The 272582-nt window shown below is 41.3% G+C and overlaps 14 protein-coding genes across 36 annotated transcripts; 7 read left to right on the top strand and 7 right to left on the bottom strand.

Moving 5' to 3' along the window:
• Window positions 1-9210: 9210 nt before the first annotated feature.
• On the top strand, window positions 9211-130695 carry LOC309820214 (ankyrin repeat and KH domain-containing protein 1; the record flags this gene model as incomplete). Of its 14 annotated transcripts, XM_082650843.1 has the most annotated exons (38): window positions 9211-9624; window positions 32156-32309; window positions 36348-36504; window positions 37448-37595; window positions 38335-38482; window positions 40085-40318; window positions 42229-42323; window positions 53527-53764; window positions 53993-54184; window positions 58657-58766; window positions 69209-69265; window positions 77783-77870; window positions 80536-80663; window positions 80872-81015; window positions 82617-82719; window positions 91290-92048; window positions 98300-98445; window positions 98685-98796; window positions 99280-99425; window positions 99918-100060; window positions 100502-100715; window positions 102420-102595; window positions 102810-102972; window positions 104871-104966; window positions 105428-105544; window positions 110017-110191; window positions 110989-111445; window positions 112257-112403; window positions 114336-114485; window positions 114651-114927; window positions 116152-116263; window positions 119198-119374; window positions 120967-121218; window positions 121743-121891; window positions 122620-122784; window positions 125860-125969; window positions 130135-130308; window positions 130465-130694. In XM_082650843.1, coding segments are annotated over exons 1-38 (6708 nt in total). In that variant the 5' UTR covers window positions 9211-9330. The 14 variants fall into 14 exon arrangements, with proteins under 14 accessions (XP_082506969.1, XP_082506966.1, XP_082506972.1 ...); XM_082650840.1 differs by having other exon boundaries at window positions 114651-116263; window positions 130465-130695; XM_082650846.1 differs by having other exon boundaries at window positions 114651-116263; window positions 121746-121891; window positions 130465-130695.
• A 1041-nt stretch (window positions 130696-131736) lies between these two features.
• Window positions 131737-137528, bottom strand: SRA1 (steroid receptor RNA activator 1). Its single transcript, XM_082651932.1, has 5 exons — window positions 137483-137528; window positions 137232-137357; window positions 133398-133603; window positions 132353-132461; window positions 131737-132198 (listed from the first exon to the last, which is right to left on the bottom strand). Exons 1-5 carry the CDS (start codon window positions 137505-137507, stop codon window positions 131987-131989), a joined length of 678 nt encoding a protein of 225 aa, XP_082508058.1. The 5' UTR covers window positions 137508-137528; the 3' UTR covers window positions 131737-131986.
• Window positions 137529-138322: 794 nt separating this feature from the next.
• Window positions 138323-144441, bottom strand: APBB3 (amyloid beta precursor protein binding family B member 3). 2 transcript variants are annotated; one of them, XM_082651462.1, is made up of 12 exons: window positions 144039-144441; window positions 143588-143751; window positions 143429-143505; window positions 142783-142843; window positions 142433-142579; window positions 142183-142310; window positions 141641-141755; window positions 141418-141502; window positions 141089-141172; window positions 140708-140823; window positions 140379-140570; window positions 138323-138850 (listed from the first exon to the last, which is right to left on the bottom strand). In XM_082651462.1, the coding sequence occupies exons 1-12, from the start codon at window positions 144085-144087 to the stop codon at window positions 138614-138616; spliced, it is 1455 nt and encodes a 484-aa protein (XP_082507588.1). In that variant the 5' UTR covers window positions 144088-144441; the 3' UTR covers window positions 138323-138613. The 2 variants fall into 2 exon arrangements, with proteins under 2 accessions (XP_082507588.1, XP_082507589.1); XM_082651463.1 differs by lacking the exon at window positions 140379-140570.
• A 156-nt stretch (window positions 144442-144597) lies between these two features.
• LOC309820611 (SLC35A4 upstream microprotein) lies at window positions 144598-146547 on the top strand. Its single transcript, XM_082651466.1, has 3 exons — window positions 144598-144662; window positions 145650-145748; window positions 146347-146547. The coding sequence occupies exons 1-3, from the start codon at window positions 144648-144650 to the stop codon at window positions 146542-146544; spliced, it is 312 nt and encodes a 103-aa protein (XP_082507592.1). The 5' UTR covers window positions 144598-144647; the 3' UTR covers window positions 146545-146547.
• Window positions 146548-146939: 392 nt separating this feature from the next.
• SLC35A4 (solute carrier family 35 member A4) lies at window positions 146940-165355 on the top strand. 2 transcript variants are annotated; one of them, XM_082651464.1, is made up of 3 exons: window positions 146940-148092; window positions 161989-162106; window positions 165036-165355. In XM_082651464.1, the coding sequence occupies exon 1, from the start codon at window positions 146965-146967 to the stop codon at window positions 147937-147939; it is 975 nt and encodes a 324-aa protein (XP_082507590.1). In that variant the 5' UTR covers window positions 146940-146964; the 3' UTR covers window positions 147940-148092; window positions 161989-162106; window positions 165036-165355. The 2 variants fall into 2 exon arrangements, with proteins under 2 accessions (XP_082507590.1, XP_082507591.1); XM_082651465.1 differs by lacking the exons at window positions 161989-162106; window positions 165036-165355 and adding an exon at window positions 155446-155582.
• LOC309819872 (uncharacterized protein) lies at window positions 149758-160373 on the bottom strand (the record flags this gene model as incomplete). Its single annotated transcript, XM_082650325.1, is given in 11 exon segments — window positions 149758-150003; window positions 150082-150110; window positions 150113-150239; window positions 151375-151539; window positions 153270-153353; window positions 153426-153634; window positions 155397-155530; window positions 158597-158683; window positions 159216-159298; window positions 159622-159699; window positions 160290-160373. Coding segments are annotated over 11 exon segments (1326 nt in total).
• A 3686-nt stretch (window positions 165356-169041) lies between the features above and the next one.
• On the bottom strand, window positions 169042-172510 carry CD14 (CD14 molecule). Its single transcript, XM_082650562.1, has 2 exons — window positions 172160-172510; window positions 169042-172070 (listed from the first exon to the last, which is right to left on the bottom strand). Exons 1-2 carry the CDS (start codon window positions 172160-172162, stop codon window positions 170955-170957), a joined length of 1119 nt encoding a protein of 372 aa, XP_082506688.1. The 5' UTR covers window positions 172163-172510; the 3' UTR covers window positions 169042-170954.
• A 6746-nt stretch (window positions 172511-179256) lies between these two features.
• TMCO6 (transmembrane and coiled-coil domains 6) lies at window positions 179257-184694 on the top strand. Of its 3 annotated transcripts, none has more exons than XR_014296549.1 (12): window positions 179257-179419; window positions 179554-179666; window positions 181185-181300; window positions 181407-181590; window positions 181849-181953; window positions 182130-182215; window positions 182448-182564; window positions 182781-182892; window positions 183007-183193; window positions 183337-183431; window positions 183871-184010; window positions 184261-184400. XR_014296549.1 is itself a non-coding variant. In XM_082651864.1 (12 exons), exons 1-12 carry the CDS (start codon window positions 179335-179337, stop codon window positions 184372-184374), a joined length of 1482 nt encoding a protein of 493 aa, XP_082507990.1. In that variant the 5' UTR covers window positions 179257-179334; the 3' UTR covers window positions 184375-184694. The 3 variants fall into 3 exon arrangements, 2 of the variants coding, with proteins under 2 accessions (XP_082507990.1, XP_082507991.1); XM_082651864.1 differs by having other exon boundaries at window positions 183843-184010; window positions 184261-184694; XM_082651865.1 differs by having other exon boundaries at window positions 183130-183193; window positions 183843-184010; window positions 184261-184694.
• A 79-nt stretch (window positions 184695-184773) lies between these two features.
• NDUFA2 (NADH:ubiquinone oxidoreductase subunit A2) lies at window positions 184774-186547 on the bottom strand. The gene is made up of 3 exons (XM_082651866.1): window positions 186417-186547; window positions 186189-186295; window positions 184774-184971 (listed from the first exon to the last, which is right to left on the bottom strand). Exons 1-3 carry the CDS (start codon window positions 186515-186517, stop codon window positions 184880-184882), a joined length of 300 nt encoding a protein of 99 aa, XP_082507992.1. The 5' UTR covers window positions 186518-186547; the 3' UTR covers window positions 184774-184879.
• A 151-nt stretch (window positions 186548-186698) lies between these two features.
• On the top strand, window positions 186699-198808 carry IK (IK cytokine). The gene is made up of 20 exons (XM_082651340.1): window positions 186699-186838; window positions 187388-187454; window positions 188789-188881; window positions 189614-189673; window positions 190494-190661; window positions 190841-190955; window positions 191416-191486; window positions 191579-191625; window positions 192517-192680; window positions 194747-194855; window positions 195203-195242; window positions 195404-195617; window positions 195867-195885; window positions 196354-196432; window positions 196692-196772; window positions 197025-197082; window positions 197926-198014; window positions 198217-198325; window positions 198499-198533; window positions 198618-198808. The coding sequence occupies exons 1-20, from the start codon at window positions 186823-186825 to the stop codon at window positions 198643-198645; spliced, it is 1662 nt and encodes a 553-aa protein (XP_082507466.1). The 5' UTR covers window positions 186699-186822; the 3' UTR covers window positions 198646-198808.
• A 1754-nt stretch (window positions 198809-200562) lies between these two features.
• On the top strand, window positions 200563-206319 carry WDR55 (WD repeat domain 55). Its single transcript, XM_082652315.1, has 7 exons — window positions 200563-200837; window positions 204249-204349; window positions 204443-204530; window positions 204634-204813; window positions 204910-205009; window positions 205099-205268; window positions 205349-206319. Exons 1-7 carry the CDS (start codon window positions 200647-200649, stop codon window positions 205665-205667), a joined length of 1149 nt encoding a protein of 382 aa, XP_082508441.1. The 5' UTR covers window positions 200563-200646; the 3' UTR covers window positions 205668-206319.
• Window positions 206320-206327: 8 nt separating this feature from the next.
• On the bottom strand, window positions 206328-208636 carry DND1 (DND microRNA-mediated repression inhibitor 1). The gene is made up of 4 exons (XM_082652316.1): window positions 208574-208636; window positions 208353-208470; window positions 207505-207966; window positions 206328-206825 (listed from the first exon to the last, which is right to left on the bottom strand). The coding sequence occupies exons 1-4, from the start codon at window positions 208595-208597 to the stop codon at window positions 206335-206337; spliced, it is 1095 nt and encodes a 364-aa protein (XP_082508442.1). The 5' UTR covers window positions 208598-208636; the 3' UTR covers window positions 206328-206334.
• A 388-nt stretch (window positions 208637-209024) lies between these two features.
• On the bottom strand, window positions 209025-222406 carry HARS1 (histidyl-tRNA synthetase 1). 3 transcript variants are annotated; one of them, XM_082651968.1, is made up of 13 exons: window positions 222259-222406; window positions 221890-221979; window positions 216768-216887; window positions 214482-214577; window positions 213716-213841; window positions 212978-213085; window positions 212728-212826; window positions 212405-212498; window positions 212056-212183; window positions 211718-211960; window positions 210356-210472; window positions 210009-210155; window positions 209025-209609 (listed from the first exon to the last, which is right to left on the bottom strand). In XM_082651968.1, the coding sequence occupies exons 1-13, from the start codon at window positions 222346-222348 to the stop codon at window positions 209538-209540; spliced, it is 1530 nt and encodes a 509-aa protein (XP_082508094.1). In that variant the 5' UTR covers window positions 222349-222406; the 3' UTR covers window positions 209025-209537. The 3 variants fall into 3 exon arrangements, with proteins under 3 accessions (XP_082508094.1, XP_082508096.1, XP_082508095.1); XM_082651970.1 differs by having other exon boundaries at window positions 210005-210155; XM_082651969.1 differs by lacking the exons at window positions 221890-221979; window positions 222259-222406 and adding an exon at window positions 217298-217883.
• A 112-nt stretch (window positions 222407-222518) lies between these two features.
• On the top strand, window positions 222519-236469 carry LOC309820431 (zinc finger matrin-type protein 2; the record flags this gene model as incomplete). 4 transcript variants are annotated; one of them, XM_082651184.1, is made up of 17 exons in its annotated part: window positions 222519-222795; window positions 224006-224080; window positions 224483-224602; window positions 224712-224807; window positions 225502-225627; window positions 225733-225840; window positions 226100-226198; window positions 226519-226612; window positions 226940-227067; window positions 227160-227402; window positions 227560-227676; window positions 228855-229001; window positions 231425-231518; window positions 232736-232859; window positions 234100-234173; window positions 234622-234767; window positions 235431-236469. In XM_082651184.1, the coding sequence occupies 17 exons, from the start codon at window positions 222577-222579 to the stop codon at window positions 235572-235574; spliced, it is 2154 nt and encodes a 717-aa protein (XP_082507310.1). In that variant the 3' UTR covers window positions 235575-236469. The 4 variants fall into 4 exon arrangements, with proteins under 4 accessions (XP_082507310.1, XP_082507312.1, XP_082507311.1 ...); XM_082651185.1 differs by having other exon boundaries at window positions 222595-222795; window positions 223927-224080; XM_082651186.1 differs by lacking the exons at window positions 231425-231518; window positions 232736-232859; window positions 234100-234173; window positions 234622-234767; window positions 235431-236469 and adding an exon at window positions 229418-230232.
• Window positions 236470-272582: the final 36113 nt, after the last annotated feature.

Consider the following 272582-nt stretch of genomic DNA (forward strand, 5'->3'; position numbering starts at 1 on the left):
TTTAAAAGTTCTCATCACAATAAAAAAAACTAACTGAGGTGACATATGTTAACTAAATTTACTGTGGTTAATCATTTTGCAATATATACATGTATCAAATCATTATGTTGTATACCTTAAACTAATACAATTAGTGTCAATAATTATGTCAATTATATCTCAATAAAACTGGAACAATAAAAATAAAATAAATAAATGTAAGAATAAAAATAAAATAACTTAATTAAAATAAAAACTTTAAATTTTGGAATAGTTTTAGATTTAAAGAAAAGTTGCAAAGATAGTACAGAGTTCCTAAATAGCCCATCCCCAGTTTCCTCTGTAACTAACATCTTAACATTAGTATGGTACATTTGTCACAATTAATGAGCCAACACTGATACATTATTATTAGCTAATTGATACATTATTATTAACTAAGGTCCATACTTCATTCAGATTTCCTTCATGTTTACCTCATGTCCTTTTCCTGTTCCAGAATCCCATTCAGGATATCATATTACATTTAGTCATCATGTCTCCTTAGGCTCCTCTTGACTATGACAGTTCTCATACTGCTTGCACATATCAAGGATACATACTATTAACATGATTTATCACTGTTGATGTTAATCTTGACACCTGTCTGAGGTAGTGTTTGTCAGGTTTCTCCACTATAAAGTTACCCTTCCCCCTCCCTTTTCCATACTGTACTCTTTGGAAGGATGTCACTAAGCACAACCTACACTTAAGGAAAAGGGAGTTATGCTTCACCTCCTTGAGGGCAAAGTATCTACATAAATTTGGAATTCTTGTGCATGGAAGACTTATCTATTCTCTCCATTCATTTATTTATTCAATCATTTACTTATATACATATGAACTCGTGGATATTTATTTTATACTTCGGATTATAATCCAATACTAATTATTTGCTCAAATTGTCCCAGCTTTGGCCATTGGGAGCTCTTTCAGTTAGCTCCTGTATCTCTCTGAGATACCCTCATTATTCTGTGTATGTGTGTATGTTTAGTACTTTCTTACTTTCTGGCACTATAAGATGATCCAGGCTCACCTTGTACAATATATTTACTGCCCCAGTCCTAGAATCAGTCATTTCTCTAAGCAGCCATGGTTCCTTTTATTGAAGAACGATATTAAAAACCAGGAGTATAAGGTGTGCATGTTGCTACTAGAATGTCATTTCTAGCTGACAGAGCAAAAAAAAATATGTGTATACTAACTTGTGTAATATACATACCTATACATATTTCTACCTATATTCACTTGTAACTATAGTAAACTAAATATGAGTTCATACTCATGTTTCCAGCTCTAACCCATCACCACACAGATCATTCTAGCCTATTCCCCTTGCTCATCTGTAGTCTCCCACTCTAACAGTGAGAAAGTAGGCTCCCACAATCTGTCATCCATTTACATAATTGTTCAGTTCCAGTACACATACATAGTGGTTTCAGAACTGTTTAATTAATGCATAATCTCCATGGGAAACAACTTGATCAAGCATAGTACAGCGCTTATGTGCTGTTCCTTTTGTCTTTAGTCTTAGAGCCACCACTCATTTCCAAAGTTACGTAGGTCAGTATATTTTTCCTTCACTTCCTTCAGTGAGGTTGTTTCACACATTTTTTAAAAAAAATAAACTTATTTATTTATTTATTTTTGGCTGCATTGGGTCTTCATTGCTGCGCACGGGCTTTCTCTAGTTGCGGCAAGCGGGGGCTACTCTTCGTTGCGGTGCGTGGGCTTCTCATTGTGGTAGCTTCTCTTGTTGTGGAGCATGGGCTCTAGGCGCGCAGGCTTCAGTAGTTGTGGCACTTGGGCTCAGTAGTTGTGGCTTGCAGGCTCTAGAGCTCAGGCTCAGTAGTTGTGGTGCATGGGCTTAGTTGCTCCACGGCATGTGGGATCTCGGACCAGGGCTTGAACCTGTGTCCCCTGCATTGGCAGGCAGATTCTTAACCAATGTGCCACCAGGGAAGTCCTGTTTTGCACATTTGTGATACAATTAGATTCTTTTGCCATAGTCTGCATTCCATTCTGGGATCCTCTGGACTACTAAATGATTTAAAAAAATTTTTTTCATACGTTAAATTTCACTCTTTGTACTGTAAAGTTCTATAGGTTTGACGAATGAATAGTGTCCTGTATGTACTATTACAGTATCATACAGAATACAATATCATACAGAACTTTACCACCCCAAAAAATCCTCTGTGTTTCACCTATTCAACTCTTCCCCCACCTCAACCCCTGGCACATTGATCTGTTTACTATCTCCATAGTTTTGCCTTTTCCAGAATGTCATATAAATAGAATCATACAATATGTGGCCTTTTCAAACTGGCTTCTTTCACTTCACAATATGCATTTAAAATTCATCTTTGTCTGTGCATGGTTTGACAGCTCATTCCTTTTTATAGTATTCCATTGTATGGCTGTACCACACTTTGTTTACCCATTCATTTATTGAAGGACACCATGGTTGCTTCCAGAAGCAATGATTATGAAGAAAGCTGCTATAAACTTCCCCATGCAGGATTTTATGTGGATATAAGTTTTCAAATCAATGGGTAAATATTTAGAAGTGCAATTGTGCATTGTATGGTAAGACCATGTTTAGCATAGTAAGAACCTTCCAAACTCTTTTCCAGAATGGCTGTACCATTTTGCATTCTCATCAGCAATGAATGAGAGCTACTGTTGTTTTGCATCCTCACCAGCAATTGGTACTGTCAGTTTGCTGGATTTTAGCCATTCTAATAGGAGGAAATAAAAATTTAAAGAAAGGATCTTGATACATAATACCACATTTCCCTTCAGAAAGTTTGTATTGATTTCTCTAGAGTAACTTTTGTTCCTAACTCTACTGTTCCCCACATTTCATCAGGCATCAAGTCATGCTGATTCTTATGCTTGCTGACAGTTCCATTCTCTCATTTTGATAGCCACTCCCCTGACTCAGGCTTTCATTACCTCACACCTGGCCTAAGCACAACAGCAAGACTGCTTGTTTCCTAGACTCCAGTACCTCCTTGTTCCATATCCCAACTCATACAATGCAGCCCAAACAAAACAAAGCAAAATGTTGTAATCTCCCTTTGACAATTTTTATCTTGGTAACTTTGCTTTTCAGTAACTACGAACCGAAATTTAAAGCCCTCAGTCCAGCATTCAACATTTCTTTAACCAAATTTCTCTTTAATCCTCTTTCTGATTTCTCTGCACTGACCAAGTTATTCTTTTAACCATTCCTTTCCATTTGGAAGGCTTTACCTCTTCTATTTCCTTCAGTTAGTTCCTAGTTCAAAATGATAATAATCAAAGTTTTTTCCTAACAGACCTACTAGAGAATGGACTTGAGGATATGGGAAGGGGGAAGGGTAAGCTGTGACAAAGCGAGAGAGAGGCATGGACATATATACACTACCAAACATAAGGTAGATAGCTAGTGGGAAGCAGCCGCATAGTACAGGGAGATCAGCTCGGTGCTCTGTGACCGCCTGGAGGGGTGGGATAGGGAGGGTGGGAGGGAGGGAGACGCAAGAGGAAAGAAATATGGGAACATATGTATAACTGATTCACTTTGTTATAAAGCAGAAACTAACACACCATTGTAAAGCAATTATACTCCAATAAAGATGTAAAAAAAAAGCTTTTTCCTAAATAAACTTACTCTATTTTGATTTCTCTATTACTTTCTACCTATTCAATACTGCAAAATAGTTTATTATAGTGTCTTGAATTTGTCTTTCTGTTGTTTAAGACTGTTCTCTATTATCCCCACGTGCATTTTATCTACCTAATCATCAGTCAATAAGTATATGCATCAGTGTAACTGAAAAGAAGTACATTATCTTCTGCTTCTTTTATGTTTTCTCTAAAGACTTGGCAAAGTGCCATTCACACAACAGGAATTAAATAAATGTTGGTTGAATGTACATGTGAAAAAATTTGAAATTTTTTTCAATTTTTTTTCAATTTTTTCAAATTTTTTAATTTGAAATATTTGAAAAAACTTTTATTACACAAAAAGTATATGTTCACTGTGGAAAAGTAAAAAAGAAAAGCCTAGAAAATAAATATTCAAAAAAGAATTTTATAAATCTCTGTACAAATCTTTTACCCCAAAGATAATTACTATTAACATCTTGGTTTTACATGTAACCTACCATACTTTTTCCATACATGTATGATATTTGATTTAAAGTGATGACTATGTTTTGTGGTATGGAATGTCTCTTAAGTTATGTACCTTTAAAGTGTACATCAAAAGGTCAACTGGACACACAAACTTTCTTGGTCAAGGAGCACAGCATCACGCCCAGAAGTATACTAGTCACTTGAAGTAGATTTGGTATTTCTGATTCTCAACTCAGAGACCCTCCCACCAAATCCTACTACTTCCTCTCAACCCTATTGCATATTCTCCTTGACATGCTGTCCTCTGTTAAACAATTCAAGGATTAAGGAATCCTGATAGAACCCCAAGGAAGAAAATGAATATGGGTATTAATTGTTCTCTCCTCTCTCCATTGCTGAGAACCTGAGTGATTCTACTACAAGAGGTATTTATATACTTGTTAGTTTTAGAAGTTATATATATATATATATATATATATATATATATATATATATATATATATATATATATATATACACTTTTCCCATTTTCAGGTAGTCTCAGTAAATTTTCTGAATAATTTGGTATAATTTTCTTAGGCTATGTGGTGGGGTAATCCAGCTGCAGGCATAGCTCCTTGTTTTTTAAAACATGCCCACTTCCTACATCTTGCAGGTATATTCAAGTATAGCTCAAATAAGTGGTAGCCTTCAGCCTGGTTGCAATTTTATTTTTCAATTGAACTAAGTTGTGCCCAGAACTTCCTGGAGGATAGAGAGTAGGTTTATTATAGGAAACAATAGTTTCCTATCCAGTTTATAGTACTGGATAGATAAATTATAGTATGCCTGGTTAACAGAATACTATGAAGCAGTAAACAAGAATTACAGAGCTCTTTACATACTGACATGGAATATCTCTACAATATACTAGGTGAAAAAAGCAAGATACAGAAGTGTGTACAGTATGCTGCCATTTGTGTTAAAAAAGTAGACAGGTACGAAATTGCTTATATATGTATAAACATTCCTAGAAGGAGACTTAGAAACCTGATAACATGGTTTGCTTATGAGGGGATCTGGGTGTTTAGTGGACAAAGTAAAAGGACTACTTTCATCGTATTTTTAAAATTCTTTTTGAAATGTGAACCATGTTAATATATTAACTATTCAGATTTTTTAATGTGAAATTATATGGTCTAAGAAACTAACAATATAGTTGGAGAAACCAGGAGATAAGTTTTAAATTAAATGTTTCCAACTGTTACAAAAGAGAGAGAGATCAAATTTGGTAGCAGTCAGGGATAATTTACCTAGAGTCCTAATTGGCAGGTTTATAAAGATATAATTGTTGAAGTATTATATCAGTTTACCTGATTGATGAAATTCCTCTACCTTTGAGGGTACCATGGAATCAAAGTGATACAGTGGGAAGAGCATGGGTTTTGGGATCAGGCAGAAATAAATTCAAATCCTAGCCTTTTAACATACTGGTCTTATATGTTTGGGCAAGTTATATAACCTTTTTGGAGTTTCAATTTCCTTATCTGTAAAATGGGTGAATTCTTTTTTTTTTCTTTCTTTTTTTTTTGGTATGCGGGCCTCTTACTGTTGTGGTCTCTCCCGTTGCGAAGCACAGCCTCCGGACTTGCAGGCTCAGGGGCCATGGCTCACGGGCCCAGCCGCTCCGCGGCATGTGGGATCTTCGCGGACCGGGGCACGAACCTGCGTCCCCTCCAACGGCAGGCGGACTCTCAACCACTGAGCCACCAGGGAAGCCCTGGGTGAAATCTTGATAGGGTTATTATAAAGGTTAAATGACATAACAACCAAGTGCAACAAATTTGTTGGTTTACTTATCCTTCTTTCCTTATATACATGGGCTGAACTGAGATGGACTGACATGCAGAAATTAAATGTCTTGAGAAAATGCAGGTTGCATGTAAAAGAACTACATGTAGCTAAAGTCCCTGTATCTACAATTTAGTTGTCAATCTCATATTTCTTATGAGGAATAAAGGCTTTTATTACCTCAAAGTTAAAAAAATCCTTGGACTATACAGTTTCCCTTTTTCCTTCCCTGTCTGAAAGATGATCAAAAGGAAGAGAGTGCTTTGAAACATGTTAAATTAGACCCTAATAAATATTCCCACTGGTTTTCTGTGGGAAAACATTTTATTCTAATGTTAATTTCCAACAAATATACTTTTAAGAGGGATTTTGTGCTCCACTACTTATTCAGCCTTTGAAAAATCAGTGTATTACTTTTCTTTCAGTAGTAAATACCATCTTAATATATATCAAAACCAAGGTTACCCACTAAATCACATTAGTACTTATTGATATTTTACACTGAATACATTGAGTATGACTTTATATATTCATCAAATGTATTACCTGATATGATTTCTCAATTAGTTTTCAATTAGTTTTCACATTTGTAAAACCACATGAATGTGGTATATATGGAAATATTAAATTTAATATACAATATACACATTAATATAATAAATATTAATATATTGTATTAATATACAATATACTAATATACAATATTTAATATACAATCTATATAGCAGTTACCAAAATCTAGGAGATTGAGAGTTCCTAACTCCAATACTGACTGTCAAACTACTGAAAACAAGTGTCTTAGGTAAAGGTCCTGGTGAAACAAAGATCACTGCTTGATCATTATACTCACAGTTATACTCAGGGTTGGTTGCTAGGGACTGAGTAGAGAGTGTATTTTTCTCTCTCAAATATACTGGGGGAAATGTATATATCCAGATTTCCTTTCTCCGTCCTTGAGATTCATGTAATGAATTTAAGGAGTTTGTTCAGGCAGCTGCATCAGAAATTGTTTTTATGATAGTGGTAGAAATGACAAGCAGTTCCTTTGTTGCACCAGTCAATACCTGTTTTTGCCTAAGGATGTAGCCATACCAATTCTGGATAATCCAGCTCTGAAGTGGGTTGGGCAGTGCTGGGTTTCTTTTGTTGGCGCTATTAGTTTGAGTTGTGACCTAGTCACACATGCCTACTGAAGATATGAGCTAATTAAGTTCCACAAATTCTAACTAAAGCCAGTGTACATGGCATTTACATCAAAATAGTTTTCTAGAAAAGGTACTTTCCCCACATTTTCTACAATGTATTATCTAGAAAGAACATTTACCTAAAATGTTCTGCTCATAGAAAACTGTCTCTTTTTGACATGTGAAATGCCAAAATGGGCATTTACCAAGCCAAAGAAATGTTCACAATCTTCGAATTGCTCTTTAAATAAATGTTTGGCAGAATCGATTTTAAAGTCATTTTAAAAATCATTTTTTGTAGAATTTTCAGATTCCAGTTCAAGGGAGGTGAAATATTAAAAATTACACAACCAAGATATACAAGGCCCTTTGTTAAAGTTGCAAGAGAGTAGACAATGCCAAAGCTTTTGCTTTTAGCCAATCTCTCTTGGCTAAACTCGTATGGACATTCTCAGGGTCAAAGAACATTTGCCATACAAACTTCCCCAAATGCCTTTCTTGCGATCTTTGATCACAGGATTAGTTAGAGCATTAGTTCTTTTAAAGCCCTCTTTATTGACAAAGGCGATAGAGAGATAGAGCTAACAGAGGTACAGAGATCTCCTCTGAGGGGGGAAGACCCCCTTAGCTAGCCTTGTTTTGCATCACAGAGACAATTAGTGTGGCTGGCAGGAGCCAGGGGGCAGGTGGAGGACTCCTGAAGGAAAAGTAACTAAAAAAAGTTAGTCTTTGCTGTAAGTTTGGCACTTTGTTAAGCGCCTGACGTTATTACCAATTTATTCATAACAACAACTCAATGAGGGAGGTATTAATATTAGCCCCATTTTACAGACGGACGAACTGAAAGTCACAGAGACTAAACAACTAACGCCCGGAGGTCACACAGTAAGTAAGTGGCGGCACCAGAACTCGAAATTGCTCCAGATCACGCACTCTTAACCACTGCATTCAGCCCCGCGGTGTGATTCCGCGCGCTGTCCACGGCCTTCCCACCCTCCTTCGTGGGACAGTTCCCGGTACTGAGGCATGGCGCTGTCCAGCCCTCAGGCCCGCCGCCTTCCACAGGCAAGAGAACGCGGCCCCGAGGGGCGACCCCGCCCGCAGGTTGTAGAACTGCCGCGCCCAGCCACGTCCTGGCACGCGGGCTGGCCGAATCGCCTCCGGGCGGTCATCCTCAGCAGCTCTCTGGTTCCCTCAGCTCCTGGGGCTAGGCTCCTCTCGGAAAGGCGGGAGGCACTCAGCCGTAACGACCCCGCTCCGCCGTCTCTCCCAGCCCCCTACTCCCGCCCAAAGAGCCAGAAGCAGAGGTTATACAGCCTCCCCTGTCCCAGAGGCGGTGACCTCTCTAGTGACTGACGCGCCGCTCCTCCAACCAGGGACGGGCAGGAAGGTGGAGCCTACCTGAGACTGACAGCTTCTTCCCTCCAATCCGCGTGCAGCAACTCTCCGCGCCTGGCAGAGAGCGACAGGTGGGGACTGCGTTACCTCCGCGCCTCTTGCACCACTGACGTAAGAGCCTCACTAAGCGCTGGGTGAATTCACTCCAAATCTCACCAATTCTTGCAGGTCGTCACCTCGGCCGTCATTTTAATCAAGAGTGGAAATTCCCCAACCCTTTCCCGTCACCTCAGATGGGGGCGGGATGAATGGTACACTTACCGGCCAATTGTACCACGCGACGTCCTGTGACAAAGTGACCGACACTTTCTGTCGCCAATGAAGTTTTCCATTGTCAGGGGTCACTATGACTGACCACAAGGCCAACTAATCCACTTTAAGGTCGTGACGCGATAGTCAGCGAGACTGGCCAATAGACATAGAAAAAGACCGGAAGTCGGCACGTGGGGAATAGTAGGCGGGTGTTCGCAACCGCCTAGGCCTGCGCGGGTCAACGCAGCTTGGGGGCTGCGAGCCAGGGAGCGGCGCGTGACGAAGAGTCTGAGCGACGGCTCGCCTTGGCCAATGAGCTGCAGCCGCTGGGGAGCTGCAGCCAGTGGCGAGTGTGGGGGCGGGAGGCAGCAGGTTAGGCAGTGAGAAGTTAGTGGCGCTGCTGGGACGGGGGGGGAAGGAGACGCTTCTTCCTCCTGCTGGTCCTCTCGTTTCCCGGGATTGGCGGCGGCGGTGGCCGCGGCCGCGAGTGACTCGGCATCGTCTCTGGCTTCGCGTGAGAACCATGCTGACCGACGGCGGAGGCGGCGGCACCTCCTTTGAGGAGGATCTGGACTCAGTGGCTCCGCGATCCGCCCCAGCCGGGGCCTCGGAGCCGCCTCCGCCGGGAGGGGTCGGACTGGGAATCCGCACCGTGAGACTCTTTGGGGAGGCCGGGCCGGCTCCGGGAGTCGGTGGCGGCGGCAGCGGTGCGGGCGGAGGGGACGCCGCGGCGCTGGATTTCAAGTTGGCGGCTGCCGTCCTGAGGACCGGGGGTGGAGGTGGTGCCTCTGGTAGCGACGAGGACGAGGTGTCCGAGGTACGGCTCGGGGACCCCCGCCTCCCACACAGCTTGAGGCACGAATTCACTCTGGGCCGGCGCAGGGCAGGGGCCACCCTCCCGCTGCTCAGGCGGAGTCGTTTTCTGACAGCGATCGGCTCCATGGCGGCAGTGGCAGCGGTGCGGGCCTAGTGCGCCCTCGGCTTACTCTTCAGCCCGCGGCTCGAGCCGGACCGCTTCCCGTCACCATCCATAGACCCACAATAGAGAATCCTTTGGTCTCTGAGCTTCGCGCGGGAACCGGGACTCCTCGGGCACCTCCCGCCCACCCCGCTTTGGAGATGGGGGGGCGGGGTCTTGCCAGAGTCCCTGCCCTTGGTACTGAGAGAGCGAGACAGAGGGTCAGGGTGAGAGAGGGAGAGTGAGACAGAGACAGAGAGACAGAGCTGGCTTGCCTAAAGAGCATTGCCACTGTACTGTGTCTCTCGTCAGAGTTGCAGGGTTGGACATTATTTGCCTTATGCCTTACTTGTGTGTTTAAGGAGGGGTCTTAATTCCCCTCTATAGTTTGAAACAGGTGAGTACTAAGGAGCTCTCTGCTTTTGCGCTGAAAAATCACGTGAGTCTTGCGCCTGGAACTTTGTGTGAAGTTAGACAGGAAAAGAAAGTTCTAGTGCATCTTTGAGCTTCGCAACAGCTGGATAGCTGAACTCTGGAGATTTTTAGGCTTGGAGAAGATGAGGCCCTGTATGGACACCTTTTGCAGTGAGGAAAATTTGTTATCAGGTCCTTAGTTTCTTTTAACTCCTATACTGGGCCTTTTTAGGTCTAGGCAACCTAGAATTGTAGGCATCAACTTTTGGGCTCTAGAGCAAAAGGAGATATTTTATATCTGCACTTTTTTCCCTTGACTTTGGCTTGGTTATAGTACTGTCTTGTGATGACTATTGTTCTAAGTGCTCAGAGTATTCTATTTTGGTTCTAAGGTGCCTGGTTCACCCCCTATGACATTTTAACCTCCAGTGTTGGTCTTAAAGTACAGGGATTTCTATATATGTACAACTATCCTGGCTTTTGTATTTGAGAGGAATAAGGAGACACTGCATTTGTGGGTTGTAGAATACATTTAGTGCGCAGTCTTGCCATTCTTGGTCTGAACAGGAATTCCTTTAGATTTAAAACCTTAGTGTATTCTAACCCCAATATTTTGCTTTGGAAAAAACTGTGTGGGTTGTAAAGGAGATAGTTCCTTGAATATCTGTATCTTTGAATTTCACTATAAGAGAAATAACTTCTAAGCCAAGGTGGGACAGGATTTTATTTGAGTAGGCAGTTAGGGAGAGACTCTCTGGAGCACTTCCACTCCTGGGCTTGTGGAACGCTTTCATTTAGACGTTGAATGAAAATTGATGAGAGATGAACCTAGAACACATTTACCTTTTACCTAAGAAATAAAGTGGGAATATCTTTAGGCTCTAAAAGATTAGAGTCTATTTTTCTTTGAAACTTCTAAGAGAGACTGAAAAGGTTTGCTTTGGTCTGGATGTGATAGAAGGATGATGTCCTTGATTTTCTGGACCATTTTTGCATAATTGTCATTGATGAGATGAAACATCACACATTTGTTTTTACTTCAGTAGTATTCTTAAATTTCTTCAGAGGTAGAGTGCTAGTGAGCTTCCGAAGTTATGAATCTAACTCTATGGGCTCATGTGTTATATCTGGGTAAATGAGCTTTTGAAATAACCATTTATGTGAGGCTTGTTCGCGCATCCATATGACATGGAGAAGAAATTCCTGGAATATCTAGTGTCTGTTGTATATTATGTGTGGTAGGATATAGTCTGTACCTTTGTGAGTGAAATGACCTTTTTTTCCCAAGCAAATTTCTTGGATTTTCTTTTCTCTCTGACAAGATGAGTGTCTTCTCCCATATTATTAACTTTGAATTTCCAGTGTGAAAAGACCATACATGATATTCTTCAAAAAACACTCACCCAACTGGCGTTTGATGAATAATAATAGCATCTTTATTTTCATCATACCTAGATGTTTTAGAACCAAATATTTAGAATGTAGACATTCAGAGAGATGGGTTGGTTTGTAGTTTGAGAGTGAAGTTTGTCTTGTTCCCTGAATGGGGCAGGACTAGGTGAGAAATGAGTAAGAAATGTGGAGGCCCAGTGCATTTGCTCTAGAGTTAGTTGAAATTCTGTACATTTGGTATACAGAAATGTAGATACTTTAAGGACCTCTTTTCTATTCATTATCAGAGCCTACAGCTGAGAAAAAACAAGGTACTTTCCCTTGCTGGCTAAGTCAAAACACCTTTTAGTTTGAAGAAGGGGCTTGGATCTTTTTGTAAATTTTTTATATTAGAATTGTGCTAGCTTAGGGAATGTCACCATTTGGGATATTTGGTTCTTGTTGTTTTAAACATTGGGGTGAATACCTGTTTTGTATTTCTTCAGGCATGCTGAGCATGTTCCTTAGCTGTCCAGGGCCTTGAATAGAAGAGTCAGAACTTGCATTGGATTATTTTGAAATGTACCCATTTTTCAGAATAGAAGTCAGGTTGAAAATTCTTTAAAAATCTCTTTTTAAATGTTAACTTTAGATTTGTAGTCTTTTTTTTTTTAAGTAAGGTAAAAGGAAAATAAAATTCCTAAAGAAAGGATTTTGGTGAGGTTTATGATCTTTAATCTTTTGTCTTAAGAATGTGTGCATATACTGTATGTCTATGTGTGTGACATCTTCCTTTTAAAATTATAAAAGTAATATAGTCCTATGGTAAAAAAGTTCAACAGTGTAGATAGTAGATATAAGATGAAAAGTAAAAGTTCTTCTCACCTCTACTGACCCTTCAAATCCCACTCTTCAGAGATAACCAGTATTGAAATTTTTCTTTTAGAAAAATTTCCAGGCCTATATAGGCCTATATGTATACGTATACATGTTCATATACACACTTAAAAGATAGATATCCTATCTTGAGACAGGTGCTATATTTACAATTAGTTAAAAGCACATGGAAATTGTGTACAACATTTTATAGCAAATTATAGCAAAAGCTTTGTAGGGTTTTTTTTTTTTTTCCTGAAGATTATGTTAAAGAGTCAAAAGCACACACCATACAGAGGGTCCATTCTGATTTTCTCTAATAGCAGATGGATGATTTCCTTTAGGGTTACTTATGACCTACTATCTAGATAGAGCAATGTTTCTCAACAGCAACGTATCGACATTTGGGGCCAGATAATACTTTGTTGTGAGGGGCTCTCCTGTGCTTTAGCAGCATCCTTGGCGTTTACTCACTAGATGCCAGTAAAACCCACCCAATTGTGACAGCTAAAACTGTCCTTAGACAAAGCCAAATGTCTTGTGGGGCAAAATCACCCCTGGTTGAGAATCACTGGTCTAGAGGCCCACTCTTATCTGGGATGGCAATTTTGTCATGAATACTCTGTATTCAAAGTTCAGGTAAACAAGGTGAGTCACTGCTTTTAATAGCATCTCAGGGCTTATGCTCATAACCTGAACAAGAGAGAAATTGAAAGAGGGTACGGACAGGTGTTCTATTTTTTTTTAATTTATTTTATTTTATTTTATTTATTTATTTTTGGCTGCATTGGGTCTTCGTTTCTGCGGGGGCTTTCTCTAGTTATGTTGAGCGGAGGCTACTCTTCGTTGCGGTGTGTGGGCTTCTCATTGCGGTGACTTCTCTTGTTGCGGAGCACGGGCTGTAGGCACGCAGGCTTCAGTAGTTGCGGCAGGCGGGCTTAGTTGCTCCGTGGCATGTGGGATCTTCCCGGACCAGAGCTCGAACCCGTGTCTCCTGCATTGGCAGGCGTATTTTTTTTTTTTTTTTTTTTTTTGCTGTACGTGGGCCTCTCACTGTTGTGGCCTCTCCCGTTGCGGAGCACAGGCTCCGGACGCGCAGGTTCAGCGGCCATGGCTCACGGGCCTAGCCGCTCTGCGGCATGTGGGATCTTCCCGGACCCGGGCACGAACCTGCGTCCCCTGCATCGACAGGCGGACTCTCAACCACTGCGCCACCAGGGAAGCCCTGGCAGGCGTATTCTTAACCACTGCACCACCAGGGAAGCCCCGGACTGGTTTAATGTTGTAAATTTTCCATGGTAAATTTATAATTTTAGGAAACTTAAAATGCTGTATTGTTTTTGAAAAATTCATTTATTGTCCATGAAAATGAATTTCTAAAAATCCTTTATGGGGACTTTGTTCAAGGTAGAAAGGCTTTACTTCATAAATTATCATCAATAGTGATAAAATAGGAAATATACCTTTGCATTCTAGTGAGCAAATTTTGGAGACATAAAAATGTCGATTGAAGGAAAAATTACATGTTATTACTGTAACAATTTTTAAAAATTTATTTAATTTATTTTATTTTTGACTGTGTTGGGTCTTCACTGCAGCGAGTGGGCTCTCTCTGGTTGTGGTGAACACGAGCCACTCTTTGCTGCGGTACACAGGCCTTTCATTGAGGTGGCCTCTCCCGTTGCAGATCTTGGGCTCCAGGCACGCAGGCTTCAGTAGTTGTGGCACATGGGCTCAGTAGTTGTGGCTCACGGGCTCTAGAATGCAGGCTCAGTAGTTGTGGCGCCTGGGCTTAGTTGCTCCGCAGCATGTGGGATCTTCCCGGACCAGGGCTCAAACCTGTGTCCCCTGCAGTGGCAGGCAGACTCTCAACCACTGTGCCACCAGGGAAGCCCCTGTAACAATTCTTTATATTGCATGAGCATCAACCTTGCACAAGTTTCATTCTATAAAGCCTTAAGACTTTACGTAAAATGATTCGTTGGTGAGTATGGTTATATGGATGGTGGGTCGAAACAGTTGATTAGGTATGGGTAGAGGAAAACCTTTTTGTGAAACTCGAAGTATGTAGAGGTTTTCTTTTGGTTATTTAGTACATTTTCATAGGTGATTTACATTTGTACAGTTCATAAGACTAATATAAAGGCAAATACAGTAAAAAGTCTTGACCTTACTCCTGCTCCCAAGTGTCCTGCCCTTTACACTTTAAATTTTTTATTTATTTATTTATTTTCGTCTGCGTTGAGTCTTTGTTGCTGCGCACGGGCTTTCTCTAGTTGTGGTGAGCGGGGTTAACTCTTCGTTGCGGTGCGTTGGCTTCTCATTGCAGTGGCTTCTCTTGTTGCAGAGCACAGGTTCTAGGCACATGAGCTTCAATAGTTGTGACTCGCGGGCTCGGTAGCTGTGGCTCACGGGCTCTAGAGCGCAGGCTTAGTAGTTGTGGTCCACAGGGTTAGTTGCTCCGCGGCATGTGGGATCTTCCCGGACCAGGGCTCGAACCCCTGTCCCCTGCATTGGCAGGCGGATTCTTAACCACTGCGCCACCAGGGAAGTCCTCTCACTTGTTTCTACTTTGAGATAATGCCCTTCCTACTCTTATGAAATTAATTTTTAAAATAATCGTGTTTGACAAAATATCAAATTGGAAAGTTCATGTTAGGACTCTGGGTAAAGCCTCAACAGTCTGGGAACCATTGATCTGAATGACTTGCTCAGGATCACACAGCTAATTTATAGTAGAAAATAGGTTATGTGACTCCCATTATAGTTATCTTAACTGCTACATTGTCCTGCTGACTGTTTCTCTTCTGATGCATGAACTTAATTAGTTGCTTAGGAAATGCCTTCTCAAACTAGCATTTAATCCGTAGTTGACCTTGTTGGAAAACTTTTATATTATGAAATTGGTGACTGCCATGTAGATCAATCAGTATATTAAGAAGGCAGTCAGGGACTTCCTGGTGGCGCAGTGGTTAAGAATCCGCCTGCCAGTGCAGGGGATACAGGTTCAATCCCTGTTCCGGGAAGATCCCACATGCTGCAGAGCAACTAAGCCCGTGCGCCACAACTACTGAGCCTGCACTCTGGAGCCCGCGAGCTACAACTATGGAGCCCGAGTGCAACAACTACTGAAGCCCCCGCGCCTAGAGCCCGTGCTCTGCAACAAGAGAAGCCACCCAATGAGAAGCCCACGAACCGCAAGGAAGAGTAGCCCCCGCTCGTGGCAACTAGGGAAAAGCCCGCGCGCAGCAACTAAGACCCAAGGCAGCCAAAAATAAAAATAAATAAAATTTTAAAAAATTATTAAAAAAAAAAGGCAGTCAAAGGTGTGCCATTGAGTATTGGAGGAACACTACTTTAAGGTAATTTTGTAATTGCACTTAAACTCGGAAAGTTTAGGTCTTATTATTATTCATTTTAAGTGAATTAAGAAGTATTAGAAGTACCAGTATAGAAAGGCATATAACCAACTTTGCCACTATGGGAAACATTGGTTTTAATTTGTAAAAATTAAAATCTGTGTGCTATTCTATTGGTAGTTACTTATAGTGTATGTTTCCTATGAATAAAGATCATTTGCCTTATGATGATTGACTGGTTTACCTTTTTTCTGGTCAACTTTACCTAAACCAGGAGGAAAGTAAAGTTGTATATAAAGCTTTTTTTTATTTGATAAGCTGAAATTTAGCAACAGTTTGTCAAAGAACACATTCTGCTCTTCCTCCGCTCTACAGCCTTCTGTTCTCACAAAGTTTTTCCCTTAATGGTTGCTGTTTTCATTAGTAGAAAGAGTTTTTTTGTTTGTTTGTTTTTTTAAAGTAGATATCCCACCGTATCCTAGTGGTTTGATTCACTGCGTTAGTTTGCAATTTTGAAAAGAAAAAGGCAAGTACACTCCCAGGGATTAGCCCCAAGAACCAAAGAGTTGAACAGGAGAACAGTTTATTAAATTGTCAAGTTTTGATGCTTTGTAATGAGGACAGTTAGGTTGAGAACAATTTTTTAAAATTGTGGTAAAACAAGGATAACAAAATTTACCATTTTAACCATTTTTAAAAATTGTGTTAAAATATACATAACATAAAATTTACCTGTTTGTTTTGGCCATGCCGTGTGGCATGTGGGATCTTAGTTCCTCGACAAAGGATTGAACCCTCGCCCCCTGCAGTGGAAGTGTGAAGTCTTAACCACTGGACCGCTGGGGAAGTCCAGAATTTACCATTTTAACCATTTTAAAGTGGTTTTAAGTACATTCACATTGTTGTGCAACCATCACCACCAGCCATCTCCAGAACTTTTTCATCTTCCAAAACTGAAACTTTGTACCCATTAGACAGTAATGCCCTGTCCTCCCTTCTCCAGCCCCTTAGCAACCACAATTCTACTTTCTTTCTCTATGATTTTGACTACTCTAGGTATCTCAAATAAGTGAAATCATACAATTTTTCTACTTTTTGTGACTGGCTTATTTTACTTAGCATAATGCCTTCAAGGTTCATCCATGTTTGCAGCATGTCTGACACTTAGCTGAATACTGTTCTATTGTATGTGTATACCATATTTTGTTTATTCATTCATCTGTTGATGGACACTTGGATTGCTCCTCTGCCTTTTGGCTGTTGTGAATATGCTGCTGTGAACATAGGTGTATAAATACCTGTTCAAGTCCCTGCTTTTGCTTCTTTTCTGGTATATACCCAGAAGTGGGATTGCTGGAACATCTGTTAATTCTATTTTTAATTTTTTGAGGAACCACCATACTGTTTTCCATAGCAGCTGTACCATTTTACATTCCCACTGGCAAAGCACAAGGATTCTGATTTCTCCATATTCTAGCCAATACTTGCTTTCTATTTTTGAGAATAGCCATCCTAATGGGTGTGGGTTTGATGTTGAACATCTTTTTCATGTGCTTATTGGCCATTTGTGTATCGTCTTTGGAGAGATGTCTATTCAAATCCTTTGGCTCTTTTTTTTTTTTTTTTTTTTTTGGCCACACTGCCCAGCTTGTGGAATCTTAGTTCCGTGATCAGGCAGGGATTGAACCTGGGCCCGTGCAGTGAAAGCGCCAAGTCCTAACCACTGGACCACCAGGGAATTCCCCCTTTGCCCATTTTTAATTGGGTTGTTTTTTCATTGTTTAATTGTAGGAGTTCTTTGGATGTTAATCCCTATCACATGTATAATTTGCACACATTTTCTAACATTCCATTGGTTGCCTTTTTACTCTGTTGTCCTTTTGTGCTTAAAAGGTTTTAGTTTAGATGAAGTTCAGTTTATCTGTTTTTTTCTTTTATTGTCTGTGCTTTTGGTTTCATATCCATAAAATTGTTGCCAAATCCTATGTCATGAAGATTTTTTCCCAATGTTTTCTTCTAAGAATTTTATCCTTTTAGCTCTTACATTTAGGTCTTTGAGCCATTTTGAGTTAACTTTTGTTTTTGGTGTAAGGTCAGCGTCTAACTTCATTCTGTAGCTTGTGGATATCCAGTTTTTCCAGCACCACTTGTTGAAAAGACTGTAATTTCTCCATTGAGTGGTCTTGGTATCTTGGTTGAATTGAATTGATCATATATGGGAAGGTTTTTTCTGGGCTCTCTGTTCTATTCCATTGGTGTATATGTCTGACTTTATGCTAATATCTCACTGTTTTTATTACTGTAGCTTTAGTAGTAAGTTTTGAAGTCAGGCAGTATTAATCCTCCAACTGTGTTCTTCTTTTTCAAGATTGTTTGACTAGCTAGGGTTCCTTGAGATTCCACGTGAATTTTAGGATGGGTCTTTGTATTTCTGTAAAAAATGCCATGGGATTTTGATAGGGATTGCATTGAATCTATAGATTGCTTTATGAGAACAAGTTTGAATACAAATCTTACATAATTGTTTCACCACAGTAGATATTAGCAAATCAAAAAGCTTGAGACTGACAAAACATTTGAAAGCTTCTATGACAGGAGGAGACTGAGCACTCACTGATGTCCTCCCTGAAGCCATTGAACCCAGTTCACATGGAATACTGTGCTCTAAGTAGATGTTTATTTTTTCTTTTTTTAAGTCTTTATTGGATTTGTTACCATATTGCTTCTGTTTTATGTTTTGGTTTTTTGGCCACAAGGCACGTGGGATCTTAGCTCCCTGACCAGGGATCGAACCTGCATCCCCTTCATTGGAAGGTGAAGTCTTAACCACTGAACGCCAGGGAAGTCCCTAAGTAGATGTTTCTGTAATATCGTTATTTTTTCCCTGTTTGTCCTCATATTGACTAATTTGTGATTGATCATGATGCTTCATATGTTGATAAAATGCTAGGAAGAATACTTTTTATGCTTTTTATCACTAGAGATGGGATGAGTTCCATTTCGGAAAAATTGTCTCAATCTGGTATTAAATCTAGATAAATGAACCTGCAGTATTTTCTTTAATGATGTAGAATTTAAAAGTTTTCACATAGGCATTTTATGAAATCTGAGTCAGAAAATAAAGGTTTGGCCATGTCAGTTGATACCTTGAGTGGTACACTTTGAAAGTACTTCCAGCACTTATCAGCTTCTAATTGATTTTCTCCTCGTGTTTACTTATTCTGCTAAATCTCTACATTTCTATTTTGGCCTTTTAAAAATTGTACAGTTGATAAATTCAGTAACATATGTGACACAGACTGTCATTATCAAAGAGCAAACCCCCAAAGGGGCAGTAGTCCAATTATATTGGATATATTCTCTCTTTTTTTTACTACATTTTATTTTGATATAATTTCAAACTTACTGGAAAGCTGCAAGAATAGTACAAAGATCTCCTCCCATATATCCTTTATCTAGACAGACCAATTTTGTTCATTTTGTCCCATTCCTCTCTCTCTCGACAAACAAGTAATTTATTTTCTGAATCATTTGAAAGTAGACTGCATACATCCTGTCTCTTTTACCCTTAAATTCTTTAGTGTATCTTTCCTAACAAGAAAGGCATTCTCTTACATAACCACAGTGTATTTATCAAAATAGGAAATTTATTAAATTTCCGAAGTATTTTTCAAATTCAAATTCCTAAAATTAAAAAAATTGAAATAGAATTCACATAATATAGAATTCACTCTTTAAATTGTACAATTCAGTGTTTTTTTAATACATTCACAAAGTTGTGCAACCTTCACCGTTATCTATTTTAAAAAATTTTCATCACCCCCAAACAAAACCTTGTACCCATTAGCAGGCATTTCCCATTCTGTCCCTGCAGCCTTTGGTAATCACTTTCTGTCTCACTGGATTTGCCTAGTCTGGGCATTTCATATAAATGGAATCATACAATATGTGATCTTTTGTGCCTCACTTCTTTCACTTAGTATATTGTTTTCAAGATTTCTACATGTTGTATCATGTATCAGTACTAAATTGGAATAATATGTTTTGTGGATATACCACATTTTGTTCATTGGTTGATGACATTTGGATTATTTCCACTTTTTTTTTTTTTTTTTTTTTTGCGGTACGCGGGCCTTTCGCTGTTGGGGCCTCTCCTGTTGCGGAGCACAGACCCAGCGGCCATGGCCCACTGGCCCAGCCGCTCTGCGGCATGTGGGATCCTCCTGGACCGGGGCATGAACCCGTGTCCCCTGCATCGGCAGGCAGACTCTCAACCACTGTGCCACCAGGGAAGCCCCTACTTCCACATTTTGACTATTGTAAATAATGATACTATGAACATTTGTGTACAAGTTTTTTATGACGATATCTTTTCAGTTCCCTTGAGTGTATACCTTGGAGTGGAACCTTGATCATATTATAACTGTTTTATTGTCTGAGAAACCACCAGGCTGTTTTCTGTAGCAACTGCATGATTTTACATTCCCAGCAGTGTATGAAGGTTCCAATTTTTCCACATCCTTGCTAACATTTTTTTTTTTAATATCCATGCTAGTGGGTATGGAGTTTTCAGTTGTTTTTTTTTTTAAAATAAATTTACTTATTTATTTATTTTTGGCTGCCTTGGGTCTTTGTTGCTGTGTGTGGGATTTCTCTAGTTGCGGCGAGCGGGGGGCTACTCTTCGTTGCAGTGCGCAGGCTTCTCATCGTGGTGGCTTCTCTTGTTGCAGAACATGGGCTCTAGGCATGTGGGCTTCAGTAGTTGTGGCTCAGTAGTTGTGGCTCGCGGGCTTAGCTGCTCTGCAGCATGTGCGCTCTTCCCAGACCAGGGCTTGAACCCGTGTCTCCTGCACTGGCAGGTGTATTCTTAACCACTGCACCACCAGCAAAGCCCCTGGAGTTTTACCTCATTGTGACTCTGATTTGCATTTCTCCAATGACTAATGAAGTTGAGCATCTTTTCATATGCTTGTTGTCCATTTGTATGTCTTTGGAGAAATGTTTATTCAGATCTTTCTCCCATTTCTTGGTTGGGTTGTCTTTTTATTGTTGAATCATGTTTGTTGTTTGTTTTTAGGAAAAAACATGTATTCTGGATACATACCAGTCCCTTATCAGATACATGATTTGGAAATATTTTCTCCCTTTCTGTGGGCCATCTTTTCACTTTCTTGATTGTGCCATTAAATTTTATTTTTTTAAGTTTTTAAATAAATTATTTATTTATTTTTGGCTGTGTTGGGTCTTCATTGCTGCACACGGGCTTTCTCTAGTTGGAGTGAGCAGGGGCTACTCTTCGTTGCAGTGTGTGGGCTTCTCATTGCAGTGGCTTTTCTTGTTGCGGAGCATGGGCTCTAGGTGCGCGGGCTTCAGTAGTTGTGGCACACGGGCTCAGTAGTTGTGGCTTGCGGGCTCTAGAGCAGAGGCTCAGTAGTTGTGGCGCACAGGCTTAGTTGCTCCGTGGCATGTGGGATCTTCCCGGACCAGGGCTCGAACCCATGTACCCTGCATTGGCAGGCAGATTCTTAACCATTGCACCACCAGGGAAGTCCTGTGCCATTAAATTTTGGTTGGGCCCAATTTTTATATTTAACTAGTTTTTCTTTTGTTACTTGTGCATTTGGTGTCATGTCTAAGAGACCATTGCATAATCCAAGGTTATGAAGATTTACACCTGTTTTCTTCTTTTCTTCTAAGAGTTTTATACTTTTAGCTCTTACATTTTGGTCTTTGATCCATATTGAGATTTTATGTAAGATGGGAGGTAGAGATCTAACCTCATTCTTTTGAATGTGGAGATCCAATTGTCCCAGCACCATTTGTTGAAAAGATACTTCTTTCTCCATTAAATTGTCTTGACACCCTTTTCAAAAATCAGTTGACTTTAAATGTGATGGTTTATTTCTGGAGTGTTTATTTCTATTTTATTCCACTGTTCTATATGTCTTCTCATGCCAGTTCCATACTGTCTTGATTACTGTAGTTTTTTGTAGTAAGTTTTGAAATTGGGAAGTGTAAGTCTTCCAATTTTGTTTTTTTTTTAAGATTCTTTTGGCTATTCTAGGTTACTGGATATGTTTGTGCTCGTCATCTGGTCTTCGGAAGAGGTATAATAGAGGGTATTTTATATGCTACAGAATTTGTGGTCACACACGAAATCCACCCCTCCTCCATTAATAATATTCCATTTCTTGAAATTTCTGCCCCTCTTGTATACACTGAAGGTGGATGGTTGGGAACTCTTATGATTTAAACCTGTGTTTGCTAGGCTACCAGAAGAGGAAGTTGTTGTAGTGTTTGTTTGTTGTTTATGCATCCCCTCCCTGACAAAGCCTGGATATATGTTTGAGAGGAGACAAAACTGAAGAGGGAGGAGGTGATTAGTTTGGGTAGTTGTAGTCTAAATATATCTGATGTGGACTATATAGAGCTTGCAAGAAGACTATGGACAGAATTTCTTTTTCCAGGATAATAAACAAATGGATAAGTGGAATAAAATATAAAACATAGCAATTAGAGTTTTTGCATCTGGTATCTTCTAACAATTGCTTAAGAGTTGAGAATTCAATATTTGAGTAACACACAATTAGCTTGACACCCAAGCCAGTGTTATCACCTGTGTGATTAAACTGCAAAAACAGATCTTGGATGTTATTGCTCAAATGGTCCCAATTATTTTAATTTACTAGTTATTTTGACTCTGAATAGTGAGAATCTATACTATATTTTAGTACCTGTTTTGCTTGAGACTTGACTGAGAAGTTAACAAAGAAAAGTTTATTTTCTTTTAGTTTGAAGAGACCATTATTTAAGGCTATACTTAAATCAGGTGCATGTATTTGACCTATTACCACCCTCCACAAAATTTTGAATAGTATGATAACAGTATCAAAAGTACTTACTACTATGTACTATCTCCTTGTTAATCTGTTGAACGCATGCTCTCATTCTCTACAGAGGAAAATCAGTGTTTAGTTTGGGGTAGAGCCTCTTTTTCATGAACTGATATCTTGCATAATAAAATTATATCTTTCAAAGATTAGTGTCCTTGGCACTCTGTTTAAGAATTCTGATTGGTATCGTAGGGTAGATTCCACAATAATTCAACTAGAATCTACTATTTGTTAAGCTTTGTGCTGGGCTTTGGGATTACAAAGATGAAAAAATGTGGTCCCTGCCCTTAAAGACATCAGGCTTTTCAGGAACATGAACATTTCAGAGAATGTGAAAACCAGGTAAATTATTTATTCAAATTATATTTGCCCTTCTAAACTAGTTTTACATAATAACAAATTATATTTGAGTGTTTGTTCTAGGCATGTGTACCTTAATTGCATCACCTCATTTAATATTTTCCTAGTCTTGTGACAGTCCAAGATCCTAAACTCAATATATGGATCATTGCCCTGTGTTAGTTGGATGATCACTGTAAAGGTTGATGTTTGGATGTCTTACTTCAGGAGTTTGATGGACTTTAAGTGACAGGTTTAAAGGGGCAGTGATTTAAAATGAAAGGATACAAAGTTCATCAGCATAAGATATTTGAGCAAAACCACAACTGCTTCATTATGTTCTATAAACTCTCCAAGCATGTCCTGCTCCAGAGCCTTTGGCATTTGCAGTTGGCTCTCACAGGAGCATTCTTCTCTTAGATATCCGTGTGGCTACCCTCTCTCACTTATTTTAGCAGTCTGGTAAGAGCCCTTCCTACTGCCTACAGTATGTATGTTCCATAAACATCTCAGACTCACAATTCTAAAACTGAACTCATCACTTCCCCCTCTACGCCTATCCCTTCCCCACCCCCACCTTTGTAAATTGCATTGCCCTAAAACTAGTCAGTGTAGTCAGAAACCTTGAAGCTTGCATCTGCTATATCTTACCACATACATCCAAACAGGTACTAAGTCCTGTAGGTTCTTTCTTAGCGTCTTGTTTGTCTCTTTCTCTGTATTCTCACTGCTTGTGCTGTAAATCAAGTCATCATCTTTCACCTGAACTTATTGTAGTAATCCCTGGCTCTATCTACCTCTGTGATTATACCTCTAATTCTTCGTTTACCCTGCTATCACAGTAAATTCTCTAATGCCAGTTCAATCATGTCACTCCTTTGGCAAAAAGGTTTCCCATTCCTTAGATAAAGAATAAATCAAATTCCTTGGTATGGCATACAAGGTTATTTAGGATTTGGCTTCTGTCTATTTCTATCCTTGCTGTATCCTACTTTATTTGCTTTTTATATTCCAGCCATACCAAATTGCTGTAGTTCTCTGAACATATCAAGCTATTAAACGTCCCAAGTAATTTGCTCTCACTGCTTTGGCTTCTAGAATCATGATAATAACTACTGCATACTGAGTGTTTATTGTCCACTGGACTAAATGCTTACCTTTACGTTCTTAAATAAACTTTACAACTACCATATGAAGGAAGTGATATTATTCCCAATTTACAGATGAGGAAACTGAAGCTTAGAGACATTGTATAATATGCACAAAGTTGTACATCTAGTGATGGAGCCACGATTTGAATCAGGTTTCTTGGAATGTAAAATCCATGCTTATAACTACTACTCTACACTGCAGCTGTCACTAACGGCCCCGTTCTCCATCCTGTTGGATACCTTCTTGTTCCGGATCATCACCTCTGATTTCCTTCATTACTACCCCAACTGGAATCGACCATTTCTTCCTTCCTCTGTGTTCCCACGTTGTCTGTATATAACTCCCTGTTAAATAGCATCTGTAGTACTTTATTGCATTTATTTGATTATCTGTCTTAATGAGCAGGAATCATGTCTTATTTATTTTTGTGTTTCCCATATACAGTAGAATGTCTGGCACTTAGTAGGTGCTTATTAAATGTTGGGTTTAATAAGCCAATGTTGAATATATATATAGTGTTTAATATGCTCAGATTACTTGTTAGCCTAAGACAACATAATGGATTTTATATTTTTGTGGAGTAGAGAGTAAGAGTATAGGAACACAAGGTCCTTAGACAAACTGACCTTAATAATAGTAGTAATGGTAATATTAATAGTAATAATAACTAATATTTGTTGAGTGATTACCATGTATTAAGCACTGTTGGTACAATTTTAGATATAGTATCTTGCTTAATCATCTATAACCCTGTGATGTAGTTACTACTATTAGCCTTATCTTATAGCTGAGGAAAATGAGGCTAACAACGGTAAAAAGAGTTAGCTAAGATGGCACTGTGAACAGTGGGCTAGTGTTCTAAGAGACCTTGCTGTTAGTCATTATGCTCTCCTCCCATTATTGATATGAATTGGAGGTGTTTGAGTCTCTTTTTAACTTACTAAAATTAAGTATTTCTTTGGTGTGTTTGATGCTTATTTTTTTATTTAGGGTAATGAGCAGAAGCCAGGACTTCTTTCTAACCTCAGTCTTACCCATTTATTATGATAGGGCAAATACAGAATAACATTTCAACATTAAGATTTTCTTGGACTTAATTGCCAGGTTCTTCATTCCTTGTGACTTTCCTAATGAGTATGCGAGGAGTCTTCCCTTTTTTAAAATATATTGTGGCACAAATTTTGTTGTATGTATGTTGGTTAGAAATAATGTAGTGGTACTGCCAGAAATTACTAAATAAAAGCATGATTTGTCTGTCTCTCTAAGAACTCTGGCAGAGAGGAGTTTGTGGGCTTGATAATCTTACATTTAATTTAATTTAAAGGTTTTTCCTGACATTGCTCTTATTGTTAAACTGCAACATCATGATGCTTGTAGATTCTCTGTTTACTTCATTGGTTAGTACGCATTTGTTTTAGTCATACTCCACTGTTTAGAAGAGTCACTTAATACAGTTTGGTGTGGTGAAAAGGGTGTGAGCTTTGGAATCTGAAACACATGGCTTCAGATACCTGCGTGGTTATGTGATCTTGGGTAAGTCACTTAACTTTTCTGAGTTTCATTTAAAATGAAGATGTTAATCTGCTTCACTGAGTAGTAAAGATGATGGAGTGGAATAATATATGGAAAATGCACTTAATGGTAACTATTATTTAAAAAAAAAAACCTTTCTTTTCTCCCATGTTTAGAAACTTCAAAAAATAATAGATTCTGTATTAAAACTATGGTGTAGAAATGAAGTTTTTGTAGTTGACTAAAGTGGAGTTAATTTTCTCCAGCTTTAACTGAGAATTAGGAAAAGCCTGATGGTTCTCTCTTGTGCTGTTTAAACTAATTAACTTCAGAAATCCCAAGGTAACAGTTATGTTTTTTGAGAAGAGGATTGTGGATCTGAAATTGGGCATACAGTTTTCCTCGTAGAAAGAAACTTGAACACTTTTTACGATGAGGCATATAGCCTTTGCATTCCATTACTTCCAGATGTTGTTGCTGATTATATTGGGCCTTACAGTATCAGCAAAACTCGTTCCTAAATTTATAATTATTTGGTCTCAAATTGCATCTGTATTACTTTTTCCTTTTGAGTGGATCTTGGAGCATGTTTGTGGTGGATGCAACTGTTGAAACTTTGGAGTACCACGTTTTTTGCAAAAAGGAATTACCATGTCTTTCAGTAATTATCTCTTGGAATGCTGACCCATCCTTTTTGCTGCTCCAAGTAGAAATCAGTAGTAAGCTACCTGCATTCTAAAATTGGTATGATTCTAATTTAAAGACTTTGGGTGGGAAAAGGTAAGACATGTTTATCTCTCCAAATGTTAACTAAGAGAAGAAAAATAATAGCAAGTACATTTTAAAAATATATATTTTTTAGATGTTTAAATGTTTTATTTGGCTTTTCCTTTTTAATTATCAAATCTGAATTTCTTGAGGAAGCTTTATTTTTGAAGGTTTATAAGAAGAGGTAGTGAAAAATAAAGGGTTTAGCCTTCCTCTTGAACTTTCTCATAGCTCTGGTTGGAATTCATGGGAGTGATGATGATTCTTTTTTTGTGTGTGTGGTACGCGGGCCTCTTAACTGTTGTGGCCTCTCATGTTGCGGAGCACAGGCTCTGGACGCGCAGGCTCAGCGGCCATGGCTCACGGGCCCAGCCGCTCCGCGGCATGTGGGATCCTCCTGGACCGGGGCATGAACCCGTGTCCCCTGCATCGGCAGGTGGACTCTCAACCACTGCGCCACCAGGGAAGCCCAGTGATGATTATTCTTTTTTTTTTGGCTGTGTTGGGTCTTCATTGCCGTGCGCGGGCTTTCTCTGGAGAGAGGGAGCTACTCTTCGTTGCGGTGCATGGGCTTCTCATTGCGTTGGCTTCTCGTTACGGAGCGTGGGCCCTAGGCGCACAGGCTTCAGTAGTTGTGGCATGTGAGCTCAGTAGTTGTGGCTCACAGGCTTTAGAACACAGCCTCAGTAGTTGTGGTGCATGGGCTTAGTTCCTCCGTGGCATGTGGGATCTTCCCGGACCAGGGCTCGAACCCATGTCCCTGCATTGGCAGGCAGATTCTCAACCACTGTGTGCCACCAGGGAAGTCCCGAAATTGTGGGTTTTTCTGTTGTTGTTTGTTTGTTTGTTTCTTGGTGGAAGTGAGTTTTGGCCAAATCATAGCTAGGTTAATAAATGATTTTTTCCTAATTAGATTTTGGCCAGGGTGACTGAGGTGTTTTGTTTTTTTTTAGGTGGTAATAGCTGAGTCTGTGGTTATTCTCCCTAGTAACTATTGCCATCCAGTGGTTCATTTTGAAATGTCATATGGGACAAAATGCTTGTTCCCCTTTTCCTCCCTTCTACCTTTGTTTAAATTCTAGTTGAAGCTAAAAACCACACTCATTTTTTTTTAGAAGAAGGGAGGGAGAAAAAAGACTTTTGAGGGGGAAGTCATAAAGAGTTTGACTTTAGCGTTTTAGAAGAGGTAACCTATAAGGGAAAAAACAGGTAGTTTTTTGTGGGCCAGATTTCCTCTCATTCTTTTTCCTCCGCGTTTTATTTTTGTACCTAATCAGAAGTAGGAAAAAAATCTGCCATGTTTAAGACTTGAAATAAACTTTTTTGCCATTGGTTAAAAACAGTACCACAATAGGTTGATGTTTTATGTTTGCTGCTGAATGTAGCTGCTGGATAGAGATGAGCTGTGTAACTACTGTTAAGCAATAAGGAAATTTCTGTGATCCTTTAGCTGTATGTAGGAAACTATGAGGCTTATATATTCATTTGCATGATGAAAACTAATTTCATTAGATATAATATTACTTTGAACTTATCTATTATTTAGACATTTTTTTGGTGTTATATCACTGAGCCTTTATATGAAATGTATGGTATTGGTCTTACTATTTCCATGTAGCTATAAATGGTTTCCATCTTGACTGGCCAGGTACCTTTTGAGGTAATGCTGTTGCAATCGGCATTGCAACAATATGTGTTTCAGCAGGTTTATCAGGTAAGATATTTATGAACTGCCAAAAGCAATCCCCCAAATAGTCCCAAAGTAATAGGCATAACTGGATATTTTATCCTTTTATTGAATACACATTGAGACAGGCTTTTAAAAGTTTATGGAAAGTAGGACAAAAAAGTATGAGAATTGAGTGCCTTTGGCACATCTGATTGACACAAATGTATTCAAGTCATTTATGTGTATAGTTATGTATAACTCATTCTGGGAACTTAAGATTTTCCCCACAAGTGTTACAGATATTTAAAATTTGATCTTGTGTGTCAGAACTTAAATATAAAATGCCTAAAACTACATTTGAAAATTCAAGTGATTCTCACAAGGAAAAAAAAGTTGTAACTATGTGAGGTGATAGATGTTAACTAAACTTACTGTGGTAATAATTTCATAATATATACTGTTAGCAGTCACTCCCATTCTTCCTTTCCTGGCTCTTCAGGAGACCATTAATCTTCTTTCTGTCTCTGGGGATTTGCCTGTGCTGGACATTTCATATAAATGGAATTGTACAATATGTGACTTTTTGTGCATTCTTTCATGCTAAGCATGATATTTTCAACGTTGTCAGTGTTATAGCGTGTGTCAGTACTTGGCTGAATAATATTCCATTGTATGGATATACCACATTTTGTTTATCCATTTACTAATTAACAGACATATGGGTTTTTTTCCACTTTTTGTCTACTATGCATAATGCAGCCATGAACTTCTATGTACAAGTTTTTGTATGAACATGTATGTTTTCAGTCTTCTTAGGTATATACATAGAAGTGGAATTACTGGGTCATATGGTAATTCTGTGTTTAATTTTTGAAGAACTGCCAAACAGTGTCCCACAGTGGCTTCATCATTTATACTTCCACTAGCAATGTACAAAGGACCTTACTTTTTTGAGAGCTGACCATTCGTCACTTTCTAAGTGCATCTTCAAGCCCATTTTTTATTTCATTCCCTTACTCTCCACCCACATGTCTGACCACCTATTGAAATTCTATGCATACTTCAAAGCCTAGCTCAAATGCTACTTCTTGTACAAAGTCTTCTTGGATTACTGGGGCTGGAAGTGATTTCTCTTTAATGCATATAGTTTTACCATTTATTTCTCTTGGAGGCCTTTTGTGATAGTTGTTGGTGTCTTTGACATTTCTTCTACCACATTTTTGTACTCTCTTGGTATTGTACTTTGTATAAAACAGGACTTCAATAAATATTGGAGAATGAATGGGAGAGAATTGGAAATCCTTAACTTGGATTTTTTAAAAGTTACATAATACATGTAATCTGTATTCATCTCTGTAATATGTGTAATACTACATCAGAACAGTGCTGCTTATAAAATAGACATATTAACATCTAAATACCATATTTAATAAATTTCAGAATTTGGAATTGTGGTTTTTATCCTTACAACTGGCAGGTGTATGTATCTGCAAATATGTAATATTTTCTTGCACTTGCAACAAGCTCTTTGTTGTACAAGCAGTTACCTTTCAAATCATTTGAAAACTGGTAGTCTACATTTATCTGCTGGCATTGATCTAGAATGACATCTTTGTCTGTAATTATATATTAAAGAATCTGTATTACAACATAGTACATGGCTCAGTGTTACTGGGTCTGAAGTTAAAGATTTATTTTATAAAAATAAAGTACATCACTAGATAATAAAATATTGTTATATCCACATCATTTTAACTTTACTGTCTTTATTAAGATATCTTTATTTGGTCTCCATTGTGAACATTGATGACCAACTAGTCAAGTATTCCAAATAATGTAGTCCAAATACTGTGGTCCTTTGTTTATTAATTTGTTAGGTAGTATCTATTGCCTAGTGTTTAAGAGTTATATGGCCTTTGGTTTTTTTGGGTTTTTTTTGCGGTACGCGGGCCCCTCACTGTTGTGGCCTCTCCTGTTGCGGAGCACAGGCTCCGGACGTGCAGGCTCAGCGGCTATGGCTCACGGGCCCAGCCGCTCCGTGGCATGTGGGATCTTCCCGGACCGGGGCACGAACCCATGTCCCCTGCATTGGCAGGCAGACTCTCAACCACTGCACCACCAGGGAAGCCCATATGGCCTGTGTTTGAAACCTGGCTTTGCCATTTATTAGCTGGCAGAAATACTTAACCTTTCTGATCCTGTTTTTCTGTCTGTCTACAAGTATATTAACCTCCCTGGTTAGACACTTTTTATATATATAAATTTACTTTATTTTTGGCTGCATTGGGTCTTCGTTGCTGCCCGTGGGCTTTTCTCTGGTTGCAGCAAGTAGGGGCTGTTCTTTGTCGTGGTGTGCAGGCTTCTCATTGTGGTGGCTTCTCTTGTGGCACACGGGCTCAGTAGTTGTGGCTCGTGGGCTCTAGAGCGCAGGCTCTGTAGTTGTGGTGCATGGGCTTAGTTGTTCCGCGGCATGTGGGATCTTCCCGGCCCAGGGCTCAAACCCGTGTCTCCTGCATTGACAGGTGGATTCTTAACCACTGCAGCACCAGGGAAGCCCCAGACATATTTATATACTACAGACCTGTATAGGTATATAAATATGTACTCATGATTATATATACATGAGTACTCATATGTTCATGTTCGCATACATATACATACATACTTTTAGCAAAATAAATATCATACTGTTTTAAATCTTGTGGTTTTCACTTAATTTTATGACTGTTTTCTTATGCCATTAAATATGCTTCAAACACATTGTTCTTAATGACTGCATAGTGGTCCATTCTGTGAATGTACAAAATGTACTTACCAAATCCCCTATTGTAGTTTTTTTCACTTCATTTCTGGAATTTTAATTAATGCTGCAATGAACATTCTTGCACATTTTTGTCTGGCATTCAGATAATTTTTTAAGGATAGATTTTTTTTAATGGAATTACTGGGTCAAAGGGCATGCTTTTTAAAAATAAATTTATTTATTTATGGCTGCGTTGGGTCTTCGTTGCTGCACGCGGGCTTTCTCTAGTTGCAGTGAGCGGGGGCTACTCTTCATTGCAGTGTGTGGGCTTCTCATTGCAGTGGCTTCTCTTGTTGCGGAGCACAGGCTCTAGGCATGTGGGCTTCAGTAGTTGTGGCACTCAGGTTCAGTAGTTGTGGCTCTTGGGGTCTAGAGCTCAGGCTCAGCAGTTGTGGTGCACAGACTTAGTTGCTCCGCGGCATGTGGGATCTTCCTGGAGCAGGGCTCAGACCCGTGCCCTCTGCATTGGCAGGCGGATTCTTAACCACTGCACCACCAGGGAAGTACGGCATGTGCTTTTTAAAGCATTTTGATACACATTTCCAAATTGCTTCCCAGAAAGGTTGTGCATATTTTATTTGGTAAGAAAATTTAGAATTAACTTGATTTGAAATTAGAGGGTTGCATGTTTATTTTCGTAAGTTGATTTTGCTTATAGGATTCATTTCAACAAATATGTATTGAATAAGTACTATGTACAAGGTATTCATAGGCTCAGAGGATAGAGCAGTGAACAAATGACTATGATTCCTAACCTAATAGAGTTTTCCTGTCTAGAGCAATTAGGATATTTGATAGTGGATTAAATCTTCTTTAGTTTGTCAGAATTGAATATATTAATTGGAAGAGAGGAAAAATGATACTTTAATGACCTATTTATGCTATCTAGGCTTTCTACTATCTACTCCTGCATACATCTTCCTAGGGCCTATGTTGATGTACTTGTTTCATTTAAAAAATGCTGCTTTTCAGGCTCTGTGGTAGGCACAGAAGATTCATTGCTCTCCAGGAAACTTTAATCTGGTGTGTCTGGGTTATATCTGTAGTCGTGTCTGAAGATAAGCAGATAGTCAGGAGGCTCCCTCAAAGTCCCTCCCTATAACCCCCTGTTTCTACAATAATTTATTTGGTTATATTTGAATTCCAAATCAGAAGTCATATTACCTTAAATTGCTGTTATTCTAACAATATTAAGATCAGCTTCATGGATATTGCATCTTTAATTCCTAAACAGGTTGAATCATTTATTTTGGACCAAGAAGATCTGGATAACCCGGTGCTGAAAACAACATCAGAGATATTCTTATCAAGTACTGCAGAAGGAGCAGACTTACGCACTGTGGATCCAGAGACACAGGCACGACTAGAAGCATTGCTGGAAGCAGCAGGTACTTTATTTTCTCTTTTTCATCTTTTTAAAAGACTCCAGGGAATACCCTCGTGGTTCAGTGGTTGGGACTCTGCGCTTTCACTGCCAAGGGCATGGGTTCGATCCCTGGTAGGGGAACTAAGATCCTGCAATTCGCGTGGCATGGCTGGGGGAAAAAAAAAAAAAAGACAAAAAAAAACCCCCAAGACTCCATCTCTATACAAAGTTATAAAAGATTATCCCCAAATTATATATGTTATATAAAATTTGAAATCTGTAAAATTTGTTTTTTTTAATTTCCTAAAGAAAATGTTCACATTTTATGTTTAAAAAATTCTTGGTTGAAAGTTCTCAGTGAGTGATTTCTAGGCTCAACACTAACTTGTTTTTTTAATTGAAGCATAGTTGATTTACAATGTTGTGTTAGTTTCAGGTGTACAGCAAAGTGATTCAGTTTTACACATATATATATTCTTTTCCATTATGGTTTACTACAAGTTATTGAGTATAGTTCCCTGCTATACAGTAACATTTAACCATTTTTTAAAAATTTACTTATTTTTAGCTGTGTTGGGTCTTCCTTGCTGCGCGTGGGATTTCTCTAGTTGCGGCGAGTGGGGGCTACTCTTTGTTGAGGCGCACAGACTTCTCATTACGGTGGCTTCTCTTGTTGCGGAGCACGGGCTCTAGGCACGCAGGCTTCAGTAGTTGTGGCACGTGGGTTCCGTAGTTGCTGCTCGCGGGCTCTAGAGCTCAGGCTCAGTAGTTGTGGCGCATGGGCTTAGTTGCTCCACAGCACGTGGGATCTTCCCAAACCAGGGATCGAACCCGTGTCCCCTACATTGGCAGGTGGATTCTCAACCACTGTGCCACCAGTGAAGTCCCAAGACATATATATAGTATGTTAGGAATGTGTTTACTTTGATGATTCTTTTTATTCCTTTAACTTTCTCCTCTTATGAAAAAGCATAGGTAAAATTTATAGCAGATTGACTTTTAGTCCATCTAATGTGTCTTTTTGGAACTGACCGAAACTTAAAATTAGATTGAACAAAACAATTTAAGTATCTAGCAGAAGATGGTTTAATTTAGAGCAGACGGTTTAATTTAAACCTTCTTTAAAAAAAGTTTCCGTTGCAGGGGGCATAGGTTTGATCCCTGGTTGGGGAACTAAGATCCTGCATGCAGTGTGCAGTGTGGCCAAAAAAAAAAAAAATCACATTACTAATTGCTTTGGTGTCCCTCCCTTCTTTGGATTTATTGTGAGTCTCCTACTTTTGATTTAGGAATAGTCTATGTAAGATTCCTGAAATAGGAGTGCCATGGCCACCATATATATATATATATATATATATATATATATATATATATAATTTTTTTAGTTTTTAATTTTTTTCCTGTGCTTTAGAACCAGCTTAGAACAGAGAGAAATGTGGAGAAAATGCATTTTTCTTCTCCATGTCTTTTCTGGACTAAGTTACTTTCCTTCCCTAAATCAAGCTTTGTTTACTGGTGATAGTACATCTCCTCTCTAGTTTAGGCTGACATTTCACTCATACTGTGGGTACTACTCCAAGACCCCTAATTAAGGATTTTAAACCTATTTCTCTTTTTTCTGGCCACCTCATGAGTCTCACTCAGGGATGGCTCTTTTCTGCTACATTGAGCATTTTTCTGTAGGTTCATGGTTAAGTATAAGTACTTATATACTTATACCTTATACAAGATACCTTAGAATTGCTTGCTTTTCTTACCTATATTGTGAGAGAGAAAATAAACCTTGAAAATCATGTCTTCCAGGAGGTGTGAGAAATTACTGAATTTTTAAATTTTGTGTGTTTTGACAATTTAAACTCCAGGCATTGTTGGGTATGATATTTATCCAAAGAAATTGTCAGATGTTTTTTAAAAATGATGTACTCCTTTGAAGCCCTGTGCAAGTCAGTTGGCTTAATGAATACTTTTTTGTTCATTAGTATTTTCATTTGCTTTTTGGACATTGTGTTGAGCCTATAACATTTAAGACTTATGCATCGTTTTCAATAATGAGAATGTGTTAGACGTTACTAGGCTTCTTAAGAAGATAGAATTCTTAATGCTATTTTAACCAAAAAAATTGAAGTTGAAAATATTTTTTTCTTTAAGATTCTTTGAGATTTTTAAAGAAAATTAAGAATTAAGGGCATTTCAAGAAGAATTTTTAACAAGTCTTTTCTAAATTATAAATGTAATATATAAAATAGCTAAAACAATATGAAATGTATTCAGTAGATTTTAAAGCCTGCCCGTTGTAAAGGTTTACATATACTTGCAGACTTTCCCTTGTAGTTATATAAATACATGTATATGTTTGAATATACATGATTTTTTAAATGAAATTATATCATATTATACAAATTATAATTTTCTTTTTTTCACTTAATTTATTGTGGCCATCCTTCCATAACAGGATATGTTGATCTTTCTCCTTCTTTAAGGGTAAGGTAATATTCTGTTGCTTGGATGCACCACAGTTTATTTTACCAATGGCTTATTGAAGGATTTTTACGTTATTTCCAATTTTTTTGATATCACAAATAATGCTGTAGTTCATATCCATGTATATCTATAACTATTCTTGCTTGTGCAAGTATCTTCATAGGACAGATTCCTAGAAAGTTATATTGCTGGGTCAGAGGATATTTTTGCATTCAAAATTTTGATCGCTTTTATCAAAGTGGTCCCTCAAGTTTATGCCAGTATACATTCCTATCAACAGCTTTCCTCAGTCTTCTTTTGGTCAATTTCATAGTTTGTGTTCATTCAATATTATCAATAAGTTGTGCGGTAGCTCTTTATAAATGATATAAATTCATTGGGTGTTAATTTTTCCAGTTTTTATTTTGCCTTAACTTTATTTATGGTGTCTTTAATTATATAGAAATTTTTATTGGAATTAAAAATGTTTAATATCACATTTACTAATTTTTTACTTTATAGCTTTTGTGATTTGGTCTCATGCTTAGAAAAACCTCCTCTACATCAGCAATAGAAAAATACTACATAGTATAATAGTACTTTTCAGATTTCATTTAAGTCTACCTGGTATTTATTTTTGTAAATGGTGTGAATTTGAGATCTTACCTAATTTTCAAATAACCAGTTTCTGAACAATATTTATGAAATAAACCCTCCTATATCCACTGATTTGAAATGTCACCTTTATCATATATTGAATTCACAGGTGATCTAAGTTCTTTTTTTGTTTGCCGCTATTACATATGCTTGATAAAATTATCTTTTTTCTTTGCAAGTATCATACTATCATACTGTTGTAATTGAATAGCATCACAATATATTTTTTTATCTTATTGGGCAAGTTTCCCTTTTTTCGGTTCTATAAAATTTTATTGACTGTTTCTCATTTTCAGCAGTAACAGGTGGTGATATTATCAACAAAATTTTGTTGCAGTAGTCACTGATTCCTCACTGAATCTAGAGAAAAAGATTTATTGGCAACTTAGACTTACCATATTGTGAGTTCTGTAAGGACAGGAACTATGTCTTATTCCTTTCTGTCCCCCTAATGTCTGGCACATCATAAGCACATAATAAATACTAAATATGAGAATTAATTTATTTTAATTTACACTCTTGCCCCAGAAAATGGTTCTAGGTGGCTATTCAATCAAAGGAAGAAACTGTTGGATTGTTTGTTTTAATATTACAGAATAGCCCCTTCATTAGTACTGAAAATAGATAGGATCCTATACTAGAGATCTTATGATGTGATTGTACTTTGATAGAAATCTCATTCATTCATTACAGTAAGCATCATGTTAAGTTAACATTTGGAGTTAGGTAGAGGATAAATTAGTATTATGTGCACTGTAAAGATGAAAAGACTAAAACATAGGTGTTATGCAATGGCCTTTTGACATTAGTGACAAAATTGAAATTATCAGCTTTGCATATGGAGATTATGCCATTTTGGCTTAGAGAATAGTGTTTAGAAATGTAATTACAGTTTACACATTTATGCTTTTTCTTTCCCTGAACTGATTGATGCACACTGAAGGAATTGGCAAATTGTCAACTGCTGATGGTAAAGCCTTTGCAGATCCTGAGGTACTCCGAAGACTGACATCTTCAGTAAGTTGTGCACTGGATGAAGCTGCTGCTGCACTGACACGGATGAGAGCGGAAAACAGCCACAATGCGGGACAAGTAGACACGTATGTGTTTAATGACTTCTGCTGGGTATTCAATTCAATATCTGGTTTTCATTTCTGAGGAAGTTACTTATTCTAAAGGTTATAGTAGGAAACTCTAAACTGACTGCCTGAGTAATAATAAATGAAATGGGTTGTTTATGCAATAATCTAGGTCCGTGTTACTCAAATATGGTCCATGGACTAGCAGCGTCAGCATCATAGAAATTCAGAATTTCAGACCCCATCTTGGATCTATTGAATCAGAATCTACCTTTGAACAAGAAACATTGGCTATTTGTATGCACATTAAAGTTTGAGATTCACTGATTTTGTTAGTCATTCTGCAGTAAAATTTTTTTTTTTTTTTTTTTTTGCGGTACGCGGGCCTCTCACCGTTGTGGCCCCTCCCGTTGCGGAGCACAGGCTCCGGATGCGCAGGCCCAGCAGCCATGGCTCACGGGCCCAGCCGCTCCGCGGCATGTGGGATCCTCCCGGACCGGGGCACGAACCCGCGTCCCCCGCATCGGCAGGCGGACTCCCAACCACTGCGCCACCAGGGAAGCCCTGCAGTAAAAATTTTACTTAGATTTTTACCTTCTGTTTCATCTAGTCACCTCACTGTTATCAAATAAAATTCTAAGACATAGGATTATATCCCAAATGTCTTTGGGAATCATTACATTAGTTTAAAAAATTGTGCATCTAATGCTGTATAAAGTTTATTTAAAATTTAATATGAGAGTATGTTAGGACATTTTGAAAGATAAAAATGACGGCTGTTTTCATATTTATTTATTGCCTTTCTGGCTTGGTTCACATACATGAAAAATTAGTATTGCAAACAAATATTCAAATAATTTTCTTCTTACCATATCAGATTTTTCTATATATGACTAACCGTATATATTTAACGTAACTCGTTGTCATAGGACCTTGAGTCTTTCTTTGTTGGTTTTGTTTTCAGTCGCAGTCTGGCGGAAGCTTGTTCAGATGGGGATGTGAATGCTGTTCGTAAATTGCTAGATGAAGGCAGAAGTGTAAATGAACATACAGAAGAAGGAGAAAGCCTGCTGTGTTTGGCTTGTTCAGCCGGGTATTATGAATTAGCACAAGTAAGCAGAAATAATCTTTAGTGATCAAAATTGTGGAAGGGTTTTGATGTTTTGTTTATTATTATCATTAATAAGAGAAATTATCATTAGAAGCCAAGGTCTTTCCTTTTTGGCAGTAGGTAAAATAGAAACTGATACATAATTAATTTTTGTTGTCTGTACATGCAACTTGGCATGGTCCGTTTTTTTCTGCCGCTTACTCAAAAATAGTCCTAATGAATAGGGAAAACATAGAAATAATAATAATATTTTAAACTTGCCTTTAGAAATAATATACAAGTATAATGAAAGATATTGATTTATTTTTATTTCATCTAGATTATCCCAATTCTTTTAGTTTTGTTTTTTTTTTTTTCCTGTTAGAGCAATTTTGGGAAATAGCCATGTGTTTACCAGTTAGTTTGTGTCTTGTGAGTATAGTTTTGCTGTTCTCTTGCTAAATAATCCTGAGCATAACACTAATTCTTTGACAGGAGCAGTTAAATTGTATAATTGGATGGTTAATGTGATTACCTACTTTACTTAAAGATTACTATGTAATGGTATTGTAAAATATAACATCTAACCAGGTGTTTTGAGCAGTGAACATCATTGGCATATTTTCCCAAAAGGTGATTATTTTTTATTTTTCCTTGCCTCCACTCTAAAAGAATATCTTCCCAGATTCAATATATTCTTTAGAAGTAATGTTAATAGTAAGAATTGACAGTTTCTCTCTGTGTGCATATGTGTTTTAAAGGTATTGCTTGCTATGCATGCTAATGTTGAAGACAGAGGGAATAAAGGAGATATAACCCCCCTAATGGCAGCATCCAGTGGAGGTTATTTAGATATTGTGAAATTATTACTTCTTCATGATGCAGATGTCAACTCCCAGTCTGCAACAGGTATGTAGAAAATGATGTGTTAATTTTAGGAAAACAAATTGATATAAATAACTATAACCTGAGAGATAAAAATTTGATTCCTAGGGAAAACTGGTTGTAAACATACAGAAAAATCATAGCCCTTGTTTAGAATCTGTGAGTAAAATATAGATTAATTTGATATCTTTAAAAGTCTTTGAAACACTCTTACATTCTGTTTGGTCAAGATTGACAGTTTTGGGCTTCCCTGGTGGCGTAGTGGTTGAGAGTCCGCCTGCCAATGCAGGGGACACGGGTTCATGCCCTGGTCCGGGAGGATCCCATATGCCTAGGAGCGGCTGGGCCCGTGGGCCATGGCCGCTGGGCCTGCGCGTCCGGAGCCTGTGCTCTGCAACGGGAGCGGCCGCGGCGGTGAGAGGCCTGCGTACTGCAAAAAAAAAAAAAGATTGACAGTTTTTTTGCTGGGGGCAATTTCTTTTTTGCCACAATATATATAATGTACAAAGAGGCAAATTTATGAACTGTATCTTTCACAATTCTTTATCTCATTTAAATACAACTCCCTTATATAGATTAACCTGAGAGTCAAAACCCTATAGAGTTTTTTCTGTCAGGTGTACAGAATGCATTTACTAATAAGATATTCTGCTGCAGCATGAAAGCTACTCTAGTAAGGTTCTTTATAAGCCTCGGTCATATGTCTTGAGTTATAGCTGTACATTTAGTAATGAGATTCCTTGGATTTAGTGAGGCAAGCACATGGCTTAAAATACAGTTTCAATAATGAAAGCATATCAGTCTTCCATACCATTAAGTATATATTAAATGTAGCCTAATTTATGTTTTAAACGACCATGACTTCTTAAAAAGGATTATAGGTTACTTTGCTGACCACCTTGTCTAGGTCATAGTAATATTAATATCCTCCATGTCTGAGACTGTTAAACAGTTGAATTCTGAACAAATTGGGTTTGAAATGATAGTTTTCTTGCTGAACCTTTAAAACAGTCTTATTCAATCTCACACTGTTGGATGGTTAAACCATCTCCCTACTCCCTTTAATAAATAAGAGTCCTCAAAACAAAATCAGGAAAGGAATAAGTGGCAAATCAGGGAATAATGACCTTTTAAATAAATTTTTATTTTGAAGGAATTATGCTGAGAGGGATTTATATCTGTCTCCCTGGGTCTCATAAATGTAGACTAAATGAATAAATTTGTAAAGATAAAGGAGAGGTAAAAGAAAATTAAGAAATGAATGTACATAGAAAGAAAATGTTAAGTGTTTCTAAGTTGTACTGTGTTGAAAGAAAAAGCAATAACTTTGAGTGGTACATTAAAATATTTTATATGAAAATATGTTGGAAATAATTTTTCAAGATGGCACTTAATCTTATTTTACAAGCTAAGGAAATATGGAGAGAGGTAAATTGGTTTGTTTATAATAAGCCTTTTAATTAGTGAAAAAATTAAGATGATGCTTCTAACCAATACAACAAAAAAATGAGATAGTAGTTCTAGTGGTTTATGTAAGGTAATTGAAGAGATAGAACTAGAGCAGTAGTATAATCGTAATTATATCAGTTTTATCATAATTTTTAATTTCTTTTTGTTCTTTTTTAGGAAACACTGCACTAACTTATGCCTGTGCTGGAGGATTTGTTGACATTGTGAAAGTGCTACTTAATGAAGGCGCAAATATAGAAGATCATAATGAAAATGGACATACCCCCTTAATGGAAGCAGCCAGTGCAGGTCATGTGGAAGTTGCAAGAGTTCTTCTAGATCATGGGGCAGGCATCAACACTCATTCTAACGAATTCAAAGAAAGTGCTCTTACACTTGCATGCTACAAAGGTACTCTATAAATATATATATATGTTTATAGGGTCTTTTTCATAGAAACTTTGAATATTTAAATATTTGAATATTGAGTATTTGAGTTAATTTTATATTTCTTATACTTTCCCTGTGCTATAAAATTATCTAGCTTCTAAGAGATTATATAGAAAGTCCATTTTAGCATGTATTTCCTAAAGTATAGTTTCATAGTATATGTTTTTTTATTATTTTAAATCAAATTTATTCAACTAGCTATAAGGTCAACCAAAACTCTTAGCACAGACTTAGAGGGTTTCCATTCTTTAATAACTTTTGTTTTATATGATTTTTCCAACCTTTATTTTAAAAATAATACACACTCAAATAATAATAATCACACTTGATATAGAAAACCTGAAAAACACAGAATAGTGTAAAGAAGTTTTACAATGACATGTAATGCTACCATCTAAAGATTTAAAAAGCATGTAAACAATATTTTAGTATATTTACTTCTAGTTTGTTTTTTAAGTATGTTTATAAACAAATATATATACACTTGACTCTTACAACATGGTTTTGAACTGCACAGGTTCACTTACATACAGACTTTTTTCAGTAAGTGTGTACTATAGTACTAAACAATCCAAAGTTGATTGAATCCTCAGATGTGGAACTATAATCAAAGATGGTAGCTAGGGCTCCAGCAATCCGTATTCTAGGAAGGATGAAGAGGGTAAGGGCAAAATGAGGAATGCCTTCCAACTTAGTAAGCTACCTTTAAGGAATCTTCCTAGAAGTTCTGCCTTATAAGTCCCTTTTACATCTCATTGGCTACACATAGTAGCAAGGGAGGCTGGAAAATGTAGTCTTTTAGTCAGGCATGTTGCCACTGAGATGAAATCGGGAGTTCTGTTATTAAGGAAAAATGAGAGAATGTATATTGGGTAGGAAACTAGCAATCTCTGCCAAATACATCAAATGGGTGCACCATAATTGCCTATTGTTGGACACTTGCATTGTTCCCAGTTTTTCACTATTATTAAAAACACTGTGATAACATCCTTGTGCAGACATCTTTGCCTAATCTCTGATTATTTCCTTAGGATAAATTCCTGGAAGTGGAATTGCTGGGTCAAAGGGTATGGACATTTTTAAGGCTTTTGATACATATTGCCAAATTGCCTTCTAGAAAGGTTGAACCAATTTACACTCCCACCAGCAGTGTTTGAGAGTGCCCTTTACCCCACCCTACACCCTCACCAACACTGGGTATTATTCTTTTTAATATTTGCCATTTTGATAGTAAAAAATGGTGTCTTATTTTAATTTGCAATTTTTTTATAGGAAGGTTTAATATTTTTTTCATCAGTTTAATACTCATTTTCACTTCTTTTTTTGAATTACCATTTCATGTCCTTCATCCATTTTTCTACTGGAGTGTTTGTCTTTTTCTTATTGACTATTATAGGGCTTTTTATATACTAAATGTATCAAGAGGGTTGAAATTATTTTGAATGGAGTTTTCTCTGCCTGCTCATTGCCACAGTGAGTTTATGGTTATTATTTTAAAGCTTTTTTTCTGAAAAATATGATCCAAACATACTTTACCTGGCATTCTATTTGATTTCAGTGTTTTGATTTATATTTTATACAGAGTAAATCAAAGAATAAGTATTATTACTTTATTGCTTTACTTGAATTAATGTGCTTTGAACTAATTCAGTCTTTAAAACCTAGATAAGACCTTGACGAGAGCCTGCTTATTATTTTGGATTGGCTTTGTAAAATTGTCATTGATTTCTTTATTGAACACAAAATAAGTTCTCTTGTAAATTTTTGTATAGACACCTGAAAGAAAAAGATTCCCTATTTTAATGCTTATATATTAAATTGATAGTTCTTGAGAAATATAGTTTTAAAATTTGTGTTGTTTTTTTTTGAAGGCCATTTGGATATGGTTCGCTTTCTGCTTGATGCTGGTGCAGATCAAGAGCACAAAACAGATGAGATGCACACTGCCTTAATGGAGGCTTGCATGGTAATTTTAAATTGCACTCACATGAGATTTTATGGGAAGAAAGGGTCATATGTGTTTCAGCCTTTGAGAATTATTTGTATTCTTTTGGAAAAATCATTATTATGAGATGGTAAAGATCTTGAAAATTTTGTACATTATCAGAGAGGGAAGGGGGAGTTTACGATGTTTTGTTTATCTTTTGATAGTAAATCTGTTAATGTAAGAAATCATACAAAAGGCAGGCTTGGCTATGTCATTTTCAACACACTGATGTACTTTTATTTTCTTCCCAATTCTTTCATTATGGTAAAATACACATATCATAAAATTTACCGTGTTAACCATTTTTGAGAGTTATTAAGTATATGCATGATGCTGTGCAACCATCACTACCATCCATTTTCGGAACTCTTTTCGTCTTTATAAAACTGAAACTCTGTTTCCATTAAACAGCAACTTTCCATTCCCCACTTCTTCCTATTCCTTGTGATCACCATTCCACTTTCTATCTCTATCATTTTGACTACATTAAGTGCCTCATATAAGTGGAATCATACAATATTTGTCTTTTTGTGACTGACTTATTTCAGTTAGCATGATGTCCTCAGGTTCATCCGTGTTGTAGCATATGTCAGAATTTCCTTTGTTTTTTAAGGCTACATAATATTTTATTGTATGTACCACATTTTACTTATCCATTTATCCACTGATGGACACTTGCATCGCGTCCATGCTTTAGCTATTGTGAATAATGCTGCTGTGAACACGGGTGTATAAATATCTGTTTGAGTCCTGTTTTCAGTTCTTTTGGATATATACCCAAAAGCGAGATGCCTTGATCATATGGTAATTCTGTTTTTAATGTTTTGAGGAACCACCACCATACTGTTTTCCACAGCAGGTGTACCATTTTATGTTCCCACCAGTAGTGTACGAGGGTTCCATTTTCTCCACATCCTCACCAACACTTGTTATTTTCTGGGTGTTTTGGGTTTTTTTTTAACTTAATTTTTATTTTTTTGGCTGCGATGGGTCTTTGTTGCTGCGCGCGGGCTTTCTCTAGTTGAGCTGAGCGGGGGCTACTCTTCATTGTGGTGCGCAGGCTTCTCATTGTGGTGGCTTCTCTTGTTGCAGAGCACGGGCTCTAGGCACATGGGCTTCAGTAGTTGTGGCACATGGACTCAGTAGTTGTGGCTCGTGGGCTCTAGAGCGCAGGCTCAGTAGTTGTAGTGCATGGGCTTAGTTGCTCCGCGGCGTGTGGGATCTTTCCGGACCAGAGCTCGAACCCATGTCCCCTGCATTTTAAGGCAGATTCTTATCCACTGTGCCACCAGGGAAGTCTCTTTCTTTCTTTTTTTTTTCCTGATAGTTATCATCCTTATGTTTATAGTTTTGATTTTCATTTTCCTCACTGTAGGTTTTATTTGCATTTCCCTAATGATTAGTGATATTGAGCATCTTTTCATGTGCTTATTGGCCATTTGTATATATTCTGGAGAAATGTCTATTCAAGTCATTTGCCCATTTTTTAATTAGCCTGTTTTTTGTTGATGAGTTTTAGGAGTTCTTTATATATTCTGGATATTAATCCCTTATCAGATACATGATAAATATTTTCTCCCATTCTGTGGGTTGCCCTTTTACTCTGTTGATAGAGTGCCCTTTTGTGTACAAAGTTGTTTGTTTTTCTTTTTCAAAAGTTTTTAATTTAAGTTCAGTTTATCTATTTTTGTTGTTGTTGCCTGCGCCTTTGATGTCATATCCAAGAAATCATTGCCAAATCCAATATCATGAAGCATTAGTTCTGTGTTTTCTTCTAAGAGTTTTATAGTTTTAGCTCTTTGATCCATTTTGAGTTAATTTTTGTATATGATGTTAGTTAAGGGTTAAATTTCATTCTTTTGCATGTGGATATCCAGTTTTGCCAGCATCAGTGTGGAAAAGACTGACTTTTCCCATTTGAATTGTCTTGACACTTGCCAAAAATCATCTCACCAGTCATTTGACCCAGGTTTATTTTTGGGCTCTATTCTATTCCATTGGTCTGTATGTTTGTCTTTAAGCCAGGATGACAAAGTTGTGATTATTGTAGCTTTGTATAAGTTTTGACATCAGGAAGTGTGAGTCCTCCAGCTTTATTTTTATTTTTCAAGATTGTTTTGGCTATTCAGGGCTTCTTTAAATTGCATATGAATTTTAAGATGGTCCTTTCTATTTCTGCAAAAAACTCCATTGGGCTTTGATAGAGATTACATTGAATCTGTAGATTGCTTTGGGTAGTACTGACATCTTTTTTTTGCAGGGGGTTGCCTGTGTTGGGTCTCGTTGCTGTGCACAGGCTTTCTCTAGTTGCGGTGAGTGGGGACTACTCTTCATTGTGGTGCGTGGGCTTCTCATCGTGGAGGCTTCTCTTGTTGCAGAGCACGGGCTCTAGGCGCACGGGCTTCAGTAGCTGTGGCACATGGGCTCAGTAGTTTTTTTTAAATGGAACTTATACAATTTTTAAAAATTAATTAATTAATTTGGCTGCATTGGGTCTTAGTTGCGCAAGTGGGCTCTTCGCTGTGGTGTGTGGTCTTCTGTCTAGTTGGGCGGGCTTAGTAGTTGCGGTACATGGGCTTAGTTGCCTTGCAGCATGTGGGGTCTTAGGTCCCTGACCAGGGATCAAACCCACATCCTCTGCATTGGGAGGCAGATTCTTAACCACTGGACCACCAGGGAAGTCCCAATCATGTGTTTTTTTTCCCTTATTCTGTTAATGTGGTATATTACATCAATCAGTTTTCGTATGTTGATCCATCCTTGAACTCCAGGAGTAAATCCCACTTGGTCATGGTGTATAATCCTTTTAATATGAGTTTAAGTCTTACCTCCTCTTTAATTTTGGGGGGAAGAATTTGAGAAGGATTGGAGCTAATTCTTCTTTAAGTGTTTAGTAGAATTCACCAGTGAAGCTATCAGGTCCAGGGGTTTTCTTTGTTGGGAGACTTTTTATTATTGATTCAGTCTCCTTACTAGATATATGTCTGTTTACATTTTTTACTTGTTTGTGATGTAGCCTTGGTAGGTTTTGTGTTTCTAGGAATTTGTCCATTTCATCAAGGTTATTCAATTTGTTGGTATACAGTTGTTCATAGTTCTCTTTTATAATCCTTTCTAGTTCTATACTATCAGTAGTAATATCCCCTCTTTCATTTCTGATTTTAGTAATTTGAGTCTTCTTTTTCTTAGTTCTTCTAGCTTTGTTGATTTTGTTGATCTTTTTAAAGAAGGAGTTATTGGTTTCATTGATTTTTCTCTCTTGTTTTTTAGTCTTTATTTTATCTCTGCACTAATCTTTATTATTTCCTTCCTTCTGCTAGTTTTGGTTTAGTTTGTTCTTTTTTTTGTTTCTTTAATTGGTTTCTGGTTTGTATGATTTCTTAACCTGATTCTAGATTTAACACAATTATGATTGGGTATGTTTTTGGAAAAGGACAGTAACATGTAACCCTAAAGTAATGTATTTGGCTTTAGAGTTATTACTGATAAAACTCTAATTTTGGAGGTAACAGACATCTTTCTAAAGTTTTTGTAGCTTCATATTAAAACCTTATAGAGTAAATTGACTAGTATAATCTATGGATAACCTAGAATGCATTTATTTGCTTCTTTCCAGGATAACCTAGAATTAGATATATCATGCAAGCATTTTGTATCAAAGAGAAATATTACCTTTAATGCTCTCAACATAAAATCTTTAGGTTAGAACCTTAAGTCAGTCTCTTTATTTCATAACTGAAAGAACTGAGAAACAAAGAAATTGGGTAATCTTGTCCCAAAACATGCAGAGTTAGATAGTTAGATAGCAGATGTTGGAGTCCTGGGCACACCACAATCAATTGTGTAGGTTGTGCAACAGTATGTGGTAGCCCTTTCTAAGTCTAGGTCTTCTTTTTTCAGCTGAGTGTTTTTGCCACTAACGTGACCCTGACCCTTATTTAAACCAAATTTTAAAAATAAGAATATTTGTTAGAAAAATCATAGAAAAAATTTTGACACTAAACATGAAATATTTTACATATGCCAATAATTTTTTACTAACAGTTGCAAAATCTATTTAATGTAAATTTTCTGTTGATAGCACAAATTTTCAAAATAAACATGTTTCAAAGGATATTACTTAGCAAATATATTCTTTTGTTGATAAAACAGTGCTGGATTCCAAAAATGTATCCAACATATTTGGTCATAGATCAGTCCAGGAACCATTTTTCTTCTACATCTGTAAGCACTTAGATATCATAGATATATGTATATCTACGAAGCATACATCAAATTCAAAGAAATCAGAGCAATCTGAGTTTTTAAGACAGGTTTAATGACAAGAAAATTACGTGGAAGTACAAATGTTTTTTGAGATGTGATTAAGTAAAGCACATTTTTGCCTGTGTTACTTCCAATTGTATATTACTGCATAACAAATCACTCAAAACACAGTGGCTTAATACAAGGGCCATGCATTATTTTTTATGATTCTGTGGGTTGATTGGATGGTTATTCTCTTTCTTTTCTTTTTTTTTTAAATTTATTTATTCATTTATTTCTTTTTGGCTATGTTGGGTCTTTGTTGCTGTGTACGGGCTATCTCTAGTTGCAGGGTGAGTTGGGGCTACTCTTTGTTGCGGTGCCAGGGCTTCTCATTGCAGTGGCTTCTCTTGTTGCAGAGCAGGGCTCTAGGCGTTCAGGCCTCAGTAGTTGTGGCTCGTGGGCTGTAGAGCGCAGGCTAAGTAGTTGTGGTTCATGGGCTTAGTTGCTCTGTGGCATGTGGGATCCTCCTGGACCAGGGCTCAAACCTGTGTCCCCTGCATTGGCAGGCGGATTCCCAACCACCGCGCCACCAGGGAAGTCCCCGAATTTTAAAATTAATTTTTATTGGAGTATATGTTATTCTCTTTCAATGTGTTGTTTAGTTTTAAACGTTTGAATGTTTGAAAATTTTCCTGTTGTCTGTTAATGATTTCTACTTTGATTACATTCTGATCAGAGAACACACTGTATGATTTGAGTTCTTTAATTCTTGAGGTTTGATTACCATGAGTAAAATAGATAGCTAGCGGGAACATGCTATAGAGCACAGGAAGCTCAGCTCGGTGCTCTGTGATGACCTAGGTGGGTGGGATGGGTGGTGGGGGTGGTAGGGAGGTCTAAGAGGAAGGGGATATATGTATACATATAGCTGATTCACTTCATTGTACAGCAGAAACTAACACAGCATTGTAAAGCAGTTACACTCCAATAGAAAAAAAAGAAAGTAAACACCATAAAAAAAATTCTTGAGGTTTATTTTATAGTCAGGATGTGCATATATATTCCATGGGCATTTGAAAAGAATGAATATTCTGCTTTTGGTCAGTGGAGTGTTTTATTAAGACCTGTTGACAGATGGTGGAGTTCTTCTACATCCTTTCTGAATTTCTGTCTTAGCTGTTCTAACAGTTGTTGAGAGGGGGTGTTGAAATCTCCCAACTATGCTTGTGGATTTGTCTATTTCTTCTTCTAGTTGCTTCACTTTTCCCCCACATTTTGGAGCTTTGTTGTTTTGGTACATGCCCTTTTTTTTTTTTCCCTCATCCATTTTCTCATTTTTTTCCCTGTATTTTTTTTTGATATATCTAGTAGTTATTTTGAAGTTCTTTTCTTCTGACTACTATATTTGATTCACTTCTGGGTCAACTTTTATTATTTTATATCTTGATGATCAGTTACTTTTTCTTGCCCCTTAATATGTCTAGTAATTTTTTTTGTAATCCATATGCTGTGGATGATCCCTTTTCAAGGCCCCGGATTATCCTATATTCCTTTTAAGACTGTTAAATTCTGTTCTAGCAGGCAGTTAAATTACCAGTGAATCACCCTGATCCTATTGAGGCTTAATTCAGCATCACTTTTACTCCTAGGTCCTTACTCTTTGGTCGTAAAAATGTTCACTCTTTGTTTAGGATATATTTCCTTTGGCCATGGTTTGGAAGATGCCCAAAGAGAAAAAGTTAGAGTGAATGGAGGCTAAACAATACACTACTAAATAAACAAGAGATCACTGAAGAAATCAAAGAGGAAATCAAAAAATACCTAGAAACAAATGACACTGAAAACACGACAACCCAAAACCTATAGGATGCAGCAAAAGCAGTTCTAAGAGGGAAGTTTATAGCAATGCAATCCTACCTCAAGAAACAAGAAACATCTAAAATAAACAACCTAAACTTACACCTAAAGCAGTTAGAGAAAGAGAATTAAAAAACCCCAAAGTTAGCAGAAGGAAAGAAATCATAAAGATCAGATCAGAAATGAAGGAAACAATAGCAAAGATCAATAAAACTAAAACCTGGTTCTTTGAGAAGATAAACAAAATTGATAAACCATTAGCCAGACTCATGAAGAAAAAAAGGGAGAAGACTCAAATCAACAGAATTAGAAATGAAAAAGGAGAAGGAACAACTGGCACTGAAGAAATACAATGGATCATGAGAGATTACTACAAGCAACTATATGCCAATAAAATGGACAACCTGGAAGAAATGGACACATTCTTAGAAGAGTACAGCCTACTGAGACTGAACCAGGAAGAAATAGAAAATATAAACAGACCAATCACAAGCACTGAAATTGAGACTGTGATTAAAAATCTTCCAGCAAACAAAAGCCCAGGACCAGATGGCTTCACAGGCAAATTCTATCAAACATTTTGAGAAGAGCTAACACCTATCCTTCTCAAACTCTTCCAAAATATAGCAGAGGGAGGAACACTCCCAAACTCATTCTACAAGACCACCATCACCCTGATACCAAAACCAGACAAAGATGTCACAAAGGAAGAAAACTATACGCCAATATCGCTGATGAACATAGATGCAAAAATCCTCAACAAAATACTAGCAAACAGAATCCAACAGCACGTTAAAAGGATCATACACCATGATCAAGTGAGGTTTATCCCAGGAATGCAAGGATTCTTCAATATGTGCAAATCAATCAATGTGACACACCATATTAACAAATTGAAGGATAAAAACCATATGATCATCTGAATAGATGCAGAAAAAACTTTTGACAAAATTCAACACCCATTTATGATAAAAACCCTGCAGAAAGAAGGCATAGAGGGAACTTACCTCAACATAATAAAGGGCATATATGACAAACCCACAGCCAACATCATTCTCAATGGTGAAAAACTGAAACCATTTTCACTAAGATCAGGAACAAGACAAGGTTGCCCACTCTCACCACTATTAGTCAACATAGTTGAATCCAAATCGGAAAAGAAGTAAAGCTGTCACTGTTTGCAGATGACATGATACTATACATAGAGAATCCTAAAGACTCTATCAGAAAACTACTAGAGCTAATCAATGAATTTGGTAAAGTAGCAGGATACAAAATTAATGCACAAAAATCTCTTGCATTCCTATACACTAATGATGAAAAATCTGAAAGAGAAATTAAGGAAACACTCCCATTTGCCATTGCAACAAAAAGAATGAAATACCTAGGAATAAACCTACCTAAGGAGACAAAAGACCTGTATGCAGAAAACTATGAGACACTGATGAAAGAAATTAAAGATGATACAAACAGATGGAGAGATATACCATGTTCTTGGATTGGAAGAATCAACATTGTAAAATGACTGTACTACCCAAAGCAATCTATAGATTCAATGCAATCCCTATCAGACTACCAATGGCATCTTTCACAGAACTAGAACAAAAAATTTCACAATTTGTATGGAAACACAAAAGACCCCAAATAGCCAAAGCAATCCTGAGAAAGAAAAACGGAGCTGGAGGAATCAGGCTCCCTTACTTCAGACTATACTACAAAGCTACAGTAATCCAGACAGTATGGTACTGGCACAAAAACAGAAATATAGATCAGTGGAACAGGATAGAAAGCCCAGAGATAAGCCCACACACATATGGTCACCTTACCTTTGATAAAGGAGGCAAGAATATACAGTGGAGAAAAGACAGCCTCTTCAATAAGTGGTGCTGGGAAAACTGGACAGCTACATGTAAAAGAATGAAATTAGAACACTTCCTAACACCATACACAAAAATAAACCCAAAATGGATTAAAGACCTAAATGTAAGGCCAGACACTATAAAACTCTTAGAGGAAAACATAGGCAGAACACTCTATGATATAAATCACAGCAAGATCCTTTTAGACCCACCTCCTAGAGAAATGGAAATAAAAATAAACAAATGGGACCTAATGAAACTTAAAAGCTTTTGCATAGCAAAGGAAACCATAAACAAGACCAAAAGACAACCCTCAGAATGGGAGAAAATATTTGCAAATGAAGCAACTGACAAAGGATTAATCTCCAAAATTTACAAGCAGCTCATGCAGCTTAATATCAAAAAAACAAACAACCCAATCCAAAAATGGGCAGAAGACCTAGATAGACATTTCTCCAAAGAAGATATACAGATAGCCAACAAACACATGAAAGGATGCTCAACATCACTAATCATTAGAGAAATGCAAATGAAAACTACAATGAGATATCACCTCACACCAGTCAGAATGGCCATCATAAAAAATCTGCAAACAATAAATGCTGGAGAGGGTGTGGAGAAAAGGGAACCCTCTTGCACTGTTGGTGGGAATGTAAATTGATACAGCCACTATGGAGAACAGTATGGAGGTTCCTTAAAAAACTACAAATAGAACTATCATATGACCCAGCAATCCTACTACTGGGCATATACCCTGAGAAAACCATAATTCAAAAAGAGTCATGGGGCTTCCCTGGTGGCGCAGTGGTTGGGAGTCCGCCTGCTGATGCAGAGGACACGGGTTCGTGCCCCGGTCTGGAAAGATCCCTCATGCCACGGAGCGGCTGGGCCCGTGAGCCATGGCTACTGAGCCTGTGCGTCCGGAGCCTGTGCTCCGCAACAGGAGAGGCCACAACAGTGAGAGGCCCGCGTACAGCAAAAAAAAAAAAAAAAAAGTCATGTATCACAGTGTTCATTGCAGCTTTGTTTACAATAGCTAGGACATGGAATCAACCTAAGTGTCCATCGACAGGTGAATGGATAAAGAAGATGTGGCACATACATACAATTGAATATTGCTCAGCCATAAAAAGAAACAAAATTGAGTTATTTGTAGTGACGTGGATGGACCTAGAGTCTGTAATACAGAGTGAAGTACGTCAGAAAGAGAAAAACAAATACCATATGCTAACACATATATATGGACTCTAAAAAAAAATTGTTCTGAAGAACCTAGGGGCAGGACAGGAATAAAGATGCAGACGTAGAGAATGGACTTGAGGACACGGGGGGGAGGAAGGGTAAGCTGGGACGAAGTGAGAGAGTGGCATGGACTTATATATACTACCAAATGTAAAATAGATAGCTAGTGGGAAGCAGCCACATAGTACAGGGAGATCAGCTCAGTGCTTTGTGACCACGTAGAGGGGTGGGATAGGGAGGGTGGGAGGGAGAAGCAAGAGGGAGGAGATATGAGGGCATATGTATATGTATAGCTGATTCACTTTGTTATAAAGCAGAAACTGGTGCACCATTGTAAAGCAATTATACTCCAATAAAGATGCTAAAAATATATATATATATTTCATTAAAAAAAAAATGGGAGCATCTCAAATGCTCCCTTCTTTAAGTTATCATAACCCTAGCCCTAGCTTGGTTGCTGTCCAGTGCCTCCAGTTGTTTTATCTTTTTTCCCCAATTTTTATAGTTGTTTATGATAGAGAGTAAGTCCAATCCCAGCTACTGCTCAAAGGCTAAGACTAAAGTCTTAGAATTTAAAAAAATTCTAATAATGATATTAGGCCTTTAAGAGTGGATTATTCTTTTTTTAATTTCTTATTTTGTTCTTTTTTCCTTTGTTAGAAATAATATTGTTCATTAACATAAAAAAAGTGCTTAGTACAATTCCTTTGTAAGGTATGTACTCAAGATATGTTAGCAGAGTATATAAAGACTTCAGAAATTAAATTCAAGCAAAACAATTTCTTGGGAGCCTAGAGAAGCTGGGCGCAATAGTAGTTCCCTGATCTGTGGGCATTCATAAACCCTTATTTTCTTTTCAATTAGAATTGTATATCAAACACCAGTAACTCAATATAGGAATTTGGTTAAAATATATTTTATTTTACATATATTTGAAGTATTAGTAAAACTAAAATTTTAATGTGAAGTCATTTGTTTTTGACATCATGTCAAAAGTGGTTACAGCTAAGTTAGTTATTTAGTTAAGTATAATGAAACTCTAGATGGATCCTGAAACCTAATATTTAATTAAGGTTTCTTTAATTAATTCTTTAGTAAAAGAATTGCCCAACCTTATAAAACCTTATTTTTGTACTCAGTCTTTACTTTTCATTAGCAATATTTGGGTCATTTTTGAAATAAAGAACAATACCATTTGTCTTTATATGCACAACAGGAGTTAAGGAGTTACATAAAATTTTGTAGCATAGAATTTGAAACTGAAGAAATGTATGTATGATGATAGAGGGATAGAATGGATACACTCCATGAGAATATTAATTGCCTTACTGTCTATGCAGATGGGCTCATGGTAAAATTAGTTACAAGTGAATACGACTTACTTTTACATCTTTGTAAAATTCTTTGCCTCATTACAAGTTAGTGATGAGAAAAAATATAGGATAGGATCAGTCCACAGGGATTTACCTTGGTGACATAATCCCAAGTGGTAATGACTTCACAGAATTGTTGTGTTACTTTATGCGAAGTCTTCTTTTCTTAAATAGATCTAACACAGTTTCTACACTTAAACATGACACTTAAGTTTGAGGCTATAGCTATGTTTGACTCTGGCTGTAGTATAAACAGTAATTATTTTATTTTGAGTTACTGTTGACTATGGATTTAACAATTTTTTGAACTTCAAAGAATGTGGAAATTCAAAATTATTTGGAGTTGTAACTGTATCTCACAAGTCTGATTCTTGTGGAAAATTTTGGGCTTGCTCAAAAGTAAGGTAAAATAATTTTAATGGACTTTTGGTAAGATAGATTTCAAAAATTGTTCAGATGGTCATGGTAATATATATGCCTCTAAGCTGCCTCTCCTTTTTTTTCCTCTTGTCTTTCCTCAATCTCTTGCTTTTCTCTCGCTTAAAAAATATCAAAACAAAACAAAAATTCCTTTCTTCTTGTTTTACTTCTGAAAATCTGCAGGATGGACATGTAGAGGTGGCACGTTTGCTTTTGGATAGTGGTGCTCAAGTGAATATGCCTGCAGATTCATTTGAGTCTCCATTAACGCTAGCTGCCTGTGGAGGACACGTTGAATTGGCAGCTCTACTTATTGAGAGGGGCGCAAATCTTGAGGAAGTTAATGATGAAGGATACACTCCCTTGATGGAAGCTGCTCGGGAAGGACACGAAGAGATGGTGGCACTACTCTTAGCACAAGGTAAAATAGTTTTACTTCTTTAATTAAAAAATCGATTTCCTTTGGTTTTTTTGTGTCAGTATCCCTGAAGTTTACTACAACTAAGATATTTTTTGCATTGATGATAAAATAAATTATCAACACCCTGGAAGGAACCCCAGCAGCAGAGAAAAGATAATTATCACAAATCAGAACACTTTACTCTAAGTCTTTTGTAACTAGTTTTATCTATTTTCATGCTTTCCTCAGGAGCAAATATAAATGCTCAGACAGAAGAAACCCAAGAAACTGCTCTGACGTTGGCTTGCTGTGGAGGATTTTCTGAAGTTGCAGACTTCCTGATTAAGGCAGGGGCTGACATAGAACTTGGCTGCTCCACACCTCTGATGGAGGCTTCTCAGGAGGGACACCTGGAGTTGGTTAAATATTTACTGGCTGCCGGTATGTGGCTTTAAAAACGCCTTTTAGAAAAAGACTTTTATATTGCTTTCATAACTTTAACAATTGACCATAACTTTTTCAACTTTCTACAAAAGTTGAAAGACAGCGCCATAATTTAACTCTCTTCTTAGGCTTTTAAATCTCCAAAAATGTCATTTTTTTTAAAAGGTTTCTTAGAGTTATTAATGTTTGCTTGGTGACTGTAAGGCTTCCCGTTGACCTTATCTTTCTATTGAATGTTTGTGGCTTTTGGAGGGGAGAAGTTAGTTCCTCCTAGTGTCTATTAATAAGAGGAGGTGGGGATGACATAGAGGTTATAATTTGATACCCTTAAGCCTGTTCATTTCTTGACATTTCTGACTTCTCAAAAAAAATAAGAAAGAAAGAATGAACGAACAAGTGGGAATGTTTTTTTTTGGCAGAAGTATTTAGTTTTTTGGGGTTTTTTGTTTATTTGTTTTTAAATATTTATTTATTTGGCTGCATTGGGTCTTAGTTGTGGCATGCGGGATCTTCATTTCAGCGTGAGGGATCTTTGTTGCGGTGCAGGCTCTTCGTTGCGGCATGCAGGCTTCTCTCTAGTTGTGGCACGTGGGCTCCAGAGCACGTGGGCCCAGTAGTTGTGTCACATGGGCTCTCCACTATGGCACGCGAGCTCTAGAGTATGTGGGCTTAGTTGCTCGACCAGGGATCGAACCTGCGTCCCCGCGAAAGGTGGATTCTTAACCACTGGACCACCAGGGAAGTCCCACAAGTATTTAGTTTTAAAATAATTTGTGCTTGGGCTTCCTTGGTGGCGCAGTGGTTGAGAGTCCACCTGCCGATGCAGGGGACACGGGTTCGTGCCCCGGTCCGGGAAGATCCCACATGCCGCGGAGCGGCTGGGCCTGTGAGCCATGGCCGCTGAGCCTGCGCGTCCGGAGCCTGTGCTCCGCAACGGGAGAGGTCACAATAGTGAGAGGCCCACGTACCGCAAAAAAAAAAAAAATAATAATAATAATTTGTGCTTTATATATTGTTAACCAGTGGTAAGAAGTAAGTTTTTTTTACATAGAATATTTGTAGTTTTATATAGAGCAAGTTAAGGATATATCAGAAAAAATTGATCCAGACAGATGTAAACCTTTATTTATCCTTTAGAAGTAGTATAAATTTTTTTATCCATATCTAATAAGTTGTTTAAAACTTGACATATAAAGAAATACATAAAGGAAAATGAAATATTTAGCAAAACTTTATTCATCCTTTATTGTTAATATTAATTTGATTATAGCCCAGCATCAGTTATTCCTTTGGATTATTATTGCAATAATTTCTTAATCCAGATCATTAATGGTTTGGATGATTGTTTAGATTTTGAACCAATGCACAAACCAACCATACAGGCTGACCTCTTCCTTGACTCAAATACTATTATTTGCTGTAGTTAGTAAATGTATGGGCATTATTCAGTCATTTTTCCCTCATTATTTTCTGTAACTGTCTGTGTCCCATTCAGGAGTCTTTCTTTACCGGTGCTTATCAGTCTTCATTCTCCCCACATCCCTCTAAGTAGTCAAGATATTGTTAAGAGGCTTTTAAAAGAAGGAATAAATAGGGGCTTCCCTGGTGGCGCAGTGGTGCAGTGGTTGAGAGTCCGCCTGCCGATGCAGGGGACGCGGGTTTGTGCCCCTGTCTGGGAGGATCCCACATGCCGCAGAGCGGCTGGGCCCGTGAGCCATGGCCGCTGGGCCTGCGCGTCCGGAGCCTGTGCGTCCGGAGCCTGTGCTCCGCAACAGGAGAGGCCCGCGTACTGCAAAAAAAAAAAAAGAAGGAATAAATAATGTTAACTAAGAAATCAGCAGACATTCTGCTCAGCTCATGTGTTAACTCTATTAATTACCACTGGCCACTGGTATAGTAAGAAATATTACACACATTTTATAGATATAGAAACTGATGTACAGTCATGTTACATAACTTCCCTAAGCAAATCAAGCTAATAAGTGACAGGGCCAATATTCAAACTTAGAACTCCTGACATTGTTTTTTCTATTGTATCACCACTGATTCTCATATTTAGCTACTTCTGCTAATTTGAAGTAGGTAGTTTCTGGAACTGTCTCGGGGGCCTGAGAATCACTTTTTATGTGATCACTACCTAAAACAATTTTTTTCCAGATTAGAGTGTGATTTATTTACATGCATTTCTTCTCATAGTGAAGCACTAAAGAAGAATCCAACAGGTCTTTTAATACATTGCGTATACAGTTTTTTAAAAAAATTAAAAAACCTTGGGCTTCCTTGGTGGCGCAGCGGTTGGGAGTCCGCCTGCCGATGCAGGGGACATGGGTTTGTGCCCTGATCCGAGAGGATCCCACATGCCGCGGAGCGGCTGGGCCCGTGGGCCATGGCCGCTGAGCCTGTGCGTCCAGAGCCTGTGCTCCGCAACAGGAGAGGCCACAACAGTGAGAGACCTGCATACTGCAAAAAAAAAAAAAAAAAAAAGTAACCACAGTACCATTTCCTTACCTAAATTTTTAAAATAATAATTCCTTGGTGTCATTAAATACCCAAGCAGTTTTCATATTTTCCTGATAGTCTTATAAATGTGTATGTGTGCGTTTAATGACTTTTTTGAATTAGGATTCGAATAAGATTCATACAGTAACTCTTGATCAATACATCTCTTAAGTCTCTTTAATTTATGGGCTCTTCATCATCTTTCTTTTCTTTTTTCCCTTGCAAGTTTTGGTTGAAGACATGAAATGTTTATCCTTTAGGCTTCCCAGAGTATGGATTTTGCTAAATGCACCTCCACGATTTCATTTAACTTGTTTTTCTGTCCCTTGGATTTCCTATAAGTAGTACTTAGATCTAGAGACTTGATTAAATTCAGGTATGATGTACGTTTGTTTTGTTCTGTTTTGTTTTTAAGACTACTTCATAGGTAGTATTTGTACTTTCTTCAGGAGGTGGTAACTGTCTTGATTGTCTCTCTTTTTGATTATTAGATATTGATGATCATTGCTTAGATCCATTAATTCGTTAAGGGTTACAAAGTGGTAATATTCTAAATTCTATTATTCCTTCCTTGTTTATTAGCAGACATATGTCTATAAAGAGAAACTTCCCTTCATCACCTATTTGGTTACTCTTAGGTATAAATCATGTAGGAACAGGAGTATAAATGTTTGATTTTCCCCCCCTTTTCTCTCCCCCGCTCACCGCAAATAATGAGGTGGACCCCTAGTATCCTTCACTGGTGACCAAGGAAGTGGTTTTTTTTGTTTTGATTTGAACATCATTTTGAACTTCTAGATTTAAACATACATGATGGCTTTTATTCTATCATAGTCCTCATTCTTTTTGATGTAAAAATTGCTGAAATATGGGACAGTTTCACTATCTTTGGTCAATAAGTTTAGCTCCTAAATCCTTTTGGTGTGACCTCATTATAGTCTGTTTCCTTGCTTTTTGATATTGCTAGGTGTTTCAGGCCCATCTTATACAGATTCTCCCCCAGTCTTGGAACCAATTATTTCTTTAAGAAGCCCTAATTTCATTTAGTAGGATATGGTACTTAGAGATCACAATCTTAGCTAGAGATGCTATTTCGGCTTGGTCTTTCATTGTCTCTAGGCCTTTTTAGTTGGTCAGAGTGAGGAAATATTTTTCTTACAGATAATAATACAACATGAATTCATGTCAGTACTTCCAATTCAGAACCATACGGTTTTACTTAACTTCAGCAATCTTTTATCTGTGTTTTCTCTCAGCCATGCCCCGAATTTCACTGACCAAAGGATTACTCATTTGATTTTTACCACAATATCCATAGAATAGAAACCAAAACTACTGTCAATATGATTTCTGAAAACTGTTTGATATTTTTGGCTTTAGCAGCCCTTTTATTTCTTAGGGTATATCTTACTGGGGATGTATAGGCAGATTTTTAAAAAAATAAATAAATTTATTTATTTATTTATTTTGGCTGCGTTGGGTCTTTGTTGCTGCGTGTGGGTTTTTCTCCGGTCGTGTCGGGTGGGGGCTACTCTTTGTTGTAGTGCGCGGGCTTCCCATTGCGGTAGCTTCTCTTGTTGCGGGGCACAGGCTCTAGGCACGCAGGCTTCAGTAGTTGCAGCACGCGGCTCAGTAGTTGTGGGTTGCGGGCTCTAGAGCACAGGCTCAGTCGTTGTGGTGCATGGGCTTAGTTGCTCTGCGGCATTTGGGATCTTCCCAGACCAGGGCTCAAACCCGTGTCCCCTGCATTGGCAGGCGGATTCTTAACCACTGTGCCACCAGGGAAGTCCAGATTATTGTATTTTTTAATCATTTGGTATAGTTCCTTTCTTTGTGGCTAAAAGCATTCTTCCAAAACATTTAAAGGAAAATTAGGATTCTTAAAATCTGATATTTTCATATTTAGAGTTTATGAGTTTCACCAAATTATAAAATTCACAAAGTAAATGTGTAATTTTTTTGTTTGCCAGGTGCTAACGTTCATGCTACAACAGCAACAGGAGACACAGCCTTAACCTACGCTTGTGAAAATGGACATACGGATGTTGCAGATGTTTTACTTCAAGCAGGGGCTGATTTAGTAAGATATTTTTAATTTCAAATATTTTTGTGTGAATGTTAATACTCCTTTATTTTTAACATTTAGAAAGCACTAGTAAAGAAGATCAATAGTTTGCATGCTTTGTATAAAATAACTTTTAAAAGTTTGGCTACTTGTTCTAGTTGTTGCATTTATTAAATGTATTTGAAAATAGTTTTTAAAAGGGCATACTGTTTCTTTTCCTAGGTAAAAACATTTGTTTCTTTCTTCCTCTCACCCCAGTCCCATTTGACATTCCTGAACCTTTTTAACTGCCCTTTATTAGACATACAAATTCAGTGATATGTTTGCAACATAGAATAACCTGTCAAATCACTTTGAGTGATTTCTTTTGTTTTTCTAATTAGACATTTAAAATAAAGCTACTGTCATCTTCCTAACAACATTATTACAGCATTTCATTCTTTTTCTTTTCTTTTAATATCTTCTATTTTGGCTTTTCAAAGTTTCAAATTAGATGGCAGGTTCATATGTGTAATAATCCTTACAACTATGGGAAATTATAAATAATATCCCACTTAAAGGTTTATGCTTCTTGCTGAAATGTTTGCTTTGACTAATTTTTATTTTGTGAGATTATTTTGAACGGCTTTCTAGAGTTTCTTCCAGAATTCCCTTTTGTATTTCTTAAAAATCTGTGTGAGACATGCATAATTATAAATGCTGTACAGAATCAACTTCATTAATTTCAGTTATTTAGAAAAAACTGTGCAAGTATTGTCTTTTAAACCAATTCCAATAACAGACATTCCCCCCAAAATACCTGAGAACATTGTTGGAAAATAATTATTGACTATAATAAGTATAGTGTAATTATGCTATTTATTTATCATCATTTCTACTTCTAATAAATATTGTAGTGATAAGACTAGCATTCATTCTCATTAATTAGGATCTGTCAGTTAGAATTTCTAAGAGGTGTACTTTTTTCGTTTGAAAATTATGATGGATATGTTAAGTAGATCTTAATCTTCTGCCTTCTTTCTTTATCTCATTCCTTTTTTTAGAGTTGCTTTGGGTCATCTAAAAATTAAGAATTGAAGCATTTCATCACTTGGAATAAACAGGGTAGAGCATAAAAGCTTAGATAATATAAGCAAAGTTTAATATTCTTATCCTCTGAATTCTTATCAAAATTCTTCCTTCCATTTTTCCATAGCTAAGTCACTTTCTTGACTAATTTGCTAGTTCTTCTAAAAATATTAAATAGGAAAAGAGGAATTATCTGTTAAATGCACTTTAAAGTATAGCAAAACCTTAGTGATTTTTGACAGAGTTAAAAATTTGTTATGAAATATTTTTAAATGCCCTTTAAAACAAAGGGCATTTAAAAATAGAAAACAAAATAGTTGTTTTCTATTTTTTATTTTTATAGTTTTCTGGAATTAGGTAAATTGTGATTAAAATTCCTTAGAAGAATTTCATTAAATAAGCAGATTGAAAGATTTGAATTTACCATACTGTTTTACATTCAAAATATAAGATTAAAAAATGGCTCAGATAAATATTTACCTTAAGTACAAAGGTAATACTGTTATTCTAACGTAACTGTTTTTCTCTTTTGCAAACCGTCTTTGCATTCATATACACATGTAATTATAATCATAGTATAGTACAGTTGTTTTCTATTTTCCAGAATGTGTGTTCTGTCATAATCTTTTCCATTTTGCTACATATTCTGTATATTTATAACTTGTGCATAATATTCCATCAAGTTGATGAGCCATAATCATTCACTTATTATTGAACTTTTGACTTGCTTTTTATTTTTCACTGTTGTAAATACTGCTAGATATAATAATTTCATGTGCATAACATTTTTCTCCTTTTGAATTATTTCGTATATTAATTTTTCACTTTAAAAATGTATTCCTATTTTATGCTTTTGCTATCTGTGGAGAGATATTTCAATTTTAATATTAGTTATTTTCCTGATTGTAAAAAGCAGTTCTTGTCCTTTATAGAAAATGTGGAAAGTATGGAAAAGCATAGTAAGTTTGATATTTAAAACCTATAAATAATTTCAGCTTTACTATAAGCCATAGGCAGGAAACAAATGACCTAGTGAAAAACAAGAAGTAAGTAAAGCAGGCAGATCAGTCCCTGAGTCCTGAGGAAGAAAATGACTGATAATTCTTGCTAGCTGGACCTAAAAAGACAGTAGCACCTTTCTTGTCCTTCATTCTTTTCTGTCACCTCCTAGTATCTGTTTAGGACTGTAGTAATTTCCTCCAGTGGTTTGGAATTAGAAGACTACGCTCCCATTGCGTGGAGTGGAGATGTATTCCATTTCTGGCATCCCATAGATGTATTCTTGATGTCTAGGTTTGGTAGTTCTTTAAGTTAAATTGTTTGTTTGTTTGTTTTCGTGGGCTAGCTGAGAACCTTCATTTGGGGGGGAACTATTTTTACCTTCGGTTTTAAATAAGAACGCACAAGTCAACCTTTGAAACACAATCTGGACCATGCTTTGTTAGATTTTTAGAGCTTAACTTTTGCCACAATTTAAGGCTGTTATTATATATTTTTTAAAGAGTTTAAAAGTTGTTGTCTCTCATTTTTAAAAATATTCTGTAGAATCAGTTAGGATATTAATTACAATTTTATAAAAATGTAATGCAACAATTTGGATTGCTTATATTGTTTCCTGAGATGAAACTGAGAGGTTTTAAGACTTTTCATTCTACATGTGTAGTAGGTATAGTTTAGAACTTAGTTTTAAAGGAAATCTAGACAGTTTCTTATTTAATGCTTTTTTTAAAATCCACAACCAGAACTGTTAGTATACTTGAGCATTTTCAGGTAGATCCTCAAAATATGTGTATGTTCTCATTTGAAACTTAGTTATTTGAAATTTTATTTTTTCTTGTTTTAAAAATATTTAAAATGAAAAAATATTAGATATTTCCAGTAAAAAAAAAAACCCTAAATATTTATCATATTTAGAAGGTTATGGATTGATATGTAACTTGTCTACCTTTGTAATAATTGCATAAATTTGAATAATCCATTATTAAAAACCTTTGGACTAGATTAGTTTTCTTAAATAAGCCACTTAAAATGTTCCTTTTGGAAATCAAAAATTAAATGAAATAAAAAATTGTCCATTAATTCCAGAGTTCTTTTTGAAAATTCTCCCTATTTAACATGCAAAATCATTTTAACTACTGAATAAGCAGAGAGCCTTGAACAAGTCACCTAATCCATGTCTTCCATATAGTTGTACTTCTTGTTACCACTGTAATGGAAATCATTATATATTGAAATAAAGATTATTCCTTTATGTACTTTCTTTCTCTGCATAGCATCTTTTGTTTATTGGGCCCAAATTAGTATTTAGTATTTGGTGTGATGACAGATATAATATGATGTAAACCCATCGTAAGAAAGTTTGTATTAAAACACATTAGCATTCTGTAGTATACTTAAAATCTAAAAGAAATTTTAAAAAAAAGAAAAAAATAAACCAGCCTTTGGAAACTAATCTTATTTCTCTGAAAAGGAATATACTATGTATCCTTACAGATTTGTTATTGAACTGCTTGACCAGAAATAACCAATAAACACCATTTAAAAATCGAAGTTGAGTGACTCCCCTGGTGGTCCAGTGGTTAAAACTCCACACTTCCGCTGCAGGGGGCATGGGTTCAATCCCTGGTCCAGGAACTAAGATCCCATATGCTGTGAGGCACAGCCAAAAATAATAATAAATAAAAATAAAATTGACATCTGCAATATTAAAAAAAATGAAAACTGAAGTTGATTCAGTTCCATTGTCTTTGAGTCACTGTCCTGGTGTCCTGTATAATTATTACTTTAGGCTGTTCTCCCCATTTACTGGTCTTTAGACCAAAAGGCAGAGTTTTAATATTTCATTCTTATTTGTATCTTGATAGCTTACTTCAGCTAAAGCATTTATATGGCTTGATTTCCTTTACCACAGTCCTCTAGCCCCCTCTTTACTATTACTTTTATGTTCAAGGTGGAGAATTTGCATAGTTAACTATTCAACAGTATAACTTGGAATGTAAAACCCTACTCTGCTTCTTTCTTTTTTTCTCTTGCTTGCTTTTAATTTTGGCTTACTTTGTTGTCTGTGTTTTCCTGGCTTCCATGCCCAACCATGTTATTGTTATAGAGATGATCCATCTCTATGAAAGATGACTGCATCAGGTCAGAGTTTCCAAACGCCCTAATGATAGGATGTTTAGGTGGCAACAGTGTTGGTTAACATGTCAGTGTTGTTTTGTTTTTCTATTTTTTATATATATATATATATATATATATATATATATATATATATATATATCTAGTAGGAGTTTTTGTTGTTTTTTATTTTGTTTTTTTTTTTCTTCCAGGTTTATTAAGATATAATTGCCATACAATACTGTATAAGTTTAACTTGTGATAATCACAATAAATTTAGGAACCTCTTTCATCTCATATACAAAATTAAAGAAATAGAAAACAAATTTATTCCTTGTCATGAGATCTATTAGGATTTGCTCTCAACAACTTTCATATATAACATACAGCAGTATTAATTATATGTATCATGTTGTATAATACATCCCTAGTACTTACTTATAACTTGAAGTTGGTACAGAGTTGCTTTGATTTGGTGGTGTTTCTGATTTTCAAACCATTTGTAAAGATGATGGAATCTTTCTCTTTTCATCATGGCATGTTAATTTCAGCACTAAAACGTTGATACATTTGTTGAAATAAAAGAAATATTTGTGGAACTTCCTTCACATGTATTTGCCAACAAAGCTAAGGTTGGAAAGGGAGAGTGATATATAAATCCCGTAAATTAGTATTCCTTCCTTCTCTACAGCTCCTTGGCCTTTCATGTCTAGAAGAGGAACTCAAGTAGTATTTCCCATAATAAACAACTGACATAGATATTAGAGAAGGTAAATATATTTTAGTTGTGTTCACATAAAGATTTTTTATGACCCACTTTAGCATGTTACAGGCCTTCATTGCTATTTGAAAGTAAATCTACTAAAAGGAAGAAATACCAGTGGAAGGCATCCTGTAATCCTGTATCTGAATGGAGGGCTGATGAGTGACAAAGGCTACACTTAGTTATTTAGAAAGAACTCAACATTAGAGATGCTACTGAGCATTAGACAAGACACTGGAATTTTGATCACAGCCAGCAGATCACTGATCTATAAGTAAATAGTTGCCTCAATATTCTCATCTGTAAAATAAAATCTAGTGTTATTTTCTGGACTATTTTACCCAAGTCCTGTAAATATTCTTTCTTCGGCTATGCTGGGTGTCCTAGGGCAAATCACTTAGATTCCCTAGCCTTCTTTTGTGTTTCTTTCTCATCTCCCCCCTTTCCTTTATTTTATGAGGGGTTTGGATCAGAAGATCTTTAATGACGTGGCTTAAGAAATCTAATTTTATGATTTTTAAAGAACAGGTTAACTAGCTACCTTTTTGGAGGTATCAGATGGACTAGATGAGTACTTAGCCCAAGAATGTGTGAAGTGCTATGGGATCCTTGAAGAAAATGAAATTTTAAGGTGTGAGTCATAATTAATAATAATGATGTGTTACACAAATAATCCTCTCTCTTAAAATCTTTGGGTATATTAAATATATCTTAAATTACTTAATTTTGGGCATTATTTATAATTAATAATTAGCAAATTTAGCTTACTATAAAATATTTTAATAGATAAAAGTTACTAATCCCTAGAAAACACAGTAATGTGGTAAGGCCATCCCAGTAAAGAATAATTTGGCATTATAACGCTAAATCATTATCTCTCCCACCCTATCTTTTCACTATCAGTATTTTATCCTACTTAAATACTGTCAAAGAAGTAGGAAAAGTTTCCTTAACATGGATTTTTATTGTAAGTAAACTATTTTCTTAAGAATAAAATCTCTCCAGTTATCTTTGGAGTTGTTCAATTATGAATTTATTCTTCTTTTCCTTTGGTTAAACTTTATTTTGAGTAGCAGAATAAACTTTTGTTACATCCTCTTCTTCTCATCTTATATGCCTTCAAACTTTTCAAAATTTCCTTTCTTTAGGATTGTTTTTTCAGCTTTGGCTTTCAAGTATGCATAGGTATTTTTTGCCCAGTGAGAGACAAGGAATTTAGAAATACCGTTTTACTTTGAGATGTTAGCCACCTTGAAAATAGGGGTGGAAGATGGAGAGGTTTTTCCAAGGACAAGATAGGACATGGATTCTTTCTTTAAGCTCATAATAAATCTGCTTTAGATGCAGTAGATCAAAGAAAATAAATAGAACCAACCTAAAGAAGTGTGGTGGGCACACAGTGTTGCTAATTCTGGGTCTTTGCCATATTGAGTAATAGTTGGTCCTATGCAAATCAGTTATTTTTATTTTTATTTTTTTGCGGTACGCGGGCCTCTCACTGTTGTGGCCTCTCCCGTTGCGGAGCACAGGCTCCGGACACGCAGGCTTAGTGGCCATGGCTCACGGGCCCAGCTGCTCCACGGCACGTGGGATCTTCCCGGACCGGGGCACAAACCCGTGTCCCCTGCATGAGCAGGCGGACTCTCAATCACTGCGCCACCAGGGAAGCCCGATCATAACTTTTAAAGGTTTATTATTTTTAATGTTGGAATGAAAATCGAAGCACTTCTGCACTGAGTAAATTGCGCCCCTTGAATATGTTGTACTGGTCTATCACTGATTTTCCTCCCTAACCATGAAGTAAGCTCTTTGACCCTTGTTGCTTTTCTTAGACTGTGTTCTAGCCAAATGAACTTTGGGGGGCGTTTTCCTAGAATAGTTGAGCTAGTGGAAACTGGGTGATTTGGACATGGATACATTAGCACCCTCCGGTTCTTAATCCTGGAAATTAGATTTGATATGGACTTACCTTAAAAGAAACAAAAATTTTGAAGGATCAGTTTGTTATCTATATTAAATCTTAGGAAATAGAGGATTTCTATTTCTTTTCTATATCCTCTTTTGTAAGATTTTTTTTTTAATTTAAGCAATATGTTGTGTGTCTTTCTAAACATTTCTGTACACTCAAGCATATATATATTGTGTATGTGGGCTATATGTCTTTTTTATATGAATAGATTTGTTACCACATATACTGTTCTGAAACTTTTTTCTTTTTAATATAATATTTTTCTGTCAATTCCTAAGATTTCTCATTCTTTTTCACAGGTACCCAGTGTTCTATATAATTTATTAACCATTTATTTATTCATAAACATCTGGGTTATTATAATTTTTAAAGATTACAAATGGTACTGCACTAAATATTGTTATGCAGATTTATGTATTTTTGCTACTTTTGTGAATATATCTATAGGGATAAATTCCTAGAAGTGAAATTGCCAGTTTTCAGAGGGTCCACATCTAAAAGTTTGATAGCTGCTGCGAAACTGTACAAAAATGCTGAACTAGTCTATACTTCTACTAACAATTGAGGTCTCCTGATTCTTATATTCTCATTAACATGGGTAAGATTTCCCCTTCCTTCCTTCCTTCCTTCCTTCCTTCCTTCCTTCCTTCCTTCCTCCCTCCCTCCCTCCCTCCCTTCTTCCCTCCCTTCCCTTTCCTTCTTCCTTCCTTCCATTTTTTATGGTTTAATTTTCTAATCTCTGATCATAGTCCCCATGTTTCTTTTATCTAAAAAAATCCCTGTGCTCCAGGTAGCCCTATGAGCTGCTCACTAATTGCTGAACTAATTGTTGAACTATATAAAACATAGGTATAAAGTTACTTCCTGGAAAAGTATTTATTCAGACATCATTTACAAATGGAAATTTTGAAATATTTTGTTAATTTCTTTTAAAAAACTGATTTTTAAAAAATCAAATATTTAGACAATGTTTATTGACTCCATTCTGAAGAGGAGATTAATGTGTCTTCCACCATAGGATTTTCATGAGTTATTTTATTATTACATTGTCATGATTTTATAACATTTACATTCTGTTTTATGACCCTATTATTTCTCAAAGTTGTTTAACTGTATATTTAGGTGGATTCAGTGTTTACCTTACTAGTCTTTCATATTATGTAGACTCTGAATTCCTGATTTCCTGAACTTGACTCACCTTTTGGCTGGCTGATACTGGTATTTTGTTTTGAATTTACTTTCCTCAACCAAAAAAGAGTTCACAGGTGCCTGCATTTTTGATATTACTTTATGTTGTATTTATAAATGAATGTAGCCAAATATAAAATTAATGAATCACTTGTTTTTTCCCCTCAAAATTCTAAGCCCTCTATTCTACTGTCTTCTGGTATTAAATATTGCCAAAGCCTGCTAGAATATTCCCCATTATATGTAAGTGATTTCCTTTCTGCCTGGATTATCATAAGATTCTTTCATTATACTTAAACCTCTATGATTTCGCCAGGATGTGTCTTGGTGTTTATTATTTTATAACAGTTTTTCCTGGAAAACCGTGAGTGCTTTCTATTTAAAGATTTTAGTTCATCCTCTCTCCCCTCTCCTTTTCTTTCTCCTCATCATCCTTCTCCAGTTTTTTTCTATTACAGCCTTGAATACTTCTTTTTCTGTTCTGTTTTCTTCTAGAACATTTATTATCCACATATTGAATCTCCCTTATTATCTTTATGTCTGATTCTTTTCATTTCTTTGTCCTTTTCCTCTGTATTGTTTCTTTCTTAAGTCCATCCACCAGGTCACTATTTTTTCTGTATACTTGTTGCTGCTTCTAATGTGGTTTTCATGGTTTCATCATTACTTAGTATCTTCTGCTCTTCCAACTCACTTTTTTCCCCTGATAAATTTATTTATTTATTTATTTTTGGCTGCATTGGGTCTTCATTGCTGCGCACGGGCTTTTCTCTAGTTGCAGCGAGCGGGGGCTACTCTTTGTTGAAATGCGCGGGCTTCTCATTGCGGTGGCTTCTCTTGTTGTGGAGCACAGGCTCTAGGTGTGCGGACTTTAGTAGTTGTGGCACGTGGGCTCAGTAGTTGTGGCTCATGGGCTCTAGAGTGCGGGCTCAGTAGTTGTGGCACACGGGCTTAGTTCCTCCGTGGCATGTGGGATCTTCCTGGACCAGGGTTTGAACGTGTGTCCCCTGCATTGGCAGGCAGATTCCTAACCACTGCGCCACCAGGGAAGTCCCCCAACTCACTTCTTTTTTTTTTTAAATTTATTTATTTTTGGCTGCGTTGGATCTTCATTGCAGTGCACAGGCTTCTTATTGTGGTGGCTTCTCTTGTTGCAGAGCACAGGCTCTAGGTGTATGGGCTTCAGTAGTTGCGGCTCGCGGGCTCAGTAGTTGTGGCGCACGGGCATACTTGCTTCATGGCATGTAGGATCTTCCTGGAGCAGGGCTCGAACCCATGTCCCCTGCATTGGCAGGCAGACTGTTAACCACTGTGCCACCAGGGAAGTACCCCCAACTCCCTTTTAAGTTTCCTCTTGCTGTTATATCACTTTGTTCCACTAGTTAAAGCGTTCATATTCTCTTTAATATTTTTGAAAGTACAAGGGAACATTTGACTAAAATTTTGTTTCCATTTTTGTAGGAACTTCTTAATAGGTTCTGTGTTGGATACTTTGTGCTTATTTATTCTTATTTGAATGGAGCTTGTCTTTGTTGAAAATCATATGGGGTTGAGGAAGGGAGAAGTGAACTTTAACAGTCAGCTTGTTCAAATCATAGAGTTGACTCAAAATACTTTCTCACCAAATCACTACCATAGGAGCATGCATCCCCTTAGGGTAAGCATATCATCCAGGGTAGGAGGTAGGAGTGACTTAGGGTGAAGCCTTCTCTAGGCCACATTTCTTTTATTTGGAGATATAGTTGATCCTGGTCAGTGATTGCAATTCTTATTACTGTTTCTTCAACCATCTCCCTGTCTCATCTTTGAGTACTTTCTCCCTGTCTGGAGACTAGATCTAGATAAAATACAGATATTCCATCTCTCAAGTTCTTTCAAGTCTCCTGTTTTAGTTGAAAAGTGTGAGCACTAAGTGCATTTATAATGGGGGGAGGAGGTACTACAGAACTATTTAATCTCTTACAGTATTTTTCCTACTTTTATCTCTCAGCTTCTGATATTCGCAAATCTTTTGATTTAATTATTTTCCTTGGTTAGATATTAAGATACTGCTCTATTTTCTGTGGTTTTAGTTGTATTTGGAGATAAAGACATGAGTTCAAAAACTTTAGCAGAATTAGGTCTGCGTATGTTAAGGTTTATATTGAAGTTATATTGGTAGAGAACCATATTATCGTACTTAAAAATCATACTCTGTTCATGAGATTATGGTCTCTACAGATGAGAATCTTTTTAGTTGAAGATCCTGAGTTAATAAAGCCCAGCACCTGAAGTACTGGTCACAAGGTCTTCATGGCCAAATGTGATTTTCGTTTTTGGAATAAGATCCGTGAGTTCTTCTTTTTCCTTTCACAGGACAAGCAGGAGGACATGAAGACTATTTTGGAGGGCATAGATCCGGCCAAGCATCAGGTGAGGGTGGCCTTTGATGCTTGTAAGCTACTACATAAAGAATAGATGATGTAGGTAACCAGAGCTCTAGATATCTGAATTCCAGTCAAGAAGTTCCAGGACCCTGTTGGGTGACAAAGGAAATCCTCTTTGATTGAAAAAGATTATGAAATTCCAATAAGAAGAGATTTACATTACTAGTGGTTTGCCTCCTTAGTATTCTTTTTATGTGGTATTCCTAAAAAAAAAAAATCTCTTAGGTTAAAATAGATTTTCTTATTCATTCTCCCTTATTGAGAGAGCTAAGATAACCCAGAGAGAAAGTCTCAGTCATAAAGCCCTTTGTATTCAACTTTGTTCAACAAAAATCTGAAACTCAGATTTAGGGTGATATATTGGATTTTTTTCTATATAATCCTTAAAGAAACAACAACAACAAAACATTTTAGTGAAAAATTTACTATATTGCTCATGCCCTAATTTCTATAAAATTAAAATTTTCTTCTTAAAATCCTCTCGTGTAACCTCGTTCTAAGATTGTCTTTTAAGAAGGTGAATACTTGTTGATAAACAAACATTTCTTTTGAAAAAAAATGTGTGGAATTTGTGCCTGATGCTTTTAAAAGTCAAGCAAATTTAATATCCATTGTAATCCAGAGAGATTTGTTTATACTCAGGAGCAGTGCTTAATTTTTAAATTAGGAATAAGTTGTGATTGCTTCACAATTAATTTAGGCCATCTAAAATAAATTTTTCAGTGTCAAGCCACTCTTAACCATAATGCTTATTAAGTATCTTTTTTATTGGCTTTTGGAATGAGAAGTTGTTATATATTCATTCTATTTTGAAGAAAGTAAATAAATTTCTTTCACAAAATACTATGTGAAAATGTAAACTTTTACTCAGTTTATATAATAGCTGTGGCTCCTATCAAGAATGTAAAGCTGAGTGTTAGTTCAGATAAAGTTATTTTTTTCTCCCTGGACTTGTTAAAGAAAATGTGATTTTAAATCTGTCTGTCTAGCTGTAAGTCTCAAGACTTGGGATACTTTTTAAAATTGAGGTTTGCAGCCCCACTTTTAGAGGTTCAGATTCAGCAGATCTGAAATGGGGAGTCTGCATTTTAAATGATATCCCAGGAGATTCTCATAAGTCCTCTATATTCCACACTTTGAGACATTGCTAGAGTCTGTAGATTATTCTGCATCGTTGCTGAGTTCTGTTCTTTTCCAGTCTTTGCTTTATTATCATTCTTCCTTCATCCAAACTGAGTAAGCTTGGTTTTTGTCTTTGTTACTTGTGGTTTTTAGAAACTGAGCTAAACACAAACCCTAAAACGGTGCCTCTTAATCTTTTTCCATCTCAGTTCTGCTGAGGGATATGAATCTGATCAGTAACAGATCACTAAGTTAATGATTAATATACAGTGGTGGGTTGGAAGAACATATCCCCTAGGGGAGAGTGTAAGAATCCTTTAGTACATATATAGTATAAAGCAGTCTCCCTCTCCTCTCCTCTGATTCTGGTCCTTCCCCCTAGACAGTGTCCTCCTTCAACTGCAAGAAACACCGGCTCTGTGATATAGTTACAATCTTTGATATATACCTTGGTTGCCCAGGACTGTGGTTTTAAAGGAAATCAAATTATTTTAAAGAAAAAAAGCCTAAATCTAAAATTAAATTTTGTTATCTAAAGCCAAATAGAAAAAAAATGCACCTTTTTTCTCATAATGCTTATGCATCGGAACCAGAACTTTGCAGTGCATTTTTTATGGACAAGATTTTAGCAGGCTCATGAGCTCTGATTATCCACTTATAAATATGTTTCAACTGTTGATTAGTTTACCTTAATAAACTAAATAGGACCTCCCGCTTTTTAAATAACTTTTTATTAAGGAGTAGCGTATATACATATTCTAAAACTTTACTACTTAAAGCTGGAAAACTTTTATCAATTTTTTATTGATTCTTAAAACTATCTGTGCAATACACAAAACTCCTAATACACTTTTTTTTTAAAGGCCAAGTTCTTTCTTTCTAGGTTATTGTATGTTGAATGAGTTCTATCTCAAAGTTGTTTAAATATAAGTGACAAATGACTTCCAGTCAAGAAAGTAAAGTCACTGTTAGTATATTTTGAAACCTCTCTGCTCTCTATCATTCAAGTACATAGATCTAATAAATAAAATATGGGAGAAAAACAAACTAAACTAAAAATATATAGCTATACTCAGAAACAAGACCAACGAACTCTGTGGACTAGAAATGGACCCTGGATCCACAGCTGAAGCTGTAGGCCCAAGGAGAATTAAACCTAAAAAAGAATGGACGCTGGGGGCTGGAATTTCATCATCTTTAAGGGAATAGGGACTGAATGCATCTCACATGGAACTGGCCAATAGGTACAGTCTTATTGCCCAGCCTATGAAGCAGCATGGAAAAAAAACTCCAAGCAACTGCCCAGAGTTGCAGTCAGAAATTAGCAAATTGTTCTTCATAGAGAGAAGATGCAAAGACAACATTGTAACTAAGAACTTGGAGGGCATCATTATTTGATTTAGTGAGAAGAACAGAAATAACTTCATGGGATAAGAAGCTTAAGTTGCCAAAGAAAGAGCTACTTCTGAAATGGGCCAGACTGAGGTAACTTTCAGACCATCTAATGAGAAGGGATAAGTTTGTGGATGGAAATAAAAGAAAAAAAACAACTCCCATGCAAAATGAGCTTTATCAAATAAAAAAATTATAAAGCTCAGGAGCAAATCTACATGAAGAGAGATAGTCAAAATGCAAGCAAACAAAAAGCAGCAGCACAGGAGAGTACAGGCCCAAGGAAATTGAAATAAAAGACTTGAATCAAAGATTTTAAGCATGCTTATTTTAAACTATGAACAATAGCCATAAAACAATGTGAGGCAATGAAACAAAAGCTGATGATTATGAATTAAGAACAGATAGATACGAAATAAAACAAACTTTCAGGAGAAAAAATTGTAGAAATAAAAACTAAATATATAGGATAAACAATATATTGGACAGTTGAATAAAGAATTAATGAATCAGGGCTTCCCTGGTGGCGCAGTGGTTGAGAGTCCGCCTGCCGATGCAGGGGACACGGGTTCGTGCCCCGGTCCGGGAAGATCCCACATGCCGCGGAGTGGCGGGGCCCGTGAGCCATGGCTGCTGAGCCTGTGCGTCCGGAGCCTGTGCTCTGCAATGGGAGAGGCCACAGCAGTGAGAGGCCCGCGTACCGCAAAAAAAAAGAAAGAAAAAATAATTAATGAATCAAATGATAAAATAGATAATATAGCACAAAGGTAAAGAGATGGAAAATATGAAAGAGAAATTGAGAGGCCATATATATATTTGACTATATATATATATGAAGTTCCTGAAAGAGAGGCTAGAAATAGAAGGCAGAGGCAATGCTTGAAGAGATAATGATGGAGAATTTTCTAGAACTGAAGCCTGACATGAATCCTTGATTGAAAAATAATTGCTAAGCAGAACAAATGAAACTGCAGAATTTTAAGGATAAAGAAAAATCCTAAAAGCTATTGGAGGAAAAATGAATTATTCTCAAAGGAACAACAATTAAATTTTTGATGGTAGATTCTCATCAACAAAAATAATCACAGAAAACAATGGAGAGTAATATTCTCAAAATACCATAAGAGGGACTCCCCTGGAGGCACAGTGGTGAAAGATCCACCTGCCAACACAGGGGACACGGGTTTGAGCCCTGGTCCGGGAAGATCCAACATGTTACGGAGCAACTAAGTCCATGTGCCACAACTACTGAGCCTGCACTCTAGAGCCTGCGTGCCACAACTACTGAAGCCCGTTCACCTAGAGCCCGTGCTCCGCAACAATCGAAGCCACCACAATGAGAAGCCTGCACACCGCAACGCAGAGTAGCCCCGCTCGCCGCAACTAGAGAAAAAGCCTGTACGCAGCAACGAAGACCCAACGCAGCCCCCCCCCAAAAAAAACCAGAAGAAAATAACACAATATAGAATTCTATACTCAACTAACATTCCAAAGAAGGAAAAATAAGCATATTTTCAGATCTACAAAGAATAAAAGTTTACCACCTCAGACCCTTGCCAAAAGAACTACTAAAAGTTATGTACGTCAATAAGGAGAAAAAGAACCCTGGAGGAAGGCGTGGGATGCAGGAAGCTACGGTAAGCACAGAAATTGGTAAACTATAAATACGAATTTGTGAGTATAAAACCTAAATTTTTATGCTTAAAACCAAAATAGTACTAAAAATCTAGACAGCAGTAGTATGAAATTCAGCAGGATATGTTAGAAAGTTCAAAAGCCATTCTAGAATCCTTGCATTGTTTAGGAGTGAAGAATCAGGTACTAAATAAATTTAAAGATTCTTTTTTACAAAAATATATTATTAATCAGAACAAATATAAACCTACTGAACTTAATTGTTAAAAGGGCACAGACTTGAATTAGATTCAAAATCAAAATCTAGCAAATTCTGTTTTCAGGAGAAAGATCTAAAGCAAAATGACAGGGAAAGGTTGACAGTGTAACGGAAAAAGTTATGTAAGGCAATATTAATATCAGGGAAAATGGAATTTTAAACCAAAATCATTTTTAGAGATAAATAAATGCTCTTCCAGCTAGTATAACAATCAATCACTAATCAGTAACTAACATCTACCCTCCAATTAAAATAGAAAATTACAGAATTACAAGAAAATTAGTCACCTCTACATTTGTAGTGATAGGATTTTTTCCCACACTTCTCTATGAAACTGATAGATCAAATACATAAAGCGATTGTTAAGAATAGAAAAATCAAATTTGCTTCTATAAATAGAGAGCTATCATTTTGTTTCCAATAAATATGGAATATGCTATTTTCCAGTGCATTGAATATGTGTAAATCTGGTGCATGTTTTAGGCCACAAAAAAGTCTTTAAAACAAACTTCTTAATCATATGAACTACATTCTCTGATCTTTGTCTTTTTAAAATTACAAATTAACAATAAGATCTTATTTTAAAAATCCCATATAACTAGAAAATGAGGAAAAATACTTTTACATAATTCATGAGTTAAAAAGGCAATCCCAGTAAAAATTGCAAAATAGATGTTATCACCAAAACTACACATCAAAACTTGGGTGAGAGGATACAGCTAAAGTGGTCCTTAGAAGGAAAATTGTGTGTGTGTGTGTGTGTGTATGTGTATAATGAAAGTAAATGAAGCTAGTAAAAGAACAACAGCACAAAGAAGGAAGGACATAAAGTTTTTAAAAAGTTAATAGAATAGTAAACAACAAAAAATAGAGTTAAAAAAAGAAAAAATAAGGATAAACAGCAAAATAAAAGCTGATTTTTAAAAAATTCTGAAACAGATAAAATAAGCCCAGCTTTTTTCAAAAGGGCAAAAGGTATATGATAGAAACTTAAAGGGAGTTATAACTATATGATATAGTAGAGAACTTCAAAATTTATAAGGCAATATGAACAATCAGTTTGAATACTTAGATGAAATGAATACTGATTTTTAAATATAAATTATCAAAAATGATTCAAGGGGATTCCCTGGCGGTCCAGTGGTTAGGACTCTGTGCTTTCATTGCCGAGGGCTCAGGTTCAATCCCTGGTCGAGGAACTAAGATCACACAAGCCTCGCTGCGTGGCCCAAAAAAAAAAAGATTCTAGAATCATATACCTCAATAATTAACAACCATTTCACCAACTGAGTCAGTAGTTCAAAACCATCCATCTAATGAAGGTAAGAGGATCCCAGATGGATTTATAGGTGAGTTTTACCAAATGTTGAAGGAATAGATAATCCCTATATTATTCTAGCTGTTCTCCAAAAAGAAGAAAGAAAAAAGGTTAAATTGCACAATACCTAAGTTTGTAGCCTTGAAAAATAATTTTCTGTTTATGAAGGAAATAATCATAATTCGTATCCTAAAATTTTATTGATATTGAACAAATATTGGCTGAAATAATAAATCCAACATTCATAAGTAAGTAGCCAGTTGATCCTTGAACAACGTGGGGGTTGGGACGTCCACCTGTGCAGTGGAAAATCCGCATATAACCACATCTACCCGTGTTGTGCGGGGTTCTGCACCCCTGTGATCGTGTAGTGTAGAACTTAGGTATCAACATATAAATGGACCTACGCAGTTTAAACCGATGTTATTCAAGGGTCAACTGTATAGACAAATTTGATTCCTATCCTAAAAGGATTCAGTGGTCAGATACTTTGGGACAAATGGTGTGTGTTGTGGGATATACATTATTAATTTTAGGACAAGAAATATTATAATACATTATAAAGTTGTAGTATCGTATCAACTGTTTCCTCAAACATATTGTTCAGAACCAAAGGAATGAATTTATAGGGAGGAAAATAAAATAGGCAGCTTTTAACACCTTTTATTTCCAAAATTTTATTAGTATGTTGAATTTTGAAATTTCACTTGGAGTGAGCATCTTGAGATTATACCTTCTGATTTCTTATTTTTAACAGCTATGGGAATATTTTAAATATACAGAACTAACAAGTACTTTAAAAGTTACTTTAAAAGTTTATTCTAAACAGGGCTTTCAGAATCTTTTGTCTTTGCCACTACTAGTTGCATTGATGGGTGTCACTGCCAGGCTTAAGAGATAAGAAAGAAAAAACAAGGAAAAGTGACATTAGTATTGCCCACCCATGATCTAGTAATAATGTATTATCAAATGAAGGTAATGAATGTCTTACTCTAAGTTTAGCTACCAGTCTTAAAATTAACTTATCTTTCTCATATTTACCTAGTAGAAAATTTAAACTTCAAACTTCATTTCTATGAAAGGGAAGATTTGAGAGGTCAGATGTGCTTAGGTTCTTTCTTGGTAAACAGTGTTCAAGTACTTCATTGTTTTAGACATTAGGTATATAATGATAAGCAAAAATGGACATGATTGCTTTTCTCATGAAGCTTATACTTGAATGGTGGACATGTTACCCAAATAGTTAACACAAACTAATATGTGATTGGAACTTATGAAAGAGCAGTTCGTAGAACTGTAAGTCAATAGTAGGAAAAGTGATCTAGTCAAGAAGGTTCAGGAAAGTCTTCCTTGAGCAAATAACACTTAACTTGAGACAGTCAAGGATGAAAAGGAGCTAACAAAGAAGTGTTACAGGGAAGAGAGAGCAGCTTAAGCACAAAGGTCCTGAGACAGGAGGGGAAATAGCAGTTGCTAAAGGAGCAGTTTCTTTCCAGTGAGTAGCTGATACAACAACTCCAGCATGTAGTGTGTTGACACAACTTTCTAGGTCTTTCTGAGTAAGCTCTTCATGATGTGTATTCCGTTTTGTTTGAAGTAAATTGCCAGAATATTAGATTTACCTATATTTGAATATAAGTTCAAAATTCATTCTAAAGCCAAATTTTGTTGGCATTATCTATAGTTATTCATCCTCCATACCTTAGAGTTAATAAAGATTGTTGTCTAATCAATATGCATAACAAAAATCAAAACATAAACTAGGAGGTTGAGAATTCTACACTATCAAGATAAAAGAAAAAAACTTCTTTTAGAGTGGAATTCCTGTCACTGCAGTCCAGTTTAAAGTTTCCATTGGGTTGACAATCTATTCTTATTGTTAGTTTGCCAAAGTTGTAGTGAGATATAGTTATGTAAGAAGAAATCACCGTTCTTTATCAAGTTTTTCTTAGTAACAAAAGAGGACAAGAACAACAGAAATTAATGTTTGCATACATAGTGAAAGAGGGGATAGTTGAGAGAACTTTTTGTAAAAGCTATGTGTCAGCTACATTTTAATACTTAGATGAATGTAGTAAGAGTTCACTGTACTCCCAACAGGCAGTACTACTTACCATACAAGCAAGCTTTTTTTAGTGGCATTTGATATTAGGATGCTTGAGAAGCTGTTTTCTCATTCATTCCTCTTGCGGACAAACTTGCTAGGAAGAATAACAATCTTCCTACTATTGTAAGACTGCTTCTTTTGTCTTTGACTATTCAAGCATTTAATTTCTACTCTAAAAAATAATCAGCTCATTTGTATGTTTTTCTTTTTCCTTTTCCCTTTACTCCTGAAATACCATAGTGTTTTTTCTTCAGAGATTGGTTTCTCTCCTTTGATAGATCTCTTATTGGCTTCTGATATGATGAGATCCTCAAAATCACCTCACAAAATTAAGGTTCCTTTTTCATAGTTCAGATGAATAGTTAGGGAAATATCTTTTTAACCTTAGTATTAGAAAAATGCAGTTACTTCTCTTTGGGGATCAAACTAAACATAAGTCTTATCCTTAATGTTTATTGTTTGGTATGTAAAACTGAACGTGCTCTTAGAAAGTTACACCATCTAATGTGGACTGAAATTCTGTATTTTGGAGGAATTGAGGTAGGTAACATAAGTGACTGCATTGAGTAAGTATTAAATCTTCATTATTTCTTATGTCGTTGATACTAAGTGTTAAAAATAGATGGTTAATGAATTGGCACTGATGGATTATTTTATGTTTCTTTACTAGGAACATGAATCTGAAGGTGGAAGAACCCCTTTGATGAAAGCTGCGAGAGCTGGCCATTTGTGCACCGTGCAGTTTCTTATTAGCAAAGGTAAAGAAAGTACAAGTCTGCATTTCCAAGAAAGTACAACTTCTGAAAAAAGTTCCTAAACTGTTGCAATTTCTGTTAAAGCTACTTTACCTATAGTATAAGTATTATATTCCAGTCTTTTGTTGCTGTATTTTATTAGGAAACAGAGTTCATAAGGTGCTTTGCTGGGATCTTTATTAGTTTTTTTTTTTTTTTTTTTTGGCTGCGTTGGGTCTTAGTTGCGGCACACGGGATCTTTCGTTGCCGCGTGTGGGTTTTTTTTTCTCTCTCTCTAGTTGTGGCGCGAAGGCTCCAGGGCACGTGGGCTTTGTAGTTTGCGGCGCGTGGGCTCTAGTTGAGGCTCGCGAGCTCAGTAGTTGTGGCACAGGGGCCTAGTTGCCCCGTGGCATGGGGAATCCCAACTCCCTGAGCAGGGATCAAACCCACGTCCCCTGCATTGGAAGGCGGATTCTTAACCACTGGACCACCAGGGAAGTCCTGTTTATTAGTTTTGAGTTTGAAGTTTTCATCAACCAAAGAGTATATGGTTACTCCCCAAAGTTGGAAATGTCAAAGGTAAAGTGTCCAACTATATTTAGTAGATGCAGTATCGTTCAGCACTTAAGGCAGTTCTGCCGGAAATGGGGAAGGGTGGAGGAGAGAAAGTCTGCTACTGTTGTTTATGGTACAGTTAAATCAACCAAGTACACAAGGGTGTTATTTATTATTTTTATATTCCTCTAGAGATTCTATTATTAGAATATATTTAGGCAAAGAAGTTCAAATGATGGATAAGAGGTAGTTCAAGACTATTTACTATAGAAAAGTGAAATGCTGCTGAACTCAGTTTATGTTGAACCATATAAAATTGTCATTGTATATGTCAAAGATGGTAATAGCAGCAATTTCTTTTGGTTCAGTCTAACTCTGTGTAGTGTTCGAGGTACTCTGGCATCTGATAAAAAAAATCTTAGGTTAGGATGTTAAACTGTAAGGAAGGTCCACTCAAGTGTTGTCACATTATTCAAATAAACATTTTATATCTATTGTATATTCCAATAGAATTCTGGCATTTTGTACCATTAAGGATGCAGTGTAATATTTTATCATTTTAAATATACTTGCTTTCTTCTTTAATTGGATAAAATTAGGCCTATTTTCTTCACATCACATTTTGCTACCAAGTAAGGCATATCTTACATAATGTCATAACTTAGTTTGTAAAAGCTATTTACTTCAACCATGCAGAAGTAATAAACAGATGGATAACCTTTAGAGTTCTCTCATGCTCCTTTCCTAATCATACCATCAACTACCCTGCTAAGCATATAATCAGGCTTGTCAAGAATAAGAACACATTGATTATAGCCTTTCTAGGCTGTAGTAAGTGCTAAACAATCCCAACTAAATTTATTATTAACAACTTTAAAAATAATCTTATGTTGGTAATGTAAGGATGTTTATTGGTGTGCCTCGTCTTTCCCAAAGGTACTTTAATACAAGTTAGGATTAGGTTCAGCTGGGTCTTTTTGAAAATTAAATAAATAGTAGTTTCCCCTAGGTTTATTTTTCCCTTCATAAAATAAGTCGAATTAAGGAAGAAGGAAGAATGAACGTTGCTATAGTCCTTTTGTTTTTTTTTTTTTTGGTTTCACTACGTCTTAGTTGCGGTAGGCGAGCTCCTTAGTTGCAGCTCACCAGCTCCTTAGTTGTGGCATGCGAACTCTTAGTTGCATCGTGCGTGTGGGATCTAGTTCCCTGACCAGGGGTCAAACCCAGGCCCCCTGCATTGGGAGCATGTAGTCTTATCCATTGCACCACCAGGAAAGTCCCCGTTGCTATAGTCTTAACCATCTAGTTGAGTCCTTTTGGGATTGTAAAAGGTAGTTGAACTAAAAATGAGAGGTCTTTTTTTCCGTGAATCAAAATTAATTTACCAAAAAAAGAGGCTAAGAAAAGATTTTGCATTTAGACTTCTTTTTGGTCATATTGTACAAAGCTATTGAACAACTTACTAAAAGCCTTTCTGATAACGTATTTGGATAATCTTTTGTCTTCTCTTCATATCCAGGTCTCTCTGACCCTTAAAATATACAATAGGAAGAATTATATTTCTCGTAAATATTGTTTAAAAAAATCTGTTTTCTCTGCTTTGAGACCTGGCTATACTGCCACATTTTAGAAGTAGATCAAAAATGTCATTGTCTTTACATACAGTGGTATTATTTGGTGCTCACATTAACCTGTATATATTTATTAATCTAGATTTTTCATTTTAGAAGTGATATTGAATGAATGAACTACAACTATGCATAGCAATGTGGATGAATCTCAAAAATATTATATTGAGCAAAAGAAGCCAGGCACAAAAGAGTACACTGTATGATTTCATTCATATAAAGTTCAAAAACTAAAACCAGTTTGGAAGTCAGGATAGTAGTTACCATTGGAGGGGCGGGGTAGTGACTGAAAAGGTGCACAAAGTGGGGCTTCTGGTATGTGGATAATGTTCTGTCTCTTGATCTGGGTGCTGGTCACACAAGTGTGTTCACTTTGTGAAAAATTTTCAAACTATACACTTATGATTTGTGCACTTTTTTGTATCTATGTTGTACTTCAAAAAAGTTTTTAAAATCATATTGTCTGAACTGGCTTTGCTAAGATTGCTGTTTATTTTTCTTTGAAGGTGCCAATGTGAATAGGGCTACAGCCAATAACGATCATACAGTAGTGTCGTTGGCATGTGCAGGAGGTCACCTGGCAGTTGTGGAGCTACTCTTGGCTCATGGGGCTGACCCTACTCATCGTCTCAAGGTATTCTACTTCAAAATAAATAAATAATATATACGTCATTATTAAAATATATTTCAAATATTTTAGTGCTTAATATTTATTATTAATATTCATTACTGTTTAAATGAGTTTTGATTTTATATGAGCTGCTAAGAAACTAAATGTGTTTAGTAATCAGATTATAAAAAGAAATTAATAAATAATTAATTATGGTGTCAATTTTTCTCAGGATGGCTCAACAATGCTCATTGAAGCTGCAAAAGGTGGCCATACTAATGTTGTTTCTTATCTATTGGATTATCCAAACAATGTTCTGTCAGTTCCTACCACAGATGTGTCTCAGCTTACCCCACCTTGTCAAGATCAATCTCAGGTAATGTAAAACAGAGCTTATTTGTAAATATAAATATTCTTCAAATTGGGAGTTTTCGTTTAAAATTAGCCTTTAGTAAAATGGGCTTATTTCTCTCTCTCTTTTTTTTTTTTATAAATTTATTTATTTATTTACGGCTGCGTTGGGTCTCTGTTGCTGCACCCGGGCTTTCTCTAGTTGCCGCGAGTGGGGGCTACTCTTCGTTGCCGTGTGCAGGCTTCTCATTGCGGTGTGCGGGCTTCTCATTGCAGTGGCTTCTCTCGTTGCGGAGCACAGGCTCTAGGCACGCGGGCTTCAGTAGTTGTGGCTCACGGGCTCTAGAGCACAGGCTCAGTAGCTGTGGCTCACGGGCTTAGTTGCTCTGTGGCATGTGGGATCTTCCCGGACCAGTGCTCGAACCTGTGTCCCCTGCATTGGCAGGCGGATTTTTAACTACTGTGCCACCAGGGAAGTCCAGCTTATTTCTCTTTTAAATTTGAATAAACCTGGTCCTAAATTCTTTAAGATTTTCTTCAAAAGTACATGGAAATTTTTTTCATTGTCTTATTTACTGAAAATAGTGTTTAAAAAGAAACACAGGGCTTCCCTGGTGGCACAGTGGTTGAGAGTCCGCGTGCCGACGCAGGGGACACGGGTTTGTGCCCCTGTCCGGGAAGATCCCACATGCCAGGGAGCGGCTGGGCCCGTGAGCCATGGCCGCTGAGCCTGCACGTCCGGAGCCTGTGCTCCGCAACGGGAGAGGCCACAACAGTGAGAGGCCCGTGTACTACAAAGAAAAAAAGAAACACTTAATACCAAATATAAGTATAAGTATTCCAAGTTGTCCTTTTATTACAACTAGGTCTTTAAGGTTGTTTGGTTTTTTATGAATACATTAAGCATGATCTTGAACCAAGAGAATGATTTTCCCTTAATACCTCCCAAGACAATATTAATTATCCTAGAGATCGTTACTTTTGTCATCCAGGAAGGTGTGGGTAAACCAGGATATATGCACCAAAAATTCATTAAAGTAATTTTTAAACCTACCTAAAACTATGGAGAGAATATAGAGAGTATACTAAGTATACAAAGTTCAGTGAAATCTGAAATTGTTTTTTACAAAGTTATTCTGAGAACTACTGAAATACACCAATTCAGGAAATGTGTTGGATTTTTTTCTTTTGACCCATATAGAATTTGAACAAGGGTAAATTGGCCAGTTGAATATGTGACTTGTACTCCTAGCTATAACTGAAACCAGCAAGGATTTCTCCGTAACAAGAGAGTGATATTAATTCCATTTAGCTTATCATTGACTGTTTGTAGAATGCCTGAATTTGCCCAATCAGTATTCTCAGAAATTACTGCTTGGTGAATAATGCTGCTGCTGCTGCTTCTCCTTTTCGTCTCCTTTTCCTCCTCCTTCTTCTTCTTCTTCCTCCTCCCCTTCTTCTTCTTCCCCTCCACCTTCTTCTTCTTCTTTGTTTTTCTTTTAAAGAAACAAAAAAAGTTAATTTGGTGGTATATGAAGAAAATCTAAAACAGGATCTCTGTTTCATTTATGGACCTTTATTTTATTCTTTGGTCTGAGATTCTTTTTTTCTGAGTTGACTTTTTAGGTTCCACGTGTACCAATGCATACACTCGCCATGGTTGTACCTCCACAGGAACCTGACAGAACTTTACAGGAGAACTCTCCTGCTGTTTTAGGAGTACAAAAAGGTTAGTTCTTGAATTATTTCCTTAAAATGGGTATTTTATCACCTAAAGTATGAATTCATAAAGGTACTTTAATGGTACACAGTTACTGTGTATCCAGAATTGAGGTAGGTAATTCTGACAAATGCTAATCATCTTACATATTATTTAAAATAGAAAAGACACAACTACTAGGAAAAATGATTTCTTAAAATGCTAACATACTTCTAGGTGTCGTTTTCATCTGGTGTAGGCAAAAATACTTAAGCATATACGAAGTTCTTCATTATATTAAATAAAGTAGCAAATTATATTAAAGTAGCAAAAATTTGTCAGGCATTCATTTTTCATTTCACAATTCTTTAGCTAAACAGTAATATGAGGAATGAAAATATGTTTGCTGTCAAGTCTTAGTAGCATTGATTCAGTTTGGTGAGTGAGAAGTTTAAGAATTATATTTAGTTTCTTTCATGTAATGCTGAATATATGGCTTAACATCTGTCAATATGTGAACACTGACAAATAACCATAAAAAAGTATATGAATAATATCCAAGTGAATATCAAGGTGTCCTTATTTAAAGGACTCAAGTTTATGAGCTCTGTTATTTTTCTGCTGTATTTTCATTTGTAGATATAAAGTACCTTCACTTGGTAATAATGTATGTGGTTGTCCTACCTGAGTTCTCTGAAATAAAGAAAATAGGTAATATGTAAAGTATTAAAAACTATTATATGTAAAACAAATGTATAAGCGTATTTCATTCATTATATGACAACGAAGTTCTAGATTTTTGAAATCACAGTGAAGTGTATAAGTATGTATTTGTATCTTTAACACAGCTTTAAGTCAAGTTGGTAAGGAGTGACTATACAGCAGCAAACAGAATCTTCTTTCAAATTAATGTCAATTTTAGTAATTTTAGAGTATTGTGGGCCTTCACCAAGGATTACTTCATTTCTGAACTATTAATTTCAGAGATAAAATACCTGTAGTCTCTCTGACTTAAGCTAATTCTAGCAGTTTTCCATTGGACACCTAGCTATTCAAACTTCAGAAAATGAAGACTGCTCTTTTTAGTCTTAAATAAAAAACAAATTAAGCATGTACTTGTTAAGGAATCTGAGTATCCTAACTGGCTAACAGCCTTTAGTAAAATATTTAAACCTAAATGCCTCTGTTTTTGTTGCTCTTTGTTTGGCTATATCCTATAGAGGACTGTAGTAACTTTGGCTAGGGAAATTCAGTACTAAATAAGAAATCATTTAAAAAATACTTATTAACACAGAGCCACAAAATAACCAAGAAATAAGCTAGGAAGGACACAGAGTATGTGCAGAAAGGAAGTAAAACATTTTAAATTTAGATTTAATATGTAAGTCAACTGAAACGTTTGGGTAGTGACTTTTTAAGTTGATACTCAAGTGAGTAATCATATTTTTGCTTACTGAAATACCTTCTTATACTGAGTAGCTACTTATTTTCTTCACTTCGATGTTTTTTGTTTTTTTATAAATTTATTTGTTTATTTTTGGCTGCGTTGGGTCTTTGTTGCTGCGTGTAGGCTTTCTCTAGTTGCAGCGAGTGGGGGCTGCTCCTTGCTGTGGTGCGCGGGCCTCTCATTGTGGCAGCCTCTCCCATTGCAGAGCACGGGCTCTAGGCCCATGGGCTTCAGTAGTTGTGGCACGCAGGCTCAGTAGTTGTGGTGCACGGGCCCAGTTGCTCTGCAGCATGTGGGATCCTCCTGGAACAGGGCTTGAACCTGTGTCCCCTGCACTGGCAGGTGGACTCCTAACCACTGCACCACCAGGGAAGTCCCTGATGTTTTATTACTTACTGAATAGTGTCAGAATGAACTAACCTTTTAAGGAATCTTTCATTTTACTAAATTATTAGGGAAGGAAAAAATTAACACTTGTATCTAGACACTTGGCACTTGCTATTGCCAGATGCCAAGTGGTGTTGCCAACCCAACATTTATTTATGTGGGAGCAAGCTGTGATAATGCATTGCGTTAAGATTTCATGTTAGTATTGATATAAATCGTGTGCGTAATAGAATATCAGTGTAAATTAGGAAAAATCAATTGATGATGTAAAAGTACACATTGAATCACCTGGGTAGATAGAAAGATCTATCTTAAATTATTAAATATATATTATTTTCTCCTTAAAGTGGCTTTTTCTTAAAATTTCTCATTTATGTAGCTAGAGAAGTTTCTTTGAGTGATGAAATTGCTGTTTGACCGTTTTGCTTTTTTTTTTCTAAGTCCATAGATTATACCTGCATTGCATATGTGGCTAGGGACGGAGGAAGGATTCTTACTCTCTAGGACTCTCTTTCTATTCTAGCAATCATCTTTTCAAGTTTATAACATTTTACTCCTATCTGAAGTCTTTATTCATATCTGCATCCTTTTAAAATATATTCATGCCCATAAATCTTACCCAGGTGTTTCTTATATATCCTACTATAACATTCTTTTCTTTCATATGCACCATTCATCCAGGCTTCTTCCATCTTGACTCATATTCTCCTGATTTAGGCAACTAATCTCACTTATCCATTGTTAGTTTTCAAGGATTTGAGATCCTAGCTGGCATCTGACAGAGGCCTCAGAATCACCTTTATAAACAAAATGTGAAACTAGGTAAGAGTGATATGCTCAGTTTTCTAGCATTGTTTAGCTTTATCATCTATAGTTATGAATATTCACCTGGGAAAGGATACATAAGTAATATCAAACCTTTGTCTTTCCAAATTTAATATTGTAAATAAATTTGTTGATTGAAGCCACTTGTTGCATCTCATTCATTTGTAGTAACTGATTCTACAGAGATCCTAAAATAGGATTCTGATTATTCTTTGTAGTTGTATAGCTTAGAACTAACTAATCCGTTGCAAAGCATTAAAATGATGTCGAGATAAACAATACACATCTTTTGTGTGCACCTCAAGGCCCTCTTGAGGAGTCATTTCTCTGAACTCCTGTAGCACTTTATTGGATCTTCCTTCTGGCTCTGGTCACTCCTGCACCTTCTTCACCTCCCCTTTGGACTTCAAGTGTGGAAGGTTGAGTTAATCATACTTAATTCCTGGACTTTGTCATCATGGCTCTGCTCTTGTTTTACTTTGTTCCTTTTTATCCCTTTTTCCATGCCCATACTTGCCCTTAGGCAGTCATTCTAATGTGTTTGATTTGCAGATTCTTTTGCTCTTACAAGTTCTTATAAAATGTTTACTACTTTATATATTTTTAAATTTACATAAATGGTATTATGCTATAGATCCTGTTTTGTGTTTTACTTTTTTCACCAGCACTGTTTTTAAGATCTATCCATATGTCTACCTCTAGATTGTTTCTGCCTGCAGCATACATAGTGTTTCATCCTGTATATCCTCTATTTTTTACTTGTCCTTTCTCTCAGTGATGGGTACCCAGATTGTCTCTCATTCCCCACCACCACAGACAATGCTGTGGTGAAAATTCTGGTACAGTCTCCTTATGGATCTGTATGAGAATTTCTCTGGGATAAACTCAGGAGCAGAATTACCTGTCATAGGAATGCATAATGTTTATCTGACAAAGTACTGTGAATACACTCTTTAGAATGCTACAGCAGTTTACGCTCCCAGCAGCAATGTGTAAGGGTTACTATATTATACGCCCCCATCCCATTTCCATATCTGCCAATGCTTGGCTTTATCCTTTTATTTGGATTTGTACATTTTTATCTCCCCTTTTAGACTGTAAGCTCCTCGAGGGCAGGGTTTAGGTTGCTCGTCTTTGTATGGTCCACTATGCCTTGCTTGTACTAGACGTTAAATATTTGTTGAATAAATTAATAAATGCCCGGCTAAGAATATAGATTATTCTGAAGGCAAAAGAAAATTAAGAATTTTTTTTAATGTTGGTGCAGTTCTTTTTTTTTTTTTTTTAATTTATTAATTTATTTATTTGTTTTTGACTGTGTTGGGTCTTTGTTTCTGTGTGATGGCTTTCTCTGGTTGCGGCAAGCAGGGGCCACTCTTCATTGTGGTGCGCGGGCCTCTCACTGTCGCGTCCTCTTGTTGCGGAGCCCAGGCTCCAGACACGCAGGCTCAGTAGTTGGGGCGCACGGGCTTAGTTGCTCCGTGGCATGTGGGATCTTCCCAGACCAGGGCTCGAACCCGTGTCCCCTGCATTGGCAGGCAGATTCTCAACCACTGCGCCACCAGGGAAGCCCAAGAATTTTTAAGAAGAGCGACATTGTGATTAAAGGGGATGTTTAAGAACTTAATCAAGAAGTACTATTTAAGGGCTTCCCTGGTGGCACAGTGGTTGAGAGTCCGCCTGCCGATGCAGGGGACACGAGTTCGTGCCCCGGTCCAGGAAGATCCCACATGCCGCAGAGTGGCTAGGCCAGTGAGCCATGGCCGCTGAGCCTGCACATCCGGAGCCTGTGCTCCGCAACGGGAGAGGCCACAACAGTGAGAGGCCCGCGTACTGCAAAAAAAAAAAAAAGGAAGTACTGTTTTAGACTGCTGAGGAACAGATTGAAAACAGAACTATAAATGTAAAGTAAGCATTAGGTTAACATGATGCTTTATATCCCAGAGTTGTTTATTGGAGTAGGTAACATGAAAAGTTCTCATTTTAATATCAAATCATTAAAATTGTATAGAAAAATTATATGTACAGTGAATGAGGTTGAGTGTTTCTCTGGAAATTTTACTACTAATATTCTCTAGTTTAGTAGATTTCCATTAGTAATCATGCTTATGTGGATTTATATATGTCCAAATTTAATAATGTCTTTTAACATATAACTGCTTATGTCCATCTCATTTCCTCACTGCCCATAAAAAAATAAAGGCCATGTTCTAAGCTGTCTCTATATCGTGGTTTCCTTTTGCAAACTTTTTTAATTATTGGAGGAAAAGTGAAAATTGAGGAAGTAGGGTAGTAACCAAACCAAAGAGATAAGATAGTAACTTTACCTGTGTTCCTAAATATTAATTTATTATATCACTCAATGCTACCAATGAGTAGACAATGAATAGATTTATATATTTCTATCTGACAGTGGGCGATGTCTGAGGAAGATGGAACTGTTTTATATTCTGGTGTCTTATACTACTACCTTCCTAGAGACTGAAAATTTTGTTGCTAAAAGGACACTTGTTAACATTCTCTACTTTTCCCCAAAATGAAGTTGTTTCTTCAGCTTCTAGGAATAATTAGGTGACATTTGTTTTTTACCAACATGGCTTAGTCGTGATGTTGTAGCTTGTATTAGTGCTTTGATGTGTATCTAGGCAATCCCACTAACTCCATGGTTACAGATACTCAGTCATTGTCTATTTGGGGAAGAACTGCTTTTTGTGCATTACTTTCACCATCCTCTGTTCTTCCTGCTACATATATTTTGGGCTTTTTGTCTCTATGTTCAGTTAAATAAGTTACTCTTTGTAATCTTGTGCTCTAAGCTTTTTGTATTTTATTTCTTAACAAGATACAGCCATTTCTCTCTGTTACTATCCTCAAAATTCTAGCCTTATTTTGGATTATCTTACTATGATAAGATTTTAAATCTGTGAATGTCCAATGTTGTCATAATTAATTACCAGTCTGATTAGTGTTGAACTCTTACCTAATTTTCTTAATCTTAAATACAAATTACAAAACACAAATTACAAAATACAAAAACTATACAAGGGTGTTTTAAAATAATGTTGGAGGAGCATTCAGAACTTCTTTGCAGAACTTCTGAATTTACTCTGCTGATGTCATTGAATTTGTTACACAACTGAAAATTTCCTTGCTGGGCTCGCAGATTTATACATTGCTATTTGTGGCAGTTAAACTCCCTTTTCCTACCAATGATTGTCATTAGGTACTTTGAACAAGTAAAGCAAACTATTATTTTCTATATGATCTTGTGGAAATAGTTATAAAATTATCTCACAAACTAATGGCTTTTGCTCTGAAAGGATAAAGTCTGTTCCCACTACTTTGCTCAGATAGAAGTATAAAATTGAATATGGACAATACATTTTGCTGAATTTTGCCTTTAAAAAATAACTAATCATTGCAGCTCTATTTACAATAGCCAGGACATGGAAGCAACCTAAGTGTCCATCATCGGACAAATGGATAAAGATGCGGCACATATATACAATGGAATATTACTCAGCCATAAAAAGAAGTGAAATTGAGATATTTGTAGTGAGGTGGATGGACCTAGAGTCTGTCAAACAGAGTGAAGTAAGTCAGAAAGAGAAAAACAAATACCGTATGCTAACACATATATATGGAATCTAAGGAGAAAAAAAAAAAAGGTCATGAAGAACCTAGGGGTAAGACGGGAATAAAGACACAAACCTACTAGAGAATGGACTTGAGGATATGGGGCTGGGGAAGGGTAAGCTGTGACAAAGTGAGAGAGTGGCATGGACATATATACACTACCAAACGTAAAATAGATAGCTAGTGGGAGGCAGCTGCATAGCACAGGGAGATCAGCTCGGTGGTTTGTGACCACCTAGAGGGGTGGGATAGGGAGGGTGGGAGAGAGGGAGACGCAAGAGGGAAGAGATATGGGAACATATGTATATGTATGGCTGATTCACTTTGTTGTAAAGCAGAAACTGACACACCATTGTAAAGCAATTATACTCCAATAAAGATGTTAAAAAATAAATAAAACATTCGTTAGTATTAAAAATAATAATAATAACTAAGTCTTTAATTGCAGTGATTTTGGAACTGTGGTTGTCTGACCTTGTTAAAGACAGTATCTCAGGGAAAACCTGTTAGACTTTTTTTGATAATAACATGTTGCAAATATTTGAGCTACCTGCAGTTTTGAGTTCTCCTATTCTAGCAAAAGAAGCAGTGAAATCTCTTATTTTTTTGTCCAGTAGTTTTGTCACCCTCTTGCAGTTCTGAGCATTTAAACATCTAATGGATTATTTTTTTCCTTTGAACCTAAGAATCATTTTGAATGCATTGGATGAGCTTATTTTTAAATCTGAAGTTACATATGTTATTCATATATATTGACTACAGTCCTTAAGAATAGACAACTGTTTTTTACCCAGGTTTTTTTTTTTTTTTTTGCGGTATGCGGGCCTCTCACTGCTGTGGCCTCTCCCGTTCTGGAGCACAGGCTCCGGACGCACAGGCTCCGCGGCATGTAGGATCCTCCCGGACCAGGGCACGAACCCACGTCCCCTGCATCGGCAGGTGGACTCTCAACCACTGCGCCACCAGGGAAGCCCCCCAGTTGTTTTTAAATAGCTTTGTTGTTGTTTAGTTTACACACCATAAAAGTTCACTCATTTTAAATGTACAATACAATGACTTTTAGAAAATTTACATAATTGCATAACCATCACCTCCATCAAGTTTTGGATCCATCACTCCAAAAAAATCTCTCATGCCTATTTGTGATCAATCCTCATTCTTAGCACTATAATCCAGGCAACCAGTATTTTCCTTTCTGTCTCTATAGATCTGCCTTTTCTCTGTAGATCTGTTATAAATGGAATTGTACAATATGTGGTCTTTTGTGTCTGGGTTCTTTCACTTAGCATAATGTTTTCAAGGTTCATCCACGTTGTAGGCTATATCAGTAGTTCCTTTTTATTGCTGAATAGTCTCAGTTCTTCCTAAACAAGATTAAGCCTTGAATTTGCCTCTAAGTAGTTATTATATGTTTCCTCCACTTTATGCCCAGATGTTAAGATTGTTAATATTGATAATTATTTTGCCATGAGGGGAGTAAATTAATTTAAGTGTGATCGAAAACCTTAAATTAATATACAGTTACTTCATTTTTAACATACACTGTCAATATGAGTAATCCTATATGGGAAGTCTGATTTTCTCCTAGGTATTATTCATTGTTTCTCTCATAAACTTTTACGTGAAGAGTTTATTTAAACTCAGAATAATTGTCCTTTGTGATATAAGTTTAATACAGTGTTCAGGTACAGAAGTGTTTAAGACTTAATTAATGAAAAATTTTAGAAGGTTATATCTTAAAAATTGATTTCAAATTATATTTTAATATAATAAAGAAACATTTTGGCAGTTTGAAAGACACTTTTCCCTACTTTGATCTACAAGTTACAGTTTCTTGCAGTAACCTGTACTAATATTGTAAAAAGAACAATTGGGCAGTCAAGCCAATATTAATGATACCCTCAACATTATTTTGATACTGCTTTAGATTTGATGTTCTTTAAAAAGTCCAATTAAATAAGCAGAATTTTGAGGTTCTTTCCTCTTTGATTTCCTTTTCTCCCTAATCCTGTGTTTTCCAAAATCATCCAATCCTATAAATATTAGATTTTTTTAATTGAAAAAGTCACATTTTTTGAATTGGCAACATCCCTGTTTGTGCTATGTAAAATAGATGAGTCTGGTCTTTAATCTACCTACAACTGGTATGAATCTGAACATTCATTCTATAGCATTAGTTATATGGGTTTTGGGAGGGAAGTATGTGGTGGGGGGCGGAGGGAGGGCTGGGATTTTTTTTTTTTTTTTTTTTTTTTTTTTTTTTTTTTTAGCATGGCACATTTTCAAACATTTTTCATGTGCTTAGGTACATCCAAGCAGAAGTCCAGTTCCCTGCAGGTAGCAGATCAGGACGTACTGCCACCTTTTCACCCATACCAGCCTTTGGAGTGCATAGTAGAGGAGACTGAAGGAAAACTGAATGAACTGGGACAAAGAATTAGTGCTATTGAAAAAGCACAGCTTAAATCATTGGAGTTAATTCAAGGTGAACCTCTGAACAAAGATAAGATAGAAGAACTTAAAAAGAACAGAGAAGAGCAAGTCCAGAAGAAGAAGAAAATACTGAAAGAACTGCAGAAAGTGGAAAGGCAGTTGCAGATGAAAACACAGCAGCAATTTACCAAAGAATACTTGGAAACCAAAGGTCAGAAAGACACAGTATCTCCACACCAGCAGTGCTCTCATAGAGGAGTCTTCCCAGAAGGGGAAGGAGATGGTAGTCTCCCAGAGGATCACTTTTCAGAGTTACCTCAGGTTGACACAATCTTATTTAAAGATAATGATGTTGATGATGAGCAACAGTCTCCACCATCGGCAGAACAAATTGATTTTGTCCCAGTCCAGCCTTTATCATCTCCACAGTGTAACTTTTCCAGTGAATTAGGTTCTAATGGGACAAATTCTCTTGAACTTCAGAAAGTATCAGGTAATCATCAGATTATAGGACAGCCTCAGATTGCTATTACTGGACACGATCAGGGGCTGTTAGTGCAAGAACCAGATGGACTAATGGTTGCAACTCCAGCCCAGACGCTTACCGACACTCTTGATGACCTGATAGCAGGTGGGTTAAGAAATATACCTGTAATAATTTCTCTTTAATCTTTGTGCTCAACTTCTTTACATGACTTTCCCAAAACACCAACTTGGTACTTTTCCATTTTAGAACTATCTTTATAAAATTACTCATTTCTTGAGGTGTTTTGGAAGTGAATTTAACTAAACTCAACAACACTAACACACAAAAGTGTGTTTTCCCTCTTCTTTTTTGTTATTTGCAAAAGCAAAGAAATAAAGTTGCCATGATCCTTTATTTTAGCCCTTTGGTATCAAAATCACCCTGTGTTGTATCTTGGGTAGGAGATCTCAAAATAGAATTTCTTTGTAGGCTTTAGAGATAATCATATAAGGTTAGACATTTAATTTTCCTGCTGGTGATTTTCATATTTGGAAATCAGAATTCTAAATCGCATTGCTTTTTCTTTATTTATAATTTTATTAGATCAATTTAAATATTTCTAATTAAAAGGAATGTTCAGAAAAAAACTATAGCATTCCATGTTTTTAAAATATTTGTGGTTAGAAGATCATTGTCAACTTGATAACGATTTGGAGATTGGGATTTTTGTATTAACTGTCTTGATGAAAGCACACAGAAACCACACACACACACACACACACACACACACACACACACACACACAGCAAAGCAAAAAAGAAACCAGCCTTATAAACTTACAGTATATGTTTCTGTTTATTGTTGTGTGGAAAATTACAACTAGATATGAAATGAGGTGCACAAGTTTACTTTCCGTTTCATTGTCCTTGCAGCAGTGGGAAAACAGTGCAATTAATCATTTACCTTCCTAAAGATGGCTGGTGAATGTATCACCTCCATGAGAGCCCAGTTCAGAAATGCAGCCAGAATGGCTGTTGACAGTGGATGAAGACCAAGAACTAAGATGTAGCTGGAGTGATATTCAAAGGCAGGCCAGTCCTCTGTCTCTTGATTGCAACATTTTTTTTCTTTACTGTTGTCTGTTTCTTCTTGTCGTATTCTCCTCCCCTCCTCCCATCCCAGTTATGCTATCCCAGTTTCCTTTCTTCTTTTGTGAGCCTTTAGTCTTCCTAATCTTTACTGAATCTTTTAAAATGTGGAGTAAGATTACTTAATTCAGGAATTTTATTGGGCATGTGTATGACTTCGAGTGGTTATAGAATTATAATAGTGCCTTTGAGGCTCCTCTGATATGTAATAGGTATTGCTGTGCAGAGGAGGAATGTCTTAGTTTTCATAAAGGAAATAAAAATGCTGGGAAATGTTTTAAGGAGTTAGATTCTTTATTCTTTACTTTTGTTTTTTATATCTTCAACCCATAGCCACTTAACTCAAATTGACTTTGTGTCATTAGCATTGCAAGTTGTTATAAATTTTGAATAAACTCTTATAGTTCATTTATGGTTCTGATTTCTAATCTGGTAAAAGCAGATATTGGAGTGTGAAGTATGATTATAAATAATAATGATGAAACTGGTGACCTGAGAGTAACATTTTTAAGACTTAGGATTCTATAAATATCATTATAATGTTCCTAATTAAGTACTCAGTTTGCAGTTATGAAACCCACATTATTGATCAGTTTAGTTTGTTGGAACTTAGGACCTGTCCTTTTTTTTTTTTTTTTTAAAGGAGAAACAGCTCTAAAGGGAACTTGTAGGTGTTAACTTTATGGTAGTATTTACTGCTGTTTCTTGTAGAGGAGGTCAAATTCTGGTTATTTCACTGAAGTATTTGTTAAATTAAAATGACCTTTTACAAAGTTCACATGAAACTTCAAAAAATTGGTTTAGAAAACATCTTTTAATTATATTTAACATTAATATGAATAAAATTTAATTTCTCTTAGACATTAATGTCTAGTGACAGTTGCCCCACCATATTGTACAATATTCTTTTATTAATATACTTTAAAGTATAAATCCGTCAATACATTAAAAATTACACATTTTTTTCTCTCTTTTTTTTTTGGCTGCTTGGCTTGTGGGATCTAGTTCCCCGACCCGGGATCAAACTCAGGTGCCCAGCAGTGACAGTGCCTAGTCCTAACCACTGAACCTCCAGGGAATTCCCTGAAAATTATCTTCATTTAAAATTTTTTTCATTTTGCTGAAGCTTACATTTTAAAATATATAGCAATAATTAGATTTTCTTTGTTCAAAATGATGACTTACCTCAAAATTTAAAACTTTATTAAGTCTAAGTTTCTCTTAATTTCTTAATTGAAGATGAAATAAATAAGAATGAATTAGGTAAATACCTAATGCTTTGATTTTATGACATGTTAATATACCAGTAGAATTATAGATCAGACCAAAGATATAATTAATTTTACCTAAATTAAATCTAGTTATCATGCCTCATAGTTAATAAAAGAGAGGAAGAGAGGATACTGTACATCTTACAATTTTACTTTAGATAATATTCATATATAATAGCAATAAGTTTCACTCTTTAAATATAAGAGTATTTTTCTTTCTTCTTTTCTTTTCTTTTATTTTTTTGTGGTACGCGAGCCTCTCACTGTTGTGGCCTCTCCCGTTACGGAGCACAGGCTCCGGACACGCAGGCTCAGTGGCCATGGCTCACGGGCCCAGCCGCTCCGTGGCATGTGGGATCTTCCAGGACCGGGGCACGAACCTGTGTCCCCTGCATCAGCAGGCGGACTCTCAACCACTGCGCCACCAGGGAAGCCCAAGAGTATTTTTCTTTATTGCTGTTCTACTCTCAAAATATTTGTCATGATAATGAGTTGGTTAGATACATAATTTATGAATGTCATAACTTGACTAGCTGACTGACAGCCATAACTATATAGTCTTAAACGTATCATACTTGATATAGTCTCAGCCAGAATATATGTATACTCTTGATTGGAAGCATGGTTGTTCAGGTTCATTTCTTCTGAAATTAAGTGTCAGGCTTTTAGAAGTTATCGTAATAGCAAATGATTCTCAGTTCAGATGTCTAGAATTAAGGTCTGAAAATAAAAAGCAATTTAAAGAAATTCAAAATAGCTTTGACCATTGAGCAGTTCTAGAAACATCTAGTAAAATTTTCAGGCTTAATATATAAAGAAGCTTGGTTAAAAAATCAACTAGTATCACTTTATTTACATTTATTGAGCGCTTACCATGCACCAAGCTCAGTGCTAAATGCTCTTATATACATTATCTCATGGGCTCTTTATAGTAATACTATAAAATAAGTCCATATCCCATCTCTGTTTTTCTGTTGAAAACTGAGGCTAATGGAAATTAAGTTGCTAGTAAGTGTTAAGATTCAAACTCAGTTCAGCCAGTTTAAGAACCTTAGAAGTAATATGCATGCATCTGATTCAACTTGAAGTTCTGAGTTTATATTAAAGATATTATTTCCTTAGACTTCTAAATTCTACTAAATAACAATTTCCCGTATTATTTTTATATTAAGATTTGATGTGCATGTAAGGTTTAATATAATTTTGTGACTTGAGAACATTGTTACTGTTGTTGACATCTTAATAGGCTCTCTTCAAACAAATTCCAATTCCATAGTATCTTTTTTTTTTTTTTTTTTTTTTGCGGTACGGGGGCCTCTCACTGTTGTGGCCTCTCCCGTTGTGGGGCACAGGCTCTGGACGCGCAGGCTTAGCGGCCATGGCTCACGGGCCTAGCCGCTCCGCGGTATGTGGGATTTTTCCAGACCGGGGCACGAACCCGTATCCCCTGCATCGGCAGGCGGACTCTCAACCACTGCGCCACCAGGGAAGCCCCATAGTATCTTGCTTTAAGTAATCCTGTGGTAGTCATTTTAGGCTTAAGAATAAAAAAGTAATTAGGAAATTATCTTTGAGGGAATTTACAGTAAAATATCTTTAAGTAATAATTTCTTCTAATAGATGTTAATATTTTATTTATAGATTGTTATTTATATGGAACTATTTAATAAAGTTACTATTATCTAAAACAGATTACAGTGATTTAATTTCTTAAGGCCTTGCAACATAGTTTACATATACCTAGTATCTGAGATGTTTATGTAATAAAGTTTATTACTGTCTTCCATATTGCCTACAAAACTATCTTAAATTTCATAAAGAATTAAGTAAAATACTGCACTTATTTAGTTCTTCTATCACCCCATTTTAGGATAGTGCATAAATTTAATTTGAATTATGTAGTGACTTTTGTGATAGTGATCTGTTTTGGTCATTTTCAGAGACATTTTGTTCAGAAATAGAAAACATTTTAGGATTTATGAAAAAAATTTCATAGTCCTGGTATAATTTTATCTTCATAAAACCTTTATTCCACATGTACTTTTAAAATCTTTGCTACTTTCTAGTTTTTTCTTTAGAACTTTTCATATGTAATTAATCCTATTAGAGTCACTTCTGTGGAATGTTTCTGATTGTCATTATTACAGGGAGGAAAAAATGTCTTGAGGATACTGTTGTACAAAAATGTACAATCAATGTAACAATACATATTTGGTAACAGAGCTGTTAAATGTACAAAAGTATTTTTTAAAAACCAACTCTGTAAAAAAGTCTTTTATAACATCATATTCTGGCATAGCACTCTAGTCAACTATTTTAAATTTTTTGAATATCTGTTGTTCATAATAACAAAAAGATAACATGAATAAACAAATTTAATGATAGAAAAGTAATTCTTTAGTAAGATATATGTTGATAATTATATGACTACTGTTAAAATCTTACTATTACAAAGGTGCCATATATCAATGTTTAGTGTCTTGTTTCTGGAACTGTTTCCAAACATATCAGCTGTTTTGAGGAGGCATAACAAAATACTATCTGCTTTTAATTCATTCAATGACAAAAATTTTTAAAGCTGTGTTTTCATTGTGCGTGTTCTTACAGGCAAAAGAAATATTTATAATAATCATTTTTATTTGTAACCATATAGTTAAATTATGTATATTTATGTGGTGACAGAAGCTGTAGAAATTCATATTATCAAGATGTGATTTTATATATATTTGTTACGAGCGGGGAGGGACAGCTCATGTAGAAACATATCTGAACATCTTAAAATTTGCTATTATTTAAAGCATACTATTAAATATAGTATAGTACTATAATAATAGTGTAGTACTATTAGCATACTACACTTATCTTTCATACTTGTGATCAGTATCCTTGATTGGGATCCAGTCATATCAAAATTCTAGAGAGAAAGCATTCTCCAATCTTGAAATGCTTACATTTTTCTTTAAGACCTGTGTGTTTTTGATTGACTTTTAGTGTGGGTAAGAGGAAGTTATTGCCATCATTGAAACTTTGTTGTCTTTTTCTGTATTATTAATGATTATATGTTTTTTCTGAGTTTTTTCTTTCTTCAGTGAATTGTAATGTTTTTATTTTTCAATGCAGTGATTAATAGTACTGAAAATCCTATAAAATACCTGATAATTACATATATTAGGCACTTACCAAACACTGTGTTAAATACTTTTTGCACATTTCTCATGGATAATTCACAACATCCCTCTGAGATAGGTCCTATTTCCCTCTTCATGGGGCAAACTCCATCTCATGAAAGAAAAGAAATATGCAGAGAGAGAAAGATATAATTTCATTTAATTCAGTTTCAGACATCAGATTTTGAGGTCCCAAATAAAAGTTCCAATGTTCATTTTTAAAATAGTTTGATTTTCAGACATTGATTCATTTTAGCAAATTTTCAGAGTAAATATTGAATTTTAAAAACACATACTCTCTGCTATTTATGTGAGAAATATTCTAACTTGTTCTTCCCTTTTTTCTGCTTCTTCTGCTTCTTTTTTCCTTCTTTTTTTTTTTAATGCATTGTCCTCAGGATGTTTTTATCTAATTGCCTTTTACAAACTAAGATATAAGATTCCTTTTTTTTTTATTGGAAACTATTTTCTCCCTATTGACAATATAAAAGGCTACCATTTGTTGTATATGCACTAAATATCAGGTACGATGCTCAATATTTTACTTCATTATCTCAAGGGGTTTTCCCAACAACCTTACAATGGAGGTACTGTAATTATCCCATTTTACACATAAGGAAATTGAGGTTCAGAGACGTTAAGTTACTTGCCCAAGATCAGAAAGTCATTGGTAGAACTGGGATTCAAACATATGTCCATCTGACTCAAGCTTGTGATTTAATTACTACATTATATTACTGCTATAGAATTTTCCGTTTTCTGTGTTTTTCTGTACACAAATGACATTACTCTTTTAAGTAGAATTCAGCAATATGAATATTGTTTTTCAGCTGTGAGTAGCAGAGTGCCCACTGGTTCAAACAGTTCCTCTCAGACGGCAGAATGTCTTACACCTGAGCCCTGTTCGCAGTCTCCAAGCAATGTGGCTTCCCAGTCTGTGCCTCCTGTGTATCCTTCAGTTGACATCGATGCACATGTGAGTAGACTGCTTTATTTATTTATTTATTTATTTAGGTAATTTATTTTTTTGGCTGTGTCGGGTCTTAGTTGCAGCATACGGGGTCTTCGTTGTGGCATGCGGGATCTTTCATTGTGGCGCATGGGCTTCTCTAGTTGTGGTGCGTGGGCTCCAGAGTGCCCAGGCTCAGTAGTTGTGGCATGTGGGCTCTCTTAGTTGTGGCCCACGGACTCTTAAGGTTTTTTTCCTTTTCCTAGACTGAGAGCAACCATGACACAGCATTAACGCTAGCTTGTGCAGGTGGTCATGAAGAACTTGTATCTGTACTCATAGCGCGAGATGCTAAAATTGAACACAGAGACAAAAAAGGTAAGAAATGTTAGTGAGAAATAAAGTTGGAGAGTAATTATATCAGAAAACAATTCATTTTTTACTATCAATAAGTGGTTCCTAGACTATTCAGTGAAAGAATGGGTTTGCATATTTCAATTAAGAATATCTGGATTTGTTAATCTACAGAGCCAAATTATTCTTCAAAAATTAGACTGTAGATCATCAAGGAAGCAAGCTGTGTTTAGCTTTCTCCTTAATCTAAAAGTAGAGCATGCAGAGGTATCAAAGTTTATTATGAGTATAAACTTTAATAGTTTCGTTTGACTTAGCATTTTCTTTTTATCAGGTGTTTATGGGGTTTTGTCACTAACAAATTAGGGTTTAAAACAGTTTTATGTTAAATGATTATAAGTATCTGCCCTAAAGACCTTTTCCTACTAAAATAATAGAGAATTAAAAACAGTGCCTTAATATGTTAAAAAACACAAATTTGACCAAGATTTTTATTTTCTGATTTAGGTTTCACACCACTGATCCTGGCAGCAACAGCAGGACATGTTGGAGTTGTTGAAATCCTTTTGGATAAAGGTGGAGACATAGAAGCACAATCTGAACGAACTAAGGATACTCCACTTTCATTGGCATGTTCTGGTGGACGTCAGGAAGTATGTTAATGTTCATTTTGTAAACACTTGTATTTTAAATATGCATATGCTTAGTAATTTAGCTACATGAATAAAACTTGCATGTGTTTTGACATGTTCTATATATTAAATTTAATGAGAATAGTAAATGCCCTTTTAAAGAATCTGTTTCTTGCCTTTCAGGCAAAATAAAAATTCTCATCATCCTTACGTTTATTGGGATTCAATAGAGCATAGTCCTAACACATGAAATGCAAATTTATCACTCAATAATTGAGGAATAGAAACAGTAACAACTTGTTATTTCAGTATGATTGGAATTTTATAGCTCTGAATTCCTTGATATGAAATTGAATTCATTTCTGTAGTGCTGATATTTGAATATTTAGGGTTTAATTAAAATGTTAAGTATTTAGACAAGGAAGTTATAAGTCCCATTTCTTTGTGCTTCCTTCATTATAAGATAGACCCTTGGTGTAAACTAGATTTCTCTGTTCATATTTTACTTTGTAGGTAGTAGACTTGCTGCTGGCTCGGGGTGCAAATAAAGAACATAGGAATGTGTCTGATTATACACCACTGAGTCTAGCTGCATCTGGAGGATATGTGAATATCATTAAGATTCTGCTTAATGCCGGGGCAGAAATTAATTCAAGGTATCTATCACCTGTTTATTTTATTACTCATGATTAGTAAATTATTACCTTGGAATTAAGTGTTTTCCCCTAAATATTTGGACAGATACCATTTTTAATTAAGATAGTACTAAAGTTGCAAGGCCAACAGTTATTCCTATAATGTGCTTATAAGTAATCAAAGCTTATTTCAGCTAACGTTGCTGTTTTTAAAGAGGTTTCTTTTCAGAAAACACTGTTATATATAGTTGGAAATTTATGGCCTCTGCATAGGGATTATGTTTTAAATTGTGAGATTTTCCTACTTCTAATTATTAGTCTAAACAAATAAAATCTATTCATTGGAGTTAGAAATCTTTCTTCTTACTGAAGCTTTTTCATTTTTTATGTTCTCTATGCTTTTTAAGAAAACAATAGGCAACATATTATTTTAATTTTCTAAGCACATTTTCCCCCCCTTAGGACTGGGAGTAAACTAGGTATTTCTCCCCTGATGTTGGCTGCAATGAATGGACATGTTCCTGCAGTGAAACTGCTGCTTGATATGGGTTCAGACATTAATGCCCAAATAGAGACCAATCGGAACACAGCTCTCACCTTGGCCTGTTTCCAAGGACGAGCAGAAGTAGTGAGTTTGCTTCTGGACCGAAAAGCCAATGTTGAACATAGGGCAAAGGTAAGCATTTTATAACTTGTCCTCTACTTCAGATATATTTTTAATAGAAAGAGCAACTTAAATTCAATGTACTATTTTAAATTGTCATAAGTTAAAACTGATGCCCCAATGCAGGACTGGAGAATAGTGCTATACAGTGTGTCACTGGCCATTGGTCAGTGGCACACTATCACCATTCATGACTTTTATTAAAGGCAGTGAAGAAAAATAGAATCAGTACTTTTTTCCAACTTCAGCCTTGAGTGGCTTGAAGAACTCCTTTAATGAGGCATGTGCTTACCATTGGTAAAAACCCCAATCAAAAAAATTGCTGCAGGGACTTCCCTGGTGGCGCAGTGGTTAAGAATCCACCTGCCAATGCAGGGGACATGGGTTGGATCCCTGGTCCAGGAAGATCCCACATGCCGCAGAGCAACTAAACCTGTGCACCACGACTACTGAGCCCACGCACCACAACTACCGAGGCTGTGCGCCACAACTACTGAAGCCCACGTGCCTAGAGCCTGTTCTCCGCAACAAGAGAAGCCACCACAATAAGAAGCCTGTACACCGCAACAAAGAGTAGCCCCCACTCGCCACAACTAGAGAAAACCTGCACAGCAACAAAGACCCAATGCAGGGACTTCCCTGGTGACACAGTGGTTAAGAATCCACCTGCCAATGCAGGGAACACGGGTTCAAGCCCTGGTCTGGGAAGATCCCACATGTGCACCACACTACTGAGCCTGTGCTCTAGAGCTCACAAGCCACAACTACCGAGACTGTGTGCCACAACTACTGAAGCCCACGCGCCTAGAGTCCGTGCTCCGCAACAAGAGAAGCCACCGCGATGAGAAGCCTGCACACCACAGTAGCCCCCACTGGCCGCAACTAGAGAAAGCCCGTGTGCAGCAACGAAGACCCAACACAGCCAAAAATAAATAAATAAATTTGTTTAAAAAAAAAAAAAGACCCAGTGCAGCCATAAATAAATAAATAAAAGCATGACTATTAAAAATAAATTGCATAGATTATACAATTAAGACAACTAAAATCTAATCTGACCACGACAGATTACTTTTTGTATTACAAGTATTCAGTGTGACCCATTTATCTATTAGAAGTCCTAAAGAAAGCCATATTATTTTGGTAATGATACCAGTAGGAAAAGTCTTCTGGTGAAATGTTGGAGACTAATGAGCAAAGACACATGCATAAAATTTATAAAATGATATTTTAATCTATTTTACCCAAGTTTGAGTAGCATTTAAGGAGTTTATCCTGGGTTATTTAGCAAACTGCCTTTTTAGATAGAGTATAGTCTAAACAAGATAGAGTATATTCTAAACAAAGTTTTCCCATTGAACATTGTGCCATATTTAATTTTCTTTTTATTCGTTTTAATATTTCTGTTTGTTGTGCAGAGCAGGTATTGTCTCATGTAAAGTTATAACAGTAGAGAAGTTATGAAATTGTTTATTCTTTTAGCATGAAATTGTGTATTTTTTTAGCATATTTTTTTTTATTTTTTAGTAAGAGAAATCATTCTAGCATGTCTAACTGAACCTAACAATTTTCACTTGCTGTTTAGTAAAGCTTAAGAGTGAATGTTGCTTAGCTCTCTTGTGAGAGAAAATCAGAAATAGAATACACTTATAAGTCAATTGTTTCAGTCCCTTAAAGAAATTAATATAATTTACTCACATAATTTTTTGGTTTAAACAGACTGGTCTTACCCCTTTGATGGAAGCTGCTTCTGGAGGATATGCAGAGGTTGGAAGAGTTCTCCTAGATAAAGGAGCAGATGTCAATGCCCCCCCTGTGCCTTCCTCAAGAGATACTGCTTTAACAATAGCAGCGGACAAAGGTCACTACAAATTTTGTGAGCTCCTGATTAATAGGTGGGTAAATTTTATATTTATTTATAGAATTTCTATGATCCTTTTCACTTGTCAGAGCCTTTACAGTTAATAAAATTGTTTTACTTTATTGACATTTTAAAGAACAGATTGTTTGCTATTTTATAAAAGATGAAAGACAAATTAGAGAAAAATAGAAAAAGTCAGCCTCTTCTCATAGGAAACAAACTATATTAACATTATTTGATTTTTATAGGGGAGCCCATATTGATGTTCGTAACAAGAAGGGAAACACACCACTTTGGTTGGCATCCAATGGTGGTCATTTTGATGTGGTGCAATTGCTAGTGCAAGCAGGTGCTGATGTGGATGCAGCAGATAACCGGAAAATCACACCTCTTATGTCAGCATTTCGCAAGGTAACTTGATGTGGGGGGAAAAGGATAGAATTTGTTTAAAACTACTAAATTTTAAGTTGAAATCGTGAGAAAGATAAATTGGTCTTGAGGAATCGACTCTGTTTCTATATACAAACCTTTGCTGTCTTTCCACTTTCTTTGTGGCCAAATCTAAGAGCTATATGGTAGTTCCCTATAAGCAACTTGGTTGTTAAATCACTTGGTGTCTTGACTAGTTTTGTTATGTTTTTGTACATAAAACGTGAGATTTAAGGACAGATATTATATGTAGATGAATGTTTTCTCTACCTAAAGAACAAAAACAAGTGGACTCTCATAAAAATTTATTATACCTCCTGTATATATTAAGGCTTACTTATCTGCTCTATTTTACAAAGCTTTCCCATTGCAATTGTGATAACATGTAAACTACTTAATGTGGCTCACAAAGCCCTGCATGAATGGCTCATGCCAGCCTCAGACCAATCATTTCTACTCCCCTTCCCCTTTGGTCACTACACTTCAGCCACTGGCCTAGAATGCACTAAATTTTTAAATTCCTGAGGGCCTTTGCTCACTGGTTTTCTTTTCCTGAAATGTTCTTTCCCTTGCTCTTCACCTGGCTCACTTCTCTTCATCCTTTAATATCTACTCATCCTTAAATATCACTTCTCAGAAAGTCCTTTTCTAACTCCCAATCTGAAAAGTTTCTCTTGTTCTCTTTTATAGTTCACTGTTATTTTCCTTATCTCATTTTGTAATTATACATTCAAACATGCATTACTTTTTTAATGCCTATCTCCCCAGTTAGACTACAAGATCTATGAAAGCTAAGATTCATGACTGTCTTTTTCACCAGTGTTTGTGCCCAGTTGTTCAGCTCAGTGCCTGACACATACTAGATGGTCAGTAAATAGCTATTGAATGAGAGCAGTGTAAGTTATGAGTCTTAAAAAAAATCTTAAATATTTACTTTTTTTTCAATTTTTTTCTTTCCTTTTAATTGAGGTATAATTTATATATAGTAAAAACACAAATCTAAGGTACATGAATTTTGATAAATGCATATACCTATGTAACCCACACTCCATAAAGGTATAAAATACTTCCATAATCCTAGAAAGTTTCATCATGCCCATCCTCAGTTAATTCCCTGCCCCAGAAGAAGCCACTTTTCTGATTTTTGTCACCATCAGACTAATTTTTTTTTTTTTTTTTGCCACACTGTGCGGCGTACGGGATCTTAATTCCCCAACCAGGGATCGAACTGTGCCCCTTGCAGTGGAAGTGTGGAGTCTTAACCACTGGACTGCCAGGGAAGTCCCCCCATCAGACTAATTCTTGAAGAGTAAACGAGCTTTAGTAGGAGGGGAAACAATGCAAGTTTGGTTATGTTAAAATAGACGTACTTATAATTGATTACAGATCATCCAGCCCCTGATAATGGCATTTAGAAAGTGTTTTACCTAGATTCAAGTCATAGAACTCAAGATAAATATGACAACCTACCGTGTTTAGTTTCGTAAGATAGAGCCAAAATAATGCTTTGAAATCTAGAACATCCTCTTTGTTTTCGGACTAATTTCCCTTTTATATTGAGATTCATTTCACATCACCAATTTTTATTTTACTAATCGATTTATTCTAGGAGATATATATTTTTTAAAGTTTGTCTATTTTCAATGGGATGTGGGCAGATTAAATTCAGGAGAAATGTCGTTTGGTCCACCATATATTTCCCAGCATGTTGTACTTACCGCTTTCTGTTTATAAACTCAACACTGTTTCTATTTTCATAATTTCAATTTTAAGTTTAGTAAACTCTCAAGTGTTACTGTACCTTTTACCCTTAAGTTTTTAAGCATATGGGCCAATTTTCAAAGTATTCTTTTGTGTATTTTTTGTTATACTTCTTACAGGGTCATGTAAAAGTTGTTCAGTATTTGGTGAAAGAGGTCAATCAGTTCCCTTCTGATATAGAATGCATGAGATACATAGCAACAATCACAGATAAGGTAGGTTTAATATGCTGTTGAAGCACATTTTTGTTCTTTGTTGAATTATATGCCAGAGTATATGTTAGCAGCCCGTTCTTTTCATCCTCTATGAGACTGATCATCTGATTTTTCTATGCTTTAGTTTCCCCATTTGCAAATGAAGAATGAGTATATTTTTTATAAATTATTTTGAGATTTCCTTCCTATTATGGACCATAATTACAGTGACTGCAGCTAAAGTTTATTACTAGACTATTAGCCTGATTAGAAAATTTTCTAAGAACACAAACTTTTTAGAAAATGGTACCTTATTTTGATTTTTCAATCAAAGACTAGACTCAAAGGATAGCTTAATTTGGTTTAGTGAATATTCAGTAATTTGAGGCTTTAAGCCCTGAACTTTGGTATACTTATCAGCTCAAGTTTTATTGGCCTGTTTATGTGTTCCTATATTTATATAATTCCATTTTCCACTATAGGAACTGTTGAAAAAATGTCACCAGTGTGTTGAGACAATTGTGAAGGCTAAAGACCAGCAGGCTGCAGAAGCAAATAAGAATGCAAGTATTCTTTTAAAGGAACTTGATCTGGAAAAGGTGAGTGGGAAAAATAATTTTCTTTATTAGAAATGGTTGAAAATCTAGTAGAATAAATTTGCCACTGATATGACCATAATCTTAACAAAATCTCTTTTTAAAAAATGATTAATAGATTATCAAACTACCATCAATTTTTTGATTCTGACCTATACATAAAAAATACTTTTAACCATATAAGTGAGGAATTAGTTTCTGAGCAGATCACAATTTTCCAAATAACATTACTGCCTAAGTGGTTTTAATATTAGTCTGGGAAGAAATTTTTTTAAACATTGGAAATCTTTCGTTTATTATAAGATATGGGCTATAAGTGGTTTATTAGATCCTTAATTAAAGAGTAAGTATCTAAGTTTCCTAGGATGTGTGGTAGTATAATTGAAAAAGTTAAAAAAAAAAAAAGGTCGCTTTTCTGAGGCTTAGTGTGCTTACCTGGAAAAGGAGGGTGTTGTTATGAACCCAGAAATTATATTAAAAGAATAAATAGCATAATCAAGTAGAGTTATTATAGAAATGCAGGAGATAGCTTAATATTAAGATATTTTGTTGATGATAAAAGGAAGGAAAAAGATCATTTTGAGAGATGCTAAAATTTTGACATCAATTTTTAATTTTAAAGAAAATCAAAACTTGTAAGTTAAAAACAGAAGAAAAAATTGCTTACAAATCAACGAGAAAGGGATTTCCCTGGTGGTCTAGAGGTTAAGACTTTGCCTCTAATCCCACATGCCTCGGGGCCAAAAAACCAAAATATAAAACAGAAACGATATTGTACAAATTCAATAAAGACTTTAAAAATGGTCACATCAAAAAAAAAAAAAAAAACAATGAGAAAAAGATAACTTGCCCAGAATGAAAAATGATCACACAAATGGGCAATTCACAGAAGAAATATAAATGTTCAATAAATACATGGAGAATGCTCAACTTCATGAATAAACAAAGAAATGCACAGTGAAAGAGTGATTTAAATTTCTTTTACCAGATTAGGAAAACTTAAAATTTAAAGGTTTGGTAATAGATATTGATGGCTAGGGTATGCAGAAATTAGCCTTCTAGTATGATTTTTGATGTATGGTATAAATTAGTATAAGTATTAATGGAGATGATTTGACAAATGCATTAAATTAAAAAGGGTGCATACCTACTCCAGTCACTCCTCTTCTAGAAATTTAGCCTAAGGTAAATACTTTGATAAATGCTCAAAGATGTGAACATACAAAAGGACATTCACTGTTAAATTGCTTATAACAGGGGGAAGGGTATAAACCTTAAAGTTTTATCATTAGGAAATTAAATAAATTTAATACCTCCATGATAAACTTGATTACAGTTAAAATCAGAAGGGGGAAACTAATATTCATTTTAAAATGAAGTTTGAAGTTTGATGACTACTAAGGTCCCTCCTGTGTTCTATAATTTTTATTTTTGTGTAACTACCCAGGGATATGGTCAGCAATTCCTTAAACAGCCGTTTTGCTCTTATGCCAACCGAGTGATGAAACTGCATATTCAGTTAACAATTATTTTTTCTCTTAATGCTCAGCCCCTTTCTCATTTACATAGGGGGTTGACAGACTTTTTTATTTTTTTTGCGGTACGCGGGCCTCTCACTGCTGTGGCCTCTCCCGTTGTGGAGCACAGGCTCTGGACGCGCAGGCTCAGTGGCCATGGCTCACGGGCCTAGCCACTCCGCGGCATGTGGGATCTTCCCGGACCAGGGCACGAACCCGCGTCCCCTGCATTGGCAGGCGGACTCTCAACCACTGCACCGCCAGGGAAACCCAACTTTTTATTTTTTTATTCTTTATTTTTTTAATTTTAATTTTTAAATTTTTTTGGTTTCGCCTCGTGGTTGTGGGATCTTAGTTCCCCGACCAGGGACTGAACCCAGGCCCTTGGCAGTGAGAGCGCAGAGTCCTAACCACTGGAGCACCAGGGAATTCCCAACAGACTTTTTCTATGAAATGCTGAAGAGTAAATATTTTAGGCTTTGTAGGCCCATACGATCTCTGTCATAACTCCTTGACTCTGCTGTTATAGCACGAAAGCACCCATAGACAATGCCTAAATGAATGTGTTCCAATAGAACTTTATTTATGGACATCAAAATTTTAATTTCATAGTATTTTCATGTCACAAAATATTCTTCTTTTTATTTTTTCAACCATTTAAAATGTAAAAGTCTTAACATTCAGGCCATAGTTTGCCGATGCCTGATTAGATAAGTAAAAATGTCAAAGAGTAACTTATGACTCAGAATGGTAAATTATAGTTTTGAGGAAAATGCTTTACTTAATTACCAGGACAACTGGACTTCATTGACAGATTCTTATGGTGAACCTTTTTTAGATAATTTCCACACAAATATGAGTAATTTGATGTGTTTTCTGTTTGTTTTGAGTTTTCATTATGATGTGAGGTGACCATTACCATGTTCCCCTGTCTGAAAAAAATATATTTTCTAGTACTAAGCAAAGCAAAACTATAAAGTAAGGCGAAAGTAATTTCTATAATGGCCTCCTGTGGATATTTTCATAGTGAAATTTGTTAATACCTTATAAAAGCATAATAGCTGCATTTTATTTTATTTTTTTAACATCTTTATTGGAGTATAATTGCTTTATAGTGGTGTGTTAGTTTCTGCTGTATAACAAAGTGATATATACATATATCCCCATATCTCCTCCCTCTTGCTTCTCCCTCCCACCCTCCCTATCCCACCCGTCTAGGTGGACACAAAGCATCGAGCTGATCTCCCTGTGCTATGTGTCTGCTTCCCACTAGCTATCTGTTTTACATTTGGTAGTGTATATATGTCCATGCCACTCTCTCACTTGTCCCAGTTTACCCTTCCCCCTCCCCCATCCTCATGTCCATTCTCTATGTCTAAGTCTTTATTCCTGTCCTGCCCCTAGGTTCTTCAGAACCTTTTTTTTTTTTTTTTTAGATTCCATATATATGCGTTAGCATACGGTATTTGTTTTTCTCTTTCTGACTTCCTTCACTCTGTATTACAGTCTCTAGGTCCATCCACCTCACTACAAGTAACTCAATTTCATTTCTTTTTATGACTGAGTAATATTCCATTGTATATATGTGCCACATCTTCTTTATCCATTCATCTGTCAATGGGCATTTAGGTTGATTCCATGTCCTGGCTATTGTAAATAGAGCCACAATGAACATTGTGGTACATGACCCTTTTTGAATTATGGTTTTCTCAGGGTATATGCCCCGTAGTGAGATTGCTGGGTCGTATGGTAGTTCTATTTTTAGTTTTTTAAGGAACCTCCATACTGTTCTCCATAGTGGCTATATCAATTTACATTTCCACCAGCAGTGCGAGAGGGTTCCCTTTTCTCCACACCCTTTCCAGCAATAGCTGCATTTCAGTCAAACAAATGCCACATAAATCTATGGTTTTGCTTATTCTGGACATTTCATATAAATGGAATCAGACAGTATTTGGTCCTCTGTGACTGGCTTCTTGCAATTCATAGTGTTTTCAAGGTTCATCCATGTTGTAGCATGTATCAGTACTTCATTTATTTATTTTTTTACTGCTGCATAATATCCCATTATATAGATATACCACATTTTGTTTACCCATTTATTAGTTGATGGACATTTAGGTTGTTTCTATTTCATAGGTATACAAGTTTTTTGTTTGTTTTAACTTGGAATGCTTCATGAATTTGTGTTTCATCCTTATGCAGGAGCCCTGCTAATCTTCTCTGTGTTATTTCAATTTTTTTAGTATATATGGTGCTGAAGCAAGCATGGTGTACAAGTTTTTGTATGAATATGTTTTCATTGGGTATATATCTAGGAATGGAATTGCTAGATCATATGGCAGTTCTGTGTTTAACCATTTGAGAAACTTCTAGATTGTTTTCCAAGGTAGCGGCACCATTTTATGATCCTACCAGCAGTATATGAAGGCTTCGATTTCTTCATATCCTCACCATGATTTGTTTTATCTGTCTTTTTGTTGATTATAGGCATCCTAGTGACAGTGAAGTGGGTATCATTTTGATTTGATTTGCTTTTCCCTGATGGCTTGTGATATTGAGCATCTATCTCTTCATGTGTTTATTGGCCATTTGTATATGTTTGGAGAAACGTCTGTTCAGATCCTTTGCCCATTTTTTAATTGAGTTATTTGTCTTTTCATTATTGAGTTAACGAGTTCTTTATAAATTCTTGATACAAGCCCTTACCAGATAAGCAAAAATTTTTCACCATTTTATGGGTTGTCTTTTCACTTTATTGATGATCCCTTTGAAGCACAAAAACTTTTAATTTTGATTATGTCCAGCTTATCTATTTCTTCTTTTGTTGCTTTTATAAATGTGTGTTAAGACTGACATCTATGGGAAACCCCATGTATCATAAACAAAAATATCATTTCATTATTTATTTTAAATTACTGCCTTATTGATAAAATGAGATACCTACTTTATTTGCAGTCAAGAGAGGAGAGCAGAAAGCAGGCTCTTGCAGCTAAAAGAGAGAAAAGAAAAGAAAAGAGAAAAAAGAAAAAAGAGGAGCAGAAAAGGAAGCAGGAAGAAGATGAGGAAAACAAACCTAAGGAGAATTCAGAACTACCAGAGGATGAAGATGAAGAGGAGAATGATGAAGATGGTGAGAAATGAACCATCTGAATTAGTGCTAAAATTCTTCTGTGTTTATCAACTTCATTTTGAGTGCTCTTTGCTCTCAAAACTCTCAAAACTAATTCTAGTTAAATATTCAGTTACTTTAAGCTGAAATAGACAGTTGACTTCCATAGTAAATACTTCTAAATATTTTAGATTGTAAAGTGACACAGAGAAACTGAAGGGGGAAGGCAAGCACATAATTTGAAGACATTCAGTTGTAACTTAAGTTTCCCTGTAAAAACATTATGTATGTCCTAAAAGTGATACAGTAAGAGGTTTGCCAGCTTTTCTTCAGGTTCTTCTCTACCCTCTCCTTCCCCAGTTGGAAACTGGGAAGAGGTTCATTTCCTCAATAAATTTTTAACTAAGGTTCAGTCTTGAAGCTCTATAGGGTTGAGGTCCATTACTCTCAGAGTTGTTTATTGTACAGTCTGGCAGTGGTTGTAGTAGGCAAATAATTTTGCTCTATTTGACTTCTAATTCTAAAATGCTATTTGAAAAATTTCTTAAATTCAAACTATATTGTGATTTTTGTTTAGTTTATGAGACTAGCATTTCAGATCTTAAGAATGTTAATGTTTTATACCAAGTTAGACATCAAAATATGATATAGTATATTCTCACAACAGTAAAGATTTCTTTATTTACTAGTGAATACTGGTAAAAGGAAAATATGACCTAAGGGTCTGAATTATTATGAATTATTAGGTATATTCTGTCACAATTTGTTTTGAGATCTGTGGCTCTCAGTGTGATTTTTATCCTTTTTCATAATTTCAGTGGAGCAAGAAGTTCCCATAGAACCTCCTAGTGCGACCACCACCACCACAATCGGAATCTCTGCAACATCTGCAACATTCACAAATGTGTTTGGGAAAAAAAGGGCCAATGTTGTGACAACTCCCAGCACCAATCGGAAAAATAAGAAGAACAAAACAAAAGAGACCCCTCCCACTGCACATTTAATATTACCAGAACAACATATATCCTTAGCACAGCAAAAGGCAGATAAGAATAAAATAAATGGAGAACCCAGAGGTGGCGGTGCAGGTGGGAATAGTGATTCAGATAACTTGGACAGCACAGATTGCAACAGTGAGAGTAGTAGTGGTGGTAAAAGCCAAGAGTTAAATTTCACTATGGATGTGAATTCCTCTAGTGATAGGAGATACCCCTCACTGCTACTCCATTCCCAAGAAGAAAAGACAAGTACTGCTGCTTCCAAAACTCAGACACGGTAAAATTTTCTGACTTGTTAACTCTGCACCTACCTTTCCTTTTTCATGCCTGGCACAAGAACTTGAAGTAACATAAGTTGTATTGAACAATTGAAGTCTACCACATTACCTGTCTTCAGCATTTAAAACTGAAATTCACCAGTGTCCTCCTTATCATGTGCTAGTTATGCAATGAAATTGTTAGAACTTTTAACATTCAACTTTGAAGCTGAAAATATTAGCGTTCCTTGATTTTAACTATGTCATTTTTATTGATTATATATAGTTCTTTTGGCTTCTGAATCCATTTTAATACTAAAATAAATAATGGACTCTTTGCCCTATTTCTGTTTTTCTGAATTGTTAATAATTTGATATGCCAAATTTTTTTTTAACAAGGTTTTTGGGTTTTTTTATATAAATTTATTTATTTAATTTTGGCTGCATTGGGTTTTGGTTGCTGCACGCGGGCTTTCTCTAGTTGTGGCGAGCGGGGGCTACTCTTCGTTGCGGTGCGCGGGCTTCTCATTGCAGTGGCTTCTCCTGTTGCAGGGCACGGGCTCTAGACACGTGGGCTCAGTAGTTGTGGCTCGCGGGCTCTAGAGCGCAGGCTCAGTAGTTGTGGTGAGCAGGCTTAGTTGCTCCACGGCATGTGGGATCTTCCCGGCCCAGGGCTCGAACCCGTGTCCCTGCATTGGCAGGTGGATTCTTAACCACTGCACCACCAGGGAAGCCCTGGTGTGCCAAATTTTAATTCAGATACTTCAGCAAATCTCTTGAGTTTCTATCTTAAAATTTATCATTTATTGGCCTTGATATTTCTCTTCTCAGACTTGAAGGTGAAGTGAATCCTAATTCCTTATCAACAACGTACAAGTCAGTGTCGTTGCCATTAAGCTCTTCAAACATAAAGCTGAATCTGACTAGCCCTAAAAGGGGGCAAAAAAGAGAGGAAGGGTGGAAAGAAGTTGTTCGAAGGTAAGTAGTATTAGTCTCGTCTTTTTAACTTTTCTCCTCTTGTGAGATGGTTATCCAGTTAATTAATGAATAATTTGAATGTGGTTATTATATTCAATTGCAATGCCATACTACATCCAGAGTAGGCTAAAGCAAAATTAGAAACAGTATGTAAATTTTGTATGCATATTTTATATGATACAAGAAATGTTGGCTTTAGAATAACAAAAAATATTTTATTAAAACATAAGACATACAGTTTACAGACAAACCATACAAAAAGGTCACAGGCTTCTTAAGGGGAAGATTCAATTGACAGCAAAGTCATAATGCTATTTGTGAAGGCTATGATGTTTGTTTAATGGTCCCATTTTGATTCAGACAAGTTTGTCCATCTACAGCATTTAAATAAAGTTAGACTTAGCTAGAGAATCTATATCTGCTTTTAACCAATGCAGTTAGATCACCATAAAGAGTGGGGGGGAGCCCATAAAATTAAAACTACCTTCTCCCTCAAAAGAAATAAATAAATACAAGTACCAACACCCCTGCAGCTAACTTTGACAACTCCCTTCATTCACACTGCTTTATACTTAAACCATGATGGGGGAAATGAATAAAAGCAGACAGGAGCCATTGCTTTTAAATGTTTCACACAATCCAGAAGGTATTTCTAGCCTCTGCTCATGCTTTACAACAGGGAATCAGAATAAGACATAGGTTTGCTAATGTGCACTTAATCACCAAAGGACTAAGATGTCTGAGTTTTTATTCTGTAATTTTTCTAAGACTTTGTGTCCATTAAAAGCAAACAAAAAAGGAAGAAGTCTTGGCAGAACAGAAGTGATGCACACTTGATGATCAGATTGATTTAAGTATTATTCATGGCCTAGTCTATGCTCTAGCTTTCAAAATAGCTACATATTTTCTTCCCAGTTTGTCTACATTAGGATATTAAATTTTGATCATGAAATGTATTTTAGAGTCTACAATTGGGTATTCTTCTGGAAGGTATAGTTCAAAGTTTGAGGGTCCTTCCCTAGGAGGGAATCCTGGCAGTCAGCAGTGACCACATGAAAATAATGGGTGTTGCTCTCATTTGGTTCTGCCAGCAAACACTGGGTTTCCGTGATAATCCTGCAGGACACCCAGGCCATCTTGTCAGATCCCAAAATCAGCCTCTGGTGTTTTCTCACACAAGTGGAAGTCCCAGGCTCCACTTGTGGATTGCTTTTTATGTACAAATCTGAGGCTTTATTTTTTATTGCTAAGTAAAGTTGTTGACACTGATAAGCTACCTTTATTCATTTTCAGTATGGAGTTTAACAATGTGGTATGCATTATTTTAATTTTGAAAGTATCAATATATGATCATTGCAGTTTAGTTAACATGTGATAGTTTATGCAGATTTGAATGCTGAGATCATGAGTGACTTAAATATAATTTTTTTAAATGGCAGTGTGTTTTTTACCTTCACTAAATTAAATTCAATATAATAAGAGGTCAGTTTCTAAAATAAAAACTTCTAGTAATTTCCTCTTTAAGGTTTGAGAAATACTATTCTACAAATGTTCATGAACATACTTACTGAGACATCTTTTTTTTTTTAATTAATTAATTTATTTTTGGCTGCGTTGGGTCTTTGTTGCTGTGCGCGGGCTCTCTCTAGTTGCGGCGAGCAGGGGCCACTCCTCCCTGTGGTGCATGGGCTTCTCACTGCGGTGGCTTCTTGTGCTGCCGAGCACGGGCTCTAGGCGCATGGGCTTCAGTAGTTGTGGCACGCAGGCTTAGTTGCTCCATGGCATGTGGGATCCTCCCAGGCCAGGGATTGAACCCATATCCCCTGCATTGGCAGGCGGATTCCCAACCACTGGGCCACCAGGAAAGCCCGAGACATCTTTTTTAATAAACCTTTTGATTTCATAAGCTTATGTGTGGTCTTCATTTTGTAGGTCAAAGAAATTGTCTGTTCCAGCCTCAGTGGTTTCCAGGATAATGGGAAGAGGAGGATGCAACATCACTGCAATACAAGATGTTACTGGTGCCCATATTGATGTGGATAAACAAAAAGATAAGAATGGCGAGAGAATGATCACAATAAGGTAATTGTGAGATATACATATCGTTAGTTCTATGAGGAAATTAAATTTTATTAGAAGTACATTTTTGTTAGGTATGGTACAATCAAGAATTCTGTTTCATGATAAAGATTACCTAGTTTTGTATATTTTTGATCTTGTTCTGTTTTTTGTTTGTTTTCTCCCCAGGGGTGGTACAGAATCAACAAGATATGCAGTTCAACTTATCAGTGCACTTATTCAAGATCCTGCTAAGGAACTGGAAGACTTGATTCCTAAAAACCATATCAGAACACCTGCCAGCACCAAAGCCATCCATGCAAACTTCTCATCTGGAGTAGGCACCACAGCAGCTTCCAGTAAAAATGCATTTCCCTTGGGTGCTCCAAGTCTTGTAACTTCACAGGCAACAACATTATCTACGTTCCAGCCCACTAATAAACTTAATAAGAACGTTCCAGCAAATGTACGTTCTTCTTTCCCAGTTTCTCTACCCTTAGCTTATCCTCACCCTCATTTTGCCCTGCTGGCTGCTCAAACTATGCAACAGATTCGGCATCCTCGTTTACCCATGGCCCAGTTTGGAGGAACATTTTCACCTTCTCCTAACACTTGGGGACCATTCCCAGTGAGACCTGTGAATCCTGGCAACACAAATAGCTCTCCAAAGCATAATAATACAGGCCGTCTACCTAACCAGAACGGGACTGTTTTACCCTCAGAGTCTGCTGGACTAGCTACTGCCAGTTGTCCTATCACTGTCTCTTCTGTAGTTGCTGCCAGTCAGCAACTGTGTGTGACTAATACCCGGACTCCTTCATCAGTCAGAAAGCAGTTGTTTGCCTGTGTGCCTAAGACAAGTCCTCCAGCAGCAGTGATTTCCTCTGTGACAAGCACTTGTAGTTCCCTGCCTTCTGTCTCCTCTGCACCTATCACTAGTGGGCAAGTTCCCACCACATTTCTGCCTGCAAGTACTCCTCAAGCACAGCTTTCTTCACAAAAGACGGAGTCTTTCTCTGCCATGCCAGCCCCCAAAGAGAAAGTGTCCACACAGGACCAGTCCATGGCAAACCTGTGTACCCCCTCTTCAACTGCCAACAGCTGCAGTAGCTCTGCCAGCAACACCCCAGGAGCTCCAGAAACTCACCCATCTGGTAGTCCCACTCCTCCCTCCAATAACACACAGGAGGAAACACAGCCATCCAGTGTGTCTGATTTAAGTCCTATGTCAATGCCTTTTGCATCTAATTCAGAACCTGCTCCATTGACTTTGGCATCACCTAGATTGGTTGCTGCTGATAATCAGGATACCAGTAATTTACCTCAGTTAGCTGTACCAGCACCTCGAGTTTCTCATCGAATGCAACCCAGAAGTTCTTTTTACTCGGTGGTACCAAATGCAACTATACACCAGGATCCCCAGTCTATTTTTGTGACAAATCCAGTTCCTTTAACACCACCTCAAGGCCCACCAGCTGCAGTGCAGCTTTCTTCAGCCATGAACATTATGAATGGTTCTCAGATGCACATTAACCCAGCAAATAAATCTTTGCCACCTACGTTTGGCCCAGCCACACTTTTCAATCACTTCAGTAGTCTTTTTGACAGCAGTCAGGTGCCAGCTAACCAGGGTTGGGGAGATGGTCCACTGTCCTCACGAGTTACTGCAGATGCCTCTTTCACTGTTCAGTCAGCGTTCCTGGGTAACTCTGTACTTGGACACTTGGAAAACGTGCACCCTGACAACTCCAAGGCACCTGGCTTCAGATCACCTTCCCAGCGAGTTTCTACTAGTCCAGTTGGTAAGTTATTATAACTATCATTACCTCACAGTTTGGGGCTTTAACAACATAATCTAACCTTCCAAAGTAATAAAGCATTTATTTTGTACATAATATTGCATGATCTTTTAAAGAAATGAAGGTGTGTCATAAATAGTAAAGACCCCTTAATGACTGCTGATTGAGTGGCCAAAATGTAGGTAAGTCACTCACATATGAGCTGCTTTATATTGTCTTTTATGATCTCTCTGCACCTTATTTCAAGGAAGTTATACCTTGTGTCAGTCCTTTTTCTGAGAATTGGTATAAGATGATATTAATAAAAAAGGACTCATAGGATGCTTCAAGCATTCCAAATTTACAGACATTTTTTAAATCATAGTGATTGCCTGCATTTCTGAGATTAAAAAGTTTGGGTTACGAAGGTGTTTAGGTTACAGTCCATAATCTACATTCTTTGTTTTCAGTCTTGGGTGCTCAGAATGAATATTAAATGATGTCATAACTCTATATTATTTATATTAGATGGAGCTATTTGAAGAGATCCAGTCATGTATAGGCTCATATTTAACCAAAAAAAAAAACATTTTGAATCAGCTGTTTGTTCTTTGAAATTAGAAATTAGCTGCTGAGGCAGTATAAGAAAGATTTAGAAAGATAAGAGGCTAGTGGTGGCTTGGAGATATTTGGAAAACCAGAATCTATTTTCCAGAGTCTAAGGGCCAAATTTTAGTCCAATCTCTTTGCTCTATTCTGAAAAACAAATTAGAAATTGTGGCTGACCTAGAATGGGGGTAATAAGAACTAGTGCCACTTCGCATTTTTCTTCCAGTTGAAAAACTGTCCCATAGCCCATCTTTCCTTTTTGCTAATTATAAACTGATCTAGGTTGTTTAAAATTTGTGAGTTTATGGATATGGCATAGCCTTAGCTTTTCTATCAGATATGTTTCCATTTACTTATCTTTTCAGGAAAACATAGCTGTTACGTCATCTTTTGAATAGAAATAAAGCTTGCATAAGACAGTCTGTGGTCCAAAATATTCTCTTGGATTTTTTTTCTTATTTTCTATAAATAGGTATCTATTTTAACTTTTCATTTTGGCAGACTAATAAAAAGGTTTTCAGAGGCCCCAGAATGAAAGAAGAGCTCATTGCCAGTGCTCAGACTGTGGTAAAAATTAATTTTTTAATTAATCCTTGACTTGATTGGCACTAACTAATACGTGAATTTAGAGTGCCTTAGCTAGAGTGGGACTTCAGATCTCTCATATTCCAGTGTTTGAGCTCTTTGCACTCCACATTCTATATCCCAGAAGATGTGCAGATTATGAATGGCTGGAGAAAAGAAAGTCAAGGAAATCATCCATCTAGTTTGGTAGCAAACAAGGTTTGGGAACCTGAATTATTCAGATCTATAACATCAAAATTATTTATTACTAGTTAAAAAATAATTTTTTAAAAAAGCAAGCATTAATCCTTGACCTTCCTTCCAGGGTCCAGAATTGATTAAGCTTGGCTTCATTTCTTAACTGCCTGGGTGGTTTCTTTTGTTGATGCTCTTCTTTCATGGATATAGTTTAGTTTTCCTAGTTTGCAGGTAAGAAATAGTGATACTTAAAAAGACGGGAAAGCATGTGGAGAAACTGGAACCTTCAAACACTGCTGGTAGAAACTTAAAATGGTACATCATTTGGAAAAACAGTTCAACAGTTCCTCAAAAAGTTAAAAAGAGTTACCATATGATCCAGTAATTCTGTTCCTAGGTATATCCAAGAGAAAACATGTGTCTACACAAAGACTGGTACATAAATGTTCATAGCAACACGATTCCTAAGAGCCAAAATGTGGAAACAGTCCAATGTCCATCAGCTGATGAATGGAAAAACAAAATGTGGTACATCTGTATAAGATATTATTCTTAGTATAATGTATATTCTATATTATGAGATACAATGAAAGAAATAAAGTACTCATTTGTGCTACAACATGGGTAAACTGAAAACATTTTGCTGAGTGAAAGAAGCCAGTCACAAAAGACCACATATTATATAATTCTTTTTATATAAAATTTCCAGAATAGGCAAATCTAGAGAGACAGAAAATATATTAGTGGTTGCTTAGAGGTTCAGATATGGGGTAAAGGAGGATGGAGAGTGACAGATAATGCATACAGAGATTCTTTTAGGGTAGACAGAAATGTTCTAAAATTGATTGTGGTGATGGTTGTACAACCCTGTGAATATACTAAAAGTCTTTGAATTATATACTTTATAGATGAATAAGACCTGCTTGAAAAGTTTTGAATTTTTTATGTTGATATTAACTACTTTTTTCTGAAATGAGTACCTATAATCCTTTTCCAGATCCTTGACCTCTTTCCCTAAAATGTTCTCCAGAGAAAGCAATGGAATTTGAGAATACTGCTAAATTCAGACTCATGCAAACTAGATAGAAACTTTGATGTAGTTTGCAGCTGTTGATTTTTTTTTTAATCAGATGGAATACTGAAATTATCTTTAGTTGAATAGTATGCTTTCCTTCCATGTTAGGAAGCAAACATTGGTAGGTTTTGTTACTCATCTTGCACAGGAAATGACTATAGTTATATAGATGAACAGCTATATTTCTAAGTGATGGGTAACACAACATGCTCTTATTTCATGTCCCCTCCAATGAAAGCTTTGAGATTTATCTAGAACATACTCCAGGTGACTGCCATTCCTAAACATTGGGCTCACATTTCTATATTTAGTCCTGCTTGGTGATATTCTTCTGAACTGTAAGAAAAAAATAGTTTGGGGACATACAGTATGATATAAATGGATTCTTATTGCTGTGATCCACAAAATAAACTGCATTCTTTCTTCTTTTTTAAAGAGGAATTAGGTAAGCTTTGGACATTCATTTTTAAAGCCTTGGCTAATTTGATGTCTTGGACCTGTTTTTATTTCAGGGTTACCATCCATTGACCCATCAGGCAGCTCCCAATCTTCCTCTTCTGCTCCTCTGACAAGTTTTTCCGGCATACCAGGAACTCGGGTTTTCCTGCAAGGGCCAGCTCCTGTTGGGACTCCCAGTTTCAACAGACAACATTTTTCTCCCCACCCTTGGACAAGCGCCTCAAACTCATGTAGGAATCCTGGAGGAACTCTTCCCAAACAGTCTTGAATAAGTTATTAAACCATTTGTTTCAGGGAACGCTATATTGTAACTTTAGTAATCTAAATTGTATGCGAATACCCAAGGTTTGTATTGCAGTCATGTCAAAAATTATCAGTCATTTATAGGATAGAAAACTTGAGAAGGGTCAGGCTATTCTTCCAAGCCAGAATTGAGATTACACTGAGACTTGGATCAAGAAAAGAGGCACTGGGCTTCCCTGGTGGCGCAGTGGTTGAGAGTCCGCCTGCCGATGCAGGGGACACGAGTTCGTGCCCCGGTCCGGGAAGATCCCACATGCCGCGGAGCGGCTGGGCCCGTGAGCCATGGCTGCTGAGCCTGCACGTCCAGAGCCTGTGCTCCACAATGGGAGAGGCCCGTGTACAGCAAAAAAAAAAAAAAAGAAGAGGCACTACAAGTAGTTTTATAAGACCCTTTGGGGACAGTATTGTGAAATAATTTCTTAGGTCTGAAAAGAAGTTGAATTTAAGTATCTGGTCAGTTTGGTATGATTCCTCATTTATTTTTACATTTGAGGAAACTGTATGATTGCCATTTATAAGTGAAAATATTCCTCTGTTCTGACTTATTTCAATATTTAGAACAGATGAAGTTCTAAAAGGATTTGAACAGGATTTGATTTTTTTTAAATGAGCATCATGAGAAAGTCAGTGAGTATTGGCCCTTTGACAAGGAAAACTACCCATATTACCTGAGAGTCCCATTAAGAAACAAAGCTGTGAATTGAATCCTACAATGCTTCACTAACATTTAACCTTCCTTCCTTATGGGGAAAAATAAGAGGCTGTAGAAAGAGAAAAAAGAAAACAGCTAATAATTACAGAGGACCAGCAGCTATTTTCCAGATAATATGATAGTTACCGTGCAAACATAGCCACATTTAAGTTAATTTAAAATGTGACAATATATGTTTTGAGAAGATTTTTTAGAACTACAGTAAGGGGAATTCCCTGGTGGTCCAGTGGTTAGGACTCTGCGCTTTCACTGCCTTGGGCCCACGTTCAAACCCTGGTGGGGAAACTAAGATCACACAAGCCAGCAGAACTACAATAAGAATAAATACGACCTTCTTCCTTTCTAGCCTTGTTCAGTTCAATTTGAAAAAATTCTTTAGACTAGTCTGTACTTACTATATTTTTAGACTATTTGTTTATACTTACTACAGGCAGAAGTAGTATAGGATAATATTTATAGAACTTATATATATATTTTTTAATTTACTTATATATTTGGTTGTACCAGGTCTTAGTTGCAGGAGGTGGGCTCCTTAGTTGTGGCATGCAAACTCTTAGGTATGGCATGCATGTGGGATCTAGTTCCCTGAGCAGGAATCGAACCTGGGCCCCCTGCATTGGGAGCATGGAGTCTTAACCACTGCTCCACCAGGGAAGTCCCTGTATATTTTCATTTGAATGATCTTGTAAAATGAAAATTTTTTTCCAGAACCTATGTTGTGGAACAGATCTTTCCAACAAGGTTTCTCATATTCTTATAATTAGTTTTTATATGTAATAAAACAATAGAGAAATATTTTGCCACCAGGTGACTCTCCTATTCCATCTGTTTCTTCGGGATCATCTTCACCTCTTTCAGCCACTTCTGCCCCACCAACATTGGGCCAACCGAAAGGAGGCAGTGCCAGTCAGGATCGAAAGATACCTCCCCCCATTGGAACAGAGAGACTAGCCCGGATTCGGCAAGGAGGGTCTGTTGCACAAGCCCCTGTGGGGACCAGTTTTGTTGCTCCTGTTGGACACAGTGGAATCTGGTCATTTGGCGTCAATGCCGTGTCAGGTACAGTTACAGCGTCCTCTGTCTGGAGGGATATCTCGAGTAAGTTGTGGGATTTTGCCATTTAAACTTAGTTCCTGCACTTAACCAGTAAGGTTGTTTAAACCTTTGAGGAGTTCAGTCCAGTCTCAAAGTCTGGAATGTTAGTTTGGAGTATACATAATAATAGATGTAATATGTATGATAGTAATATATATAAAATAATAAATACAGACTTGATTAGAAGTAAAAGATTCAAAGCATACTTCCTTTCCTTCTTAAGCTTTTCATTATAGAATAGGACAATCATTTGATTTCTTTCAGAGAGCACTTAATCTTTTGCAGGACAGGTAGAGTGTTTGGGGTATTCAGAGTACTCCACCCAGTTTTCCAGGAACTTGTATTTTGGTTTGCAAAGATTTTCATGAATGTGTCCTGAGCTTCTCAAAGGAATGCTTTTGATTAAATTTAGTATGAAAAAATCCAGTGGTAATGTTTTATTTTATTCCAAATAAATATCTAACCTTGATCTCATTTCTTCTTTCTAGAAGGCTTATCAGGTTGGTCACAGTCTGTGATAGGGAACCATCCAATGCATCAACAATTATCAGACCCAAGCACATTCTCTCAGCATCAACCAATGGAGAGAGATGATTCTGGAATGGTAGCCCCCTCTAACATTTTTCATCAGCCTATGGTAAGCAGTTTTGTGGATTTTTCTAAAGTGAGCTGACAAACATCATTGTAACTTGTTTAACACATTGCCAGCTAATGTAGTCACATGTTAAGGAGGAATTTGTACTGAAATAATTCTCCCTTTTGGTATAACTAGTTTGTTTCTATGACTTTGCCAGATCTTTTATCCAGTTTCAAAAGTGGATTATGTTGTTTACATTAGTTTGTCCTCAAACTATCCTGAAGAAGCCCCCGTCTTCCCTCCAAAACCTGAGAGATTTGGGTTTTGCTGCTTTGCATTTGGCTGCCACAGCTTAGAGAGAAGCCTCTTCCTCTCTGAAAAGCTGGCTGTGAGCTCCCCATTGCCCTCTTGTCTCCTCTGAGAGCTTCCAGGCTGCCATAAAGCCAGATTGTGGCTGCAAGCAATCATGTAGAATTCCCCTTTTCTTGGCAGAAGCTTATTAGTAAATCCTAAATATGGAAAGTTGAGGGTATTATATGTGTCCATCAAGTATTGGGAATTTCCTGATGATTTGATATTGGATTTAGTTGTTTTGTTTTGTTTTTCTGTTCTCATTGAAAAATGTTGCTGACACAAATAACCACTTTTGGTTTCCCAAGACTGTACAGTGTTGCTATACTTACAGGATACTCTGGAGTTCTTTGAATGAAGGGAAATAAGAATCTATGCTGGTATTGTGGAATCATCATTTACAATCACTTCATGATTACACCTTTCTGCTGTTTTAGGGTCTACCAATTTCCATGTATGGAGGCACCATAATACCCTCCCATCCTCAGCTTGCTGATGTTCCAGGAGGCCCTCTGTTTAATGGACTTCACAACCCAGATCCTGCTTGGAACCCTATGATAAAAGTTATTCAAAATTCAACTGAATGCACTGATGCCCAGCAGGTAAAATGGACTTAATGCTCTTTTATTTTTCAGATTTATGATGTCATTCTTTTAATTCTTTGGGTAGTGCAAGTTCTGAATATCAAAAATCATGACATCTGACTACCTTGAACTGAATTAAGTTTTTCAATATCAAGATGATGCTACTTAACATTTTATCTCATGTATGTGTATTCTTCCTAGGCAGAAACAGTGAATTACCATTGCATTTATATATTCATTTTGTAAATGTCTAAAGATTCCTAATTAGAAATTCCAATTTTTCCTCCCCCTTTTCAGATTTGGCCTGGCACGTGGGCACCTCATATTGGAAACATGCATCTCAAATATGTCAACTAAGTTAGAAGGTCTTACTCTTTAGCCTTGTTTGAGAAACTTTTGACCTTGGAAGAACCCTGGGGATTTTTTTTAATGTGCCTAAGAAATATTCTCTGAGGCTTTAGCAATGGAAATTTGATTGCCCATTGTATATGAACAAAGTGATTTCCTATCCATCTGATTATGTTCTCTGGTTAGTTTAGCCATTTTGAAATTAGTGCTTTGGGCTAAACATACTGAATGCGATTTGTATGCAGAAGAGAATTAGATGATTACATGTTTCAACCTTTTAGGGTGGTAAATACATGTACAATTGTTTACATACTTAAAATGAAAAGGTTGAGTAAATTTCTTGTCATATAGTGGCTCTACTTAATGTGGCCTGTATTAATGTGAAATATTTACCAGAATATTCAATAAAAAGATGAACAGTGTTTAGAAGTGGGGTGTGATCCTTTCAGTGGTCATGCAGGTACTACCCAATCCACAATCATACTGAACCAGGTTGTTAATACCATATTTGTGATAGGCTTCTCACATTTTACACTTTAGAGTCCATTCTTAGCCTGCCTTGAAAAAGCACTTTTAAGACTAGTTGTATACTTATTCTGTGTTAAACATTCCTTGTTCTTTTGTTCTCTTCTGTATCATTTTAAAAGTGAGAATGTTTCAAGCCCCTGCAATGTGTCTTATCTGACTTTAGCAGATAGGCCATTAAAAGGTTTAGCTCTTTGTGGATCATGAGTATGTCAATAAGAACAACAGGCTTTCAGTCAGATGACACTGAAAAAACTTAGGGACACCCAAATCATCCTTCAGATTCCTTTTGTGCTTCCTGACTTTTTAATCTAAAGATTATATTGGTTATAGGTGTTTAAGTTTTATTTGGGTTGGGACATAGGAGGGGGTGGGGGTGACTCCTTTAATTTTGTTGTATTGTTGAATCAGCTGAATAATGTCTATAAATATGTGACTAATTCTGGGCTTAGTTCCATGAAGAGCCAATATGGTCAACAGGCTGAACTCATGAACACTGGAATGGAGTGCTTTGGCCAAACTATAGGCTATGCCAAGAATCTGATGCAGTAGAGAAGAAAAAACTAGCCCAATGAAAAGAACAGTCATCAACTTGACTGTTCATGTTTTAATATGGTTGAATTACCTGGTCTTAGATAAAAGCGAGCTAAAAAAGAAAACAAGAAAATGTTTGAGGTGATAGAGGAGCCAAAACACACATTAAGGCAAAGAAGGATGCACAGAAAGATAATAACTAGGGGCAGGACCATACCAGAAGCACTTTTCTATTCTCCTACCAACAGAAGTTCTTAATCTTCTCTCCCTTGCTCCTAGAGCTGCCACTAGATGAGACACACCATGTTTGTTCTGTGTTAGACATACCTGGTTGGTTTGTCTTCCATATCATTTTACATATGAGAGTGCTTCTGTAAGCTCATTTCTTATTTTCTGTTTTGAATGGATTTGGAAATTATCACTGGTATTGAAGCTGCTGCCTTTGTAATGCTTAATAACCACATCAAGTAGTCTCAAGAGACCCCCTTGAGGGGACCAAAGGACCCCTGGGATCACCTACATATCTTGCTGTTTCCACTTACCACTAATAACCAAAAAAATCACCTAATATTAGTGAAATGAATGAAACTACTCTTGATGAAACATATACTAGAGAGAGATAATATTAAGTAAATTATTCAGTGGGACAAAAAGTGAGTTTTGTTCTATCTTAACTATTTAAAGTACACTTGAATTATTGGAAGAGCTCTTCCAATATCTTCTACACCTTGAGGACAACAGAATGAGAAATTTTATCTCAGATCAGGAACTAGAACCCATAAGAAGAGGACGCAATTATGAGAAACCCCTAGAAGGATTAGGAAAAAACGAGCTGTGCAGTTTGTAGCAGTTATTTAGGATACTCTACTTCCTGCCCTCTTACCACCACTGCCTTCTTTTCTTTCTATTTGAATCCCAGTAACCTACTCCCCACTCCATTTTGCCTGCTAATCTCTTCCTCTGTCTTGCCTCTTCCTGGCATTACTTTACTGCTATTTTACCAACCTGAACCTTGGATTAAACCTAGCTCAGGTAAGAACTTAATTACTTTCAGAATATACAAGGGATTTGTGGGGAGGCAGAACGGGTAGAGTGGAACAAGAGTCAGAAACCTAAATTCTGTTTTCATTACTGCCACTTTAAGCTATATGACCATAGGCAAATCATTTCTCATCTCTGGGCTTCACATTCATCATCTGTAAATGAAACAATGTAAATGAACTCAAAAGGGTCTCCTAGTTCTAACAGATTCTCTTGTCTTGTGAATGAGAATGTATGGTATGGGACTACTAGAAGCCAGTACATTGCTGAGATTTGAGGGCCCCTACCATTTGTTCTTACATGGAATCAAAAATCTGCTGTTGTGAGAGCCATTATTGATTTTGGGAATTTAGTGGAGGCAGAAGAAAACCTTGCACACCCATAGTGAGCCCTCAACTCATTAAGAAACATCCTGCTGAAAAAAAAAAAAAGGAAAAGAAAAGAAACATCCTGCTGAGGCATAGATCAAGCCCTATGAGAATAACAGCTCATTCAAGGAACAAAACTGTATCATCAAGGTTTCTGGACCCACTTATTTCAAGTAGTGTTCAATGTAATGAAATACCACCACCAATAAAATTCTTGATGTTTTTAAGACCCTTTAAACCTATTGTGGCTACAGTGTGCTGACTTGCCCTTTTATAGGCCAGTCTGCTTCCTTCAGTCCCTGCTCTCAAAGGGGAAATCTCATCACCTCAACTAACGAGACCGAAGAAGAGAGTTGGACAGCCAATGGTGGCCTCTCCTAACCAGAGGTAAGAAATCTCAGGACTTGGAACTGTAGTTTCCATCTTACAGATTCTGGCCAAGTCCTCTTTCCAATGTCAAAGTTAGTACAGGAGGGTACCATCCTTAGTTTGAGGTAGCTTTTAGAAGGGGAAAGGCTGGTCATATTAGAGTTTCAAGCCAAATAGAGGAGTACAAGTAGTATACATGGTTCTGTCCAACTGTTTAAGACCTTTGTACCACATTGTAAACCCAGGAAGAGGCAAACAAACTGTAGGAAAACAGCTTCTGAACATCTTGTTCTCTAACTAGCCCTAGAGCTCTTCTACTAAGAATTGTGGATGGTTGTGACGTCTTCCCAGTGGACCCTGTCCTGGGGTGAGGGACTCTGATAATGCTGCATTTTCTATTCCTCAAAGATTTGTCACCATGTGTCAGTGTTATTTGACAGGTTACTTTACCTTCACTCTCTCCTGTAGGAAATGGGTGAGAGAAACTTGAGTGTGTTAAGACCACCTCCAAAAAAGGGCAGGAGCTTGGGCTTGAAGACCTAATTTGGAAAACAAGATTGTGAATCTAGTGCTCAGATTGCAAACCTATTTTGTGACTACTTTTCACCTCTTCCTGTTTTATCTTAATGGTACTGATGTGAGTTCAAAGTAATTTGCCTGGTGGCAGAGACCTGGTATTCCCCTACAGGTTTAATCAGATCTCTGGGGTTGGGACGTGAGCATAAGTTTTTTTTTCCTTTTTGGAAGCTTCTATACTCTAATGGGCAATCAGTGTTGAAAAACCTCTGATTTAAACTCTTCGTCCTTCATCCTGGTTGAATGGATGATGAATCTGGTTTTCTCTCTAAAACCAACTGCCTATTCTCTAGTTCCCCAGCCCTTATAGCACACAGTGTCTCAAAAAAAAGTAACCTTCTAGTAGTACTCTTACAGTAGTAAGACTGCTATAAGTCTGTAACTGCTGCTGTTGTTTTATAATAAAGATTAATAGAAGGATCACTTCCACACTGATCCTTCTTGAAAACCTTTGACACTTCTAGTTCTACTCTCACTGGTCTTTCTCAGTCTCCTTCAGTGAAATCCTCTTCCTCCACTACCCCTTAAATAAATGTTGATATGCTCAGGTCTCTTCTTTTGGTGTATCTTCTCCCCAGGTAATCTCATCCCACATTCTTGGATTTTACTCCACGCAAATCTGAATCACTTGCCCAGAGTTCTCCCTCTGTAGCTTCAGACCTGTATATCTGGCTTCTTACTGTGCTTCTCCATCTGAACATTCCACACACATTATATATTCCCCAATATAAGATATGCTCCTCCCCTTGTTTTCCCTATTATATTAGGTGGTACTACTAGCTACCAAGACTCTCAAGTCAGAAGATTGGGAATTATCCTGGCTTATCTCCTCTCCCACCCCACCCTTAAATCAGTCACTTACCCTTCCTTCTCTGTGTATCTGTATCCCCTCCACTTCTCTCCATCCTCGCAGCAACTGCCTTTTTGCCTACCCTATTTCACTAGGCTGGAGTCTGCACCTCCAGTCTCACTGTCCTCCACCCCATCTCCCACTCCCCTCACTAGACTACTTACCTTGCTTAAAAGTTGAGTTGTCATAGATGGTTCCTCCACAATCTGATCCCAAGCCTTACCCTCCAGCACTTCATTGCTAAGACACTTTATTTAGGCATACACCACTTTGTAAGAGGCTCAAAAAACTTTTTGGAACAATAAAGTATACATATCCTTGCTACCTGAAATGTGATTCTGAGGACATGCAGACCTAAGGGTCTGCATCACCTGGGATTTTATTAAAAACCCAGAATTTCAAGTCCCACCTACTGTATCCGAATCCTCATTTTAACAAAATCTGCAGGTGCTTTATGTGCACATTAAAGTTTGAGAAGCAATGACTTGTAGTCTTTTTTTAAATGAGTCAAGAAATCAGAGCTGAGGGGAAATCTGATGAAGCCAGTGCTGAAGTAATACTGATAAATGCATGAAGTCAGGTGGTCTACAATTAATTGGTGGTGGGGTGGCATTGCTGAGGGTATAGTGATTCTTAGGAAGCCAAACAGCAGACAACTGGGTCAAGTCGAGATTTTTTGTGTATACAGGACTAAACTTAGTACTTACTCTCCCACCACCTCTCTCCTGCCTCCTTTCATATCACTGTGCCTACATCAAAAAATCTTCTCTTTAAAGGCCAGACTCTCTGATCTTACTTTCCAGAAGGCTAAAGACCAAGCCCTCCTTACCAGCCCCCAGTCCTTCCTTAGTTTCCTGAGGTTAGCTGTGACAGAGAGATCAAAGAACTGGACTCTCCTATCTTCCAACCTTTATTCATCCTTTAATCAGTCCAGGTATCACTTATTCCAGAAAGCCCACTCTCCCTCCCTGACCTACTCTGATGGCTGTGCACCAGGCCTTCAAGGCACTTTTCACCCTGTACTGAAATTGATTAATGGGAGGCATTATACAGCTGTGCCTAGGGGCACATGCTCGAATCAGACACACTGAGGTATGAATCCCAGCTCCCCCTCCTACAAAATCCGTGACTTTGAACCATGACTTAACCTTTCTGGACTTTGGTATCCTCACCTGTAAAATGTGGCTAATAACAGTGCTTTACTGTCCAAAACTGTTGAGAGGAATGGATGAATTAATATATGGCAATAACGTGCGCCATACCTCACCTGTCCCCAGCGCCCGCTATAAACAGTAAATAGCTGAGTAGCTGCCTCGCTCATAGGCATAGGAAGGCTGGCCAATTTGGGGCCAGGAGGAACTGGAGGCCGGTGCGGCTCCTGGAACTCCTTCCAACTTTCGCTGAGTTTGGTGCTTCCTCCCGCGAGGGTAGGGCGGGATCATCGGGTTGATTGACGGCCGGCCTGCCCCCGGCTTGACGTTGTCCTGGTGGTGTTGCTGCGGCCGCACGTGGTCAACTGAGTCCGACTCAGACTCGGCTGCGCCCCGCGTCCTCAACACTAGCACCAGCCGCTTGCCTTCCTGCTCGTCCCGCCCGCGCTATGTCCACACCCACCAGCTGCCCGATTCCTGGGGGCAGGGACTGGCTGCCTGACTGCTACAGCACCACGCTGGGGGGCACACTATACACCACTACTCCCGGAGGTCAGCGGCCAGGCCAACGTGTGCGTGTCGCGGGACGTGGGTGGGGAGGTGCGAGCCTGGACTTGCCTGCAGGCCCCTCTGCAGGTTGTAGCTTTGACAGGAGTGAGTGCTTGGAGCCGAAGCCCAGTTCCCTAAATTCTCAAAGTGATGCAACACGGCCTTGTGCCTAGTTTCCGAGTGACTGGGCAGAAATCATCACTATGGCCTGGGTTCTGGGCTCCTTGCTCACCCGGCCCTCCTGACTTTGCCGCCTGGGAGCAGGAGCCGAGGCCCCAACTGTGTGTGGCTTCAGCAGGAAGCAACCGGGTCTTGCAAAGCTGCAAATGCAGGACTCTGGCAGTTGGGGGCAGGAGCTTCGGGTCTCTGCGCTGGCTGGCTTGACTACTGGCTGACTGGTGTAGCAGCCTGAGATCATGCCTGCTCAGGGGTTCCTGCCACGGAGGCGAAGGGGAGGGGTGAGAACAGGGTAGGGCCTTCGGAGGACATGATCGGGGCCAAGTTCCTCTAGGCTGAGCTGAGCCTGACAGGACTTGGGAGGGGTCAGGGTAAGAACAGTGTGTCCCTGTATTTCACAGGAGGAACACCGCTCCTCCCTGCAGGATATCAGAGCCCAGGTGGCAGCACCAGCCTTCTTATCTGCTCTTGGCTTCCTCATCCAACTGAGGCTGGAGAGCTAGGCCCTCCCTTGTGAACCAAAGCAATGAAGTTCCAGAGCCAGCAGAGCAGGACAGGAGCCTCCTGAAGTACCTGAGCTCCAAGTTTGGTGCTCCTCCTACAGCCAAGACCTGAAGCTCTCCTAAACTAAAAGCCCCTGCCTAAACCAGCTGGGATGCCCCACTTGCTCTGTGGTGCTTAGACACATCTTGGGTAGGCCCAGGAGACTTTTAAGTGCTGTGAAAGCTAGTCAGCTGAGATCCTGGCTGGGCTGCAGAGCAGTAGCCCTTTAAAAAATGGGAAGATGTGACCCCTTGGTCCCTAAAAGGCCTGTGTCTGGGGTCCCACACAGCTCTGTACCCAAGCTCCTGCCTCTTACCTAGCCCCTACCCCTTGACAGGCACCAGGATCATCTACGACCGAAAGTTCCTGCTGGAGTGCAAGAACTCACCCATTGCCCAGACGCCCCCCCGCTGCCTCCCTCAGATTCCAGGGGTCACAACTCCTCCAACAGCCCCACCCTCCAGGCTCGAGGAGCGGAAGAAGCAGAAGGAGACAGAGGAAGAGATACCTGGTAAGGAAAGCAGACCCTAAAATTAAAAAATGGCTTTGAGCCCAAATGCCCCAGTTAAGTAGAGTGGGGGTTCGATTCTGAGAGGGGCTCCTTCACTGACGCTGAACCTGCAGACCCCAGCCCAGCAACCAGTCCTCCTGCCTTTTCTCTCTCCAGATGACGCACAGTTTGAAATGGACATCTAATCCAGTGAAGGTGACCCTGTGTGTGGAGTAAGAGGAATCCCTCACACTGCTGCTGCTACCTCCTTTTTCTGGGGTATCCAAAGGCCAGCTGGCCTCATCTAATCCAGAAGGGGGTGACATGGTGGTTCTGGGCCTCCCTTAGCTCTGAGGCAGCTAGACCGGGGATAGGAATGGGCAACTTGCCAAGCCCTTAGTTCTACTACTCTTTGGTCTGTAGGCACTCCTCCCAACCCCTGGCCCTTGGCTCAGGCTGAGGCTGGGGCTGGGGGATGGAGAATGTCACTGTCTGACTGCTTAGTAAACATTCAAAGAAATGCCTTGGCTCCAGTGTTCTCCTCAATGCTGATCTTCCCATCTCAGCCATAAAGCTAAGGGTCCCAGCAAACCTGGTTAGGATCAGAGGTCCCAGGTTCCTTCCCAGCTCCCACTGGGCCCACTTCCAGCAGCACTTAGAGCCTGAGGCAGGCTTTGGGGGCAGGCCATAGGAGCTGTCAAACCATAAACAGCAATAGCCTGACCCCTGCCAAGGGCTGTTCCAGCCTTTCCAGGAAGCAGCTTCCTGGAATCAGGCCTCTCTACCAGTCCCTCCTTAGCTTTTCCAAAGCAGGAGAAAAGAGGCACTGCCCCAGCCTATAGCCTTCTTTTGTCTCTCCCCATACCTTTTCTGCCTCCCACCTGTAAGTACCAACCATATTCCAACACTGGAAACCTGTACTCTCCCTTTTCACAGCATGATATGAGCCTCCTGGCCCCTTCCACCTGGTTCTGTTGTCCTCAAAGCATTAGAAGACCTTAGGACCCAAACAGAGGCAGAAGCTTATTTGGTGAGTCAGATAAAGAGTCATAATCCTACTCTCCCCATCCCCTGAAAAAAAAAAATCATGATCCCATATGTCAGCAATCTGGTCTTTTTCACCTTCAATTTATACAGCTAGGTTCTAATCTCTGTAGCACTTGCATACCTCAAGGGTGATGCAGTGCAAATAGGTCAGTCTCCTTTTTTTGAGGGAAAAAAATCTTCCCATGCTATTTGAGCCTCTGTTCCCATACTGAAACAAATCATCCAAACACAGGGTTACTCAGCCCAGCAAGGGATGTATGTTTCTGTCTAATTTGGGTGAAAGTGGCAGGCAGTAATCTGCTCACGCCTAGCAAGGCCATTCATGATGAACAGAGGAAGAACAGAGGTGTGCACGGTGCACAGCGAGCAAGGCAGTTAAGAACACCAGAGGGAACCAGTCTGGCATAGGAAGGGTTCATCTCTCCTACCCAGGTCCCACCACATTGAGATGTTTTATTGAAATGCATACGGTGTGGGTAACAAGTGGCCTCCCTGTGGTCCAGGAGGGACCTCTTCCCCCAGAGATGGGTCAGGCCAAACACCCCAACGGGGCAGACAGTCTCCCAAGTGGTAAAAGGGAGCCAAGTTAGGGAAGGCCTCCCATGCCAAGGCATAAGAGATGGTGTGAGGTGAGGCTGGGGAACCCATAGGATTAAGGATCATGTTGGATGCCTGGCATGGTCTGGTTCTGCTCAGCTGTGGCTACAGATTTCTCTTCATTGGCCTCCTCCTCTGAAGACAGACTCCTCTTTTCCGCAATTAATCTTTTAACTCCCACCATCCACTGACTGACCTCAGTCACATGGTCAACCATGAGTGAGCGGTGGATGTCATCTGCTGCATCCCACTGGTGGCTTGAAAGCTCTGAGGAGAGAGAGGGGCTGAGCAAGAAACCTGGAGCAAAAAACATAGCTGCAACTCCTCCCCTCCCAACCAGTCAAAATCTCAGCACCTAGTCCAACTTGGACAACCATGGCAGGATGAGGGACTTGGGCTATACCAAGGGACCCAGCCACACCTTGCACCAGCAGAGCCATCCTCTTCTTTACAGGCATTGACAGCTTCCCTCCAGCCCACTGTTCCTGCAGCAGAGCCAGGCGTCGGCTGATGTCATCACATACCTGCTTCTGAGAGACAGAAGCCCCCTCCAAGTCAGTGCTGCCAGCCCAACAGGGGCAGGGAAAGGAGCACCACATAGGAAGCACCTGCTTTGTCTGGCCCAGGAACTTTACACTCTAATCTTAGAGTTATGGTTCTTTACGCAAAGATTAGAGGCCCCACTAAGAATCTGATGAAATCTATGGATCTCCTCTCAAGAAAAATGCATTATGGCTAGAATTTTTAAATTTCTGGAGTTTCTCATATGCTCAGAAATTAATTCTATAGTGCTGCTTTACAAATAAGGAAACTAAGGACCAAAGAGGTGAAGATCACTCTGCTACTTTTTTTTTTATAAACTTATTTATTTTTGGCTGCATTGGGTCTTCGTTGCTGTGCATGGGCTTCTCATTGTGGTGGCTTCTCTTGTTGCAGAGCACGGGCTCTAGAGCGCAGGCTCAGTAGTTGTGGTGCACGGGCTTAGTTGCTCTGCAGCATGTGGGATCTTCCCGGACCAGGGCTTGAACCCATGTCCCCTGCATTGGCAGGTGGATTCTTAACCACTGTGTCATCAGGGAAGCCCCTCTGCTACTTTCAAGACTCCTCAGATCCCTTGCCTCCAGAGAACTTAGGAAACATTATCAATAAAAAAAGGGGTTGTTGTTGGGGTTTTTTTCCCCTCCCTAAGCATAATATCAGCAGGGTCTATTCTCAATGGCCTAGAGGTATGTAGATCAGGCTGTTATTGTCACTAATGGGAGCTGAATTCAATTCTTGTTCCTATAAGCCTCTTCTGAGGCTTGTGAACCCTCCTAAATCCTGTGTTCATTTTTCTAGGAAGTCCTTAGCAAATTCTGAAGGGGTTCATAACTCAGAAAGGATTAAGAGCCATTGCTTATAGGGTCAGAGGGTCTACCTTTGAGAGTCATACCTGCATCTGGCTGTTGATGGGAGCTTTCACTTACCTTTGTGTGGCCACGGCAATCCTCCAATGCCCGTTCCAAAGGTTTCAGTACATCTTCCAGCAGAATTTCAGACTCAACGACTGGGAAATTTGTGGGCTCCATGCTGGAGGGAGGACAACTCCCCACAAATGGGGGTCTGGAAGCCTTACTTGACAGAGGTGGAGGCCCCATTGGGGGGGCCCCAGGAGATGTCTCTGAGGTGGGGACTGAAAAGGTAAAGCAAGATCAAGCAAACATGGCTTAAATAGGTACAAAGAAATAAAATGGATGATGTGATAAAGAGGAATAGTAGAGGGACCTACCTAGCCTGAGTGTTCAAGGAAGGCCTTATAAGATGATATCTAAGTTTATCCCAGCTCACACACTATGTGACATATGGCAAATTACCTTTAACCTCTGAGCTTGGGTTCCTCTTCTGTAAAATGGGGATATTATAGGAATAGTACTTATTTCACAGGGTTGCAATGATGATTAAGTAAGAATATAGGTACAGCTGCTACATTAGTGTGTAGCAAAAAGTGCTCACAAAGTTAAGAACCTGGATGAGATAGATGCAGCCATAAAGAGTTGAAGGAACTATGTACTAGGGCAGAGGTAAGGGAAGGGCCCAAGAGGTGGAAAAAGTCCTGACTTGTTCAAGGAACAGAAACAAGGCCTATGTGGCTGGAAATGATTAACACTGAAGAAAGTAGTATGAGCTTTCACTGGAGAGGTAAGCAGGGGTCCAGACCCTGCAGGGCTTTGGAGGAGTTTAATCTTGAGCCATTACTCCATTAGTGGTAACAGGAAGCCACTGCAGGTTTATAAAAGCAGGGACTGATATCACTAAACTTGTTTTTTATGACGTTCACTCTGTATGGTCTGTGAAAAGTTGATGAGAATAGGTAGAGGAGGGCAGGTTAACAATAGTCCAGGAAAGAGAATGCTGGCATGGACTAGAGTGAAAGAGTAGATGAGGGGAAATGGAGTGGTCTGAGATATATTTAGGAGGAGGCAGAACAGATCTTGATGGAACAGGATGGGGTGAAGGAGAGAGAAGCCAAGGATGACTCTTGGTTTCTGACTTTAATGATGGGATGGTGGAATCACTATGGAAAATGAGAAAACTGGAGGAGAAAATTCAAAAATTACTTTTAGGTATCAATATCCGCATGGATGATAATTCATCTAATTTGGTGTGTCAATTTGACCTTCTCACCTCCAATAACCATTTTTTCTACCCTACCTCAGCCTCCCATCCCCCTCTGCCTTGTTCTCAGCAACAATGACCACCGCTCATACCCTTCCAGCTCAGCTACTCAGATTTTTGAGGTGCATTAAACTCACTCCCTTTAAATTCATAGCTACGGATTTTAAAAGGCATCCAACATTGCCTGGAAATCATATACTTTGCCTCATTTTTCCACTCTTCAGAACAACTATTTTCACATCTTATCTCCTCTAAACTTTTCTACCTTCTTTTATTTTCCTTTCCCTGCTGTCTCTGTACTTCTGACCCTACCTCATATTTCACTGAGAAAATAAAGGTCATTGAACAGGAACACTCTCATCTTCTCACCACCAGTTCTACTAACCCACTTGCATCTGTGGCTGCTTTCCTTTCTCCTCTAATAGATGAAAGGTTCCTGTTCCTATCAGAGGCCATCTCTCCAGCTGTACTCTGCATCCCCTCCTCTCTTGCCTCCTCTAGGCTTCCCTCCTGCAGTTATCCCTTTTCTCCTGTGCCATCAGTTCTCCCTCTCTACTAAAACATCCCATCAGCATACAGAACCATCCCTTACCTCACGCTGCATCCTCAGGCACTGGCCTATTTCTCATCTCTGCTTTACAGGAGAATTTCTTCAGTGAGCTGACTACAGTTTCTCTCTACTTTTCACATTCTCTCCTCAGCCCATTCCTGCTGGGTTTCTGCTCTCATCACTCCTGACTGCTTTTGTTAGGGTCAGTAGTGATTGCTATGTTTGTCAAATCAAGTAGTCCCTTTTCTTCATTTTATTTAACCTCTCAGCAGCATTCATCAGGGTTGAATCAAGATTTTAATCTCTCCCAGAGTAAATTTTACTTTCTTCTTACTTCTTTTACTCTTTCTCAATCTCATTTGCTAATTCCTTCCCTATTCAACCTTGAAATGCTAGAGCACCTTAGGGCTCTGTCTTGGATCCTCTTTAGGCCTCTATCCACACACACTCTTTATTCAAGCCCATGACATCAAATACCATCCATGTGACAGTGGCACATTTCTGTAATTCTGGCCTAGACCTCTCCCCAGAGTAGCAGCCCAAATTTAACATGGCCAAGACAGAAAGCTTGCTTTTTTCCTCACCCACCAAAACCCAGTTATCCCATATCAATGAACAACACCATCCAGTTCCTCAAGTGAAAAAATGTGTGTTACATTGCTTCTTCCTTCACCTCACCTACTACACCTACTCATTCCTGACTTTCTCCATAACATATGCTATATCCATCCAATTCCTACCACCTCTAGTACTCCCACCCTTGTCCAAATCATCATTACATCTTACCTACGTTAGCAAAATAGCCTCTGAATTTATCTTTCCACTTCTTCCCTAAAATCTATTTTCCACACAGTAGACACAGTAATCTTTTTAAAGATATAAGTCAGTGTTTCTCAACCTGGGGAGATTTTGCCCCCAGGACAAGTGTCTGGAGACACTTTTGGCTATCACAACTGGGTGGGTGCTACTGACATCTAGTGAGTAGAGGCCAGGGATGCTGCAGACATCTTACAATGTATGGGACAGTCTCTCACAAAAAAGAATTATCTGGCCCAAAATGCCATTAGTGCTAAGGTTAAGAAACTCTGATTTATATTATAACTCTGCAATGTTACGGGTGTGGATAAGAGAGGAGTGAAAAGAGCTGAATCTGAGCTCCCTTTTCAGGGCCACAGATCCACCTATTGGCACGGGAAATGCTCAGGGGGAAAGGATGCCCTCCTCTACTTTAAATTTTTCAATGGCTTCCGCTTTACGTAGATTAAAATACAAACTCCTTATCCTGGTTTACAAAAACCCACTATGATCTGGCCCCCTGCCTACTTCTCAGATCTTAATCTCTATCCCTAGCCCACTGTGCTCTAGTCATCAGATATTCCTTCAGTCTCTGAATTTGCCAAACTTATCTCAGGGCTCCTGCAGTAGCTGTTTCCAATGCCCTGAATACTCTTGCACCTGATCTTTGTGTGGCTAGCTTTTAATCATTCAGATTTCAGCTTAAGTGTCAGCCCCTCGGATACCTTAGTTACCCAGTCACTCTCACATCACCCTGTTTTATTTCTCTGCAAAGCCCTTACCACCATTTCATCTATCTCCAAAGCGATAGTGTGGACTCCAAGAAAACAAAACTTTTTGTCTTGTTCACTGCTGTTTAGTTTGCCTTCAAACACAGTAGATGCTCAGTAGATGATACTGATTAAGTGAATAACACGTTAAGTCTGAGATGCTTATCATACAGTCAAGTGACGAGGAAGAACAGACAAATGGGTATACCACGATGGGGTTCTGAGAAAAGATCCAGGTTGGAAATAGGATTTGAAAATAATTTGGGAATTAAAAACTATATTAAAAACCGTAGGTCTGGATGAGATCACCTAGGGCGAAAGCCCAGAGAGATTCTTTTGAGACCAACGTACCAATTATTTACCTGGGCAACAGGTAAGAGGCTCGGAAAAGGGCCAGAACTGGCCCCCTTTCTGGGGCTCCAACCTCTCTCCTCAGGAAGTCCTCAGAGAGCAAAAAAGGCCCATGGTACAAGCTTATTCCTGGCACCGCCCATTCTCGGCGGGTCACGGCGCACAGGGCCCCCACGCACCTCTGGGGGATCCATCCTGGGGAGCGGCGACCCTCTTGGTGAGCGGCGTGCGCTTGGGTCCGCCAGCCTGGGTCTGCAGCCCGTATGAGAATTGCGGCGGGTCGTTCCAGCCGCGCTCCTTGTTGCCTGCGAAGGTGAGAGGACGTGTGAAGCGAGCCTGGGGGCGACAGAGGGTCCGCACCCCGCGCGGTAACCGCCCCCAGCCTGGACCGGCGGTAGACCCAGCGCCCCAGCCCACCCGCCGCGCTCACCCGGTTTCACGTACAGCCCCGCCATCTCCACTTCCGCACGGCCAGCGAGGCATCACGTCATTTCCGGGGCGGCCGCACCCGAGCCTGCTGGGGCACGCCCCCGGCAGGGCCGGTTGCCTGGAGCCCTCCAGGTTGGACAGTTCAGAAACGCTGGGAATCGCCGTCGAGGCCCTGCTCCAACTCCCTAAGGAGCTCTAAATCTATTCCAGCTAATAACGCACGGGGTCCTAACTACATGGTACCAAGTGGGGCTGTTTTCCAGGAGGTGGCGCTCTAGGAGCCCAAGTGGGTTCCCTCTCTCCAAATCTCACAGTTGCTCTCAGGAGCAAGTTTAAACCACCAGAAGCTCATGCCCCACACATGCCCCCACTGTGATCTAGCCAGGTGGACTTCCAGAACCTCTGTCCACTTCCCTGAACGTTTACACTCTCTCGGCTGGAATGTATTTATTAGGAAGCCTAGCACACTTAAAGTACCTCAGACCAGGTACTTCAGGTGTCTCACCTGAGCTCCCACAACCTTCTGAGATTTCCTAGTTGTACTATATATTATCTTCAGTGCTGTTTATTTGACTCTTGTTTGACAGTCTCAGAAGGTGGAACTCCTATTTTATTATACCTCCAGTGCCGACCTTAGTGCCTAGTGCCTATATATTCATAAAAATATATTTCTTAAATGAAGTCATTTTTCCAACACTCCCATGCCCTTATGTGACTACCTGCAGCCACCGACACCAAGCACAGATGCAGACACTCATCTCATACAGGTTGTTAACTCCCAACCCAGTCCCAGGCCCAATATACTCACATCCGGTGAGGTCACTGAGGGATTTTTATTTGTACCGATTTTGCTATAAAGTGTTGCTGAGGTAGAGCCAACTGTCCAGGGCTGGACAGGGGCAAGGAACACAGGGACCCAGGGAGAGGAGAGCCCGGGGCCTAGGCTGTGGTACAGGGCCTCTCAATCATCCATATAAACAATAAATTGGGCAATAAATAGAGGGTGGGCAAGGGTCAGTGGGGAAAGCAGAGAAGGCTCCAAGGGGCGAGAGGCTGCAGGTCCCTGGGGAATGAAGGGGTACAGAGTCGGGCATGGACCCAGAACCTCCTTCCCCAGTCCTCCCCGATTAATTTAGGGCATGTGGAGCAGAGAGGGTTTCAGCCGGAAGGCATCAAGAAAAGAGAAGATGCCCCGCTTTCGAGGGGCTGCCCCTGCACCCCCAACCCCTCCTTTGAGCAGGGGGAGGGGCAGGGGACCTCCAGGGGAGTCCACAGAGCTGGTCCGCTTGAGTCGTAGGCGGGCACGGGCCTGGGCACCCCAGGCCTTGCCTCGAGCCGCAGAGGCCACAAGACACTTCTGGTACTGAACCTAGGGAGAAGAGGAATGTGAGGATCCACTTCCTTTCTGCCCCGGACCCCCTGAAAGCTCCTGCAGGACAGGGACACGGCGGCCAAGGCTTCAGTAGGAAATGAAGCTGGTAGTCTGCCACATTTGGAGCCCCTACAGCATTCACAGGTAGCTCAATAACAAAAGCCTAAAACTTCACATTCACTGAGCATTTAAGGAGAGCTTGACACTGTGTTAAATTCTTTATATATATAATCTAATCGAGCTAGTTATTTATCGGGTGTTAAAATCACCATTTTGCAAATGAGGAAGTGAGATTCAGAGAGAATACATGACTTGCCCAAGGTCACATAATCAGAAATTGATAGAATTGGAATTCAAAACTAGTTCTGATTGCACGGCCTGTGCTCTTATCCATACCTACCACTATGCTAACTCTCCTCCATCTCTCATTGCAGTGGACTGGACCCTGGCAAAGTGGACTCCCTAGTCAAAGGGATGTTCTACAACCCAGTCCCAATGCAACTGCTCTGCTCCTCTCTCATTTGAACTCAACAGGGTTCTAAATAGTCTTCTCACTTCTCTTGTGTCTTCCAAATCTTCTACCCATACTATAGCTTTAGTGATCTTCAAAATTCACAAACTTGACTTCACTGTCCTGCTCAAAACCTTTCAATGGCTCAAAGTGCCTCAAGATAAAACAAATTCATCACCCTACCCTGTAAGTCCATGACCTGGATTCTGCCATTCTTTCTGCCCCTATCTCTCACTCCATCTCCCCCTGCACTCCAGATACACTAGATTCTTACACATACTCTAATCCACTGACATCCCTCTCACCTTCACAGCTGGGGTTCCCTGTACTTGGCACATGTCCTGTCCCATTCCCCTTCACCTGGATAACTTCCCTCCTTGGACCTTCAACTCTCAGTTTTCTATCACCTCTTTCAGGTAGCCTTCTTGAACCTCCAAAGGGGCCATATCCTCCATCATCCTGTGGTGTACAACTTCTTTCTGGCCTGTCTCTGCTCTAACCTAAGTGTTCTGTGAGGGCAAAGGCTATGCCCTCTAAACCACTGAATTCCCAGGGTCCAGTATGGTTGAGTTCCGGCAAGCACTCGTATTTGAGTGAATAAGTGAACTGAACTGAGTGCAAGTATCCCATACTCAAATGCCCACAGATAACCAGAAAACAATTTAAATGAGAGAAAACAGGAAAGACAATGCTCACCCTTCAAGGCACAGCCCTTACACAATTCCAGCTAAATGCTGAAATGTATACATGTGGACCCAAGTGCCAGAGCTTCTGATATTTTACAAAAAACACAAATGGCAATTATTATGTGAAATGTCCTGGCCTTTAAATATTGGCAACTAATTAAAGCCTATTAAAAACAGCATGAGGGTCAAATAAAATACTGCTGAACCACAGTCAGCCCTGGCATGGCTGGTTTGTGATCTCTGGAGAGGCTGCCGATCCTGAACCCCAGTCACCCGTACAGAGCAGCTGCAGGGCAATCCCACCCATCCATTCCCACCCCTAACTCACCATGCAAGCAGCCTGCACAGCTTCGGAGAGTCCCCCTGCATGGGGCTGGCACCAGAAGGCCGCACACTGGAAGCTCTGACGGCCCAGGTCGGCAATGAGGCCAAAGGTGTGTGGGTCACGACCAACACCAATAAAGGTCACGAGGCGCACAGGGCACTGCCACAGTGGCTCCTCCTCTGCACCAGCCTCTGCCTGCCCAAATCAGGCCTAGTCACTAGGTGGCCAGGTACTAGCTGGACCCACTGAGCACTTCCAGTAGCAAGCAATAACCCCTTGGCATCCCCACCCACCCCTCCACACCCCCAACTTCACCTTCTTCTGGCTGGTACCTGAATGGGATGTGCAGTCATGAGAGAGTCAGATATGCTGAGCATGGCAGGGACCCAGGCGTCCCGGTCCCCATGGGTGGTGAGGGTACCAATGGCCGCGTTCATCACGTCCATGCCTGGGGGGGGACAAGCCCACCATGGTGTCTCCCAGGCGTAAAGAAGGATCTGCAGGGAGTGTCTAGGCCCCTCTCACTGACTTAGGATTCAGAGAGATGGGAACAGAATAGCTGCAGCCAGGTTTAGACTCCTGAGTTGAGAAGGGTGGTACATCCCAGGCTATAGAGGGCCATGGGAGCACTCTTAGAAATGTGATAGCTCCTTCCTTTCCCACCTTCCTCTTCTCTTATGGAGCCCACCCCCTCCAGCCCACTCAGTCCTCACCCATGGCTTTGGTGACTGGCAGGGTCCCCATGTACAGTGCCTCGTACTTCTGAGCAGCCTGGCTCACCGCATCCAGTAGCTCCACTGAAATATATACACCAAGTTGGCCTGGGTACTCTCTCAGAGACCCCTTTCTCCACGCTTCTAAGGGAACTGGAACTAGCAGGAAAAAGGCCATGGATGTTCCTCCAATTTAGAGTTTGGGATCCCTGGGACAAGGATACCTCAGAAGTTCTCTATCTCCAGAGAAGTACTAAATAACCAGAACCCCCTTCCCATCTTTCACCAAAGTAGCCTGTTGTTGCAGTGCAGCCCTTCCCTCCCCATACCTTGTCGAGGCAGGTCTTCAGGGGAGATGGGGTCTAGTGAGCAGCAAGGGGAATCACCATTGACCCCTACTCGCTCTGACAAGATCTGAAACACAATGCAGCCAGCATGAGGTGTAGGGAGGGGGAAGTGAGGTAAGGGAGCCAATACCACCCTAACCCAACCACCTTAGCAGCTTCAGACCCAGCTCCATACCCACATTCCCTGCCCCACTCTGGCCCTTACCTGGGCACAGAGCCCGTGTAGGGCACTGGCAATGGCCTTGGCAGGGACGTCACAGCGAAACACATGGCACTTGAGCATACAGCTGTCTTTGTCACCCGCCACAAAAGCGAAGTCCCTGGCAGGGTCAGAGATGGGGCTAGGGCAGGGCCAGGGATGGAGCTGGGGTAGAGGCTAGGTAGGGACAGGGGCCTGTAGTGCCTGCAGGAGGCTAGAAAGTCAGGGTTATGGCAGGGATGGAACAAGGAGATCAGGGCTGGGGCTCTAGGCACCTGGCTGTCACTCACCTGTCACTGTTCCAGAAGCATGTGGGAGCACAGGAGAGAATCAGCCCAGCCTCTCAGGCTCTCCCCCATCCGTCCCTGCTGAGCTGGGCCCACCCTCCCCAACCAGGGCTGGACCAGGCAGGGGAGGCAGAGCTTGGGTACATGTCAGAGGACCTGTGTCCAGGGGTTCAAGTACAGGGGGTCAGCATCAGCGGGGATCACAGCCTGCCAGGGGGAGGGAGGAGCAACTCTCACTTCGAGGGATGTAGGGGTCCTCACCGGCCCTTGGAGCTGCCCACACCCCATACACGAATGTGCACCAGAGGCTGGCGGTGGATCAGACTGTGGTCCAGGGGATTCACCAGGCTCATCACATCCTTCTTCAGGATCATCAGCATGTTCTGGCCCTGCCAAGGAGAGGTCAGCCCGGAGCTCAGATGAAGGTGGTTGCCATGAGGAACAGGCAATTCAGGGACAACCACCACTGCTGGATGCTGGGCTGAACCCCTTAAAGGGCCAGCCAGCTTACCTCGCCCCAGGTACCATCCGGGGGCTGGCTCTGGCTACGAGTCTGGGCCAGCTGCTGGATGCAGTTATTGACTGCAATACTGCTCTTCCCTGGTACCAGGTCCTCTTCAGGTACTTCTACCCAGCCCAGAGAGCGGACTGCGAAGCACTGATGGGTTGAGGAAAAGGACACGAGGACCCTGAGTAAGTAGAGGTGAAGTAGGGTGGGAGGTGCCACAGGCTCCACATATATAAACCCTCTGAGACCTCCCTTCAGCCTTGATTACCTCTGCTCAGCCCAGTCTCACCCCTGACCTTTCCCTTGGGACCCTCCCCAATGCCCCGGACTGGCCCTCAGGCCCAAATCACTACCTTAGCCCCTGGCTCCATTCTCTGGATGTAGGATTCTTCACCATACCAGGACAGAGAATTACTGGAATAGAGCAGAGCTCGTAAGAGGACCACAATTCCTACAGAAGGGACAATGGTGAGGACCAGACTACTCGATGGGCACAAGATGTGGGATAAGACCCAGAATATAGTGTCCCAAATATAAAGTCAGAGTGAGACAAGGCCCAGGACATATTACATAAATGTAACATAAAGCATGGCTTAGAATTTGAGGGAAAATTCAACACACAGGACACAGAATAAAACAAACATGGAACAGGGTCCAAGATCTGGACCAGCGCCCCAAATCAGGACAAGAAGACCCTAGAACACAGGATAGGAACCTCCGTGGACAGAACCTAGGGTAGTGACCAAGGCCTAGAACATGAGAGGTCAGGACCCAGAATACATAAAACAACATGTAACAAAAAACAGCTTGGAACAAGGAACAAAACTCAAAACACTGGGAGAGTCAACAATATGGGACAGAGCCAAGAACACATAACAAAACCCTAAACATGGGACACAGTCCAGAACCTGTGCTGGAAAGCGGACTGTGGGTCCAGCTGCATCTTTGAGTGCCATGGAACCCCAAGCCTTTCATTTTTGCCTGGCCTATCCCTGTTACCTCCGGTCCAGTGAGCTCTCCAGGCTGGAGAAGGATCTCCCCTTGGGGGGCCGAAGTCCCCAAATTCCCTCCGTCTTCTGTAGAGAGGGGGCTAGGTCAGTGTGGCAGTAGGCTTAGATCCACACATGAGCTCAGGCCCCCTCTTCACACGCCACCTACCGTGCCTGGGTCCTCTGCATCTCCTGACTCCCAGGTTGGGCGCTGCCACTGGGTGCTACCGCTGGGTACATGCCAATAATAAGTACCTGCAGCATCGCGGATCTTCCTCCAGCCAGGGGGCAAACCTGGCTCCCCCTCCAGACTCTGGTCCCCCCACAAGTCATCTACAGGAACGTGAGATTGGAGAAGGAAGGCATATATGTGCGCTCAGAATAACACTTTGTCATAACCCTTCCTCCAACCCAAAAGGCACAACTTAGCGCTGAAGGTTCAGCCTGAGGGTCCAGGCTTCCAACCTTGGATACTGCAGTGCAAAGATCGGGGTTCATTTGTTCCCTGGTCCTCACTCCGAGACGTACGCCCCTCCCTGTCTTTGAGGCTGAGGTAGCCTTTCGCGCTCCCTCGTCCCCCCTCAGCTCCCGATCCTCCCATCGGGACCCTCTGTGCACACCATCGCAGTTGACCAGAATGATGGCCAGCATGTAATCCTTGCCCAGCATAGCCCTGGTCGCGTCCCCAGCTCGCCTCCGGAGCTGCTGCGCCTACAAGTCCAGCCTCTGCGCTGGAATCGGCCTGGCCAGCTGGCGCCGCACAAATACGGGGCGGGGCAGGGGCCGGGTCCTGGGGCGGGAAAGGACCCGCCTGAGCAGCGCCTCCTGTCGAAAGGTGGCGCGTGAAAACAGCCGTCCTGATCCCCCAGTTGCCGCGCGTTGGCGTGCGAAGGTCTGGAGGAGGAGCAAGGTCCGCGGCGCGCACGCTGACATCATAGCTCAATTGTGAGCTCATCAAGCGGCGGAAGATCCGCCAGGCGAACTTGCGCGGAGCGCACACGCGCACGAGTGAGATCATGGCATTTAGGTGGTCTACGCGCGCGCACACGCAGCCTGGGTCTCAAAGGGAGAGGTCACGTGGGAGTATCTGCGAAAAGAAGACCTTCAGGAAAGCGTCTCCACCCGTTCCAGAAATGCCCCGGAAGTGCCTGCGCCCTCAGTAAAGATGGCAGTAGCATTTGCCAGGAGGGAGGCGGTGCTGCGCCTGCGCAACAAGCTCGGCAGGGAAGATGGCGGATGACAAGGTGAGCGAACAGGAACGTTGTCTGCAGTCCGGGGTGGGCTTCACACCTTTTTAGTCCTGGGGAGAGGCGACAGATGGGGAGGGCTCCTGGGTGGGGGGTGCCCCTTGCTTCTCCTGGGAGCGGACTTTTACTCCTGTCGACTGCCTCAATAATGGGAAATGGAGTGGCGGAGCATTGCGCAAGGCAAGCGGAACCGGGAATCCCCCAGGTGTCACCCCAACCCCCAACCCCGGACCATGATGATCCTTAGTTACTTGCAGACAGTCCTCGCTCTTCTCTGTTCTCTAGCCACCGAAATTTCCCTTCCAGAGACAGGAAGTTTCCAACAACACAGACACACCCGCATTCGAACACATTCCTTGGGCACACTAATTTCGTCGGTATGTGCGACCAAAATCCTGAATTCATTTACCCACACCCTTGCAGACAGCCACGTTCCCTCCCCCCGCACCAAACCCCAGCTCATCCAGTCACACATTCAGTTTGGGATGGGTTTGGGGAGGAAGAGGGAGAAGCCTAGGCAGAAATCAGGTTTACCCCCAAATTGTCCAAGGAACTGCCTCACCGTTAGTCTGGAAGTTCAGCACCAACCACACATTTACTAAGTACTTGGAGTCCCTGTGTTAGGCCTCGGGACACAGGCGACAAGATAGACTTTCAGGTAGCTTCCTACTCACTAGCGCTTGCCGGATAAACCTAGGACCCCTAGCTGCCCCTCTTGTCTTCTCTATACACCGCTTACTGTATAAAATTCCTGTAAGAGTTGCTGTAAGTTACCGATGCAGGTCCCATCGGTCACCCCCTCCCAGGCCCCCGTGTGAATTCTTTACTTTTCAATGCCTTTCTTCCTTTACCACTATCATCTCAGGAAGGTTTTATAGGAAGGGGTTTCTTAGGCTCACTGCCTCCTGCCCCCAGCCTCTGATAGACTTGAGCAGGGGATGGGGCTGGGTCAACCTTCTGGAGCCAACCTCTCTTTTGTCCTAGGATTCTCTGCCCAAGCTTAAGGACCTGGCATTTCTCAAGAACCAGCTGGAGCGCCTGCAGCAACGTGTGGAAGACGAAGTCAGCAGTGGTGTAGACCAGGTAAAGGTGCACCTGCCCCCTGCCTCCCGCTTAGGCTTCATTGGCCAATATGCTTTTGAGTGGGTGGTAGAGATTTATTCAGCAAATGGTTGGTTATTGAGGGCCTATTCTCTGTGTCACCAAGGAAAGTTTCCCTGAGAAAATGGCCTTTGAACTGGGATCTTAAGTAGGGGTTAACTGGGTGAAGGGGGAAGGAGGGAACATTCCCGGCAGATGGAACAGCAGAGGCAAAGCCCTTGTGGTCGGAGGTAGCATGATGAACATGGGAGGTGAAAACAGTTCAGTTTGGCTGCAGTAGTGGGGGAGCATGCTAGGATATGAGACTGGAGAAGCAAGCAGGGGTCAGATTCCTCAGGGACATCTCTCTCAGTGGGATTCTGTGGTTAGAGCCTTCTAACCTCAGGGTTCTGACATTGTGTGATCATGACTCCTAGGTTCTTTTTCTGCCCAGGACCTTGAAAAAATCTTTGGTGAGCATACTATGGTTTTCCAGAGTAAGGAGGAGCAGGTAGTGGAACATGCTAAGCCCAGCTTGAGTAGCTCCTGGGCAGAGAAGGGGAGAGCCTGGCTGAATTTTCTCCTGCATTTTCCTCCACAGGATGGCTCGCTCTTGTCCTCTCCATTCCTCAAGGGCTTCCTGGCTGGCTATGTGGTGGCCAAACTGAGGGCGTCAGCAGTATTAGGCTTTGCCGTGGGCACCTGCACTGGCATATATGCAGCTCAGGCGTATGCTGTGCCCAATGTGGAGAAGACATTGAGGGACTATCTTCAATCACTGCGCAAGGGGCCCGACTAGCTCTGGATCCCATGGGGGAGGCAGGATGAGCAGCTGGGGCCTGCAGGTGGAGACCTTTCAACCACAGATGCCATATCTGGCCTCCCCGGCTTTCACCCATTTGCTGTCTCCAGCTTTCCTGCCGCCTTCCTGCAGAGGCTGGACAGTGGCTCATCAGCCAGCACCCTGGACTCCTCGCCTCCATAACCCCATGGCATTGGCCCCAAGACAGTGGCTTCTAGAACTACCAGCCCCTTCCTCTTCTAGCCCTTACTGTGGAGTTTGCAGCTGACTTTTGATTCTCAGTATTCTCTCTGACAATGTACCAAGGCTCCTCTCCCCTCGGAGCCAGCTCCATAACTTGATTTTCCCCGAACGTGTCACAATCCCCACTGACCCCCCCTTGCTAGCTACACAGGCCACCCAGGGTCTAGTTTGGGCATGAGTGTAGAGGACGGGGGTGTGCCAGGCCTGGGCCATCCCAGGCAGGCCCGCTGGACCCTGATGCTACTCCTGTCCACTGCCATGTACGGAGCCCATGCCCCATTGCTGGCACTGTGCCACGTGGATGGCCGTGTGCCCTTCCGACCGTCTTCGGCTGTATTGCTGACTGAACTGACCAAGCTGCTGCTGTGCGCCTTCTCCCTCCTGGTGGGCTGGCAAGCATGGCCCCAGCAGACCCCACCCTGGCGCCAGGCCGCCCCGTTCGCACTATCAGCCCTGCTCTACGGCGCCAGCAACAACCTGGTGATCTACCTTCAACGTTACATGGACCCCAGCACCTACCAGGTGCTGAGCAATCTCAAGATTGGAAGCACAGCCCTGTTCTACTGCCTCTGCCTCCGACACCGCCTCTCTGCACGCCAGGGCTTAGCACTGCTGCTGCTCATGGCAGCAGGAGCCTGCTATGCAGCTGGTGGCCTGCAGGACCCTGGGAACACCCTTCCTGGGCCCCCTTCCGCAGCTGCTGCAGGCCCCATGCCCCTGCATATCAGTCCACTGGGACTGCTGCTTCTCATCCTGTACTGCCTCATCTCAGGCTTGTCTTCCGTGTACACAGAGCTGCTCATGAAGCGACAGCGGCTGCCCCTGGCACTTCAGAACCTCTTCCTCTACACTTTCGGTGTGCTCCTGAACCTAGGTCTGCATGCAGGTGGCGGCCCCGGCCCAGGCCTCCTGGAGGGTTTCTCAGGATGGGCAGCACTTGTAGTGCTGAGCCAGGCACTAAATGGGCTGCTCATGTCAGCTGTCATGAAGCACGGCAGCAGCATCACACGCCTCTTCGTTGTGTCCTGCTCGCTAGTGGTCAACGCTGTGCTCTCAGCAGCCCTGCTGCAGCTTCAGCTCACAGCTGCCTTCTTCCTGGCCACGCTGCTCATTGGCCTGGCTGTGCGCCTGTACTATGGCAGTCGCTAGCTCCTCACCACCTCCACCCTGATTCCTGACCTGTAGATTGGGCACCACCATCGGAGCCACCTCCCAGTGCTGACCCCTCCCCTCAGCAGCCCTGTAACAAGTGCCTTGCGAGAAAAGCTGGGGAAGTGCGAGCAGCCATGTCAGTCTCTGGAGGTAGGTGGATGGAGGGTTGAAGCCTGGGTTTGGTTAAGGAAACTCTTACACCCCCAGAAGTTCTTCCTGACTAAGAAATTAGGGGAGCATCAGTTCATGGGCCTGAGAAATGATACCGTGCCTGATGGGAGGAGGTGCCCTGCCTCAGCCTGCATGAATGCAGTTTCTTAAAGTGGGGTGTGGGCAGCAGTTGGCTTTCCTTGCCTACTGTGGTCACCCCAGCAGACCCACTGCCCCCAGGCCTGGTGCTTGCTGCTGCAGCCCAGCCATGGTGCATGACTCCCCCATAACATGCTCACCCCCCACTGTCATGTAGGAAATCCCAGTTGCTGCAGATTATACGCCCATCACCCAGGCCTCTGCCATGCTCCCCTAGCTGCAGCAGCACCTGGAAATAATGCCCCCACTCTCTCCTTATCCCGCCTTTGTTCTGGAAACCTCAGAGAGGACTGGGGCTTGACTCATCTCAGGGATGTTGTCCCTGGGCCCTGGCTTAAGCCTACACTCCTGACCTCTCTGCTCACTCTAAGGGCTCTCTCATAGCCCACTGCCCCCTCTATAGCTTCTAGGAGGTACCATCTTTCCCACTCTGAGTCCTGCCCTTTCCTAGCAGTGTCCCGGCTCCCAACAGCCTAGGGAAACTCTACACAGAGTGACCTGGGACCAGGCACAGGGAAACTTGTATAGCTCAATCAGTGTCTGTATAAGCAATAAGGTCTTAATAAAGTGCTCTGGGGTATAGGTGGTTTCTACAGTTGGCCATAATTGTCCTGTGTCTTCTGTGTTGCATAGCTCCTCTCAAACATAATTTCATTCCTCTGGTGCCCTGAGTATCTTAATCCTGGGGTGACTTATTGACTAAGAGAAGAGGCTGTTTTCTCCCAGCTGTTGCTAACAGCGTTGTTTCCTTTGAGAATTCCATGGAGCCGAGACTATTTTCTGTCACGGAGCTTTGGAAGTTTCTCTGAAGCATAAAACTTGGGCCCTAGAGAATTTGGAAGGAGTCTTGGGAATAGAAAGTGTTGGGCCCAGCAAGGCAAACTGTAGACTGTAGGCTAGAGAGCTCTTAGGAGTCAAGGTGGTCTCGTTTCTCGTCTCCTCTGGATCCCTCACTGATATTCCTGCCTGTCGTCTCTTCTCATAACCAGAGGAATGTCAGGCCCTGCTCCCGTGGTAGAATACCTGGTAAGCTTGTGGGGAAAAAAAAAAGAGAAATCCCAGTCCTGCTGAAGCAGAATCTTAGGGAGTGAGGTTTGGGAATTTTTTTTCTTTATTCTTTTTTTTTTTTTTTTTTTTCCTTTTCAGTAAGCTTCCTAGGTGATTCTGATGCACACTGCAACTTGTGAACTACTATTTCTGGCAGTGTAGAACTATAGCCAACCAGGCTTGAGTTTTAATTCTGGCTCTGTCACCTATTGGCTGACTGTCCTTGAACAATTACTTAACCTCTCTTAGCTTTAGTTGGCTTATCTCTGAAATTGGGGGGGGGGGTGTCAGATGATACCTACTACTATAAAGGGGACTGGAAATGACTAAATCAAATAAGGGATGTTAGTGTGCTCAGCAGGTACTGGCACAATGAGACCTAGTTAGTGGTGTTATTAATTATCCATAATGAAGGTTAGCTTGGCTGTTGTGTCCCAACTCCTCTCCCTTCTAGGACCTTTACAAATGAGGAGAGAGGAGACTGCCCCTGAAGGATTCCTGATCCCCACATTTCTCCTCAGGGCGGGGATCCGGCATGCCTGCGCCCAGCCTAGTCTGCTGAAGTCGCTGGCTCTGGGCTTGGAGCTCCTGGTTCTGCGTGGCCAGGTTGATGGTGTCTTGCAGGATGCCAGCCAGCAGGCTACAATAGTGATGCTCTGTGGCCATGGCCTGTTCCTCCCACAGCCCCCGCCAGGCTCGGAATACCTGTGCGCAGATTCAGAGATCCCCATCAGTCAGCCAGCCTTGGAACCAATTCAAGGCCTGCCCTCTGTCCTCACTGACCTGCAGCACGTGGGACGTCCAAGCCCGGCAGCCTGCACGTGCAGGTCATAGAGGGCTGTCAGGTCCTGCTCCGCAGTGTCCCGTTCTGCCTGAAGGGCCTCCAGCTGGAGTCTCAGCCCTGTCCACTCCCGGTGCCACCTCTGCCTCTCCTCGGAAACCTTCAGTGATAATACGTACCATTTGTTGAGCGCAGCCTGTGTGCCAGGCTCTGCTCTACTTTATATTATTATTTCGTTTTATCTAATGATAACCTTTGAGGTAATTGCTATTTTACAGATTTGGAAACAGTGGGTCAGAGAAGTGACCTAACTTGACCAAATTCACATGGCTAGTGAGGGACAGAACTGAGATGACACATGCATTTCAGTAGTTCACCGTCATCTTTGGGGTAAAGTCCAAATCCAGAGGCGTGGCACACGGTCTCTTTAGCCTTGACTCTGACCAGGCTCCAGCCAGATGGACAGTTGGCAACACCCAGAACCTACTTTGCCATTGCTTCCGTCTGGACTTTTGCTCATACAGGATTCTCTCCCAAGAGCATGTCTCCCACCTTCCCCTGATCTGACCTCCGTGCACACAAGTTTTGTTTCTTGTTTAAACAAGATCTGTTTACTTAGTGCCTCCATGTGATGAGCACAAACTGCCCTGTGGATCTGAGTCTAGTGAATTTCTCTGGCTAATTTGTTTGTCCTTAAAGTCTCAGGTTAGATGTCATCTTCTCTGCTCCACTCCAGCCTGGGCCAGGTACACCTGTTTTTTCCCACAAGTCACTAGCTCCCTCATTTACAGCACTTAGCACTGAGAATTGCATCGTCTATCCCCCACAAAGCTGTGAGGGCCATGAGAGAGGTTGTGGTCCAGTCTGCTGTGATTGATGCTAGATCCCAGCACAGTACCTGGCCAGGTTAAAAGGAGCCTCAAGGGACTTCCCTGCTGGTCCAGTGGTAAAGAATCCGCCTTGCAATGCAGGGGATGCAGGTTTGATCCCTGGTCTAGGAACTAAGATCCTACATGCTGTGGCACAATTAAGCCCACGTGCCACAACTACTGAGCTCGTGTGCCTCAACTAGAGAGCTGCGTGCCGCAAACTACAGAGCCCACGTGCCCTGGAGCCCCCACGCCACAAATAGAGAAGAGAAAAACTCACACACCACAACTAGAGAGAAGCCCAAGTGCCACAACGAAAGATCCCACATGCCTCAACGGAGATCCCCCGTGCCACAACTAAGACCTGACTCAGCAAAAAAAAAAAAAAAAGTAGGAGCCTCAAGTCCCCTACTTGACCTTCCTCACCTCTTCAGCCACCAGGCCTTTGATGTGGACCCCTGCCACCACTTCTTCCTCCTGTTGCAAATGCTTCAGTTCCTCTTGGATCCAAATTTGGTGCTGTTCTCGCAGTCTCTGCCTCTGGGCCTGAGCCAGGAAGAACTGCAGGGCCACATCCGGGGCCTGCTGGGCCTAGGTGGCATCATTCTAGGCTCAGCCAGAAGCCCATGTGTGTACACAGCCTTGGGACACAGGGCCCAACTTTTCCAACAGATCGCCATTACCAGGGCAGCTCCTAGAATTACATCCAGGAGACTAGCTGGCCTGAAAGAGCCTGTGGCCTGGACAGAGACTCAGAGGCCGTGAAGGAAGAGGAGAGGTATTGATTCTGCCAGTAGGTGCCATGGAGGCCCTAGGGAGCCCATGCCCCTAAACCAACCCAGTAGGAAAACAGCCCCTTCCCATGCCCCTCCCTGAGGGTTACAGTAACCCTTCAGGCCCTTTATTTGCCAAAAGCTCCATATTTCTCCCTGATGTTAGGGCAAGGTAAGCAGGACACATATTATCAGGACTCTGCGACTCTACTCCCCAACAGCTTCCAGTTGTTCTGGGGTACATGAGGTGTTACCTGTTCCTCAGAGTCCCTGAGAGGGTGCATTTGGTGGAGATCAGGTCCTATAGATGCTGTTCTTCCTGCCACTGGAGGAAAATGCAGTTAAGCACACCAAAGGTGGAGAAGACCTCCAGCTCCACCCCAAGCACCAGCCTCACCTTGAGGCTCTTCCTGGAGGCCTGGGCTGGGGCTTGCTGTTGAACCTGTGACCTGCTGAGAATATATTACGAATGAGAATTCTATTACCTTTTTTCCCAGGACAGTGTTGGTTTTGAAGTCAGATCAGGGTCCCAGCCCCTCGTTTTCTTAGCAGTTTGACCTCAGGCAGGTGGATAGTCTTCTGAGTCTCCATTTTCTCATCCATAAAATGGAGCTGATAAAAGTTGTAGAGAGCATGCAATGAGATAAGGCACCCAAAGCACTTAGCAGTGGCCAGCCCTGTTCAATAACTTGGAGTTTACAGGCCTAGTTCCCAAGGCCCAGGGCTGTAAAAACAAGTTATAAGTAATTAAGAAAATGAAAGCACCAGGAGAAGCTGGACAGGGGCGACCTTCCAGCCACCCTGTGACAAATCATGGAAGACAGCGCCCCTTCTGCATAAGGGAGGACATGCATCCTAAGGGGATGGAAGAGTGCCGTACTGAGTCTAAGGACTTGGATGTCTTTGCACTTCTGCTGCCTTTGATTATCCTAGTGACCCTGGGATACTCACATCACTTCTCGGAGCTTCAGTTTGCTGAAGCAATGCTGGGAGCGATGTTGTCTTCCCTGTTTAAAATAAATTGTGGCTTCCCCTTGACCTTCCAGACAAACTCCAAACATCTCAATTGATTTACAAAGACCTGCATGACCAGGCCCCTACTTCAGTCTCCAACCCTTCTCTCCGGACTTTCTTCCTCAAACTCTATCCTCCAGCAAATTGAGCTGCTTGCAGTCTCCCAAAGAGATCAAGGACTCGCTTACCTCTGACACTTCTCCTGTTATTTTTTCTGCCTGGAATGTTCTTCATTCATCTTTGCTAGCCATCTCCTTCAGGTTTCAACTTCCTCCATGAAGTCTTCCTTCCCTCTCTCGCCAAGACTAACTTAGATGCCCACATAGAGCCCTTTGGATAAGCTCTTCAGAGCACTGATCATGGTGTTAATTGTTTCTTTCCAGAGGATTATAAAAAGGCACATAGTGGTCAATAAATGTTCGGGAATCAATACATTAATGAAGGAAGGAAGAGACCCCTCACAGTGCTCTGTAAACAGAGAAAAAGGAGGCAGACATCAATAGGCCTCCCAAGAGTTTGGATGGGAAGACGTACCTGTGGTTCTGGGAGCCCCATAGCCTCAGTTTTGACTGTTTCGAGCATCCAGCTTCCTGAGCGCTGGCTCCAGGCTTTTACCACCTGTGGAGAGGGGATTCTGGGTGGGCTCTGGCCATTGCTGGCCCAGGCACCCACAGACCTCACCTTTCTCACCTGCAACTCCCGCAGTGCCCTGACCAGCTGGCCGAGCCCACTGTCTGTCAGGGCGTCCCCAAGGAGGCCTGAACGCAGGCTCTTCAGGCCAGCCCGCCGGGCCCGGGCCTCTTCTACTGCATCCCAGAGGGTGGGCCTCACCTGTCTCACCTTCATCCTCCTTTCTGCGGCCCCCAACAGAGCAGCCTGGAGCAAGCTCAGGGAGCTGCCTAGTAAGGGGAGACACAGAGTGAATCCCTCCTTCCTCTGAACTCCAAAGCACACTGCTTGTAAAACTTTTAATTTCTGTTAACAGTACTATTCATAAAAATAGCTAACACCTGGGCTTCCCTGGTCGCACGTTGGTTGGGAATCCGCCTGCCAATGCAGGAGACACGGGTTCAAGCCCTAGTCCGGGAAGATCCCACATGCCGCCGAGCAACTAAGCCCGTGTGCCACAACTACTGAGCCTGCGCTCTAGAGCCTGTGAGCCAGAACTACTGAAGCCCACATGCCTAGAGCCTGTGCTCCGCAACAAGAGAAGCCACCTCAATGAGAAGCCTGCACACCGCAACGAAGAGTAGCCCCCGCTCGCCGCAACTACAGAAAGCCCGCGCGCAGCAACAAAGACCCAACTCAGCCAAAAATTAATTTAAAAAAAAAATAGCTAACACTTATCCGGCATTTTCCATGTGTTCGACGGTACTGTGATAAGGCTTTTCATGGATTGTCTCTTTTTAGCTACACAATACTCCAGTGAGGCAGCAACCCTAATTTACCCTGTCTCCCTCCACATTTTCCAGATGAGGCAACCGAACCTCAGAGAGGTCAAGCAACTTCCTGGTGAGTGGCAGAACTGAAACTCAAGCCCAGTTCTGTCTGACACTAAAGCCTGTGCCCTTAGTCACCATCCCAAACTGGCCTATACGTAAACACACTTCCTTCCCTCCCTGCTTTGTCCTTGAGAGTGTGAAATGCCCCAACTTATCTTCCTCATTCCACAGGGCCTGATGTAGGCTGTGGTCTGGGAATATGTTGGCCAAATGAATGTGTTTGTTGATTCTGAAGACAGAGGGCCAGACTTTTACTTTTTTTTTTTTTTTTTTTTTTTGTCTACGTTGGGTCTTTGTTGCTGCATGTGGTCTTTCTCTAGTCGCGGCGAGCAGGGGCTACTCTTTGTTGTGGTGTGCGGGCTTCTCATTGCAGTGGTTTCTCTTGTTGCGGAGCACAGGCTCTGGGCATGCGGGCTTCAGTAGCTGTGGCTCACGGGCTCTAGAGCGCAGGCTCAGTAGTTGTGGCGCATGGTCTTACTTGCTCCGCAGCATGTGGGATCTTCCCGGACCAGGGCTTGAACCCATGTCTCCTGCATTGGCAGGCGGATTCTTAACCACTGTGCCACCAGGGAAGCCCCACAGACTTTTTTTTTTACTCTTTTATTAGTGGAAAACTTCAAACATATACAAAGTCTAGGAATTTCATCTGCTTATCACCTTATCAGCTTCAACAAATATCAACTCATGGTCATTCTTGTTTGATCTATACACTCCACTTGACCTCCCCCAAATTTCTGACATATCATTTCACAGAGGCCTGATCTTTAATGAATGTGTGAAAATAGGAAAGTACCTTCCCTTCTCTGATCCTCCCTTTCCTCGTCTATAAATTAAACCTGCCTCCCTTCCCTCGCCCGTAGATTCGATCTGCCTCATGGCATTGTGGTAAGAATCAAAGGTTTTAGTCAGTGTAAAAATGCTTGGTAAACTGTTGAAGGCCTCTGAAAGGGTGAGGGGTTGCTTTTACTATTGGCCTTACCTTTCCAGACGGTGAGAGCCTGGCAATTCTGGGACCTTTCTGTATCCTGGCCGTCCCAGAGGCTCAGGTTCTCTCTCGGCTCGCTAGGGTTGGGGCTGCCGCTGGTTGGGTGAGGGGGGGCCAGGCCTAAGGCCAGATCCTAGAGCTTCCCAAAGAAACCCACGTCCTCCCCCAGGCCACCTTGAGGGTCCAGGCGAAGAAGAAGGTCACTGTAGTTGTTTCCTTCCAGGAGACATGAGACAATCCAGGGCAGAGAGCCCTCCACCTCCTCACCAACAACCTTACCAGCCAACACCTGCAGCAAGGGACAGTCTCTGCCAGAGGGAGGGATGGAGGAAGAAAAGAGATGTCCACCGGTAGATGCAGAAAGATACTGGCCCAAATCACACTCTGATGGAAAGATTGACTGTTTCCAGTCACTTTTGTGTACCACCAGACAGATTTGCAACCTTGTATAGATCTTTATTTTATTTTATATTTGATTACTTTTAAAATTACACAAATAATACATTCTCATAGTAAAAACAATTTAATTTTATATCTGACAAGGGACTTGTATCCAGAATATATAAAGAGCTCCTACACCTCAATAATAAAAATACAGCCCAATTGTAAAATGGCAAAGCAAGGTGACATCAACAAAAATGGCAGAGTAGGAAACTCTGGGAGTCTGTCCCTTCCCAGAAACATCTGGCAAAAAAAATGGTCAGAATCAACCTTACTGGAACTCTGGGAGATAGTCAAAGGTTGACAGCAATCAAGTGAATGTTTAACCAGGAGAAAGGCAGCTTAAATATGGTAAGAGATCTTTGTGGTGTTTTCAACTTACCCTAGCCCCAACCTTCTCCCCAGCACAGCCCACATTTCTGGTGGGGGTACCTGGTTCTGAAATGAGCAGAGTAGATCTTGTTCCCAGGGAACTGTGTTTGTCTGTTTTGATTGTCTGGGGTTTCCCACAAAGGACTGACAAAAGCTGCCTCCCTTTGTCTCACTTATCTTGGAATTCTCTTGGAGCAGAGGAGCTATGCCAGAGGATAGTCCCCCAAAGCATTGAGAGATGAAAGAACAAGCAAAAATAACAGTTGGGGCAAACAATAGACACATGGAAAGACTGGGAGAAAAGGTGGGGAGTGAAATTTTGGAGGAATAAGGATTTTGAAAAGTTCCCATGTGTACTAGGGTACCTAGAAAGCCACACATATGTCCAGGGCAGTATGTGTGGTCAGAAGAGACCTGAGAAGACCGAAGGCTTTCACCTCTGGCTGAATTAGGGCTCAGTGCAAGCATCAGGTGAGGCTAAGGCAGAGCTGTAAATGGTCTTGCTAAGCATTTAAGGAGTGACCCAACACAGAGCCAGTCTGTAGAAACCTGGAGAATTTTTTTCTTCCTTTCTCCCTTTTTTTCCCTTTTCCTCCTCCCTGCCTCCTCCTTCTTCTCCTTCCTCTCTCCTCATTCCCTTTCCCCTACCTGTCCTCCTCCTCCTTTTTCTCCTTTTCCTTTCTTTTTTTTTGGGGGGGGGGGGGCGCACGTTCTCGGAGGTTAGGGAATTCTATGTCAGGTCATTGGCTAATCACTGAGATAATAGAATGAAGACTTCAGTGACTGCAAGGAATACAGTCTTTGCAAAAATTGTTTGGAAAAGTAAGCAAATGGATGGCTGATGCTCACAACAAGCAACAAGGCAAACCCTGGAGAGGAGGGAGAATCCAGCTTTCAGAGTTACCAGATTATCATATCCAGAGTGTCAGAGCACTAAGGAAAAAGAATGGAAACTTAAGAGACCAACACAATAAAGAATATAGTCTTTACAAAAAGTACTCAAATTGGCCAGTTTCCAACAAAAAATTATTAGGCATGCAAATAAGAAAGTATGGCTCAGGACTTCCCTGGTGGTCCAGTGGCTAAGACTCTGCACTCTCAATGCAGGGGGCCTTGGTTCAATCCCTGGTCAGGGAACTAGATCCCACATGCCTCAACTAAGATCTGGCACAGCCAGATAAATAAATAAAATTTTTTTTTAATTAAAAAAAAAGAAAGTATGGCTCACTCACAGGAAAAAAGAAAAAGAAATTAATAAAAACTGTCCCTGAGGAAACCAGACACTGGATTCAGTAGACAAAGACTTTAAATCAACTGTCTTAGATATTTTCAGAAAACTAAATCAAGAAAATGATGTCTCACCAAGGCTGGCTCCTCTGTCAACTCCCAGTTCCCTCTTTCCCACCCAACTTCTAGCTTCACTGCTATCTTGGGAATTTTCCTAAAAATTTTGTGGTGGGAGAAGGGGAATAAAGATAAAGAAAAAAAAAAGAAAGAAAATGGTGTCTCAGTGACTATCAATAGAACAATAGAAATTATAAAAAGGAACCAAGTAGAAATATGGGAGCTGAAAAGTACAATAACTGAAATTAAAAATTCACTAGAGGGTAGATTTGAGCAGGCACAAGAATCTCAACAAACCTGAATATAGGTCAAATAAAATTATCCAGTCTGAGGAGCAGAAAGAAAAAAGAATGAAGGAAAATGAGCCTAAGAGACCTGTGGGCTGACATCAAGTGTACAAACATATGCATAATGGGAGTCCCAGAGGGAGAAGAGAAAGAGAAAAGGACAGAAAGAATATTTGAAGAAATAATGCTCAAAAAGTCCCTCAAACTTATGAAAGGCATGAATCTACACATCCAAGAAGCTCAACAAATTCCAAGGAGGGTATACTCAAAGAGATCTACAGCAGGACAGATTATAATCAAACTGTCAAAATCCAAAGTCAAAGAAAGAATCTTGAAAACAAGAGAGAAGCAGCTTATTATGCACAAGGGATCTTCAGTAAGATTAAAAACCAATTTTTCATCAGAAACTATGGAGGCCAGAAGGCAGTGAGATAACACAGTTAAAGTGTTGAAAGAAAAAAAAACAAAAAACCAAACCTGTCTACTAAGATTTCTGTATCTGGCAAGACTATCGTTCAGAAATGTAAGAGAAAGTAAGATATGCCCAGATAAACAAAAATTGAGGGAGTTCATTGCTAGTAGACCTGCCTTACAAGAAATACTAAAGGGAGCAAATCCTTCAGCATGTCAGAGATGAGGAAAGGAGGAGACTCTGATGCTGCCCTGGGCCTCTACATCCATATTTCAGCCACCTACCCAAGCCTTCCCCAAAGCTGTTAAAAGGCTCCATCAAACTTACAGGGCTCCTGGAAGCTGCAGGATCCGCAAGGCTCCTCACCACATGCCCTGGGTCCCAGGCCCCTCAGGAGGGTCAGGCCGTGGGCAGGACATGGTGACAGTGAGCAGAGAGCAGGCACTGTGGAGGAGATCAAAGGATCAGGCCAAATGGCTAGGGGATGGGGGTGGGTGAAGGCACCTGCCTGTCCTCACCTGTCTTCACCACCTGCAGCCTGCAAGTACAGCTCTGAGGCAGCTCTTGAGTCAGACACCTCCACTTCACTGGCATTTTCTACCACCCTGGAGGAAGGGAAGGCTGATCTCAGCTCCTAAGCACAAGGGTTCTGTCCAGCCCCCCAGAATCTCTGCATGGGGAGCCCATGGGGGCCCAAGAGCCTATAAGAATCATCCCCAAGACTCCAAGCTCGATATATCCCCTAAAAGCCTCTCATCTTCATGATCTTATTTTTTCTCCTATCATCTGCCCAGTGAGGGAAACAAGATAGTTGGGATTGCTCCCATTTTATAGATGGAGAAACTGAAGTTCAGCTCGGTGAGATGCTCAGATCACCCGGGATGGTAATGACTGAGTTGAAGAGGTGTAAGTGGATGGGGTAGTGAGAAGAGCGAGAGGTTATGGAGATATGGGATGAAGGGAAGACGGTGAGAGGGAGTCCTGGGGGCAAATGCAAAACCTGTAAGCATGACCCCAAGTTCATAACTTCCCTTCCCTGGAGTGGCAGTGGGGAGAAGCCTCCAACGGCTTGGTTTGGGGTGTCAGCCCTGACTTAAGACAAGCTCCCTCAGACCCCGTTGGGCTCCGGACACTCACAAGCCCAGAGGGGACACATCCAGCACTGACAGGTTCTCTGAGCCTGGAGCAAGCAGGTCCCGACTCCTCCCACTGGTGCTGAGCTGCGATCACACAAGCACAACATCTGTTACAAACCGAACCTTTCCCCAGCATTTGGCTCATGTGATCCTCCCGCTGGGGCCCTGTGAACCAAGCAGGGCACCAAAATTCAGCCATCTCAGGCAGGAAAAAGGAGACCCCAGCAAGGCAAGCTGACAGTGGTGTGGAGGATGAACGGGAAGAGGGGGAACCAATGAGAGACTAGCTGTAGGTGTTTGGACGGGCAAAAGATCCAAACTCTTCAGGCAGTCCCTGAGCCTTGGGCTCTTTTGCAGCATCAACATGGCCTTGGCTCCCCAGGTCTCCCCTCCCCTCAGGGCCTCACCTGCACCAGGCTAAGTGTACTAAGCACAGCATCAGAGCCCCTGAGGGGCAGAGCTTCTTCAAACAGCATCTGCAGCAGCTAAAGAGGAGAAGGGTGAGTGAGGATTGAGAAAGGATTAACCTGTTTTTCAACATTTCCTGAGGGCAAGGAAATTATTTCTATGCCTGGCCCTGTGCTAGGTGCTCTGGACTTGGTGGCCAGGACAAAAATAGCCCCTGGCCTTGTGGTTCACAGCGAGCCAGACAAGTGAGCAGACATTTTCAGTGGGACCTCCTGTTTGCTAGGGTAGGGGCTCATGACAAGGTTTTGAGGCAACTATTTTAGTTTGGGGGCACTTTGCTGAAGCCTAAAAACAAAATGTTTATTATCATTATTAGTATTACTAAGAACAGTGAAAAGTAGACTTCCCTGAGTATTTGATCTTTGCACACCACCCCTCCTTGACCCTCACCTCATGGACCCCAGCCTCCCACCTTCCCTGACCTCTCAATAGCTTCGTGATTGATGCTGGAAAAACATCCTGTATGGACCACGGGGTGCTATAGGAACCCCAAGGAGGGGCACCTAGTCCAGCTAGGGTGGGGAGGGGAAAGTTCTCGAAGGTCTCCTTGAGGAGCCAACACTTGAGTCTCATAACAGCTATGACTGGTGCATCCTCTGGGACTCACCTGAGGCACAAGCCGGGGTGCCTTTGTTTCTCGACCCCGAAGCAGCAGGGCCACACTGTACGCTCGGCCCACCGAGCCCAGCATGCACTGGACTCTTGCTAGCAACTCCTGCTCCGCCTCCTGCAGGGAGACACAGGCACATCTCCGACTCAGGTGCCTGCCCAGCCTGCCCTGACCAGAGAGCTTGGGAAGCACTCAGCATTCCAGGATCAAGGGTCCTGAGTGCCCTGACCCTCCTCCCATCGCCCTACCAGACCCCCCTACCTGAGGAGCATCAGAACCCAGGACTCTGTCAAAGGTGATGCATTGTTCCTATGAGCAGAACTGGAGTCAACAGTGTCACTCCCATCTTCCCTGGACTTACCCACACCCCATCCCAGCCCATCCCATCTCTACCTGACTCTCCAGAATCCCACGCTGACACAGGCGGATGCTCTTGGGCCCCTCCAGGAGGAGCGTGGGGCAACAGGTCTCCTCGGGGCCTGAGACAGGTGGGCTTCATATCAACTCTCATGGGGGAAACTGAACTCTCAGGACTCCTGAGTCCTGCCCTCAACCTTTGCCTGAGTTTCCTAATGTGAGATGGCCTCGCCCTCCCCCTCTCCCAAGAGGCTCTCCCAGGCTGTGTTACCTCTGAGATGAATGTGTGGAGGCTTCTTACCAGATCTTCTCCTTCGCTCTACTTCCACCACCACGGCCAGCCTGGTCTGTGGGTTGTCAGTGAGGACTGAAGGGGCTGAGCTGCCCCGGCCCAAAGCAGCCCCTGTGCTCATCACCTCTCCACACTCCATGGCTTCTGTGCCTCTCAGATTCCCCTCAATAATTCATCTCCCTGATCTGAGGGCTCTGGGTGGGGCCTCTAAACAATAACTTACCATAGGAGGTGACAGACCTCTCTTTTCTGAGTGAGCCAGACAGTTGCATGGAATTTTTCTTTTTTTCCTCTTATGAAAAATTTCAGACATATATAACTGTGGAGAGAAGAGTTTAATGAGCTTCCAGGCACTCAGCTTCAGCAGTTATCAACTTATGGCTGGTCTTATTCCTTCTGTTCCCCCTTCCACCCCAGTGGATTCTTTTTTTTTTTTTTTTTTTTTTTGCGTTACGCGGGCCTCTCACTGTTGTGGCCTCTCCCGTTGCGGAGCACAGGCTCCGGACGCGCAAGCTCAGCGGCCATGGCTCACGGGCCCAGCCGCTCTGTGGCATGTGGGATCTTCCCGGACCGGGGCATGAACCCGCGTCCCCTGCATCGGCAGGCGGACTCTCAACCACTGCGCCACCAGGGAAGCCCCCAGTGGATTCTTTTGAAGCAAATCCCACACACCTTATATTTCACATATAGCTATTTCAGTATGTATTTATAAAAGATAACTACCTTTTTAAAAACTGACAGCTTTGTTGAGATATAATTCATATACCATACAATTCACCCACTTAAAGTGTATTATTCAATGGTTTTTAGTACGTTTGCAGATATGTGTAACTCTTACTATGGTTAATTTTAGAACGTTTCCATCACTTTATAAAGAAACTTGCTTTCCTTTACTATAACCTCCCTAACCCCCACCCTATCCTGACCCTTAAACAACCACTCATCTACTCTCTGCCTCTATAGATTTGCCTATTCTGGACATTTCATATAAGTGGACTCACATAATATGTGTTCTTTCTGTGACTGGCTTTTTTCTTGTTTTCCAAGGTTCATCCATGATGTAGCATGTATCAGTACTTCTTTCGTTTCTGTGGCTGAATAATGTTCCATGTAGGATGAAATTACTTCTGTCACCAACTACCCAGAGTTTGGCCAGACTTCACAGGTAAGAGCACAGTTGCAATAAGACTGCCCTAAATTCAGACGCTAGTCTCAAGCTCAGGGGTCCTCACTTTGACTAGCTATCTACACTCCCAGGTATACCCGCTACTCCTGCAGCTTCCATAATTTGCTGGAATGACTTACAGAACCCAAAAAAGCATTATAGTTACTGTATCTGACACCAATTCTCTAACACTGACTGGGCGTCCTACATTTCAATCCAATTCTGATACTAATGTCGACTGAAAAAAAAAGCACAACCTGTGAATTGTGAGTTAAGTTTTATTTGGGGTAAAATTAGGACTATAGTCCAGTAGACAGCATTTCAGATTGCTCTGAGAAGCTGCTCCAAAGAGGTAGCGGGGGAAATTCAGTATATATGTGATTTTGGTGCAGGGGGAGTACATGCAATGAAGCACATATTTCTTTGCAGGAGGTTTCTGCTAGTCTCGTGAAGGTTACTGCTAGTCACCAGGAGCAGGTGTCACCATGAGGGATGATTTTAGTGCTTTTCTAGGTACAAGGAGATGCAACAGTTGGACTCATAAAATTGTCTCCTGAAAATATGTATCTGAAGACCTGTTTTGCCAGTTTTTCCTAGAGCACAGAGCGCCTCATTCCTCATCTCCACCCTAAACTCCTTTCAGGGGGTGTTGAAGGTCAGCAGTTGCAGCAGCTCATAATTTGATCCTTGTAGAGGTAGATGGCAAGCGCCAATTTGTAGGTGACACTAACTACTTGGAGTTAGCGCCAGATCCCACAAGTTAAAATGCAAGGTTCTCAATAAGACCCCTTATTTCAGGTTCCAGCCACAAGTGGGATCCCCAGGTTACTTGTAGTACTGCCTGACTTGGCTACAGATTCCTGGGTTCCCACAACCAACCCTCAGGTTCAATAATTCACTAGAATGACTCACAGAACTCGGGAAAGTGCTCTATTTATGATTACCTTTTTTAAATTATAAAGCATGCAAGTGAACAATCAGATGAAGAGTGTTGGAATCCAGCTCCAACGAGTCCAGGAGTACCTGAGGGAGGAACAGCGTCAGCGACGGAGAAAGAACGAGACTGACACTGTCTCTGGAGTCAGGCAGATAGTAGCATACTTTATTGTTATTCAGCAAGCTTATATATTTTTGGTTTACATAATCAAAACATAATTATCATAATATAGTCTAGCCTTAGGCCTCAAACCCTTGACCACAAGATTTCCTCAAAAGATTACCTTAGAATTGTCTGTAGTTTCTAGATGTGCTATCAAGATATTTCCCCAAGTTCTCATTAGTTGCAGGTTATTTTCTAGTAGTTAAGCCAAGCTATTATGTAAGTCTTTATCACAGAAGTGCAGTCTTCGTGTTCTTTCTGCATGGGCAAGTGTTTTGAATAGTGCCTTGAAAATATTTACAATATATCCTGCAGTTCCTGAGTTGCTGACTCCACTAGTAGCACTCACAATACCTCCTACGCTCCTGTTTATCATCCGGCAATTGTTGCCAGAGTATTAACCTTTCTTTATATTGGACCCAGATAAAACCAAAATCATCAACAACCCCTTCGTAGGGCCACAGTTGTTCAATTGGGGGTGTTTTCCATAGGAACATCCCTATATTTCCAGATTGTGTATTGCGTTCCCAGTTTCCTGGGGCCGGAATAGGTACTTTCCATTTTGTGGTAATACTAGTAGCAGGGGGTAGTAGTTTTTCTCATTTTCCTAACCCTGGGCGCAAATCCCCCTAGTGCTGTTTCCATATATAAGCTTAACACAACCAAACAAATCAATAGAGATGTAGTCCGCCGTCCTGGCACAGTGCTGCTTTGCAGTCCTGCCTTTGATTGCATCATGACTTTGTCACGGCGCAGGGACTCCAGGATGGCTTCCAACAGAAGGGTTATGTAGGGCAAGGTCTGGAAGGGTCCTGAGTGGCAGGAGCTCCTGTTCCTGTGGAGTGAGGGTATGCCTTCCCAGTACATCAGTGTGTTCACCAACCAGGAAGCTCCCTGAGCCTCATTGTCCAGCATTTTTCGATGAGATTTCATTATGTAGGCATGATTAATTAAATCATAGGCTATGTGATTGAATTCAACTCCAGCCCTTCAATCTGCATGATTTTTCTTTTTTTGACTGTGCTGCGTGGCATGCAAGATCTTAGTTCCATGGCCAGGGATCAAAACTGTGCCCCCTGCAGTGGAAGCACAGAGTCTTAACGACCGGACCACCAGGGAAGTCCCTGCATGGTTATTTATTTCTAGTGAGTAACCTCTTCCATCCTAGAGCTATCTAGGAGCCCTGCCAGAAGTCACCTCATTAGTATAACAGAGAGACTCCTATTGCTCCGGAAATTCCAAAGGTTTTTGAAGCTTTGTGCCAGTAACCGAAGACAAAGGCCAGATAAGTTCTTTGTTATATCACAAGCCACTCTCTGGTTTTTCACCAAGGATCCCTTATAGCCAAAAGAATCATACCTGTCTGATCATCTACATTTGGTGTACATCTATATAACAGGTAGAGCAATAGTAACAAGATGAATATGCCTAACATCTGGAGGAATCAGTGTGGGGTAGGCATAGGAGGCTTGTATTTTCCCATACATTTGACTATCAATATTAATACTGTAGTCTTACCAACAATGCCAGTGTTATATCTCATTGTGTAGCTGTTACATGAAAAATAAGAGTAATTAGTTCAGTCCATCATTATAATTTACGATCAAAACGTCTCCCACGGCAAGGCCACCCAGGTTTGCAGTCTTCTCCTATATCTCATCAGGTTCCAAAGCAAAAGTGGTCTCAGGATTAGATGGTTTCACCCTGAGACATCTGGTATAACTGAACTAAGGGACATACCATCTTTTTCTCTGAGCCTCTTTTGAAGCATTTGTGTAATATTGGATTTCCTTCATTGCATAACCTATTTATTCGTTCCTTCACTCTCAGCTTCTGTTCCTCCTTCTAAAGTTCATACGGATTTCAACAGATGCTGAATAGTCAGAACAATCTTATAAAAGAAGAACAAAGTTGGAGGACTCACACTTCCTGATTTCAAAACTTATTGTGAAGCTATAGTAACCAAGACACTGTGGTACTGGCATAAGAACAAACATAGAGATCTGTGAGAGAGCAGAGCAGTAAGGGTCCAGAAATAAACTCATGTTTCTATGGACAGCTGATTTGACAAGGACATCAAGAACATTCAATGAGGAAAGATTAATCTTTTTAACTAATGGCACTGGGACACCTGGACATCCAGATACCGATGAATGGAGTTGGACCCTTACCTCAGACCATATACAAAAATTATCTCAAATCGATCAATTTCCCAAACTTAAGAGCTCAAACTATAAAACTCATAGAAGAAAATACAGAAACTAATCCTCATGGCCTTTAATCTGGCAATGAGTTCTTAGATATGATACCAAAAGCAAGCACAACAGAAGAAAACATGATAAACTGAATTTCATCAAAGTTAAAAACTTTTGTGCATCAAAAGACATTATCAAAAATATGAAAAGGCAGCCTACAAAATGGGAGAAAATATTTGCAAATTATATACCTGATGATGATCTACTATCCAGGATATATAGAGAGCTCCTACAACTCAGCAACAAAAAGACAAACAACTCAAGTAAAAAATGAGGGAAAGACTTGAATAGCCATTTCTCCAAAGAACATATACACAGTGCATAAAAAGATGCTCAACGTCATTATACATTAGTGAAATGCAAAAAGACAAACAACAATTAATAACTAGGAAAAAAAATTTGAATAGATAGTTCTCCAAAGAAGCTATACGAATGGCCAACAAGCATGTGAAAAGATGCTCAAAATCCTTGGTCATTAAAGAAATGCAAATCAAAAACATAATGAGGTACCACTTCTTACTCACTAGTATGGCTCTAATAAAAAGAAAAAAATGGGCTCTGATTCAGTTGATACACACAACTGAAAATATAAACTTTCAGGGCATGTATTGCTTTTTTTAATATACATTTATTTATTTGTTTGTTTTTATTTTTGGCTATGTTGGGTCGTCGTTGCTGTGCACAGGCTTTCTCTAGTTGCGGCGAGCGGGGGCTACTCTTCCTTGTGGTGGGCAGGCTTCTCATTGTAGTGGCTTCTCTTGTTGCAGAGAATGGGCTCTAGGTACACAGACTTCAGTAGTTGTGGCACGTGGGCTCAGTAGTTGTGGCTTATGGGCTCTAGAGCTCAGGTTCTGTAGTTGTGGTGCCCGGGCTTAGTTGTTCCGTGCCATGTGGGATCTTCCCGGGCCAGGGCTCGAACCCATGTCCCTTGCATTGGCAGGCGGATTCTTAACCACTGAGCCACCAGGGAAGCCCCAGGGCACGTATTGCTTTAAATGCATAATGCTGCCAGACCAGATGCATTGAAAAAAAACAAAACCACCTCCTTTCTATAGCCATTGAAACAAAGTTTACTGTTCTGTTTTAACAAGTTTGTATTGTATTTTGCATTGACACACATCTGCTTATTTAAAAAATGACATCCTTTTGGTAGTAATCGTTCAGCACAAGTAGGTATTACAGCTTGATGTTTGTGTGTTCTAATTCTCAGTGTTCTTTGATTCCAGGTCTTATAGAGCAGTTAAGGCAACTTTCATGGCATTTTTGAAATGTATTGTAAAATAAAAAGAGGTAACGTAATTAAAAAGAAAACCGTTGGTGAGAAAGTGGATAAATAAGAACGCTCATACATTTTTTAAAATTAATTAATGTATTTTTGGCTGTGTTGGGTCTTCGTTGCTGCGCTCTGGCTTTCTCTAGTTGCGGCAAACCGGGGCTACTCTTAATTGTGGAGCATGGGCTTCTCATTGCAGTGGCTTCTCTTGTTGCGGAGCACGGGCTCTAGGCACGTGAGCTTCAGTAATTGTGGCACGGGGGCTCAGTAGTTGTGGCTCGCGGGCTGTAGAGGGCAGGGTTAGCAGTTGTGGCGCACAGGCTTAGTTGCTCCGCGGCATGTGGGATCTTCCCAGACCAGGGCTCGAACCCGTGTTCCCTGCACTGGCAGGCAGATTCTTAACCACTGCACCACCAGGGAAGTCCACACCCTCATCCATTGCTGATGGGAATGTAATATGGTGCAGCCGCTGTGGAAAAGAGTTTGGAGGTTCTTCAAAACATTAAACATATAATTACCATATGATCCAGCAAAACTTCTCCTAGGTATATATGCAAAAGAACTGAAAAGGGGTACATAAACAGATTTGTGTACTAAAATGTTCATAGTAGCATCATTCACAATAGCCAAATCTGTCCATCGATAGATGAATTAATAAACAAAATGTAGTTTATAATACAATGGCGTATCATACAGCCATAAAAAGCAATGAAGTACTGACACATGCTACAACATAGATGAACCTTGAAAACATTATACTAAGTTAAATAAACCAGACACAAATACTGTATGATCCCACTTATATTCAATATGTAGAATAGGCAAATTCATAGAGACAGAAAGTAGATTAGATGTTCCCAGGCTCTAGGGGAAGGGAAGTGGAGAGTATTTGCTTAACGGGTACAGAGTTTCTCTTGGGGTGACAAAAAAATTCTGGAAATTGTGGTGATGGTTGCACAATACTGTGAATGTAATTAATACCACTGTACCTTACACTTAAGAATGGTTAAAATGGCAAACTTTACTATATATTTTTTTTTTACCAGAATAAAGAGAAAATATATATATCTTATTCCTATCTGCATACAATCATGCTGTTTCCCTCATCTTAATGAAGATTATCTTATGAACATAACATCAATCATACTCCATGGTGAAAGACAAAACTTTCTAAGATCAGGAACAAGACAGGGATGCCCACTTTTGTCACGTCTATTTAACATAGTACTGGAGATCCTAGCCAAAGAAGTTAGGCAGGAAAAAGAAACAAAAGACATCCAAACTGGAAAGGAAGAAGTAAAATTGTCTTTGTTCACAGATGACATGATCTTATATGTAGAAAATCCTGAAGATTCCACACAAAAAAACCTGTTAGAACTGATAAACAAATTCAGCAAAGTTGAAGCATACAAAACCAACAAACAAAATCCAGTGAGTTTTGTAAAAAAATAAACAGAAACCTCAATTAAATAGAGTTGGGAGACCAGAAGGGACTGCTTCATGCCCTGAGACCTTAGCAGAGCCCAACAGGAAGAAGAAAGACTCCTTTTTTACTGGCAAGGAGCCCTCCCACCTTCCTTTTCCTCTGTATAAAAGTGTTCTCCTACCTTTGCCATACAGAAACTTGCATGTATTGATAGCTCGCCGTGGTTGCAGACCCCTGAATTGCAATTCTCTGCTGATCCCAAAGAAACCTGTCTTTGCAGGAGAACTATCTGGCAGTCTATTTGTTTCAGTTCAGCAGTTTCTATACACTAACAATGAACAGTCTGGAAAGGAAATTAAGAAAAACAATTCCATTTACAATAGCATCAAAAAATAAAATAAAGTACTTAGAAATTAACTGAAGAGATGAAAGACTTACAATGAAAACTACAAAAATTGCTGAAAGAATTAAAGAAGACACAAGTAAATGGAAAATCATCCCATATTCATGGATCGGAAGACAATATTATTAGGATATCAACACTCCCCAAGGCAAGCTACAGATTTAATTAAATCCCTGTCAAAATCTAATGGCATTTTTTGCAGAAATAGAAAAATCCATCCTAAGATTCATATGGAATCTCAAGGGACCCCAAAGAGCCAAAACAATCTTGAAAAAAAGAATAAAATTGGAGATCTCACACTTCGTGATTTCATAACCTATTACAAACCTACGGTAACCACAACAGTGTGGTACTGGCATAAAAACAGATATATGGGGCTTCCCTGGTGGTGCAGTGGTTGAGAGTCCGCCTGCTGATGCAGAGGACGCGGGTTCGTGCCCTGGTCCGGGAACATCCCACGTGTCGCGGAGCGGCTGGGCCCGTGAGCCATGGCCGCTGAGCCTGCGCGTCCGGAGCCTGTGCTCCGCAACGGAAGAGGCCACAGCAGTGAGAGAGGCCCGCGTACCGCAAAAAAAAAAACACAAAAAAACAAAAAAAAACACCCAGATATATGGACCAATAGAATTGAATAGACAGCCCAGAAATAAAACCTCACATATATGGTCAAATGATTTTCGACAAGGATGCCAAGACCATTTAATGTCTTTTCAAAAAATGGTATTGGGAAAACTGTCTATCCACATGCAAAAGTGTTGGGAGGCAGGGATATTGAATAATATCTACCGAACTGAGAAAAAACCTTGAGACCAAAAAACAAAGCAGGCAACTGCATAAAGTGCAATTTTGAAGTTTATTGTGCGTACTGACATACAGCCATATTACATAATGCGTATTGTGAACTTACATACAGCTAGGATCCAGAGGCATTCACAGCGGCGCTCTGCGAAGGGGATACCTTGGATTTAAAGGGGCCAAAGCGAAAAACAGAATTTGACTACCAAGTAAGATGCACATCTGCATCCGAGGGAACCGGGGCTTTTTCCTCCTGGGGGGTCTCATGACCATTAACCATCTGTGTCAAAAAAGGCATTCTTCCAGTTTTCATATCACATGAAGGCAAGAGTAAAAGTTGTTAGTAAAGTAATCTGGCTTGGGTGCACTCCTTGTGAGTAGACTAAAGCTCAGTTGTGCAGAAAGGGGAGGGGCAAGACTGTGGGCCTAAGATGGAGGTGACAAAATGGAGTCAGTGTGGTTCAGCCACATAGATTGGCAGTTTATTTAGCTGCCCCTATGACTCTTTGAGCCCATGGTCTGATAACCTGTGTAACTCTCCCATCAATGTTAATTTGCATTCTCCATTCCTATCTGTGTGGTTCTGGACACTGGAGGGAGGCAGGCTGGAGGGCTATGTTTACATGCCTCCTCCCACTCCTCTTGAGGTCCCCCTGGAGGCAGATACCTAGATCTCTGCTGGGTGTGGCTGCCTCCTTGATGTAATGAAGAAGGGACCCTTAGAAGGAACAGTACCGCTTGGCTGCTTGGCTGATGTCCTGGGTCACTGAGATAATGTGGTTCAGAGGACGTATACTATTAATTGCCCTGTGCAGGGGTCTGCGAAACTGTGAAGGGTCTAAGGTGTTATCCTGTTTGCAAATCAAAGAACGAATATACACACATATACTAACATAGTCACAAGATCTCTGGTTCAGAGACAGGCTGTTAAATGACAGCATCTTCTATCAGTTCCCCAACCCCAAACTCCCCATTACATGACACAGCGAAAGCCAGTGTACCTGTGTGTGCAGAGGGGCTGTACGCTACAGGAGAGGAACCCTGAAATTATAAAACTCAGAGCTTATGTAGAACAAGTGGCATAGCTGTCTCTCTTCACTGGGGGTTGGAGGAAAAAAAGAGAGTGAAAATAAGCAAATGGCTCTGGGTTTTATTACCTTGGAAAGGGAGAAGCTGACTCTTGGAAAATGCACCAGAGAGGAAACATTCTGTATCCTCCTAGGCATGTTTACCATTCAAACATCCTTTAACAGGTGCCAGGAATCTGTTCAGAAAGCCCGCATTGGGCAGAAACCCTTGGTTCTGCCACACAGCCCTAGACAGGCGACTTTTCCCTGCCCTTTCTGCCCCTGTAGTTCTTTTCTAAGTAAGGGCAGGTATGGTTTCTACGGAGTTAGGATGAAGAAAGTTTAAGTATAATGGATTCGCTATCCAGCAGTGTGCCCAGTAAATGTCTGTTGAGTGAATGTCATGGACCCGCTGTTTAAGATTTTAATGAAGATGGGGCAGAGGGTTGGTTGGTTGAGATGTCCTGACGAGGCTCTCCCAGAGCCAGGACAATCTGAGCCAATTAATTCCTCTCCCCCTTCTCCACTGGGCCTTAGGTAAAGTCCCCGGCTCCCTGAAGCAGTGCCAGGGCTCCTGACACCCCCATGGTCAAGGCGGAACGTGCACAGACTGGGACCACACCGGAGCTCTTCAGGTCTTCTTGGTACTCGAGGGCTCCAGGGTCCAGAAAGGGATTCCCTTCCAGTGTCAGGTTATTTACCTCGGGCAGCTCGTCTGGCCGCGGCGCCCTGCTTAACCTGTTGCAGCTGAGATCAAGCACGCTGAGCTTGGGCGGCAGTCCTTTAGGCACTTGCTCCAGCCCCGCGAACGACAAGTTGAGAGAGCTCAGTGCGCTGGGCCAGGCACACGAGGTAGCGCCCGGGGCGGTGGCGCGCAGCGAGTTGTGGCTGAGGTCTAGTCGGTGGGGTTGCACACTCGCCGCCGCCAGCGCAGCGCACACGCTGCTGAGCGTCTCCATCCCCGCGTTGCGTAGCGCTAGACCTTGGAGGGCCGGGAACTTGTGCGGACAGAGAGCCGCAATCAGCCCGCGCTCGCCGAGTCCAGGATTGTCAGACAGGTCTAGGCTGGTGAGGGCCTGGAAGGTGGGGAGCTGTGCGCAGGCAAAGGCAAGCGAGTGTGCTTGCGCGATGTTCAGTATCCTGAGACCAGGCTTGAGCCACTGCTGCAGTTCGCCGAGCCAGGCACCTCCTGTTGCCCACGACACGTTACGGAGACTGAGGGTGGAGAGCGCAGGTCCAGTGGCTTCCAGAGGCGGCGGCGGCATCGGGCCGGTTACCTCCAGGTCCTCAAACGTCAGTTCCTTGAGCCGGGAGTAACCGAGAGCACGCAGAAGGGCGACCAGAAGCAGAGCAGGAACCTGGGCAGCGCCCAACGTGAGCCGCCGCCAGCGCAGAGCCCTGATCGTGTCAGCGTACTGCTTCGAGTCGACGTCGGCGCCCTTTAGAAACTGTTCCAGGTTGTGGCCGCCGCCACGGATCTCCACCTCGACAGCAACCATACACTGCATGGCGCTAGACCAGTCAGGCTTCGGATCCGTGAAGTTGCAGACGCAGCGGAAATCATCTTCGTCCAGCTCGCAGGGCTCTGGTGTGGCCGCAGACACACGTAGCACTGGCAGCAGGAGCAGCAGCAGACAGGGCACGCACACCTGCGAAGACAGCGGAGGTCAGGGCGGATCCTGCCGGTCCCTAAGGTTCCCCGAGTAGCCCTCCTTCGGCCCCAAGAGCATACACTCACCATGGTCGATAGGTCCTCAGAACCTCTGCCTCCCCGCCTGGCTTCTTTCCTTTACAGCGGCTCTCGTCGGCTTCCAGGCTCCACAAACTTATCTGTCCTTACCCTCTGGCAGCCTCTGAAAGTTTATGTAACCCTGGGATGTCACTCCGTTTCCTCCTCTTTGAACCCTGTCACTCCCCACATTTCTTCCTCCCAACCACCCCATCCGCTGTCCTAGGAAATTTTGCAGTGAATGATTTTGCCAGGAGAGGAGCCATAACAGGAAGTATCTTGCAAGGTGTCTAGGGCACTCTGCCTCAGGCAGTGCCCTGATGACTCAGGCGCCCCCAGCCTTGTCTGGGATGGGGAAAGGAAGATCCTCACTGCCTCAGGCCAGGACTCTCACGTCCCCTGCCTATAGCCCAGTGACTCAACCCCGGTAGTTCCTTAATTTTCCCTAGTCTTGGTAATTACTGTTAACCTCCTGTCACCCAAGTCCAACTCCCTGAATATCCTAAGGTATTTAACTGGATATTTTGTGGAAGAGATTGCAAACTTCATCTATTGACTCCAAGGGCTAGAATTAGGTTCAAGAGAAGGAAGTTGGTCTGAGGAATAGCTCCCCCGCCCTCCTTTTTTTTTGCTGACTTGTTCTTTAAATTTGTTTATTAAGAAATAATAGCTTTTTTTTTTTGGCCGCATGACATGTGGCATCTTAGTTCCCCGACCAGGGATCAAACCCGTGCCCCTTGCATTGGAAGAGCAGAGTCTTAACCACTGGACCGCCAGGGAAGTCCCCTCACAATTTTTTAAAGTGATAGCTTTCTTAAAAGTAGAGAAGTCTATGTGTTCAACAGAGACACATTGGCCAAGTCCCTCGCTCTCTTAGTTTCCACTTCCCCACCCTGAAATTTGAGAAATGAGATATTCCTAAATATAATTTTCCCACTTGTACCTAGCTATCTCCTGCCCTTTCCCCAGGACAATTCCTATGCCCTAGGAATGAAAAGCTGGACCTATGTTGAAAGAGGATTAATTAGTAACTCAACTGCTTTGTCAAGAAAAAAAAGCAAGTGTCCCAGAGGGTGGGAATTGTTACCAAACCAGGTTTGTTTGCCCAACAGGCAGTAAGCCAAACACTGAGACGAGATGCTTTGGTTTGTAGCAGAGAAAGAGTTTATTCACAAGGCATCTAAGTGAGGAGCAGGGAGAACAAGGCTCAGATTCACCTCCCTGAAGGCAAGGGGCTTGGGATATTTATGGGTGAAGGGTATAGGGTGGTTGGAGGTACAGGGGAAGGTGATTGGGGACAGGAAAAAGGTGAGGTAATCAGTATTCTGCTCAGGTGTATCTGAGTTACATCCTTCTTCATGGGATGCATGTTCAGAAAGTGGTGGCATTAGCATGATCTGAGGGTGAAGTTTTGGCCTTCTGTTGTCAAAAGGCCATCCATCCAACACTCGCACAGGCCCAGTTGGAGGGTCAGTGGTTCCAAGCAGTCTTAATCAGCTGGAACACAACCTGGCAAGAGCTGACTCTAAGTTCCTGAAAATCAACTTAAGGAACTGTTACTATAGCAACCCATATGTCAGAGGTGTTATCCACAGAGGGGCAGTTAAAGGAGTCTTGTGACATATTGTGTAAGCTACATGAGGGTATGCAATTTGCAGGAACAATTAAGGCAAGCTTGATAGGTGAAGGCAGGTTACACGATATTATTTATTAAGCAAGTTACAGTTCAAGGGATCTAATTGATGACTGCCCTCAATTTTAGAAGGGCTATGCTTTTAAAACAGCCCTCACAAGTCTGAACTTCTGGATTTCTGGGCAAAGAGCTACATGAAAAACATTTGAATTCTCACTTCCCTTTTTCCAGAAGTAGCTCCATCTGTCCACAATCCAAACAAGGAAGCCCCATTGGACCACACTGCTCCCTGTGTGTCCTGTTGGGCATGTTCTAATACCCTAAGCCATGCCTAAAGGCCAGACCATGTCACTGGGACATCCCTGAGGACCAAGATACGAGTATAGTTCAGTGTGAAATACACTGACTCTGCAGTCAGACAAAAAGGCTTGGAATCCCAGCTCTACGGCTAAGGTTGTAACAATAGCCCTTCATTGTTATTTTCTTCATCAGAGTCTCTGCATTCAGAAGACTCAGGCCACTGAAGCCTGGCTCCTCAGGAAATTCCATCACCTTAACAACAAGAACCTACTGTATAGCACACGAACTATATTCAGTATCTTATGATAACCTATAATGGAAAAGAATCTGAAAAAGAATATATATATCTACCAGGTTGGCCAAAAAGTGCCTTTGGTTTTTAAGTAAAAATAAAAGACACATTTTTTCATTTTCACCAAGAACTTTATTGAACAACATATTCACCCTTTTGTTCCACTACCTTCTGCCATTTTTCAGGCAACTTCATAATTCCATCTTCCCAAAACTTTTTATTTTTTGAGCAAAGAACTGTTCCAGGTGCCTTTTACATTCCTCCAGGGAACTGAAATTTTTTCCATTAAGAGAATTTTGTAAAGACCGAAATAAATGGAAATCCGAAGGTGAATGTGTGGTGAATATGGAGGATAAATCAGAACTTCCCAGCCAAACTGTAACAGTTTTTGTCTGGTCATCAAAGAAATATGCGGTCTTGCGTTATCCTCATGGAAGATTATGCGTTTTCTGTTGACTAGTTCCGGATGCTTTTTGTCGAGTGCTGCTTTCAGTTGGTCTAATTGGGAGCAGTACTTGTTGGAATTAATCGTTTGGTTTCCCGGAAGGAGCTCATAATAGAGGACTCCCTTCCAATCCCACCATATACACAACATCACCTTCTTTGGATGAAGACCGTCCTTTGGTGTGGTTGGTGGTGTTCATTTCGCTTGACCCACGATCTCTTCCATTCCACGTTATTGTACAGTATCTGTAAACCCACCTAACATGATTCAAAATGGAGTAATACCTGTCAAGGGCACCTATTAAGTCTCTTTCAGACACCCGAGACCTGGAAAATTACTGAAGACTGCAAGTCTATTCTCCGAAAAACCACATCCTATAGACACACAGCCAGCCCCGGTACTGCTGTGGACCAGAATATACATGAACCCACCTCCTTTTCCTGCACCTTGCCCTTTGAAGCCTAATAAAAGATTCAAACCCCACCCTTTGGGGCCAATGCCACCCTATGTGTCTGGCCCCTTTCCTCCCTTGGAAAGTGGAGGAATAAAAACTTTCTTTTCTTCCGTTGTTAATATTTCTGTGAATTCTTTCACAACCCATGTCGGCTCACCTAACAGTATCCACTTTTCATCGCCCATCACAATTTGTTTTAAAAATGGAACGTTTTCATTACGTTTAAGTAGAGAATTGCATGCGGAAATATGGTCAAGAAGTTTCTTTTCCCTCCGCTTAACTTATGTGGAACCCAAACATCAAAGTGATTAACGTAACCAAGCTGGTGCAAATGATTTTCAACGCTTGAGTTTGGTATTTTGAGTATGTCGGCTATCTCCCGCGTGGTATAAAGTTGATTGTTTTTAATTAATGTCTCGATTTGATCGCTATCAACTTCAACTGGTTTACCCGACTGTGGAGCATTGTCCAGTGAGAAATCTCCAGCATGAAACTTCGCACACCACTTTTGACGTGTTCGATCAGTCACAGCACCTTCTCCATACACTGCTCAAATCTTGTTTTGCGTTTCGGTTGCGTTTTTACCTTTCCTAAAATAATAAAGCATAATATGCCAAAAATGTTGCTTTTTTCCTTCCATCTTCAATATTAAAATGGCTACACAAAAATTCACCAATTTCGATAACTCTTTTTTAAAATGCATGCTGATATGACAGCTGTCACATACAATCTAACAAAATCATTTTGAATGAAGTTAAAGACAACTAAGTGCTACTAGAGCCATCTTACGGAAAAAAACGAACGAACCTTTTGGCCAACCCAATATATATATTACACAACATTGTAAGTTAACTATACTTCAATTTTTTAAAAATGGTTAAAAAATTCCATCACCTTAGGGGAGACAGTCTGCATGAGGGGTCCAAGCTAAGAGGGGCAATAATGTTTCTGCAAAGGTCCCCAACTAACATCTTGATTCAAAAAATATCTATCGTTTGTCTAAACCAAGTGCCAGCGCTAAATGCCAAGCCCTGGGATGCTGATGTGACCATCACATGGTTCCTCAAGTACTCTAGTAGGTGCGGGAGGCAAATGCAGATGCAGAACTACAGTCCATAGTGAAGAGGACTCTTACAGAGGAGACAAGGACTTGGAGGAGCTCTAGAGAAAGGAACAGCTAGCCTTGTAGTAGAGAGAACATGGGGCTGTTTCTTACAGGATTAACAGAATCGCCAGGCAGATAAGTGCAAAAAACAAAAACAAACAAACAAACAAAAACCCCAAATAAAAACAGCTTGGGCAGCTGTAACTATTTGAGCAGACACTCTGGGCAGAGCACAGATTTTTCCTGGGAACTTGCCTTATCTTCCCAACCAGGAGAAAGATGTAGGTGTTAGAAGCCAGCATGCCCCATGAGGAAGGGGACAAGACCCAGATCCTATCCCCAGCCAGAGCATGGTGCATTAATAAATGGTGCTCAGGGAATTCCTTGGTGGTCCAGTGGTTAGGGCTCTGCACTTCCACTGCAAGGGGCACGGGTTCGATTCCTGGTGGGGGAACTAAGATTCCTCAAGCTGCACGGCCAAAATAAAAAAAAAATAATAATAAAGTTAAATGAATAAATGGTGCTCAATAAGTGGCTGTCCAGAGGCTGGATGGATGCTGGACCTGAAGAGAAGATATGGAGAACAGGATGATGGTCTGCAGATATTTAACTATATGTTTTGTGGAAGAAATCAAAGACTTCATCAATTGACTCCAAGAGGTGGAATTAAATTAAAGGGAAGGAAATGGGTTTGAAGAACAGTTCCCATTCCTGGATTTGTTCTTACTTGCACATTTGTCTAAGTAGTAGCTTGCTTTCTTTTCTTTTTTTTTTTTTTTTTTGCGGTACGCGGGCCTCTCACTGTTGTGGCCTCTCCCGTTGCGGAGCACAGGCTCCGGAAGCGCAGGCTCAGCGGCCATGGTCACGGGCCCAGCCGCTCCGCGGCATGTGGGATCTTCCCGGACTGGGGCATGAACCCATGTCCCCTGCATTAGCAGGCGGACTGTCAATCACTGCGCCACCAGGGAAGCCCTAAGTAGTAGCTTTCTAAAGATTAGAGGCCTCAGTGAGAATTCTTTTTAACTTTTTTTTTTTTCCTGGCCTCACAGCTTGAAGGATCTTTATTCCCCCACGAGGGATTGAACGCGGGCCCTTGGCACTGAAAGCGTGGAGTCCTAACCCCTGGACCACCAGGGAATTCCCTCAATAAAAGTCCTTAAGTGCTACCAGGACTCTACTCTCTTGGAGCTGTGAAGGCGGTTTGGGAGGAGACAACGTTAAACACTTACACTGTAACTTAATGTCAGCTGTGAAAAGAGTTATGAAGGAGAAGCGTATGGTGCTATATGTTCTCATAATGGGGGCACTGGTCCAGTAGTTCTGAGTAGGGGACATTGGAGATCTCGAGGACAGTGTTAATTAAGGGAAGAGTGCTGGTTGTAGTGAGGGTGGGGTGGCAGAGACAGGGCTCTAGGCAGTGGAGCAGCCTGTGCAAAAGCCCAGAAGAGAAAAAGTGCAGGGCTTATTTAGGGAACAAAGATCCTAGGAGGGATGAGTAAGGTAAGGCTGGAGAGGTATACAGGGATTAGACCATGTAGGGCTTAGTTGGCCACAATTCAGATTTTGAGGGTATGGAACACTGTTTTTGTTTGTTTGGCTTGCGGGATCTAGTTCTCCGACCACGTATTGAACCTGGAGCCATGGCAGTGAAAGTACCGAGTCCTAAGCACTAGACACCAGGGAATTCCCTGGAGCACAGTTGTTGTTGGTTTTGTTTTTTTTTTTTTTTGCGGTTCGCGGGCCTCTCACTGTTGTGGCCTCTCCCGTTGCGGAGCACAGGCTCCGGACGCGCAGGCCCAGCGGCTATGGCTCACGGGCCCAGCCGCTGCGCGGCATGTGGGATCTTCCTGGACCGGGGCACGAACCCGTGTTCCCTGCATCGGCAGGCGGACTCTAAACCACTGCGCCACCAGAGAAACCCCTGGAGCACAGTTTTTAATTCACCAGTTTCCCCAGTACCTACTAGATTAGTGGCGCTCAAAATTTGATGAAAGAACTACTTTATCCTGAAAATAATGCCATTCACTTTTTTAAAGTATTTTTTAAATTTTTATTTATTTAATAAATTTATTTATTTTTGGCTGCGTTGGGTCTTCGTTGCTGTGCACGGGCTTTTTCTAGTTGCAGCGAGCAGGGGCTACTCTTTGTTGCGGTGCGCGGGCTTCTCATTGCAGTGGCTTCTCTTGTTGCAGAGTACGAGCTCTAGGTGCGCAGGCTTCAGCAGCTGTGGCACGTGGGCTCAGTAGTTGTGCCTCTCTGCCTCAAGAGCGCAGGCTCAGTAGTTGTGGCGCACGGGCTTTGTTGCTCCCTGGCATGTGGGATCTTCCTGGCCCAGTGCTCAAACCCGTGTCCCCTGCATTGGCAGCCAAATTCTTAACCACTGCGCCACCAGGGACGCCCTTGCGGTTCACTTTTACCCAGAACAGTGACACATAATTGAATTTGTTTCCTTTTTCTCACCTGATAAATGAGGATAATTGTCATGGCGAACATTCAATAAGGTAATGCACTTCCAGGGGTTAGCCAGCTTTCATCACTGAGAGCCGTGTTATTAGTGAAATGGCGTTCGACATCTTCCTAGAACTCGGGGTAGTTTTGAATGTTCGTTTAGAATCTGTTAGGGGTGGGTAGGTTGTGTCTGCTGAGTGGAAGGTGACGCTAGGGGCCTGGGGCTGTCCGGGTCGAGGTTGGGTTACTTCCTTTACTAGATCGGAAGCCGAGAAGCCGGAGGCCAAGGGAAGGGGCAGCTATCTGGAATTCGTTCGTCTAGAGATCCCACTCCTCCTATAACCTTCGCTCCGCCCCGCCCCGTCCCGCCCCTCCTTCACTTCACGTCATGCCCCGCCCACTGGACCTCCCCTTCCGCTCTACGCTGCGGCTGCGCAGTCCGTACCATCTTCTAGACTCCTGGGTCCTGTTGCGTTCTCTCTGGTGCAGGTTTACTCCAGTTCCAGCATGTGGAGCCGACAGCGGGGCCGCCTCAAGCCGTTATGCTGCGGGGTGGAGGAGCTACGGTGCCGCCGGCGGGAGCGGGAGGCAGGTGCGGGCGGGCGAGGGAACACGGGAGGATGAGGGTATGGCGGTCGGAGTAGGGGTGAGGAGGCTTCCAGGGTTGGAGATGGGTTCTGGGTCCTGGGTGCCCCTCCCATGATCAAGCGGCTCCTTTGCTCCCAGCACTGCGGAAGGCACGGAGAGAGCAGCAGCTGGTCAGCAAGAGGCTGCTGAGAGACGAAGCCTTGGAGGAAGCCGAGGAGGAATGTGTAGCCATGATCTTCGGGGAAGCCGAGGTGAGGGGGCAGGGTGCTTGGTGAGATCCACACCAGGTAGCGGCAAATACCTTCTCTTGTACTCGAGGTCCGCCCCCAAACCTGAACTTGGTCCCTTCAATACCTCCTTCCGTCTAGTGGGCCAAGCCGGAAACCAGGGAATCATCCTCGACAACTCTATCCCTCATCCCCACATCAATACATCATCAAGTCCTAGCTCCCCCCCCCACTTTTTTTTTAACCTCCTAAAGAGCTGTGGAGTCTTTTAAATGGCGTTGCCATCACGATCGCCACCACCCTCTTCTCTGAATACTTAACAGCAGCCTCCTAACAGGTCATCTGCAGAAATTTTGCCTCCTCAAGTTAATTCTCTATACATCAGTCAGATGCGTCTTTTAAAAACACAGAGACCAAAATCCTTCCTGTGATCTACACAGTCCAGCATGGTCTAACCTCTGCTACTTCCAACCTTACCAGTTCACTCATTTCAGACAAATTGTCCTCTTTTCAGTTCTTGGAACAATATACCAGGCTCTTTCCTGTCTCAAGGCCTTTGCATTTGCTGCATCTAAAGTGGGTCTGCAGAGTATTAATCATACTAATTGTTTGCTTGTTACCGTTTCTCCAACTAGACTAAAAGGAAACTGGACCTTATCTTGTCATCATTGAAAACTCAGATGCCTATACAGTATCTGGCATATAGTAGATGCTCAGTATTTATGGAATAAGTGAACGAAAGAATTTCTTTTAGCTCATTTATTCATTCAGCAAGCATTGGGTATCCCCTGTTTATATTATGTTTACATATATAGTTTACAAAGTACTTATACCTAGGTTATACCATTTATTCATTGTGTGCTTACTTTATACCAAGGCACCTATGCTGGGTACTGAGGTACAGAAAGATGAAGAGAGAGTCCCTTTCTTTGACGTGTTCACAACCCATTGAAGGAGACAGATGTGCTCCTACCTGTCATGAAGGAAACATGAGGCACAGTAGAAACCCCTGAGTCTTCCAAAGGGAGCAGAAAGAGCTAACTTCCCAGAGGCAGTGAGAGCAGAAATCTAAAGGAAGTGGAGGACCTGGGGAGGGTATTCCAGGCAGAAAGAATAGATTATGCGAAAGCTTGGAAGCATTAAAAAACACGTCATGTGATGCGCAGTGTTGTTGCAGTGTCGGTTGCATGGGGAGAGTCGCTAGAGGGATAGGTTGTGTCAGGCTGAGAGGTTTAAATGTTATCCTTGAAATAACACAGTAAAAAGGCAGAGTAGATGTTATGCTCTTTTCTCAGGTGAGAAACTGGGGTTTAGTCCCCTGTAGCGTAAGTGGCAGGGCTTGTATTAAACCCAGTTCTGATTCCCTCTTCTGTCCACTCTACTGCAAGGTTGACACTTATTGGCCATATTACTGTGAATGATGAGTTCTAGGAATAGTGCCATATTGAAGGGCTCACAGCTGAAGTGGGCAGAGCAGAACTCATGCCTTGCTTTCTGGCAACTATATGTTGCCATCTCTCTTCTCCCTGCCCTGGGCTCCAGATCCAGCAGTTCCTGCAGTTAGCCCAGCGGGGGACAGAGGAAAAGGAGAGAGAGGGGGCTCTGGTCAGCCTTCGGCGAGGCTTGCAGCGCCCTGAGACGCAACAGACCTTCATCAGGTCAGTGCGGGTGGTGTGAGTGTGTGGCTGGGTCTCTGAGGGGTGGACAGGAGTGTGGGGGGGATGGGCCACTGGCTGAGCAGGGCTCTGGTGCTCACTCATGTAGGCTGGAGGGCAGCATTCGGACCCTAGTCGGGCTCCTGACCAGCAACCAGGCCCTGCTGCAGCTTGAGGCGGCTCGGTGCCTTCATGAGCTCTCTCACTCTGAGCAGTCTGCAGTAGTTGAGGCCTGCCTGCCAGCCACTTCCTACCTTCTCACCTACCTCTCCGGTCACAGCTCAGACTTTATAGTAAGCCCTGCCCCTTCCTACCTTGTTCTTGGTTTGGATTTAAAAATTGTGCTTTTGGGTCCAGTTTGAGCTGGCAGGTAGGCAAAAGAGGAAAACCTGTTTCTCCTGATGCCCCCAGCCATACACACACCCATCATCTCCCATTCCCCTGTGCCCCGATCCTCAAGGACAGGTATGCTCCAGCTTCCCCACTCCCACCCCTACCCCACCCTGGCCTGAGACAGGCCAAGCCCAGTGCTTTTGTTGTCCTGCTCTCAGGAGCTCTGTCTGTATACACTGGGTAACCTGATTGTGGAGAGTGAGGCTGTGAGAAGGCAGCTCCTGCCACAGGGCATTGTTCCGGCCTTGGCTGCCTGCATCCAGGTAAGTGTCTACCTCCTTGCTTCCTCTCTGGGCACCCCTCCCTTCACGTCTCTCCACATGCCCCACCTGCTTTGGGTAGGCAGCTCCAGCCTCTGCCCTGTGCTAAGGGGTTGAAAGTCTCAGGAAATCTTATGGCCTAGGTTCCAGAGTCAGATCCCTACTCTGTCTGCTTCTAGTCTCCCCATCTGACTGTGCTGGAAGCTCTTGGATATGCCTTGTCCCAGCTTCTGCAGGCTAAGGAAGCTCCAGAGAAGATCATCCCGTAAGTAAAATTGAGTCTCCAGATGTGTAGGCAGGTGTGACCTACTTGGTAGTGTAGCCCCTGATGCCTGATCGAATCTTGTTTCCAAAGCTGTTGCACATTTCAACCCCATGTGCCTGACTGGGAAGAGCTTTGGGTTTGGATGCTTTCCCACCTGCTCTCAGGGTTTGGGAAGAGTGACTGGCATCTTGCCTTCTGTGGTTCCTACTCACAGCTCTGCTTCTACTGACAGCTCTGTCCTGGGCTCCACTCTCCCACAACATATGCTGCAACTGTTGCAACCTGGCCCAAAGCTGAACCTCGGAGTAGCTGTGGAGTTTGCCTGGTGCCTTCACTACATCATCTGCAGGTAATAGGCGAATTGGGGAAGTGCCACAAACCTCCCCTGGGGCTTCCTTCCATGACACTCAGGTTTTTGAACTTTGGTTTCTGGAATTGTTGTGGTGAGTTTTCCTTGTTTTATGGTCCTCTCTTCTTGGAGCTCAGGAAACCCACAGACCTAGGCCATTTGCCACCTTAAAGGTAGGATTGACCGAGTAGTGACTACTTGCTTCCTATTGCCCAGCCAGGTCAACAATGCCCTGCTCATCACCCAGGGTGCTCTGTCCACCCTGGGGCTGCTGCTGTTGGACTTGGCTGGGGCTGTCCAGAGAACTGAGGATGCAGGACTGGAGCTGGTAGGTGAAGAGGACAGGTCAACCTCTGGGTGACCTTTCTTTTTACTCAGCTCCTGCTCCAGTGTGCAGATTGCCCCTTCCTCCTTAAACCTGAACCCTAACTTGTCTTTGCAGCTGGCATGCCCTGTGCTTCGGTGTCTAAGCAACTTGCTAACAGAGGCAGCAGCAGAGGCTGTGGGAGGGCAACTGCAGCTCCGAGATGAGCGTGTTGTGGCAGCCTTATTTATCCTCCTGCAGTTCCTCCTCCAGAAACAGCCCAGCCTGCTTCCTGAGGGCCTCTGGCTCCTTAACAACCTCACTGGTAAGCACCATAATCTGCCTAGGCCTGGGCCTTTAGATACTGGGAATAATTCCTCATGGCCTGGGCTGACAAGGGTAGGATTGGGAGTGGGTTGGTTTCATGCCCCAGTTGGAGGAACTTCACCCTGACATTTTCCCTTCCAGCAAACAGTCCTAGTTTCTGCACCTCCTTGCTCTCCCTGGATCTGATTGAGCCCCTCTTGCACCTGTTGTCTGTATCTAATGTGGTGAGCGTGTTGGTAGGTATTGGGGTCACTTGAGTCCAAGGTCTGGTGACCAAAGTGTTAACAGTGGGAGCAGCCCTGAGCCCTCAGAAGTACCCTTAGCTGAGAGCCGGCAGGTGGTGTGGTATGGATGGCTTCAGGGCCAGACCATCAGTCATAGACCAGACAGTCTAGGTGTGAGTCCCTAAACTGTAATTTACTAGTAACTAACCTTGGGCAAATCAACTAACCACCTTAGGCTTCAGTTTCCTCATTTATAATTGGGAATAGTAATCCTACCTGAGGGTGGCTGAGGGGATTACAGAATATGCATATAAAACTGCTTGGCACAGTGCCTGGGCATGTGGTCAGCATTCCACAGAAGCTATCGTTAAAATCTTTGGTTTTCATCGTTTGTGGGGACTGTGTACATATATCTGTCTGCAGGTGCTCACGGTTCTGTGCAACGTTGCAGAGAAAGGTCCTGCTTACTGTCAGCATCTGTGGCCAGGGCCCCTGCTCTCCTCCTTGCTGGACACGTTGGCCTTCTCTGACACTGAAGTAGTAGGCCAGAGTTTGGAGCTGCTGCAACTGCTGTTCCTCTATCAGCCAGGGGTGGGTTTCTGGCCTTAGTCCCCAATCCTTCTGTTCTGAAGCCTCTGGTCTCACCATGGCCCCTTTCCTTCCAGTAACTTTAGTCATTGCTCTGGGCCTGGCTAGCCTATGTGGGCTCCAGGTCCGAACTTCCATACTCTTGTTGGGAATGCATTCTTCCAAGAAGAGGTGGGCTAACCCATAAGGCTGTGGTAATTGCGTGTTAGCACTGAGGGACCCAGTGTTGAATCCTTTTCTTCCCTGCTCTCAGGCTGCCCAGGCCTTCTTGCAGCAGTCAGGGATGCAGGCCCTACAAAGGCATGAGGAGGTAGCACAGCTCCAGGATCGTGTGCATGCTCTCCAGCAGACAGCTCTTCATGGGTGACTTGACTTCTCAAAGTCATGTACTCCACTCCCCATCTCCCCCACTCCCCAGCTTCCTGGCCCACAGAGCCCCTTTGGGAGGTTTAGAACCATAATGACATCATGCCCTCTGCTCCCACACCTAAGCCTAAGTCAAGATCTCTGGATCCCAGCTCCTCCTGTTTTACCCAGCAATGTCCAGGCGGGAGGACCAGAGGGAACCCAGCGTGGCCTACTTAATCTGGGTCCATAGAATCTCCTTTTTTCTTGTTCTTTCTTTTTTTTTTTTCTTCAGCAGCTGGTGGCTTTTCATGGGATGGAATAAAATAAGTTTTATTTTTATATTCAGCTGCTTTGCCTCATTTGATTGCACAATAAGGGGTAGTCGGTGGAATAAGAAACAGAACATCCTGAGACAGCATTTTCAGCACAAGCTTTATAAAGAACAGAACACATTTCTCCACATTGTACTCAGTCCAGCAGAGCTCAGGCTCTGGGGCTCTTGCTCTTAATCCTCAGTGGAGGCTTCAGGCTTTGCCACGTAGCACATTCTCCAGGGCTCTGGTTACCTGATCAGCACTGAAGTTGTTCAAAGAGACATTCTTCTCTTGGCCAAATGCTGAAGAGAGAGGGAGGTGATTAAGTATCCGCTCTGCACTGTACGGGCTACCAAAGTATAATAAAAGGTCTCTGTCTTCAACTTACAGTCTTGGTAGGATAGGAAGGGTAGTAGAATTTCGGCTGATTCTGGGCGGTCATAATGGGAAGGAAAGTGTTTCAGGAACGTTTTAAGGGGCATGGTAGGCATTTATTATTAACCATTGTGAGCAGTGTATTACATGAGCCTGCCTTTTAATGGTACCCATTCAGTGGCTCCCATTGTTCATCTAAACTAAAGTTATTTGTGTCCATCTCCTCTAGTCTACTGGCTTTTGGGAGGAAAACCTTTGTTCCTCCTCCAAACAATGTTTAGTGCATGGCATACTGCAGTTGTCCACTGTTATAATGGATCTGCCTTGGGTGTGACTCCCTGCCGTCCTCCAGACATTGCTAGGGTGAGGTTTAGTTAAAAGCCGTGATTAAAAATATCATTATTCAGTAAGTATAAATATTTATGGTGTGTCCCTATGTGTCAGTCAACATGGCAGTAATTTTCAAATTGTGGTAAAATGACACATAGATAATATATTAATAAGTATGTGGTAAAATTGTATAGGGTAAAGGGGCAATGTTACATAACTGGCCAGGGAATGCCTTTTTGAGGAGTCTGAATTATAACAAAGAGCCAGCCATGGAAGTCTGGCCGAAGTGCAGTCTAGGAAGGGGGAACAGAGGTAGAAGCTCAACCCTGTTATACATACTAGCTGAATAACCAAAGAATCCACCCCTCATATTAATTAAGGTTAAATGAGATTTAGGCAGGAAAGCACTCAGCACAGGGCCTAGCAGTAAGTGCTCAACACAGTCATTATTTTAGATTTTTACTATTGAGATTCTCACACTCTGTCTGGACCGGCACTGACCACACAATTTGGAAGGACCTACACTGATGGACTGGACCAGCATCCCTTCTCCCCTATCTGAAGCCTGTTCTGAATTACAAAGACGACAGCTCCTGATCCCTATGCAGGACGGGGCCCGCCTCCACATAGATGTTATTGGGACACAAAGCATCCTGTAACCCTGCGAATGTATATTTCCTTATCTGCAACGAGGTCAACAGCAAGTCCGAATTCAGTTCCTGAACAGGTTTCTGTGTGACCTTGGGCGGCCCTTTCTTTTCTCGAACCCTTGTTCCTCCACCGGGGTCTCAGGTCCCCGGCGTCCTCTGCTCACCGTAGCGGGCCCAAAGCTTGGGCTGCACATCGGAGCACTCGCGGATTAGGATGGGCAGGTCGGGGTTCGCCTTCTTCAGCTCCACATAGCGTTTCTCGATGAAGTCCCTGCAAAGCCGAAAAGAGCACCGTGCGTGCGGTGTGGGCGCGGGCCTCCTCAAACACCCGGGAGGTCGAGGTCGTGACCCCGGCGTCCCGAAGCCCGCCGCCTCACCGGGCCGCGCCTCACCTGACTCCCAGGCTTCCGGGCGAGCGCTGGCATAAGTGGATACGAATCTCACGGAGGCCCGATTTGGCACGGATCCCCCTACTCGCTGCAGCAGCCGCCATCTCGGCTAATACCAAATCATCCGCCCTAGACCTTCCGGCCAAGTGATCCTATCAGACCAGCCGCGGACGCTCCAGCCCCGGGATAGGTTGGCTGGCGTAAGGGGCGGGACCAAGTTTAGCCAATGCCATAAAAGCATTGCGGGTCAACTCTTACTCGGATTTCTCCGCCCTCTGTTGCGGCGGAAAAGCTGGGGCACGAAAGGCACTGTGGGTGGACTCTTGAGGTGCATTGTGGGCAGTCGCCTGTCGTTGCCGTGTTGTTGTAGGGTCCTCGGTCGTTGGTGGGTTGAAATACCGCGGACGAAATGCCGGAGCGAGATAGTAAGGCTCGGGTCATCTGCCCTTTCTTCCCCGCGGGACTCGGGACACTTGGCGCGTTATTTTGGCCTCAGAATTTAAGCCGGCTGTGTGCGCGAGGGTGGAGGCGGGCCGGGATGTGGCGCTTGTAGCCTGGCGAAGCAGTTGGGCCCCGAGCGAGGCCGGGCAGCTCCAGACTGTCCCTCAATCTTGTCCTTGCCCCAACCCACGACAGATGAGATTTATCTGTGAACCACCCCCAGACCCCGTCACTTAATTTTTGGTTCCGTAAATTTATCTTTCGTGTAGTATCTTAGGTGTCATCTTCAAGAAGTTTTTGCTGATCCTCCAGCGCTGGTTTAGGGGCCCCCTCCTCTGAGCTCCCATAGCTCCTTGAATTTTCCTACTTCAGCACTTGTTACCCTGTATTGTCAGTGTCGATGTTCTTGCCTTTCTTCCTCACTAGATTGTGAGCAACTCAACTACAGGAAAAGACGTCTGTAGATCCCCAACCTTTGCACAAGACCTGACTCTAAAGAGATTGATTAAATTAACATCAATTCCTTTTCTTAGGCGAGCCGTTCTCCAACCCTTTGGCCCCAGATGGCCATGATGTGGACGATCCTCACTCCTTCCACCAGTGAGTGTTTTGATGTAGAACCATGGGAATGAGCTGGGTAATGAGTAAAGTGGTGGTGGTGGTGGTGAAAGAATTCTGAATGTCTTGTCAGCAAGGATGACCAAAAAATCATACCGCTTGCTCTTTATCTTTGTGAACTTTTAACTGGATCAGGCCAACTGCATAAGAGTATTAGAGGGGAAATTATGGCAGGGAGAGTGCTAGTTTTTAAAATTGATGTTTAATTACACGTTATATAGGAATTAATTCTTGTAGGAAATTAAAACATCAGAATAAGGGTAATGTTGTCTTTGATAACGTCCCAATTCCATCCCCTTTCTTAGAGGTAACCACCATTACCTTTTTTACACTTATCTTTTTGTCCTACTCTTTTTAAATGCATTTGTGTACACACATTCATATCTGAGTAAAATACATCATTGCTTTGTGAATTAAAATATTAAAATTAATCGGTGATATATTGTCTATATATCAACTTTGCCACCTGTGTTGGGTTTTTTTTTAGTAATTTATTTATTTTTGGCTGCATTGGGTCTTTGTTGCTGCACAAGGGCTTTCTCTAGTTGCAGCAAGCGGGGGCTCCTCTTCATTGCAGTGCGCGGGCTTCTCATTGTGGTGGCTTCTCTTGTTGCGGAGCACGGGCTCTAGGCACGCGGGGTCAGTAGTTGTGGCTCGCAGGCTCTAGAGCGCAGGCTCAGTAGTTGTGGCGCACGGCCTTAGTTGCTCAGTGGCACGTGGGATCTTCCCGGACCAGGGCTCGAACCAGTGTCCCCTGCGTTGGCAGGCGGATTCTTAAGCACTGTGCCACCAGGGAAGTCCCATCCTCTCACTCATTCTTGATTTATAAAACTTTTTTTTTTTAGTAGCCGCGAGCAGTGGCTACTCTTTGTTGCAGTGTGCAGGATTCTCATTGCGGTGGCTTCTCTTGTTGCGGAGGACGGGCTCTAGGTACGCGGGCTTCAGTAGTTGTGGCTCGCGGGCTGTAGAGCATAGGCTCAGTAGTTGTGGCACACAGGCTTAGTTGCTCCGCGGCATGTGGGATCTTCCCGGACCGGGGCACGAACCCGTGTCCCCTGCATTGGCAGGCGGACTCTCAACCACTGCGCCACCAGGGAAAACCTTTTTTTTTTGGCAGGTGGATTCTTAACCGCTGTGCCACCAGAGAAGTCCAATTTATCAAACTTTTTAATCGTTAACAGTCTGATGCATTAAAAGTGGCATGTTCTTTGTTTTAATTTGTTTTTCTCTGATTTCTAGTAAAGTGAACCATATTTTTTACATATTCCTTTTCCAATTCTTATTGGGTACTAATTTTTAAAATTTTCGCCCTCTAGATCAAAACTCACCAATGAAGACTTCAGGAAACTTCTCATGACCCCAAGGGCTGCACCTGCTTCTGCACCACCCTCTAAGTCACGTCACCATGAGTAAGTTCTGGGGTGATCCAATCTGTTTCCCATCTCCTTCCTATGGAAAATTTATTGAACTAGTTATCTTAGGAACTGGAAAGCTAGTTCTCTTTTGAGGTCCATGGTTCTGATTCCCTGCCTTTTGAGATTGAAGCTCCAGGAAAGACTGGGATGCTGTATGGATCTCATTTTTTAAAAAATATTTACTTATTTATTTGGCTGTGCCGAGTTTTAGTTGTGGCACACGGGATCTTTTAGTTGCTGCATGCAGAATTTTTAGTTGTGGCGTGTGAACTCTTAGTTGCGGCATGTGGGATCTAGTTCCTTGACCAGGGATTGAACCTGGGGCCCCTGCATTGGGAGCATGGAGTCTTAGCCACTGGACTACCAGGGAAGTCCCATGGGGATCTCATTTTTTCTCAGAGTATGTTCCATGGACCATTTGTACTAGAGTTGCTGCTGGTGCTTAAATAAGTAGATTTCTGGGTCCATTCTAGCCCCACGGACTCAAATTCTAGGGCAGATATTTGAGAATATATAATTTTAATAGTCCTTCAGGTGGTTGTGATGCTTTCTAAAGCTTGAGAACCACTCACCTACAAATATTGACATGGATCTCTGCCTGATTGAAACTGGTCAGCTATTGCTGTGGTCAGTATTCTAAGCCTTTCTTCAGTCCTCAAAGCCACTTCTTGGGGTTTCTGGGGCTGTGGCAATATTTTGCAATCAGTGAATTTCTTTCTTTTCTAGGATGCCAAGGGAGTACAATGAGGATGAAGATCCAGCTGCACGAAGGAGAAAAAAGAAAAGGTAAAGGAAGGATGGAAGAATGTTGGGTTTTATGGTGGATACTGTTCAGGGAAAAGGAGTAGGGGCTAGTTATGAGGCAAGAGACTGAGGTTTTCCTTTCTTGTCTTGAGAGTCTCTGCTTTCATAGTGGAGAGGAATGATATTTAGAATGGCTGTTTAGGGCTTTGGAGTCAGCTTGTGTTTTAATCTCATCTTTACCAGTTTCTAGCTGGATGCCGTGGGCATTTTGTTTAACCTCTCTAATCCTCAGTATTTTCATGGGTGGAATCAAGATAGTGATAATAACTGTTATCAGGTTGTCACGAGGATCAACTGTGATAGTCCATGTAAACACTTAGTACCAGTGCCTGGCATATAGTAACCACCCAGTTAATTTTGGCTGCCGTCAGTTATCATTGTCATTGCTATTATTTATATGATACTAAGCTTCCTAGACCTGGTACTTTGCTTTTTTCTCTTTTCTTGAGGAGGACTGGCAAGGAATGATATATTTTCAGGTGATATTTGGAACGTGATAAAAACTCAGACTTCCTGGTTGCCGTATGGTAAAGTCTCATACTTGTAGAGACTCGGTGATGTAGAGTTAGGTGACATCAAAGGATTCTGAAGTGACAGATGGAGTATACTATGGTGGCATTAGAACAGTGTATCTGTGAGCTGGGAGATGCTGTAGTTCTGCTTTTGAGGAATATCAAGAGGTGGCCAGCAGTTCTATGAGGATATATATGAGCTTTCAGCATAGAGAGTTGGGTGAAGGTATAGGGAAACAGGCAGGAACAGTTCTGCTGAGCCTTACACATTTGCCTTTCCCTGGTCACAGTTATTATGCCAAACTTCGCCAACAAGAAATTGAGAGAGAAAGAGAACTAGCAGAGAAGTACCGGGACCGTGCCAAGGAACGGCGGGATGGAGTGAACAAAGATTATGAGGAAACAGAGCTGATCAGCACCACAGCTAACTACAGGGCTGTGGGCCCCACTGCTGAGGCGTGAGTACCGAGTGGGCCAGGGCATGGTTCCCTCAGCATTGCAAAGTCATACAATGGCAGTATGAATTCTTCCTCACATTTTCCTTGCTCTGGAAAGCCATTTCCCCATGCCAAGCCATTTCAAGAGGCACTTGCCACCCACAAAGGATGGTTCTTATGTGGCCTCTTTCATTCTACAGGGACAAATCAGCTGCAGAGAAGAGAAGACAGTTGATCCAGGAGTCCAAATTTTTGGGTGGTGACATGGAACACACCCATTTGGTGAAAGGCTTGGATTTTGCTCTGCTTCAGAAGGTGAGCTTTGTTGGTAGATGGAGAGTAATACTAGCATGCTGAATGCTCACCTTTTGGGGTGAGGAGGGAGACTGCTGTTAGTTCAGACCATGTAAAAGAACTAACGGTGTCCCCTCTGTAGGACTAATTGCTATTCATCCTTCAAGTCTCAGCCTCAGTTTTATCTTCTTGGGTAAACAAACCTTCCCTGATCACCTGTGTATTGTTAAGTCTCCCCACTCCTCACCTCCCACTACCTGCACCCTTGCATAGCTCTTCTGTTTTACTTACAGCAGTTATCACACTTTGTTGTTTAATCGTTTAATTTGTCTGTCTCTCTTTTTATAAGCTCCATTAGGCAAGGACTATATTGTTTTGTTCAGTATTGAGTTCTTAGTTCCTGGCACAGTGTGGTATAATGGTGTTCAGTAAGGATATGTAAAGTGAATAAATGTCTAAACCTTACTTGCTTTCCTGTTAGGTACGAGCTGAAATTGCCAGCAAAGAGAAAGAGGAGGAAGAACTGATGGAAAAGCCCCAGAAGGAAACCAAGTAAATAAACATCAGGGAGAGCTTGAGAGTTTAGAAAGGAGGGGCCAAAAGTAGGAACACATTTAGCAAAAATGTTCTTTTTGTCTTTTCAGGAAAGATGAGGATCCTGAAAATAAAATAGAATTTAAAACACGTTTGGGTGAGTACAGAATTTCTACACTAGTGGCTCTGCATTCCAGGGGAATTGTAAGGAATTTAGTGCTCTGGATGGAATATGCTTCCCCTTTCCCTCAATCTACTTTTATCTCTTTTTTGTCCCCAAACCAGCTACTTCGCACAAAATACTCTAATAGAACTCAGATGTAGACTTAGTTATTTCATATATATTACTAATGTCCCCTCAGTTAGGTTGGAAGCTCTTTCAGATTTGGGCTTATCCATATGGGAGGTAGCATGGTTGTTGATTAAAAACTCAGAATTCAGAAACCTGCATTTGAATCCTGTAATGAAATCACACTAAGCATGTGATTTTGGGTGCAACCAACTTAACTTCTCAGCTTCTGTTTGTCCACTTGCAAAAATGGGGTTAACGTTCACCTCATGGGATTACTGGGACGAAGAGAAATAATACATGGCAACATGCCTATCACACTGAGCATATAGTAGAGCTATTTTTTCCCATCTTCATCAGTATTACCTTAAACTTCATCCTTCTTCCTCACAGGGCCTAATACAATGCTAGGCACATAGTGCCCTTGAGAAGGCAATGTAGGAAGGGTGGATAAGAGCTCAGGCTTTGGAGTTAAACGGCCAGGGTCCCATTCTTTGTTCTGTCGCTTAGTAGCTATAGGACTTGCAATAGTCATATGACTTAAGTGGTAGTAAAACCCTTACTTCTCAGCCTTAGTATTCTTATCAGCTAAAAGGAGATAATAATGACCACCTCACAGGGCTGTTGTGAAGACTGAATGAAGCAAAGCAAGCATAACACTTGGCATGGTGGCTGGCACACAGTAACCACTTAGTAAACAGTAGCTGTTATTGTAGAAGTTTCTCACTGGCTACTTGCTGCTCTTTCTCTTTTTTGTAGGCCGAAATGTTTACCGCATGCTCTTCAAGAGCAAAGCATATGAGCGGAATGAGCTGTTTCTTCCAGGCCGCATGGCCTATGTGGTAGACCTGGATGATGAGTATGCTGACACTGACATCCCCACTACTCTCATCCGCAGCAAAGCTGATTGCCCCACCATGGAGGTGAGTGACCCAAGTCCCGAGAGCCTGCTATGTGAGCCTCAAACCTGGGAATCAGCTTCACTTCTGCCCTGAGCCTCATCTACCACATTTAACCAAGTTCTGCCCACCTTTTAACCTCCTAAATCTCAGTTGAATCCATTCACTTTTTTCTATCTCCACCAACAACACAATAACATTCCAGTCTAAGCCATCATCTCTTGGGACTTCCCTAGTGATCCAGTGGTTAAGACTCTGTACTTCCAATGCAGGGAGCATGGGTTCGATTCCTGGTTGGGGAAATAAGATCCCACATCCTGTGCAGCATGGCCAAAAAAAAAAGTCATCATCTCTTGTTGGAACTATTAAAAGGGGCTCCTAGTTGGTTTCCCCACTTCCACTGTGGTTCCCTTCCAATATTCTATTTATTTTTAGTATTGTTGAGATGTAAGTCACATAGCAAACAGTTCACCCCTTTAAAGTGTACAATTCAGTGGCTTTTAGTATTTTCATAGAATTGTACAACCGGCATCAGAATCAATTTTAAAACATTTTCATCATTCCAAAAAGAAACCCTGTACTCTTTAGCCGTTACCACTCCCCACATCTTTCCGTCCCCTTTTCCATTATCATTTTTACACATGGCCAGAGTGATCATTTAACAGCATGACTTTTTCTCATCATGGTTTAGAAGGTTTTTTTTTTTTCTGCCTTCACTACTGTCATTTTTTTTTTATTAAGATAATTTTTTAGAGCAGTTTAAAGTTCACAGCAGAGCTTCCCTGGTGGTGCAGTGGTTAAGAATCTGCCTGCCAATGCAGGGGACATGGGTTCGAGCCCTGGTCCAGGAAGATCCCACATACCGCGGAGCAGCTAAGCCCGTGTGCCACAACTACTGAGCCTGCGCTCTCGACCCCACGAGCCACAACTACTGAAGCCTGCGCGCCTAGAGCCCATGCTCCGCAATAAGAGAAGCCACTGCAATGAGAAGCCCGCGCACCGCAATGAAGAGTAGCCCCCGCTCGCTGCAACTAGAGAAAGCCCGCGCACAGCAACAAAGACCCAGTGTAGCCAGAAATAAATAAATTAATTAATTTTTAAAAAAAGTTCACAGCAAAATTGAGAGGAAGGTACAGAGATTTCCCATATGTGCCCTGCCCCCGGTTTAGAAGATTTGATGGTTTCTTTATTTTTAAAAAATATTTATTTATTTATTTTATTTTTGGCTGCATCGGGTCTTAGTTTTGCAGGATCTTTGTTGCAGTACACGGGCTCTATAGTTGTGGTTCACGTGCTCAGTAGTTGTGGTGCAGGGGCTTAGTTGTTCCATAGCATGTGGGATCTTACTTCTCCAACCAGGGATAGAACCCGTGTTCCCTGCATTGGAAGGTGGATTCTTAACCACTGGACTGCCAGGGAAGCCCCTTGATGGTTTTTTAGTGTTAGGATAAAGACCAAAATCTTTTTTTTTTTTAATTAATTAATTTATATTTGGCTGCATTGGGTCTTTGTTGCTGTGTGCAGGCTTTCTCTAGTTGCGGTGAGCGGGGGCCCCTCTTCATTGTGGTGCCCGGGCTTCGCGTTGCAGTGGCTTCTCTTGTTGCGGAGCACGGGCTGTAGGCGCGCGGGCTTCAGTAGTTGTGGCTTGCGGGCTCCAGAGCGCAAGCTCAGTAGTTGCGGTGCACGGGCTTTGTTGCTCCCTGGCGTGTGGGATCTTCCCTGACCAGGGCTCAAACCCGTGCAGGCAGATTATTAACCACTGCGCCACCAGGGAATCCCAAGGCCAAAGTCTGTATCATGGCTTGTGAGGCTCTGTAACTCCTGGCCTCTCCAGCCTCTTTCTACCATGCTTCCCAGTTTATTTTCCAGTCATCCTGGCTTTCTTGAATGTACTAGATTTACTTATGACCCAGGCCGTTGTATGCTGTTTCATCTGTCTGGAATATCCTTTTACAACATCTCCTTTCCCTGTCTTCACCTACTTAATTCTCACTTATCCTTTAATTTGTTAATTTGTTAAGTAAATGAATGAGTAAATGAAGAGAGTCCTGCTCAGTGGGATAACATTCTTGCTCCTTGGGGGTTTTCAGGCCCAGACCACACTGACCACAAATGACATTGTCATCAGCAAGCTCACCCAGATCCTTTCCTACCTGAGGCAGGGTACCCGCAACAAGAAGCTCAAAAAGAAAGATAAAGGTAATCTGGAGAGTTAGGGAGAGAAACCTTACCCCTGGAGGGGCATCTGAGATGGAACCAAGGTCTCCTGGAGCTTCCAGAACATTGGGAGGCTCCTGGGGACCAGAGAAAAATGGGAGCAGTGGAGCATTAGCAAGGGATGGTTACATCCAGGTTCTGTCTGCTTGACCCACCCAGGAAGCAGTGGTCAGTTTTGAGGCTTGAGGAGGGGGAGTATGGGGTAGCTTTTGTTGTCCCATCTTTTAAACAGAAGATGTTTAAAAGGGCATTGAGAACTGAAAAGCATGGTGAGGCTAAGTGGGAAATAACTCAGGAGTGTCTTCCTCACTCCTCTCTTTATGTTACAGGGAAAATGGAAGAGAAGAAACCCCCTGAGGCTGACATGAAGTATGTATCGTAGCCCTTGACCCCTGATCTGAGGGAGGAAGGGCCTCTGGGTTTCCTGTCTTTGGCATTTGGGGGAGGCCTTGGTGTGAGAATCTGGAGAAATGGCCAGGGGAAATGGAAGTTTGTGTGACCTTGTCAGCTAGGGATCTCTGTTTTCCTAGTATATTTGAAGACATTGGGGATTATGTGCCCTCCACAACCAAGACACCTCGAGACAAGGAGCGGGAGAGATACCGGGAACGGGAGCGTGATCGGGAGAGAGACAGAGACCGTGACAGAGAGCGAGAACGCGATCGAGAGCGGGAGCGGGACCGAGAGAGAGAAGAAGAGAAGAAGAGGCACAGCTACTTTGAGAAGCCAAAAGTGGACGATGAGGTGAGATGTAGTCCCGGGCACTAGGTGGCGGAGCTGCCCATCTCTGTGGCTGCCCAACCAGGTACAGAACCCCTCTGTTATGTAGGTGGCTCATGGTTTCACAGCAGCAACTGGGTCAGTTAATCCAGGGTAGGAACCATCCTGGAAATGGGGGCAGGGGGTAGGGTAGGGAATTGATTCAAACTTGAGGGAGAGATGAGTGGGCATCCCTCCTGGTGACACTCACTTCAGTTTCTGTTTTCTTTCCAGCCCATGGATGTTGACAAAGGTGAGTTTTAGCCATGGCATCTTGCATTGGCTCTGGCAGTGCTGCTTTCCTCTGGGCTGAGAGTCTGACCCAGAACTCAGAGTTACCAAGGGGGGCACTGGGGGACTTCCTAGTTCTGGGTTCTTGGAAGATCCGTGTCTTGCTTTATGGAATAGACAGAAGATGAGTCTGGAGTTCTGTCTGTCTTCCTGGGCAAGGGCAGGGCATATTTGCTCTGTTTGATATAATTCTCCCAGCTGTGGGGTTCTGAAGACATGGGGCAGGTTGAGTGGACAGTATTCTGGGCACACTAGTGCATCTCAAGCAGAGTAGCTCATTTTGAATTGGAATTTGATTAAAACTTTGTTAGCTAAAGGGTTCTGTTGCTTAAAAAATGTTGTTATGAAAGGCACAGGTGGGAAGTGTGTTGTGGGGAAGAGGTTGTAAGCTCCTTATTTCAAAGTCTGAACAGAGTTCTCTTTCGCCCAGGACCCGGATCCGCCAAGGAGCTGATCAAGTCGATCAATGAAAAGTTTGCTGGATCTGCTGGCTGGGAAGGCACTGAATCATATCCTTTATTTCAGCGTGTTCATTCCAACTCCACCTGCCTCCCTGCTTCCCCACAACCTCCCTGCCCCCATCTTGCTCTTTCCCTTTTGTGCTGAATTTTGACAAGGATGAAGTCATGACTTTCCCCTTTCTCAGAGGACTCATTCATGTTCACAGCCCTCTCCTTAGAGTTTTCATGTTGGGGCTTCTAGCCCTTGGCCCTTCCTGCTTGAAGTTTTTCTGCTATTGGGAGAATTATTTTCTTTAACATAACATATGCTGAAGAAGCCAGAAGACAAGAAGCAGCTGGGAGATTTCTTTGGCATGTCCAATAGCTATGCTGAGTGCTACCCAGCCACGTACGTGAGACTCTGTTACAAAGAAGGAGGCTGGGATGATTGCAGAACAAGGTGGGGGGGGGAGTGAGGTGTAAATTTGATTTGTTGGGACCCAGGGGTACTTCTTACTGGGTAAAGTATTCTGTTAGGCTCTGAGTGGGAGGCCTAGGAGGGGTGGTTGTTTCTAGGCATATAGCCTCTCAGTGGTAGGTTTCTGCATGAACCATAGGAGTCTGGGTCTGCACCATCTCTTTAACTGTTGCTTCTCTTTAGGATGGATGACATGGCTGTGGACAGTGACGAGGAGGTGGATTATAGCAAAATGGACCAGGTGTGGAGCTGGAAGGATGGGTGGGGACAGTTACTCTTTAGCGCATATCCCCTTCCCTCCTCCCAAATGATCTGTTTCATTTCCTGGGCCTCATCTTCCTTCAGCTGCAGCAATAGGAACAGAAGCATTGTGGGGTCCTGGGCAGCTTGACTGTTTTAAAGCATCTGTACAAAGTCAAAAAATGAGATAGGGCCATAAATATATTACTTTTTATTTTCTGTAAAGTGCCAGGCTTTGATTTCCATCCTAGGGAGTAAGCAGGCCTTTAGTGCACATGTAGAAAGGGAAGAAGGAATTTCAGTTTTTAGAAAATAACTGGAAAACAAACAAACAAACTGAGTTTTATTCTAGCCAGGATTGACATTTTCCTCTAAGCCTTAAAACAAAAACAAACGAACAAAAACACCAACAAACACTAACACCATTAAGGGTGAAGAAGTGTCATATACTTTTCCTTGTTTTCTCTGTACTGCAATGCTTAATAGCATGGTTTAATTCTATCTTGGAGCCTTGCTTAACCCTGGCTCTGCCAGGTATTGGTTTTGTGACCAAGCCAACTTATTTTACTGCTTTTTCCTCAGTTTCCTCATTAGAAAAATGGAGAGAACTATAGTTCTCTCTTAATAGAGTTTTTGAGAGAATTAAATAAGATACATGTTTAGTGTTCAGAATGATGCCTGGCACATAGTAAGTACACAGTTAACATTTATTATTGTTTATTAGGGTAGGATTTATGAATGATAAAACCTGGGTTTATGGGAGAGCCTGGCTTTAATCAAGGGCTAAAATCTCATTTCCACTGACATCTTTTCCTTCCCTGCCCCCCATTCTGTCCTGCAACAGGGTAACAAGAAAGGCCCTTTAGGCCGCTGGGACTTTGATACCCAGGAGGAATACAGCGAGTATATGAACAACAAGGAGGCTTTGCCCAAGTGAGTCTTGGTACTAAATACAGCTAAGAGTGAGGAGAGGGATGGTGGTGGGGGTGGACTATCCCACAGCAGATTAGAGGGTGTAGTCTGGCTGAAACATTCTGAAATCGGTTCTCTGCTCACCGGGTCTCCTGGGAACACCTAGCTACTGCTATTCAACCTCGGATGCCTTCTTCCCTCAACTGCCCTTTTTTTCCCTCAGGGCTGCATTTCAGTATGGCATCAAGATGTCTGAAGGGCGTAAAACCAGGCGCTTTAAGGAAACCAATGACAAAGCAGAGCTTGATCGCCAATGGAAAAAGATTAGTGCGGTAAGTGGGACTGGTTCTGGGTGGGAGAGCTTCAGCTGGGAGGAGATACTGGCCCACAGATTCAGGAACAGGCAGTGGGTCAGAGAGCCATGGAAGTAGGAGAGAGGTCAGCCTTGGGTCTCAGGTGAGCTTAGACTGGCAGCATAACCATCAACTATAACTTCTTTTTGCAGATCATTGAGAAGAGGAAGAAGATGGAAGCCGATGGGTGAGCAGCAGCATTCTTCCTCTGTGAGACTGGTGAGAACTGCTTAGTGTATTGATCTTATGCTCATTTCTCTTTCTATTGCAGGGTTGAAGTGAAAAGACCAAAATACTAATCTCTGGTTCCAACCCCAAGAATAATCTCCACAAGGATGTGCTCTCCACTGCTCGCTTTCTACAATTCCAAAAAAAGTTGCACGATGTTTTTTTTTTTTTTTGTGAATGTATATAAAATTTCATTGTATAATCTTTTGGTTCCATTAAAATTGGTTAACCTGCTCTCTTATCTTCTCTATGTTGAGGGCCCAGATGCACCAAGAGGGCTACTAATTCCATATACATGTGATTGTATAAAAATCACATGGAGAAAGTCAGCTCAGTCCTTTCCTGAGCTGTGGCTCTAGATTCCTAAGCAGGACATATACTAGCCAGGGTGCCCAGTGGAGGAGGGAAGAATGACCCTCACTGTCAGGCAAGAGGTGGATAGAGAAACTTAAGGATGATTGGTCTTAAATATCAGACTCATCTGGGCCCATCCGGGGACCTAGTCTTAGGGCAGAGGTTCCCTGGGAATTAGGGTCAGCCCAGTGGGCTGCCAGTCTAATCCCAAGGTTGTGCAGGACTGGGCTCTAGGTAAAGGCACCTGATGAGAAACACTCCTGGGAACAAAAACCCTTCACAAATTTATGCCCTTCTGGGATCTTTAGTAATTCCAAGCACAAATCACTGCTTACCTGGTTGAAGGGGAAGTGCCTTGGAGAATCCCTGTCCTAGACCAGAAGAGTTTAGTGCCCTTCAACACACTGAAAGTTTGCCAAGGCCCAGGGTGGGATCGCTGGCCTCCAAATCACTCCATCCCCACCCTTTTCCTCTTGGCTCATTGCCAGCACTTTGGTCTGGTACTCATCAGCAAAGGTCACCAGTTCTTTCTGGCTGGATCCATAGCTGCCACTGCCTGCCCTGAGCTAAGACTTGTGGGCTTACAAGATCCAAGAAGAGCTAGATGGCTACTTTAGCCATTGCCTTTGGTTACTTTCACCTTGACAGGGCAAGAGCTTTTTGAGGAAGCCAGCTTTATGCACGGCGCCTAGGAGGCTGAAATTGGGCACTGTCTGCAATAGCACCTAGAATGGCTAATTTCAGACAGTAAGTGACACCCTGATGTCATGGCTGTAGGCAGCAGTCACAATTAGGAAAAAGGTCACAGAGACCCACCTGGCTCAGATGAAGGTACCTAGAGGGTCATTAAGATCGAGATCTTCTGGGGGTTGACTGCCAGTTTAAAATAAGTTTCTGCAAGAACCACCAAGCCTTGTGGAAGTAACCAAGATCCAGACAGGAGCACATGCTCCTCCTTATCTGCCCCACCATACACATCTTTGCGGAACCTTTGGTAACCGGGATGTCCAGAATGTCAACTGTTGTGCCCATTTTTCCTTTTCAGCAACTCCTTGCCAGCTCTGAGCACAGCTGGCCCAGTCCCGCTGAGGGTCTGTAGCCAAACGGTAGGAACGGGTGGGGCGCTGTTGCTTTGGCCACGAGGATGTTCAGCATGGAGGGCTGCAGCTTAATAAGTGTGTGCGCGTACTGCCTGCTGTCTACGACCCCCGCAGGTCAAATTCTCGCGGCGTGGGCTTTTGTCGCTTACTGACCAAACTGGCTGTCGCTTGTCTTGGTCTTTCACCAAACCATGAACGACTGGCGTCCCGCTCTTCTCTCCCGAAGGCAGGCAGGCAGGCAGTCATCCTTTACTGATTGCGGGAGACAGTACCAAACTGTCAGCACCGCTCAGGAAAAGGGGAAAGAACTTAAACGCAGTTCTCGACTTTACGTGAAGTGACCAAGGAGGGGACTGATGGATGCGCCGTGTATCTGACACAGGAACCTCCTCCGCTGCAACACTGGGAAGTAGCTGGATTAGGAGGCCGGGCTCCTCGGGTCGGTGCCTCCCACCAGCTGAGTCAGGCCCCGCCTTTTCCGGGTTACGGAGAACGCCTTGACGCCACTTCCTGCCTGGCCCCCTACCCCGGAAGCGGTGACCTGGGCCACTCCTCCCGCCGAGTGACTGGTTCTTGGGTTTACCTACCAATTGCTGCGCAGCTCGGATCCTCTGGTTCATGGACCGCACATGTGAGGAGAGGCCCGCAGAGGATGGGAGAGACGAGGAGGACCCCGACTCCACGGAAGCCCCAGCCCGGATCCGGGACACTCCGGAAGATATCGTGCTGGACGCTCCGGCCAGTGGACTGGCGTTCCATCCGGCCCGCGATCTCCTGGCGGCTGGGGACGTGGACGGGGACGTGTTCGTGTAAGTGCGGGGCAGAGATGGGGGCGTGGTGGGTGTGGGGCTGCTCGGTCTGGAAGCTCTGCAGCGATGGAGCTGGGATGAGGAGAGAAGGTTACAGGGAGACTAAGTTTACAAGACTCAGTCTTGTCCAATTCGTTTAATAACATTCGCCTTTAAGTAAGTTACCACACAAATCTATTGAAAGAACTGAGAGACAAAGTGGCTGGAAAGTCGTGACGGAGCCCGGACAGGCAGGCGTTCAGGACACTGTTATTTCCCACGGAAATATTGTATTGATCCTGAAACAGAACCAACTGGGCCCCCTGCTTTCGCTTCTTGCCCATTTTAATTGATCTTTCAAAAACACAAATCCAACCACCTCACTTCCTTGATTAAAACCCTTCAATAGTTTACCTTTGCTTTTAGAATTAAATTGAGATTCCTTAATCCGGCTTTCAGGGCTTTTACCATCTGGCCCTTGCTCACTTTATTTTCTGTTTTCTGTGCTTATTCATCGTTACCTTTTTAGTGTACCTTGAAGCCTCAGCTCCTTTGCACATGTTATTCCTTCTTCCTGGAATTTCCCTCACTTGCACCTATTGTCCCAGAGTCCCCAGCATCTCTTCACTCTTCAAACATGCCTCAGACTAAATTAGATTACCTGTTAAATGCTGCCTCGGCACCAGATACCTTTTCCTCATAAACTACATAATGGTGTGTAATCATACATCCGTTTGCATAATTATTTGAACACTGTCTCCTCCACTAAAAAAATGTTTTTTAAACTTTTTTGACCTCGCCCCACGGTAAAAATAGCTTTTATATTATGTGTGATGCACTCTAATATTTTCTGGTTTATTTTATTCTGTTGTTATTGCGGGCACACACAGAAAATGCTGATTGCAGCTCAGTAATGGGTCATGACTAGAGTCTGAAAAACAATGTTCTGGAGTGTAATCTGTAGTCTCTTTAGTTCTCCATTTTATCTCCTGCTTCTAGCCCAGGGTTAGTGCTCAATACACGTTTGATTTTGAATAAAAGATGTAGGCTAGAAGCAGTGAAAAGCCATTGAAGGCCTTAACCAGGAGAGTTGTGCTATCAGATTTACTTAATGAATTTAAACCCCAAACCCCTCATTAGCTGCAATGGCCTTGGGCAAGTTAATTTCTGATTTTCATCTTTGAAAATGGGAACAGTAGAGAATTCTCTGGTGGTCCCATGGTTAGGACTCCACGCTTTCACTGCCAGGGCCCCAGGAACTAAGATCCTGCAAGCCCTGTGGCTCTGAGGAAGGAGGGAGGGATGGAGGGAAAGAAGGAGGGAGGAAAGAAGGAAGGGAGGGAGGGAGGGAGGGAGGAAGGGAGAGAGAGAGAAAAAGAGAGAGGGAGAGGGAGAGGGGGGCTTCCCTGGTGGCACAGTGGTTACGAGTCTGCCTACCAATGCAGGGGACATGGGTTCGAGCCCTGGCCCAGGAAGATCCCACATGCCATGGAGCAACTAAGCCCATGCGCCACAACTACTGAGCCTGCGCTCTAGAGCCCGCGAGCCACAACTACTGAAGCCCACATGCCTAGAGCCCGTGCTCCCCAACAATAGAAGTCACTGCAATGAGAAGCCCGCGCACCGCACCGAAGAATAGCCCCTGCTTGCCGCAGCTAGAGAAAGCCGCGCACAGCAACAAAGACCCAACGCAGCCAAAGATAAATAAAATAAATAAATTTATATTTAAAAAAAAAGAGAGGGAGGGAGGGAGAGAGAGAGAGAAAGGCAGGTAGACAGGCAGGGAAGGCAAGGCGGGAAGGAAGGATAAAAGAAAATGGGAACCATAATACATACCTTGCAGAGAGGTTTACTACTTTTATCCATGTTTACAGTGCCAGACACTTGGGAGTCACCCTGGACTTTTCTTCACACACACCCCTGGCTTCTGTTTGTCTCCTCTTCTCTACCTTCAGCCACTGCCTTCTGGAGGCCTCAAACTTCTCCCATGACCATTCCAGAGAGGTTCCTTTTTCCAAAAGAATTCAATTCAGACTTCTGCCTGGCCTACATGATTGTCTCAAGCCTAGTCCAGCCCATCTTACTAGATTCAGCTATACCTCTCTCTTCCCACTTGAACTCTCCTCATTCCTCGTGGGAGAGACATCAGCATCTGCCTCCAGTATCTGCCCTTTGTTCTCTGCCAGGTGAACTACTTATTCTTCATGATCCAACTCACATGTCATCACCTTAGTTAGCTTTCCAGGGCTCTCTTCCCTTCCAAAGTATTCATTCAATCTGTGTTTATTAAGCAGCTTTTTCATGCTAGGCACTGGGACAGAACAAACAATAAGTAGACCCAGTTCTGCCTGCCCGGAACTCAACTAGCAAGTAAGCACTTATTCATTCAGCCCTTTTTGAAGATCTGCTGAGGCAGACACTAGGGATAATCTCTGACAGGTACTTGCCTCAAAGCTGAGCTTACAGGCTGGTGCCTCTCTACTCTACCTCCCTTGTCATCCTTCCGCCACACGTGTTCACAATGTGCCGTAATTTTTTTTTTTTTTTTGGCTGCATTGGGTCATCGTTGCTGCACGCGGGCTTTTCTCTGGTTGCGGCGAGCAGGGGCTACTCTTCGTTGTGGTGTGCAGGCTTCTCATTGCGGTGGCTTTTCTTGTTGGGAGCATGGGCTCTAGGCGCGTGGGCTTCAGTAGTTGTGGCTCGCAGGCTTAGTAGCTGTGGTGCACGGGCTTAGTTGTTCCGCAGCATGTGGGATCTTCCCAGACCAGGGCTCGAACCCGTGTCCCCTGCATTGGCAGGCAGATCCTTAACCACTGCGCCACCAGGGAAGCCCAATGTGCCGTAATTAATTGTGGCTTTCTTTAGCTCCTGTAGACCTGGAGTGTAATATCCCTGTCTTACTCATCTTTACATTTCCAGCTTCTGGGCTGTTCTGTCATCAACTATTTTTGGACCTCCAGAGTGATTCAGACCTAATCTTTCCCCAGGTTATGGCTTTCAAAGATGATGAAGAGGGGTGGGGTGAGGTCACAAAAATGTACATTGAATGAAAAAAAGACCTCACATTTGAAGCTCATTGAAGATGGGAAAATGGAGGACTTCCCTCGTGGTCCAGTGGGTAAGACTCCACGCTCCCAATGCAGGGGGCCAGGTTCAGTCCCTAGTCGGGGAACCAGATTCCGCATGCATGCCGCAACGAAGATCCTGCGTGCCGCAACTAAGACCCAGCACAGACAAAATAAATAAATAAATATTAAAGAAAATAATAATATAAATACCTATTCATTTAAAAAAAAAGAAAATGGGATGGTAAGCTCCTTGGGCTTGGAGGTGTACAAGCAGGAACTCCTAGGTAGGTGGAAGTTTGGCTAGTTGGTCTCTATACTCCCAGGTGAGGTCTGGAGTCATTCACTCTTCTTCCGTTCTCCCCAGCTTTTCCTACTCCTGCCAAGAGGGAGAAACCAAGGAGCACTGGTCCTCAGGTCACCACCTCAAGTCCTGCCGAGCCGTTGTCTTCTCTGAAGATGGGCAAAGTGAGTATTAGGAAAGGCAGCCAGCAGTGTGGTGGTGGGAAGGGAGCAATGAACAGCACCATGACCTGGGCATTTCCCCCTCCCTCCCCACAGAACTTGTTACTGTGTCCAAGGACAAAGCCATCCATTTTCTAGATGTGGAGCTGGGACGACTGCAAAGACGCATTTCCAAGGCTCACAGGTAAGGGGAAGCCAACTGTGTGTTGAGCCAAAGGGTAAGGATTGATTGGTACATCCCTACTGGGACAAAGGTGCTCGAAGAAGTTCTGTATCTGTGTTTCTAGTGCCCCCATCAACAGCCTGCTGCTGGTGGATGAGAATGTTCTGGCAACTGGGGATGACACAGGTGGCATCCGCCTCTGGGACCAGCGGAAGGAGGGCCCCTTAATGGATATGCGGCAGCATGAGGAGTACATTGCTGACATGGCTCTGGACCCAGCCAAGAAGCTGCTGCTGACAGCCAGGTACAGCCTCAAAGCTGCATCCCCTCCCTTCCCTGTGTTAAATGTTTCCCTTGGTGGGTACCTCCAGCCAAGCCTGCTGCTTTGCTCTCTCTACAGCGGAGATGGCTGCCTTGGTGTCTTCAACATCAGACGACGCCGGTTCGAGTTGCTCTCCGAGCCTCAGTCTGGAGACCTGACCTCTGTCACACTTATGAAAGTACAGCTGGGTGGGGCGGGAGGGGGGTGTGCGATAGGGACTTGGTTTGATGTGGCTCCACAAACATGGTTTGCCCTGTTTCCCTGCAGTGTGGGAAGAAGGTGGCCTGTGGCTCCAGTGAAGGTACCATCTACCTCTTCAACTGGGATGGCTTTGGGGCCACAAGTGACCGCTTTGCCCTGAGAGCTGAGTCCATTGACTGCATGGTTCCAGTCACTGAGAGTCTGCTGTGTACCGGCTCCACTGATGGAGTCATCAGGTGAGAGAAGCCGGATGGCCCTCCAGTCATAGGAAGGGCAGACCTAACTGGCCCATACCAACACTTTTCTTTCTCTCCAGGGCTGTCAACATCCTGCCAAACCGAGTGGTGGGCAGTGTGGGCCAACATGCCGGGGAACCTGTGGAGAAGCTAGCCCTCTCCCACTGTGGCCGCTTCCTGGCCAGCAGTGGCCATGACCAGCGCCTCAAGTTTTGGGACATGGCCCAGCTGCGGGCTTTGGTGGTGGATGACTACCGCCGGCGCAAGAAAAAGGGAGGGCCACTACGGGCGCTGAGCAGCAAGGCCTGGAGCACGGATGACTTCTTTGCAGGACTGAGGGAGGAGGGAGAGGACGCCACAGCTCAGGAGGAGGAGGAGACTGAGGATGACAGTGACTGAGGGAATGAGCTGAATCTCAGGATGGGTTCTCAGCGGACAAGAGTCTTGCTTTCTGGGCTGGATCCCTAGAGAGGCTGGGAATTTAAAATATCCTATTGTGCACAAGAAGATGCTCAGGATCGGCACACTGATGTGGGGAAGTACTTGCCCTGTAGCAGCTGCTCACTCCACCACTGTAAGACAAGCCCACAGCTGGCACAAGACAGCACAGACACAGGTGTAAACCAACCAGGGGTTTAATATAAATACAACCAGCATAGAAAAACTCAAAACTACGCATACACCAAAACCAGAATGCCAAGTGGTTGGGGCAAAGGCAGATTTCTGACCCTTTGGCTCAGCCAGCCCCCAAATAAAAACATCAACAAAGACAAATCAAGAAAATAAGAAGCAAAGATTCATGCTAAGCTGTGGGAGGAGAGAGGGGTGTGTGTGCGACTGTGTGTCAGAGAACAACCCTGGGGTCAGGTTAAACCCCAGGCTGGGAGGGAGAAGGGAAGCTCCCTCACCACAACTTAGCCAAACTTGAGCTGCCCCGAGGTGCTGTGGGCCCTGCCTCAGCTGGGAGGCTGTGTCAGGCCTAGGGCAGGGCCCATGCTCCTCCCCTTCTTGGGATCAGATAGCAGCTGCCCAGGCCTGCTGGGCCAGGGACTGACACAGGCTCTGCCTACTCATTCAGGCTGCCTGGGGAGAGGATTAGGTCACTGCTGAACCATGGTACCTCCTGCCTCAGCCGCAGCAGACCGCTGGAGGCTGGCCCCAGACTCAGTGCCTCCAGCAGCCTTGCAGACACAGCATCCTTGGCCACCTCATGCCCATCCTGCCCACTGGGGGCCAGCACAACCCAAATGAGGCCACTGAAGGGCACTGGATGCCCAGGGATCACCACCTGGTACCAGAATCGGTGCCAGCCAGAACTTGTGCCCAAACACTTGGTGAGGAACAGTGGGCTGCCCAACTTCATCCGTTGGCATAGCAGCTGCAGGGCAGCCCGAGCCCCTTGGGACTCCAGCCCCTTGTCCCTGGCCAGGGCTACTTGGCTGCCCTCTGGCTGTAGGCACTGTAGAGACGGACACTTGAGCTGCTGGCGGAGTCGCTGCTTCAGGTCTGGCTTAAGCCACTCCACGGCCACTTGTTCTCCACAGAGGCGTGACTGCCCTGCAGGAAAAAGGCAGAGACAGGGCGGGGTCTAAGCCCTGGGCCCAAGCACCGGAGTGCTCTGGAGTCACACAAGCCTGTTTAATTTGTAGCCTCCCCATTTCCTGGTGTGACACCAGGCAAGTTAAATAACTTCTCTAGGCTTCTTTGTGTTTACTTACAAAGGGAGTGCAATAACTGCTACCTTCTAAGTTTCCTTGGAGTACTGGCTGATTGCAGGCTTTGTCTACCTCATAACCATCAGAATAGCTAACCTTTACCATGAATACTTGCCAAAAACTACAGAATGTGCTAAATGCTGCTTAATTCTCAGCTTCAGGAAGCAGGTTCTACAGTGGATAAAAGGTAGGCTCAGTTGGATTGCCTTGGGCAAGTAAATTTTTCTTAAAACAGTCTCCTATCTAAAGAGGGACAACGTTCTATGTTTCACTGCAATGTTGAGGGTTAAGTCAGGAGATAGTGCATGTGAAGTGTGAAGTTTAGGTGCGTGGTAGCTGGTAGCACCGGTGGAAATTTAAAAACGTGAGGTCAGATAGTCTGTCTCAAACTCAAGTGTGTTTGACCCTAAGGTCTCGCGACTTTAACCCGCTATGCTGATCTACGCTGACGTGTTGAAGTAAAGTGCCGGGTAGAACGCGTTTCGCCCCAACCAGCGGCCCCCCGCAGTCTCCACCCCTACCTTCCACCAGGGCCTTTTTGGCCATGGCCGCGGCGCGGTGCGAGCTGAACTTGAGCAGTGCGATCTGCGCGGGCGCCGGCCCAGGGCTGGGCAACAGCAGCGCCTCCTGCAGGCCGGGCCCCAGCGGCTGCAGCGCGAGCAGCAGCGCTTGGCGGCTCAGGCCCGGCGGCAAGCCGTCCACACTCAGCTCGCACTTCTCGGTGCTGCGGCACACGAGCAGCGGGCAGGACGGCCGCAGCGGGTGGTTGTGCAGCGTGGCGATGGCGGCCTGGGCGCCGCGTCGCGAGCTGTAGCGGGCGTAAGCGAAGCCGCGGTTCAGACCGCTGAAGGTCATCATCAGGCGGAACTCGTAGAGGCGGCCCACGCGCTGGAACAGTGGGATCAGCTGGTGCTCGTACACATCCTGGGGCAGCCGCCCGATAAACACTTCTGACCCGGCCGGCGGCGGGCTGCCCACCCATCCTGGGGGAAGGGGGTGGGGAGGGGCACCGTCAACCACCCGGACGGTTCCGGGGTCGAGGTCCAGGAACCGAGCGCAGGAGGGAGTATGTGTGCAAACGTCTGTGAAATGGTTACAACACCCGTACGCCCCGGGTCGTTGGCGTAACTGGGTGACTGAGCTACCAACGGGGCTGGCAACTTAAGACTGGCTCCTTTCCTCGAGGGGGCGGGTGGGTGGGAAGCCACAGACAATTAGTTTCATCAGCTGGGGGGGCGGGTAACGGGGTAGTTATAAGTTTCTGACTGTGGAGCCTCGGCGTAGGCCCCTCCCTCCCCCGAACGCAGCGGCTCGTGGCCGTCGAGGCTGCCTTAGCCCTCCCGTAGGCGTAGGGCTGGGACTACCGTACCTGGGGGTGGCCCGCCATACTTCCTCTGCCCGTTCACCTGCACCAGGCGGATGCCCGTCTCCCTGACCCACGCCTCCAGCGCCGCCTTGTTCTCTGGATTCACCCTCTCACACCACAGCTGAGGCGGAAAAGGGCAGGTTGGAATGCCTTATCGCCGCGTCCACCCCCACCTCGCCTGTTATGTCCAGGGCTCACCAACCCCCTGATAGGCAAACACTTACCTCACACTCCCGCTTGGACTGCATTGCTCTCCCACTGGCTCGCTCGTGCCCCCTTTATAAACTCCTCCCAATCTGCCCCTCTGGAAGCTTCCCTACTCCTCCACCCCCAAAGCTCTCATTGGCTCTGAGCACGACCCCGCCCACCAAGGGGGTGGGGGTATCCGCCGCACGTGCGCCGCGGGAACCTCAGACCCTCAGGTGAAAGCTAGAGACCCTAGTGGGTGGGTCTGCGGGCAGCCCCACCTCCTAAAACACGGCTCGCAAACCTGCAGGATGGAGGCTGGAGGCGAGAACGTCAGGGGCGCCCTTCCCCTGCGGAATAGCCCGTGGGAGCTACTGTAAGTGTCTCTCCCCATTTTCCACCGCGGAAGTGGTCGCAGTGGGAGGCCCAGGCTCTAACAGGGAAGGCAGGGCTAGGCAGTAGTGACACAGGCAGGCTCCAGTGGTTGAGGCATTTTATTGGACCTTCCGCGGCGGCTGGTTGTGGGAAGCGTTCCCTCCACCTAGTTGTAGGGCCCTGCCGAGGAAACCATCTTGGGCCCGTTCCCCGTGGCCCACCCATTTTTGGGTGGCCATTTTTGCCAGTGATTACCAATAAAATAATCATAATAAAAATAAAAAAGTGGGCTTCCCTGGTGGCGCAGTGGTTGAGAGTCCGCCTGCCGATGCAGGGGACACAGGTTTGTGCCCTGGTCCGGGAAGATCCCACATGCCGCGGAGCGGCTGGGCCCGTGAGCCATGGCCGTTGAGCCTGCGCGTCCGGAGCCTGTGCTCCACCGCAACGGGAGAGGCCACAACAGTGAGAGGCCCGCGTGCCGCAAAAAAAAATAAAAAAAGTCTCTGTTATGACCACTCTTCAGGTCTTCCTGTTGGGAAGGAAACGTGCAAAGCTGCTGAAGTACATATGCAGAGTTTTGTCTTAGCCTTAAATAGTGCCAGTCCTACTTTCCTCTGATAGTTCAACTCAGCAGATGCAAAGGGGCTGGCTTGTTTTCCTTCTGATTTCCTCCACGAGGTCTTCTCTTCGGACGTCCACCTGGCCAGGATGGAGGAACAAGGTGGTATGAGCATCTTGTGTTCCACTGCTCTCTGAGCACCCATGCCTTCCTCTAGTCATCAGGCCTGGCTCAGCTGGGCGCAGGAACCCAATCAAACACCTCAGGGGAGACAGCGCTTCTTGGGGGAGGTGGAGAGACACAGGGTATGTGTGGGGATGGAGATTTTACCCTACCATGACCATAGTAACATATTACCCCCTTAAGTCCTTTAGGACTGGGCGTTAATATGAATGCCAGGCTTTTGCTTAGGTCTTGAATGGGCCTTGGCCTTGGTCTAGCTTATGTACAGTAACTTTCGGCCTTGGTCTGCCGAAATGGCATACATTCCCCATCCCTCAGCCTTCCCCATCCCTCAGCCTTCCTGTCCACCTACTTACCTCTTCCCTGCTGGCCACCGAGCGGAGCTTGATGACCCCGTCCTTGAGCTCTTGCTCACCAATGATGGCCACCAGTGGGATGCCTGCCTCCTCACAGTACTGCAGCTGATTCAGTAACTTGGGGTTCTTCTTGTAGAGCAGCTCTGCCTGCAGGGGACCAGGGAAGGAGATGAAGGCTGTCTTCTGCAGACCTCTGGGACAATCTCCTTGGTGCCCAAGTTGGCACCTTTCTCTGACCTTCACCCCAAGAAGCCACAGTAATGGCAGGGCCACTATGGATAAGCTTTTATTTCGTTTGTGTCCAGCACTCCCAAATTTGCTGCCACCCTGGGGCTTGCCTCCTCTACCTTGATCCCAGCATCCCATAACTCTGAGATGAGCTTCAGTCTCTCCTCCAGCAGCTTCTTCTGTGCAGACGCCACAAGCACCTGTGTTTCTGTGGTCCGTACCTTCTCCTTCACGGCCTAGGGAAGAAGCAGTTAAGAAAGAACTGGGCTACCCTTTACAACACCTTCAAAGAGCAAACAGAGCAGGCTCTTGTCAGGAGTCTGAGACCAGGCCCAACTCCACCAAGGCAGGCTAGTCTTCTCATCTAGCAATTGGGCAAAAAGTAGCTCTTAGAAGAATAAGAAATGAACTGACTGGCTTGTACATATGACTTGCCAGAATTAATAATGGAGGGCAAAGGTAGCTTATGTACAGTAACTTCAAGCTTATCTCCATCTAGAACCTTATGCATCATAAGTGATATTCTGAGCTCACCCAGGCAATCCAATCACCCCTGGCAGTCCTAGTTCCCACAAGGAGACTGTGTCTCTTATGCGTCAGCCATAGGGCACGACTTGGGTGGGGGTGTGGATGGAGGGGAGAAAGAATGCTGCTGCTGTCTCTTTTTCTGGAAAACTATTCCCATTGTTCTTAAAACATAAGATGCCTACTGGAACTGTGACCTCAATTGGAAAACACCAGTGGGTTCCACTCTAGAGAAACGGGTGGGAGCAGTGAGAAGGTTACTGCCAGAGCATTATCCGAGGGATGAAAGGCAACCAGCCACTTAAGAGCAGTAGCAACAAAGGTGGGCTTGAGGCCAAGAAGGGCTTCCTTCATATTACTCTAGGTGCTAGAGAGTCAGGATAACCATCTGAGGGATCCCACAGCCTCAGATACACGCTTCCCACTTAGAGACAATATCGCAGAGTGGTTGGAAGCAAGACTTTGGAGTTGGACTGCCTGCATCCGAATTCTGACTCTGCCACTTAAACCTCGGGCAAATTATTTTATCTATAATCTTCAGTTCCCTTGCCTGAGAAATGTAAATAATGAAAGTAGCTACCCTCAGAGGGCTGTTTAAGAGTTTTATTAGACAATGCGTGAAAAGCACTAAGCACAGTGCCTAGCACAGAGTAGTAAAGTATTAAGTGTTCTGTATTATGAGGAAGATCCAGGTCTTTGGATATACTGGCCTAGATTCCTGACAGCTCTGAAGGAAGTAGGGAGCAAAGGATTTTGTGAAGAAAGAATGATCAAAGATCCATCAAGCTGGCCTATAATGGGATGGGAGTCTGAAGGACAGCAACAGTCTTCTCTCCATTTCTTTGCAAAGATGCAACTTGCCCAATGCAGTACTAATTGCCCCCTTAGAGATCAAAGAAGATAGCTCAGGTGCCACCATCTGCCCAGAATGTCTTCCACCCAGCCCCAAGACATACCTCCAGCCTCTGCTCCACAATGGAGAAGATCCGCTCTACCCCAATGCTGAGCCCCACGCATGGCACCTTGCGCCCTTTGGGATCAAACATGCCCACCAGCCCATCATAGCGCCCTCCAGCTGCCACACTGCCCACACCCAGGGGCTCTTCCCCTGCCTGGGCTGGGGGCTGTAGCAGCACCGCCTCAAAGATCACCCCGGTGTAGTAGTCCAGCCCTCGAGCTAGGCTCAGGTCGAAGGAGATCTGGAGGGATAAGAACATGGTCAGCAGCAGATGAGGATCAAAGGCCTCCAGCCCCGGAGCTCAGCTAATAAGGCTCCCATCCCAACCTGACTCACCTTGTCAGCAATGCCAAACAAGGTCAGATACTCAAAGAGCAGCTTCAGGTCTCCCAGGCCCTCCAAGGCCTGCTTGTTTTGGGACAATTTAGGATCCTGGAGCAGCTGTTCCACCAGGGATACCCCACCTGGGGAGACAGATTTGTGAGCCAGACTGACAAGAAGAAAAAGATAAGGGCTTTACCTTTTCCTCTGGATTACACATGTATGCATGTGTGCATACACACACATGCATTCCCTTTCCCTCTGTCTCCAGTGCGCATGCGCGCGCGCGCACACACACGGAGGAGTTTGGCTTTCGCTTGAGGGCAGTGGGATGGCTGCCGGGGAGGCAGGGTTTGTTTCTCACCATGCTGCTGGACGTAGTCCCCAATGCGGTCAGCCACCTCAGGTGCCAGGCCCTTCTCTCCCACCATCTCACTCTTTACTTCCTCCCAGGACACCTGAGCAGACAGATACCAGTCAGGGAACCCTGGGCAGCTTCCCCAGTGCAGAGCAAGTGTGAGCCCTTCTCAGGGTGTGGTCTTAAGCAGAAGCTGCCCGTCAACCTATATCCTGGGGCTAATCTTCCTCTGTGGGCATAGAAGCAGGGCCCTCTCTCTCCTAATCTTTTCCATTTCTCAGGGCAGGGTGGGATCTGGGAAAAGAAGAGTCAGGTGTTTGGGTCATTACCTTGTCCAGCTTGTCCACTGAGGAGCAGATGGTGCGGAACTTGCTGTCAGGAACACCACAGACGGCAAACGTCCCATCTAGGATGCGCCGATCATTCACCTGCAGCGACCCAAGGCATAGTGAGAAGAGGATCTCCCTACATGACCCTCGATAGCCTTGGACACTTAGGCTACTGGTTCCTCTGCACAAGGACCTTCTCCTGTGAGAGGCCAGGCCCAGCTTTGCCCTCCCAGCCCCATTCAGCTCTGACCTTGACTAGGAAGTCGCCTATCTGGAGTGAACTCAGGATCTCACACATTATCTTCAGGCACTCTGCATCAGGAATCATGGGGTCAAATTGCCCAGCAATGTCAAAATCCTGTAGGGAGAGGGCTAGCTAGAGGTCCTCAGGGGTTTAACCTTGAGGGAGGACTCCTGGGAGCTCTGCTTTCTATGAAGGAGGCCTCTTTGCACTCATGCGCAGACCACATTCTTCATTCTCCGTCTGACTGTCAGCCCAGAGCAAAACCCCAGTATTCCTGGGTCTCTTACCAGTCCTGGTTTTCCTCCCATCCACAGGGCTATTCCTTCATTATCTCACTCATCTATTTTTCCTTATTTCCTTCCACTGTTGTGGGAGCAATTATACGGCCTTAGTCCTTTATTCATTCAGAAGCTGTGCCACCAGTCTGTGCGACAGTACCTCAAATCCAGTTTCCTCATCCTTTGCTCTGATCCTATCACTGTGGTTTAATATAAAAAGCCCTGGACCAAGAGTTCTAGTCCTAACTTTGCCTTTCTTATCCCTATGATCTCTTCATCTTGCTAAGCCTCAAGTTTCCTCAGATAAAATGAGGAGCATAATCCCTGTCCTGTATATGAAAATACTAAAGAAATCTTAGGGTTAGCATTATCTGGGGCATCTAGATTTTTCAGGACACCATAAGTACTCAATAGATTCTACTGGCTCAAGGGAGGGCCTCCTTACCCATCCTGCCCCCATACTCACACACTGGTAGAATTCCCGATATCGGCCTCGGGTCATGGCTGGGTTATCCCGCCGATACACTTTTGCTATGTGGTAGCGTTTAATGTTGGTCAGTTTATTCATTGCCAAATACCGAGCAAAAGGAACCTGATGACAGAGAGTTAAGGGGAAAGCCCCGCCTTTCAGAGTCTGGAAGTTGATTATCATCACCAACAGAAGCTGGGGTCTAACCGCACCCTGTGTGGGTAAAACCACCATCTGTAAGATTAACAGCATTTCTGAACATCAGCAAGAATCAACTTTGTTACCATACAGGGCAGCTGAAGTCTCATAAAATATTAAGGCTCTTTTGTTTTTGGGCCATGCTGAGCACAGCATGGGGGTGGGCAGATTGGCCAGGGAGCAGAAAAAGGGCCCCAAGTAGGGATCTCTAAGCAGATAATTCTCTGACATAGCTTGGAGATAAAGGAAATGTGCTGTTGGTCAATTAGGGAGAACTCTGTCCACCAGCCAGGGCAAGGGAGACATATTCTGAATCCAGGGGATTGTTGGCAGAGTCAGAACTGGACCCTGACATAAAGCTGAGGTCTCACTCAGGATTCAGAAGCCTTCAAAGGCTAGCTATGCTCTGTTTGGCCAAAGCCCAGCTCCTGGTTTAGAGAAATAACTTCCCTGACTGCAAGATGCATTATATTTGATCCCACCTATATCTAGCTGCCCCCAAACCTGAGGCTAGAAAAAGCCCCAGCCCAGTAAGGGCCAATACATCCAAAGTTTAAAAAGATACAGTGAGGTCATAGCGAAGAGACAGCAGCTCCCCACCTTGGTCCTTCAGGTCATAGATAAGCTTAGAGTCTTCCCCATACTTTCCAGTCAGTGTTTCCTGGAGAAAACATAAAGAAATGTGACCATAATGATAAATATAACAATTTGAAAGGAATTTTTAAAAACAAAAACCCACCATTCTAACTATGACTGATTTCAACTTATCTACATTTCCTCTGTTCTCTCTCCCAATGTTTCCTTATTTGATGTAGTTATAATCAAGGAGATACCAATTTGGTTTTCTGCTTATCACATTTCCATTTTGTGACAGAGCTGAAGTATTATTTTTAAAAGCTGCATTGGGAGTTCCCTGGCGGTCTAGTGGTTAGGACTGCGCACTCACTGCCGAGGACCTGGGTTCAATCCCCGGTTGGGGAACTATGATCCTGCAAGCTGTGTGGCATGGCCAAAAAAAAAAAAAACTGCATAATATTCTAGTGAGAAGAAGCTATTTCCTTCCTTCCTAGTGTTACACTGATAGATGTTTAGGTTATTCCTACTGAAAAAAAATTCCATAGCATTTCAATAAATATATTTGGGTACACAGTTTTTTGTTTTGAATATTTTTTTGAAGTATAAATGCCTAGGAGTGGGTCATTAGATCAACAAAGGTAAATGTTTTTATGACGGCCTGAGATTTGAACACTGTCAAAAGCCAAAACTGAGAGTCCTTGCCCTGTGATGTCTTCAACAAGATAACATATTTCACTACCAGACTGGCAAAATTCAAAAACCTGAAAATTCCCAGTGTGTAGAAAATAGAAATACTCATACAATGGTTGGTGTTATGGCCAGAGAATACAGTGGTTGGTATTATGGCCTGAATTGTGTCCCCTCGAAATTCATATATTGAAGCCCTATTCCCTGCACCCTCCTGGCCCCCATAACCTCAGATTGTGACTCTATTCGGAGACAGGGTCTTTAAAGAAGTAATTAAGGTAAAACGAGGTCATTAGGATGAGTCTTAATCCAATATAACTCATGTCCTTATAAAAAGAGGAAATTTGGACACAGAGGAGGGAAGATGATGTGAAGACATAGGGAAAAGACACCATCTAAAAGCCAGTGAGAGGGGCCATAAGCAGATCCTTCCCTCATGACCCTCAGAAGAAACCAACCCTGCTGACAGCTTATCTTGGACTTCTAGCCTCCAGACAATAAATTTCTGTTCTTTAAGACACCCAGTCTATGGTATTTTGATATGGGAACACTAGCAAACTAATATAGTTGGTAGAAATAGGAATGAGTACAACCATTTGACCCAGAAATTCTACTTCTGTGAATTTACCCTGCAGATAAATGCCCACTAGTACCAGACATTGTTCTAAGCCCTGTGTATACATCAGTGAACAAAGGCAGTCCATGCCCTCATGGATCTTCTATAGTAATGAAAAGAGACAGGCAGTACATTAATGCAAGGGAACAAATTAACATAACTTTTGATAGTGATAGCTTCTTTAACGGAAATAAAATAGGTCAATGTGATAGACAAGGGCTGCTTTAGACAAGGCAGTTGGAGAGGAGTATTTGAGGAATGGCATTTTAGTTGAAATCTGAAATCAAAATCTGTTATGTCTAATTTACTCTGGAATTAAAGTCATGCAGAGAGCTAGAGAAAAAGGAAGTTCAGCAAGAGGGAAGAGCAAGAACAAAGGCTCGAAGATAGAAACATATTTAGTATGTTCCAGGAATAGAAAAAGACCATGGTAGCACAGCGGGCAAGGGGAAGAAGCGCATGAGATGAGGTGGGAAATGTAGGCAGTTGCCACATCATGTAGGGCCTTGTAAGCCTGAGTAAAGAGTTTGGATTTTATTATAAATGCATTGGGAGTTACTGGGTTTTAAGCAGGGAGGGATGCAAAGAACTGTTTTTTAATAGCAAAGAACTAGAAACAACCTCAGGGTCCATCAGTAGGAGACTGGTTGCATATTTATCCTTTATATGTTCGATTTACATGTATCTAGGAAACATCTCAAGTACAGGTGCCATGGAATTCAATGTAGCCAGGTGCCATAACAACTTCCACCCCTGAGAAGGGCTCTCTTTTGGATGCTGCCGGCCACAACCAAGGTAAATAAAAAGCAGGGCCTCTTTCTCTATGACAGTCCTGTCCCCCTTCTCATGGAGAAAATGCCAATCTTTGTCTGCAACAAGAGAGAGACCTTTGGGCCTCACTCTCTTGCCATCCTCTTTGTTGTTTGTATACCCATTATTCCACCAGGCAATTTCTCCTCATCCACCCCTCACCTTTAGTTCAAACACAGGTGTATCAATTACTTCTGCACCGTGGCGCTTGAAACAGCTGATGATTACATCAAACACCTTCTCCCGAACTGCCATCTGCCGGGGACTGTAGTCTCTTGTGCCCTTGGAGTCAAAATCAGCCAGAGAACCAGGGATGGGGTTTAAAAACAAAGAACAGTAAGGTCTAGAAATATAAAAGCATGACTTCAATGATGGCGAATGAAAACCCTGCCCCAAACTTAGGTTTTCCTACAGGTCACTGAGTTGTAAAACAAGTACAAACAATTCCCTATTAATTACCACACCCATTGCTCTCACCCTTCTAAATTCCAACCCCGTTTTAGCTTGGTTCTATCTTCTAGAATTCTTGGAACTCTGTTCTCTGAGAAATTTTCCTAAACTCATTTTCTGGGAAACAGAACATTCCCCTGCCTAATAGAAAACATCTACCTGATGACAGGCATATAACCAACTCAAACTGGCTTAATGAATTGAATTCCAAATTTTACAAGTAACGTTCTCTCCCAACATACCTTAAAAGGAAATCCTAATAAATACTATTTTTTCTTTCTTCTTTTTTTTTTTTTGGCGGTACGCGGGCCTCTCACTGTCGTGGCCTCTCCCGTTGCGGAGCACAGGCTCCAGATGTGCAGGTTCAGCGGCCATGGCTCACGGGCCCAGCCACTCCGCAGCATGTGGGATCTTCCCGGACCGGGGCACGAACCCGTGTCCCCTGCATCGGCAGGCGGACTCTCAACCACTGCGCCACCAGGGAAGCCCTCTTTTTTTAAAAAAAAATTTATTTATTTTTGGCTGCATTGGGTCTTCTTTGCTGCACGCGGGCTTTCTCTAGTTGTGGCGAGCAGGGGCTACTCTTCGTTGCAGTGCGCCGGCTTCTCATTGTGATGGCTTCTCTTGTTGTAGAGCACGGGCTCTAGGTGCGTGGGCTTCAGTAGTTGTAGCACGCGGGCTCAGTAGTTGTGGCTCGCGGGCTCTAGAGCATAGACTCAGTAGTTGTGGCATGCAGGCTTAGTTGCTCCGCAGCATGTAGGATCTTCCTAGACCAGGGCTCAAACCCGTGTCCCCTGCTTTGGCAGGCGGATTCTTAACCACTGCGCCACCAGGGAAGTCTCCACTATTTTTTTCTTTAATTTTTTTCTGATAGCCCTATGACAAGGGCTAAGTTAATGAATTTGAATGTGTTGAGAAGTTAAGTCATTACTTAAGGCCATTCAGCTGGTTCCTGGCAGTCGGTACTAGAACTCTGTTCTTCCAGGTCAGAGCTTCTAGTATGGGCTTTTATATGCTACTCACAAGTACGACCTCTTTGGTCTCAGGACCCCTTTACACTCTTACTATTTACTAAGGACCCCAAAGTGGATTATACCTATCAATATTTATTGTATTATAAATTAAAACTGCAAACATTTAAAAATATTAATTCACTTAACAAAAAGAAAATCCATTACATGTTAACATAAATAACATTTTAGGAAAAATGTAACTACTTTCCAAAACAAAAACATCTGGTGAGAAGAGTGGCACTGATTTACATTTTTGCAAATCTTTAATGCCTGGGTTAATAGAAGACAGCTGAATTTTCATATATGCTTTTTGCATTCAATTCTGTTGTGATATGTTGTTCTGGTTGAATATATAAAGAAAATCTAGCCTTACAGAGATGTGTAATTGTAAAAGGAGGAATATTTTTAATAAACTTTTCAGCTAATTGTAGATATTCTTCTTAAACTACACCAAAATCCAGAGGGAGAGCTTCTTAAGGATTGGTTTGCAATGTGGAATCTGAAAGTACATCAATGAACTTTTCACATTGTTACATTAAAATCTATTATAAGGTACCCAGAATTCACAGAGACAGAAAGTAGAACGATGGTTACTAGGGGCTGAAGGGAGGGTAGAATGGGGTGTTACTGTTTAATGGGTAAAGAATTTCAGTTTGGTATGATGAAAAAGTTATGGGGGATGAATAGTGGTTATGGTTGCACAGCAATATGAATGTACTTAATGCCACTGAACTGTATACCTAAAAATGGTTGAAATGGCAAATTTTATGTTATGTATATTTTAGTACAATTTAAAAAATATCTGTTACTCTATCTTGTACTTTGGATATGCTACGCAGGCACAATTTTATAACATCATGCATTGGTCATTTAGAAAATATTTGTTCTTTGATAACAGTTACACAGATCTTCCAAATGTTGATATGCCTCAGTATACAATATCAAAAAACCGTATTTGTTCATGTCACCATAGATCTCATCAGGAAAGTCTTCAAGTATTGAGAACCTGTCAAGCTCATGGTGGAAAATACAAGTTCTAACATTGACTTGAACACTTGAATTTTATCGCTGGCAACAAATACTGTTGAATGTTTTCCTTGAGGTGACAAGGCTCACTTTGTTCAGTTTTGTGAAAATGTCTGCCAAATATCCAAATCTTTAACACAATAGTTTATCTTTCAGTTTTTCTTTCAAATAAAAAAGGTTTTCCATGAAAAAAGTAGCTAGTTCAGCCTACAGTTCACACATGGCACAGCATTTTTCCTACTTTGGAATGCAGCAGACGTGCTTTATCTGTGCTTTCCATTTCATCATACAGAGTATTAAACAACAGTGTACTCAAGGGTCGATATTCAATAAAATTAATAATTTTTACTGTTTTATCAAGGACATTCTTAAGTGAAACTGAATCTTTTTTTTTTACTGTGAGTTCACGAAAGTAAAGAACATAATGGTTATTAGTACAGCTCAGTGCCAACATCTTAATTTGTGCTAAGACACGAGCAGTTCTACACACCAGTGCTTTTGCACCTTCATCGCAAACGAAGTGAAAGGCAAATAACACTATGAAAATAATTTTGACCAGGAAGGTCCCTTGAAAAAGTCCTTTCCCCATAATACTGAGTTTTCTGTTAATTATGAATCACATGTCAAGAAATGTATTTCAAAAAAAAAAAAAAAAAAAAAGAAATGTATTTCAACAAACTAAGTGGATATTAACTCTCCAGTATATTCTCATTTTCTTGTTTTTTTAAAAACATCTTTATTGGAGTATAATTGCTTTACAGTGTTGTGTTAGTTTCTGCTGTATCTCATTTTCTTTTAACATTAAATTATGGAAATTTTCCAACACACATTATAGAGAATAGAACACTGGACCACCCCACCCTGTGTTTATTACCTACCTTCAACAACTATCAACATCTGCTATTCTTATTTTATCTAAGCCCCAATATTTTTTTTTCCTGCAGTATTTTAAGGTAATCCCAGATATCATATACTTTCATCCATAAATATTTCAGTATAATTGTCTAACATATAAGGATTAAAAAACAAAACACTACAATACCTTCCTTACAACCAATACAACTTAACAGCAGCCCTTTACCTAGTGCCCAAGTACTTGGTTGATATGTCTCATGTCTATTTAATCTGCAACAGTTTCCTTTCCTTTTTTTTTTTAAAAAAAAATGTCCTTTATTTGTTGAGGAAACTGAGTCATTTTTCTGAAAGAATTTTTCTCATTCTAGATTTGGTTAACTGTATATTCAATGTGGTCATTTAACATGTTCCTCCATTTCCCATATTTCCAGTAAACTGGTAGTTAGGTAAACTGGTAGTTAAGTCTGAAGACTGATTAGATTCAGGTACAATTCTTCTTGGCAAGAATACTTCATAGGTGGTGCTGTGTACTTCTTATTGCATCACATCAAGAGGAATATAATGTCTGGTTGTCCTACTTTTAGTGAAGCTAAGATTGATCATTGGGTTTAGCTGAGGTCAGCCTGATCTATCATAAATCCCCATTAATCTTTTCACCCAATAGTTTGAATAACTATTGATGGTCACTGCCTTGGGGTTTTACACCATCTCTTTAACTTTTTTTTTTTTTTTTTTTTTTTTTTTTGCAGTACGCGGGCCTCTCACTGTTGTGGCCTCTCCCGTTGTGGAGCACAGGCTCCGGACACGCAGGCTCAGCGGCCATGGCTCACGGGCCCAGCCACTCCGCAGCATGTGGGATCTTCCCGGACCAGGGCATGAACCCATGTCCCCTGCTTTGGCAGGCGGACTCTCAACCACTGAGCCACCAGGGAAGCCCCTCTTTAACCTTTGAAATGAGTTATATGTAGAAAGGAATAGCTCAATGATTTTAGGAGCCCAAAGAATTACTCTTAAACAGCGACATCTCAACATAAGGAAGACAGATCATCTCCCCTCTACTTTGGAATTAAATTTCACATACATTCATTGAATACCTATTTAGTCCCAGACTCTCAGGTTAAATAAACCATGTGAATAATGAAAAGTCAGCAATAAATGCAATAACAGAGATACTTATGAAGTGCCAAGGGAACCCAGATGATAGGTAAATAGTTCAGTTTATAGAACTTACAGAAAGTGGCATCTGAACTGAAATCATGGTGGTTGGGCTAGGAATCTCCAACTTCATTCCATTGTACTCTCCTTCTCTATTTGGTTCTAGTCATAAAGGTCTTTTTATAGTTCCTGGAAACTACCAAGGTTCTTTCTCACTTCAGGATTTCCATACCCTACCTGGACTTATCTTCCTCACACTCTTCACCCGGCTGTCTTCCACTCATCTATTAGGTCAGCTAGTCTATCACTTCTTCAGACTTCCCAGTTCTCCCTTATTTTTCTCAGAGCATCCTTTTTACTTCTTTACATCACTTAACACAATTTGTAGTTACATATCCATGTGTGGGATTATTTCTCCTAAGTCTGTTTCCTTCAGTAGAATGTAAGCTCCCTGAGGGCAGGCTATATTGTTCACCACGGTACACTCACTGCTTTGTACAGTGCTAGGCACACAGTAAGCACTCAGTAAATATTTACTGAATGAAAGAAGGAGTAGCAGTAGCAGGTAGACTCCCCTAAGCACCCAGCTGGCCTAGCTTCTGCCATCACTTTGCCATCCCAGAATGACTCAGAGTCCAATCCAGCCTGGTGCCTACAACCAACTGTTGTTTCCTCTGCAGGATTTCAGATCCTCCTCAATGACCTGATTCAGAGAAGCAGGCATATATGCGTCCTTGTGAGTGGAATTAGGGACCCTCTCAGAGGCTCCCTAAAGGAATATTTACCTTGGGGGTTTTGAGCACAAACTTCTGTTTCCCTTCATCAGGGCCCAGTTGTGCCTTCAGTTTCAGTAGTTTTGCCACCTCCTCCTCGATCTGTGGAGGGAAAGTAGGCGCTGGGCTACCACATCTGCCACCCCCTCCCTCTTCCGTCATTCATTCAGTATCCCTCCCTCAGCAGGATGTGGGGCATATCTCTCTCCCAAGCCTAGCTTTGCTTCTCTCGGGTCCTACCGCAGCTACCTCCCCACCCAGCCCGTCCTCCTACCTACAAGTCCAGTCCTTTCTTCCACATCCCCATCCTCTGTGCAGACCACTCCCCGCTCTGTTCTCCCAGGCCTTCCTTTGTCCCCTCTCCTGCCTCCTGGGTCGTACCTGCTCAGCGCTGGCCTTCTGCTGCTTAAGGGCCCGCACGCGCTCTCCCTGAAGTCGCACCAGATCCTCCAGTGTCGCACGATCAGCCATACTGGTTACCAACTGGAGCTGACTACTGTCTAGATAGGTTGTGTGGGCCACAGCTTCAGCTTGGATGACTTCCGGCTATCGAGTCGAGGGCCCGCACGCCTAGAAAGCCACCACTCAGTACAACAATCACTTCCGGCTCCTACCGGAAGTGCGGGAACTGGGCGGGAGCCTGAGAGGGCTGGAGCAACCCTCCGGAATTCAGGAGGTGTAGAAACGCTCACCTCTTCTATGGTGCTCCGGCTTCGCCTCTACAGCGCCCTATACCCTTCCTGGGGTCCTATCTGCCTCTTTCCTAGGTCCTTTGCCTCGTGTTCCGGAAATCCTGCCTCCTGCTGCACGATGCCCCAGCTCGGACTCCTACATGGGAGGGCCTGGGCTGTGCTGTTTGGCCAGCTCCGGCGACCGCCCGGTGCTGTATGCATCAGGGCAGTCCATTCTCATAGCCAGGTGAGCCAGACTGAGATAGCTCTGGTCTGTCGGGGCAGGATCTCCAGGTCTGAAAGCATAGACTCGCGGCCTGTACTCCCGCAGTATTAACAGTCGGTTTTTTATTGAGTGCCCACCATGTACCGACACAGAGCTAAGGCCTTTTAGGATGCTTTGTCATTTAATCATCATAGCAATCTTGAGATGTTGGGGTTATTATTTCCGTTTTACAGTTGAAGAAACGGAGGCTCCAAGGTTAAATGACTTATCTATGGCTACATAGTAAGGGAGCATTTTAATATAGGTCCACAGTCCCTTATCTGAACCTTTTGGGATCAAACACATTTAAATTTTTTTAAGCAAAATATATGAATATTCCCACTAAGTGAGATGACTAACGGCCATAAGTAGAGTGAGTTCACATTAGAATTTACCTCAAAATTTTTAGTTTTCAGAGATTATGGATTCTTAGGAGGGATTGTGGGCTTCAACTGCTGTCCTTTGGAGCACAGAATCTGCCAAAGTATGAACTACTACACGCTCTATATTTCTGGAAGGGCATACAGCCTGCTGGGGATAATCAAAATCACAGATTCTGTTTTACCTTGGGAATGACACTTTTGTGTTCCTAGTAGATGCTTTGTGCTATCATGAACAACAGAGCTCAGATCTTTTGTTATTTGCAGTCACAGCATCCTACCAGCCGGCTTTTTTTTTTTTTTTTTCAATCAGGAAATCCATTCCTTTTCATTCCACAGGCATGTTCTGTGTTCTTGGGCTGTTTCTCTTCTGTCTTCCAGTTACTTTTTCTCTATCTCCAAACCTAATGACCATTACTACCTTATTAACAATTCTTAGTTTTTGCTCTTTGAGTAGGAACTGAGAACTGGAGATCCTACTAATCCCTACTCCTATATGGTTAGTGGTGGTAGTCTTGGGTTGCTTTGTGCCTTCCTTGTTTTTTGCTGGTTAAAGTTTTTCATACTTTTAAAAACTCCAATTATAGTGAGGAAGCTTGTATGGTAAACATCTGATCCCATATGTATTACATATATGTTGCAGATACAACTGGGTTTTTGGAAGTGGGCTGAGATTGGGATAGATTAGATAGTGTTCAGACTTCCTGTTGCTCAGGGCCAAAAATATTTTCAGGTTGGTGGTACACAGGGCCAGAGATACCACACGTTTGGCCAGTATTGAGAGGAGCCATATCTCACATTTCTTCTGCCAGGTTGCGGAGGCAGCGTTAGCAACCCAACTGAAACCACATCAAGAGAAATCAAATTTTATTATCAAGACCCCAAAGGTAATGCCCTTTGCCCCACCCTGTCTGTTAGAGTGCCTTGGAGTTCTGCCCTGTACTTCTCTTCCTGACCACTTTTAATGTTTTTGTTTTTGTTTGTTTGTTTGTTTTGGCTGTGCCGCATGGCTTGCGGGATCTTAGTTCCCCGACCAGGGGTTGAACCCAGGCCCTTGGCAGTAAAAGCGCAGAGTCCTAACCACAGGACCCCCAGGGTATTCCCTATTTTTAATTTTTCACTATTTCACTAATTCTTCACTATTCTTGAGATACTGGGTGGGGCTCATAGTCGTCTGAACTCAAAGAGATTTCAACTCCAGACCTTAGATTATAGATATAGTTTAACTCTTTGTCTTAAATGGACTTGTCTTTGTCTTTGTTTTCACTCTGGCTCCTTTTGGTTTCTAGGGCACCAGAGATCTTAGTCCCGAGCAGATGGTCCTGAGGGAGAAAATTCTTGATATGGTTGTTAGCTGCTTTAAACGTCATGGAGCAAAGGGGTTGGATACCCCGGCATTTGAGCTAAAGGTAAGAGGAGAAAAAAAATGCAGGAACCCCATTTCTTTCCCAAAGGGCTTCTAGCCTATGTTCTGGAGTCCTCCTTTTAACCGTGGCACTTTCTGTTTGACCCCTGCAGGAAATGCTTACTGAGAAGTATGGAGAGGACTCTGGGCTCGTCTATGATCTGAAGGATCAGGGTGGAGAGCTATTGTCCTTGCGCTATGACCTTACTGTATCCTTCTAAGTACGGCAGCCTGACTTACCTCTTTCCAAACCCAGAGGTCATTCTCTGATAACGGGACAGGAGTGACTCTGGGACCCTATAGGTTCATTGGCAGCAGCCTTTACTTCAAGTTTCTTCCAGAAGGCAATTCTGCCAGCAGAGCCTGGCCTGGAGCTCTGTCATTTAAGTTTATAGTGTGTCAGACTCCCTTGAGGAAGCTTGCAAAAATACTGATTCTTGACCTCTAGCCCCAGATTTTCTTAATTCTGTAGCTGGAGTGGTGTTCAGAAATCTGCATTTTAAATAGATACCTGGATAATTAAGATGCAAGTGGTCCTTGAACACTTGAAGAAACATTGATATAGAAGTTGTAGGCAAATCCAGGTTCTGAAGCTTGACTCTTCTGAGACAGTTGAGACTTGATCTGAATGGGAGGGAATGGCCCAGACTTGAAGTTCTTGGATCATTTCTATCTCTGCTTCCCCTGCTTTCTACCAGACTTGCAGGGATTCCTTCATTTGACACTATTCAGTGTTTATTGATTGCTGTGCCTTGGTGATAGTGGGAAAGGAGGCAGAGAAAGTCCTTGTTCTAATCCTAGTGGATGAGATCCAGTTGATAGAGGCCCAGTCCTCCCTAATGTCTTTCCACTCGGGCTAAGCTCTGGATGTAGTATTCTTCCTCCTTAACCTATTTATGTGAGGTCCCTTTTGCTCGTTATCTGGCCATGAATAAAGTGAAGAAGATGAAACGCTATCATGTTGGAAAGGTGTGGCGTCGGGAGAGCCCAACCATAGCCCAGGGCCGCTACAGGGAGTTCTGCCAGTGTGTAAGTGACCTGATGGAGGCAGCGTGGTTTGATAGTTCTGGGGACCACAACCTAGGAACTGGCTGCTCACTAATTTTTTTTCGCCCGTCTTTTTCTTTGCTGTAGGACTTTGACATTGCTGGTCAGTTTGACCCTATGATCCCTGATGCAGAGTGTTTGAAGATCATGTGTGAAATCCTTAGTGGGTTGCAGCTGGGGGATTTTCTCATTAAGGTGAGGCCAGAGCTGAGGACTGAGGGGAGAAGTCTGGATTTGGCCTAATGCTGTTTGAAAACATAGGTGACCCCAGCCATTAAGCCTGTAGCTCTAGGACTTTCTTAGTACAGGTGTTGCATTTTATATCTATATCTATATAGTCACTCTGTGGAATTTCCTTACTATCCCTTTTATGAGTCAGGCAAGTAGGGACTGCCATTGTTTTGAGGGAGAGGTCATTCATAAACCACTTGGGTCACTTCCATTGAGTTCACAGGTCAATGACCGGCGGATTTTGGATGGGATATTTGCCGTCTGTGGTGTTCCTGAAAGCAAGTTCCATGCCATCTGCTCCTCGGTAGACAAACTAGACAAGGTAACAAAGAAGACATGCTTCAGTAGATCCTATCAGAGTTTCTGCCCTGCCTTCAAATCTATATATACCTTTAGAGGAAAATAAGGAGATGGTGGCTGGAAGTGAGCTATTTCTGGGAGGAAGGTAAGGAGACATTCTGAAACGAGACCTGAGTTTTGCTGTGCAGTGGAGATTATGGCTGGATTTCCTAAGCTGCCTCTGACTTTGCTGAGTAGAGTGTTAGCTACTCGTGACATACATAATGAATGAAATGAGATGTCCTTTTCCATTAAGAGAAAGAAGGATCTTGGGGCTAGGCTAATGTTTGGGTGTTTGTGCAGATGTCTTGGAAAGATGTGAGACATGAGATGGTGGCAAAGAAAGGCCTGGCTGCTGAAGTAGCTGATCGAATTTGGGATTACGTCCAATGTCATGGTAAGAATCAGTGTTTTCAGAGGTACATGATAGAACCAGAGTGAGGGTGATAAGTGTATAACTTCTACGTCTGAAACAGCTCCTTTTCATAAATGTGCTAAGTTCCAGAGCCTGGTTTTAATTTAATAACCTTTTTACTTACTGTAACCAGTTATGTCTTTAGGTGTCAAAGATGGAGGCAGAAGAGGAGAATCTGGTCATATGTGATCAGGATCTTTTTTTTAAAGAAAATGAGGAGGACTAGCTGGAGCATATTAGGGATAAATTTGGATGAAACACATCTGAGTGTATAACACAGACATTATTTCTCCCCACATGTCTCCCCAGGAGGGGTGTCCTTGGTGAAACAAATGTTCCAGGATCCCAGACTATCCCAGAACAAGCAGGCCCTAGAGGGCTTGGGAGACCTGAAGCTGCTATTTGAATATCTGACTTTATTTGGAATTGCTGAAAAGGTAAGCTGGGTAGGGAGTGCACCTCCTGCTGTGTCTAGGGCTCTCAGGGTCCTGAGTCTTGTCTAAGACTGACTATAACCTTGTTCCCACAGATCTCCTTTGACCTGAGCCTGGCTCGGGGCCTGGACTACTATACAGGAGTGATCTATGAAGCGGTGCTGCTACAGACCCCAGCTCATGCTGAGGAGGAGCCACTGAATGTGGGCAGTGTGGCTGCTGGTGGGCGCTATGATGGGCTGGTGGGCATGTTTGACCCCAAAGGCCACAACGTGCCATGTGTGGGGCTCAGCATTGGGGTGGAGCGGATCTTCTCCATTGTGGAGCAGAGGATGAAGGTAGGTCCTCGGTAGGGTTAGAGTAGGGCTGCAGACCTTAAAAACTCTCATGTTTCTGGAAGTGCAGTTGGACTGTTTTTCTGATGATTGTTTTGTTTTGAATTATTGGTGCAAAGGAAGTTTTTATTAGTTTTACCTTCTCTCTCTCTTTTACTAGACTTTTGGTGAGAAGATACGGACCACAGAGACCCAAGTGTTTGTGGCCACACCACAGAAGAACTTTCTCCAAGAACGGCTGAAGCTAATTGCAGAGCTTTGGGATGCTGGGATCAAGGTATAATGGAGCTAATATCCAAAACATCTAGCTATATGTGGAATTCATGCACCAGGCCCACTTCTACCTTATGCCTAAGGTGGAACTCAAGATCTTTCTAGTCTTCACTAGTGTGTCTTCATAGGGTATGAGGGTGAGCTACTTACTTATTTGGATATGCCTGCTCCTGGGGTTTGAGTGGTATGGTCACTTCTTTTTTTTTTTTTAACATCTTTATTGGAGTATAATTGCTTTACAATGGTGTGTTAGTTTCTGCTTTATAACAAAATGAACCAGCTATACATATACATATATCCCCATATGTCCTCCCTCTTGCATCTCCTTCCCACCCTCCCTATCCCACCCCTCTAGGTGGACGCAAAGCACCGAGCTGATCTCCCTGTGCTATGTGGCTGCTTCCCACTAGCTATCTATTTTACTTTTGGTAGTATATATAAGTCCATGCCACTCTCTCACTTTGTCCCAGCTTACCCTTCCCCCTACCCGTGTCCTCAAGTCCATTCTCTATGTCTGCATCTTTATTCCTTTCCTGCCCCTAGGTTCTTCAAAATCATTTTTTTTTCTTTTTTAGATTCCATATATATGTGTTAGCATACGGTATTTATTTTTCTCTTTCTGACATACTTCACTCTGTATGACAATCTCTAGGTCCATCTACCTCACCACAAATAACTCAATTTCGTTTCTTTTTATGGCTAATATTCCATTGTATATATGTGCCACATCTTCTTTATCCATTCATCCGTTGATGGACACTTAGGTTGCTTCGGTATGGTCACTTCTAAGTCCCCTATTCTTTTTTTGAAAATTAATTAATTATTTTTTGGCTGCATTGGGTCTTCGTTGCTGCACGCAGGCTTTCTCTAGTTGCGGCGAGTGGGGGCTACTTTGCGGTGCGTGGGCTTCTCATTGCGGTGGCTTCTCTTGTTGCGGAGCACAGGCTCTAGGCGTGCGGGCTTCAGTAAGTAGTTGTGGTACATGGGCTCAGTAGTTGTGGCTCACGGGCTCTAGAGTGCAGGATCAGTAGTTGTGGCGCATGAGCTTAGTTGCTCCGCGGCATGTGGGATCTTTCCGGACCAGGGCTCGAACCCATGTCCCCTGCATTGGCAGGCGGATTCTTAACCACTGTGCCACCAGGGAAGTCCCTAAGTCCCCTATTCTTTCTTCACCCTTTTCAGGCAGAGCTGATGTATAAGAACAACCCTAAACTACTAACTCAACTGCACTACTGTGAGAACACGGGCATCCCACTGGTGGTCATTATTGGTGAGCAAGAACTGAAGGAAGGGGTCATCAAGCTCCGTTCAGTGGCCAACAGGGAGGAGGTGAGTGGGGGCAGGCAGAAATAGGAGGGACCAAGTGTTTCTACTTTTCTTAGATCCTTTAAGAAATATATATCTTTTGGCTGAGAAAATATCTCCAGGGTTAATCGTGATAGAGATGAATGAGCACCCACCCTAGGCAACCATTATAGCCGATGATTGGTTGGGTGGGCAAAAGGACAAACGAAATCTCTATGGGTATTTCAAGACTCATCAACAAAATAGACATAGATCAGGTGTTTGAATCCCTTTAGTCTTGAGGGCATACATTCTCCAGGTCAGGTTGAAGCACATACTCCTCCCTACTGGTTGCATAAGTAGTGGGAGCAGTTGCACAGTTAAATGAATCCAGAAAAGTAGTGGCTAAGGAACTAGTATCACTCTCTAGTTTGTCACATGAGAGTTCTGTTATGTTTCAGGTGGCCATTACACGGGAAAATCTTGTGGCTGAAATTCAGAAGCGACTGTCTGAGTCTTGATCCTTGCCTGAATGCCATCTGCTGCTCTTTGTAGAAAAGGTTTCATCTAGGACTGACTTCCTGAGGGACTTCATAACTGCTGGCCAGGATGGGTGACAAGTGCCTCTGCATCCTTCATCCTTCCTGGGTGCAGAACTGTAGAAGGCCCTGAGGACTCCTGGGCTAGTGTGAGCAGCTATTCTGCATGGGCGCAGATGGCTGGTACGTGACAGAGACATGCTCTAACATCCGAGGCAGATGGCAGGTTTGAAATGCCACTGAGTGCTGCCAACAGGTGCTGAGATGGTTGCTATGAGCAAATCTCTGGGAAAGTCACCTCAGGTTGAGAGGATTCTGACCATTGAGATCAAAAGTCAAATACTTAGCCTTCTGCTCTGGCTTCTGAGCCAGTTTCTGGGAAGTTTGTCCATAACCTGCCCTTGGCCTGTCCAGGTAGTTTTTGGGAGACAGCAAAGAGTTGGGCAATGACTGTCTTCTGTTTTGTTTGAGGACAGAGATGCTATCCCAAGGGCATAGCAGTGCCCATATTGATGTGGCATCTCTCTAGCCCATCCATTGTTAATAATAGCAGGGTGAGGCTGTCTGTTTAATAATCTTGAATGTTGAACTTAATAAGTGACCTGACAAGACTGAGATCTGATCTTTTGAGATTTTGGAGACCATTACCTGTGCCAGAATCACTGCTCTGACTTCCATGTCCTGCCATGGAGGTGCCTGTTCTAGAAGTGGTTGTATAATATATTAAATAAAATATTAAATATAGTAGTTTGGATAATTTGTTACCAAGGGATTGGTTTGCATAGGCCATGGAAAACGCTTGAGTGTACACTGGAGGATTCTGTGAGCTAGGAGTAACCTCCCTGGGGTGATGTTTCTGTATTCAGTGAAGGGAGCAGCCACAGTTCCCCTTCCCCCCAACTTGGAGATACAGTCACGTCACTAAATCAATGTATAGTGAGATATCTGCTAGAGTTCTTCACCCTAGAGTGTTGTTGATGACCGACCTTCCCAAGTCCCATCATGTTGATTAAACTGTGCACTATAGATTGAATGACTGTTTCTCAGCTGAAGGAAAAATGAGTTAACCAAAGTTTGATAGCATTGCTTCAAGATAAAGAGACAAGCCGCAAAAAGCGCTTTGCATATGTGCGTTGGAAAGGCTGCAGCCTTTACAAACAGTTCAGCGCTCTTGGGGCCATATTTTTAGTGCATCTAGAGCCCCTATAACGGCGCTTCAGCCTTAAAGAAGGTTTGGAAATTCTTGGCAGTGCACGCAGGTTGATTAGATTAGATCAGAGAGCACTGATCCGAATCTCATTTTCCTCTTTGGTTAAAAAGACAAGTTGAATCTACGCTTGTTTTGAAAGCCACGGCAAAAACGTTTCCAGGCGCCCTTACTTCCGTGTTGCTTCAAACTTTCCTTGCGCATGCGCTATTTCTTTGGCGCGGGGGCGGGGCCGACAATCCTGTTTTAGAAGCCCTCCAGTGCTTAGCTCGTTTAGAACACGAGAGTCTAAGCTTATTGGAGGCAAGCTTGCTTTACGGCTCAAGGCCGCTTTTTACGGCATTTTCCGGCTTCCCATTCACTTCGAAGTGAAGATGGCGTCGGGCAGTGGGGTAGGTGTTGTGTGTGAGGAGGCTTGGGGTGGGGGGTCGGGGGTGGCTTCTCGGCGCCGAGTATTCTGCACCCGATTGACTTCCCGACACCTCCTCGCAATCTAATGGCCCCAGTTCAAGAGCTTCTTCGTAAGGCCCTGGCACAGGGTCAGCGGAATCGGGGAGGGCTCTGGTTGGGGTCCTGAGGCAACCTCAGCCTCCTGGTGCTGTCCGGAGAGGCTTCGCTTTCCCCAGGTCCCGGGGCCGCCTTGGCAGCGAGGACGCGCTTCCGTTTTTCCAGGAGTCGGACACGATTAGCGACGAATCTCAAGCGCTTTTTCCTCCCCCCAGACAAAAAACTTGGACTTTCGCCGAAAGTGGGACAAAGATGAATATGAGAAGCTCGCCGAGAAGAGGCTCACGGAAGAGAGAGAAAAGAAGGATGGTGGGTGCCTTCTCCATCAAGTGTTAAGTGTATTATAGAGGCGATGCAATGGTTGGAGAGTGGGTGGGGAGTTGAAATGCGCTGTCCTCATTTCTTGTGTAACCTTTGGCAGAGCATTGCCTCCCTGGTCCTCAGTTTCTTCAGGTATGAGAGCGAGGAGATGGACTGAAGTGCTTTTGAGGTGCTTTCCAGCTCTGTGATTCTGCTTCCTTGCCTTACCTTTGTTTGGCTCATTTCGTACTTTCCTCAAGTACAGAGAAGAGAGTGGGATCCTTACTAGTGACAGGAGAAGGAGTATTTTGCTGCTTTGTATTATTGCTTTTGAAGAGCAGCAGGGAACATGGTATTGTTTAACCTAGCGCTTAGTGCTGTTCTCTGTGCGTTATACTATGTCAGGAAGTTGGTGCTTCTCTCCTAGAGATTCCACTGTATAAAAAGAAACGTCTTATTTTCTCATCTGTTTTCAAACTGTACATTTTTCTTCTGCTTTACTTCTACACCACGTTGCATAATCTAACTTTTGGTTTTTATGTAACTTGTACAATAGTACTTGACATATAACAGATATTTCCTAAATGTTGGTCCCCTTTAAAAGTTTTCCCAGCTCTCAGAAGATTCCTTTCTGTTTTATGCTTGGGATATCTGTTTGAAAGCACTATTGAGTGGTCTTACTCTTCTTTTAAAAGGTTGCTTTTTGTGAAAATTCAGAGCTCCTCCCTTCAATTCAGTTAATTAATGAATAAAAAATATTGCTTTTAGGGGCTTCCCTGGTGGTGCAGTGGTTGAGAGTCCGCCTGCCAATGCAGGGGACACGGGTTCGTGCCCCGGTCTGGGAGGATCCCACATGCCGCGGAGCGGCTGGGCCTGTGAGCCATGGCCGCTGAGCCTGCGCGTCCGGACCTTGTGCTCCGCAACGGGAGAGGCCACAACAGTGACAGGCCCGCATATTGCAAAAACAACAACAACAAAAAACACATTGCTTTTAGACTCGTTGGATTTGAAGTGGAGGAAAGATGTAGAGAGTTAGGGATTGCTTGTCATTTTTTCTGTGTTGAGCTTCTCCTTAGCTGCTGCTAGAAGTGACTGTTGTGTCCCTTGCTTCAGGTTTCAAAAAGACATGAAAGTAAACCTCAGGATTTTGGATTTCACGCGTTTCTTTTCCTTTCTGGTTAAGGAACTCTAATAATGAAGGGACTTCCTTCCCCATTATATTTCAGGAAAACCAGTGCAGCCAGTCAAGCGAGAGCTTCTCCGGCATAGGGACTACAAGGTGGACCTGGAATCCAAACTTGGGAAGACAATCGTCATTACCAAGACCACCCCACAGTCTGAGATGGGAGGGTGAGTGGCTTTTCATCTTTCTCTGCAGCCAGGAGTAAGTCTAATAAACTGCGTTGGTTTTAGGAAGTGTTGAGCAGGGTACCTGGCCTTAGAATAACAACCTTGTTTCCTGTAATTCCATCCATTGTCCTCCAAGGTCTCAAGTTAACATAATAGTGTCTCTAAGAGGGGTCACTCTGTAGGCGTCTTCATATTAGCACTGTAACTACTTCTTAATATCTTAAAAGGGATTATTTGTTCTCCTGCCAGAGGAAGAAATGAACAAAAGGACTACTGAGGAGATTTCTAGGGGAGAAATTAGGTGAAGCTAGAATGGAGCCCAGGAGCTGTTGATGGTGAATAAAGGGGGTTGAGGTTCCAGACTGGCTGCAAAGGTTGTAGCTGTTATGGATTTCCTGGTTGTGCACCTTCCTCCTAGACCAAGGCTATAACCTTTAGGAAGAAGGGTCCCACAAGAACTCTTCATCTTTTTGCTCACCACTACCTCTCTGTCCAGTTAGGTTTTCCAGCAGGAGCATAACACAGATAACAACGAGTGACACTTTTCTGAGCTGCTTCTCTGAGTAAATCCACTGTTGTCCTTCCTCTTTGTGTTATCTATTGCTATTTAAATTAATACATTAACCCAGTATTTAGCAGCATAAAACAATGGATAGCTCACAGTACCTGTGGGGAAGTAACCTGGGAAAGGTTTACCTAGGTGGTTCTGGCTCAGTGTCTCTCACAAAGCTGTCATCAAGGTGTCTGCTGCGTCTGCATTCATCTGAGGTATAAGTGGGGCTGGAGGATCTACTTCCAAGCTCTGTCACGTGGCTGTGGTTTGGAGGCCTCAGTTCTATGCTCCATGGGCCGCTCCATAGTGCTGCTCACAACAAAGCAAGTGACTTCCCCAGGGCACGTGATCCTCGTGAACAGACTAAGACAGAATCCATGTTTTTTTATAACCTAATCTTGGAAGTGACATAGAATCACCTTTGATACATTCTATTGATCACACAGACTAACGCTTGTGCAAATTGGGAAGGGCCTATATAGGGTAGGAATACCAGGAGTGTGGGATCATTGTGGGGGCCATCTTGGAAGTTGGCAGCCACACTCTTCCAAGAGCCAAGGCTTTGTGGAAATGAGAATGCTGCTTCTAAAAAGAAATTTTACCTAAAAATAATGAGTTTTTTGGTTGAAAACGATAAAATCCTTACAACCAGATGTGACCATAGTGCTATTTCTTTCTGTTTTCTAGATACTATTGCAATGTCTGTGACTGTGTGGTGAAAGACTCCATCAACTTCCTGGATCACATTAATGGAAAGAAACGTAAGACTTGGAGGTAGTTTGTGATTGGGGCTGGATTTGAGTTTTGGAGGTGGGGTGCGGGAAAGGGTAGTTACTATTGGGCTTCTTTTTCAGTGTCTGGGGAATTCTCTAGTTGCTTCAGCATAGGTCATTCTTTACTTCATTATTTAATGTTTCTGGGGTCCATGAGGTGAGTATCTGTTCTAAGCTGTCAACAAGCCCAGACCATGGTCTTCTCCAGGGCCCAGCTGTCCCTACTGGTGTGCATCTGCTCAGTAAGGGTAATTGAAAGCTGCGTATATCCTGTTATCTGGGGCTGCTGCCAGGGAAATTTTTTTTAGCCCTAATTATTTTTACTGTGTGTTTTATGAGTCTGTTTTTTGTTTTTTTTTTAATGTCAGGAAAAGACTTTTTGAGGGACTTAGGATGTCTTAACAACCTTACCTTCTTCACTGTTGACCCTACCCAGATCAGCGAAACCTGGGCATGTCTATGCGTGTGGAACGTTCCACTTTGGATCAGGTGAAGAAACGTTTTGAAGTCAACAAGAAGAAGATGGAAGAGAAGCAGAAGGATTATGATTTTGAGGAAAGGATGAAGGAACTCAGAGAAGAGGTAGGCTCTCTTCCTCATTCCACTTCCATCCCCAGAGGAGAGTTGTATCTCCTGCATTTCTGTACATTAAGGGGGACATTTATTGCCCTTGTTTGGGACTCTCATAATCTGAAGGAAATGGCTCTAAACCTATCCTTTTTTTCTGGACTCTCTGGGCCATACTTTTTTTTTTTTTTTTTTTTTTAAACTACAGGAGTGATTAATTAAATGCACCTAGTCCCCAGCAGGCCCGTGGAACCAGGCTGACTGGGTCAGAGTTCTGTTTCCTTCACATACTGGCTGTGAATCTTGGATAAGTTATATAACCTCTTTGTGCCTCTGTTTCCTCATATTCAAGATCTTAGTATATAATACACATAAAGCACTTAGACCAGTTCCTGGCTTGTACTCTATGCCCCAGAATGTTAGTTCCTATTATGTGGCTTTACTCCCATCACCTTGTTAAGAACTAGAGATGAACTGGGATGTAGGATTGAGAAGTGCTTTCCACAGGCTAAAACTTCTCTTTCTTGTCCCTTATGATCTTTACTGTGGCTTTTCCTCTGCTCTTGAAATTTTACTTGTCTTTAATTATTTTATTCTAAAGATAGAAAGGAAGCTCACCTATCTCTTTCAACATTTGGCTCACGAGTCTGAACTGATTCTGAGTGATTTCCCTTCTAGGAGGAAAAGGCCAAAGCCTACAAGAAAGAGAAACAGAAGGAGAAGAAAAGGAGGGCTGAGGAGGACTTGACATTTGAGGAGGATGATGAGATGGCAGCTGTGATGGGCTTCTCTGGCTTTGGTTCCACCAAGAAGAGTTACTGAGGCTTTTTATGCTTGGCTTTTTGCCAGGCCTAACTTTGTGTGTGTGGGCGTCATCTTTTGGGAGGTACTGGGGAAAGTCCTTAAGAGTGGCAGTGGGGAGGGCTAGAGGGTGGGTGTTTGTGGTTTCCCTCTACCTTGGGAGAGAGCACAGGATGCAAAGGAGTGTGCTGTGGCATGTTCCTTCAGCCTCAGTATTTCACTGGAGACAGAGGACGTCTGATCATCTGAGTTCCCAATAAAGAAAAACCACCTCTTCTGAGGCTGCTTTCCGGAAACTCCCCTTGCATCTTTCCCTCTTCATCTGTCCATCTCATCTGAGCATCCTACATTTACCCTGTGTTCTGCCTTTGTTTTAATTTTTACTCTTGCTTAGCCTACAGCAGAAGGGTTCTCTGGGTCCCCAGTTTCCAGTTGATAGCATATCCTTGCCTGGCCCCTCCTTTTGCCATTCTCCCCCAGTCCCGCCCCGTGGTTCTCCGGCCACCTGTGCATGCATGTGTACTTCTGCCTGGGTCATTGGTATGTGCGGGTGCGTGTGCATGAAACTGTCACATAGAGGGAGCCTAAGCTAGAGCCTCAGGAGCATTGCTGCCTTGGGGCCTGGTGTTCTCAGCTTCCTCAGAGCATGTAACAGGAAATTAAATGGGATGAGTGTTTGGTGTGGTTTTTGTCTGGTGAGTTTTTTAACCTTTGTTCTTCATATGTAAACTGTTCAGCTTTTCCTATTTGTTTCATTTTATTGAGGATTACTCTGTTTTTGTCTTCCTTGTAAGCAGGCTCTTGGAAGAACCTGTTTGATGCAAAAAAGAAAAAGGAGAAAACCTCATATGGGAGCCCTTGGGTCTCAGAGGCTGTTCAACATGTATAATAAATAGCATTGACTGGGCCTATTTCACATTTGGTGGGAACATCCCATATTCTTCCCTGTGTATTGTTTTTTCTTCCCCATACTTATTCTTCTGCCTTCATTTGAGCCCTGTCACTTTTTTTCTAGGTGCCTTCAACACGAATTATACTTTACTCTGATGTGATCTGTGTCTGGAGGAGTTTGAATATAACTTTTCCTGTAATTTTAGCCTCCTTTGATCTTCTGTTTCTGGAACAGCAGAGCTCAGTGTTGAAAACTTAGTGTTTTCCTAACTCTCTGCAGTTAGGCTAGGCACAGGGTTACTCGGTGTTTGCACTGTTGACATTTTGGGCTGGGTAATTCTTTGTTGTGGAGGCTCCCTTGTGCATTGTAGGGTGTCTAGAGAATCTCTAGCCTCTACTCACTAGTTGCCAATAGCACCTTCTCCCCAAGTTATGACAATGAAAGATGTCTGTGTTCCTGGAGGGGGGCAGGGCATAATTCCTCCCCCCCCCCAGCCCCACTGAGAACTATTGAGAAGCTGCCTTGCCTCAAGTTGGGTCTAACTTGAGAATTAGATGGTACAGACTGGCTAACTAAAGCAAAAACAACTTTGATGTTCCCTACATCAGGTACTGTGCTAGGCCCTAGGGATGCAGATGGAAAAAAAAGTCAGTTCCTTAAAGTAAAAAAACAAATGGTAGTTACACAAGCTTCAAACAGGTGAATTGTGTAACAACTTTAGTTGCTTCTGTTCCTTGAAAAGTGGGCTCTGCTTGGGCTAACAAGGCTGCTACCATATGGCTTGTTGACATTTTCTGCCTTATCTAGCCCTTTGGACACCTTTATGTAGCATCTGAACCACTTGTGGGTCCCCCAAAGCACCATACTCTCCTTTGGACTTTTGTGCAAAATTCCCTTGCTGTTAGGCATCTCTTTTGCTGACTTTTCTTTTTTTTTGGGCGGGGGTGAGGGGCAGCGTGCTGCGCGGCTTGTGGGATCTTAGTTCCCTGACTAGGGATCAAACCTGAGCCCTCAGCAGTGAAAGCGGAGTCCTAACCACTGGACCACCAGGAATTCCCTGCCTAATTTTATTTCTGATGCAGAATCTTGCCAATGGAAACACTGAATGTGTCTTTATCTACTGGTTCAAGGACTGGCTCAAAATTTCTCATACAATATTCGTTGGCCAGTTGCGGACATATTAGTTGGTGCTTTCCTTGGCAGGATTATGTGTTCTACAGGTCCTTGGGTAAGAATCTACCTTAGTCAACTGGGTCCTTTTGTTCCCCCTGTCAAGGCAGGCTAGAGAATGTAACAATGAGCTGAGTTCCTTCCGTGGTTCAGTGTTCATTCTTCAGGTAGCTAATTCAACTTGGCTTCAAGCGATTTCCCTCTTTGGTACCGGTGGAATCTGACTTCTGGTCATCTCTACTAAAAAGCAATTCTGAAGTCCATTTTCTCTAAATTCTCTTGGGACTGGCAAGTGGTTTGAGTTTCTAAGGGGTCTAGGTCATGGATATTTGGAGGGGTTCTGTCTAGGTCATGGATATTTGGAGGGGTTCTGTCTAGGTCATGGATATTTGGAGGGGTTCAAGCTGGTGAATTAAAAAAAGCGGGGGGAGGAAGGAGATGGGATGGAAATTTAGGACCCCAGAGCAATCCTAGAGAACTCCAAACTCTGGAAGAGAAGCTTTATTGATGTTTGCGGTCTTTCTAAAAATCGAAGGAAATTTTGCATTCTGGTAGAGTCATATGCCTGTGACCGGCCTACATGAGTTCGTTCGGTGAGTGCTGAGATGCTGAACATGTTCTAGGCCCTGGTAGTATCTTCTGGGACAAGGCAACAAGGTTCCAAGTGTCATGGAATTTACATTCTGGTGGAATTGCCAGTTAAAGTATTTAGGGAACAAAAGATCTGTATGGCTTCAGATTTTGTGACTTCAGGCATCCCAGGGCCTCTCACATCTCTCCCATAACCTCCAAAAATTTAAATGTGAAGTCTTTAATTCAGCAATTCTACTCATATAAGTATCCTAAAAACAGACTTGCTTATGTGTACATATGCATACAAGGATGTTTATTGCAGCTATGTTTATAACAGTGAAACATTTAAAATAAAACCGGTACATTTATACATGAGTATAATGCAGCCATTACAATATATATGAATTAGATCTAGTGTATGTACTGACAAGATCTCCAAGACGTTCTGTTAAGTGTAACAGAATACCCAACAACCCAATCCCCAATAAGCCCACCCTTCACCCCTGCCAGTCAAAACTCTGTTGTGTGTACAGTTAAATACGTAGATTGAGGGAAAAAACTGGAGGAGTACACACTGAAATCATAGTCATGGTTAACTGGAGAAAAGTAGGAATTGTGGCTGTTTACAGTATATGTGAAAGGAATAGGGTGTTTTTGTGCAGTTTAGAATAATTTTTTAAAAATAGTAACAGAAGGAGTGACACTATATGACACCTGGGAACTGTATAACACCTGGGAGAGGAGCTGTGGGGTTTAGCTGCAAAGTTCCAAGATAACGCCTGAAGTAACAATTAGCAGCTTGTAAAGATTCCACTCTCCTGACTCAAGGCACTATGAAAGTTGTTTAGACCACAGAGTGAGCGGCCCTGTGTGGTTGTCGGGAGAGCGTAGAGGCTGGACCAGAAGTCCAGAGACTGGTGGACCTGGTGACTGCCGCGTGGTAGGAGGGAATAAGCCCGGAAGCAACTGCGGAAGAGCTCACTAAGAGGTAGGGGAGACCTGGGTCCTTCTCACTGTTGTGTGTCGGCAGATGGGCACTCTCAGAGTGTCTGGACTGGGGGTGGGGGAGCACGCTAAATCAGCCCGGATCGTATCTGCTTTGGTTGGTTTGTTGTGACGCACCTGTTTCTCAACAGCCAAGGGGATATAATCCAGAGTCCGAAGTCGGGCTGGCTATAGCTCAGCGGTTCCTTCGACTGCATTGTGATTCAACCACCCTTCCAAGAGTGGTTCGAGACCCGCGGGCGCTCACCAGCCCTTTTGCCCCTGTCCCAGCCTCTTCATTTTCCCATTAATCCCTTTTGCTGTCCCGGCCTTCTTCATTTTCCCATTAATCCCTTTTGCAATACCAGCTTTCTTCATTTTCCCAGTGATCCCGCTTCGAGAAAGCATTTTGAGACTCCTCCTCTGACGAGAGCACCAAAGCGACCAGGTTTCCAGCAGGTGTTCAGCTCCCATTCGACTAGGAACCAGGGTTCGTTGGAGAAATGGCTGGTGCTAGGACTGGGGCAGGAAATACAGAGATGAGCCTAGAGCATTTTGGATTCACCTAGTAGTTCCAGGAAGTAAGGAAGTGCTAAAAAAACAACCTACCCCCCACCCCCGCCAAAAAAAAAAAAAATGAAAATGTAAAACCCACTTACTTTTAAAATTACTTTTGACGTTAAGTAATATTTGTGTTTTTGTTCCAATAATTATCAGTTATACTTGTATTTTTTCTAAGTCCTCAAATAACTTTTCCATAGGTGGGCTGTATTATTTCGTTTGTCAGCTCTATCTTGACTCCCTCCTATTACTTATATAAAGATCAATTATTTTATTCCATTTTTCCCTTTCCTCCCTTCCAGTTTGAGTCATATTGTTTTTAGAAAACAATTTGCATACTCTTTTCCCACCCTTGTCACCACCTTTATTTTACTTGCAGATCTACAACTCATTAGTATATTTAATACTCACCATCATGATGAGTATTATTTGGATGAAACTCATTCTATAGTAGATTCCTCAAACGAGGCTCCTGAGTACAGTATTCTGAGTTCTTGCATATTTAATACTGATTTTTTATAGCCTTGGTACTTAAAGGACAGATTGGCTGGATATAAAATCTTGGTTCTCACTTCTTTTCTTTTCCTTCCTAAATGATTTGGTCGTTTTGCCTGAGGCCCAGAGGATTTTTTTCTTTCAAATCGAATTGATTTTCTAAGATACCTCACAGTTGACCATTCCATATCAATTTTCTTTGGTCCTTGGGAGACCCTTTCGATGTGTAGATTGAAGTTTTATTTCCAGGAAGTTTTCTTGAATATTAACATCGGTTTCATTATTTTGTTTTTCTTCTACAGGGACTGTAATATATACTGGATCTTCTAATTGCCTCTCTATCTAGCACTTTCTCTCTGATCCTTCTTACTGATTTCTTAATTTTATTTTTATTTTCTTGGCTGTTTTAATTCCTTCTGTCAAAACCAGTTATTATATTTTAAGTAAAATCTCTTCCCCTTGGACATCTTATAATTTAGTCTTTTTTTTTCCCTGAGATGATTTTTCTTTTTGATCAGTTTCTTTTGATTTTGACTAAGCCTTGTCTTATATCTTTTTGTTTTTGTCCAGTTTTGTTCTGAGTTATTTTTCTGATTCACAGTATTTTTTCATATCACCAAATGACTGTTTAAGGTTATTTAAATCAGGCTGGAGTTTTCTTGTCTCATGGTTAGTTTTGAAAAAAAAATTATTCTCTTTTTTTGTTGTCTTTATATAATATTATACCTACTATTTTCTGTTCATTTTGAAATGTCTACTATCCAGTTTCAGCAATTGCAAATGAGGCAGGCAGTTGGGTGTTTTATCAGGTTTCTTAGTTTGAGAGTGCCCTCTTCTGTTGGTAGAATGTAGTGCATTTTTTCCAAATAGAAGGCACTTTTTTGCGAGTGGAGCCCAGGTTGATGTGTCTTCTGATTTTGTGACTCTCTTTCATTTCCCTGGTAGTCTTCATTTTCATTCCTTGTTTCCTTCTTTCTCTTCACCATCAAGCCCTCAAGGGATACCTGCCCTTCAAATCATCTCTTTCCTCTGGACAAGATGCCTTTCAAAGATTTCCATTTCCGGTCTCATTTTCAAGAATTTCTTTTAGAGTCCTCAGTTCCTCTCATCCACCAGGTCTGAGACCTATTGTCAGCGTTTCTCCACTCAAGCTGGGACTCTTTTTCTGGTGGTGACTTTATCTGTCTTCCACCATTGGTAGGATTCTGCTGCTCTCTGATCTTCTTTACCATCTTGGCCTCTCTTCAGTAGCATGGCTTTGTAACTGGATCTGCCGATTTGGGTTGTATAGTTACCAGTTTATATATAAAATGAAGTTTATAATATTCTCTGCCTCCAAATTATGTTGCAGTCATAGGTGGTTTTATTGTTTGTTTGGGTTTTTTTTGCTGCACCAAATGGCTTACTGGATACCTTAGTTCCCCAACCAGGGATTGAACCCGGCCCCTGGCAGTGAAAGCACCGAGTTCTAACCACTGGACTGCCAGGGAATTCCCTAGCTTTCCTTTTTGTTCATTTGTTTGTTTTTAGGATGGGTGGAGAGATTCAAATTTAGGTCGCTGGCATTCTGCAGGAACCTGGAAGCCAGGTCATTTTTTCCTTAAACATTTTTTTCCTTCCAGTTTTATTGAGATACAGTGGACATAGAGCACTGAATAAGGTTAAGATGTACAGCATAATGATTTGACCTATGTGCATCATGAAATGATTACCACAATAAGTTTAGTGAACTTCTACATCTCATATATATACAAAAATAAAAGAAAACGGAAAATTTTTTTTCCTTGTGATGAGAACTATTAGGATTTACTCTCTGGGCAACTTTTATGTATAACATAAAGCAGTATTAATTATATTTAACATGTTGTACATTACATCCCTAGTACTTTTTTGTCTTATAACTAGAAGTTTGTGCTTTTGACTACCTTCATCCAGTTCCCCTCACTCCACCCCTGCCTCTGGTAACTACAAACCTGACCTCTTTTTCTATGAGTTTTGTTTGCTTTTGAAGTATAATTGACCTACAACACTATTTTATTTCCTGGCACACAACATAGTGATTCAACATTTCTGTTGAATGATCACCACCACCATAAGTCTAGTTACCATCTGTCATTATACAAAGATATTATATTATTATTGACTATATTCCCCACACTAAACATTTCATACCCGTGACTCATTCATTTTGTAACTAGAAGTTTGTACCTCTTAATCTCACTAACCTATTTGCCACATGCCCCTGCCCCACTCCCTTCTGGAAACCACCTGTTTGTTCTCTGTATCTATGACTCTGTTTCTGTTTTGCTGTGTTTGTTCATTTGTTTTGCTTTTTAGATTCCACTTATAAATGAAATCATAGGTATTTATCTTTCTCTGTCTGACTTGTTTCACTTAGCATAGTACCCTCTAAATCCATCCATATTGTCACAAATGGCAAGATTTCATTCTTTTTATGGCTTAGTAATATTCCTTTGCATATATATATATGTATATATATATAGCCACATCTTTTTGTCCATCTATCAATGGGCTCATAGGTTGCTTCCATATCTTGGCTATTGTAAATAATGCTGCAGTGAACATAGGGGTGCATATATCTTTTTGAATTGGTAGGGTTTTTTTATTTTTGATAAATACCCAGGAATGGAATTGCTGGGTCATATGGTAGTTCTGTTTTTAATTTTTTGAGGAACCTCCATACTGTTTTCCATAGTGGCTGCACCAGTTTACATTCCAACCAGTAGTGCCCCAAAGTTCCCTTTTCTCCATATCCTCACCAGTATTTGTTTCCTGTTTTTTTTTTATAATAGCTATTGTAACAGATATGAGGTGATATCTCATTATGGCTTTAATTTGCATTTCCCTGATGATTAGTGATGTTAAGCATGTTTTCATGTACATGTTGGCCATTTGTATATCTTCTGTGGAAAAATGTCTATTCAAGGTATCTGCCCATTTTAAATTTTTTTATTTTAATGAGTTGTATGAGCCACTTACCTATTTTGGATATTCACTCCTTATCAGATGTATGGTTTCCAAATATTTTCTCCCATTCTGTAGGCTGCCGTTTCATTTTGTTGATTGTTTTTCTTGCTGTGCAGAAGCTTTTTAGTTTGATGTAGTCCCATTTGTTGATTTTTGCTCTTGTTTGTGCTTTTGGTGTGATATCCAAAAAATCATTGCCAAGATCTATGTCAAGGAGTTTTTACCCTATGTTTTCTTCTCAGAGTTTAATGGTTTCATTGCTTACATTTAATCTCTTGGTCTACTTGGAGTTAATATATGTGAAAAGTGTAAGAAAGGCGTCTAATTTCATTTTTTTTGCATGTGAATATCCAGTTTTCCCAGCACTATTTAGTGAAGATACTATCCTTTCCCCATTGAGTATTCGTCATTCCTTGTCAAAAATTAGCTGACCATGTAAGTGTGGGTATACTTCTGGGTTCTTAATTCTGTTCCATTGTTCTGTATGTTAGTTTTTTTGTTTTTTTGTTTTTTTTTTTTTGCGGTACGCGCCTCTCACTGCTGTGGCCTCTCCCGTTGCGGAGCACAGGCTCCGGACGCGCAGGCTCAGCTGCCATGGCTCACGGGCCCAGCCGCTCCGCGGCATGTGGGATCCTCCTGGACCAGGGCACAAACCCATGTCCCCTGCATCGGCAGGCGGACTCTCAACCACTGCGCCACCAGGGAAGCCCAATATATTGAATTTTTTCAGAAATTTTTTGCATCTATTGAGATGATCACATTGTCTTTCATTCATTTTATATGGAGTATCACATTTATTGATTTGCATATGACAAACCATCTTTTCATCCCAGGGGTGCATCCCACTTGACTTTTTTTTTTTTTTTTTTTTGGTCATGCCTCTTGGCTTGTGGGATCGTACTTAGTTCCCTAACTAGAGATTGAACCCACACCCTCAGCAGTGAAACCACAGGGTCCTAACCACTGGACGGCCAGGGAATTCCCCCACTTGATCCTTTTAATGTGCTGTTGAATTCAATTTGTTAGTACTTTATTGAGGATTTGTGCATCTGTATTCATCAGGGATATTGGTCTGTAGTTTTTTTTTTTAACATCTTTATTGGAGTATAATTGCTTTACAACGGTGTGTTAGTTTCTGCTGTATAACACAGTGAATCAGCTATGCATATACGTATATCCCCATTTCTCCTCCCTCTTGCATCTCCCTCCCACCCTCCCTATCCCAACCCTGTAGGTGGACACAAATCACCGAGCTGATCTCCCTGTGCTGTGCGGCTGCTTCCCACTAGCTATCTATTTTACATTTGGTAGTGCATATATGTCGATGCCACTTTCTCACTTTGTCCCACCTTACCCTTCCCCCTCCCCATGTCCTCAAGTCCATTCTCTACATCTGCATCTTTATTCCTGTCCTGCCCCTAGGTTCTTCACAACTTTTTTTTTTTTTAGATTCCATATATATGTGTTAGCATACGGTATTTTTTTTCTCTTTCTGACTTACTTCACTCTGTATGACAGACTCTAGGTCCCTCCACCTCACTACAAATAACTCAATTTCATTTCTTTTTATGGCTGAGTAATATTCCATTGTATATATATGCCACATCTTCTTTATCCATTCATTTGTCGATGGACACTTAGGTTGCTTCCATGTCTTGACTATTGTAAATAGTGCTGCAATGAACATTGTGGTACATGACTCTTTTTGAATTATGGTTTTCTCAGTGTATATGCCCAGTAGTGGGATTGCTGGATCCTATGGTAGTTCTATTTTTAGTTTTTTAGGGAACCTCCATACTGTTCTCCATAGTGGCTGTATCAATTTACATTTCCACCAACAGTGCAAGAGGGTTCCCTTTTCTCCACACCCTCTCTAGCACTTATGGTTTGTAGATTTTCTGATGATGGCCATTCTGACTGGTGTGAGGTGGTACCTCATTGTAGTTTTGATTTGCATTTCTCTAAAGATTAGTGATGTTGAGTATTCTTTCATGTGTTTGTTGCCAATCTGTATGTCTTCTTTGGAGAAATGTCTATTTAGGACTTCTGCCCATTTTTGTATTGGGTTGTTTGTTTTTCTGATATTGAGCTGCATGAGCTGCTTGTATATTTTGGAGATTAATCCTTTGTCAATTGCTTCGTTTGCAAGTATTTTCTCTCATTCTGAGGGTTGTCTTTTCATCTTGTGTATAGTTTCCTTTGCTGTGCCAAAGCTTTTACGTTTCATTAGGTCCCATTTATTTATTTTTGTTTTTATTTCCATTTCTCTAGAAGGTGGGTCAAAAAGGATCTTGCTGTGATTTATGTCATAGAGTGTTCTGCCTATGTTTTCCTCTAAGAGTTTTATAGTGTCTGGCCTTATATTTAGGTCTTTAATCCATTTTGAGTTTATTTTTGTGTATGGTGTTAAGGAGTGTTCTAATTTCATTCTTTTACATGTAGCTGTCCAGTTTTCCCAGCACCACTTATTGAAGAGGTTGTCTTTCCTCCATTGTATACTCCTGCCACCTTTACCAAAGATAAGATGACCATATGTGCATGGATTTATCTCTGGGCTTTCTATCCTGTTCCATTGATCTATATTTCTGTTTTTGTGCCAGTACCATACTGTCTTGATTACTGTAGCTTTGTAGTATAGTCTGAGGTCAGGGAGCCTGATTCCTCCAGCTCCATTTTTCTTTCTCAGGATTCCTTTGGCTATTCGGGGTCTTTCGTGTTTCCATACAAATTGTGAAATTTTTTGTTCTAGTTCTGTGAAAGATGCCATTGGTAGTTTGATAAGGATTGCATTGAATCTGTATATTGCTTTGGGTAGTGTAGTCATTTTCACAGTGTTGATTCTTCCAATCCAAGAACATGGTATATCTCTCTATCTGTTTGTATCATCTTTAATTTCTTTCATCAGTGTCTTATAGTTTTCTGCATACAGGTCTTTTGTCTCCTTAGTTAGGTTTATTCCTATGTATTTTATTCTTATTGTTTCAGTGGTAAATGGGAGTGTTTCCTTAATTTCTCTTTCAGATTTTTCATCATTAGTGTATAGGAATGCCAGAGATTTCTGTGCATTAATTTTGTATCCTGCTACTCTACCAAATTAATTGATTAGCTCTAGTAGTTTTCTGGTAGCATCTTTAGGATTCTCTATGTATAGTATCATGTCATCTGCAAACAGTGACAGCTTTACTTCTTTTCTGATTTGGATTCCTTTTATTTCTTTTTCTTCTGTGATTGCAGTGGCTAAAACTTCCAAAACTATGTTGAATAATAATGGTGAGACTGGGCAACCTTGTCTTGTTGCTGATCTTAGAGGAAATGTTTTCAGTTTTTCATCATTGAGAATGATGTTGGCTGTGGGTTTGTCATATACGGCCTTTATTATGTTGAGGTAGGTTCCCTCTATGCCTACTTTCTGGAGAGTTTTTATCATAAATAGATCTTGAATTTTGTCAAAAGCTTTTTCTGAATCTATTGAGATGATCATATGGTTTTTATCCTTCAGTTTGTTAATATGGTGTATCACATTGATTTGCGTATATTGAAGAATCTTTGCATCCCTGGGATAAACCCCACTTGATCATGGTGTATGATCCTTTTAACGTGCTGATGGATTCTGTTTGCTAGTATTTTGTTGAGGTTTTTTGCATCTATGTTCATCGGAGATATTGGCCTGTAGTTTTCTTTTTTTGTGACATTTTTGTCTGGTTTTGGTATCAGGGTGGTGGTGGCCTCGTAGAATGAGTTTGGGAGTGTTCCTCTCTCTGCTATATTTTGGAAGAGTTTGAGAAGGATAGGTGTTAGCTCTTCTCTAAATGTTTGATAAAATTCGCCTGTGAAGCCATCCGGTCCTGGGCTGTTGTTTGTTGGAAGATTTTTTTTTTTTTCGTGGTACGTGGGCCTCTCACTGTTGTGGCGTCTCCCGTTGTGGAGCACAGGCTCCGGACGCGTAGGCTTAGTGGCCATGGCTCACGGGCCCAGCCACTCCGCGGCATGTGGGATCTTCCTGGACCGGGGAACGAACCCGTGTCCCCTGTATTGGCAGGCAGACTCTCAACCACTGTGCCACCAGGGAAGCCCTAAATGCTGAGTACCTCTTTTTTTTTTTTTTTTTTTTTTCCTGCCGTACGCGGGCCTCTCACTGTTGTGGCCTTTCCCGTTGCGGAGCACAGGCTCTGGACGCGCAAGCTCAGCGGCCATGCCTCACGGGCCCAGCCGCTCCGCAGCATGTGGGATCCTCTCGGACCGGGGCACGAACCCACGTCCTCTGCATCGGCAGGTGGACTCTTAAACACTGCGCCACCAGGGCAGCCTGTTGGAAGATTTTTAATCACAGTCTCAATTTCAGTGCTTGTGATTGGTTTGTTTATATTTCCTATTTCTTCCTGGTTCAGTCTCGGAGGTTTTGCTTTTCTAAGAATTTGTCCATTTCTTCCAGGTTGTCCATTTTATCAGCATATAGTTGCTTGTAGTAATCTCTCATGGTCCTTTGTATTTCTACAGTGTCAGTTGTTACTTCTCCTTTTTCATTTCTAATTCTATTGATTTGAGTCTTCTCCCTTTTTATCTTGATGAGTCTGGCTAATGGTTTATCAATTTTGTTTATCTTCCCAAAGATCCCAGCTTTTAGTTTTATTGATCTTTGCTGTTACTTCCTTCATTTCTTTTTCATTTATTTCTGATCTGATCTTTATGATTTACTTCCTTCTGCTAACTTTGGGTGATTTTTGTTCTTCTTTCTCTAATTGCTTTAGGTGTAAGGTTAGGTTGTTTATTTGAGATTTTTCTTGTTTCTTGAGGTAGGATTGGATTGCTATAAAATTCCTTCTTAGAACTGCTTTTGCTGCATCCCATAGGTTTTGGGTCATTGTGTTTTCATTGTCATTTGTTTCTAGGTATTTTTTTATTTCCTCTTTGATTTCTTCAATGAGCTCTTGGTTATTTAGTAGCATATTGTTTAGCCTCCATGTGTTTGTATTTTTTTACAGTTTTTTTTCCTGTAATTGATGTCTAGTCTGATAGCATTGTGGTTGGAAAAGATACTTGATATGATTTCAGTTTCCTTAAATTTGCCAAGGCTTGATTTGTGACCCAATATATGGTCTCTCCTGGAGAATGTTCCATGAGAACTTGAAAGTGTATTCTGTGGTTTTGGATGGAATGTCCTATAAATATCAATTAAGTCCATCTTCTTTAATGTGTCATTTAAAGCTTGTGTTTCCTTATTTATTTTCATTTTGGATGATCTGTCCATTGGTGAATGTGAGGTGTTGAAGTCCCCTACTATTATTGTGTTACTGTCGATTTCCCCTTTTATGACTGTTAGCATTTGCCTTATGTATTGAGGTGCTCCTCTGTTGGGTGCATAAATATTTACAATTGTTATATCTTCTTCTTAGGTTGATCCCTTGATCATTATGTAGTGTCCTTCTTTGTCTCTTGTAATAGTTTTTATTTTAAAGTCTATTTTATTTGATATGAGAATTGCTTCTCTAGCTTTCTTTTGATTTCCATTTGCATGGAATATCTTTTTCCATCCCCTCACTTTCAGTCTGTATGTGTCCCTAGGTCTGAAGTGTGTCTCTTGTAGACAGCATATGTACGGGTCTTTGTTTTTGTATCCATTCAGGCAATCTATGTCTTTTGGTTGGAGCATTTAATCCATTTACATTTAAGGTAATTATCGATATGTAGGTTTGTAGTACCATTTTCTTAATTGTTTTGGGTTTCTTTTTGTGGGTCTTTTCCTTCTCTGTGTTTCCTGCCTAGAGAAATTCCTTTAGCATTTGTTGTAAAGCTGGTTTAGTGGTGTTGAATTCTCTTAACATTTGCTTATCTGTAAAGGTTTTAATTTTTCCATCGAATCTGAATGAGATCCTTGCTGGGTAGAGTAATCTTGGTTGTAGATTTTTCCCTTTCATCACTTTTAATATGTCCTGCCACTGCCTTCTGGCTTGCAGACTTTCTAATGAAAAATCAGCTGTTAACCTTATGGGGATTCCCTTCCATGTTATTTGTTGCTTTTCCCTTGCTGCTTTTAATATTTTTTCTTTGTATTTAATTTTTGATAGTTTGATTAATATGTGTCTCGGTGTTTTTCTCTTTGGGTTTATCCTGTATGGTACTCTGTGTGCTTCCTGTACTTGATTTACTATTTCCTTTCCCATGTTAGGGAAGGTTTTGATTGTAATCTCTTCAAATATTTTCTCAGACACTTTCTTTTTCTCTTTTTCTTCTAGGACCCCTATAATTCAAATGTTGGTGCATTTAATGTTGTCCCAGAGGTCTCTGAGACTGTCCTCAATGCTTTTCATTCTTTTTTCTTTATTCTGCTCAGTCTGAAAGCTGAGGCTTCAGTTTCCCTTCTCTGCCACATATTTCCAATGATGGTGTCTGCATTCAGGACCAAGTAGACAGATGACAGAATGATTTGTAAAAAGCAACAGAGATTTGATTCATGTTCTTGGGATCACAGATCCTTTCATTGCAGAGAAGTTTTCCCCTTCCTCAGAGTTTTGACACCTGTGGATGAAGCAAGAAAGAGGGGGAAAAGAAAAAAAAAGAATTCCCCTACTGTCTCTGAGGTGTGGTCCTCTTAATTCTGGTTCCAAGACTAGAAAGAGAAAGATTCTAATGGAACTCTTTGTCTACAGCTGGTGTGCACTTCTGAGTTTCAGGCTGCCTTTGAGTCCAGGCTGGGCAGTATCAGAGGAGGAAAATGACAAACACTATTGATTCAGTGGAACTTCAGAGTTTTGGTATTTTCACAAATCTGCCTGCTACTATTAACTTTTCAGAAATCTAAGATAGCTACTCCATGCATTTTATATAGCATTTATAGTTTCTTTCGGTGGGGGGATGCATCTGTACCAGGTGGAATGTGATTACTTCACCTTCCCTGGAACCAGAATTTCCTTCTAGTTTTTATGCAATAGCTTCCATCAGAATCTGTCTTTTTAAAAAATATGATTTCTAAAAACTGGACAAATCAAATTACGTTGACAAAAATTTTGTGCAATCAAGACCACACTGAAAGTATCATATTTGAAATCAGATTTAATTTTATTAGGTTTGACAATACTATCATCAAGAAACATGAGTTGGGGACTTCCCTGGTTGTCCATTGGTTAAGAGTCCACCTTCCAATGCAGGGGATGTGGGTTAAATCCCTGGTTGGGGAACTAAGACCCCACATGCTGCGGGGCAACTAAGCCCGCACATCACAACTACTGAACCCTCATGCCGCAACTACAGAGCCCACGTGCTCTGGAGCCCACATGCCACAACTAGAGAGAAGCCTGTGTGCTGCAAGGAAGAGCCCGTGCACCCACAATGAAACACCCTGTGTGCAGCAACTAAGACTCAATGCAGCCAAAAATAAATAGATATTAAAAGAAAAAAAAAGAAACATGAATTGTATTTCATATGTGGAATTAGTGCCTAAGAAGCTCATCTAAGAATCTGGTCTGAGGTCTATTCATTTGGGCCTATGGATCCTAACCTCACAAAGAATAAGGAATGTTACTTACTGGCAGGCTGGGAATTTAGCAAATTTTGGAAATCTAGAGGAAAGGAGAATTTACTCACATTTACTGGTGCTAAAGACAGAACTTGATTGAGATAAACATCTTGGTTTTGGTTTTCTAGCATTGGAATAGATGAGCAAGCAAGAGTAATAACAGCATCTCTGAAAGACAGAGCCTATTGGAAATGCAATCTTAGATTCCTTACATAATGTCCAAACAGCAGTTAATTCTGTGGACCTAGTAGTTGCTCAGCGCAGTATGGCTCTGAATTTATTGACCATACAAAAAGATTTAATGTGTGTTAGTAAATACCCTTTGCTTTATCTATGCATATGGTCAAGCCATCATCACAACAAAACCTGCAATTGAACCACCTTTTAATGATGAACAGTATTTTAGAATTATTCATAATCACATGGAGGAATTAAGAAAAATATCCAAAACATGGTAACAAAGCAAAAAGATAACCTTTAAAAATAATTTTTGAGCACTTTCTATAAGGTTCCCTATTTTTTTTTGTTTTGTTTTATTTTTTAAATTTTTATTTATTTATTTTTTGCAGTACACGGGCCTCTCACTGCTGTGGCCTCACCCATTGCGGAGCACAGGCTCCGGACGCGCAGGCTCAGCGGCCATGGCTCATGGGCCCAGCCGCTCCACGGCATGTGGGATCCTCCCGGACCGGGGCACGAACCCGCGCCCCCTGCATCAGCAGGTGGACTCTCAACCACTGCGCCACCAGGGAAGCCCTGTTTTATTTTTTAATTAATTAACTTATTTATTTTGGCTGCTCTGGGTCTTAGTTGTGGCATGCGAGATCTTCGTTGTGGCATGGGGGATCTTTTTTTTTTTTAGTTGCGTAATGTGGGATCTTCTAGTTGCAGCATGCAGACTTCTTAGTTGTGCCATGTGGACTTCTGTTTTTTTTTTTTAAATCTTTTGGCCACACCACATGGCATGTGGGATCTTAGTTACTTGACCAGGGATCGAACCTACATCCCCTGCATTGCAGGTGCGGAGCCTTAACCACTGGACCACCAAGGAAGTCCCGATGCAGACTTCTTAGTTGCAGACTGCGGACTCCTTGTTACGGCATGCATGCGGAATCTGGTTCCCCGACCAGTGATCGAACCCAGGTCCCCTGGCTTTGGGAACATGGAGTCTTACTCACTGGACCATCAGGGAAGTCTCTAAGGTTTCCTATTTTGTATAGGGATGTTTGCACAGTTGATTAGGGCTCAGAATTTTTTCAGTTCTGCAAAACCAATTATTATATGATGATTTATTATCTGTCAAGCAGAGCAATTAATCACCAAAGTTTTTTTGGTCTTCGTGGACATTAACCAGTTTGGAATTTTTTTAAAAAAATTTATTTTATTTATTTATTTAGTTTTGGCTGTGTTGGGTCTTCGTTGCTGTGCGCGGGCTTTCTCTAGTTGCGGCGAGCGGGGGCTACTGTTCATTGCGGTGCGCGGGCTTCTCATTGTAGTGGCTTCTCTCATTGTGGAGCACGGGCTCTAGGCGCGCAGGCTTCAGTAGTTGCAGCACGTTGGCTCAGTAGTTGTGGCTCACGAGCTCTAGAGCACAGGCTCAGTAGTTGTGGCACACGAGCTTAGTTGCTCTGCAGCATGTGGGATCTTCCCGGACCAGGGCTCGAACCCGTGTCCCCTGCATTGGCAGGTGAATTCTCAACCACTGTGCCACCAGGGAAGCCCAACCAGTTGGAATTTAACTTAGAAATCTTATTTTAGCGTTCTTCCCATCCCCTGATTATAAAATTCACACTTATCATATTATCTTTGGCTGGGTTTGTCATGTTATGGGTTCCATTATCAATGAGTTAAATAAAACTGACCAACTTACTATCAGTTTGTATAAGAATTATGTTTTTAACATTTTGAGAATCATTATTTGACAAAATGCAGAAATTAACATCCTTATACTTGTATCTCTGTATGTACCTGTATAAGAATTTCTTTTATATATAATGCTGGAATAAAGCTGATGGCTCATAGAATATTTTATTCAATTTGATTAAGTAGCTCCAGCTGATCTTTTTTTTTTTTAATAAATTTATTTATTTATTTATTTTTGGCTGCGTTGGGTCCTCGTTGCTGCGCACGGGCTTTTCTCTAGTTGGGGCGAGCAGGGGCTACTCCTCGTTGTGGTGCGCGGGCTTCTCACTGCAGTGGCTTCTCTTGTTACAGAGCATGGGCTCCAGGCACACAGGCTTCAGTAGTTGTGGCACGCGGGCTCAGTAGTTGTGGCTTGCGGCCTCTAGAGCACAGGCTCAGTAGTTGTGGCGCATGGGCTTAGTTGCCCTACAGCATGTGGGATCTTCCCGGACCAGGGCTCGAACCCATGTCCCCTGCATTGGCAGAAGGTCTCCCAACCACTGCACCACCAGGGAAGCCCTCCAGCTGATCTTTATCAGAATGGCTGCATCAGACTCTCAATAGCAATTCCTGATGTTTCCTTTATCTCCACATTCTTTCTCATGTTGGTAATTACTAGATTTCATCTTTATGCCATTCTGGTAGATGTAAAGTGTTCTATCATTTTATATAAATTTTCATATCTGTGATTATTAATATTAATAAAGAGGATTACATGGGAAGATTGTATTTTATTTTACATATTTTCTTTGGATTTTTTTTTGTTTTGGTCAGTTGTCTGTATCACCACTGCCATTCCTGTCTCTTCGTTGTTGCTTTCTTTTATTTTTTCAGATATTAGTTGCTTGTTTTTTCAGACATTGCAACTATATTCTCCTTAACTGTTGTCTGTTAACTTTGCCATGGTTTCTTCACTGGACAAAATTCTTCATTATTGTGTGTTCTAGGACTCGGTCCTTAGTTTTATTTTCTACTTTATCTATACTTATTCCTTTGGCAATATCATTTAGACTCATGATTTTTAAAATTTTAATTTATTTTTTATTGGAGTTGATTTACAATGCTGTGTTAATTTCTGCTGTACAACAAAGTGATTCAATTATATGTATATATACATTCTTTAAGAAATTTATTTATTTATTTATTTATTTTTGGCTGCGCTGGGTCTTCATTGCTGTGTGCAGGCTTTCTCTATTTGCGGCCAGCAGGGGGGCTACTCTTCATTGCAGTACGCGGGCTTCTCATTTCGGTGGCTTCTCTTGTTGTGGAGCACAGGCTGTAGGTGCATAGGCTTCAGTAGTTGTGGCATGTGGGCTCAGTAGTTGTGGCTCATGGGCTTAGTTACTCCCTGGCATGTGAAATCTTCCTGGACCAAGGATTGAACCCATGTCCCCTGCATTGGCAGGTGGATTCTTAAGCACTCTGCCACCAGGGAAGTCCCTACATTCCTTTTTTTTTTTTTAAATAAATTTATTTATTTATTTATTATTTATTTTTTTGCTGTGTTGGGTCTTTGTTGCGGTGTGAGGGCTTCTCATTGTGGCGGTTTCTCTTATTGTGGAGCACACGCTCTAGGCACACGGGTTTCAGTAGTTGTGGCACGTGGGCTCAGTAGTTGTGGCTCATGGCCTCTAGATCACAGACTCAGTAGTTGTGGCACATGGGCTTAGCTGCTCCGCGGCATGTGCGATCTTCCTGGGCCAGGGCTCAAACCCGTGTCCCCTGCACTGGCAGGTGGATTCTTAACCACTGCACCACTAGGGAAGTCCCCTACATTCTTATATTTTTTTCCACTACAGTGTATCACAGGATATTGAATATAGTTCCCTGTGCTATACAGTAGGACCTTGTTGTTTAATCCATTCTACATATAATAGTTTGTAACTGCTAACCCCAAGCTCTCAATCCATCCCTCCCCAACTCCCCCTCCTCCTTGGATACCACAAGTCTGTTCTCTATGTCTGTGAGTCTGTTTCTGTTTCAAAGATAGGTTCATTTGTGTTATATTTTAGATTCTACATATAAGTGACATCATATGGTATTTGTCTTTCTGACTTACTTCACTTAGTAGGATAATCTCTAGGGCCAACCATGTTGCTGCAAATGGCATTATTTCATTCTTTATTTATGGCTGAGTAGTATTCCATTGTATATATGTACCATATCTTCTTTATCTGTTCATCTGTCGATGGACATTTAGGTTGTTTCCTTGTCTTGACTATGGTGAATAGTGCTGCTATGAACATAGAGGTGCGGTATCTTTTTGAATTATAGCTTTGTCTGGATATGTGTGTAAGAGTGGGATTGGTGGATAATATGGTAACTCTATTTTGTTTTTTAAGGAACCTCCATACTGTTCTCCATAGTGGCTATACCAACTTACATTCCCACCAACAATATAGGAGGGTTCCCTTTTGTCCACACCCTCTCCAGCATTTGTTATTTGTAGACCTTTTTTGAAAAATATTTATTTGGCTGCATTGGGTCTTAGTTGTGGCACACAGGCTCTTTGTTGCAGTGCGCCGCCTCCAGAGTGCGTGGGCTGAGTTGTTGCCTCACGCAGTCTCTCTAGTTGTGGTGTGTGGGCTCTAGAGCATGTGAGCTTAGTTGCCCTGTGGCATGTGGGATCTTAATTCCCTGACCAGTGATCGAACCCATGTCCCCCACATTGGAAAGCGGATTCTTAACCACTGGACCACCAGGGAAGTCCCTTGTAGATCTTTTAATGATGGCCATTCTGACAGGTGTGAAGTGGTATCTCATTGTAGTTTTTATTTGCATTTCCCTAATAATTAGTGATGTTGAGCATCTTTTCTTGTGCCTGTTGGCTATCTGTATATGTTCTTTGGAGAAGTGTCTATTTAGGTCTTCTGGCCATTTTTCTATTAGGTTGTTTATCTTTTGTTGTTGTTGAGCTGTATGAGCTGTTTGTATATTTTAGAAATTAAGCCCTTATTGGTTGCATCATTTGCAAATATTTTCTCCCAGTCTGTAGGTTGTCTTTTCACTTGTTTATGGTTTCCTTTGCTGTACAAAAGCTTGTAAGTTTGATTAGTTCCCATTTGTTTATTTTTGCTTTTGTTTCTATTGCCTTGGGAGACTGATCTAAGAAAACACTGGTATGATTTATTTCAGAGAATGTTTTGCCTATGTTCTCTTCTAGGAGTTTTATGGTATCATGTTTTATATTTAATTCTTTAAGCCATTTTGAGTTTATTTTTATGTATGGTGTGAGGGTGTGTTCTAACTTCATTGATTTACATGAGACTGTCCCACTTTCCCAACATCACTTGCTGAAGAGACAGACTGTCTTTTCTCCACTGTATATTCTTTCCTACTTTGTCAAAGATTAACTGTCCATAGATGTGTGAGTTTATTCTTGGGCTCTCTGTTCTGTTCCATTGATCCATATGTCTGTTTTTGTGCCAATACCATGCTGTTTTGATTACTGTAGCTTTGTAATATTGTCTGAAGTCTGGGAGGGTTGTTCTCCTCCTGCCTTGTTCTTTTTCTTCAGGATTGCTTAGGCAATTCCAGGTCTTTTATGGTTCCATATAATATTTAGGATTATTTGTTCTAGTACTGTGAAAAATGTCATGGATAACTTGATAGGGATCACATTAAATCTGTAGATTGTTTGGGAAGTATGGCCATTTTACCAATTTTAATTCTTCCAATCCAAGAGCATAGGATATCTTTCCATTTCTTTGTCATCTTCAGTTTCCTTTATTAATGTTTTATAGTTCTCAGTATATAAGTCTTTCACCTCCTTGGTGAGGTCTGTTCCTAAGGGTTTTTTTTTTTGTTTGTTTGTTTTTTGGATGCAATTTTAAAAGAGATTTTTTTTTACATTTCCTTTTGATATTTCATTGTTTGTGTAAAGAAATGCAACCAATTTCTGTATGTTAATCCTGTATCCTGCTACTTTGCTGAATTCATGTATCAGTTCTAATAGTTTTTGTGTGGAGTCTTTTTTTTTATTTCTTGTTTTTTATAAATTTATTTATTTATTTATTTTTGGCTGTGTTGGGTCTTCGTTGTTGTGCATGGTCTTCTCATTGTGGTAGCTTCTCTTGTTGCAGAGTATGGGCTCTAGGCACACAGGCTACAGTAGTTGTGGCACACAGGCTCAGTAGTTTTGGCTCACGGGCTCTAGAGTGCAGGCTCAGTAGTTGTGCATGGGCTTCGTTGCTCCACAGCACGTGGGATCTTCCCAGACCAGGGCTTGAACCTGTGTCCCCTGCATTTGCAGGCAGATTCTTAACCACTATGCCACCAGGGAAGTCCCTGTGTGGAGTCTTTAGGGCTTTCTATATATAGTATTATGTCATCTGCATATACTGACAATTTTACCCCTTCCCTTCCAATTTGAATACCTTTTATTTCTTTTTCTTGTCTGATTGCTGTGGCTAGGACTTCCAGTATTAAGTTGAATAGATGTGGTGAGAATGGGAATCCTTGTCTTGTTCTAGATTTTTGTGGAAGGGCTTTTGGCTTTTCACCATTGAGTATTATGTTGGCTATAGGTTTGTCTTAAATAGCTTTTGCTATGTTGAGATATGTTCCCTCTATACCCACTTTGGTAAGAGTTTTTATCATGAATGGATGTTGAATTTTATCAAATGCTTTTTTTGCATGTATTGAAATGATCATTTGTCTTTTCTTTCGTTGATGTAGTGTATCACATTGATTTGCATATGTTGTACTATCCTTGTGACCCTGGGATGAATCCAACTTGGTCATGGTGTATGATCTTTTTTATGTGTTGTTGGCTTTGGTTTGCTAATATTTTGTTGAGAATTTTAACATCTATATTCATCAAAGATATTGGCCTGTAATTTTCTTTTTTGGTAGTGTCTTTGTCTGGTTTTGGTATCCAGGTGATGTTGGCTTCACAGAACATCTTTGCGAGTGTTCTCTCCACTTCAGTCTTTTGGAAGAGTTTGAGAAGGATTGGTATAAGTTATTCTTTGTATGTTTGGTAGAATTAGTCTGTAAAGCCATATGGTCCTGGACTTTTGTTTGTAGGGAGTTTTTAAATTACAGATTCCGTTTCACTTCTAATGATCAGTCTGTTCAAATTATCTATTCCTTCTTGATTCATTTTTAGTGGGCTGCATATTTCTAGGAACTTGTCCATTTCTTCTAGGTTGTTGAATTTGTTGGTATATAATTCTTCATAGTATTCTCTTATGATTTTTTTTGTATTTCTGTGATATTGGTTGTTATTTCTTTTTCATTTCTTATTTTGTTTATTTGGGTCCTCTCTCTTTTCTTCTTGGTGAGCCTGGCCAGAGGTTTGTCAACTTTGTTTACCCTTTCAAAGAACCACCTCTTGGTTTTACTGATTTTTTCTATTGTTTTTTACTTTCTATTTTATTTATTTCCTCTCTGATCATTACTATTTTTTTTCCTTATGCTGACTTTAGGTTTTGTTTGTTCTTCTTTTTCTAATTCTTTTAAGAAGTAAATTTTCCATTTAACATTTTCAGACCATGGTTGTCCACAGGTAACTTACTTCTTTTAAGAAGTAAGAAGTAAGTTTTGGAGATTTTTCTTGTTTTTTGAGGAAGGCCTGTATCACTATGAACTTTCCTCTAAGAACTGCTTTTGCTGCATCCCATAGATTTTGTATGATTGTGTTTTTATTGTTATTTGTCTCAAGGTATTTTAAAAATTTATTCTTTGATTTCATCATCAACACGTTGGCTTATTAGTAGCATGTTGTTTAGTCTCCATGTAATCTTTTTTTCTCACTTCTTTTTCTGTGGTTGATTTCTAGTTTATGCATTGTGGTCAGAAAAGACACTTGAAATAACTTCTATGCTCTTAAATTTATTGAGGCTTGTTGTGTGCCCTAGTATGTGGTCAATTCTAGAGAATGTTCCATGTGCACTTGAAAAGAATGAGTATTCTGGTTTTGGGGGGATGTAATGTCCTGAAAATATTAATATCAATTAAGTCTAACTGTTCTATTTATCATTTAGGATCTCTGTTGCCTTATTGATTTTCTGGCCAGAAGATCTGTCCATTGATGTGAGTGGGGTATTAAAGTCTCCTACTATTATTTTATTCCCATCCATTTCTCCCTTTATGTCTGTTAGTATTTGGGTGCTCCTATATTGGGTGCATATATGTTGGTGAGCATAATATCCTCTTCTTGTATTGATCCTTTTACCATTATATAGTGTCCTTTATCTTTCTTGATGGTCTTTGTTTTGAAATCTATTTTGTCTGATATAAGTACTGTGACCCCCATTTTCTTGTCATTTTTGTTTGCATGAAATATCTTTTTCCATCCCCTCACTTTCAATCTATGTGTGTCCTTTGCCCTAAAGTGGGTCTCTTTTAGGCAGCAGATTGTAAGCTCTTGTTTTTAATCCAATCTGCCAGTCTATGTCTTTTGATTGGAGTATTTAGTTCATTGGCATTTAAGGTAATTATTGATAGATATGTATTTATTGCCATTTTAAACCTTGTTTTCCAGTTGATTCTATATTTCTTCTTTGTTCCTTTCTTTTTCTTTTTGTGGTTTGATGCATTCCTTTTATATTATGCTAGTGTTTTCTTCTTTTTGATTTTTGTGAATCTATTGTATGTTTTTGATTTGTGGTTACCCTGTTTTTCAAGTATGTTAACACTTTCCTATATCTGCTTTCCTTCGACTGATATTCATATAGGCTCAAACACATTCTAAAAAACAACTCCCATTTTGGAAATTCCCTGGCAGTCCAGTGGTTAAGGCTCTGCACTTTCACTGCTGAGGACATGGGTTCAATCCCTGGTCAGGGAACTAACATCCTACAAGCCACAGAGTGTGGCCAAAAAAAAAAAAAAAAAAGGCATGTAAAAAAACTACACTTTCTGTGCTTCCCTGGTGGCTCAGTGGTTAATAATCCACCTGCCAATGCAGGGGACATGGGCTCAAGCCCTGGTCCAGGAAGATCCCACATGTCCCAGAGCAACTAAGCCTGTGTGCCACAAATACTGAGCCTGCACTCTAGAGCCTGTGAGCCACAAATACTGAAGCCTGCACACCTAGAGCCCATGCTCTGCAACAAGAGAAGCCACTGCAATGAGAAGCCTGCACAACAAAGAGTAGCCCCCACTCACTGCAACTAAAGAAAGCCCGCACGCAGCAGCGAAGACCCAATGCAGCCAAAAATAAATAGAGAAATTTATTTAAAAAGCCCTATACTTTCTTACTCTCCTCCTCCACATTTTATGATTTTGATGTCCTCTTTTACATCTTCATGTTTATCCTTTTGCTATTCATTTTGGTTATCATTGTTTTCACAAGAAATTTATTTTTATTTTTAATCTGTATACTGGCTTATTGAAGTGATTTATTTTCCAATTGTGATTTCCTCTTTCCTATAGCTTCTTGCTTCTTTTTCATTTAGAAAAGACCTTTCAGTATTTCTTTTAGGATAGGTTTAGTATTGCTTTTTTTTTTTTTTTTTTTTTTTTTTTTTTTTTTTTGCAGTATGCGGGCCTCTCACTGTTGTGGCTTCTCCCATTGCGGAGCACAGGCTCCGGACGTGCAGGCTCAGTGGCCATGGCTCACGGGCCTAGCCGCTCCGTTGCATGTGGGATCTTCCTGGACCGGGGCACGAACCCGTGTCCCCTGCATCGGCAGGCGGACTCTCAACCACTGCGCCACCAGGGAAGCCCTAGTATTGCTTTTTTCTTTTAGTTTTTGCCTGTCTGAGAAATTCTTTATCCTCCTTCTATTCTAAATGATAATCTTGCTGGGTAGAGTATCCTAGGTTGCAGATTTTTCCCTTTCAGGACTTTGAATATATCTTGCCACTCCCTTCTGGCCTGCAACATTTCTGTAGAGAAATCAGCTGTTTGTCTTATGGGGGTTTCCTTGTAGTTAACTCTTTGTTTTTCTCTTGCTACCTTTAGAATCCTCTCTTTATCTTTAACTTTTGCCATTTTAATGATAATATGTCTTGGTGTAGGTATATTTAGGTGCACCTTGTTTGGGACCCTCTGTGCTTCCTGTACCTGGGTATCTGTTTCCTTCTTTAGGTTTGGGAAGTTCTCAGCCATAATTTCTTCAAATACATTTTTGATCCCCTTTTCTTTCTTATCCTTCTGGAATTCTTATTATGCATAGATTGGCATGCTTTATATTATCCCATAGGTCTCTTATATTGCTTTCATTTTTTTTTCCATTTGGCCTTCTGTCTGCTCTTCTGATTTGGTGATTTTTATTAGTCTGTCTTCCAAATCACTTATCCATTCTTCTGCATTATTCAATCTGCTATTCATTGCATTTAGCTCAGCTTTTGTCTTGGCAAATGAGCTTTCTAATTTTTCTTGGCTCCTCTTTATAGTTTCTAGTTCCTTCTTACAGTAATTTGCATTTCTATTGATAGCCTTTCTTAATCCATTCAGTATTTTCCTTATCTCCTTTTTGAGCTTGATGTCTATCAGAGTGAAGAGGTCTGTTTCACTGTTTGTTCTTCTAGGGCAGTTCTCTTGATCTTTTAACTGGAAGTGGTTCCTCTGCTTCTTCATTTTACTTATGTTTCTCTTACTCTGTGTGTTTAGGAGAAACAATTATCTACTGCGGGCTTGGAGGGCCATTTTTATGTCAGCGGATCCCTGTATAGCCTGTGTGGGTTTAATATTTTTGGTGCAAGGGCTCTTTTTAGTATGGATGCCTGCTGCCTCTTTCCTCAGTGTGTCCTGGCTGTTATCCCCTTGGTACAGGGTATGACTGGTGTAGTGGTGACCATAGCCTACACTGTTTAGCAGGACTTCCTCTTTGCTCTGTGGTTGTCATAGCTCTGTCGAGGGCAGGGTTTGCTCCCTATTTGTTGGAGTAGAAGCCCCCAGATCCATTTCTGAGCTGTCTCTGAGCTGTGGTGCAAGGTAGGGAGGATTGGAGCACTCTCGCTGGGAGAGGAGCAACTGATTATTCCTCTGCCAGAGCTGTCCACTGGTGAGTGCACTCTGTTGTGTCACCTGTCAACTGTTGTGTGGGCTCACAAAGTACACTGTTGATGTCACTGCCCTTGGGCATCCTCAACCATGGGAATGCTGGCAATCTACTCTGGTGTCCCTCAAGCATTGTTTTCACAAGAGCACCAGTGCAGATCCACTGAAGTCATGTCCTAGGACTGCAGTAGTCATGTACCTGGACCCACCGTGGGAGGTGTGGAGGCAGCCCAAGTATCATGATTTTAAATGGTATTTATATGTCAACAATTCTCTTATTTACAACTCCAGTCTATACATTTCTCTCAAACAAATATATCCAACTGCCTACTAGACATTTCCCTGGAAATGACTGATAGACATCCATAACTTAATATATTTGGATTACACACTTGATTTTTCTCCCACAAATCTGGTCTTCTCACATTTTTCCCCATTTGGTTTGAAGATAACTCTGTCATCTTCATTGCTGAAGCAGTAAGTCATTCTTGGCTCATTTTCTTTCAGATCTTAGGCCAACACTAATATATGAATTTTATTATAATAATTTTTTCATCAACAGGTATGTATTGAGCACATACTATGTACTAGACACTCTTCTAGGTAGTGGATATAGAGTAGTCCTCCCTACCATCTGTGGGGTGTATGTTCCAAGACTCCCAGTGGATATCTTGAACCTCAGATAGTACCAAACCCTATATGTATGTTTTTTCCTATAATAATAGGCAGATACTATATAGAGCATACACTGGACAAAGGGATGATTTACATCCTGGGTGGGACAGAGTGGGTTGGCACAAGATTTCCTCCTGCTACTCAGAACGGTGCACAATTTAAAACTTAATGAATTATTTATTTCTGGAATTTTCCATTTAACATTTTCAGACCATGGTTGTCCACAGGTAACTGAAACTGCAGAAAGTGAAACCATGTTATCATAAATGGGAGACTACTGTATATTACTGAACAAAATAGACAAGTAGCCCAACTCCTGAGAAACTTATATTATGAGGAGAGGCAAAAAAAAATAAGAAAATAAGAAGTGAACTATATTTAAAAAGGTGAAAATAATATATGCTTTGGCATAAAGAAATAGTGGAACAGATTAAGAGGATAAAGAATATGTGAGGAATGAGAGGCACACATTGCAATATTAAATAGCTAAATAGGATAAGCATGGTAAGTCTCATTAGGAAGTTAAATATAAAAAGACTTGAAGCATGTGAGGGAGTTAGCTTAGTGATTTTCAGGAGGAAAACATTTCATGAAGAGGGAAAATCTAGAGCAAAAACCCTAAGGAAGATAGGTGCTTAGTGTCCTCAATGAACATTACAGAGGTTGGTGTAATTGAGAAAGAATGGTCAGAAGAGTAGTAGGAAATGAGGTCAGGGTGGTAATGGGAGAACCAGATACTTTGGGTTTTGTTAAGGTAAGACTTTGCCTTGTACTCTGAGTGAAATGGGAAGCTAAATCTTCTTCTTTTTTTTTTTTTTGAGGTACGCGGGCCTCTCACTGTTGTGGCCTCTCCCGTTACGGAGCACAGGCTCCGGACGCGCAGGCTCAGCGGCCATGGCTCACGGGCCCAGCCGCTCCCTGGCATGTGGGATCCTCCCGGACCGGGACACGAACCCGTGTCCCCTGCATCGGCAGGCGGACTCTCAACCACTGCGCCACCAGGGAAGCCCTAAATCTTCTCTTTTTAGGACAGGAGTGACATGGCTAAGGTCCGTCTGGATGCCATGTTGAAAATATAATATAGGGAGGGAAGGGTAAAAGCAGGAAGATATGATAAGAATCTGTTTCAGTAATCCCAATGAGAAATTATGATTACTTTAACCAGGGTGGTAGTGGTCAAGAAAATAAAATAGTCAGATACTCAATATTTTTTCAACTGTTGAAAAATTTCAAAACTACAGAAAACTTGGAAGAAAAGACCAATGAATATTCATATATTTTCAACTTAGGTTCACTCATTGTTAACACTTGCCACATTCTCTCTCTCCATATCTATCTATCTATCCACCTCTCTATTGCTATACAGATATAGCAGAGAGAGAGAGAGAAATATTAAATTATTTTTACAATGTTACACAAATTTTACAAATATTAAACTATTTTATAGTTAATTAAAGACATAATAACAATTTTCTGCAAAACCTCACATACCTGACTCCTAAGAACAAAGGCATACTGTGATGGTTAATTTCACGTGTCAACTTGACTGGGCCATGAGGTGCCCAGATACTTCATTAAACATTATCCTAGGTATGACCGTGAGGGTATTTCTGGATTAGGTTAGCATTTGAATTGGTAGACTGAGTAAAGCAGATTGCCTTCCCCAACATGGGTGGGTCTCTACCAATCTATTGAAGTCCTCAGTAGAACAAAAGGCTGAGCAAGAGCGAAATTACACTCTGCCTGATGACCTTTGATGTAGGAACATTGGTCTTCTGCTTTTGTACTGAGACTGGAACTCAACACCATCAGCAGCTCTCCTGGTTCTCAGACTTTCAGAATGCAGATCTTGGGAGATTGCAGCCTCCATAATCACAGGAGCCAACTCCTTGTTATTTTTTTCTTTATTCTTCTGTTTAAATTTTAGATTAAGATTATCTAGTTTTCTTAAAAATCCAACTAAAATGTTGATGTCAATGAATTTTTAAAAATTTTTTTTGATGTGGACCATTTTTTAAAGTCTTTATTGAATTTGTTACAATATTGCTTTTTTTTTAATGTTTTGGTTCCTTGGCCATGAGGCATGTGGGATCCTGGCTCCCCAATCAGGATCGAATCCACACCCCCTGCACTGGAAGGCAAAGGCTTAACCACTGGACCACCAGGGAAGTCCCTGATGTCAATGATTTTTAATTCATGGATTAATTTGGGGAATTTTTATTTTATATTAATGAATGTCATCTAAGCATAGAATGTTTCTCTATAATTTTCTCTGTACTTTAATGGTGTATTATATTTTTCTTCATGACATCTTGTATATTCTTAGCTAATTCCTAGATGCTTTTTAGCTTTTAAAAAATATTGTGAAAGATATAGTAAAATGTTTTCAGCTTATTGATAAGGTAGTGAAATACTTGAAAAAAATATTAGAGTCACTCCATCTGACTGGACTTCATTAACCAAAAATCATGGAGAAAATAAAGCAAGATGAGTACCAAATAAATAGAAGGAATTTAAGAAGAAATGGACAATAGGTATAAATGAGAGAGTAAAATAAGCAGGTAATCAAAATAAACTTAAAGCAGAATTCTTATACAAACTACTGGAAAAACTAGATTCTAAACCTCTGCACTAGTGAGCCACAGACCTTACAACTCTCATCCAGCTTGTGTGGGAATGAGTTTCTTCATTTATAAAAAAGGGACTAAACTACATTATCTTCCAGGTCTCATTCAGCTCTGAGATTCTAAATAGAATTGCCTTGAACTGGATAATACTAATAACTTAAGTCTTTTTTTTTTCTTTTTTTCTTTTTGCCACACCATGCGGCTTGTGGGATCTTAGTTCCCCAATTAGGGGCTGAACACACGTCCCTCAGCAGTGAAAGCACAGAGTACTAACCACTGGACAGCCAGGGAATTCCCCAATAACTTAAGTCTTAAAATCAAATCCAAAGCTTTAAAAATTCCTGTTTCTTTAAATTTTGTTAAGCAATAGAAGTGTAATCTTTACAAATAGCAGTACTTCTACTCTTTCAAGCAAAAGTTTTGCAGAATTCAATTTGAAAGTAAATCCAGGTCATTTCTCCAAAGTCAAACTGATGGTGGCTGTTGACCAAGAAAAACATTATGGAAATCCATCTCCTACAGTTCATGCAGGGGTCTCAGACTCACACTATTCCCTGATAGGGTGTAGCGTATCCTAAGTAACTGTGACTGACTGGAGTACCTACCTTTCATTTGGATTTTCCAGGACAAGGATACTGCCAGATGCAGTGAAATACTATTAATATTTTAAAGTTGATCTTGGTTATAGAATACTTGCTGATATTTGCCTTTTGCTTATGTTGGTTTTTCTAGGTAGATTATTTCATCAGTAGTAAAAAATGATAGTTTTATCTCTTCCTTTTTCTATCTTTTTTTTTCTTTATAATAATGCATGTAAAATTTCTATGTTAAGTGTAATTTCTGCTGTAGTTTTGTTTTTGTTTGTTTGTTTTGGCCACACCACGTGGCTTGTGGAATCTTAGTTCCCTGACCAGGGATTGAACCCATGCCCCCTGCAGTGGAAGCGCAGAGTCCTAACTACTGGACAACCAGGGAATTCCCTCCCGTAGGTTTTTAATATGTAATTTTTCCAGGTAAAGAAGTTTTCCTGGGACGTCCCTGGTGGCACAGTGGTTAAGAATCCACCTGCCAATGCAGGGGACATGGGTTCAGTCCCTGGTCCGGGAACATCCCACATGCCACAGAGCAACTAAGCCCGTGTACCACAACTACTGAAGCCTGTGCACCTAGAGCCCCTGCTCCTCAACAAGAGAAGCCACCACAATGAGAAGCCTGTGCACTGCAACAAAGAGTAACTCCTGCTCACCACAACTAGAGAAAGCCCGTGTGCAGCAACAAAGACCCAGTGCAGCCAAAAATAAATTAATAAATTAATTTAAAAAATAATAAATAAATTTTTTAAAAATAAAAATAAATTTAAAAAGGATAATATTGGTCTTTCCTACAAATGACCTCCAAAAAAAAAAGAAAAAGAAAAGAAATTTTCCTGAGTTATTTTTAATCAGAATTTAAAAATTTGAATTTGCTGAATGTTGTAATGGGTTGAATGGTAGCTACCAAAAAAGATGTGTCCATGTCTTAATACCTGGACCCTCTGAATATTACCTTATTTTGAAAAAATAGTCTTTTTAGATATAATTAAATTAAATTAATGATCTGAAGATGAGAACATCCTGGGTTACTGAGGTGGACCCTAAATACAACAGCTAATTTCCTTATAAGAGATGGAAGAAAACACAGAGAAGGGGAGAGATCCATGTGAAGATGAGAGAGAGAGATTATAGTGATACAACCACCAGGAATGCTGACAGCCACCAGAAGAGGTAAGGAATGGATTCTCACCTAGAGTCTTTGGAGGGAGTGAAGCATTGGTAACACCTTGATATTATAATCTGGCCTCTAGAACTGTGAGAGATATATTTCTGTTGTTTTAAGTCATCAAGTTTGTGGTAATTTGTTACAGCAGCCCTAGGAAATTAATACAAATGCTTTTCTACATTATTTGGTTTTTATCTTTTATTTATGTAATCAATGTTCAAGGCCAGAATCAAACAACTGCAGGTACTTTATTTTGGGAGGATAGTCATAAGAAAAATTACATGCTTAAAAGATTTTTGGTAGGGTTTAAGTAGTAAGCTGCACAAAACTAACTAGTAAAACAGTTTCCTCTGAGAATTCCATTATACACCAGTCTAGTTCTGGAGCTTCCTCTATCACCGAATAGCCTTTGTGCCCAGAATTTTGGAGAGAAGACACTAAATAAGTGCTCCAGGAATTAGGGAATCAGTTTAAGAAGTAATACACTTGACCTTAAGACCTCTATTTTTAGAAATGACTGAAAGTGTGAGAGCTTAAAAGGTGCTGGGTAACTCAAAAGAAGTAGTTTACCCAAATCATTATCTACAAAAATGACCACATTGCCTCATTTTCTAACATATAACTCAGAAAATCTGTTTAAGCAATAACATAAATCCAACCTTTATCAAAATTGAGAGAAAACATGCTCTAATTAGAAATGATGTAATCAGAAAGAATGTAGAATGACCTTCAGTAGCGGATATCAGTTTACTCAACATCAGAGAGGTCACACTGGTGAAAAAAAACACAGTGAATGTAAGAAATGTGAGGAGATGTTTAAATTTAAGTCAGTATTTACCACACTGAAGAGAATTCATAGTGGTCAGAAACTTACATGTTAACAATGTGAGAAAGTCGTTATTTGTGCAGATAATATAGTCAATACCAGAGAATTCATATTGATGTAAAATCCTGTGAATATAAGGAATGTAGGAAGTTGTTTAGAACAAACTGAGTTCTTTTTGCAAACCAGAGAATTCATACTGGTGATAAGCTTTATGACTATTAGTAATGTGGGGAAGCCTTTTTTGTGTGCACACAAGTTACTTAATATCAATAATTTATACTGATGAAAAACCAATGAATGTAAGAAATGTGGAAGATGTTTAGACTTAATTTAGTCCTCACTATGTGTTAGAGAATTCATACTGGTGAGATGCTTTATTAATATTAAAAATGCAATAAGGCCTTAACTGTGTGTTGACAATTTATCCATATCAGAGTATTCATACTGGTGAGAAATCATAGGAATATAAAGAATGTGGGAAGGTCTTTAGACCTGATTGCATTCTTTCTTCAAGGCAGAGAATTCATACTGGTAATAAATTTTATGAATGTAAGGAGTGAAGGAAAGCATTTATGTGTGGATGAGTTACTCAACATCAGAGAATTCATACAGGAGAGAAATCACAGGAATATAAATAAGGTCTTTAGACTGAATTGAGTTTTTTTCTTCAAGGCAGAGAATTCATACTGATGATAATCATTATGAATGTAAGAAATGTGAGAAAGCCATGACTGTATTTGTACAAGTTACTTAATATCAGAGAATTCATATTGGTGAGATAACTGATTAATATAAGAAATGTGGAAAGACAACCCACAGAATAGGAGAAAATATTTGCAAATTATGCAACTGACAAGGAATTAATCTCCAAAATTTACAAACAGCTCATGCAGCTCAATGTAAAAACAAAACAACAAAAAAAGAAAAACCCAATCAAAAAATGGGCAGAAGGGGCTTCCCTGGTGGCGCAGTGGTTGAGAGTCCGTCTGCCGATGCAGGGGACATGAGTTCGTGCCCCGGTCTGGGAAGATCCCACATGCTGCGGAGCGGCTGGGCTCGTGAGCCATGGCTGCTGAGCCTGCGCGTCCGGAGCCTGTGTTCCGCAACGGGATAGGCCACAACAGTGAGAAGCCCGGGTACCGCAAAAAAAAAAAGAAAAAGAAAAGAAAGAAAATGGCAGAAGGCCTAAATAGACATTTCTCCAAAGAAGACACACAAATGGTCAAGAGGCGCATGAAAAAATGCTCAGCATCGGTAATTATTAGAGAAATGCAAATCAACACTACAATGAGATACCACCTCACATCAGTCAGAATGGCTGTTATAAAAGTCTACAAACAATAAATGCTGGAGAGGGTGTGGAGAAAAGGGATCTCTCCTTCACTGTTGGTGGGAATGTAAATTGGTATAGCCACTATGGAGAACAGTATGGAGGGTTCCTTAAAAAACTAAAATAGAGCTACCATATGATCCAGCAATCCCACTCCTGGGCATATATCTGAAGAAAACCATGGTTCAAAAGGATACATGCACCCCAATGTTCATTTTAGCACTGTTTAGCCAAGATGTGGAAGTAACCTAAGTAACCTAAATGTCCATCGACAGATGAATGGATAAAGAAGATATGATACATATATACAGTGGAATATCACTTAGCCATTAAAAATAATGAAATAATGCCATTTGCAGCAAAATGGGTGCACCTGGAGATCATCATACTAAGTGAAGTAAGTCAGAAAGACAAATATCATATGATATTGCTTATAAGTGGAATCTAAAAAAAATGATACAAATAAACCTGTTTGCAAAGCATAAACAGACTTGGAAAACAAACTTATGGTTACCAAAGGGGAAAGGTGTTGGGGGAGGGATAAATTGAGAGTTTGGGATTGACATATACACACTACTATATTTAAAATAGATAACGAACAAGGACCTACTGTATAGCACAGGGCACTCTACTCAATATTCTATAATAACCTAAATGAGAAAATAATTTGAAAAAGAATAGATATGTGTATATGTGTAACTGAATCACTTTGCTCTACACCTGAAACTAACACAACATTGTAAATCAACTATACTCCAGTATAAAATAAAAATTTTTTTAAATGTGGGAAGATATTTAGACTTAATTCAGACCTTACTATATGTTAGAGACTGCTGTGAAGCTTTATGACTATAAAATATTCCAAAAAAGCCTTTACTGTGTGTGAACAACTTAATCAACATCAGATAATTAATATTGGTTTTTAAAAATCCTATAAATTTAGTCAAAGTGGGAAAACCATTAGTATGCATCAGTAGGTTCCTTGATAATATTCATATTGGTAAGAAGCTCTTTGAGTGTAAGGAATGTGTGAAGGCTTTTAGATATAATTCAAACCTTAATATATGTTGGTGAATTTATACTTGTGTGAATTATTATGAATATATGGAATGTGAGAAAATGTTTAACAAAGGAAGACACCCTAATATGCAAAAGAGAATTCATAATGATGAAAATCCTATAAATATAAAATATTTGGAGAGGCCTTAAATAGTGGCTATCAGATCACTCAACTTCAGAGAATTCATACAGGGAAGAAACTCTATGAATTCAAGGTATGTGGGAAGACCTTTATTCATGTGAGAGATCTTAGTTTTCATCAAGTAATTCATGGGGGTAAGAACAAATTTTAGGAATTTAGGAAGAATTTTAGGCAACATTTACATCTTTCTCAGCTTGGGAGAATTCGTAATATAATTTAATTAACTAAGAAAGCCTTCACATTTTATATTTCTGTTTTTAGATAATCAGAATATCTATCCTAGAAAAAAATTGGAGACTGTATAAACTCTATATGCTAATTTAAGTTCATATGTCTCTAACTGGTACAGTTTTACCAGGTACAATTTGGAATTATAGTGCTTACTTTGGAGAACTTTTGCTATAGACTAGATTGTACATTTTGAAGTACCTTAGAACACAAAGGAAATATTTCTACTTCCCAATGGAGTGCTTTATTTAGTTGCTGTGAGGAGACTTCTGCCTTGAAATTGGACTTTAAAATTGCCTCACTAAATAATTACTTGGATAAAGCAAATTAAAATTATGAGAAAGTTAGAAATACCTTATTTATAGATCCACAAAACCTCGTTATACTCTCCTCCATATCTCTCCTACTCTTCCCTTACCCATCTTCCACTTCCAGGACCTTGTTCCTTGTTCATTGATTCCTTACTTTTACTCCTCCTCCTTTCCCTTAACTCACAAAACTACCTTAATGCATCTTAAATTTGATATTCCCACTTGGGAAAGACTTCAACATGTAGTCATGTTTGGATCTCTGTGCCATTGTTTGGACTTCCTGTATCCCAAAATAAAAAGAGAAAAATGTCTATAAAGATGATCATGTGGTTTTTGTCTTTTATTGATATGAAGTATTACATTAATTGATTTTCAGATGATAAAACAACCTTGCATTACTGGGTTAAATCACCATTAGTCATAATGCTTTATCTTTTCAAAATTTTGCTGGATTCAATGTGTTAGTATTTTGTTGATATATTCAACAATGTGTGTATTCATAAGAGATATTTGTTTGTAGGTTTTTTTTTCTTGTGGTGTCTTGTCTGGTTTTAGTATCAGTGGCCTCATAGAAAGCTGAGAAATATTCCATCCTTTTCTGTTCTTTGGAAGGCTTGGTGAAGAACCTTTTTAAAATGACTATCTGGTTCTGGGATTTTCCTTGTGGGAAGTTTTTTTTTTTTTTTCTAATTCAATCTCTTCACTTGTTATAGGTCTATTCAGATTTTTATATTTTTTCTAAACTCAATTTTGTTTGTTTCTATCTTTCCAGGAATTTTTCCATTTCGTCTATATTATCTAATTTGTTGGCCCACACTTGTTCATAGTATAAACTTAACATTCTTCTTATTTCTATAAGGTCAGTAGTAGTGTTCCTTCTCTCAGTTCCAATTTTAGTTATTTGATTCTTTTCTCTCTCTTTCTTTCTTTTTGTCAGTCTAGTGAAAGGTTTGTCAATTTTAATGATCTTTTTAAAGAACTGTCCTTTTGTTTTATTGATATTTATTTCATTCTTTTTCTGTACTCTAGTTCATCAGTATCTGTTGTAAGCATTATTATTTACTTCCTTCTGATTGATTTAGGTTTAGTTTGCTCTTCTTTTTTTCCTTCAGTGTCTTAAGGTGGAAGTTTAGTTTATTAGTTTAAGATCATTCTTCTCTTTGAACTTACAGTTGTAAATTTCCCTCTAAGCACTTGTCTCCCATTAAGTTTTGGTATGTTGTGCTATATTTTCATTTATCTCAAACTATTTTTTAATTTTTCTTGATGTTTCTTCTTTTGCCAAGTGGTTATTTAGTAATGTATTGTTAATTTTTACATATTTTTTGCATTTCCTAAACTTCTTTCTGTTATTAATTTCTAATTTCCATTAAAGGGGAACATCCTTTAGTGAGTTAAATCTTTTTTAAATTTATTGAGGTTTGCTTTATGTCTCAACATAAAGGTTTGCTTTATGTCTCAACCTGGAGAGTGTTCCATGTGTACTTGAGAAGAGTGTATATTTTGCTGCTGTTGATGGAGTTCTCTGTAAAAGTCTGTTAGGTCTAGTTTGTATAGACTGTTGTTCAAGTCTTCTGTTTCCTTGTTGATTTTATGCATGGTTGTTTCATACAGGATTGATAGTGGAGTATTGAAGTTTCTGACTATTGTGGAATTGTTTATTTCTGCAATCATTTCTATCAGTCTTTGCTTTATGTTTTTGGGGGCTCTGTTGTTAGGTGGGTATATGTTTATAAGTTTTATAATTTAAAGATGCATTGACCCTTTTATCAACATAAAGTCACTCTTTTTTCTCTAGTATCATTTTTAGTTTAAAGTCTGTTCTGTCTGATATAAGTATAGCTACTCTAGCTTTTGTATGGTTACTGTTTGCTGTGTGTGTGTGTGGGTGTGGGTGTGTACGCATAATTTCCAATCCTTTATTTTCAGTCTTGTATTGAATCTTGATTCAATTTTTGAATCTAAATTATGTCTCCTGTAGACAGCACAGAATACGATTATGTTTTTAATCCATTATGCCAATATCTGCCTTTTGAATGGAGA

This window comes from Grampus griseus (genome assembly GCF_964374135.1).
Source record: "Grampus griseus genome assembly, chromosome: 3".
Taxonomy (NCBI): domain Eukaryota; kingdom Metazoa; phylum Chordata; class Mammalia; order Artiodactyla; family Delphinidae; genus Grampus; species Grampus griseus.

Bases quoted from the DNA above. Each gene is read 5' to 3' on its own strand.
- DND1 (XM_082652316.1), bottom strand. From the start codon at position 208,597: ATGCAGTCCAAGCGGGAGTGTGAG. The intron at 208,471-208,573 runs GTAAGTGTTTGC...TTTCCGCCTCAG, and splicing joins AGTCCAAGCGGGAGTGTGAG to CTGTGGTGTGAGAGGGTGAA. The intron at 207,967-208,352 runs GTACGGTAGTCC...CCCTTCCCCCAG, and splicing joins GTATGGCGGGCCACCCCCAG to GATGGGTGGGCAGCCCGCCG.
- APBB3 (XM_082651462.1), bottom strand. From the start codon at position 144,087: ATGCTGGGCAAGGATTACATGCTGGCCATCATTCTGGTCAACTGCGAT. The intron at 143,752-144,038 runs GTGTGCACAGAG...ACGTTCCTGTAG, and splicing joins CATTCTGGTCAACTGCGATG to ATGACTTGTGGGGGGACCAG. The intron at 140,571-140,707 runs GTACCAGCCAGA...TGATTTGGGCAG, and splicing joins TGACTGCACATCCCATTCAG to GCAGAGGCTGGTGCAGAGGA.
- TMCO6 (XM_082651864.1), top strand. From the start codon at position 179,335: ATGTGGAGCCGACAGCGGGGCCGCCTCAAGCCGTTATGCTGCGGGGTG. The intron at 181,591-181,848 runs GTAAGCCCTGCC...TCCTGCTCTCAG, and splicing joins GTCACAGCTCAGACTTTATA to GAGCTCTGTCTGTATACACT. The intron at 181,954-182,129 runs GTAAGTGTCTAC...GTCTGCTTCTAG, and splicing joins CCTTGGCTGCCTGCATCCAG to TCTCCCCATCTGACTGTGCT.
- SRA1 (XM_082651932.1), bottom strand. From the start codon at position 137,507: ATGGCGGGGCTGTACGTGAAACCGG. The intron at 137,358-137,482 runs GTGAGCGCGGCG...TCACCTTCGCAG, and splicing joins GGGGCTGTACGTGAAACCGG to GCAACAAGGAGCGCGGCTGG. The intron at 132,462-133,397 runs GTAAGTGAAAGC...TCTGTCTCTCAG, and splicing joins ATTGCCGTGGCCACACAAAG to AAGCAGGTATGTGATGACAT.
- NDUFA2 (XM_082651866.1), bottom strand. From the start codon at position 186,517: ATGGCGGCTGCTGCAGCGAGTAGGGGGATCCGTGCCAAATCGGGCCTC. The intron at 186,296-186,416 runs GTGAGGCGCGGC...TCGGCTTTGCAG, and splicing joins CCCGGAAGCCTGGGAGTCAG to GGACTTCATCGAGAAACGCT. The intron at 184,972-186,188 runs GTGAGCAGAGGA...CTCTCTCTTCAG, and splicing joins CAAGCTTTGGGCCCGCTACG to CATTTGGCCAAGAGAAGAAT.
- LOC309820611 (XM_082651466.1), top strand. The intron at 145,749-146,346 runs GTAAAGGTGCAC...TTTCCTCCACAG, and splicing joins TCAGCAGTGGTGTAGACCAG to GATGGCTCGCTCTTGTCCTC.
- IK (XM_082651340.1), top strand. The intron at 197,083-197,925 runs GTGTGGAGCTGG...GTCCTGCAACAG, and splicing joins ATTATAGCAAAATGGACCAG to GGTAACAAGAAAGGCCCTTT. The intron at 198,015-198,216 runs GTGAGTCTTGGT...TTTTTCCCTCAG, and splicing joins AACAAGGAGGCTTTGCCCAA to GGCTGCATTTCAGTATGGCA.
- WDR55 (XM_082652315.1), top strand. From the start codon at position 200,647: ATGGACCGCACATGTGAGGAGAGGCCCGCAGAGGATGGGAGAGACGAG. The intron at 204,531-204,633 runs GTAAGGGGAAGC...CTGTGTTTCTAG, and splicing joins CGCATTTCCAAGGCTCACAG to TGCCCCCATCAACAGCCTGC. The intron at 205,269-205,348 runs GTGAGAGAAGCC...CTTTCTCTCCAG, and splicing joins TCCACTGATGGAGTCATCAG to GGCTGTCAACATCCTGCCAA.
- SLC35A4 (XM_082651464.1), top strand. From the start codon at position 146,965: ATGAGTGTAGAGGACGGGGGTGTGCCAGGCCTGGGCCATCCCAGGCAG.
- HARS1 (XM_082651970.1), bottom strand. From the start codon at position 222,348: ATGGCTGATCGTGCGACACTGGAGGATCTGGTGCGACTTCAGGGAGAG. The intron at 212,499-212,727 runs GTAATGACCCAA...CTGTCTGCTCAG, and splicing joins CAGTGGACAAGCTGGACAAG to GTGTCCTGGGAGGAAGTAAA. The intron at 212,184-212,404 runs GTGAGAAACAAA...CTGTCTCCCCAG, and splicing joins GGACTACGTCCAGCAGCATG to GTGGGGTATCCCTGGTGGAA.